The 227,928-nt window shown below is 31.7% G+C and overlaps 10 protein-coding genes and 2 long non-coding RNA genes across 21 annotated transcripts; 6 read left to right on the plus strand and 6 right to left on the minus strand.

The window, feature by feature from the left end:
• Positions 1-2,482: 2,482 nt before the first annotated feature.
• Positions 2,483-21,007, minus strand: LOC134712025 (ubiquinone biosynthesis monooxygenase COQ6, mitochondrial-like). 2 transcript variants are annotated; one of them, XM_063573121.1, is made up of 12 exons: positions 20,891-21,007; positions 17,656-17,787; positions 17,071-17,129; positions 16,217-16,480; positions 15,829-15,936; positions 15,057-15,119; positions 14,499-14,606; positions 13,655-13,733; positions 11,609-11,735; positions 6,482-6,597; positions 3,712-3,878; positions 2,483-2,675 (listed from the first exon to the last, which is right to left on the minus strand). In XM_063573121.1, exons 3-12 carry the CDS (start codon positions 17,098-17,100, stop codon positions 2,646-2,648), a joined length of 1,092 nt encoding a protein of 363 aa, XP_063429191.1. In that variant the 5' UTR covers positions 17,101-17,129; positions 17,656-17,787; positions 20,891-21,007; the 3' UTR covers positions 2,483-2,645. The 2 variants fall into 2 exon arrangements, with proteins under 2 accessions (XP_063429191.1, XP_063429190.1); XM_063573120.1 differs by lacking the exon at positions 20,891-21,007 and adding an exon at positions 19,641-19,842 and having other exon boundaries at positions 2,484-2,675.
• A 2,944-nt stretch (positions 21,008-23,951) lies between these two features.
• On the plus strand, positions 23,952-36,869 carry LOC134709607 (uncharacterized). Its single transcript, XR_010106001.1, has 4 exons — positions 23,952-24,050; positions 31,007-31,144; positions 34,866-34,916; positions 36,379-36,869. It is a non-coding gene; the product is annotated as an uncharacterized LOC134709607 (long non-coding RNA).
• Positions 36,870-43,804: 6,935 nt separating this feature from the next.
• LOC134709608 (uncharacterized) lies at positions 43,805-53,322 on the minus strand. Of its 2 annotated transcripts, none has more exons than XR_010106002.1 (4): positions 53,180-53,322; positions 47,145-47,283; positions 45,071-45,120; positions 43,805-43,955 (listed from the first exon to the last, which is right to left on the minus strand). It is a non-coding gene; the product is annotated as an uncharacterized LOC134709608 (long non-coding RNA). The 2 variants fall into 2 exon arrangements; XR_010106003.1 differs by having other exon boundaries at positions 53,201-53,264.
• Positions 53,323-54,912: 1,590 nt separating this feature from the next.
• LOC134712026 (protein FAM161A-like) lies at positions 54,913-63,590 on the plus strand. The gene is made up of 5 exons (XM_063573123.1): positions 54,913-56,634; positions 57,766-57,841; positions 58,889-59,044; positions 60,530-60,629; positions 61,183-63,590. Exons 1-5 carry the CDS (start codon positions 54,948-54,950, stop codon positions 61,363-61,365), a joined length of 2,202 nt encoding a protein of 733 aa, XP_063429193.1. The 5' UTR covers positions 54,913-54,947; the 3' UTR covers positions 61,366-63,590.
• Positions 63,591-68,747: 5,157 nt separating this feature from the next.
• On the minus strand, positions 68,748-83,533 carry LOC134712028 (zinc finger protein 410-like). Of its 3 annotated transcripts, none has more exons than XM_063573129.1 (8): positions 83,510-83,533; positions 81,691-82,092; positions 80,842-81,013; positions 80,112-80,287; positions 78,564-78,653; positions 74,965-75,132; positions 71,683-71,781; positions 68,748-70,230 (listed from the first exon to the last, which is right to left on the minus strand). In XM_063573129.1, the coding sequence occupies exons 2-8, from the start codon at positions 82,046-82,048 to the stop codon at positions 70,016-70,018; spliced, it is 1,278 nt and encodes a 425-aa protein (XP_063429199.1). In that variant the 5' UTR covers positions 82,049-82,092; positions 83,510-83,533; the 3' UTR covers positions 68,748-70,015. The 3 variants fall into 3 exon arrangements, with proteins under 3 accessions (XP_063429199.1, XP_063429201.1, XP_063429200.1); XM_063573131.1 differs by lacking the exon at positions 83,510-83,533 and adding an exon at positions 83,320-83,352; XM_063573130.1 differs by lacking the exon at positions 83,510-83,533 and adding an exon at positions 83,393-83,503 and having other exon boundaries at positions 68,753-70,230.
• Positions 83,534-83,586: 53 nt separating this feature from the next.
• LOC134712029 (uncharacterized) lies at positions 83,587-95,086 on the plus strand. The gene is made up of 7 exons (XM_063573133.1): positions 83,587-83,710; positions 85,485-85,552; positions 86,657-86,711; positions 92,228-92,358; positions 92,890-92,992; positions 93,988-94,077; positions 94,893-95,086. The coding sequence occupies exons 1-7, from the start codon at positions 83,693-83,695 to the stop codon at positions 95,007-95,009; spliced, it is 582 nt and encodes a 193-aa protein (XP_063429203.1). The 5' UTR covers positions 83,587-83,692; the 3' UTR covers positions 95,010-95,086.
• LOC134712027 (uncharacterized) lies at positions 90,855-125,705 on the plus strand. 5 transcript variants are annotated; one of them, XM_063573124.1, is made up of 14 exons: positions 90,855-90,865; positions 105,844-105,882; positions 107,539-107,698; positions 108,775-108,949; positions 109,450-109,567; positions 110,089-110,262; positions 110,827-111,017; positions 111,980-112,153; positions 112,729-112,973; positions 113,743-113,879; positions 115,263-115,448; positions 117,339-117,970; positions 119,659-119,758; positions 121,613-125,703. In XM_063573124.1, exons 3-14 carry the CDS (start codon positions 107,569-107,571, stop codon positions 122,054-122,056), a joined length of 2,706 nt encoding a protein of 901 aa, XP_063429194.1. In that variant the 5' UTR covers positions 90,855-90,865; positions 105,844-105,882; positions 107,539-107,568; the 3' UTR covers positions 122,057-125,703. The 5 variants fall into 5 exon arrangements, with proteins under 5 accessions (XP_063429194.1, XP_063429198.1, XP_063429196.1 ...); XM_063573128.1 differs by lacking the exons at positions 90,855-90,865; positions 105,844-105,882 and adding an exon at positions 105,569-105,659 and having other exon boundaries at positions 121,613-125,705; XM_063573126.1 differs by lacking the exon at positions 90,855-90,865 and having other exon boundaries at positions 105,838-105,861; positions 121,613-125,705.
• On the minus strand, positions 98,530-105,826 carry LOC134712030 (male-enhanced antigen 1-like). 2 transcript variants are annotated; one of them, XM_063573135.1, is made up of 4 exons: positions 105,684-105,826; positions 101,575-101,787; positions 100,883-100,964; positions 98,530-98,784 (listed from the first exon to the last, which is right to left on the minus strand). In XM_063573135.1, the coding sequence occupies exons 2-4, from the start codon at positions 101,782-101,784 to the stop codon at positions 98,651-98,653; spliced, it is 426 nt and encodes a 141-aa protein (XP_063429205.1). In that variant the 5' UTR covers positions 101,785-101,787; positions 105,684-105,826; the 3' UTR covers positions 98,530-98,650. The 2 variants fall into 2 exon arrangements, with proteins under 2 accessions (XP_063429205.1, XP_063429204.1); XM_063573134.1 differs by having other exon boundaries at positions 98,532-98,784; positions 101,491-101,787.
• A 7,896-nt stretch (positions 125,706-133,601) lies between the features above and the next one.
• Positions 133,602-144,925, plus strand: LOC134709610 (chymotrypsinogen A-like). The gene is made up of 11 exons (XM_063569763.1): positions 133,602-135,329; positions 135,816-135,872; positions 136,750-137,043; positions 137,811-137,933; positions 138,724-138,858; positions 139,678-139,879; positions 140,981-141,148; positions 142,937-143,028; positions 143,518-143,663; positions 144,020-144,104; positions 144,805-144,925. The coding sequence occupies exons 1-11, from the start codon at positions 135,281-135,283 to the stop codon at positions 144,891-144,893; spliced, it is 1,440 nt and encodes a 479-aa protein (XP_063425833.1). The 5' UTR covers positions 133,602-135,280; the 3' UTR covers positions 144,894-144,925.
• Positions 144,926-147,699: 2,774 nt separating this feature from the next.
• Positions 147,700-169,586, minus strand: LOC134710925 (neurogenic locus notch homolog protein 1-like). Its single transcript, XM_063571341.1, has 9 exons — positions 169,558-169,586; positions 168,539-168,636; positions 163,699-163,983; positions 162,303-162,584; positions 161,301-161,588; positions 159,348-159,473; positions 157,284-157,397; positions 149,009-149,122; positions 147,700-148,187 (listed from the first exon to the last, which is right to left on the minus strand). Exons 1-9 carry the CDS (start codon positions 169,584-169,586, stop codon positions 147,817-147,819), a joined length of 1,707 nt encoding a protein of 568 aa, XP_063427411.1. The 3' UTR covers positions 147,700-147,816.
• A 5,211-nt stretch (positions 169,587-174,797) lies between these two features.
• LOC134710926 (rhamnose-binding lectin-like) lies at positions 174,798-180,609 on the minus strand. The gene is made up of 6 exons (XM_063571342.1): positions 180,597-180,609; positions 179,336-179,608; positions 178,386-178,709; positions 177,099-177,386; positions 176,233-176,427; positions 174,798-175,099 (listed from the first exon to the last, which is right to left on the minus strand). Exons 1-6 carry the CDS (start codon positions 180,607-180,609, stop codon positions 174,813-174,815), a joined length of 1,380 nt encoding a protein of 459 aa, XP_063427412.1. The 3' UTR covers positions 174,798-174,812.
• A 2,889-nt stretch (positions 180,610-183,498) lies between these two features.
• Positions 183,499-199,758, plus strand: LOC134709611 (suppressor of tumorigenicity 14 protein-like). The gene is made up of 13 exons (XM_063569764.1): positions 183,499-183,532; positions 185,908-186,198; positions 187,056-187,166; positions 188,090-188,200; positions 188,919-189,029; positions 190,414-190,524; positions 191,250-191,360; positions 191,606-191,716; positions 192,683-192,899; positions 193,652-193,911; positions 197,840-197,985; positions 198,639-198,723; positions 199,484-199,758. The coding sequence occupies exons 2-13, from the start codon at positions 186,087-186,089 to the stop codon at positions 199,555-199,557; spliced, it is 1,560 nt and encodes a 519-aa protein (XP_063425834.1). The 5' UTR covers positions 183,499-183,532; positions 185,908-186,086; the 3' UTR covers positions 199,558-199,758.
• The last annotated feature ends 28,170 nt before the right edge of the window (positions 199,759-227,928 follow it).

Here is a 227,928-nt window from a genome sequence, read left to right on the forward strand (position 1 = left end):
AAGTTGGTATTTCTTCAACTAGATATCCGTAGTTGTTGGTGGTATATTTTAGCGGTCCTGTTGTTTTAACGTATATAACATCATCATCTAATAAATGTTTAAAAAATTAACTGCAGACTTGATGTAATGTTAACTTGAGGAAAAACTAAGTCCATTTATAAGTAAAATACAGATACACACTACACAGGTACAAAACATTAACAAAATTTCCCTCTAGATACTAGCTTTTGATCATAAACAAGCTTCTGTCCAAGTTAAAAATAGTATTAGAAAGTTATCAAAATTTAAAAAAAATTTAACCACAGAGTGAATGTGTTATTTCCTGGCTGAAAATCTAAGTCCATTTAAAGTAAAATACAGAAAAAATGGATTTACCGTTTTACAATATTTTCTTCTGGATACTATCTTATGATCATAAACAAGCTTCTGTCTAAGTTTGGTTTGAATGAAAATTTCAGATGAATCAAGCAACCCATTGTTGGGTTGCTGCCCCTGAATTGGTTATTTTAAGGAAATTTTGGTGTTTTTGGTAATTATCTTGAATAATATTATAGATAAAGATAAACTGTAAACAGCATTATGTTCAGCAAAATAAGATTTACAAATAAGTCAACATGACTGAAATGGACAGTTGACCCCTTTAGGAGTTATTGTCCTTTATAGTCAATTTTTAACCATTTTTCGTAAATCTTAGTAATCTGTTACAAAAATCTTCTCCTCTGAAACTACTAAACCAAACTTGGCCACAATCATCATTGGAGTATTTAGTTTGAAAATTGTGTCCGGTGACCTGGTCAACCAACCAAGATGGCCGCCATGGTTTAAATAGAACATTGGGGGAAAATGCAGTTTTTGGCTTATAACTCAAAAACCAAAGCATTTAGAGAAAATCTGACATGGGGAGAAATTGTTAATCAGGATAAAATCTAACAGCCCTGAATTTTTCAGATAAATGTTGGGTTGATACACCTGAATTGGTAATTTTGAGGAACTTTTGCTGTTTTTGGTTATTATCTTGAATATTATTATACATTGTAGATAGAGATAGACTGTAAATAGCAATAATGTTTAGCAAAGTAAGATTTACAAATAAGTCAACATGACCAAAATGGTCAATTGACCCCCTAAGGAGTTATTGTCCTTTGCAGTCAATTTTTAACAATTTTCCACTGAAACTGCTGAGCCAAGTTAATAATAGATAGAGATAATTGTAAGCAGCAAGAATGTTCAGTAAAGTAAGATGTACAAACACATCACCATCACCAAAACACAATTTTGTCATGAATCCCTCTTGTCCTTTGTTTAATATTCACATAGACCAAGGTGAGCGACACCGGCTCTTAAGAGCCTCTAGTTATTTTTATTAGAATCCTGGCACAGAAAGAAGTTTTTAAATGTCAGTTGACTCCTATTTGTCCTGATTTTTAATAGAGAGTAAAATGATCAGCAATACAAGATTAACAAACAAGAGATTTCAGACATGAATTTTGTTCTAGTCTACGGTGTTGGAGAGAGTTCATTGTTTTCGTGTCATGTTCTATACACTCCTCTGAAAATTTAAGGTGGAACTTTTTCCAGCTTTTTCTTGCATTAAATGGTTTTAAAACAAATTTAAAGATTCTGCATATTAAAAAGATGGAATGACTTAATATGTTTCAGCCAGGGTGAAAATGTGAAATCAAACAAATATTCATCTTAGACAATGTTTCCAAACTTAGGATGACAATCTTTCTTGGACCCTCCCATAGCCTAGATTAATTTGGCTTTTCTTTTAGCTTTCTTTGATCAAACAGCTGCTAATGCTTCCTTGTATTTATAAATCCCTAGCTTTTAATGTTCAGATTGACCATTCCTGATGTAGGTAAATTAAGAAATGATTCAGAAGCACAAAATCTATATAATAATTCTAGCACTGCGTCGAGTAAGATACATTATTTCAAATCCAACTGCTTGCCAAGCAAGCAATTTTTATGTCACAAATAACTGGCAATCCTAGTCAATTATGATCAGAGTTAACCATGCCTGCCATCTGCAGGGCTCAAACTCACAACCTCAGTGTTGACATTCTAGATATACAGTAGATATACTACTGAGTCTGAGACCACTAGACATTTAGGCCTTAAAATTATGTGAAAAAGAAAAGATATCATAAATCATACTTTCTCCCATTGATTTCCTCTGTATAAACTTTCAACATATTACTGAGAAATCAGCCAAACCTTAGTCACTATCTACATACAAAGAAAGGATACAGAGCAGAAAGTAATCATAAAAAATAGACATAATTTTTAGGCAATTATTAATTAAGATTTAATATATCAAGTATTTCTATTCTTTATTCATAGAATAACATTTTTCATTTAATAATAACATTGTTCTAATCATGATCATGATACGCTTAAATACAACAATGGTAAGCTCCAAAAGCTTGATCATATGTCAACTGACTAGTTTCATGAATGAAACAAAAATGTCTTTCTCCAAATGAATGCCTGACTGGTGAATGTTAATGTATTCATTAGGCTAATGTCACTCAGATGACATATCATTTATATAATTAAGTTAATAAATTGAATTTCACAGCCAAGTAACTTCTTCCTCCATGACAATTATATGTATTTAAGATGTGTCTTTTGGTTTTTCCATCAAGTTGAGGCCTGTTTGATAACAATTTTCTGAAATAAAGAAAATTACATCTTGTACATGTATATAATATTTACAATTTTAAATGAATTTTTACTTCATACTAACCTAAATTGTTGTAGAACAGCAAAATATAAAATGATAAATCAGAGGTGATTATGACAATTGGACATATTGAAATATATTTATGCCTGCATGTATTACATTCTGGTCTCCTTCTAATTTTAGAGGTCTGAATGCATACAGCAACATATTGGGTTGTCAGAATGTCTTTAAATTTAGATTTTCTACTAGTACTATTTTAAAAATGCACATCCATCACCTATGAAAAAAGTTATTTGATCCAAAATCATCCCCTTTAACAATGTTGTGAGAACAGTTTTTAATGATGACTTCAAAATGTGAGAAGGGCATAATGTTTTCTGGTCTATGTGTGTGTCCATTCACCACTTTGAAATAAATCCATTATTCCATTGGTCTATCCTGTGTCAAAGTTTTTCATCAAGGCATTTTACTACGAGGTTCAGCAGGCACCTTTACTTGAAAGTTAGTACACATGTTTATAATAATGTGAACTGTTTAAATCATATATTTTACCAAGATTTCAAGGTTCAGACAATGATACAATGTATTGCAATCCTATGTATGGCACGCGGGAAGCACATTAATAGATAATCACAATTTATTGGGGATAATGATAGATTATCAGTCGACCATTATAGATGTACGGCGTAAAGTATACTTTACAGTCGACCATCATAGATGGTCTAATTAATGTGACTTGTGCGCAGATAATGATAGTTACTTCTTTGATAATGCATTAACAGTTGATAAGGTGAATTTGATTTCGTCTCAATTTTTACAGATGAACAGTGTTTAATTCTTTTAAAATACTATTAATTGCCGGTTGTTGAGATCTAGCTAGACGATCAATTTGACTTAAATGTGTTGACCGATAATCTATCATTATCCCTGATAAATTGTGATTATCTCATTTATGTGGTTCCCGCGTGCCATACCTATGTGTTGTCCTATGGACAGATATTCTTGTTAATCTTTGATAATTACCTTCAGAAAATGTAATGAGTTGACTGTTTGTAATCCTAGACTCCTTAACATTACAATAGGTGTAAAACTGTTACTATAAAGTCTCTGTAAACCATCTATAACACCTACTACAGGTAACACTGATCTCTGTCTCTGGGTCTCATACTCTGCCATGAGTGCTAGAGATCCTAAAATTGGTAAATATAATGTGAAAAAATATATGATTCTAATACATCTTTCAATACTGACAACACACAATCTGTTGCCATTATCCTGTCAAAGTGCTGTATAATGAACAAACAAACAAACAAATAAGGACATCTAGAGGTCATTCAGATGTTAACATATTGTCTTTAGCAAAACCCTTTCATCCATACAATACAATACATATACAAGATCTAAGCCACCTTTAGTAAAGATGAGTTGTGAATGATTTTTTAAGAAACTGCTATCAATTATTATCTTAATAAAGGGCTGCGCTTTAGCGCATGATACGCCCGTTGCTCTTTTAACTTGTCTTTTATACTTTAAATGAATTTATATGATCAACTAGAAATAGTGTGAGCCCTGTCAAATACCCCCCCCAAATAATAAAATGCACAAAAAAATTGGCACTATTAAGGCTAGATATAAACAATTTATCGAAGTTGCATAAAAGTTTGTGAAAGTGTTAGTTATTGTCCCAAAATTGGAAAATCCCCCATTTTTTAAGCATAAAAATTCATAACACGGAAATGTAAAATCTTAAATTTATAAAAATTGAAAGGGAGCTTACATCAATAGATATAAAAAATTCACCAGAGTTTCATGGACATTGGTGAAAGCCTTTTTGAGTTATTGTCCGAAGTGTGGACGACAGACGGACAGACGGTACGACAGACGGACGGACAACGGTATACCATAATACGTCCCATCTAAAAGACGGGCATTTAAAAATACAAAATCTATTAAGATAGAAAATAGAAAAGTAATGTCTTGCACTCCATTCTGAAGAACCTATATCATAACAAAGTCAATGTAGGACTTTCTTGGAGATAGTGTTAAGGAGACACAATTGATGCCCCTGTAGATGCATAATAGTTTAGATGAATAAGAGGGAGGGTGGAAGAAAGAATAAAGGGACAAACAGACGAAACAGGGGTAAAAAATCCTCTCCATATATATTTCAGTTAAGGGTGTATGAAAAAGAAACAACTTTAAATGTGGCTGTTTAATATAAGATGGATTATTTTTTTTTTCTAAATTAGCAGGACTTTTTAATTCTTTCATCAGATGCATTGCCTGTATGAGTGATATATCTCATACATCAATAAAAAAAATGATGGAAAATGAAAATCAGGATCCCTTTAAGATACACTCCTCTTTCCTATTCTATGAAAATTAATAGTTTTATAATGCTGTTTCCCATATTTTTTTTATTATTATTTCTTATAATACAGAATCTTATTCTTTTTTGTTAAGATGGTGCTAAAAACTACTTAGAAAAATGATACTAGTATATGATGATCTGGACTAAGATAGTCCAAGCTGTAAATGTTGTTGTAGGCAAAATATTTACTCTAAGTTATATTTGGAACTTCAATAAGTGGCAAACAATTGAAATGTTTATTTAAGGAAATGCAAAGTATACACATACATACTTCACAGAACAAGAATACAACAGAAAGCTTATTACTATTTCTTCAAAGAATATGTAAAGAAAAGAGAGCTTGTTGTTATGTCTTCAATTAATAACACTTTCATTGTTAGTGCAATTATAAAGGAAAGTTTTCTTAATTGCTGTTCATTTTAACTTTCCTGATTATCCTCTATTATGATTATAATGCATATGTAAATGAAAAGTATGTCCAATTGCTTATGAATTCAATAAAAATAGTATTTAAAAAAAAGAATGTTTTTATTAAAGACAAGACAAAGACAAAATATTTTATTTCCTCACACACGAACGTATTGATGCAGATAAAATAAATACCATTGTATTTATTAGGAAAAAATCAAATTCTTTCAAAAATTCAAGCAATATTTTGTCAGATAGGACTTTTGTCTTACAGAGATCTTTTGTTTGTTCCTCTAAAATGGGTCTTTTCAAGCTGCAGCTACATACTCATTACTGTATATGGATATATGTAAGATTCAGAAAACCAACTGTTGGGGCCTGCTAACTCTTTCATTTGTTGGGGGGATATCTCACATGAGAGGTTTTTACCTGAAACTTGAAATACTAAATTGTAAATAATAAATACCTTAATAAAAGACATTCAGAAGAGTTTAAAGTTTATTTCGGCCAAACAGCACACTATTAAGGGTCCTAAAATAACTAGTGTATAACAATTCAAACAGGGAAAACATCAGTTTAATCTCTATAAGAAAGGAGAACCACATCGATAAACTGCATCCACTGAACGACAGATTCCTGACTTATGATAGGTGCAAACAAATACAGCAGGTTTTAACATTGAACAGGCACCATTGTGTTCTTATTCTGAAATAAGCTAGATGTTTGCTAATTTTTTCATTTAAATAAATATCACAAAGGATAAGCTTAAAAGAACTCTAAAAATAGTATGAGCACCAAATACTGTAAAAACTTATACACCAAAGTAATTATCAATTAAATTGATAATTGCTTTGATGTACAAGTTTCTTGAATTTCTTTACTTGTTTTGTGATTGTATGTATATTTAGTCTTTGTCACATTCAGAAATCTTTCTTCAAATTATAGAGTAATCCACTTAAACATTTGGATTTCTGAAACTAGTGGACTTTTTCTTTATTATTTATTGGTAGATACCTAAATCAGTTCCATTCTTAACTGCTTCCACTAACAAATCTGTAAGACAAGCTACATCTCCAAAACCTAGGTTCACACCCTGGCCTGCTAGAGGATGAATCCTATGTGCAGCATCTCTGAAAATAGTATATAAAACAAAATTAATAGTCAAAACTAAAAATCTCTAAGACATGCTTCATCTCCAAAACAAGGTTCATACCCTGGCCTGATAGAGGATATATCCAATATGCAGTGTCTCTGAGAACTAATAATAAATCAAATTTTGTGAAATACCATATTCCCTGTTTTAAGGAATGTGTCAATCGTTCTAATTTAGTTTAATCTTGGCTTGCCCTAATATCAATCCATTAGAAATCATCATTAATAGTAGAATGATATCATTCTAGTAGATAGAAACAAGTTATCATCTATTGTTTATAAGTTTGTATATTTTGGGTATCAGCATATTTTCGGTATCATACAATCAACAATTATATTGTATGGATGAAAGTACTTCAAAACCATGCTGGATTCTCAAACCTATTTCATGTGCAAAATACCGACCTAACAAAATGGTTACCAAAAAGTATCAAACTTCAATTGATAGACCAGTTCGAACAAAGGAGTATGTTTGGTAAGGACCATATTTGGCCAAATTATAAAGTTCATAGTTACAAGACAATAAATGGTTTAAGTTGCATTTAAGACATGTGAGAAAGTTAAACAGAACCATTTTTGTCAAAGTTTAATTCTAACACGTTGATTTGTACGTCCCAAAAAGGGCAAGATAAGGGATTTTGGTGAAAGGAGTAGGTTCAGTAAGACCCCTTTTTAGCCCCAAAATATAGCAGTTTTACAAAATTATTAAAATGTAAACTTTTAGATATTTAATGAACAGTAGAATGCTTCTGCCACATAAATATGTGCTATTTTTGACAATACAATGCACATATATCGGGTACTTGCACCATTAAGTCATGCTAAATTACTGAAACGAAAGTGGCCACATCCGTGTTCATCCTTTATATTAAAATGTAAGTTGCATTTTATGATAATACATATCATATATAAAGGTTGAGGATGAACACGGATGCGGCCACTTTCATTTTTGACAAAAACCATCTGAAAAGTGACGTTTTTTGGCATATTTGATAGATTTTTCATATTTAAGCTTGAATCAGAGCGTTTTTAATGCCCAAATCAGTTAAAATCTTTCACATAAACTAATTGAATCAAATGAAATAGACACTCAAGTGTATAAAAAGTGGTAAAAACCCGTCTTCAGATGAACCTGAAATTTGAGGCCAAAATCGGTCCTTACTGGACCTAATCCTTTGACAAAATCAGCTGGATTTCAACCAAATTAAGAACCAGGAAACACAGAGCGTAGGCGTCGACAAACTGAATATTCAAATAAGACATGTGAAATGTCTTTAGAAACATTGTTTTTAAAGATCTTTGTTGTCGACCTATGTGCTCTATGTTTCCTGTCCAATAATCTATGGAAATTTACCCCATGGTCATTGATTTTTCGTGAAAAATTAATATGAGTACAGTTTGTGACGTCATAATGAACCGCAGAAACGTAAAATTTTCAACAAAATGGCTTTATTACTATCTAGTCACTGTACTAGCTATAATTTATTGTGATATTGGTCAATAAATCTTAATTTGAAATTTACGCTAAAAAAGGGGGCCATTTTAGGACATAACCGAACATACTCCTTTAGAACTCAGCTATCCAGAACACTCCTAAATGCATCATGTATAGGCTTTTAAAGGAAAATTTGAAATCTCTAATTTTTTTTCAATATTAGCAATAACCGAAATATATATACACTTTGCAAATCGCAAACACCAAATCAATCCCTCACAATAAAGATGGTTTCATATTGACAGAAGTAAACGAAAGCGTTTTATATGCCTGAATGAGATATCTGTGAAAATATCACTTTTTGTTTGTTTGCTCAGCTTTAAGATGAAAGGAAAAAATTGATACCAAACGAACTAATAAGCAGACATAATGCTTTAAAATTCAAGATACTATTTAAATCCAAAAACCAAAGTCACTCAGACAGCTTTGCAATATCATCAGATGTATCAACAGTAATATAGGGTTATTGCATGAATATTGGGGAATATTGTCCCGAGTAGAATCTTATATTGCACGAGCTTGTAAGTGCAATATATGTTCTATGAGGGACAATATTCCCAAATATTCATGCAATAACCCTTTTATTGTATAGCTATATAATATTTGAAAGTAAAAATTGGTTTAAACTAAGATTTTGTCGTTGATGACTTCATGAGTTTTGAAAATTTATTGCACTAGTTCAATATGAGAATTTATTGCACGCTAACTTTTGGTTACTTTCTGTGGGAAATATTATATTGCTATACATTAAAATGATTTATTTTTCTTAACCATAACTTTAACATTCTTTAACACTAAAACTATTTCTTTAAACAGGTTTATTTATTTGTTTCAAATCCTTATATTTTTAGTATTTATGTATTTATTTATATATTTTGAATGCATGTTTTAAACTTCTCTGTAACCTTTGTACATATATGGTTTTATAAGAAATTAACTGTTTATCAACATAAAATATGCATGTAAAATTATACATATCTAATGGATAACAGAAGCAAGAACGGATGCCCCATCCACACTATCATTTTCTATGTTAAATGGACTGTGAATATCATAAAAAAAATACCTTGACCAAAAACTTTAACCTAAAGCAGGACGAACCGATGGACAGACGAACCAACAAGCAGACAGATCCACAGACCAAAAAGCATAATGGCCATAACTGGAGCATAAAATTTTATTCTAAGATGGATTAACTATAATCAATGAAATTATTAGTACTTAAAACATGATATACATGTAGCAATTTTTTTTTATTATAGATTTTGACTGTTAACTTAACATCTAGTAACTGCTATTAGAATTTGAGAAAAATTGAAATAATCATTTTATTTTATTTTATCAAAAGAGATGATTTTGTTATTCATTTATTATATTTTAAAAGTATGTGAGTGAGAAGATATTTCAGCATTTTTTCCTATTGGATATTGTTATGAGGTCATGCAATGGTTATATATAGGCTTTTTTGTCAATTTTGCTGTTTACCATCTTTTCTCATCTATAGTTTACAAGATATAAGACAAAAACTAAAAGATAAGTTAAAAAATTGTCATTTTAGGCAATGACTCATTAAAACAAATTCATCTTAAAATCTTATTTTATTTTCAAATGAGAGAGAGGTTAATCTTGACATTCTTAGAATTTTTTCCAGAACAAATTTTTGCCATCAATTATGGTATTCAAGATAAAAGACCATAAATGCATTTAACACTTAGATTCATTTTAGCATGGTTTCCATATTTGTTTATTGACAAGTTTAAAAAAATGCAAATTTTACTTCAGTAAAAGTTTTGTGGAAAATTGTCTTTTAAGACGAGAAGATTTAAAAAAAAAAGAGTTCTTCTGTTTTAAAAAGGTATAAAAGAGAGATTTAAAATATATATATAAATATTTAATATAAGGACTGTTGCACTGATGAGTAATGACTTCAATCTAATATAATTTACAATGCTTTTTCTTAAACTTTATAAAACTTAACAAAAATCTATAGAGCCATATTTTGTAAAACATTTCTTTTTTTTATTTTGGCAAACATTTCTTATTTTCAATCCTAATTAGAGGACAAGTATACACTAATCAATAATGTCTCAAAATATTTAAATATTTTAATTAACTTTGAAAATTTTATTCTCAACTAATCAGTGTTAATTAACTTAACTGATTTGAAAATATTGTAAGAAGATCATTTAATTGCTTTTGATTTCTACAAGCTAACAAATTGATAAATAAATAGAGATCTTTAATTGTAATTTAACAGGGAAAATTAACTTCAATAGTCATGTTTTTTATTGTAATACCCAAGCTGTCATCAGTCATAGAAACTTATGAAACAAAAGCTATTGGATGAATGGAAGTATCTGTTTTTATTTCATTGTCCAATGGCATTCATTGTTTTTACAACACTTAATGATAAAAACCCAGTGTTCCTCTGGCAAACTCATGAAACAGTTACTATCAGCACTCCTATCAAGATGTCACACTACCAGTCAGTACACGCTTCTATCCAGGACTATCTGACCTCACTACCAGAGGGACTACAACACACCTACCATACTAGAACAGCACCTACTGGTCAATTCCTTATCTTACACTTTGGTCCTACTTCACAAGTCACCAAAGAGGAGCCAATGGACTATACTTCCAACATCAAACAGGAACAAGTTAGCAACACTACTGCTTCTAACCAAGTAACAGTTAAAGATGAACCAATAGATGTAAAGCCAAAACTTCAAAACATCAAACAGGAATTAGACATCAAGGAGGAGATTGTAACAGCCTCTCAGTCTCAAGCCAGCTTATTCTCTAGACTGGGTCACAAACAGACAGATAACTACTCATGGAGCAGCAGAAGACATCACCGTAAACACAGAAGACACACCAAAAAGAGGTCATCTAAACACAGATCTAACTCTGTTCAAGATCTGCGTACTTTCCTGGATGAGAAGAAAAGGGCAGGACCAAAAGATCTTCGTGTAAAGTTGAACCAGAAGGTTCCCAAAGATCTTAGACACCTGATACCAAGAAGACAGCCCCTTTCAATGACAGCTCATGAAGAATTTCTTAGTTTTTACTACAGATAGACTAAATACTATAAACATTTGTAACTCTAGTGCTTGATTTGAAATTTAACTTATTATTTTGATTGATTATAAAGGTAGTGCTTCAATTAATGTTGTGATTGTAGTTAATTTACTGACATGTACATAAATAAATTATTTATAAGTATATTTGATTTGTCTTCTAGATGAAAACTTGCACTAAAAACACATAATAACACAGAGTTATGCACAAAAAAATTATTAAGACCTTTAAACAAATGTAATACAAGAAACCAACAAACAAAAAGAACACAAAAATATTTCAATCCACTCAGAACTAATCACTGAAATATTTCTATTACATTTTATGAAATAAGTGTTTTAATTATATGATCAAACATACTTTATCAGTATCAGCAGGAAGCATACTATGAACAAATAAAACCTAAAACCTACCCAATTAAAGCTACTCTGTGGCCTGCATACGATGAGGAATGGAGAAGACCTAATGGAAATGCTGCTCTACTGTTGACTGCTACGCCTACTACAGTAGGCGGTAATTGTCTTGAATGAGAGGCTCCTCCTATCAATTGTAAGAACAATATATTTAAAATATAATGCAACAATGGTACACAGCATAAAATCTGATTTCATATGGAAACTACTGTTACCAGTTTCATAACTCCTAAACAGTAAAATTAATGTATATCAGGTGTACATGTAGCTATTTACATTGAATATATAATGTCACATGGATATAAGAAGAATTCCATATTAAAAACCTTCTGATATAAATCCTGAATTCAAGAATGATGAGTACATCAGTAAAATTATATTCAAACATAACTAATAATTATTCAGCAATTACAACTAAAATTGGAATTTCATATTTATTATCAGATAAAAATAATTGAGAATCCTTTTTGAAAAGATTTACATAGGAAATGATAACTTTTACCAAATAGTAAAGCACATAGTGGAGCCAGATAGACAAAAATTCTAACATCAGTTTAATTATTGAGTACATCATTTATTAAGTATATTTTCTAACTGGGTAAGATATTATTGTGTACACTATTAAGTATATGTTCTTACCAGATAAGATATTATTGAGTACACCATTATGGTGATTTGAGAAACACCTGTATCACTCAGATTACATTTCTACCTTGACAGGTAAGTTTGTATTTAGCCTATGAAATACTTATTTAGCCTTGAGAATTGAAAGGTAAGTTTATCCCATTCATACAATAGAAGTTTACCTATGAGGGTCAGAATGGGGTTTACAGAATAGAGAATACATGTAATAGCAACAAAAAATAGAGAAAATAGAAAATGAACAACAAAATAAAATTAAGAGAATACTGCAGTGCAAAAGTATAAAGAATAAATGTGCAAAATAACTTGAAAAGGTAACTTTAATAACTGTAATGCAATACTGATAATATAATGATCAATGTACATAATTGATAAATAATCTTGTAACAGAAAGACTATATAGTAAAATCATTTTCATGAACATTTTACGGAATGAGAGTTATTTTTAAGGCTATAATGCATGTTAAAAGGAAAATGCCATAAAAATTTAAAGAATACAGATATTAAAAGAACCCATGCAGGTCTTCATGTCATTAACATTGTCAAACTGGTTTTTAACTAAACATCTAGTCAAACTGGTTTGATATAACTGATAATTTCTTGCCCTAGTTGTATATTTCACAGTGACCTTGTGTGTTTGTGCTAAGAGTACATTGTAATGTCATATTTATTGATTTGCTGTTGGGACATGACCTACATTGTTAACATGAAAAACAGTGGCTTGAGATTTCAACTGATATTAGTATAATAAACAATGATTAATTAATATTTGGAATTTTATATCCTGGTTGATGATGTTTTTTTGGGACCAAGATGTTTTCTTCATTCTAGTTTAGATTATGATTATTTTAACCTTCAACATTGTTCAATGCACATTTAAAGATAGAAAAGATTTCAGGTCTCATTTAAAATATTTTGCAACTAAATAATAATTTGTCAGATTTGGTGTAAACTAAAAACAAGACAGTGTAATAGATAACCTGCAAGCATAGTCTTATTTCTATAACAGTCAAGCAGATGGTATTTTTTTTTATATCTGAAAAAAAACTACCATGTAAAAAAATATGCAATTTAAAGGCCTCAAATAACCCCTAAAATTCAACATTAACAGATTTTTAACAATTAAATCAAGATGCACAAAGTTTTAAGTATTGGTCAGAATATAGGGTTCTTTTGTACTTTAACAATATCACAATAACAATAAAGTGACCTTAATTTTGGACAAGGTAAATGGCATTAAGCCAAATTTATCAACTTTTATTGTATGAATGGGATAAACTGACCTCTCAATTCTCAAGGCTAAATAAGTATTTTATAGGCTAAATACAAACTTACCTGTCAAGGTAGAATTGTAATCTGAGTGATATCGGTGTTATTCAAATCACCATAAGTATATTTTCTTACCGGGTAAGATATTATTGAGTACACCATTAAGTATTCCTCCTGCTGATATTGCTAATGAATTCATGTCTCTATCATGCCACTGTAAAGAAACAATTTTCAAAATCTTAACTTATGAACAAAAGCAATCAACCAGTAAAATTATTTGTAGATATTCATTTTTTCTCAAGATAACATCCAAAAGACCTCAAAAGTGTACAAACAAGAATGTGTCCAAATTACATGGACGCCCCACTCGGACTATCATACCGTAGGGAACATGTGTACTAAGTTTCAAGTTGATTGGACTTCAGCTTTTCTAAAAACTACCTTGACTAAAAACTTTAACCTGAAGCGGGACAGACGAACTGAAGAACGAACGCACAGACGGACACACTGACCAGAAAACATAATGCCCCTCTACTATCGTAGGTGGGGCATACAAATTCATAGTTTATGGGGAATAAATAACTGCAATAAAAAGCTCATTGAAAAATTTAACCAAGACAATTTCTTTTTTTTTGTCTTCAATATTATTTTTGTTATTTTCTGTTCATTCTTGTTTCTGAAGTAAACGGATTTAACGTTCAAATTGTACAAAGTGAAATAAAAGCTATAAGTTGTTCATTGATGGTTTTGCTCATATTGACATGTATTGTGATCCTGTATTACTGACCATGTTTGTAAGTAACATTGTTTTATGCTCCATTTTTGGGCAATATGTTTTCTGGTCTGTGTGTCTGTCTGTTAGTTTGTAAATCTATTTGTTTGTCCATTTTTCATCCATCTGTCCTGCTTCAGGTTTAAGTTTTTTGTCCAGGAAGTTTATTTAAGAAGAATTATAGTAAATATCAATACCAAAACTTACAAAAGCATCATTGACAGCATCTATAAAGCTATCCTCTGACAACTGTTTCAGATGTTTGGCATTCTCTGTTGTTGTTGTCCATATCAAACAACTGTCTGTATTGGAAAGCTTAAAAATCAGAAAAAAATTGTTATTCAGGTATACCAGTACATTTGAATTCATATTTGGCATGGTTAAATGCATATACATGTAACTGCAAATGGCAGAAGTATCATTCTTAGATTTGTCAATAAAGATATTCTATAGTAAATGATGAAACAGATAAATAGTAAAGAAATGAAAGTCTGCAAGCTTGAGATCATATTTAGATAACATCAGAACAACACAATACAGCCATGTATGTCATACATTGCATTGTACTCAGAATAAATGAGGAAACCTTGACTACTTTTTTGCCTTTTTTTATACCATAGTTTTATACAAAATCAGCTCAGTAGTTTAAGACTTACATTTAATTAAAATACAATAAGTTTGAAAAATACATTAGCTTTCAGATCACTGATACAAGGTTAAACTTATACACATATGGAAATATTTTTATCATATATATACTCTTACAGGAAGCATTGCAATAGGTCCTGTAGGTAAAAATCTTTGCCATGCAACATTATTTTCTGTGTCCTATAAAATAAAGATTATAACATTACACAGTATGAAAACACATATATGTTAAAGACCATAAGAAAGAAACAAATATGCTTTATTTAAAAGTTTTAATTGCAAATGTAAAAGAATAACCAATAAGAGAAGAGCTCATTACAAATAATGGTAATAATTTATTCCAAAACAAGGACCCTATTGCTGAAGTTTCAACATACATATAAATTTCACAGGTAAACTTACACAAACATATGTCTTAACCACAATTTCTTTGTGTACTGGTTTATAAGTGTTAGTATAATACAGGCTTTTTACATGTGTTCATGCTCATTATCTGATTGAACAGAACATATTAATTACACTTGGTTTTATACAATGAATGCGATTTTTTTTTCAGTTGCTACATATTAAGGCTTTATTATTGAATTATTTAAATCATTCCTTATTTTAGTACTGTGGATTCATTTTTTTACGTGGGTACCAATTTTCGTGGAATGAAGAAAACTTTCATTTTCATGAATACCGTATTTAATTTTTTTGTTTTCCAAAAGTCTGCATTTGATCAGACAGCAAATTTGCAATTCATTAAATTTTAAAAAATTCATGTCCTCCCAGTACCAACGAAAACCACAAAAATTGGTATCCAACGAATAATTATGGATCCACAGTATCTAAATGCTTTTTTCGAACACACAAAATTTTCTCTTTTTCCCTAGGTTTTTATACATACCCCTGTTAGTTTCAGTGTGGCAACAAGTCCAGATTGACCATAATCTGATCTCAATGTGTGAAATTCACAAGCTTTCCTTACTGTAGAGTTCATACCATCTGCTCCAATCTGTAATATCACACATGTTTAGAAATTACAGAATAAACCGAAAATATACTAAAAATTAATAAATGTTGAAATATGAAATTTTTAGTTGAGACATTGAGAACTGCACTTTGTTTGGTGAAAATCAACAAATATGATTTTGAAAAAGGTCACATGTGCCTGACTTTAAAAAACTAATAATTCACCAAAAACATCACTTACCCTGACAAATGTATCAGCATACTTGACTGTGTAATTTTTCTGTGAAATATGTTATGCAAAAATATCCACTGTATATACTAACCAGCAGTTTTGTCTTTATTTCACTACCATCATTCAGTTGAACTGTTACCCAAGAGTTCTGGTCAAGACTATCATGTCCTGGGGTAATACCAGGTATTATATATGACTTGGCTGATGTGTTGTATTTTATGTTTAGATTTTGAGAATTTGGTAAGGATCTTTTCACTGCTTCTAAAATCACATCATTTTCAACAATGTAAGCCAAGTTATCATTTAAATCATCATTATTGAAGGTGATCATAGAGTCTGAACATGAATCCCAAACCTGTAAAATATTAAATTTATAATTTAATTACACAATTACTGCTGTAAAACAATAGAATGAAAATATTCTACTACCATGGTAATCAATCTTTGATATAACTGTATTATTCATTTGCAATACATTTTATATACACTGTACTAACAATTGAGAAAGTTAATAATAATTTATCTTTTTGCAAGTTTATGAAATAGTTTCTATATCTTCTAATGATTTTAAGTATGACATGCATTACACATAGTAAAGTTGAAAATGATATTTTATCAGGTTATCTTATCTATTATATAATTCAAGTTTTTTTCCTGAATGAAGGGTATTACATGGATGAATGAATTGGTGTTTTAACATCCAGTGGTAGGGTTTTATAAAATTACGGTATCTATTTGATAGTTCTGTTCAATAAGTCATTTTTTCTAAATGTCATATGGTTTTGTCATTGAATAGCGGTCTCATTGATAATGATTTATACCAAACATCCCTTCTATTATACTTGATGGATGACAGGCAGCAAGTGAGTTTATTTATTCCTGTTGACCTTTGAGACCAGGAAAGCTGTACTGTTTAACATGTCACACAAAGTAGTTATCACAAACCTGCATTCTTTTAACTGGTTGACATCTCATTTGCAGAATTTCATCCCAAACTCCAAGACCTATTCATCAAAAAGAAGTAGGTTTTAAACATACTATTTTACTGCTGAAATGTTTAATAAAATATTTTACTGTATGTATTTTTGATGTACAATAGTAATTTATTTTGAAAACTTTATAATTTTGTCCTAGTGTAAAAAAAAATTATAAAGATACACGTATACATCTTGCCTATACAAAATATGTATTAAATAAGATATCAGTAGACATCATTACGCATATATCTACAATGCAATCTAGTATTTTTCATTTATGGTCCATTTTAGTACTACTGTATCCCCTGCCTGTCAACACTGTCATTGACTGTGGTTGTGAGTTTAATCCTGCACATAACAGGTGCTTGACTCCAATCTTAATTGATTAGGATTGCAAGCTTTCCTGGTTCTGTCCAGCCACTCCAGCTTCCTCCACCAATTAAAACTGACCACCATGAAATAGCAAAATAGTGCTGAAAGTGGTGCTTAACACCTTTTAATCATATATGTTATGTTTTTATAATTCTGAACTAATTTTGTATGAAATATTTACCACTTAGAAGTTTAACAGTAGCAGGACTCAGAGCACATGTACGATTGCTGTATTCTGATGGTAGATCAAACTTTTTCTCTGAGGCTGATTCTAGTAACACAATCTTTTTTCCATGGAGAAGTCCTTCTTTTCCTAAAATTAAGCCAAGAATCATTTGAAATTTATTGAAATTACACAACCACACATATTGCTGATTTAATTTTATTAAATAAATTACAAATACAATAAACCAACATATTTTCACTGATACTTTGTTTGTGTTTTACCCTTTCTAGATCACTTGACAGCTATTTAGTTTATATTTATATATACATTCCATATCTCTATGCCAATAGTTTATAATGAGTTGTATAGAAGTTCCTAGTACAACATTATGGCAGATGTAATCCTGCAAATGGTAGATACATTTGTAACTCTATATTGCTTAATGACAAAGCACTGCTGAAATGTTGGCTTACATATAAGTTAGTAATTTTATATATAGGATGCAATCAACAGTTTTTTTCTATGACATCATATTTTGGGAGACCATGTATAAGTGACCCTTTGTGGTGGACTGATTAATAAAGATACTTGTATAAAACTAGATATCACTAGAATCAAAATATTCTCTAGTTTATAATGGAATAAAAAAAAGTGTACTTTTAATAGTATAAACAAGTTTTTTACAGAGAAACTGAGAAAAAACATTGCCTAATTATTTAAGCTTAAAAAACCTGAAATCAGGTCATGTGTACACCCCTGAAGACATGATACCTGCACATTTTTCATAATCAAAATTGTATAAATTTCATAGATTTTTACCTGGTCTTTCAGAAAATTCATGCTTCAGTGTACGTTCACCTGCTCCGAAAAGAGCTACAGTGGCTGCAAATTAGTTTTCAATTTTCACTGCCAAAAAAAACAGACTGTTTACAGTGTTGTCTCCCCTCAAAACATGTATATTTAATCTAATTTTTAAAGTTATTTTTATCATTCAACCTGCTTTAATTAAAGTTAATTAACATATTTATACAACCAAATACAAAAAATATGATACTTTTTTCACCAATTATGTTGATAAAAAGGGACTTCCCTCCATGTCTATTTTTGGTCAGGGAATAACCCCTAGTTTTTAATACGAAACTGTTTATAGCACCCATAAGTTATTATGAAATATATAATACTACTGGTAGAGAACCGGTTACGGTCAGAATTCGACAGTTTTCTCAAATAATATTGTCAGGAACACTTAAGGGAAATATTCTCTCAACAAAAAACCAGATGCTCCACATGGCCCAGCTTTATATGACCGCAGTGGTCCAACCCTGAACAGTTGGGCAAGTATGGACACAACATTCAAGCTTGATACAGCTCTGAATTAGGATTGTGATTAAGTAGTTGAAACCACATAGGTTTCTGACACAGAATGAATGCTTTTTTTGGGCCCCTTATTCCAAAACGGTAGGGACCATATCATCCCAGAAATCAGTCCCAACCTTCCTTTTCAGATATTGAACCTTTTTATAAAATTTCATACAGATCCATTCACTTAAACTAAAGTTATTCAGGCCCGTAGCCAGGAATTTCCAAAGGGGGGTTCGTTTGACTCACAAACTCGACTTTAACAGTCACAATTCGAACAGAACATCGACTATAACAGTGCTTATTAGTTTTCAAGGGGGGGTTCGTCCGAACCCCCCGAACCCCCCTGGCTACGGGTATGTTATTATCTGGACAAAAACTATATGTTAATGTAGCCTAGGAAATTCGTCCTGAACATGCATGAAATATTTGCCACTGGACGTTAAGCAACCAACAACTATTCAATATAGACATTGTCTTGGTATAAAGCTGGTATTTAAGGTCTTCCTCATATTATTTAATAGTCACTTGGAAGGATTACTGTCAATGTATAATAGCCTTTAATAGGACACTGACTGATCCTTATTAGACATTGGTAGGATAGTGACTAGTGTGTTTTTCATTTCGTAATTTCAAATTACCAAGGGCACATGCCAATGTCGTTCCGACCATTCCACCACCTGATATAACGATATCAACTGTATCTTTGTTAGCATCTGTGTTAGTCTGTAACGTCCTGAATACATTATAACTTATATTGCAGTGTCGGGCTAGTTTTAAACAACAGACACTTTTTCTCACAAGTTTACCGGACATTTTTGTTTTTTAAAGTTATTTCCCTTTGCCGGCTGTCAGCTGTAAAAAGCGCTGCGTAAAAAGTTATCGCCAGATTGTTTCTCAGTGGGGTTAAAAGGGAAACCGCTGTACACCAACTATCACCCACTTTTGTTGTAGTGATGCGGTGTTTTCTCATTTCGCCTTAGCTGTGAATTCCAGATAAAAAAGGTAGAAATATACTAAGGACAGATGGGAATTGAACTTAGACGAAATGTGAATTTAGATTAAAATATTAAATAAACAAATATTCCTATATCAAATTAAACCTTTGTGATTTTATAACAATTTGAACAACATGTAATTAGGGAATTGTTTCTCTTGAACTATTATTTTTTCCAAAAGTGATCATTTTATGATTTCAAAAGTTGTGACATCAGGAAAAATCTACAATTAAAAAAATGTTGTTGGAAAGTTGCTTCTTTTGAAAAATTGTTTGTATCATATTTAATAAAAGTTGAAACTTTTTTTTCAATTCGTGCAGTTAGAAAAATCAAAATAATTTAATTATCCTTTACAGTAGGGACGACATCAAAAGTTCAATGAAGGATAAAAAAAAAAACTTAACTAAAATACGGTGACCTATATATCAGACAATTTATGAGTAATTTAGTCTCTTGGAGAGAGTTGTCTTATTGACAATCATACCACATCTTCTCTTTATAAGATCATCTTAAAGATGTGGTATGATTGCCGATGAGACTTCTCTCTACAAGAGACAAAATTTTGTAATTATTAAGATGTTTATATAACAAATTACATTGAAATCGAAAATGTGTTTTATTGCAAATTTGAATTCAATATAATCCAGATGATACTTCTATTAAAAAAAATGAAATTAGAATACCTAGTATTAGAAATTGGTATCCTGATTATAAAATTGTGAATACTTCTTTTGAGATGATGATTGAAAATGATTGAAATGTTATATGTAATATTGTTGTTCTAATTTGCATTCACGGTAGGTAAAGATAATATTTTCTTGTTTGCTTCGTTGGTAGTATGGTTTTGTATCACTAAACATTCCATTGTCTAATCCATATGTTAAATACTATACCATGATGTTGTCTTTTCTTGTTGGTGTCCGCGATGAATTTGAGTGAGTTGATTGGATTCGGTTATAAAATCACCAATGTCCATGAGTTTAGTTTGATTCTCCAGGACATGTACTTACTTGCGTTGTTTGATACTGTCATAATATTAATAACTATTGGATTAAGTTGTCGTTATTACTGCCAATACTCTTTTTCTCGACTTTTCTCCGATGAGTCAGTAATTTGTTCCACTGACATTTTATATCAGGCAGGTTTGGTGAAATAATGTTTTTATTTCGATACTATTTTTTACCAACGTGGAAGTTCAAACTACTACCAATGGATGACACTTCTAGGGTTCTTATTGGTAGAGGTAATATTTCACCTAGGTCCCTGAGTCATTTTATTTACTTTTCTATTACAGCAGATTTCAGTCAGTATGTAGCTAATGGTAATATCTTTGGTTAGCTTGCTTGTTAGCTGAACCGTGAAGTCATTGTTAGGTTAGGTAAACTTCCCTCCTTTAATAGTAGACTAGCCCAACAGATAACCAATCTATCTCTCTGTAGGACTAAGCTACTTTAAAGGAGGGTAGTAAACCTTACATAACAATGACTTCACAGTTCAGCTAACAAGCAAGCTAACCAAAGATATTACCATTAGCTACATACTGACTGAAATCTCCTATAAACAAATATTAAATAGATATAGGAAGATGTGGTATGAGTGCCAATGAGACAACACTCCATCCAAGTAACAATTTATAAAAGTAAACCATTGTAGGTCAAGTTAAGGCATTTAACACAGAGCCTTGGCTCACACCGAACAGCAAGCTATAAAGAGCCCCCAAAATGACTAGTAGGTCTAATCTATATAAAAACGACTGAGAAACGAGAAACACGTACGAACTACATAAACAGATGACAACTACTGCACATCAGATTAAGGACAGATGCAAACATTCGCAGCGGGATTAAACGTTAAAGTACGATTATTTTATTTCATAGAATGTGGAATGTTTATTCCTATCATTAAGAGAAAAGCTACTTGCTAATCATTTGTTTTATGCCGTAATAACCATGTTCCACATTAGAAAGGGGTTTGGATACAGCTAATACATTCAATTTGCTGCTTACACATGTATTATACCTGTCTGAAATCAGGAGCATGTTTTGTTTTGTATCGTGTCTGTTTTCCGTTGTTAAGTATAAAAAAATGCTATTAATTTGACACTGGTCAATTTGAGGTCATTTAGCTTACTTTGCTCAGACTCAATATTCAACACCATATTCATTTAAAAGTTCTCTCATTGGCAGGAAGAGTTTACCAAATATTATATAATCATATCAGTTACTGTAGCAGGATAATTCGATTATTATGGCGGTTCCTTCAACAGACATCCGGATTAAATCTCAACAATTTACACCGTTTTTTGTAACTTATGTTTGTTGCCCATTATGCACCAGGGGTCCCTTTTCAAAAGTCCTCCAACTACTACCTCATCATGTAAACTTAAGTAGAGGGTCAATGTCATACGCTATGTTAAAGAAATCTTCTACTTGCTCGTTTTTGCCTGTGAAGACCACAAAACCGTCATCTCTATATTGACAATGTAATTTGAATTTTTCTTTCCATTGGTACTTATTGAAGATCTTTATTAATAGGACAAAAATATGAAGATATGTGCGTAATGGTGAAAATATACCACCCATGAGCGCTCTTATATCTTGTTTGTATAACTGTGCAATACACCCAAATTCATTGTTTCTAAGAAATATTTTAACAAAGACAGTTAAACCTTTTTTGTTGGGAATCTTTAAAGGATATTCTTGTGTATTAATTAATTTTAAGTACTGCATTGATAACCGTTTCTTTTAAATTAACGATCATATTTGTGTACATTTACGTTATATCATAGAATGCATTTCCTTTTTATCTTGTGTGACTCTATCTTATTTTGATAAAATGAAATCTGTGGTTTCTAGAATTCAAAAGTTATGCCTCTTCAGTAATGGTTTTATATTAGGTCAATTAATTTCTCAATCTCAATACATCTCTTGGGAGAGTTACACCTATATTGGTGATCGGTCGTAATGAATTAATTAATTAATGTACATTGTATCATACTAGTTTACCAGTTCGCAATGCCTCATTACATGCATTTATGATTTCTCGGGAATTTTTGGAGGGCTGAGATATATGTGTCCATGTTTTGAATCATTAATATACTTTTAAAATTATACGTCTGGATAGCTATTTCGTTTTGTTCTCAACGAAACTTTGATTTAGTTGATTTTCAACTATATATTTTATTATCATATAGCAAATAAGTGAGTTAGCGATCAGTGTAAAGTTCTTAATTGCCATGTTTTAAATATATATTGAAAACCCCGTATGGAGGTGCTCTTAATTGCAGGAAGCTAATACAGATAAGAAGAACAAATGTTCCGAATGAACAATAAGAGAGTTCCGAATATTCCTCCATAGAACATATTTCTAACTAATCACTAAATATGCGTGAACCCTCAGGGATGGGCCAACTTGAATGCGCAAAATCCCCCACAAATGACGTCATACAGCCGGTCGTGCTACCGGCTCCCTGAAAGTTGTCCGATGAACATGGGGGATAGAAAATGGCCAGAACTACAAGAAATGTTATTAAAACGGAGATAGAATAAATAGAAAGAAATTAAAACAACCCCCTGAAATCACTGAGTTTGAAGGATTAACAAGGCAACAATGAGTACCGTCACACACCAAAAGTTTCATTTCTGTTGGTTAATTAAAGTAAACAATGACATTTAAAGCACTATTTTGTGTCAGGGTAAGGATAGTATTTACTTTTAATAATTTGGAGGGAGTAATTGGTGGTCTGACACCACTAACAGACCGTTGTGTCAGTTATTGTTTAAACATTTTTGATGGGTTTTAGGGGTTACACTAATGACTGGGAGGTATATAATATACAAGGTTAAAGACATTGTAACCCGGACTGTAACCTCGTATTTGTGCGCATGCGCGACCGGAACTGGGCGGATCCGGTAATTTCTACTTTCACTTTTTGAAAAAAATCTTCTATGTGGAGATAGATTTGTGTTAATAGGACTTGAAACTTGAAACTGGTGAAAATGTAACAAATCTTGTAAAACGAGTGCTCAAAACAAGAGTGGTTTGATGTTCATGGTAATTTTTCATACACCTTATCAGGGGCGAATCCAGCCATTTAAAAAAAAGGGGGGGGGGGGGGGGGGTCAACTATAGAACATATTTTATTTCCAATTAAGGGCCCACAAGGGGCATGCAGAGCATACACGATTAAGGAAAAAGAATATTAATTTGATAGATACATAGATACAAACATTATTTTACATACAGTAACAATACAATTACTAACTCATATTCACTTTAATAAATTTACCAACAGCATTAAGGACCTGATTGTCTTCACAGTTTAATAAATAAATAAATTTATGCTGATTATCCAGTAAAGAAAAATTTGGAATTCTTTAGCAAAAAATAAGTCACCATTCCAATGCATTGATCGTTAAAAAAAGGGGGGTCCAACCCCCCTGAACTCTCCCCTGGATCCGCCACTGTACCTTATCACTATTTGTCCGCCATTACTGGATATCACACAGGTTGTAGTTAAATTTTGAAGTAAAAAAAATTATCTGAAGCCACAAAGGAAAAATGATTGTTATATTCCTCAAAAGTTCTATGCAGTCGGGTCAGGCGGGGTTACCAATAATTAAGGTGTATTCAATATGATAGATAATTGCTATATATCTAGGACCATGATTTATCTCTTCTGTCACTTTATGATATTGGTCGAGGGTGATGCGGCATGTGATACGGATTTTGCCATGTTATATATGCTTTATCATATATTTCACCAGACTTTATATATATGTCACCATACTTTATATATCTGTCACCACACTTTATATATATATGTCACCAGACTTTATATATCTGTCACCACACTTTATATATCTGTCACCACATGCACATTTTATATATCTGTCACCAGACTTTATATATCTGTCACCACACTTTATATAGCTGTCACCAGACTTTTTATATATATATATGTCACCAGACTCCGTCACAACACTTTATATATCTGTCACCACACTTAATATATATCTGTCACCACACTTTATATTCTGTCACCACACTTTATATTCTGTCACCACACTTTATATATCTGTCACCACACTTTATATTCTGTCACCATACTTTATATATCTGCCACCACACTTTATATATCTGCCACCACACTTTCTATTTCTGTCACTAAACTTTCTATATCTGTCACCAGACTTTATATATCTGTCACCAGACTTTATATATCTGTCAACACACATAATATATATCTGTCACCAGACTATGTCACCACACTTTATATATCTGTCACCACACTTTGTATATCTATCACCACATTTTATATATCTGTCATTACACTTGACATATCCATTTCCACACTTTATATATCTATCACTACTTTATATATCTGTCACCACACTTTATATATCTGCCACCACACTTTATATATCTGTCACTGAACTTTCTATATCTGTCACCACTCTTTAGATATCTGTCACCAAACGTTATATTTCTGTCACCACACTTTATATATCTGTCACCACTCTTTGTATATCTATCACCACACTTTATATATCTGTCATTACACTTGACATATCCATCACCACACTTTATATATCTATCACCACTTTAAATATCTGTCACATGACTTTATATATCTATCATCACACTATATTTATCTATCACCATACTTAATATATCTGTCACCACACTTCATATATCAATCAGCACACTTTATATATCTCTCATTACACTTTATATATCTATCACCATACTTTATATATCTGTCACCGCACTTTATATATCTGTCACCACACTTTATATATATCTGTCATTATATGTTTATCCAACACCACACTTTATATATCCATAATGTCACTATATATCTATCACCCCACTTTATATATCTGTCACGACTCCTTATATAACTGTCACCACCCTTAACATATCCATCACCACACTTTATATATCAATCACCTCACTATATATATCTATCACCTCAGTCTAGCGGGACGGCTGCAGTGCAGGCGATATGGTGTCACGATATCACAGTAGCATGGGTTCGAATCCCGGCGAGGGAAGAATCAAAAATTTGCGAAAGCAAATTTACAGATCTAACATTGTTGGGTTGATGTTTAGACGAGTTGTATATCACCTCACTTTATATATCTATAATTACACTTTATATATCAATCAACACACTTTATATATCTATCACCACACTTTATATATCTGTCACCACACTTTATATATCTGTCACCACACTTTATATATATCTGTCACCAGACTCTGTCACCACACTTTATATATCTGTCACCACACTTTGTATATCTATCACCACTTTATATATCTGTCACAAGACTTTATATATCTATCACCACACTTTATATATCTGTCACCACACTTTATATATATCTGTCACCAGACTCTGTCACCACACTTTATATATCTGTCACCACACTTTGTATATCTATCACCACACTTTATATATCTATCACCATACTTAATATATCTGTCACCACACTTTATATAGCAATCAGCACACTTTATATATCTGTCAACACACTTTATATATCTATCACCATACTTTATATATCTGTCACCACACTTTATATATCTGTCACCAAACTTTATATATCTGTCATTATACTTAACATATCCATCACCACACTTTATATATCCATAATGTCACTATATATCCCACTTTAGATATCTGTCACCACACCTTATATATCTGTCACAACACTTAACATATCCATCACCACACTTTATATATGAATCACCTCACTATATATATCTATCACCTCACTTTATATATCTATATTTACACTTTATATATCAATCAACACACTTTACATATATATCGCCACACTTTATATATCTGTCATTACACTTGACATATCCATCACCACACTTTATATATCTATCATATCCATCACCACACTTTATATATCTGTCACTACTTTATATATCTGTCACCACACTTTATATTCTGTCACCACAATTTATATATCTGCCACCACACTTTCTATATCTGTCACCACACTTTATATATCTGTCAACTTTATATACCAGTCACCACACTTTATATATCTGTCACCATACTTTATATTTCTGTCACCACACTTTATATATCTGTAACCACTTTTTATATCTATCACCACACTTTATATATCTGTCATTACACTTGACATATCCATCACCACACTTTATATATATGTCACCACTTTATATATCTGTCACAAGACTTTATATATCTATCACCACACTTTATATATCTATCACCATACTTTATATATCTGTCACCACACTTTATATATCAATCAGCACACTTTATATATCAATCAGCACACTTTATATATCTGTCACCACACTTTATATATCTATCACCATACTTTATATATCTGTCACCACGCTTTATATATCTGTCACCAAACTTTATATATCTGTCATTATACTTAACATATCCATCACCACACTTTATATATCCATAATATCACTATATATCTATCACCCACTTTATTTATCTGTCACCACACCTTATATATCTGTCACAACACTTAACATATCCATCACCACACTTTATATATGAATCACCTCAATATATATACCTATCACCTCACTTAATATATCTATATTTACACTTTATATATCAATCAACACACTTTATATATATATCACCACACTTTATATATCTGTCATTACACTTGACATATCCATCACCACACTTTATGTATATATCACTACTTTATATATCTGTCACCACACTTTATATTCTGTCACCACAATTTATATATCTGCCACCACACTTTCTATATCTGTCACCACACTTTATATATCTGTCACCAAACTTTATATACCAGTCACCACACTATATATATCTGTCAACATACTTTATATTTCTGTCACCACACTTTATATATCTGTCACCACTCTTTGTATATCTATCACCACACTTTATTTATCTGTCATTACACTTGACATATCCATCACCACACTTTATATATCTATCACCACTTTATATATCTGTCACAAGACTTTATATATCTATCACCACACTTTATATATATATCACCACTTTATATATCTGTCACAAGACTTTATATATCTATCACCTCACTTTATATATCTATCACCATACTTTATATATCTGTCACCACACTTTATATATCAATCAGCACACTTTATATATCAATCAGCACACTTTATATATCTGTCACCACACTTTATATATCTATCACCATACTTTATATATCTGTCACCACACTTTATATATCTGTCACCAAACTTTATATATCTGTCATTATACTTAACATATCCATCACCACACTTTATATATCCATAATGTCACTATATATCTATCACCTACTTTATTTATCTGTCACCACACCTTATATATCTGTCACAACACTTAACATATCCATCACCACACTTTATATATGAATCACCTCACTATATATATCTATCACCTCACTTTATATATCTATATTTACACTTTATATATCAATCAACACACTTTATATATATATCACCACACTTTATATATCTGTCATTACACTTGACATATCAATCACCACACTTTATGTATCTATCACTACTTTATATATCTGTCACCACACTTTATATTCTGTCACCACAATTTATATATCTGCCACCACACTTTCTATATCTGTCACCACACTTTATATATCTGTCACCAAACTTTATATACCAGTCACCACACTTTATATATCTGTCAACATACTTTATATTTCTGTCACCACACTTTATATATCTGTCACCACTCTTTGTATATCTATCACCACACTTTATATATCTCTCATTACACTTGATATATCCATCACCACACTTTATATATCTATCACCACTTTATATATCTGTCACAAGACTTTATATATCTATCACCACACTTTATATATATATCACCACTTTATATATCTGTCACAAGACTTTATATATCTATCACCTCACTTTATATATCTATCACCATACTTTATATATCTGTCACCACACTTTATATATCAATCAGCACACTTTATATATCAATCAGCACACTTTATATATCTGTCACCACACTTTATATATCTATCACCATACTTTATATATCTGTCACCACACTTTATATATCTGTCACCAAACTTTATATATCTGTCATTATACTTAACATATCCATCACCACACTTTATATATCCATAATGTCACTATATATCTATCACCTACTTTATTTATCTGTCACCACACCTTATATATCTGTCACAACACTTAACATATCCATCACCACACTTTATATATGAATCACCTCACTATATATATCTATCACCTCACTTTATATATCTATATTTACACTTTATATATCAATCAACACACTTTATATATATATCACCACACTTTATATATCTGTCATTACACTTGACATATCAATCACCACACTTTATGTATCTATCACTACTTTATATATCTGTCACCACACTTTATATTCTGTCACCACAATTTATATATCTGCCACCACACTTTCTATATCTGTCACCACACTTTATATATCTGTCACCAAACTTTATATACCAGTCACCACACTTTATATATCTGTCAACATACTTTATATTTCTGTCACCACACTTTATATATCTGTCACCACTCTTTGTATATCTATCACCACACTTTATATATCTGTCATTACACTTGACATATCCATCACCACACTTTATATATCTATCACCACTTTATATATCTGTCACAAGACTTTATATATCTATCACCACACTTTATATATATATCACCACTTTATATATCTGTCACAAGACTTTATATATCTATCACCACACTTTATATATCTATCACCATACTTTATATATCTGTCACCACACTTTATATATCAATCAGCACACTTCATATATCAATCAGCACACTTTATATATCTGTCACCACACTTTATATATCTATCACCATACTTTATATATCTGTCACCACACTTTATATATCTGTCACCAAACTTTATATATCTGTCATTATACTTAACATATCCAACACCACACTTTATATATCCATAATGTCACTATATATCTATCACCTACTTTATTTATCTGTCACCACACCTTATATATCTGTCACAACACTTAACATATCCATCACCACACTTTATATATGAATCACCTCACTATATATATCTATCACCTCACTTTATATATCTATATTTACACTTTATATATCAATCAACACACTTTATATATATATCACCACACTTTATATATCTGTCATTACACTTGACATATCAATCACCACACTTTATGTATCTATCACTACTTTATATATCTGTCACCACACTTTATATTCTGTCACCACAATTTATATATCTGCCACCACACTTTCTATATCTGTCACCACACTTTATATATCTGTCACCAAACTTTATATACCAGTCACCACACTTTATATATCTGTCAACATACTTTATATTTCTGTCACCACACTTTATATATCTGTCACCACTCTTTGTATATCTATCACCACACTTTATATATCTGTCATTAAACTTGACATATCCATCACCACACTTTATATATCTATCACCACTTTATATATCTGTCACAAGACTTTATATATCTATCACCACACTTTATATATCTATCACCATATATATATATATATATATATCATCCTTTTGTTTATATATCATCACACTGTATATATCTTAATACTATTCTGTGGACCCTTTACCTCACTGTATATACACATAACCCCACTATAACTAAGTCCACACTTATCACCTATCTATATATATTTATCACCATCATATCATATTTATAGTAACACAATGATTATATCTATCATCATTCTTTATCTATTTTTCAGAAGACTGTATACTATAACTTGTTGTATCTTCTCTAAGTCAGAGAAATGTACTGGTCATTGTATAATTTGCAGTTGAAGGAGATATGCAGATATGCAATGTCCACTGAGATATGTTTGTATAAGCTTGTATACTTGTTATGTAGCAATTATCAAATTCATTATTTATATTTGTGTTCTTCTTGCAGAAATACCAAACAACATTTTGCAGGGATTTAGAGGTCATTGGTGAAAATGGAAGAAAGGAAATGGTTCATCTAATTTTAAGTGAAATAACAAGAATAGTTAAATGATTTACAACCAAGCAGCACTCAGAAATAGTGATGGTAAAGTATTTTTAGAAAATAATACTTGAAAAAAGATATACTGTAAACCAACTAATTTTCGCGAGCGATTTATTTTCGCGACTTTCGCGGGTAAAAAAATCATGAAAATAACGCGAATATAAATCGTCGCGAATATGTCAATCTTTGATCTTTCCTTATTAAACTTCATCAAGTAAATCAGATAATCGCGAAATTAAATACCCGCGAAGTGGTCAAGGGTAAAACGCGAAATAAAGTATCCGCGAAAATAAGTTGGTTTACAGTATACAGTGTGGTGCTTTATAAATTATATATTCCTCCATTGCTACAGTCGCTGTATTTAGCACCACATTCTTCATATATATCACAACAGTCTCAATAGGAACCCCCATACTATGATTATCTATCACTACAGTCTCAATAGCTATCCCCATACTATGATTATCTATTACTACAGTCTCAATAGCTATCCCCATACAATGATTATCTATCACTACAGTCTCAATAGCTATCCCCATTCTATGATTATCTATCACTACAGTCTTAAAAGCTATCCCCATACTATGATTGTCTATCACTACACTCTCCATACCAATGCTAACAGTCATTATGTATATATCATAATAGTATCATAATGTTCTCTATGTATATCTTGGGATAATAAAAACGCTACCCCTTACTTTATTTATCAATCACCTCACTTCATATATTAATCACCACACTCTCTATATATATCCCCAACTCTCTGTATGCGCCCCAAAAGTCTCTCTCAGTCTCTGTATATCTCCACAAAATAAACACCTATCATCTTACTTTATTTATCAATCACCTCACTATATGTATCAATCACCACTCACACACTCTCTATATCTATCCCCCACTCTTTTTTGTATACCCCAAACGTCTCTCTGTATAACTCCACAAAATAAACACCTATCACCTAACTTTATTTATCAATCACCTCACTTTATGTATCAATCACCACACTCTATATATATCCCCAACTCTCTATATCTACCCAAAAAGTCTCTATGTACAAATGATGTATATCTCCACAAAATAAACAACTATCATCTTACTTTATTTATCAATCACCTCACTATATGTATCAATCACCACTCACACACTCTCTATATCTATCCCCCACTCTTTTTTGTGTACCCCAAAAGTCTCTCAGTATATCTTCACATAATAAACACCTATCACCACACTTTATTTATCAATCACCTCACTTTATATATCAATCAACACACTCTTTATATGTATCCCCATAATCTCTGTGTCACTCACCACACTGTCAATATCTATACCTTTAGTCTCTATGTTTATGACCACATTATCAACACCTATCACCTTACTTTATTTATGCATCACCTCCCTTTATATATTAATCACCACACACTTACTATATATATCCCCGTACTCTCGATATGTATTCCCACAGTCTCTATGTTTATGACCACATCATAAACACCTACCATCTTCCTTTTTTTAATCAATCACCTCACTTTATACATGAATCACCACACACTCTCTAGTTCTATCCCAAAACTCTCAATATCTACCCCCATAGTCTCTATGTTTATGACCAAATAACAAACACCAATCATTTTACTTTATTTATCCATCATCTAATTTTATATATCAATCACCACACACTCTCTATATCTATCCCCATACTCTCAATATACATCCCCACAGTCTCTATGTTTATAACCACATTTTAAACACCTATCACCTTACTTTATTTATTCATCACCTCACTTAATATTATGATCACCACACACTCTCTATTTCTATCCCAATACTTTCGATATCTATCCCCACAGTCTTTATGTTTATGACCTCACAATAAACACCTATCACCTCATTTTATTTATCCATCACCTCACTTTATATATCAATCACCACACACTCTCTATATTTATCCCCAAACTCTCAATATCTATCCCCATAGTCTCTATGTTTATGACCAAATAACAAACACCCATCACTTTACTTTATTTATCCATCATCTGATTTTATATATCAATCACCACACACTCTCTATATCTATCCCAATACTCTCAATATCTATCCCCATTGTCTCTATGTGTATGACCACATCATAAACACCTATCACCTCATTTTATTTATCCCTCACCTCACTTTATATATCAATCACCACACACTCTCAATATCTATCCCCATACTCTCAATATCTATCCCCAATGTCTCTATGTTTATGACAACATCTTAAACACCTATCACCTCATTTTATTTATCCATCACCTCACTTTAAATATCAATCACCACACACTCTCTATATCTATCCCCATACTCTCAATATACATCCCCACAGTCTCTATGTTTATAACCACATTTTAAACACCTATCACCTTACTTTATTTATTCATCACCTCACTTAATATTATGATCACCACACACTCTCTATTTCTATCCCAATACTTTCGATATCTATCCCCACAGTCTTTATGTTTATGACCTCACAATAAACACCTATCACCTCATTTTATTTATCCATCACCTCACTTTATATATCAATCACCACACACTCTCTATATTTATCCCCAAACTCTCAATATCTATCCCCATAGTCTCTATGTTTATGACCAAATAACAAACACCCATCACTTTACTTTATTTATCCATCATCTGATTTTATATATCAATCACCACACACTCTCTATATCTATCCCAATACTCTCAATATCTATCCCCATTGTCTCTATGTGTATGACCACATCATAAACACCTATCACCTCATTTTATTTATCCCTCACCTCACTTTATATATCAATCACCACACACTCTCAATATCTATCCCCATACTCTCAATATCTATCCCCAATGTCTCTATGTTTATGACAACATCTTAAACACCTATCACCTCATTTTATTTATCCATCACCTCACTTTAAATATCAATCACCACACACTCTCTATATCTATCCCCATACTCTCAATATACATCCCCACAGTCTCTATGTTTATAACCACATTTTAAACACCTATCACCTTACTTTATTTATTCATCACCTCACTTAATATTATGATCACCACACACTCTCTATTTCTATCCCAATACTTTCGATATCTATCCCCACAGTCTTTATGTTTATGACCTCACAATAAACACCTATCACCTCATTTTATTTATCCATCACCTCACTTTATATATCAATCACCACACACTCTCTATATTTATCCCCAAACTCTCAATATCTATCCCCATAGTCTCTATGTTTATGACCAAATAACAAACACCCATCACTTTACTTTATTTATCCATCATCTGATTTTATATATCAATCACCACACACTCTCTATATCTATCCCCATACTCTCAATATCTATCCCCATTGTCTCTATGTTTATGACCACATCTTAAACACCTATCACCTCATTTTATTTATCCATCACCTCACTTTATATATCAATCACCACACACTCTCTATTTCTATTACCCCTTCTCTATATCTACCCCCCACAGTCTCTATGTATATTTCTACATATTAAACACCTTTACTTTATTGATCAATCACCTCACTGTATATTTTCACCTCAATTTATATATTATTTCTATCACACCACTGGGTATACCTTTCTAAGCCCTATTTATATCATTTTAAAAGTAGATATGAGCATGATAATAATTCACCTTTCTGTACAGAAATCTGTTTATGTTTATTCAGATTTTAAACTAAAAATGACTCAAATGTTATTATTTTTTTTTCTTCAGAAAAGTGAAACTAGATTTTTGAAAGATAGAACATAGAAGAAAAAGGAAAAGGTAATCTTCATTAAAATTAAAAGTATTACTTATAGTTATCAAAGGTACCAGGATTATAATTTAGTACGCCAGACGCAAGTTTCGTTTCTACATAAGACTCATCAGTGACGCTCATATCAAAATAGTTAAAAATCCAACAAATACAAAGTTGAAGAGCATTGAGGATCCAAATTCCAAAAGTTGTGCCAAATACGACTAAGGTAATTCATGCCTGGGATAAGAAAATTCTTAGTTTTTCGAAAAATTCAAAGTTTTGTAAACAGGAAATTTATAAAAAAAAATGACCAAATAATTGATATTCATGTCAACACCGACACTTTACTCTTTACATATGTATGTAAAGAGATAAATAGCAAAGTATTATACATATGTATGTAAAGAGATAAATAGCAAAGTATTATACATATGTATGTAAAGAGTTAATAAGCAATTAAACAATCCTGGTTGAAATGAAATAATTTAAAAGAAATGTTTTTTAAAGAATTACTGCTCCAACATATCGTGCAATATTTTATGTAAATATCATGTCAGATATCTTTTCAATAAAAGTATCAAATATGGTATACTATAACTGTCAGTCAAAGATTCTATCATTCAAGATGAGTAAACCTTAAAAATATATTGTTTCAGTGTTATTGTACTTGTAACTATGTCTACTTAATACTTCTGCTGGCACACACATAATGTATATACCACCACATATTATGTATCTACTGCAACACATAGTATAATTATGGCCACATATAATATATCTACCGCCACACATAATCAATCACCACACTACATAAGTCATTCACCACAGGCTGTGTATTTATCACCACAATATTTTTGTCTATCACCACACTGTGGTCTATCACCACACTGTGGTCTATCACCACACTATTGTCTATCACGACACTATGTCTGTCTATCACCACACTATGTGTTGTCTGTCACCACGCTATGTTTGTCTATCACCACAATTTGTTTGTCTATCACTTCAATATGTTTGTCTATCACCACACTATTGTCTATCATCATGCCTTGTTTACCTATCACCACACTATGTATGTCTATCACTGCAGTATGTTTGTCTATCACAACACTATATATTTTAATCATCACAGTTTACATATTCACCAACAAATTCTTATTACCAATACTTGATAAAAAGAAATAGTTATGATGAAGCCTTGTTTTCTCTCACATTGTCATTTCATAAAACAAAAAGGTAAATCATTTGAGTCATGGTTCTGTGTAAAGTAATTACTAAAGAAAAAAATAATTTTAACTTTTCATTTAAATGATTGGTCTCACAAATGAATTGTATTTCTGCATTACAAATTTTACAATTTGATACAATCTTGGGATTATGTTCTGTTTTTGCACTGATGGAAAATAAATAACAACTGTTTGAGGCATTGAAATTCTGTATTGTATTGGACTAACTATATATTCAACTGAACCATATATTATTTTGTAGGTTAAACAAGATTTAGTGCCGGCCACACAATTAAGAAAGAATACAAACAAGAATTCTTTACAGAACAGGGGAGACTATTTTACTGTGCTTAGATCTGTGTTTTTGTTATAATTAATTAATATTGTAATTTGTTCTTGGATAAAATATCTGTAATGTGGAGGACAACTGAACTGTGTTCTTATATATTGAAGACGTGCAATGATTTAAAATGCATTTAAGATGAACTTTTTACTACTCGGAAAATGGTTATCATTAAAGAAACAAACATAGAATTCATTTACATGAATACATTTTATATTCTATGTATAAAATGTTATCTAAAAGGTGAAAGTAAACAAATTCCTGGCTGTTTAAAATCAAATCAAAGCAGTTTTATTGTGTAGTTAAGAATGTGTAAACGTTGTTCATGCATTTATGTATTGGAATATTTAGAATTGTACAATGTATTGAGTTTAGTGGATCTTTCATTCTATGTTATTTAGGTTTGATTTTCATGAAATAAAAAGTTCTAAAATTTTATTATAACTTTTACTTTGTATCATTTTTCCAGCAACAATCCTATGTGATTGCTTTTCTGTATATATAATGAAATTCCTCATCTCTTTATTGACAAGAAATAAATATTGTGTCTATGATGATGATAAGAAAATGTAAACAGTCTTATGATAGGGAGACTTGGAAAATCTTGAAATAATTGTAAATGAAGCTCATAAAATAGAGTCAGTGGTTTCCTAAAATATTCAGATTATTCCAGAGGGAACATCTACAATCTTTTATGCACATTTTATATGTTATCGACTGTTAGTAGATATAGGAAGATGTGGTTAGACATGCATAGGTACTTTAGTCAGGGTGAAATATATCCAAAAGACACTTATAAAGTAGGCTGTATGTGTTGAAATTCTCCATGAAAATTTATTCAGTAGGCTGCAAGTGTTGATATTTGAGAGGGAAAATCTACAATGCTTCATACATATTTGGTATTTTCCCAACTGCAAGAGATATATTAAAGAGGAACGAAATATATAAGAGGAACAGTCAAACATAAATAGAAAATCTTAGGTACATTAGTAAGGATCAAATCTTTCCATCAACATTTATGCAGTAGGCTGCAAGCGTTCATATTTTAGATAGATCATCTACAATCCTTCATACACATTTTATATTTTACTGACTACAAGACATATAAAAAAAACATGAATATGAAATATTTCCAGGAAAATTATAAAGCTGTGGTTTGTGCTCATAGTTGAAGGCCGTATGGTGACCTTTAGTTGTTATTTTCTGTGTCGATTTGGTCTCTTGTGGAGAGTTGTCTCATTGGCAATCGATGCCATATCTTCTTTTTTTATAATTAGGAGGATGTAAGTGTTGATATTTGAGAAGGAACATCTACAATCCTTCATATATAGATATAACAAGATGTGATATTAGACAAATCTTCATCCAAGTCCCAAGTTTTAAAAGTAACCAATTATAACATGTTTAAGTCAAAGTTCGGTTTTCAACACAGAGTTTTTGCTCACACCGAACGGCAAGCTATATAGGGCCCAAACTATTGTGAACCATTCAAACGGGAACACAAACGAATTTATCTAAATGAAAAAAAACGAGAAACACTTATGAACCACGTCAACAAACAACAACCACCTAACATCAGGTACCTAATGAGGACAGGCGAATAAAAAATACAGCGGAATTAAATTTTTTTGATAGGTACCAAGCTTAACCCTTAACAGAACAACAGTGTGACATCACAACATAGAAAGACTCACTATGAAATATGAATTAAAATGGGTAAACTTAATAAAAAAAACATATAACCACAAACTTGAATGTATACACTGAACGAATGAGTTTGATATATGCCACAATGATAATACAAAATCATTAGACTAAGGGATTATATGTTAAACAATTTCACATGGATAACCACAACCTTTATTGTAAAGGATCACGTTTGGGAGTTTACCGACTACAGTAGCTATATAGATACTTAGGTATAACTGAAATCTATCAATGTACATTTATACAGTAGGCAGTATGTGCTTGAATTCGAGAAACAACACCTACAATCCTTTGTGTACATTTGATATAATACAAATTGCAGGATAATGGTCAGAATTTGTACAGTAGGCAGGATGAGCTAGAATTCGAGAAACAACACCTACAATCCTTTGTGTACATTTGATATAATACAAATTGCAGGATTATGGTCAGAATTTGTGAATCTGCACAAACTATCGTATCGTTTATGTTGGCACCATCCACAAAACGTAAACCGTTAGTTCTTTATCTGCATTTGTATCTTCAAGTTGTCTTTGTGTTTACTTTTGTAGGACATGTATCTGCTCATTATATTACTCGTTGTAATTATCACCATCTACTCTAAAACTCCTAACCGAAATGTAATAATCTGTTGGCATAATGTTAACTTTCTAATGTTGTAGTGCAATTTATATTGTAGTAGATTTTTTGTTCAGCATTGTATGTGGGTTTCATTACCGAAGCATGAACGTATTTTACAATAGGTTTATTTGAGAGATACACAGTGTTAAGGATTTGTATAGTGAGAAGGATTTTGCGGTTTATACAAATTCTTGCAAATATTTATCCATAAATTCTGAAAACCCTTTATTACAATAAGCTATACCTTCTTATAATCTTAACCATATTACATGATAATGGATTTTACACTCATTTTCTGAAACCCTATATTACAATAAATTAAACTTTCTCATTACAATAAATTAAAATTTCTCATAATCTTAACCATATAATCTTTAAGCATATCATTCTTTTATCAGATTTTTTATAGCGTATACTTTATGCACTTGGAGATTCACTTATATTCCCATGAAAAGCCTGAAATTAACAGGTACGCAAGCTCAAAATATAATTGTAGTTATCTTTAAGGTAAATTCGTTTTGGCATTACTTATATCTCTATTATTAAATAAATTAGGTTAAATCTTAAGGAGTTTATATACAGTTACACGAAAGGCTGTTCTCTCAGTCGTATTGATTTAAATCAAGAAAGGATTTGTCTTCAGAATAACCGATATTGCTTCAATTTAATACGCCGTTTCACACTGTGTTCCTTTTTTGAATAGCAGGTACACTTGTTCCAAGTTGGGGAGTAATTTTTAATCAATTATGCGACAGTTATATCAGTTTTTGTCCATATAGCACTTGACCCGTTTTCAACATGGTATTGAAAAGTCCAACATTATAGGTGTAAATCATATGTCAGCTGGTGTTCGCACACCAAACTTCAAGATCATTTAAGATCGACATGTTATAGTTTATAAAGTATCATCATTCATCGAAACATTTAACAGAGTGTTATAAGCAATTAAGATATTTTCTTCATTCCATTGTAAAATATGTTATAAATCTGAACATCGGACAGACGCTAAATTAATTTTTAGTCAAGCAAATCTGTTAATGCTACATCCATTTCTATGATTACTGATAGAATAACTGAATGCAAACAAACAGAAAAATATATTGAAAACTTCTTCAAATCTTGTATCTTGTACGTTTTAACAAATTACAAAGTTTAGCCATATATTTTTTTAAAGGTTATTCATATGTATCATGACAAATGTACTCGTATCAAGTTGAACTTCTAACTTATTTTACTACTGACTTCTGTGCGTGAAATATTCGTCGCTGGGCGTTGAACATTTATTCTAAAACAGTTGTTAGCATGACACGGGTTATGTTCTTCTCATATATGTTATGATGGTATGATGGTATGATGCTAAACCCCTAACGGGAAGGATTGTGCCTGATGTTCATATGATGAAATCATAATCTTTCAGTCAGTTTAATTGAAGTCTGGAGCTGGCATGTCAGTTAACTGCTAGTAGTCTGTTGATATCTATGTATTATTGTCATTTCGTCTATTTTCTTTGGTTACATCTTCTGACATCAGACTCGGACTTCTCTTGAACTTTTAATGTGCGTATTGTTATGCGTTTATTTTTCTACATTGGTTAGATGTATAGGGGAGGTTTGAGATCTCACAAACATGTTTAACCCCGCCGCATTTTTGCGCCTTTCCCAAGTCAGGAGCCTCTGGCCTTTGCTAGTCTTGTATTATTTTAATATTAGTTACTTGTGTACAATTCGGAAATTAGTATGGCGTTCATTATCACTGGACTGATATATATTTGTTTAGGAGCCAGCTGAAGGACGCCTCCGGGTGCGGGAATTTCTCGCTACATTGAAGACCTGTTGGTGACCTTCTGTTGTTGTTTTTTATTTGGTCGGGTTGTTGTCTCTTTGACACATTCCCCATTTCCATTCTCAATTTTATGCAACAGGAATTAATCAATATATATACCATTAAAAAATCAAGTACTCAGAAAACGTAGAAAAGTTGTTCCAGCTAATGATTTAGTAACAAACAAATGTGGTAGTCGTAAGAGGTAATACTTAATTAAATTCCATAAGAGTGAAATTATCTTTATTCATGATAGCAAGTTATCTATGTCAAGTAATTTTATATCACAACCAGATCTGAGCTTAAATCATGCCTTGAACATTCAACGATCTGTGTATATGAGAGAGTCGACAATTTGCTTAAATAAAATGACTATCTTCAGTTAAAAACCAAATCCTCTAAATATTTGCGGCTTCTGGTTGGTACTCCACAACATATATATTTTTTTATCTTTTTATCTGTATCTCTATTATTAACAAATATCAGTCTTTCTTCAATAATTCTAAACCACCCACGGAAAAAGATATATTCAGTGAAGATTTTTGGTGTGGTTTGTGTTGCTAAGTCTTCAGGTTTTTTATGGTTTTTTTTTAAAACTGTTGTTTGTGTTTGTGATTTGTTCTTTTTCTTTTTTATCCCTGGCGTTGTCCCTTTATTTTCTACGTCTCAGTTTGTAAGTCCCTTTGGTATCGATCGCCTCTCTCAAGCTTAACTTCTGCGAGGTTTTGAATAACTGCATCTGCTGTATGTTCCCTTCAAATCGATTGATAGTTGTGACTTTTTGAATCGCTATACTACATTTTCAATCAAATGGTAGAAGTTTTTTTTATAAATAGCCATTTATTATCAGCAACTAATAATTGTATGTCCACTTCGGTCAGGAAAATTATGAATACGGCATATATACTTGTAAAGAACTATTACGAAATCATGTTAGCTATATATTTTCTCCATAAAACTGTATATTAATGTTCGGCAAATAAGTTAAAATGCATGACTGTAGTTTTTCGTATTTTTCGCCATTGTCCATAGATTTGTTCGTGTGTTGTGAACAAAAGTGTATTATCAAAGGACATTTTCTTCATGAAAACTGAATATCAATGTTCGGCAAATAAAGTTAATAAACGCATGACTATTTTTTGGTATTTGTTTCCCAATTACCCTTAGATTTGCTCGTGCACATGTGTTGTTATGAACAAACATGTATTATCAAAAGACAGTAAAGACCGTGTAGATTCCATTCACTACAAACAAGTTAAAAATATCTAACGGTAGCTTTATGATTTTTTTGCTTTGAATAATTAAGACTTGATTTTCTCAATGCTAGTATGAAGAGATCAACTCTTTCGACATATGTCTTTCGGGATTAGATATTTCACTTTATAATAAATTTCCAAGTATTACCTAAATTATGAAATAACGTCTTTTGAGTAACAAACAAGTTTTAAGTAATCAACTGTATAAATTCTTCAATGGTTTTGAGTACATACAAATAAACAAAAAAATATTCAGAACCACGGCTGATACAAACTGGTTCCTAGAATTCGAAACAATACCAACTGCCTATATCTCATAACCATAAACAAAACATATACAGACTGTATATGGGATTCACAGACAATAAAAAGACTAGATGTATCTTACAACCATAGAAATACAAAGACTGTTTTAAAAACCACAGACTATTTACATTCAGATAACTTTAAAGAACCACAGACAATACATTCAGACTGTGAAGGAGAACCACAGGCAAAACACACTAACGTACCTAACAATTAGACAATACTTAAGAACACATGCAATACATATAAGTTTGAGTGGATTAACAACCACCTATAATGTAAGTTTTTTATACACATTGTTGTCAATATAATCGAATTTTATACATGTGAGAGGTTAAGCTAGCTATAAAACCAGTTTAGTTTAAAGCCACCAGTTTCAAAATCAGAAAATGTCTGTACCATTTTAGTAAAAAGACAGGTATTATACCAAATATGTCCGTTTTTTAAGCATTGTTATAAATAAATGGAATTTGATGCGACAGTCATTCAAGCGAGAGGTTTAGCGCTATAAAACCAGATTAAATCCACCCTTTTCTGCATTTGAGAATGCAGGTACAAAAACAGGAATATAACAGTTGTTGTTTATTCATTTGATGCATTTCATCATTTGATGTATTTCATCATTTGATTTTGCCATTTGATTGCTTTCCTTTTTGAATTTTCCTCGGAGTTCAGCATTCATTTATTTCAACTTTTATGCATTCTGTTTGATGTGTTTTTGCCTTTGATCAGGAACGTTCTATTTCTGCTTTTCCTAGGAGCTCTGTAATTTTTTTATTTTACTTCATACAAATCAAGCATATTCTTTTTGCTCTGCATGTTCTTAATTTGTGTCACGGAAGGATACCCATATCATACGTTATTCTAATACATGAAGAAAATCTTGAAGTAATCTTTCAATTAAACATTGTTTTACACATGCTTAAAACTTAAAAACTTGAAATGTGGTATGTTTATCAAGAAGATAACTATCCAATGGAGACTTTCAACAATGGCAAAACACATACCATATTGTATAATGTAGTTCAAAGGAGAAAACCAACCATGTCATTAGTGTAGACAACACATTTAGAAAGTGAGTAGAATCCAGTTTAGTCTGATGTTAAATCATTCTGTAATTGCCAAAAGTGCATTTGATATAAAACATGTAGAAGGCAATTTCCTATAAAAATTTAATTTCCAAGGGACATTACTCATGGTGAAATAGTGGATTTGAAATGAATTTCAATCTAACCCTAATACTTGCTAAGATAAACCTTCAATATAAATTTCGTAGCAATCCTATGAATGATGTAGATTTGAAAAGGCTTTCCATGCAATTTTTCGTATAATTTATATTTCCAAGGGGAATAGCTCCTTCAATAATAATTATTTGGAACTGAATATGACTCCCCTATAAAAAGAATTCTAAACATTAACTTTCCTAGGAGCTACATTCAGTTTAAGGGTAATCAAGTATAAAGGTATATTAACACTGCTTCTGCATCTTCTAGTTGTTACAGATACACAGGTTAGAAAATGGTTAAAAAAGATATGCATTTGTCACATTTTACTAGGAGTATCCAATGTTGTCAAAGAACACCAAGCATGAGAAGGAGAATTGACATAAAGTATTTTTTTAAAGAACATAATATAACATGATTTATTGTACATAACTCTTTAATACTAATTGAATATAACTAAAACACAAATCGAAGTGCAGTACAAATAATCTCCTCTGTTCTGTAGACATTCTTGCCTCTCATTCTTTCTTAATTGTGTGGCAGGCACTAAATCTTGTTTAACCTAAAACATAACAATATGGTTCAGTTGAATAAATAATTATTCCAAAACAATACAAAATTTAAAAGTCCCAAACAGTTGTCATTTGTTTTCCATCTAAGGACAAATAGGAGTGTTTCATCATTGCAATGGCAGAATCCCAAGACAGTATCAAAATGTTAAACTTATAGAAATACAATTCATTTGTGCGACCAATCATTTAAATGAAAAGTTCAAATCATTTTTTTCTTGGGTAATTACTTTTCTTTGCTTTACAACTGTGATGATTAAAATATAAAGTGTGGTGATAGACAAACATAGAATGGTGAGAGACAAACATAGTGTGGTGATAGACAAACGTAGTGTGGTGATAGACAAAGATAGTGTGGTGATAGACAAAGATAGTGTGGTGATAGACAATAGTTTGGTGATAGACAAACATAGTGTGGTGATAGACAAACATAGTGTGGTGATAGACAAACATAGTGTGGTGATAGACAAACATAGTGTGGTGATAGACAATAGTGTGGTGATAAACAATAGTGTGGTGATAGACAAACATAATGGGGTGATAGATATACACAGTGTGTTGATTTATAATGTGTGGCGGTCGATATATTATATGTGGCCATAATTATATTATGTGTGGCAGTAGATACATAATATATGGTGGTATATACATTATGTGTGTGCCAGCAGATGTATACTGTAGACAATGCTTCAAGTGCAATAACACTGAAACAATATATTTATAAGGTTTACTCAATTTGAATGTTACAATCATTGACCCCCAGTTAGTATATCATATTTGCTGCTTTCACTGAAAAGATGCCTGACATGATATTTACATAAAATATTGCATGACATGTTGGGGCGGTTATACCTTAAAAAACATTTCTTTTAAATTATTTCATTTCAACCAGGATTGTTTAAGTGCTTATTAACTCTTTAAATACATATGTATAATACTTTGCTAATTAACTCTTTACATATATATGTATAATACTTTGCTAATTATCTCTTTACATACATATGTATAATACTTTGCTAATTAACTCTTTACATACGTGTGTATAATACTTTGCTAATTAACTCTTTACATACATATGTATATTACTTTAAATTTCAATGAAGATTACCTTTTCCTTTTCTTCTATTTTCTATCTATCAAAAATCTTGTTTCACTTTTCTGAAGAAAAAAAATAATAACAATGATAGGTGTCACATTGAGTCATTTTAAGTTTAAAATCTAAATTAACATAAACAGATTTCTGTACAGAAACATGGATTATTATCATACTCATATCCACTTTCAAGTTGGAAGTTGAGAGATATACCCAGTGGTGTGAAAGACATAATGTATATATTGAGGTGAAAATATTAACAGTGAGCTGATAGATATTTTGAGTGAGGTGATACATATAAAATGAGCAATTGATTTACAAAGTGAGGTAATTGGTATTTTCAGTAAGGTGATATGATATATTGTGTGGAGATATACATAGAGAATTTTGGGTAAATATAGAGAGAATGGGGATATATATAGAGAGTATGTGGTGATTGATATATGTAGTGATGTGATTGATAAATAAAGTAAGGTGATAGGGGTTTATGTTGTGAAGATAAACATAGAGACTTCTGGGTTAGATATAGAGAGTGTGTGGTCATTGATAATTTTTGCGAGGTGAAAGTATGTAAAGTACGGTGAAAGGTGTTTATAAAGTGGTCATAAACATAGGGACTGTGGGGATAGATATGAAGAGTATGGGCATATTATACGTATATAGAGAGTTTGATGTGATTGATATATTAAGTGAGGTGATTGATAAAAACAGGAAACTGATCGGTGTTGATGATGTGGCCATAAACATAGAGACTAGTGGGATAGATATTGAGAGTATGGGGATAGATATAGAGAGTGTGTGGTGATTGTTATATAAAGTGAGGTGATGGATAAATAAAGTAAGTTGATATGTTTTTATAATGTGGTCATAAACACAGAGACTGTGGGGATAAATATCGAAAGTATGGGGATAGATAGAGAGTGTGTGGTGATTGATATATAAAGTGAGGTGATGGATAAATAAAGTGAGGTAATGGATAAATAAAGTAAGTTGACATGTGTTTATAATGTGGTCATAAACACAGAGACTGTGGGGATAGATATCGAAAGTATGGGGATAGATATAGAGAGTATGTGGTGATTGTTATATAAAGTGAGGTGATGGATAAATAAAGTAAGGTGATAGGTGTTTATAATTCTGTCATAAACATAGAAACTGTGGGGATTGATATCGAAAGTATGGGAATATATATAGAGAGTGTGTTGATTGATATATATAAAGTGAGGTGATTGATAAATAAAGTGAGGTGATGGGTGTTTATTATGTGAAGATATACAGAGAGACTTTTGGGATAGATATAGAGAGTGTGTGTGTGGTGATTGATATATAAAGTGAGGTGATTGATAAATAAAGTAAAGTGATAGTTGTTCATTGTGTGGAGATATATACAGAGAGACTTTTGAGGCAGATATTGAGAGTTGGGGATATATAACAAACAAATGGAAGTTTTTAGCGACCTTGACTGGCTATATAGCCCTTGTACGGTTGGTGGGGATATATATATAGAGCGTGGTGATTGATACACAAAGTGAGGTGATTGATAAATAAAGTAAGGTAATCTAAGGTGTTTATTATGTGGAGATATACAGAGAGACTTTTGGGGTAGATATAGAAAGTATGGGGATATATATAGAGAGTGTGGTGATTGATATATAAAGTGAGGTGATTGATAAATAAAGTAAAAGGGAAGCTTTTGTATTATCCTGAGATATACATAGAGATTATTATGATATATACATAATGACTGTTGGCATCAGTATGGAGAGTGTAGATAATCCTGGTATGGGGATAGCTATTGAGACTGTAGTGATAGATAATCATATTATGGGGATAGCTATTGAGACTGTAGTGATAAATGATCATAGTATGGGAATAGCTATTGAGACTGTAGTGATAGATAATCATAGTATGGGGGTAGCTATTGAGACTGTAGTGATAAATGATCATAGTATGGGGGTAGCTATTGAGACTGTTGGGATATATATGGAGAGTGTGGTGATGAATACAGTGACTGTAGCAATGGAGGAATATATTAAACACCACACTGTATATATCTTTTTTTGAGTATCATTTTATAAAAATACTTTACCATCACTATTGCTGAGTGCTGCTTGGTTGTAAATCATTTAATTATTCTTGTTATTTCATTTAAAATTAGATGTACCCATGTCCTTTCTTCCATTTTCACCAATGACCTCTAAATCCTTGCAAAATGTTGTTTGGTATTTCTGTAAGAAGAACACAAATATAAATAATCAATTTGATAATTGCTACATGATAAGTATACAAGCTTATACAAACATATCTCAGTGGACATTGCATATCTGCATATCTCCTTCCACTGTAAATTATACAATGACCAGTACATTTCTCTGACTTATAGAAGATACAACAAGTTATAGTATACAGTCTGGTGAAAAATAGATAAATAATGACGATAGATATAATCATTGTGTTACTATAAATATGATATGATGGTGATAAAAAGATATAGATAGGTGATAAGTGTGGACTTAGTTATAGTGGGATTATGTGTATATATACAGTGAGGTAAAGGATCAACAGAATAGTATAAAGATATATACAGTGTGATGATATATAAACAAAAGGATGATATATATATATACTGTGTGGTGACATATATAGCAATGGTGTTGTGATAGATTAAAGCAGTGCATTTAGTTAAAAGATACATATGTGGAGGGGATACATATATAAAATATGGTGACAAATTATCAACAGTGAGGTCAAGAAAATATTTTTAGGGATGTCATATATATATAAAATGAGGAAATAGATATATAAATTAAGGTGAAAGATATATAAAGTGAGGTGATAGATATATAAGGTGTGGTAATGTGTATAAGGTGTGGTGATGTATATATAATGTGTGGTGACAGATATAAAAAGTGATGTGAACAATTTATATAAAGTGTGGATACAGATAAATAAAGTGGGATGACATATATATAAAGTATGGTGACATATATATAAGGTTTGGTGATAGATATAAAAAGTGTGGTGATAGATAAATAAAGTGTGGTGACAGATAAATAAGGTGTGGTGATAGATACATAAAGTCTGGTGACAGATATATAAGGTGTGGTGATAGATATATAAAGTGTGGTGACAGATAAATAAAGTGTGGTGATAGATATGTAAAGTCTGGTGACAGATATATAAGGTGTGGTCACAGATATATAAAGTGTGGTGACAGATATATAAAGTGTGGTGACAGATATTTTAAATGTAGGGATAGATATTTAAAGTCTGGGGACAGATATATAAAGTGTAGTGATAGATATATAAAGTGAGGTGATATATATATATATATATATATAGTAACGTGATGGATATATAATGTCTGGTGATGGATATATAAGGTGTGGTGACAGATATATAAAGTATGGTGACAGATAAATAAAGTGTGGTGATAGATATGTAAAGTCTGGTGACAGATATATAAGGTGTGGTCACAGATATATAAAGTGTGGTGACAGATATATAAAGTGTGGTCACAGATATTTTAAATGTAGGGATAGATATTTAAAGTCTGGTGACAGATATATAAAGTGTACTGATAGATATATAAAGTGAGGTGATAGATATATATATAGTAACGTGATGGATATAAAATGTCTGGTGATGGATATATAAGGTGTGGTGACAGATATATAAAGTATGGTGATAGATATAAAAAGTCTGGTGACAGATATATAAGGTGTGGTGATAGATATAAAAAGTCTGGTGACAGTTATATAAGGTGTGGTGACAGATATATAAAGTATGGTGACAGATATATAAAGTCTGATGATGAATATTTTAAGTGTGGTGACAGATATATATAGCGAGGTGATTGATATATAAAGTCTGGTGACAGAAATATATAGTAAGGTGATGGATATATAAAGTCTGGTGATGGATATATAAAGTCTGGTGACAGATATATATATAGTGAGGTGATTGATATATAAAGTGTGGTGATGGACATGTTAAGTGTGGTGACAGATATATTAAGTCTGGTGACAGACATATAAAGTGTGGTGATGGACATGTTAAGTTTGGTGACAAATATATTAAGTCTGGTGAAAGACATATAAAGTGTGGAGATTGATATATATAGTGAGGTTATTGATATATAAAGTGTGGTGATGGATATGTTAAGTGTATTGACAAAAATATAAAGTCTGGTGACAGATATATAAAGTATGGTGACAGATATATAAAGTGAGGTGATGGATATATAAAGTATGGTGACATATATATAGTGAGGTGATGGATATATAAAGTGAGGGGATAGATTTATAGTCTTGTGACAGATATATAAAGAGTAGTGATAGATATATAAAGTGAGGTGATAGATATATATAGTGAGGTGATGGATATATAAAGTGTGATGATGTATATGTTAAGTGTAATGACAGATTTATAAAGTATAGTGACAGATACACAAAGTATGGTGACAGATATATATATAGTGAGGTGATGGATATATAAAGTGTGGTGACATATATATAAAGTATGGTGACAGAAATATATAGTGAGATGATTGATTTATTAAGTGATCAGGTGATAGATATATATAGTGAGGTGATTGATATATAAAGTGTGATGATGGATATGTTAAGTGTATTGACAGAAATATTAAGTCTGGTGAAAGATATGTTGAGTATGGTGACAGATATATAAAGTATGGTGACAGATATATATAGTGAGGGATGGATATATAAAGTGTAATGACAGATATATAATGTTTAGTGACAGATATATAAAGTATAGTGACAGATATATAAAGGGAAAGTGAGGTGATAGATATATATAGTGAGGTGATCAATATATAAAGTGTGGTGATATACATGTAAAGTGTAGTGACAGATATATAAATACTAGTTACAGACATATAAAGTGTGGTGATTGATATATATATAGATTTTCCCTCTGGTTTATATGATCCGTTCATCCTATATTGACTCTTAAAATTCAAGAGTTATTAAAAAAATGAGGGTACTGTTGATATGGCCTTCCAAGTACCGTTTTGAGACCTAACATCACTGAAGAGACATTTATTGTCGAAATCCGGATCTGGTGTACTAAAGAAATATTGACACCATATGTTTGTGGCGCAACATCTTGGCCACAAGTTAACAAAAAAAATTTCTGTTTAGTATTAAATTTATATTAAGATCCATTTTGTTACATCATGTGATCAATTTTATTTGGCAATCGCCAATGGCAGTCAGCAGGGTTAAAGAACATCAGTTGTTCGACCTGTTAGTCAAATGCATTTTGTTTAAATATACTTTTTCACTTTTTTGGTGTTTTGGAAAATGTTGTTTGTGCTGTTTTAAGACCCTTATACAACAAAATTTGTTTGACATGCACACATATAAAAATTGCGGTTTAATAATGACAGAAATATAAAGTCTGGTGACAGATATATAAAGTATGGTGACAGATATATAAAGTATGGTGACAGATATATAGTGAGGTGATGGATATATAAAGTGTGGGGATAGATATATAAAGTCTGGTGACAGATATATAAAGTATAGTGATAGATGTTTATAAAGTGAGGTGATAGATATATATAGTGAGGTGATGGATATATAAAGTGTGGTAATGGATATGTTAATTGTAATGACAGATATATAAAGTATGATGACAGATATATAAAGTGTGGTGACAGATATATAAAGTGTGGTGACAGATATATAAAGTATGGTGACAGATAAATAAAGTCTGGTGACATATGTATTAAGTATAATGACAGATAAATAAAGTCTGGTGACATATATATAAAGTATGATGACAGTTATATATAGTGAGGTGACAGATATATAAATAGATATAGGAAGATGTGGTGTGAGTGCCAATGAGACAGCTCTCCATCCAAATAACAATTTAAAAAGTAAACCATTATAGGTTAAAGTACGGCCTTCAACACGGAGCCTCGGCTCACAACGAATAACAAGCTATAAAGGGCCCCAAAATTACTAGTGTAAAACCATTCAAACGGGAAAAACAACGATCTAATCTATATAAACAAAACAAGAAACGAGAAACACATATATATTACATAAACAAACGACAAATACTGTACATCAGATTCCTGACTTAGGACAGGTGCAAACATTTGCAGCGGGATAAAACGTTTTAATGGATTCAAACCTTCTCCCTTTTTTTTGAAACAATAGCATAACATCACAACATAGAAAAACACACGATAAAATATCAATTTGCAGACTTAACTCAATCAAAAAACTTATGATTACACAATGAATATATAAAGTATTGTGACAGATATATAAAGTATGATGACAGATATATAAAGTATGGTAACAGATATATAAAGTATGGTGACATATATATAAAGAGTAGTGATAGATATATAAAGTGAGGTGATAGATATATATAGTGAGGTGATGGATATATAAAGTGTGGTGATGGATATGTTAAGTGTAATGACAGATATATAAAGTATGGTGACAGATATATAAAGTATGGTGACAGATATATATAGTGAGGTGACATATATATTAAGTGTGGTGACATATATATAAAGTATGGTGACAGATATATATAGTGAGGTGATTGATATATAAAGTGATCAGGTGATAGATATATATAACCAGGTGATTGATATATAAAGTGTGGTGATGGATATGTTAAGTGTATTGACATAAATAGTAAGTCTGGTGACAGATATATAAAGTATGGTGACAGAATATATATATACAGCCTTTTACAGAGTGATGATAAATATATACAGTGGTTTTAGATATAAACATATGTTGATAGATTTATAGAGTGGTGATAAATATATAGCATGGTGATAGATATATACAGTGTTGTACAAAGTGGTGATTAATACAGAATGGTGATAAATATATAGCATGGTGATAGAGATATACAGTGTTGTACAAAGTGGTGATTAATACAGAATGGTGATTATTATATAGTGTGTTGATAGATTTATAGAGTGTTGATAAATATACAGAGTGGTGTTAGATATATTCAGTTTGGAGATTTTAATATATTGGTAATATATAGTGTAGTGATAAATAAAGTGAGGTGATAGATATTTATATTGGTGATATATATAAAAATAGTAGGATGATAGATATATACACTGGTGATAGATGTTTGCAATGGTGATATATATGTATACAACGGGAATGCCATAAACGAGTTAAAAAAATCTTATATATCTATGGTGATATATATATATGTTTACATTGGTGATAAAAAATAAATAAATTTTTTATTATGAAGCTTTTTTTAACTCGTTTTTATGGCATTCCCAACCTGATGATTATTTTCATTCAATCTAGGTGTGGTTAGTTTGATCTTAGTTGTTCATTGGTCAATATTTGATTATGACGTCAAATTTTCAGGCTATTATCTGAAATTCCCATTGTGACGACATGAAGACAGAGAAACAGATTTCACCACATAATCTTTTGCAATACCATATTTATCCACTCTTGACAGAGTGTCAAAATTAATTGATTTTGATAGCACCTAAAAGAATGTGTACTTTTTTATAGTCATGCACCAAAAATTACTATTATAAACGTCATTTGCCAAATTTTTTTAACGGTTATTTGTGATTTTCCGATTTCCCAGGGATTACAAGTATCACCCTCATACATGACCAGGGGTAGGAGGGGTCCTGATCCCTTAAACATGAAATCCCGAATTTAAATAAATTTAAATCCTGACATCCAGTAATTCAAAAAAAGAATTCCTGTATCTCTTAATAGATCCCGAAACCCTGAGCCTAAAAACACCAGATCCTGGAGTCCTGATAAAGGCCCTATCCCCCCTCATACATGCACGATCCATAACAATATTTTTAAGACTTTCTTGACGCCGCAAGAAATCATTTGGTCACCTCCTATGAACACTGACATGATAAATACACATGAAAAGAATTTATTGTCGGACTCTTTTGAACCAAATCACATATTGTAGTTGGAAACGGAGAAGAAGGGGGGGGGGGGGGGGGGGGGGGGGGGGGGGGGGGGGGGGGGGGGGGTAGCCTCCTTTCCTAGTTTTAAATGTTATTTGCATTTAGAGTTGATCATGTATGTTTTCATTGCTACAATGCATTATTTTGCAAACCTTTCACATGTTTTTTTTTACGTTTTAGAAGTTATGTGTGCTCTGAAGGACTGGGAAGAGAGCCACTTCAACAACTGAGCAGGACGTGTATTTTCTTTCGCATATAAATATAAATAAAAGCGTACAAATCTATCTCCACATAGGAGATTTTTTTCAAAAAGTGAAAGTAGAAATTACCGGATCCGCCCAGTTCCGGTCGCGCATGCGCACAAATACGAGGTTATAGTTCGGGTTACAATATCTATAACCTTGTATATTATATACCTCTGACTGGACCGAAAGACAGGACCGAATGACAGGACCAAATGAAAAATGCTAATAACTTTTTCGTTTTTTAAAGGATTGATCTCAAATTTGAAATATAATAAGATTTAATCATTAGATAAATAGATTTAAGAAAAATAATAACTTATTCATTCAATCGCAATGTGTGCTTTAATTTTAACTTTTTTTTTTATAAATTTCAACCAGGATTTCTATAGAAAAACTTTGGTCATTTTACGTTTTCGCGAAATTGATGTATTAAAAGATGAGGTCTTATTATATTTTCAATCTGATATAACTCCTTTTCAAAATTAAAAAGTGAATAGCTTTTATATTTGCAATTGGTCCTGTCCTTGTTGAGGAGGTCACATTACAGCAAGCGTTTAATATTTTTTTCTATATTATTCCTATCTTTATCTATAAAATGCTTAAATCTGATTTTATCTCAAATTTCAGAGAAAAAAAAATAATTTAGAAATAAAAAGTAATTAGCAATTTCATCTGGTCTTGTCATTGTCGAGGTTGGTTATGTCAGTCAGCGATAGTAATGCCACGTTTAAACTTTTTATATTTTTTGTAACATTTATGTTTTAAAATATGACATATCATTTTATATTTCAAATCTGAGAGAATTCCTTTGAAAAATAAAAAAGTTATTAGCATTTTGATTTGATCCTGTCATTGTCGATGTTGGTCATGTCATTATCAGAGTTGGTCATGTCACGTTTTCTAAAGTTTCTTACAATTTTTTTTAATTTTTTTTCTTAAATCTATTTATCAAATGATGAAATCTTATTATATTTCGAATTTCAGAAAAATATTTTGAGAAACAAAAGAGAAATTAGCAATTTCATCTGGTCCGGTCATTGTCGAGGATAGTACTGGCAGCCAGCGATGGCCATGTCACGTTTTTGAAAGTTTTTGAAAATAAATGTATATTTTTTATAACATTTTTGTTTCAAAATATGGCATATCATTTAATATTTCAAATCTGAAATAATTTCTTTGAAAAATAAAAAAGTTATTAGCATTTTTATTTGGTCCTGTCATTCTCGATGTTGGTCCTGTCATTATCAGAATTGGTCATGTCACGTTTTCTAAAGTTTCTTACAATTTTTTTTAATTTTTTTTCTTAAATCTATTTGTCAAATAATGAAATCTTATTATATTTCAAATTTGAGATCTATCCTTTAAGAAAAGAAAAAGTTATTAGCGTTTTTCATTTGGTCCTGTCATTCGGTCCAGTCATTAGTGTAACCCGTGTTTTAGTTGTATTTTGAATGGTTTGACTGGGACCAATCTGAATAGGTCCTTTGCTTCTCGACTTTAAGGTTTTCAATAACAGACGAAAAATTAAAATAAAATAGTGATTGACTGTATTTTGTTTATTCTTTTTGTTTCTTCTGATTAAATAGACAATTTTTTGCTTCTTCATTTTTTTTTATCCAATAACAAAACATAAAACATTCTGTGCGGATCGCTCTGCATAGTTTCGGGTTCCAACATGGCAACAATGGCAACAAGTCACAATTTGTCAGTAATGACAAATTCTTGCATAAAACCTCCCGTAGATCCCCAAACTGGATTATCGTCAACAATGCATGAAAGACCTAAGCCGTCAATGAGCTACTTGTTCGATGAAATGAGTAACGGGTATGTTTATGAACACGACCGACAGCAGTTTTATGAAAACGGTTCGCCTGATCTTGTCACACCGGAACCCGCCTTGAAAACCATTGCACGGGACTTAAGCAATTGCACTGACGAAGAATTCTATGAAAAACTCACACAGATAAAAAACGAACACAAGAAAACATTGGTACTATGTGAAAAGCTATATAAAGAGAAAGTCAACTACCAAAATCAGCCAGAAATTTCTGGCATTGGGCCAAGACCGGTTATAATTACATCAACATTAAATGGACTTGATTCATCAGCATTTCAGAATTCGGATGTGACTTCAAGAGATTATATTAAAGGTCAAGAAACTGTTTTAGACAGATATGCAAGTTCCAAACCACCACTTCCACTTTCTAAAACTCAAAGAATTTCCCGTTCACCATCAGATATACCTGTCTGCAGACCTAGCTCCGCACCTGTACACAGACGTGGTTCACTTACTAAGAGTTTGGAAGAAGAAGTTTGGAAGTCAATTTCAGAAAGGAGAGAAAAACAAACATTAGATAATTCTGAGGATGAACATCATTTACAAAATAGAAGTTATGGGGAAAATGAAAATCCAGAATTATCTGGTGCTTTATCACATATAGAAGATATGTGGGAAGAATTTTCAATTGATGAATATTATCCAAGATCCAGACAAAGACCTTCCTCAGCCACAGTCACAAGGGGAGAAAAAGAAGAAAAGGAATGGAGACATAGGATTACTATTCCTAAACCATTTAAAATGACAATAAGAGAAGAAAACAAAGAAAGAACAGTCTCAAAGGCTCAAATTGAATTAGAAGAACAAAGGAAACAACAAGAAGCTGAAGAACGAATTGAATGTTCAAAAAAATTTAAAGCAGCACCTGTACCAGCTCATGTGTACTTACCACTTTTTGATGAAATAATGGAACAGCAAGAGACAAAACGAAGATTCCTTCAGCAGAATTCTCAAGAGTTACTGAAATCTCAGGAAAAACCATTTAAATTTCATTACAGAGAACGAAGTAAAGAAAGACAAACAAGAATTCAATCAGCTCCTACTCGAAGAGAAACAAAGTCAAAACACATGTTCAAAGCTAATCCAGTTCCAGATTATTTATATGATAATTCTGTTTATGACAGAATCCTAGAAGAGGAAGAATATAGAAAAATTAGAATGAAAATGCGTTCAGAAGAATTACTGAAAAGTTCATCATTGCCTTCTAACATGGAAGCATTGCAAAAAGCTAAGGAACTTAAAGCAAAAGAAAAAGCTATAAAAAGAAAAAAGAAACATTACTCAAAGACTAAAGTAAATCATGAGGTTCCAGATTATGATGAACTTTACTTGCATTTTCAAAAAGAGTTATCAAGACGCAAAAATGAAAGGGATGGTACAGTTGTCAAACCATTCCATCTTCATACAGAAAATTTGAGATCAAGTCGCGAAAAAATTATATCTGACATTGCAAACGATGAAAGAACATTGAAAGAGAACAGATGGCCTTACAAAAATCCCAGAACTACTCCACGAAGAAGTTTAGGTAATATATTTTCTGCTACAATGTATACGCATGTACAATACCACAATTTACTGAATGTTAGCTCAAGTTGTACAATGCATTGGTCTACAAAGTAATGGTCCTTCTAGATGTAGCTGTACATGTTTAATCATGATGTATAGATAAAATTTGTATCTAAATAAAGAATGGAGAAAGGTTTGGGTCCAACTCCACTTTATAAAAAAGAATGAACTAGTCAGACTTTTTTCCTGCTTTTAAAATATTTGCCTAGTGTTGAAAATCAAATGACTATTCTTTTAATGTCTTGTCCTAAATGATTAAAAACAAATAGATAATAAAGATTGACTTGTTTCTGAAAAGGTAAACATATCGCAGATGTGTTCTACTCCATTCTTAATTGACTAATAGGATTGTCAGCTCCTTATTGAAATAGCACAATAGTGTTGCAATTGGTGTTGAACATAAATCAATCAACCAATTTTCAAAAAGATGAACTGAACTTGACACTTATAATCTCATTACAATGTACCTTATAAAAGTTGTTCAAAAACATTTGTTTTATATGATATAGAACCAATCAACTACCAGCACTGACCCTGCTGAAGACACAAACCTACTATATTACCAAGAAAAACAACAATGAATAATACATGGTCAAAATAGGTACTGACTTAATACAAGCACAACATGTGTATGGAGTAAGATTATTTTCTTGTGCACAAAAGCCTTCTTCTTTGTCTATTTTAAACAACGAAAAGAAAACCCCAGTGAATCTAGCAACAGCATATATGATCTCCAATTAAACAGGGAAGTTAATAAAGGAACATACTTTGGTAAGCAGGGTCAGTATACATATGTGCTAGCTACTACAGGTAGTAATTTAAAGTACATGTAGCTAGATGTATTTTTCTGCTGGTTGGATATATATGTCATGTATAAGCTGATCAAAAAACAAAAAATCAAGATGAAAATTATATTTCAATCCACCAAGCTATCTAGAGTCAAAACACTTCTTGTAATTTTATATAATATATAATACATGTAATATGAAAACTATTTCCAATGATTTGTAAACAATACTCAAATATAGAGACACCAGCTGGTGCACTCAAACTCTTTGTATAATGTATGTGTATATTTTTATATTTCCAGGCCATCTATCCACTTCTTTGGATTCTATACCAGCAAAGATGACAAACGCTGCATCACTCAGATCTAGTCAGTCCAAGTATGTATGCCATATAAATTAAGTCAAGAAATAAATAATATCAATTATATATATATATTATAACGTATAATAGGATAATGTCAGATTATATGTGACAAACAGAACTGAAATCTAATGAGCATGATGAGCTACAGTATTATGAAACATTAACATCATATACTTTTAAATCACCTGCCTAAGACTCATCACTCATGCATGCCTTTTGATATTTTTTCTTCAACCTTTTGCTTAAACTTTACTGGAATAGTGATTGGAGACCCTTTCTTAATATTATCCTTTTCCAATGATTACATGGTATTAAGGTGGTATCTACATGCTACACCTTGACTAAAATTAATTCTGCTCTTTTAACTTTCATAAATTTTTTTACAAAATGTTAACTTTGACACTTTGACAAAAATATCAAAATTTCAAAAAACTTGAACCAGACACATTATGGAAAAAAATGGTTGGATATATTAGCAGTTTGACAAACACTAATTTTGATCATTGAGAAGCTTCATATTTTCCATAATAAAAATGTTCAACTGATTTTAAAGAGTTATCTCCCTCTAGTGTTATGGACCACCTTAAATCACTTTTGCTTCTGCATAAGATTTGGGTCACTATTAACTACATTTTTGTTGTGACACATTAGTAAGATGCAAGGGCACAATATATGAGTAAATATATGTTTTGTGATGCTAGTTGATTTCAAGTCTAAAGGAGCTATTAACTCTGTTTGCATTCACTTTTAGAATTCATGACTTAAATGTTGCTTTCCTTTAGCAGTTTTATAAAACTTGGGAACAATTTGACAGATTTAATTGTAGAAGCAAACAGCAATTGCATCAAAGTTTTCTAGACTTCAATGGTACATGAACATGTATTAATATGAGTGAAACATTTAGATAAACATTCAAGTTCCAGTAACAGGTAAGGGATTTGATTCATTTAACTCAAATTTGATATAAGATAAATGATAAGGTGTCATTTGTAATGGTTTCATTTCTTCACAAATGTGAAAACAAATGTAAAAATCTATTGATTTTTATTCTATTTTTACAGAAAAAAACTGTCCACAATGACAGAGAGGGAAAGAAGAGAGGTTGATGAAGAGAGACGAAAACGAAACAAAGAGATGAAATATCGTAGATTAATTAATGAAAGAGCATCGACAGAAAATTTATCTGAAACTAATGAACAGAGGTTACGAAGATACAGGTAATTAAAAGAAGCCTTGGCACAAGTCCTTAAGAGGATTGTCATTTCAAATTGTAATAAAATTTTGTATAAATTATAAATGCAGTGCTGTGAAAATTTTTCTGTCTGTTAAACAAATTAGTCATACCTTTAGACAAATTAGAATTAGAGCAAACTATTTGGTACTACAATTGTATACTGTTGATTCATTTATTTTCGTGGGTACCAATTTTCGTGGATGAAGGAAAACTTGCATGTTCGTGGACATTTAATTTCGTTGTTTTGGAGAAGTCTTCACACAAGCCTTTGGAAAATTGGTCATTCGTTGAACATTTAATTTCGTGGTTCATCTATACCCACGAAAATCCACGAAAATTTGTATCCGAGAAATACTTATGAATCCACAGTATACTCATAGATATGTAGCATCACATCCATAACACTATCTACAAGATAATCATTTCAGATAGCATTACATAACTATGATACTATATGGCCCTGGAGAAAGCATTACATTACTATGATACTAAAAGGCCCTGGAGAAAGCATTACATTACTATGATACTAAAAGGCCCTGGAGAAAGCATAACAATTGGCAGCAACCATTCGATTTTCTGGGGGGGTTTTGGGGCTATGGATTTTTTTGGAGAAGAAAAGTTTGTTTCCAGTTTTTGGAGAAAAAAATAATTTGTTTTTTACCCTGAGAAAAAAAATTGTTTTTTTGACCCTCAGCTGCCATTATATGTAATGCTAAAAATGAAATAAAAAATTGTAATCGACTTGTTGCCAAAAATAAAGATTGTTTTTCACCAAAGGCGAAAAAAAAAAAATGTCCAGAAAAAAATCCATAGCCCCCCCCCCCCACTGAAATTCAAATGGTTTCTGCCTAACAACTCTACTAAATGGCCCTGGAGAAAGAATTACATTACTATGCTACTAAATGGCCCTGGAGAAAGAATTGCATTACTATGAGGCCAATAAAAAAATATATGTCTGTTTCCTGCTTCCAACGTTAATAAATCAGGGTCGGTAGGTCAGGATTTTTTTATTTTTTTTTTTATTTTTGCACTCCCTGTCAGATTTGCATTCTGTTAAATGTCATTTTTGGTTAGAGTCCTGTACCCCAAAATGATTTAATCTCTTTATAGAAGCTTAAATTGAATAATTCTCGCAGTGCTGACTTTTTTTAAACCTTAGTTGTAGCACATTTGTGCTGGGAGCAGCAATTTTGATTGTTTGGGCATAGTAAGATACGGATCAAGGTCGGACCGGAAACGATTTTTTTCCGGAATTAAATTAAAAGATCTAGGGTCGGGGGGTTTGAGTTAGGGTCGGTCGGAAACAGGAAACAGACATATATATTTTTTTGGCCTGATACTAAAAGGCCCGGGAGAGAACACTGATATATATATCAAATGAATCAACATAGAATCCTTTATAAAAAAGTATTACATTGTAAACATTTCTGTCATATTTTATCACAAAATATTCTTATGCGGTTTGTAGAGAGGCTGAGAGAGAAAGAATGGAACAATATGAGAAGGAATTACAAAACATGAAGGACAGAATTGACCAGAGACCATTATTGTTTGAACAAGAAACACAGGTAAACAAACAATTTAAATGAATTAAGCTAATATAAAACAATGACATTTATAATGTAAATTGTACCTGGCAATACAGTATGGGCTATGCTCATTGTTGAAGGCCATACAGTGACCTGTACTTGTTAATTTCTGTGTCATTTGTTCTCCTGTGAAGAGTTGTCTCATTGGCAATCATACCACATCATCTATTTATGCCCCACATACGATAGTTCTTTTAATAGAGGAATATTTCCTATGTAGCATTTTCTAAAAAAAATTAACTTATATCGTCCACAATAAGATTTTTAAATGCACGAATTACAAAAAAACTTTTCATTTGTGGGATTTTTTTCCACTTATCTTGATCATCAAATGCATGGAGAAAAACACAATTGAAAGAAAGTTATATCCTAGATATTGTATTGATTCATTGAAATTACAACACTGAAAACACATATTTAAAAAAAAAGTGTAATACATTTCTCTTCATTATGTTCATAGCATTAAATTGGCTATCAAACATATTAACAGATTCTTCACTATGTCAAGCATGAATTTGCTCTTTAATTAAAGGTCAACGCCAAAAAAACAGCTGAGAAGAAGTTTACTGCCAAACTACATAGTCATGGACTTAATGAGGACGCCCTGCAGACTAGAAGTTCACGTACTGTTAGTGTCCACGATAGTTATGACAGTTATGATGATGATTTTGATGACACCTACATAAAAACAAAAGAAGTAGAAGTGGAGTCATAGGACAAGGATACAACAGACTTCACACTGAAGTCAGGACTTTATTCTGATGTTACATGCAGTTAAATTCAAAGTGAAAAGAACAAAATGAGTGGCTGCTGCAATAGATGTAACAGATGTTATTTATTTACATGTAGATTCAGAGTTAAGCAGTGACAAGACATCTTTTGTTAGTTAGATACTTAGTAACTTAGATAAGGAACATATTACTTTGAACTGAGTTCAGGTAATAACAGATTTGAAAAAAAGGAAAATAATGATTTTTTTTACTACTGTTTAGAATGGTAAATAAATGTTTGAGAAATGAAGAATTCCACTCTTATCATGTGACAACAGCAATATTCCATTTGTAAATGGCAAATGATCATTGTTTCAATTTATCAGATATTGTGAATATAATTTTAAGACTTCTTCCAGTAAGTTTGGTTTATTGATAAGGTCAATATATAGTGCAAAGAAAATTATGTCTTAATCTCTTGTTTGTTTTGGAATTGTTTCTAATGAATGGTATTGATTGTGATAAACTAACATTTAAAGTTGATTTTTTTTTGTAAATGCATTTTCCAAATAAAAAAAAACAGTACTGTCAATGAAAACTGGAATTTATAGGTAAAAGTTAGTAGGTTATGTAAAATGTTTTATCAGAGAGAATGTGTAAAAGCTTTTAATCAAAGTCTAATTAGACAAAAGGAAAGAAGGCATTGTTTTGACATTTAATTTTTTTATAAGAAAGACTAGCTTTATAATGACAAAATCCAATAAAAATTAGTAATATATAGGACATTATTAATAAATAGACGATTATAGTAATAGAAATTTGTACCTGAGCTTTTTATGTATTTCTACTATAACCAAGTTTCACATTCCATTAGAAAGTAGATCTTGCTACTGTGCAAGAGGTTATTAAAACAGTTTTTGCATTTGGTAAATTACATAGATTCAGGTTTTTGACACATTATTCATTTAAAAAGCAAGAGAAAAGCACCTCATGTGTTTGTTCATTGTAATTTGTTTGTAATGTACATGTCTTGTAAGACAGATGACTCAAATGTTTATTATCCCATAAGACAGTGGTAACTAAACTTGGCTTGATACATTGTAACAAAAGTTAATTTTGTATTTTTTTGTATTTGTAAATGTATACTTGAAATTTTTTTTTTTTATTTAAGTAGAAGCTGATACTATCCTTTTGTCACTTTTTATGCCCCATTTATGGGCATTATGTTTTCTGATCTGTGCGTCCGTCTGCTGGTATGTCTGTCCCGCTCTAGGTTAAAGTTTTGGTCCAGGTAGTTTTCGATGAATTTGATGTCCAATCAACTTGAAACGTAGTACACATGTTCCCTATGATATGATCTTTCTAATTTTAATGCCAAATTAGAGTTTTTACTTCAGGCTCACGGTCAACTGAACATAGAAAATGATAGTGTGGATGGAGCATCGGTATACTGGGGACACATCCTTGTTATTAATGATAAAAGTAGTGTATTATGTTTTTCTGTTGCCTGCACCAGTCCATCTTTTTGTCTGTCCAATATTAAGTTAAAGTTTTAATGTAAGGGTGTTCACTATCAAGTTGTGGTCTCTTCTACTTAAAACATAGTAGTTATTAAAAATATGTTTGATTATGGTTTTAATCCAAAATTTGTGGTTTAATAAATATTGAAAAGGGATAATGTTTGAAGGGCATGATATCTCTTGGCATATATTCTTGTGTAAAAGACGCATTTGTTTTATCTCCTACTCTAGGTATGAGAATGGCCAGTATAGATATTAAGTTTTATGTACATGTGTTAGTACTGTAAAATATCCTCACTAAGTCTCAATATGAAGAAGAAGATTAGGAACCAAACCAGAAATGTCCATATTGTGCTTAACAATTGATAATGGCACATCTATATGTTAAAAAGATATTTTTTTTAGAAAAAAAAGAAGAAATCATGATTTCTTGGACATGTTCGAGCTATTTAATGATTAAACTTTTTGTAGAAACAAAATGAAGTAGTAAAATTTGAATTGGAAGACTAATGCTTGCTTAAAAAAAATATTTGAAAGCCATGTTAATTCCCCCTTTCCCTTTTTTAAAAATTTGAATGATTGTCAATCTTGAAATATTTTATTTTTAATGTTTTATTATTGATATAAAAACTGTTAAATATATTTATCAACTATTATGTTTATAGATAAGACTACAGATCAAATGTTGTAACGTTACACAGTTTTTAATGTTGTAACGTTACAAGTTTTAATGAAAAAAATAGAATTTATATATTATGTACCTGATCAGATTTTGCATATGGAAGATATCATGAATTGAAAGATGTAAGTTGAATGTGTTATTTCTCTTTTTTAATGTTTTTATTTTAAAACACAGATTTTAACTGTTACTGTCAGTTGTGTAGTATGGTATAAGGAACTTTTGTCATCAATGTTATTGTTTTATGTGATACTGTGATATTTCTTGTTAAATCTTGACATTTAAATGTATTCACTCACATTTTATACATTTCAGTAGGCTATCAGTAATATATTTATTAAATAAAATATAATAATAAAAGAATGTATTACATTTACTTTTCTACATTGGTTAGAGGTATAGGGGGAGGGTTGAGATCTCACAAACATGTTTAACCCTGCCGCATTTTTGCTCCTGTCCCAAGTCAGAAGCCTCTGGCCTTTGTTAGTCTAGTATTATTTTACTTTTAGTTTCTTGTGTACAATTTGGAAATTAGTATGGCGTTCATTATCACTGGACTAGTATATATTTGTTTAGGGACCAGCTGAAGGACGCCTCCGGGTGCGGGAATTTCTTGCTTCATTGAAAACCTGTTGGTGACCTTCTGCTGTTGTTTTTTATTTGGTCGGGTTATTGTCTCTTTGACACATTCCCCATTTCCATTCTCAATTTGATTGTTATAATTAACTTTGTAATTCCTGCAGGTAATGAACAAGAACTATTTTATCTATTGCTCCATAACAGGTAACCTGTTTCTGACTCTGTCTTACTCAAATATTGCTACAGCAACAGGATATAAGGTAGCACTCCACAGTTAGATGTGTAGTTTCGCATTTTGGCCCCTGTGAATTTTTCAAATATGAGAGCTAGTGTGCAATAAAATTCATTTTTGGATAGCTGAGTATTAAAATAACCTTTGTATTGGGTTTATATGAACATCAAGGTTATGTAATGTATGTAATATAGGCTGTTTTCTGTATGACAGTCCGTATTTGCATGTCCCTACCATACACTGGTCCGGCAATTATTGCAATGTTTTTTTCCAACTTTTTATCGCACGAACTTTGTGATTGGATTTTACGAAAAAATGAGGCGAAAGACACCCATTTTTTATTTGATCATTAGGAAGATTTAGGGAAACAGTTTCTGAAAAGGTATCACTCAAAGGCATTGAAATTCTAGTTTGATCCAAATTTTTGGGTGAAATGTGACATGTTCACCCCCCTTTTTGCAATATTGTATGGGAAATAAATGCAGAATGTTGCCATGGATACACATAAAAGGAATTAATTTTCACCCTTTTCACTTTTGAAAATCAAATCTATGGAAGATACTGATTACATACATATGCACATGTACAACACAAACAGTTAGGTTAATGTATTAGAAATCCAGGAATAGGAGATGATAAAACATTTTGTGGCTCATTTTTGATTTTATTTTCTAACTGTGGAGTGCTACCTTATGGCACACCAGAAAGTACAGAAATGCACTTTTAAAGATAAAAAATACCACAAATCTTTAGTCTGTTATGTTCTTGTTTTAGTTCTGAAGGTAAATCATCTGCTAGGGAAGCAATTTATGTTTATTTTATTGTTTACTCTCCTTAGCAACCAAATATACACATTTTGACACTTAGACATGTTGCGGTCTTAAATTTGTACTCCATTAGCTTTGCCCTTGTAACCAAAGATTGCGCTTTATATGATATCCTCAGAATGTATCGCTTTATATTTGTGAATGCGAATAAGTCAAATAAACATTTTTAGCAGGATTTTATATAATAATTTGGCATTAATTACATTTAATGATGCCAGTATGGCTAGAAATTTATACCCTGCTTGAGAGCTTCTAAACCAAGGTTAGGTATGCTATTTACAGCAAAAATGACCTATAAGTACTTTTAAATACCTAAAAACTGTACAATTTGTCCTCTTTTAAGGTAATTTTATGATTTTAAATAAGATAAAGGGGAAGTTTTTAGAAATTTACCCCAAAATTGAGACAGACTTGCAGTTTTTCACTATGATCCATCATTTATTTTCAAATCACTTTTTGTCGCGTTTCAACAGCAACTGCTTACCTTCATAAAATCTTTATTACTGAACCAATTTTAAAAACTAAGGTACCATTTTCATCGTAACAGCTAGTAGAACACAGAAAAAATCACAAAAATTGAGGCAGGAGGGGAAAAATTTCACCTTAAGGTAGCACTCCACAGTTAGATGTGTAGTTTCGCATTTTGGCCCCTGTGAATTTTTCAAATATGAGAGCTAGTGTGCAATAAAATTCATTTTTGGATAGCTGAGTATTAAAATAACCTTTGTATTGGGTTTATATGAACATCAAGGTTATGTAATGTATGTAATATAGGCTGTTTTCTGTATGACAGTCCGTATTTGCATGTCCCTACCATACACTGGTCCGGCAATTATTGCAATGTTTTTTTCCAACTTTTTATCGCACGAACTTTGTGATTGGATTTTACGAAAAAATGAGGCGAAAGACACCCATTTTTTATTTGATCATTAGGAAGATTTAGGGAAACAGTTTCTGAAAAGGTATCACTCAAAGGCATTGAAATTCTAGTTTGATCCAAATTTTTGGGTGAAATGTGACATGTTCACCCCCCTTTTTGCAATATTGTATGGGAAATAAATGCAGAATGTTGCCATGGATACACATAAAAGGAATTAATTTTCACCCTTTTCACTTTTGAAAATCAAATCTATGGAAGATACTGATTACATACATATGCACATGTACAACACAAACAGTTAGGTTAATGTATTAGAAATCCAGGAATAGGAGATGATAAAACATTTTGTGGCTCATTTTTAATTTTATTTTCTAACTGTGGAGTGCTACCTAAGATCAAACTTAATCTTGTATAGTAACATATTTTGTGGTGTATGAGACATTTCTGTTATATTGCTATTTTCTGATTTTCCAAGCAGATCAGATAATTTTACCTCTTTTATATCCCTCATGAAGATGAAATTATCGTCCAGCCTGTGACTATTGTTGCAGAAAGCCTGACATATGGATAGTTATCCAGCGGCATTAACTTACTTCTTAAAAGCTTCATATTTTAGAAGGTAGAAGACTTGGATGCTTTGTACATTGTATATAGATGCCCTATGTTACAAAGTTTCAAAGACTACTTGAAAAAAAGTTTTAAAAAAAAGTTTGTAATGTTAATTTCTCTATTACTATCAGTAATAGGATAACTATACTTGGTATGTGCATACCTTGCAAGGTCAAAATGTCTGTCAGACAGTTTTCACTTGACCTCCCCCTCATTTCATGGATCAGTGAACAAGGTTAAGTTTTGGTGGTCCATTCCATATCTCAGATACAATTAGCAATAGGTCTAGTATATTTGGTTTATGGAAGGATTAAAAGGTGTAAATGTCCAACTGGCAGGTGTCATCTGACCTTGACCTTCTTTTCATTGTACAGTGGTCATAGTAAAGTTTTTAAGTTTATGTTTTATTTTCTAATACTTTGCTATAGGTCAACTATATTTGGTGTATGGAAATATTTTATGATATACATGTTAGTTTTATTTAACCTTGACATCATACTAAAATTCAGCACTCAGTGCTTGTTTTTGTGTTTTGGTCTGTCTTTCTTAAACAATAGTTTGGCTATATTTGGTGTATGGAAGGATTGTAAGCCGTTTATGTCTGTCTTGTAGGTATCATCTGACCTTGAAATCATTTTGGTGGTTCATTGTTCAATGTCAAGTTCTCATGGTTAAGTTTATTTCTAAGATACTATAAGCAATATTGCTTATAGTATCTTAGAAATAAACTTAACCAGATAATAGACCAACTATAATTAATGCATAGGTTGATTACAATGTGTACATGTCTGGCTGGCACGGTTCATTCGACCTTGATCTCATTTTCATGGTTCATTGGTCAATGTTTAGTGTTCTTGGTTAAGTGTGTTCCTTTGTAACGGTCTATTTGGAGGCATACAAATTGCATTATACATATGTTACACAGACTAGGTCTATCTCTGTTTCAACAGTTTATTATTGATTTTTAACAAATAATGATACTAATGATTCAAAGGAAGGGATACGACCAGGGGAAAAACATTGTGCTCTAGAAAGGTATGACCAGGGGAAACACATTGTGCTCTAGAAAGGTATGACCAGGGGAAACACATGGTGCTCTAGAAAGGTATGACCAGGGGAAACACATGGTGCTCTAGAAAGGTATGACCAGGGGAAACACATGGTGCTCTAGAAAGGTATGACCAGGGGAAACACATTGTGCTCTAGAAAGGTATGACCAGGGGAAACACATGGTGCTCTAGAAAGGTATGACCAGGGGAAACACATGGTGCTCTAGAAAGGTATGACCAGGGGAAACACATTGTGCTCTAGAAAGGTATGACCAGGGGAAACACATGGTGCTCTAGAAAGGTATGACCAGGGGAAACACATGGTGCTCTAGAAAGGTATGACCAGGGGAAACACATGGTGCTCTAGAAAGGTATGACCAGGGGAAACACATGGTGCTCTAGAAAGGTATGACCAGGGAAAACACATGGTGCTCTAGAAAGGTAACATTGAGATCAGTATGTGTACGGTAAAGTGACGTGTCACCAAATCCATTTTTGAAATATTTAGAAAATTATATAATTTGAGTTGATGTCTCTCAATGGAAAAGAAAACTATACTTATTTCTGGGGTTAACAATAACATGAAAATTTACCTCAGAAATATTTTTTTTAGGTAAAAAATGATGTTTTTAGAATTTTTAAGAGGTCAACTGCAATGGTATCAGACAATATCATACTAGGGTGATGCATCCATGTGGCCAATATCAAAACCTGCTTTCAGGTGTTCTATGCCGAGCGGGCATCCGCACTAATATCGTTATCAATATGGGCACACCGAGGGAGCTCAGTGTGACAGAGACAAGAAAAAGTCCCCAAATAGTAGCATATATAGGTCAACAATGAGTTTAAAAAGATATTTTAATTTTAATGCCAAACTAGAGGCTGTAAAGAGCCTGTGTCACTCACCTTGGTCTTCAAGCAGTTGTAAATATGAAGAACCTCAATAAAAGTGTTAATCATTTTTTTTTTATTACTAAAAACCAGTATTACTTCGAATGGGGATGATGTTACTTATATACACAGTGATTTTGACAATGCTCATCATTTTGCAATTTACTAAACAATTTGGAGTGACTTTATTGCTGATCAACTTCATCACTTAAATTTGTAAATGTAAAGTAACTTTATTACCACATAAAAGAATAAATTCAGTAAATATATAACAGTTTACCTCATAAAAGTATAAGTTCAGTGAATATATAACAGTTTACCTCATAAAAGTATAAATTCAGTAAATATATAACAGTTTACCTCATAAAAGTATAAGTTCAGTAAATATATAACAGTTTTATTTAAAAACAAAATAAATTACATATCATATATAACCACTTCAAAGGATTTGCATTTATTTGATTAAACTTCATAAACTTGAAACAGAGGGGTACTTATTTAACAGCTGCGGTATATGTTTTCTTTGTAGTTATAATTTCTATACATGATTCCATTGTAAGATTTTGGAGGACTATCTACAGTGTTCACATTTTATAATAACAAAAACAAGAATGTGTCCCAAGTAAATGGATGCCCCACTCGCACTTTCATTTCCCATGTTCAATGGACCATGAAATTGGATAAAAAATATAATAAGGTATTAAAATTAGAAAGATAATATCATAGGGAACATGTGTACTAAGTTTCAAGTTGATTTGACTTCAACTTCATCAAAAACTACCTTGACCAAAAACTTTAACCTGAAACATGCACTTTCATTTTCTATGTTCAGTGGACCGTGAAATTGGAGTCAAAAGTTTAATTTGGCTTTAAAATTAGAAAGATCATATCATAAGGAACATGTGTACTAAGTTTCAAGTTGATTGGACTTCAACTTCATCAAAAACTACCTTGACCAAAAACTTTAACCTAAAGCAGGACAGACGGACAAACGAACGGACAGACACAGATGGACGAACGTACAGACAGACGGACGAATGGACACACAGACCAGAAAACATAATGCCCCTCTACTATCATAGGTGGGGCATAACAAGGGACTGTGGTTGCCAAGAAATACAGTGCAGTTTGAAAATTCTCTTAGTAATGGAATTCTTGTTTTAATAATAATAAATCTTGATTCTGTTGTCTCACAAAAAGGGTGAAAGGATGTCAATATTATCTTTAAACTATTATGATAGAACAGATTATGTCTAAAATCAGTTAAGATATGATATTTCCCAACCTCAATAGTTACAGTTTCATACATTATGTCAAAATCTTAAAACTATTTTAGTTGTAAAATCTATTCCATAAGATATAAAAGTAGAATCCTAATTTATGAATTGCTCATGTCTTTTGTTCATTTAACATTATATCACAGGTAATCTGTCCATGGCTAAAATCTGAATGTAAAAAATCATTGTCATATACAGTCTCTTCTGGTGTGTTTGTATGATGGTAACTGGTTGTCATAGTAACTGGTAACTGTGGAAGGGGAACAACTACAACATTAGCAGCACATGATGTTTCCTGATGTACTCTTGTTTCCTTGGTAACTAAATCTGGAAAAGAGTATGGTCACTTTATTCAAACAGTATAACAACTGTATATTATGATTATTATGTTCTTTGCATTGAATAAAGCATTTAGTCACCTTAATATGAATCATTATGTCAAAGCACATCAACTTCTCTAACACAACTATACACCAATTTCAGCTATGGTTACTTGTTATATTTGCTAAGAAATAAGACAACCTATTGTTTTTTTAATTTCTACATTTGATCTTTAGTGAAGAATTGTACCATTGGCCATCATACCACACACCTTATTTTTATAAATGGTGCATAATATTTTATTTCCCTTATCTCTGTGCTGTTATTATCAGATCAGGATTAATATTACTACATGCAGAAAAAAATGTACTATACTGAACGGCTTTAGAAACGCAACACTCGTTTTGTTGATTTTTTGTACCAAATCTTGTTTGATTCTCTTATAACTTCTGTCCATGCTAATCATACTTCTTTCTCCTTCCAAAAAATCAAAATATGACTTACTTGTGGTTATTGAACATACCGAATTTTTAAGTCGCACGAATTTCTTAAAGCGAAATTTTGGACCCATGAAAGATAGTTTCATTTTTTTTTGCTTTGTCAAACAGTTCTTTAAATCCTTTGCCTCACTTAATTCAGTTTAAAAATGTTGCATCCCCATTTTGCCAAGACTGAGAAATAAAAAACTGAATTATCCCTTAAGAATACTGCAAACATGAAAACATAAACTTGCTGCAACCATACTTTATGACTTCAGAAACTCGTCTTACTGTCCTTCCGACAACGAAACAAGTAGACCAGATTTATTTCTAGCCATCAATGAACATATCAACGTGTAGTGACAATTAAACGTCAACAGAATTTGAATACGCAACGTCATTTGCCAGACATTTTTAAGGCCGCAATGTCAACTGCTAATCAAATTGCCGAGTGTCATTGAGTACAGATTCATGCCATAAATGTTTCCCATAAACTGAATTACCAAAGAATCGACTGAAGGAAAACCTTAAAGGCCCTCAAGTTCCAACCGCATAATTGCCAAAAGCAATTAATGGGTCGAACAAATGCAAAATCAGAAGGTGTAAAACAGAACCTTAAACATGTCAGACAGTATTTGTTGACCTTTCTGACAATCTTTTTGGCGTTTGTAACAGGCAGTTATCGCTTTTGACGGTGACACATTCATTCAAAAACAACCCAAAAATAATCTAGTGTTGCGTTTCTAAAGCCGGTCAGTATATTATAAACTTGTTTGTTCTCATCAGAAAAGGATAGAAATGCTTGAACTTTGCTAAATTTTACAATTCTTTAGTAGTGTTTAATTAATAAGGTACGTTTGTTTTTTTTTTCAATAATCTAGTTTCATTGCTATATTATTTTTATAAAGGACAGACAGAAAATGTTTTCCCTATATAAAATTCAAGTATTTCATGATCAATCGTACTAATTCTTTCTTACCTTCAATGACTAACAATTCATTAGATATATTAGCTGTTTGTTCTGTGGTAACGGTTATCACTTGGTCTGTAATACTGTCTGGGAAAACTACCTGATAATCTGTAACACAAATATAGTAAGCTGTCAATATGTTTGTTTCAATGTCCAGAAATATAAATAAGCAACAAACAAGAATTCATATCAGCATTGACACCTTTGAAGATTTGTATAATGGTACAGTTTTAAACTGATGGGTCTGTTTTATTAATATGAATAAATATATTTAAAACAAGAATGTGTCCAAAGTAAATTGAGCCCCACTCCCACTTACATTTTTTATGTTCAGTAAAATTAAGGTCAAAACTCTAATCTGCTATTAAAATTATAAAGATCATGTCATAAGGAACGTGCATAGTTGATTGGACTTCAACTTCATCAAAAACTACATTGATGATACAATTCAACCTGAAGCCGACAGAGGGACAGACCAACTGACAAACACACAGACCAACTAAAGTGTTACACCCTTTGGAGGGACATAAAAATGACTTCATGCATGGACATGCCTTAGGTCTTGATAAGAAATGTTTATATCTTAAAATTTTAACAATGACAAAGCTTTTTTACTTTTCAATTTTGATAAAAATAATTACTAAACTATCCTTGTAGATATGTGCTACAAATGAAGAGTCAAGGGGCACATTCAGTATTTTATTGCTTGACAAATTGACAACTTTTCAATGCATTTTGAAACATTTTGTTGTTGTAGGGTTGCTGTTTCAGTGATGTCTAACTCTCCTTTATAAATATAAAAAATAAAGTTGGCTGTTATGTATTTAAGATATGGTGTTGTTGTTGTTTTTTGTATTATGTGGTAGGTTCCATTTAGAAGACAAAACAGTTGTACCTATAAATAATTTTATTTATACAAATATCACATTTATATATATAATTACCAAATTCACAACAATCACATCATTAGATCAAGCACTATAATTTTAACAATCAAAATGATAAAATGCAAATCAAGCACTAAAGTTACAACTATGAATAGTTTAAAGTCTATCTGTGGTAAAAACTAAGAAAATCCTCATGAGCTGATTCCATTAAAAGTGGAAGCCTCTTTGGTATAAGTTGTCGTAGATCTTTAGGAACTTTCTGATTCAACTTGGTACGAAGGTCTTTTGGTCCATTCTGTTTCTTCTTGTTCAAGAATGTACGCAAATCTTGTACAGAACTGGAACTGTGTCTAGTTGATCTCTTATTGGTGTGTCTTCTATATTTAGAGTTGGATGATCTACTGGTTCCGGATGATAAGTCTTGATGTTCTGCTTGTCTTTGACCCAGTCTAGAGAACACACTGTCACTACTCTGGGTAGCTGGTGTAGGGGTTGATGTTCCCATCTCTTCCTTGATGTTTGTCTCCTGTTTGATGTTTTGTAGTATTGGCTTTACATTCATGGGTTCTTCTTTAATGGTTACTTGGTTTAAAGTAGTAGTGTTGCTAACTGGTTCTTGTTTGATGTTGGTGGTAAAGTCCATTGGCTCCTCTTTGGTTTTTTGTTGAACATGCCAATTAATAAATTGTAAGATAAGGAATTGACCAGTAGGTGCTGTTCTAGTATGGTAGGTGTGTTGTAGTCCCTCTGGTAGTGAGATCAGATAGTCCTGGACAGAAGCTTGTACTGACTGGTAGTGAGACATCTTGATAGGAGTGATGATAGAAACTGAATGATGGTTTTGCCAGGGAAACATGGGCTTTTTATCATAAAGTGTTGTAAAAACAATGAATTTTATTGGTTAATAAAATAAACATTGTTCACTTTCATTAATTGAAATTAATATAAAAATACCTTGATTATTTAATAAATGAAAACTGTTTACACTCAGAAATTTAATAAGCTTGCACAATTTATCAAAATTAATTACTGATAAAAAAAATCATTACCTGTGATTATTTTAAAACACACTAATTACTGACAATTAGTAACATTAGTTGGGAATCAATTTAATCATTTTATATTCATTACAAAATGTCTTTTTATGTGCTATTTAAAATTATTCAACATTAAGCTTATATGAATTAACTAATTTTAAAATTATATTAAGCTGAAAAAAATGTATTTATATTTAAAAAAGTACCACAAGTTTTTTATTTTCTTAAATTTTTATTTTAATGGAATTATCTCTAAAGTAAAATATTACTATAATGGACTAATTCCAAATTTAGTTACCAGGGCGCAATTATCAGTTGGTAAGCCGTCCACCAAAAACATATAACCGTAACCGTAACAAGTTTTAAAATCAATCATCAAAACTATATTTCTGAGTTTAAAACACATGTATTCTTATGTTTGTAGCAATACAAATAGAGCTTTAGGTATTGACATATGGATAAGAAATATCAAAAGTTCCACATTATTTAACAATGCTTTTTTTTTTTTTTTTTTTTTTAACTTTTTAACTTTTTTTTATTTTGAAAAACATTTGTTAGACAACTTTATTATGATTATGTATGATTTGGAGGATCAAGTTCCTATGTTTGCAGGATGTTACCCCCACCCCTTATATCAGATAAAACACTTGCAGAAATAAGTTGCCGTATAAGTCATTAAGATCACCAACTACTACTGCTACACCAGATGCAAATTTTGATAATTAATGTCTCTTTAGTGATACTCTAGAGCAAACTGCCAGAATATTCACAAATATGTAATCCCTCAATAAACAATGATTTCAACTGGACAAAGGTAAAATAATCCCAATTGTATCACTTAAGCCCAATGAACAATGTTTTTTACATATATTAGTTTCTTTATTTCGCATGAGTATGGATAAAATATTTGCATCAGTACCTAACATTAAGATAATCACTGAAGTCATGTCTGGATTCCTGGTCAAAAATACAATTTGTAATAATTCGTATCATCCTTCAGTCTATAAACCCTCTGACAATCTGTGCAATTGAACAATACGGCCATATTTTATTTTATTTTTTTAAAACAGTTACTATTTAATCTCTGGCAATTGTAGTTTCAAAATGTTAAAAGTGCTAACAAATTTCAGACTTCTGGCATCTTCAAGCTGACATATTTTGGTGGTAAGAAAATTATTGCCAGAATAATTTCAGCCATGTAAAAACCATAGCTGTTTGTGAAAAAAAGGTAAAAAAGACAGGTATGCTGGAAGTAAAAATAGACATGTTTGAGGATAAGTGCATTTAAGGACATGTTTGAGCAAAAGGAACATGTTTGAAGAGATGGGCACATTTAAGAGTGGTACCGTCATATATACACAACAAACCTAAATTATTTTCGGCAAGATCTTCTTCCATCATCACAACATTAAAATCAGTTTCTTTATTTACACTGGAATCATTGATGTTGGATGAATGTTTCTTCATATGTACTCTCATACTTCCACTTTGTGTAAAACTCCTATTGCAAAACTTGCACCTGAAAGGTTTCTCTCCTGCAAAGTAGATAGTTTGTATTTTAAAATTCAAATCTTTAAAAAAAATATCACAAAAAAACAACAAAGCAAATAAACTGAACATCATATCTATTTCCGTCAGTGTGATATTTTTAGTTTTTTTTCAAATAGAATTATGGTCTTTGACATGCATATTAATCAACTGCAAATATACCAAACCTTGAATATGCTGAATTCAAAATAAGAAAAACAAATTTTATTTCTAGGAGCAACATTTATTTTTTATTTTTTAAAACAAGAAACCCCTAAGATGACAGTGATTAATTGTTGAGTAATCTCAGTAAGTTTACAGACACACAAAAACAAATTACTGGTTGAAGATGTTAAGACACCTAATTCTGAAAGATAGCATAGCTTAAATTAGCCTAACATGTCACATAAGTTCAAAAATCAAAGATTGTTGATCTTTTCTAACATTTTCCTAATATAAATCAGAGAACATTGAGTAAACTCGGCGTTTTGCATAACATTGAGTAAACTCGGCGTTTTGCATTTGCGCTGATCTGCATTTCATTTGCGCCGATTTTTTCTTTCATTTGCGCCGATTTTTTTTTCATTTGCGCCAATTTTTTTACAGGTAAATAACAGGTAAATTACAGGTGAAATGATATAAGAAGATGTGGTATGAGTGCTAATGAGACAACTCGCCATCCCAGTAATGTTATTTTCATTTATCATTTAAGACCTCTTCTGTTAGCCAGTTGTACATATGTTATAAATTGTCAATCATAACATGTATATAACTGTTGTCTCCTGCTTAAAATCAAGACGTAAAAACCTAAGATAAAAGCACTTTGTTTATACTAAAATGACGAATTAAAAAGATATGTACAGCATTTAAATCCATAAAAACGGAATACATTCAAATAATAAATCTGTTCTTGCCGAGTATGTATAGGCAACACATCTAATTTATTCCTTTCTTATGATTTCCTCTCTCCTATATTTGGCGTAATTGTCGATAATGCAGGCCATCCTTTCTTTGTCTGGCATACATACTTTTGGGGGCATTTCTAGGGTTCACATTTTCTCATAAGGAGGCTATCAAACCAAGAGATCCAAATGGTGAAGTTGAAATCATCCCTTCGTTAATTTTATGGACGCCATCAAGAATTGATTGACTGTTATGGAATGTGAACTTGTATGTTGTCTAAGAATGTATGACATTTGACACGTGAAGCAGTCATCGATTTCATTTAGGGAAAGGAATGGTAACCCCAAAGATTGGGATAGCCATTTACCAATTGCAATGTCACTTGATTTGTCTTTATACTCTGTGCTCAGCCAATGTAAAAGTGCACTTACCTGTAACTTACCTGTTAATTTAATTAGGAAAAATATAAAATCGGCGCAAATGAAACCAGATGCTCCGCAGGGCGTAGCTTTATACGACTGCAGAGGTTGAACCCTGAACGGTTGGGGCAAGTATGGACACAACATTCAAGCTGGATTCAGCTCTAAATTTGGATTGTGATTAAATAGTTGACACAGCATAGGTTTCTGACACAGAATGAATGTGTTCTAATGAAATCAAAATTTTTGTTTTCTCTTAGAGCAATTCACTATGCTGTTGAATATTATTCCTCTCAAAAAAAATGTTTGAAGAAATTTTCTTTTTATTTATGAAATTTCAAATGAGAAAATTGAACCCAATTTTTTTAATCACATACCCCTTTCCCTTATTCCAAAACTAACCTCAATTAAAATTTCTAATGGAGTTTGCAACAATTACTACTCATTTAAATACATCATAAAATATTAAGATGTAAAAAAACTGCTTGTTATCACTGAATGGTAAAGATTATTTTAATTTATCAGTTGGTAGTAAAAAGTGAATATACATTGTATATTGTATATATAACAAAGATTTAAGTTGATTCTGGACAAAGAAAGATAACTCCAAATAAAAAAAATTCTTACAATTAGATATTTCTTGCTTACTATTCTGGACAAAGAAAGATAACTCTAATTAAAAACAAAATTGCTATTTCACAATATTTTGCAATAAGATATTTCTTGCCATTGCGCAATACTGTGCAATTGAAAAGACTTGCTATTGCACAAAACTTAATATAATAATTTTAGATCCTGATTTGGACCAACTTGAAAACTGGGCCCAGAATCAAAAATCTAAGTACATGTTTGGATTCAGCATATTAAAGAACCCTAAGATTTCAATTTTTGTTAAAATCAAACTAAGTTTAATTTTGGACCCTTTGGACTTTAATGTAGACCAATTTGAAAACAAGACCAAAAATGAGGAATCTACATACACAGTTAGATTTGGCATATCAAAGAACCCCATTTATTCAATTTATGATGAAATCAAACAAAGTTTAATTTTGGACCCCGATTTGGACCAACTTGAAAACTGGGCCGATAATCAAGAATCTAAGTACATTTTTAGATTCAGCATATCAAAGAACCCAACTTATTATTTTTTTGTCAAAATCAAACGAAGTTTAATTTTGGACCCTTTGGACCTTAATGTAGACCAATTTGAAAACGGGACCAAAAGTTAAAAATCTACATACACAGTTAGATTCGGCATTTCAAAGAACCCCAATTATTCAATTTTGATGAAATCAAACAAAGTTTAATTTTGGACCCTTTGGGCCCCTTATTCCTAAACTGTTGGGACCAAAACTCCCAAAATCATTACCAACCTTCCTTTTATGGTCATAAACCTTGTGTTTAAATTTCATAGATTTCTATTCACTTAAACTAAAGTTATGGTGCGAAAACCAAGAAAAATGCTTATTTGGGTCCCTTTTTGGCCCCTAATTCCTAAACTGTTGGGACCTAAACTCCCAAAATCAATACCAACCTTCCTTTTGTGTTCATAAACATTGTGTTTAAATTTCATTATTTTCTATTTACTTAAACTAAAGTTATTGTGTGAAAACCAAGAATAATGCTTATTTGGGCCCTTTTTTGGCCCCTAATTCCTACACTATTGAAACCAAAACTCCCAAAATCAATCCCAACCTTTCTTTTGTGGTCATAAACCTTATGTCAAAATTTCATAGATTTCTATTAACTTTAGCTAAAGTTATAGTGCGAAAACCAAGAAAATGCTTATTTGGGCCCTTTTTGGCCCCTAATTCCTAAAATGTTGGGACCAAAACTCCCAAAATCAATACCAGCCTTCCTTTTGTGGTCATAAACCTTGTGATAAAATTTTATAGATTTATATTCACTTTTACTAAAGTTAGAGTGCGAAAACTAAAAGTATTTTGACGACGACGACGACGACGCCAACGTGATAGCAATATACGACGAAAATTTTTTCAAAATTTGCGGTCGTATAAAAATGAAATCGGCGCAAATGAAAGAATGAAAATTTTCAAAATTTGCGCAAATGTCATACGCCCAGTAAACTTTCCCATTTTATAAAACTACCTCAGTACCTGTATGTACTAAAGAATGCTTCTTAAGACTTGAATATTCTGCAAATCTCAGGTCACACTTTGGATGTGGACATCCATATGGTTTATCTCCTAAAATGAAAACATTTTTAATCTCAATATTACTTCAACAAAAAAATATAATATTTGAAATGAATGTCAAAGAATTCAACTACTAAATCAATATTTTTTTTTTTTAAAGACAAAAATAGTTATGGGGAATTTTAACCTTGCGTTGAACATTTTTACAAATGCTGTAACACCAAAATCATGAAAGTGACACCTTTTTTAATTCAAAATTGATCTCTGTTTGGTGGTTATAAGCAATGGGTATAAGTTTCATAATATTTGGTTGATGCAAATTTAATAGTTTGAGTATGGAAATGTCTTATTTGCCCATTACTTTCATTTAGTAAGGGACATAACTTGAAAACTGTAAAAGTGACGCCACCTAAATTCAATCTTGATCTGTTTCTTGGTAATAAGGCTTGTGTATAAGTTTTAGAACATTTGGTTGTGGCAAAGTAAGGTAAAAAAAACCAGCAATTTAAGGTTTTTTTTTTTGCATATTAAAAGGGAAATAACCCAAGAAAAATAATCGGTAGAAATAGGCATTGTTAATAAGATTGTGTAAAAACTTGTAATTTACAGTTTACAACTCCAGTTAATTTAGAAATGTTTTTTCTCCTAAGATAAGCATTCGAGTTGAAAAGTTAGTTACCTGTATGTGTACGTATATGATTTCTTAGATTCCCTGCAGTAGTAAATGCTTTCCTTCAATGGTCACACTGAAAAGGTAGTTACCTGTATGTGTACGTATATGATTTCTTAGATTCCCTGCAGTAGTAAATGCTTTCCTACAATGGTCACACTGAAAAGGTAGTTACCTGTATGTGTACGTATATGATTTCTTAGATTCCCTGCAGTAGTTAATGCTTTCCTACAATGGTCACACTGAAAAGGTAGTTACCTGTATGTGTACGTATATGATTTCTTAGATTCCCTGCAGTAGTAAATGCTTTCCTACAATGGTCACACTGAAAAGGTAGTTACCTGTATGTGTACGTATATGATTTCTTAGATTCCCTGCAGTAGTAAATGCTTTCCTACAATGGTCACACTGAAAAGGTAGTTACCTGTATGAGTACGTATATGATTTCTTAGATTCCCTGCAGTAGTAAATGCTTTCCTACAATGGTCACACTGAAAAGGTAGTTACCTGTATGTGTACGTATATGATTTCTTAGATTCCCTGCAGTAGTAAATGCTTTCCTACAATGGTCACACTGAAAAGGTAGTTACCTGTATGTGTACGTATATGATTTCTTAGATTCCCTGAAGTAGTAAATGCTTTCCTACAATGGTCACACTGAAAAGATAGTTACCAGTATGTGTACGTATAGGATTTCTTAGATTCCCTGCAGTAGTAAATGCTTTCCTACAATGGTCACACTGAAAAGGTAGTTACCTGTATGTGTACGTATATGATTTCTTAGATTCCCTGCAGTAGTAAATGCTTTCCTACAATGGTCACACTGAAAAGGTAGTTACCTGTATGAGTACGTATATGATTTCTTAGATTCCCTGCAGTAGTAAATGCTTTCCTACAATGGTCACACTGGAAAGGTTTTTCACCTGTATGTGTACGAGAATGCACTTTTAGTTGCTGAGCTGTAACAAAGGATTTATAACAACCTTCTCCTGGGCACTTAAAGTTTCGGTTTTTCCTGAAAAATAAAACTGATGTTTCTGCATGATTTTAAAATGTAACAGTGAATGAATGAATGAATGAATGAATGAATGAATGAATGAATGTCTGTGTGCACCAATATGTGTCCTATTCTATGTAATGCTTAGTAGTGATAATAAAAACTTTTTTTAAGTCCACTTAAGACTATATTCATTTTAACTTTCACTTCTTTTTATGCAAATTTGTATCCACTGAGCAATATTTCTCATGGCATAAGATAAAACAAGTATAAACTTTTAACAACAGTTTACTGTAAATTCTATTTTTTACATTCAGATTTTAGGAAACAGGACCACCATCTCATGACTTTGAACATTCCTATTTCTAATTGCAATATAACTTTAAGCATGAACATTTTATAAAATTGAACCGATTAACCTTGTATTTTGTCATTTTATCAACAATTATCTAATTTCGTGTTATCATAAATGGGCAAAATAATTTTTGAATTTATAGTTTCTAACATTCAGCTAGCAAGCTAATAGATTGCTTACAAATAAAACGTCTAGAACACACACATTGTATACTTACTGATGTGTTAATAAATGGTACTTTAGATGAGCTGGCCAAGAAAATTTCCTTCCACACCCTTCAAAATGACATTGTAATTCTTTCTCCTTCTCATGGATTAACTGATGGTTTTTTAAATAACCTGATGAAGCAAATGATCTACCACAACCCTTAATATCACATATGTGCTGACCTGGAAAATAATTAGACTAAAATTAACCAAATCACATAAAAATTGTCATGAATCTAATCAGAAAATACAGTATCTGAACAAATTAAATATCAACTATTACTATATTTGTTGTGGTTCATATTTATGCAGTCTCTTTTGTAAGTATTTAACCTGTGTCAACTTTTTTATTCAAAGTTTTATTTATTGTCGATACACATTAAACAAAGTAACACAAGCTCTAGTGAGCTTTTTTAAGTTTATATGATTTTTAAGTTGTATACTCTGAAGATTGTTTAAGTTAAATGATAGTAGATTGGTATGATTCATTTTACCTCAACATTATCAGACTGACAGAAGATGTCTGCCATCTGAAATATTTATTGATAATATGTTATGAATGATAATATTCTAAATGCTTAAAATTTGATAAATGATGGTTTTTTTTCCATTAATTTCCGAGTGTTCTATATTGCATGTTGATTTCATTGCCGTTAAATTATATAACTTGATGAATATCCTAAAATTCAAAATTATACTTATGCTTGAAGAAATATTTTTTCATGTTCATTTGAGGTCATCTTTGTTTTTGTTTCTAACAGTAGATCTTTAATTTTGTAACAGTTTAGTTAAATATAATATAAAAGGCTGAACTTAAAATAAAGCAAGCAAATATCATATCCTATTTGTTCATATCTTACGCTCATCAACTAGTTTAATGGTCACAGAATCTTTCCTTCCATTGATCACAGGTTCAAGTTCCGTAGCTGGTCGCTGATCAGAAACATCTACAGAAAACATTCTCATTATATCATGTTGTGTTTGCTGAACCAAATTTGCTTGAGCAAGGGCATAAATATTTGACAAGTTGTTAGGGTCACAATGAAACAAAAGCTTGTTTGTATCAAGTTTCTGTTTCCCATTTTGAAATATCAGCACTGGTGACTTTAGAGACAATTGTGTAGGAGATTCCTTCATTTCCACTGAGGATTTAATTTCTGTTATTTGTTTGGTAGAATCTTTACTGGCTGTGATGTCTGATAAATCTGGATAACTCATATTCTATACATGGTTATGGTGCTTGGTAGTCACATCCTATCAGCCTTAAAAAATAAAGAAGAAACTGATATTATCAAAAAGGTGTAAAGGTTTATATTTCAAGGATTCAAGATTTAAATTGTTTAAATTATTGTAGATATAAACATTTAAAAGACCATTGATAAATCAAGGATTTCAAAACACAATGCATAAATCTCAGAAAATCAGTTCATATCAAATGTTTCTCAGAACAGATAGATAATATCAAGGAAAACTAGCTTAAAAATGAGACATTTCATTCTATATATACCATTGTTTGATGCATGTATAATATGTCAGCATTTATCCATGTACATGATGAAGACATATTTTCTACTATGCACATTTAATATTTTGTACCTTTAGATGTCTATTCTTTATTTTGTTGTTGGGTTTTTAATATTGTGTCATTGAGATGTATCCCATGTCACCTTCACTCATCATGAACATATGCATAACCAAATGTGCATTCAGGTAAGCATAGACCATTTGTAAAGAAATGTTTTATTGGCCTCTTGATTAAAGAATATGATTTTGATTTATTTTTCTAACATGTTTAATGTTAACTTTCTCAAATTAATGCTTTAACTCATTGCAGCATTTTTCTCCTGTGGTTAACCAATTATTTTTGTTTACCTAAATAAGAAATAAAATAATACAACAATGTATAGTGTGTCACAAAATAGAAGTTCCTTCATAATATCAGTTCCAAATGGAAAAAAAATATTCTGGAATGTTACTTCCACAGGAATAAATATTACAGTAGGTGTTCCTAACGGAATAAATAGTATAGAATATTTGGTCTGGAGGACTCTGTAGTCTGTGTTTAAATCAGCAAGCACAACTAATTGATGTGCAGACTAACCTGTCACACAATAGTGGAAAGGAATCTGTGACGTGCTCAAAGGTGTCTATTTAAAATGTCTTTACACACTTATGTTCATATACTTTCATAGAATCTGCTCATTACTATGTTTTTACTCAGGGGAGGTTAAAGTACAAACTATATCATGTATATATATTATTATTTCTCACAATCATGTGTCACTTGTACCCAAAAATAAATACAAGGGAGGGAAAAATTAAGTGTGTACCATGTGTACCCATTTGTACCTGTTTACAAATCAAGATATGAATATTTTAAGCACTATTTTCTTGACATATATGCTCAGATTAGATAAGGAGTATTTCTATGTAAAAACATTAAACAATATGAGAAAGAAAGAAGACAATTGATATATTCTACTGAGTACTGTTGAAGTGTGTCTTTGTGATTATGTACTGTTGGATTTCCTATTGTTATGTTCAAAAGGCAAAAAATGTCACCTCTAGTCCCTTCAACCACAGTTGCACGGAACAAGTATCTGTTCCGGTTTGACTTGCATATTACATTTTCGTCATTGTTTTCGCACTTTATTTTTGATTGTATTATAATGTTTATACATTTTAATTAAAGATTTTAAGAAACAATTCAATTTTCTTCATATCAAACTGATATTAGTTCAATCACAGTTGACGTTTTCTTAATGTTCTTTTCCCCAAGAGTTGTCTTTCCTGACCCAGAAATCGAAACGATAGTGCTTTGTTGACATTCAGAATTATAGATACAAGAGCTTGGCAAGGACAATGAGTGTTCTTGCAAGAGTAAGTTTCAAAAGCTGTAGACTTTTATTCAATTCCAACTTCAAAAGAATATCCATAACAGATGACCAACCATCCCGGGAGGGGTACAAGTCAAATCGGCACCCATATGCATAGAAAAAGTCAAATCGGCACCTGGTTAAATCGGCATCTAGTCAAATCGGCACCTAACAGTGCAAGTCACACTCACCTGTTTCTATCCATAAGCAGGTCGACTATCCATTTCTATCAATCAGTGTTTATTAGATTACTATTCATATGTAAAAGAAGGATAGACATACACATAGTCGACCTTCCCATGGATAGAAACATTACATACATGTACATGTATATATGTATAGTTGCCCTTCATATGAAGTGTCGAGACTATTGTGGGATAACCACTTTCTTAAGTTTGTACCATTGTCAACATCAGCGACTACAGTGACGTCGCTGTGAGCACTGATAAGATGTAATTAAAAGTTACAAACATGTTTGTTTATATACGTAAATATCATACTTTTTACCTCCACAGATAGACACATTACATGTCATATGGACAGTCTACCTACCCATGGATGAGGGGCCTGATGGGTTATTTTCGTTCTTCTTGATTGGCGCATTTGCACTATTGTGATCCGTTTTTCTACAGATTTTTTTTTATATTTTTGTGATCCACGATCATGGAAATTTATTTTCTATGAATTGTGATTGACAAAAATATCACTCATGAATTATGATGAGTCCTAACTTATCAGATCCATTCAAATCAATGTCTAAAAAATATTGCATTTCATTGAAATTTCCAAATAATTCGCATGATAAGTCATGTAAGTAAGAAATGAAAATTTGATAAAATCAAATTTTAGTTGAGTAATTTCCCCTATAAATCAACTTTTTTTTCCCACAGACAGACAGACACACTGTACCCTCTGGAATTTCGTTGTGTGGGGTATAATAATTGTGAACGTATGCATTTTATGAATGACCAGTAGTTGACTTCGGTAAAGGATTTCATATGGATAAAAAAGTACATGTAACACAGATGTTGAAAGGTCATCTGCCTGACTATGCTGAATGCACAACCACAAATGTAATGGGAGGTTTTAAAAATATGATGCCTTGTGCCTATTCATGTTGGCAAATCTGACTGCCACACATGTACACTACATAAAAATACATATATGCACTTTTAAAAGCTTAGATTACATATAAAGTCATTTACATGCTTTCAATGAATTGTATCGTAAATGTAGTGAAATATTATTAATTTTACAGAATGATTAAAGAAAGTTCATATTACTTTTAAGATGGTTCTCACCAGCCACTGATATGTAAATAGATATAGGAAGATGTGGTATGAGTGCTAATGAGACAACTCTCCATCCAAGTCACAATTTATAAAAGTAAACCATTATAGGTCAATGTATGATCTTCAACTCAGAGCCTTGGCTCACACTGAATAACAAGCTATAAAGGGCCCCAAAAAAATTAATGGTATTAAACCATTCAAACGGGAAACCAATGTTAAGGGTCTGATATATATAAAAAACAAGAAACACTTATCATGCTTATGAACCACATAAACAAACGACAACTACTGAACATCAGATTCCTTGTAATAAAATATTATTAATTCTTCAGATGAATTAAAGAAATTTCATATAACTTGAATGATTCTCACCAGTCACTGTTATGTAGTGACTTGAACCGACTACTATCAATAAATTATTGGTAGCTCTATAGAAGGATTTAGAACACTTTGTATAACTTATTTGTTTTATCATGTTTATTGCAGGTGTTTTCAGTATTACAGAATACATCAAGCCACATTGTTTGTCCAAAGTGTTCCAAATTTTTACAAAGGTTTGTTATTCTATGTATATTTCAGAATATTACATATTTTACTGCATGTATGGCATCACCTATAGGATAAGTTATTTTTGAAATTTTATATTTATTGGTTAATATCAACAAATGGTAATGTGAAACATACACCACTGGCTTGTAATAGCTATCCATATATATTACTAATTGTTTTGTAGATGTATGAAATATGTAGTTACCAAAACAACTTTTTCGTTGGAATGTGAGTGTTTGAATCTGGTTGTTAAAAAAAACCTGAATCCAGTGATGGATTGGGGATGGGAGCGATGTTATTGTGGTTGGAACACTCTTGGGAAGATCAATGCATTTTAATGGGGACATATCTAAGGCCCAAGAACACAGTTATTTCTAAGTACATTTCTTTTAGACAATACATTCAAATTAAAAAAATCACACGGTAGACCTGCTCTTTCTCAAAAATATTTTTACAGTGTAGTGTACTACCAGTGAGACAAATAATATCAAAATTACAGAAACTTCTACCAGCTCTAACTCAAAATATTGACAATTCTGTGTTAAGGGGGTGTAAAATTCAGTTTGACAGCTTTAGACTTGATAAAATTTGACCTTTTTGAACTGGACCAAATCACTACTTAACATAAAGATTCAGCACCCAAATTTTTTTTAACATGTAATTACAACCCCCTTCTTAATATTGCATTCATTTAATACCAAGAAATAAATAGGGAAAGTGTATCAAATAAAACATGCAAGTTATACACTGTTTACACTAGGGACTATATATTCGTAGACAATGAAAACCAAAGGACGATAACTGTGTCCTTGGACCATATGGTTGGAACAATTTACTTCTGGATACCATCTTATGATCATAATCAAGCTTCTGTCCATGTCTGGTAGAAATCCAGGATAGTTTAAGAAAGTTATTAAAATTTCAGAAACTTTAACCACTGAATGATTATTTGTGGACACTGCCAACGACAACACTGACAATATAATATTGGATTGCTATGTCTCAATTTTGGCACAAAAGTTGCAGGCTTAGCAAAAATAGTATTGACTTGATGTGATATTATTATAATGTAATTATCCATATATTTGAATTTTTTCCCTCCTTTTTAGATGTAACTACAGAGTCACATCTATATCCTTGGGGAAGTGGGAACCAGATGGTCTAGTGAGTATAGTGTTATCATTTTACATAGAAGGTTTTAAATATTTTTATATAAAAGTATTGCCTTTTTGACATCATAATTTGCATTTCCTGTCACAATAATATACAGACATGTATACATGTTTATCTTTGTGTCAATAGTTTTTTTTTTAAAGGCAGTGCTTTAAGGCCTGACTTTTAAGTCATGAGGTTCATCTTTTCATACGCAATCTATGCAGGAGGTCTTTTTGCCAGAAATAGATCCGGAAATGTTCGAATTTCTCCTCTTCTTTTTATGGTATGATATGGTTTTTGTTTTTTTAATTTACATTGGGGACTAAAGAAACGATCAGTGTGTATTGTTCGTTTTATAGAACTTGTTATTACTGTGTATTTTGCATTATAAGCAGTCAACCTGACTACAAACTATCATTATGTGTATTCCGTTTGGAAAGAGGTCGGGTCAATTTCGAGTGTTATCTGACATCTAAAGATTCTTTCAGACGTTGATAAAACAATGAAAAGTCGACTGAACATGATTAATATTGCATCTTCTATAATTCAAAGCGGAATTCGGTTTATGAACGAGAAACCGTAAAGCGTTTTCAATTTCGGTATTAGTTATGTATGTTGTCTACGTATTATCCTGGTTCCCGGTACTACGTTCCAGGTATTAGCTATTTGATATATTTGATGTGTAACATTACGATCGGGTACCAGCCAATCTACGTGTGTATGTGTACATGATTTACCGCCAAAATGACCGACATACAGCTATGGAAAATAGTCCATAAACGTTCCGTATAATGATATGCAGATTCATAATTAATGGTAACTTTTTTTTATCTTTGTATAATAAATATAACAAAATGGATTCCACAAAATTGAAGATAGCATTATTTTACGAGGATTTCTCATATTTTTCTCACTTCCGGGCGCAGTATTACGTATGTTTTGAAGAAGTTCGAAGAATTTGACAAAGTGATATGAGAAGGAAACGGATAGATATACGTCCTTGCTATCAGGTAAAACAATTTAAATGTACAGAACAAACACATTTACTTCACACAAATAGTACAGGCTTAAGCTTTTTATTGTCTTATACACGACTGTAGTCTAGTGTTTAAACGACGGCGGTGACCTACAAGGTACGGGTCATACTGGGTCAAGTCTAAATATGTAAACATATCCACGTGCTATTAGGTAGAAAGCATCGTAATGCAATATCTACAATTTTTCCTCCTTTATACATCGTTTAACCAGATATATTTCTCTTTCAAATACACTTATTAAACACGGGTTGTATGTACGTATCTTTTCTAGTGTTTTCTTGTCCTTATTAAAGTTCATTTGTTGATGTTTAAATATTTTTGAACGACTGAACACAGGAGTGAATGAATGCCACAATTATATATACTGAAGACTTGGGCTGTACAATGATAGTGTACGTATATCATGCTGATAATACTGTAATTATATTAATTTAGGATGTAATGACAGGAATTCATGAGCTATGCCTCAGGCTTTCTGAAAAAATATCAATGACAATGTAAACAGGAACGAAACATTGACAATGTAAACAGGAACGAAACATTGACAATGTAAACAGGAACGAAACATTGACACGAATGATGCTCTCTTCTATGTTATAGTTATTTAGGTATGTCTGTTGCACAAGTTTCAAAAAAACTTAAGTTATAAAACTTTTTTTCAGGGCACAAACCCACATTAAAGATACTTGTCTACTGCCATACCCATCCTATTTTCATGCACCATTTGCAAGCAAGAGACTGAATGGTTTGCAAAATTAAAAATCAGGACGGTGTCCAATTAAAACAAAAGATATAAACTGGATGAATATTGTAGGAGAAATCTAGAGGAAAGTTTTGATTTTTGAAATTGGTTTTCCTGAAAAGTCATTCATCCTAGCCTGCAGGAAGGAACTATAACTGTCCACCACCAACTGACGAGCTAATGTTGAGCTTCACACATGGAATTACTCAAATACCATCAATGTCTATGTTTTCAGCACAGATTTCACAAGTTATGACACAGCTGTGCTTTTTTATACCTGTTAAAGAGTTGTATACTAAATTTTATTTTTTTATCAATAAATATATATTGTGTCATTTAAGAACTTGTATTTTGCCAAAAGATGCATACTAGTGAATGAAAGTGGTGCAGTTCATTTTGCTTTGGTATATAGAATTGAATTACAATTGTTCATGTTATTGGAATGCTTATAAAAATAGGGAGATGTGGTACAATGTATATGATATTTAGTGAGTTTATCAAGCAAAAGTGAATAAGAAATAGGTATAAGCAGTTACAGGTACTACTGTACAATCTCAAACAATGAGAAAAACTCATACCGTAAAGAGAATTTCATATTTACAAGTAAGTTTTGTTTTTGCGTTGAATAATTTTCTTCTATTGTTTTAATTGCAAATATGGGAAGTGGTTAAAATGCTAATGAGACAGCTGTTATGGCCACAGAGCCTTAATTGAAAACTTCTTTTTCATTCATACCGGTAGATTTTGCCTGGAGTTAGAAACATATCTGACAACTTTTCAAAATGCACATGGGGGTTTTACGTGAAAGATGGTTCATATAGTCATACAAAACCTTCAAGGGGGCCTTCAAATGGAAGCAGGACAAGTCGCCCCACTGGTTAATCGCCCCACTTTTTTAAAAACCGTCACAAACTGATTTATCAAATCGCCCCACATGTTAAATTGGTTAAATCATGTTTAATATTACTCCTGCCAACTCGCCCTACTTATAAAAAAACGGTAATATTTAGATTAATATATATATAATTAAAAATAAAAACTCGCACCACTTTGATGAAAACTAATCTACACAGAATACAAACAAACCGAAAATTAATTTAATTACTATTATTGATATATACTGAAATTGTATATAATTCTAAAAAAAAAACTGATTGTTGAAGAATAACTGTAAGTTTTGAAGCTTAGTTATTTGCATAACAATTGAAAAGAAACCTGTTAAATGTATCATAATGCAATATAAGGAATTGAACTTATATTCAATGGGATAACATCTTTTTCCATAAGTGGGGCGAGTTGGCATTACTAAATTCATCCTGGTTAATGATATATTTATCTAGATTTCACCGATTTCCATTAGGTGGGACCAGTTGGCAGGAGTAATATTAACGGGATTTAACACAGTTCACAAGTGGGGCGATTTGGTAATCCAGGTGGGGGCAGTTTATTTGTCAAGCCTGCGACTTTTTTCGCAGAAAGCTCGACATAGGGATAGTGATCCTACGGCGGCGACAATGTAAGCTCAGTTCTTAAAAGCTTTATATTTTAGAAGGTGGGAGACCTGGATGCTTCATACTTTGTATATGGTTGCCTCATGTTACGAAGTTTCCGTCAGTCACATGTCCAATGTCCTTGACCTCATTTTCATGGTTCAGTGACTACTTGAAAAAAATAATTTTGTAATGTTAAATTCTCTCTTATTATAAGTAATAGGATAACTATATTTGGTATGTGCATACCTTGCAAGGTCCTCTTGCCCGTCAGACAGCTTTCACTTGACCTCAACCTCATTTCATGGATCAGCGAACAAGGTTAAGTTTTGGTGGTCAAGTCCATATCTGAGATACTATTAGCAATAGGTCAAGTATATTCGGTGTATGGAAGCACTGTAAGGTGTACATGTCCAACTGGCAGGTGTCATCTGACCTTGACCTCATTATCATGGATTAGTGGTTATAGTTAAGTTTTGTGTTTTGGTCTGTTTTTCTTATACTGTTTGCAATAGGTCTTCTATATTTTGTGTATGGAATGGTTGTAAGGTGTACAGGTCTACCTGGCAGGTGTCATAACCTTGACCTCATTTTCATGGTTCAGTGGTCAAATTAAGTTTTTGAGTTTTGGTCTGTTTTTCTAATACTATATGCAATAGGTCAGCTATATTTGGTGTATGGAAATATTTCATGATCTACATGTCAGTCACGCAGGTTTTATTTGACCTTGATCTCATTTTTTACGGTTCATTGCTCAGTGTTAAGCTTTTGTGTTTTGGTCTGTTTTTATTAAACTATAAGCAATAAGTCAATTTTATTTGTTGTATGGAAGAATTGTTAGCTGTACATGCCAACCTGGCATGGTTTATCTGACCTTGAACTCATTTACATGGTCCAAAGGTCAATGTTTAGTTTTCTTGGTTTATGTTACGATTATGTGACAGTTGTAATAAAGCTTTATTATTAGGACTATCAACATAATATCAATGATTAGTAAAGAAGGCGAGACATTTCAGTGTGTACACTCTTGTTTTTAAAGTGGGGCGAGTTAGTGAAAAAGTGGGACGATTTGTCATGGATTCCCTTCAAATATATTCTAATGTGGTTTTTGGCTTCTTCGTGCATTAACAAGCTCATAGCCATTGTTGAATTAATTGTTTTCTTTAAAATAGTCGACAAAATTGCTCTTACAAAATTGCCATTTGGGAGCCTCGAGCTCGATGGGGGAAATACTCTGCAAATACTGACAGTTGGCAGGTATGGTCATCAAAAGAGTTGACATGTTTCTATGTACATTTACCATTATGTTACTTGATGTTCTTGCTATACACACAGTACAGAGACTATTTTTTATGGGAGTCATAGAGTATGCGTATACAATCAATAATTAAAAATAGTCTTATTTATATTGAAAAGAAAAAGTTCTTATATGTCTAAAGAAGAGGGACGAAAGACACAAAAGGGACAGTCAAACTCATAAATTTAAAGCAAACTGACAAGACCATGGCTAAAAATGCATTTCATTGGAGGCACAGAAAATATACTGCAAACAGTAGACTATAGATATAGGTGAACTAGGTACAAAAGAACTCTAAATCTTAAATTCTACAAACCACCTCTGTTCTATGGAAGATAATGATATAACTGGACTAGAAATACACACAACCTGTAATTAACTGCCTTTACAGCGCTTTCGCGCTTTGATTCTTTTTTTCCCTAATATAGGATTTAGCTATATTTTTTCATAAATGAACTTTATCATATACTTAAAAGAAAAATGAAATAAAAAAATGGAGTCACCGTTTATTTAAGCTAAAATCTGCCTCTGGAAGAAGCATACATTTTTGTTAATGTCCTTTTTTTCTGATGAACAAATAGGAGATAAAGAGGAAATATCGAAATAAAAAAATAACCTAATATAAGAAATCGCTTAAATTTTCGATTATTTAGTTTATGTACAGCTTATTTGAAAACAATAATAAAAAATATAGGTCACCCATGAGTTGAAAAAGATATTTCAAATTTAAGGCCAAAAAATGGCATTTTTGCACCAAAGGGAGATAATTTGGAGCTTTTTCAATTTTTATAGTCATCATGGGCCAAACCAAATCAATTTTTTGGGTTGTTTTTTTGTACCATATCATAAAGTAACAACTAGTAGTGTAATAAATAAAATTTGTAATGAAAAAATTAAGGTTTAATTTTTTGCTAAAATTTTTGTACCCACGAGCCACCTTAAGTTTGATTATTTTGTAGAATCAACCACCAGAGATACCAGAATATGATGAACTAAATATACAAATTAAAGGATATGATTTTCCTGTTTTAGAAAGCTATACCACATATGTTAATAAATTGGCAAACACATTAGGTATAGAGACTGACAGGTGAGTAAATATTGGTTATGAAAAGGGGGGGGGGGCATTCATTCAACACAAATAATTCTTACCATGCTTACAGGAACTTGACATAACCTGAAGAAAAGAATCAACCATTATATTGCAATTCTTCATCTCTAAGCCACAGTGAGGCCTTCAATACCGAGCTAAAGCTTCCTTGGTTTAACCACAATTTTTTTTTGTTTTAAAATTTTCACGCATTTCCATATATACATGTATTTTTCATGCAAGTTGAAAGATATTTTCTGTATATATTCAAAATATTGGGAGACACAAAAGCAGGAAACATTGAAAGACATTTTCCCCCTATTTATTTGGTCTAATGTCAATGAAATTGAAACTATTACAGAGGCTATGATTTCCATTTGGTCATAAAACTGGGAAACTTCTGAATAAAAGATGGAGTGATTTACCAAGTAGAATGAGTACTATTTGAAATTTAAATGAATAATCTTTAAAATCTCGATTAATTACCTGTAATGTCCATCATCATTAACTATAAGCCTTAATTTTTTGTAGCTATCCAGTACCAGGAAAGGCTTCAAAAGTAGAATTGTTTTATCCAGAGTCAGAAAAAGTAGAACACACTTATAATTTAACTAAATATGAACGAGTCATCCAAGTAAGCATTGATTATATTAAGAAGGCATTTGCTCATAAGCCTCAATTTGATGTAGTGTAAATGATAAGTCAAAAAAGTATTGCAACTTAGTCTTGAAATTCAGAAATTTTATATAGCTATATAGGGACATTTAGTCAATCATGCTTTGTCTACAGTACAATATATCCCCTTCAAGAACATAGGTATCATGATATGATTGCCGATGAGACACCTGTTCACAAGAGACCAAATCACACAGACATTAAAAACTGTAGGCTACCATACAGCCTTTAACAATGAGCAAAGCACATACCACATAATCAGCTATAAAAGGCCTCGAAATAACAAATACCAAACAATTTAGACGAGAAAACTAATGGCCCAAATAATTGTACAAAATAATAAACCAAAAACATATATGTAACCCAGCAACAATCAAAAACCACTGAATTATAGGCTCCTGACTTGGTACAGGCTTATACATACAGAATAAATATTACATTTAATGATTTTAAAGTTGAGAGGATTTATGTCGTAGCTGAGGGGGTATTGAGTATAAGCCTTGTCAGTCTGTACATACATCCAAAAAAAATTGATTTCCGTTCTTTAATTTTAGTTTACCTCAACTGAATGTTATTAAATTTATACACAATGCTTATTTCCACTAAAACAGATCAAGTTTGAATTTTGGAAGTGTCACATACCGTTCTAGAGTTATGCCCCTTGAACAATGGAAAAATTGCTGAATATTTTGTTTCCCTTCTCTAACTTTAGTTTGCCTCAATCAAATGTTATGAAACTTATACACAATGATAATTTCTACAAAACTCCGATAAAATTTAGATATTGGTGGCATTACTTTACAGTTCTTTAGTTATTTCCCTTTCTAATGTTGTATAAGCAAGCAGGGGCATCATCTGTATCTGTTGCCCATTTAGTTAGCCATGATAAAGTCAATTTATCTGTCAACATCTCAAAGATATCATAGCATTAAAACTGTCTTAAAATTATTTCAGATAGAAAATGTACCTTCAACATTATTGCCAATATTTATAGATGCCATGAAATTAAATGCAGCACCTGGCATTGAAGTTACTATAAAAAAGGTAAGTCTCATCAATTGTGATATATTTTACTTGATGAAATTTAAAATCGCCAATTACATGAGCTTCAGTACTTTTGATATCTTGGTCTGTGTGTAGTTCCTATATATGGTGGAGTGATCATTATGTAAGAATTGAACTTATCTTAATTTTGCTTTCTGTTTATTGAGGATGTGACCAATATGAAATAAGTAATATTAGAATTCAATTTATACCTGATACAAAAGTAGCTTCTAAAATAATTTAAAGTGACATTTTTTTAGATATGTTAAAAATTAACATTGTACAAAACTTATCTAAGACCCTTTATTTAAAACAACACTTGTCAGTTATGTTTTTTGTCACCATTCTAAAAAAGAAGGTGTGGTATTATTGCCAATGAGACAACTCTCCACTAAAGATTAAAATGACTCAAACATTAAAAACTATAGGTTACCGTGCGGCCTTCAACAATGAGCAAAGCCCATATCACATAGTCAGCTATAAAAAGCCCATACCGCATAGTCAGCTATAAAATGCTTGAGTGTTTGTGGATGATATTTAAGAATCATTCATACATAAGTTTTCCTTGTTGATAAATCAGACAGCTGATCAAATTTGTATTAGTCAAAACAATAACTTAGTCAATCTACATTTCAATGGAACTTAAAAATGGTTGATAAAGGAATAGGTTCCTAAAAGCAGTAATATACCTGCTTTTTCTAGCTAAAACTCCAAGTTAGGAGTTTAATAATTTGATTTTTTAAAATTTTTTGTGTATAAAAAGTGAAATAATTACATTTGTATTAATTACTTTAATTTTGGTATTTTTTTTTCAGCCTGTTCTTGTTGAAGAAGATGATCTATACATACCAGATGAAGAAATGTTGGCAATGAGAGCCAAAGTGGTAGAGCTTGAAGAGAGAAGACAAGATTTAAAGAAAGGAAAAATATAATTTTCATTGTATGTTTCTATTTGAAATCTGTTTGTACCTCTGTATCAAAATTTTGTGGAATAAATAATAATATCATGGTTCATGTATTTTTTTATCTAATCGGTTGCATGGTCTAGTCTGTATCACAGATGTTTTAAGCAGTAGTTCAGCTATATTAAGCATTTGCAATGAATTATGATTGTGAAATGTACATAAAATTGAGAATGGAAATGGGGAATGTGTCTAAGAGGTAACAACCCAACCAAAGATCAGAAAACAGATGAAGGCCACCAATTGGTTTTCAACACATTGAGAAAATCTTGCACACAGAGACAGGCTTCAGTTGGCCCCTTATCAAAATTGTGTTCTAGTTTAGTGAAAATATATGTCATACAAATCTCCAAAACAGTTAATTGAACTAAAATTAAAAATCATGCAAGACTTATAAAGGCTGGATGCTCCTGACTTGGGACAGGTGCTTAAATGTGGCGGGTTGAACATATTTGTTTGGAAGTTCATATGACCTTGACCTTATTTTCATGGTTCATTGTTCAAGGTTCAGTTTTGTGTTAAGTCTGTTTCTCAGATAAGATAAGCAATATTTCAATTATATTTGGTGTATGGAATAATTTCAAGGTGTTAATGTTTGTTTGGCAGATTTCAGTCAGTGTCACAGACTATAGGTAAACTATAGGTTAACAAACACCTAAATCCGTTTGTAGATGTATATGGTATGGTGTTACTGTTTGTTTTGTCAAAGCTGAACTTTGTCCTTACATGTTACAAGTCATCATTGCCAAGAAGCTGACCAAATATCAAATCATTCTGTACGATCATTCCTGAGAAGTGTGTTTTATTCAAAATATTTAAAAGAGTTCAACAAAGTAGGAAAACTGCTCCTTATTCATGCTAAATATGAAAGAAATAATTCTGTTCATTGATTCAGGAGAAAAGAGTGATGCAAATATTTTGTTTGACAATTAGACAGATGGATATTTTCATCCGGCTGGTAGGGTTCACTTGACTTTTACCTATTTTCATGGTTTATTGGTCACCATTTTGTTTTAAGGCTTTGTTCTTTTTCTAAGGTTCTGCAATATGTCAACTACATTTTGTGTATTGAAAATTTCAAGGTTTGTATATCTGACCTCCAACCTTGGCACCATTTTCATGATTTATGGTCCACCATCAGTTTTAGTTGTTGGTAGATAAATGAAGATGTGGTATGAATGCCCATGAGACAACTCTGCATCCAAGTCACAATTTATAAAAGTAAACCATTATAAGTCAATGTAGGGTCTTCAAAACAGAGCATAGTCTCACACTGAACAGCAAGCTATAAAGGGCCCTAAAAATTACTAGTGTAAAACCATTCAAACCAAAGGTCTGATCTTTAAAAAAACAAGAAACACTTTTGAACCACATAAATAGATGACAACCACTGACCATCAAATTCCTGGGTTTGTTTCTCAGATACTTCACTTTTGTGTAACCAATAGTTCAATTTTTGTTGTATGGACTGTTCAGTATACATTTCTGTCTTGTAAATTTTATGTTTAGGTTATACATGCACAGTGGGAAACCTAGTGTAATTAAATGGAAAATGTGTCCCCATGGACACAGATAATGCCCCCACTTCCATACAACCAGGGGCGTAGCTACCCCGAGGCACCACAGCACGTGCATCCACATCGTTTTCACAAGAAAAAAATGAAGAGAGAGAGAAATGAGTTGTCAATCGGAATCGGACAGCGTGATGCATGTATTACTAGTATCTAAGACTATTATGATTATAATATTTGTTTAACATCGGAGACTGTTATATTAGTTTGACAACCTATAGTTACAAGTGTTGATGAAGCTGTTCGAGTCATGCAGAAAAAGATCGTGGCTCCATATACACTTACACGCAGTTGTGTGTACATTGATTCTGCATCCAAAAAAGAAATCAAAATTTATAAATTGAATGTTAAAGGAAACAACTATGTTGTCACCTTTTTGATAAATGAAATATCATTAAATAACGACATTTGGTTTCAAAATAAAAAAAAAATGACAAGATCAGGAGGTAACTTGTATCTTTTACAAGATTTGAATTTATGATACTCAGTCTAAGACATGTAGTTTTGGAGACTATTTCAGTGTACAGTTCATCAGTTTTGAATGAGATGTACCAATCGGCATTAATATTATTAGATACCTTCGATATCGTTGAAAACATGCCGAGGCGAAGTGGTCGACAGACTACCAGAGCCAATCACCCTGCAACCACGCCAAAACAGTATTGGAAATTCTTATTATTTTTTGCGTTTTTAAACCATATGATAAGGGAACTGGAAAGTGGAGTCGCTTCAAGTATTATCTTCTTTGCGCTGTATCTGCTTCATCATGTTGTAGGAAATATCACAAACGAGCAAATCTCAATATTGTCTGAGACATACGAAACTGACCTGGCATGTTATTTTGACGAATTCAATTGGAAAGGTCGCTCGATGCCGGACACGTACGCTGGTTTATAATATCTCGCGAGTGCTACCATGCCATGATGGAGATCTTTCAGTCACAGTACTACATATGTAATTGAAAACAAATGGAGATCAACAATGAACAACGACAGTTACATAGCATTACTGCATATTCATCGGGATTTCAGTGTGAATATTGACAAAGTAATAGAAAAGTTTCTTTCTTCCCAGACCCAAAGAGCAGATTTTGGACAATTTTGAGTAAATTCTTATCCCAAAAAAAATATGAGTTGTTTATTTAATACTCTATTCAGAAGATTTATTAATAGTTTTACATTCATAAACTTTTATCTACATATAGCTCCTCTTTTAGCCGTCCTATGACCGCTCGGCGGAAGTTGCTTCCACGTCGTTTCTTTCTAGCTACGCCCCTGACAACATTATAAGGGACATAACTTAAGAATGATAAAAGTGATGCTACCCAAATTTGTACTAGATCTGTGATAAAATTAGTATTGTGTATAGGTTTCATAATGTTTGGTTTTGCAAACTTAATTTACAGTTCAGAAACTAAAAAGTTTGCAATTTTATAATTTATAAAGGGGCATAACACAATAATGATTACATTGCAGCCACCAAAATTCAAACTTGAGCTGTGTTTTGTGGTTATAAGCATTGTGTATCAGTTTCATAACATTTGATTGAGGCAAACCCAAGTTGGAGAACGAAACCAATTTTGGGTAAAACTCTATGCTCACTCCGCTATGGTGGGGGCATAAAAACATCACCTTCTCTATAAACACTGAAAACTCAATCCTTTCATTGCTAGATCTGTTTGAGCAAACAACACTATTAATTATCAGAGTAATTTTTGTCAAAATTTTATTTTCAAAATTCAATAGCATGTTTGATGAGGCTGGTTAATTTAAGTCGATAATTCTCTTCAGGACAACGAAGAGACATAAAATAAAACAACCAATAGCAGATTAATGGATGGTACGAATTGGTTATAAGAGATGCAATGTAGTGTGGTTAGAACAGACCAGATGAGAAGAAAAACAAGAAAAAAAAATCAATAAAATTTAGCATATATTTAATACCAATATCACATTCATACATAACATTCATTGCACATACACCATTATACAACACACAAGTATTGCATAAAATACACAAAATAAATATAAAAATATAATGCTATGATTTTTTGTCTTGCATTTTTGCTATTTTGTCTTTCCATTGGTCATCAGGTATATCTTTGGCCCAGTCAGGAATGTTACACAAAGGGAGTTGTATTTTCTTCATTACAGTTTTTATTTTTTCTGCATTTTCTGAAATAAAGGAATATAAACCATAATAAAATTGGTGAAAATAAAATAAAGAAGTGTTTTTATCAAAAAATAAATCTTTTTGGGGGAATTTTACTGTTGCTGAGTTGTACACTTGTTGACATTTTTGTTTATTACCTTTTGACAATATGAAGTGTGCCATTACAGCTTTTACATTAATGCTAGCAAGACAAAACTTTGTTTGGCCTGCTTGCTTTGCTTGTATCAATGTTTGCTCAAGCATGGCAATTAAGATAGGCGGGACTTCAGCTTGTATACATCATACTTAAATTTTATTGGACGTTATGTTTGAGGTTAAGGACACTAAATTTTAGGTATTTCATTTGACCCATATATTTCATCTTTTGGTAATGTATTTTTTTATGTTATAAAGTCAACCTATAGCTGTTCTATATAAAAATGATAGAATCTAAAGCCAGATGATGTATCAAATATTCTTGCTTTGAACGTTTTCAGGACAAAATATTCATCTCAAACACACCCTAACATAAGAAGGTGCACTCGATTTTCTAATAAACAGGATAAATCAAGTAGGGGGAAATGACTTTATTCATCCCTTTTATTTATTATGTCCATTGTTATTGAATATTGCGCACTTTGAATTAATTTTTGCTTGTAAACCTTCAAACTGATTATTCTTTGTTTATAAAAATGTAAATGTTTTCTGTAATGTTAACTATAGTTAGGGAGCTACCATTTGATTTTTATGGGGGGGCTAGGATGAAAAATTTTGTCCTGCCTTTTTTTTTAGTTGTAATCTCTGTCCTGCCTTTTTATTTTTCAGTCTATTCGGTCCTGCCTTTTTTTTTCTTAGCTTATCCTGACTTTTTTACAACAATTGTCATCCTGCCTTTTTTTTTTGCCAAGTTACTCATCCTGCCTTTTTTTTTTACTCAAAATCCTGTCCTGCCTTTTTTTTTCAAATTTCATCCTAGCCCCCCCATAAAATCAAATGGTAGCTCCCTTACAAAATTTTGAAAAGTTATAATAGAAACAAATAAAATAACAATTTTCTTCTCAAATACGAAGTGTTTTATTGTAAAAACAAACCTTTGCATAAGTTTTCAATTTATCTATTACAAAGTTAGCAGAATAATTAGCTATCAAGTCGACCACATGGTTATTTATCAAGTTGGATGAAGAAAATGCATAAACTCCGATTTTTTTTAAAAATTACCACAGACGGAGAACATATCAATCTATAAGTTCAGTTATTTCCGTGTCTGCCTTTTTATTATGTCACTCAAGAAAAAAAATCAAAAAAAATGGTAACAATTGTATCAAAAAGAGAAAATCTAGTGCATCTTCTTATGTTAGGGTGTGTTTGAGATGAATATCGTAAAAAGCAAGAACATTTGATACATCATCTCACTTCAGATTCTATCATTTTTATATAGTAAAGCTACAGGTTGACTTTATAACATAAAAAAAATTACAGTACTAAAAGATGAAATATATGGGTCAAATAAAATACCTATGTAATGAATCCCATATCAGAGTAGGTGTGTTTGAATAGCGATTTTTTTGTTTTTTTTAAGTTGGATGATGAAAATGCATATCTTCGAGAAAACAATACAATTTTTTGGCCTCCTTTTCTACCATTGCGCTTAATGCTTGTCATCCTGTGATGTTTTAAAATTTAGTGTACTTAACTTCAAACATAACACCCAATAAAATTTAAGTATGATGTATACAAGCTGAAGCCCCGCCTATCTTTATTGCCATGCTTGAGCAAACATTGATACAAGCAAAGCAAGCAAGCCAAACAAAGATTTGTCTTGCTAGCATTAATGTAAAAGCTGTAAAAAAGTAGAACTATGCCATTTGATTGGGTACATGTTTCTTTTCTAAACCTTTTCATATTGAGTTATGGTCGCAATTTAGTTGCTCACTTAAAACAAGGACAAATTCAAGAAAAAACAAACACAGTTCAAAAAGACCATTTCAACAGCATTCTGCTCAATAGCATCCAATTATTAATGATTATCAATGTTTTCCCTTTTTTCTATAAAATAGAATCATCAGTAAAATTTTGTTTTACGATTCTTTGTGATTTACAAAGTACATCAGAGAAAATTACCTTCATCAAACTGAATTCTGTCTTCTTCCCCGTTCTGATTCCACAGTAAAGTTTGTGGGTCTGATTTAGGAAGTTCAGGCACCTTAAAAGAAAGATAATAAAATTTTGTAATATGCTTTTGTATCAGGCTTTGTGAATTAGCTCACACATATGCATTGTGTCATTAAGTTTTCAAAACAAAATGATAAAATCAATAAAAATATCACAAACCAAGTACTAGTATTATTTATTCATTAATTGTAGAAATCTGTGGGTAAAACTAAACCAAGAGGTTAAAGTAAAACTTCTCTTTTCTAGCTGATTTTGTAAATTCCCAGATTTTTTTTAATTAAACAAACTGGACACATGTAGAATAATTGGTTCTTCAGGAAAACATCAGAAGCCTTCGTAGATTGAATACATAAGTTTACTCTTTTTGAAAACATTATCTCTAAATCATAAAAGGCAACCAAGTTATGAATAATAAACAATGATATCACTTAGTTAAGATGACAGTCAGTACTGTATATATCAAATATATTTTGTGCTAGCTTATGAACATTTAACTTTTACTCATGAACTTCATGAAAATAAGTATTCCCAAAATAACAGTTTGGTATTTTCACTACCTGCATATAGGAAGGAGCTCCTCCTCCTGCTTGAACATGGACACCACTATTTCTCATTGCCTCATCTATCTGAGAAATGCTTACTTCATCATGAGAATCTCCATCTACTGATCCTTCATCTTCCTCTATATCTTGGGGCAACATTTGATATCCTCCGAAACCATCTTCAGAGTCATCATCTTCACTATCTGAGTTAATAGCATCTATGAAGACATCTGGTACTGGAATGTCATCTAAAACTTCTGTGTCTGCCGGTTTGGCATTGTGTTCGCCTTCTTCAGGAACAGGAGCCATCAGCTTAAAGAAAATATCAAATAGTTATAATCAGTTGGTAAATTTAAAAATGATAAAACCAGATGCTCTGCAGAGCGCAGCTTTTACAACCGCAGAGGTTGAACCCTGAACGGTTGGGGCAAGTATGGACACAACATTCAAGCTGGATCCAGCTCTAAATTTGGATTGTGATTAAATAGTTGACACAGCATAGGTTTCTGACACAGAATGAATATGTTCTAATGAACTTAAAATTTTTGTTTTCTCTTAGAGCAATTCACTATGCTGTTGAATATTAATCCTCTCAAAAAAATGTTTGAAGAAATTTTCTTTTTATTTATGAAATTTCAAATGAGAAAAATTGAACCCAAATTTTTTAATCACATCCCCCTTTCCCTTATTCCAAAACTAATCTCAATAAAATTTCTAATGGAGTTTGCAACAATAACTACTCATTTAAATACATCATAAAATATTAAGATGTAAAAAAACTGCTTGTTATGGTCCGAGAACACAATTAATTCATAGTGCATTTCTTTTAGAACATAAATGAAAATTAAAAAAATCCACCTGCGCTTTCTCAATGAAATTTTTACAGTGTGTTGTACTACTTTTGGGACAAATTATAGAAAACTTCATCGCCTCTAACTCAAAATATGGACAATTTTGTGTTTAGGGTGTCTTGAAATCTTTTGACAGCTTCCGAAGTGCTAATTTTTAACCTTTTTCAGCTGGACCAAATCACTACTTTCCTGTAAAATTCTGGACCCAAATTATTTTACAGTGTAATTTCACCCCCCTACTTACAATTTGAGGCATTAAACATGGAGAAATAAATTTGGAAGGGGTATAAAAATTATTGGCAAGTAACCCACTGTTAACACTAGGGACTATATTCGTGAACAACGAAAATCAAGGGACGACAATTGTGGTCTCGGACCTAATAGGATAGAAAGAGTTGACAAATCTTAAAAAAACTTGGTTTGACCAAAGCTTAATAAATTATAACACTGCTTGCAAAGTTTCATAACAATAGGATATATATTATAGACAATATGTTAAATTCTATACTCATCTTTGAGTATTAAATTTTGACGTTAAAATTGAATAATTTCAACTATCAACATTTTGGGCTTTGAAAATTAAAATATTGCAAAAAAATACTTTTTAAATGCTCTAATATATCATTTATTATGTACTAAAAGCAATAGAGTACTCATTTGATTTATCAGACTTAGCATAATTATTCAAAAGTCAAATTTATATCAGCCTGGGCCTAAAAATTGTGGTTTTTCAATGAAAGGGGGCCTTACATGAAGATGTAATATTTTCCAGCAATTTTAAGTTTTTGTGAAGCTTTTTGGTTATAAATAATCCTTACATATGTATTGAATGTACTTAAAATGGATAGAAAAGTCACAAATAACATATCATATTAGTTTAAAAGGGTCTTAAGCCAAGTAAGACTGAAAAAAAATAAGGGTAAATTTAGGCCGTGCCACATATTTACATTAAAAAATGCATATTGAGGCTATAAGAAATAAAAAAATGTGTCTTTTTTATCATTTCTATACTCATGTGACATGATACAACAAATCTGAGCACAAACAGGCTCTTGCAATTAACTTTTCTTACAGACAGTATGGTCTGATACAAAGATTTTTGCCTTTTTAATGAAAAACTTGAATGCAATTTTAGTCTCAACAGGCTTATATTTAAACCACTTGCTATCTTACAGAAGAAAAGAAAGATATCATGTGAGATGGAACAGGTACAATAGACATTGTAAAGTGCTTTTGATACAAATTTAGTGCTCGGTCTTTATTGTGGACTTCAAATTTTATGTACCAAGAACCCCACTTTTGACTTCATCCAAACAGGGCGTTAGACAAGGGTCATTTATACAACACATTTTGTACATATTGTCTGAGATAATCTTCTTTTCTGTAGATTCAGAGTTCATATACAAGTACAAGAACTAGATAAAGGCATAGAAACACAAGTATTGACACATGAAAATGTAGTAGGGGACTAATAATAAGGCACAGATAACATGGATAAAAACTTTCATATTCACTGAGATATTGCTTGGCATAAAACTTATTATACATTTTTGTGTACTTATATTGATTTTCTTACTTGAGCCAGTTATTTGATAGTAGAGGGAGGTAAAGAGAGTGTTCTGAAAAAGGAAACAAAGTGAAATTAAAATCGCGGTCATGCTGTCATTTTTAATGAAAATGTGATTACCATGATTACCTTTTATCTCCCACTAGTTTCATCTGATCATTCATAGTAATTTAATGGGCTTTAGATTAAACATATTTATCTATAGTGGATTGTGAAACAAGTTATTACAACTTATATTAATCCATTTCCACTTGATGGACTTTATTACATATACCACACTTATACAATATCTGGGGTGACTTTGAATTAGTCTTGGTTTACTTTTAATCAAATGCAGTACAAGCATGAGAAATTGAGAGTACTGACATGAAACACGAAAAATGAATAAGGGGAAACACCACAAAGCACACACATTGAACCAATCACAAGACAAGGAGAAAAAAGATATCAAAACACATGGAATAAAAAGGAAGAAAATGATGCAAGAAAATAACTCTTTTCTACCCTCAAAGTAAAATTTAAATAGCCTTTCAAGAAGTCATAACTATTTGGACTACCCTCATACATTCATAGTACATAAGTCGTTAGTACATAATACACCTTATCGCCAATCCTGGCCAGTGCTGACCCCACCGCTTAAACTTTAGAAGTCATACACACAATCACTTTTCAATTGTGGCGTCAGATATTTGTTTTATGACGTCAACATTTTACGGGAACCTGTGTGATATTCAGTAATGGCTGACAATTAGCGATAAGGTGCATTTGTCTGAGCCCATCTGATTATGTCTCAGAGCTCTATATTCCAAATTGTTTTTCAAGTAGGTTTTTTTAAATTCTCAGAGCTTATGTCATCTGTTCATAAAGATTTATATTTGACATGACCTAGGACTACATGTAATATCAATGTAATGGTAAAAATAATGATACATCATTATACATCTGCAACAGTGGAATGCGGGTCCGTTCGCCCTGATTCTGGTTCGCCCTAGTCTCTGTTCGCCCCAAGTCCATTCGCCCAGATTTTTTTTTTTAGTATAGTGTTGCGTTGTGTGTATATAATTGAATGTGTTGAAGTAAGTCTAAAATTTGGCCGAATATTTACGATGTATCATGTTTTTTATAGCTAAACTGCTACATTTTGTACTAGGACCAGATCTAGGTTATAAGTTTCTGTACATTCACTAAATTGAATTACTATCAGTAAAACAGATACTGCTGTACATGGATCACATGTCATCAGTGTTTTTACCCATCCAAGCTGACTATTTGATTGGAGAAAAATGTTATTTTCATTATTAATCCATCAAAGACAATTCAAATAACAATCAGTGATATCAAAGATTTCAAATGAAACTTTATCAGCAATCAAAATTCAATCAACAGTAATTAAAAGTAATTATAAAATAAAGTGTAACAATGCAGCCAAGAAGGTTATTTAATTAATAAAAATTTGGCAAATATTCTGTATTAAACTTTTAATAGATAATTTCATTTATATATACTTCGTTCATTAATGTAACCAGAGACATATAATACATGTATGTAATACAACTCTTGTATTATATGTCTCTGATGTATCATATACAGATCATAAATTAATATAGGGCGAACGAACCCAGGGCGAAAAAACTCAGTGCGAACGAACCTAGGGCGAACATGTAATCAGGGCGAACGATCCCAATACCGCAACACTGCAAGCCCCAGGTCAAACTTGAAAATATTTATATATAACTTCATTCATTTCAAACCAGAAAAATAGTCAGGTCTCTGTTCAAGGAGTTTTATACCTTAAAATAAACTACAGGCAATTATCAAATCAATTGTGTAAATGATTCGCTGGAACTTTAATTTTTGTTGTGTTCATGTCGTTTATCTCAGACTTCATTTCATTTCCGTCTTTGACTTGCAATTAGATTTTTCAATATCACTTCCGGGATAATATTTACATTATTTACATGTTTCTAGGCAGGCACATTAATCTAAAAAGTATTATACACTGCTAAATATATAATTATTTAACTTTAAATTTCAAGAAAAAACTTTGAAAATATAGAACAACATTACACACACTCTTACAAATGCAGTGATGCAACCTTTTCACAAATCTATCAGATTTTCTTTAGTTTTACACAGGCACTTGTTTCTATCCATAGGCATAGGAAGGTCGACTATCCATAATATGAGGCAGGCATTACCTGTAAATGGGGACGAAGTCTGTATGAATTATCTTTTTGTAACTTTTAAAAATATTTGTTAAAAAAGAATTGGAAATACTGTAACATTTCCGATTTTGGTTCTGTTGTTAGGGAATTTAGTTGTGACGTTATTTAAGTTATGACGTCATATGCAATGTAAACAAAGAAACGCTATCATCAGGTAACGTTTTTTCATATCAAGGAATTATTAAAAATGAAATTGATATTGCGTTCCTTCCTATTTATAATAGACTGGTAAATATATTTTACTAAAAAGATTTATACAAACAAAACCGGAAAAAGGAAGTACATTGTAGATTTCTGCGCAGGTCTGGGATTTCAAAACATGACATAAAAAAAAATTGAATGATTTTGGGTTCATTAGTACAATGAAAAATTCGGGAAATTTTCCCGATTTTTTTTTTTTCATTGAATTTTCTACTGTTATTGGGGACTTCGTCCCCATATAAATAGAATTATTTAGAAACAAGTGCCTGTGGGCTTTTTACTAAGAAAAAACCCCACTATTTCCATGAAGTGTGATAGGATATCGTACATATTTGCATCTTTGAGATCTACCAGACAGTGGAGGTACATGTACATAAAAAATGATGTTCTATAAAAAAAAAACCTATACAAACAGTTTTGTTACAGTCTATAAAGCACATTTTTTATAGACTTTTGTCGCAGAAAGCTCAACATAGGGATAGAGATCAGGCAACGATCAAAACAAAGTTATGTTATCTCGTACTATATGCAATAGCCTAGGTCAACTATATTTGGTGTATGGGAATATTTTATGATCCATGAACATGTGAGTCTTGCAGGTTTTATTTGACCTTGACCTCATTTTCACTGTTCATTTCTCAGTATTTGGTTTTTGTGCTTTGATCTGTTTTCTTAAACTAAGTCTATTTCATAGAAACTATAAGCAATAGGTCAACTATATGAATATATTTAGTGTATTGAATGATTGTTTTTCTAGTTTGATTTATATGACCTTGACCTAAATTTCTTGGATCATTTTAAATTTATGTGATAGCTGTATAAAATAAAGCTTTATATTAAGGACTATCAACATAACTTCAATAATTAGTAAAGAAGGTGAGACATTTCAGCATGTGCACTCTTGTTCTTATGTTTTACTGAACTTAAATACCTACTAGCTATCTTCTCACACAAACTGGTGCACTTAATTTACTCAAATGATTTCCACTATTCTCTTAAAAATTTGAATTGTCTTGTATTTGAATACAGATTTATTTATTTTAATTTTATATTCCAGTTTTCATAACTTTTACCAAAGTATTACAATTTACAAGGAGGTAGCTCTATAGAAAAGTCATGAAAGTAAACCAAACCATCAATACAATTATTAAAACTCTTTTTCTGTAGTATTGTTTATTTTATACCGGCTAAAAATTGAAAATATATGTTTTTATTGTAGTGACCTGATGGAAATGTATGGAAGTTCATCATGTCAATAAGGATTGAAGACACAATATCTGTAAATACTCCACTGGGGGAGTATCAGATCCAGTTATGTTATGGGGACATCTCAAAACAAGAGGAAAAAATGGACATTGTTATGGTATCTGCATTCCCAGGTAATATCACTGTACTTTTCAATTTAAAAAAAAGCTGTACAGAAGATATGAAAGAGCTCTTCCTTCATGGCTTTGTGTTCCGTTTATTATGTACATGTAGTGATTTCATGTCATGGATTGATACTTTTCATTAATGTATGCAGCTAAACAGAACTGAAAACTTTTGAATACATTTTCTTATTGAAAAGATACTATGTAAGTTGTTATAGTGAAACGTATTAAATTTAATTCCACCTTATAAACATTTTTTAAGGTAATGTTTGCAATGGTTTGGTGAACACCAAAATAAGACAGAAACCTAATATAAAAATGAATCCAAACACATGAACTTCAAGCATTAAACAATAAAATATGTTAAGTTCTGTAGCCTTAAAGGAATATGATTTAATTTTGGATGTAACGTATCTTCTGATTGGCTGACGTCGTTTTGTTTATCAGCCCATAGACATAATTTTGTCATGTGACCGTGACGTTCGGTTTAAAATGGAATTAAGAATTAAATAATAAGAAGTGACTGTAATATTTTTTCTGCCTATTCGAAATACATAAAAATTGTGGTGCACACTTTAAATAACTTGCTACACGCGTTATTCACTGTGCACCACATTTTTTATGTTATTTCTTCATAGACAGAAAAAATATTAGTCACTCCTTAAAGACTTTTAAACATTTTCAATATAAAAAAAATCAAGACTTATCCATATGAGACTTTTATTAAAAATTTATTGATTGAGGAATAGGATTAATTTGAAATCAATCCATTTGAACATAGGATATAAAAAAGGACACTACTACATGTATGTATGTTGGGGTCAACAGTTATAAAAAAAAATATAACAAGTTTCTGTCACATGTAAGTTTGTGCAAAATCTCATTTTATTCAAATAATTTTTTTTTATACTTCTATACAACTTTTTATAAGTGCTCAAAACAAAACAAAAACATGCTTAGTCTTTTATTGTCAGAAATGTCTTTTTAGGTCAATGATGAAGAACTTCCATTTCTATCTCATTATTTTAACCAAATGATACTGACCATATTAGCATATATATTTATCTACTATATTATTAAAACAGGTGACTATGCTGCAGTTGGTGGAACACTTATTGGTGCATTGAAGAGGAATTTAGGCATTAATGTACTGAATCTATCTAGGGATAAACTTATGGATTTACGAACACATTTTTCTTGTTGGATGTCAAAAGACTTGGATTCTAATTTACCATTTAAAAAACTTCTATGCTTTGAAAGGTATTTTTGTGTATTTGCTCAAAATATTTAAAGAAATATGATAATATAGGAAAACAAATTAAAAAAAACTAAGACATTAATTAAAAGTATGATTTTAGTGTTTGTAGACATTTTTCAATCTACTTAATTTATAACTGTAATAAATAAATAAATATATGTATGTAAAATTATTTTATTTTGATAAAAGATATGTAAGTAAACAGTTTTGTACAATGATAATCAAAGTAGTTTCATATTAATCAAAATAAAAAGGGATTTAATGAGTTAATTGTCACATATAACATGTATTTATATGTATAACAAGTTTTTAAACTACAAATATTTTTGTACAATTCAATATTGTCAGTTGCAAGTCTGAAAAAAATAATACTGACTGGTGTTAAAGCTTAAAAATAAATCCCAAAAAAACAGGCCATTGAACAGCATAGCAATACCAATTTGTTAGGCATTAGATATAAGAAGATTTTTTTCTATACATTTTCTATTATATGATTACACAGATCAAGAGCTAAAGGTTGCATGATTGATCAAATCAGAGATATGTTCAGAGCCCTGGTTCCTGCTTGTGGCAGTCAGGAAACAACTCTGATAACATCTTTACTTGGAACTGGAAACCAGGTAAAACAACTTAACTTTCATCATATTGACAGAACTGAGGTCATTAGCATACAATTTAAAACTTGTCTGCTTTTATTCTCACAAGGTTCATAATTCAGCTAAGCCCAAGTTTGCTGATAATTGAAGATTAGAATATTTTTTATGATAGTAAATTAGACTCAGTATTAGTTGTTATTTCATTTATTTTTTTGATGTTTGTTTTGTATTATTTCGTGTATTTGAAGAGGTTTTTTCTTCAAATAATCCATCATACATTTTTTTTTAATAAAAGTTTTAACAATATCATTAAATTCATTATATGAAGTCACAAAAATGTGCAATATGCTTTTTGCTATCCACCGTTTTCTGTCTACCTTTGAAAATATAGTTTAACATGTGACTATCCCTGTACAAATCAACTAAGTTAAGATTTACAAATTAATAATATTCCCAGATATATATTAAGGATCTCAAACGCCATAAAATGATTAGTAAAGTTTTACATGTTTATACCAATTTGCATCAAATTTATTTTTGTACAGGGATTTGCAGAATCTCAAGTTCTAAGTTGTATGGTAGAAGCAGCAGCTAACTGGATGCAAGCTGGTTTACCCTTGAAATGCATTAAAATTGTAATTTATGGTGATAATGATTCCACTTTGAATAGTTTATTCTCCTCAATGAAGAAGAAAATAGCATCAAAGAAAGGAAAAAAGGTAAGAGGTGACAGGATTCAAGAAGAGTATAAAGTAATGTGCTTTGACGGGAATTACAATAACACAACTAAAATGACCTCTAGAGGTCTAATAGACAAAAATCCATATTTCAGCCTTTATATTTTCCTATTGCCTAAAAAAGTTGTGACTGCGAACTCAACAGAAAAATCTATCATTAACATTGTTTTTCTGAATGTACAGATACATTGGCAAAGATAAATGTAGACAACCACCAATCTCATAAAGTTAATATAATGATAGGCTGAGGTAAAAGAAACTATGAGCTCCTATTCCATATTTTGCAATTCTAGAATTATGTGATCTGTTTATTACCCAAGGCCTATTTATGATGTGATAATAATCCCCTCATCTACATGTTGCTTGTGATAACCTCAGTTATTTTATTTGCTATATCCTCTATTTTAAAAGGTTAAATTTACATTTTTATTATTGTGTCTCTCTTAAACCAGGATACAAATTTAAATCAATTTTGCATACAATTTTTATGTGTACAAAAAAACTAAAAAAATATGATTATCTTCATCTGTACAAGGTTATTTACAGGTAGGTGGAAAAGAACTTACGTATGACATCTACATCACATATGAAGTAAGAGACCAAAATTGGGTTTCTATGGTAACAAAAGCACTGCATGCTAAAGATAAAAATCTGAAATTGTATGCTGAGGTCCAGAAGTTTGATGAAGAGAAGATTTGGCAGGATAATGTCTTTAAAACTATGTCATGCAGTCGAAAGTAAGCATACATGTACATAACTTAAGATTTAGCAGGACAATATCTTAAAAAAAAGTATTTCCTGCATTCAAAAGTAACGCCTATAAAACTGAAGACTTGTTTACTTTAAACCATACTTCTTTGATTATTTAACAGTCAACTTTTATGCCCCACCTAGGATAGTGGAGGGGCATTATGTTTTCTGGTCTGTGAGTCTGTTCATCCATCTGTCAGTTTGTTTGTTCGTTCATCTGTCTGTTCCTCTTCAGGTTAAAGTATTTGGTCAAGGTAGTTTTTGATGAAGTTGAAACTTAGTACACTTTTTCCCTTAGGTAATATCTTTCTAACTTAAATGCCAAATTAGATTTCTGAGCCTATTTTCACAGTTCATTTAACATAGAAAATGACAGTACGAGTGAGGCATTTGTGTACTATGAACACATTCTTGTTTATGTAAGAGTTCTATTTTGCCTTACTGGTAGACTTACTAGCTCACCTGACCCATATAGGGCTACTAGTTTGAGCTATTGCCATCATCTGTGCCTGTGGTTAGTGGTCGTTTGTGAACATTAACAAAGATCCTCTCAACAAATGGACAAATTTTAATAAAACTTAGCCACTATAAATATCATTGGGGTATTCAGCTTATACATTGTGACCCATAATCAAGTCTGTCTATCAACATTGCCACCAATTCTAAAAAAGAACATAAGGATAAAATGCAAGTTTTGTCTATTAATTTGAATACCTTTATAAAAAGTGAAAATCTGACAGGCAGAAATGTTTGTCTTGTCAAAATCTACTTTCTGTCCATTTTCATCAAAATATCAGACGATTCATTTTCGGAAGTTGCAGCCCTTAAATGACAATAAACAAGTTAGTTATTAGACATTAGTTTTTAGATAAGAATATATTATATGATTCAATATTATAATCAGCAAGTTATTTGTTAGAACTTACTATTTCCTTTTCATACATTTTAGAGTTATTGCAATATTGACACCATCATTTGTCAATAGTAAAGACTGTCTTGACCAGTTCAACATGGCCATGTGTTGTAACAGATTAAAGAATTCACAAGTTTTGTTTCCATTTCTGTTATCCTCTGTAGAATCTATGCCAGTTTATATGCAAATAGTCCAGTATTTTGACTGTAGGTGAGTAATCTGTACCTTCATATACAACTTTGTACTACATTGGATCAAATATTTTCCATGGAATTACTGAATAAAAATTTCCATATTTATAAAATGTTTGCATGGAGAAAAGTGTATTTCATTTGAATGTGAGATTTATATTACTTATTTTGAAGAGATTTGGTTTTACTATGGTATGTGAAAGTTGGTAGTTTAGATGCAACTTCACTGCTATCTGACTTTTGTATATCACCAATTTTTTTAAAAAGATTAGCAAGTTGAAACTTTATATGGGTAGCGTATGATTGAATGAATTAGACATTCGAGTTATTTTCAAAAACTGAACAGGTATTTGAAAACCTAATACAAGCAAATGCATTGCTGCACTTGTCTCTGAAAAAAATTCCAAAACACCTTAATATAACACAAGATGCCTAACTCAACTCACATTTTTGAGAAGTGACACCCAGAAGTAAACTTCCTTTATATTTCAAAACGTCCATTTGTTGGTATGTATAAAAGTACAAGTTGTTTGAAAATAATAATAAAAAAGCATCAATAAACTCTTAAAGATTTTGCCATATTTTTCTTGATAGAGTAAGAAGAGAAGGAGATGTTATTGACATAAAGATAGATACAGCTTGTTCACTTGTGATGAATCCTACCTCATCTAACCCTGTAAATCCACAGGATGCGAATGGAGATAAAGAAAAATTCAATTATGATGTCTTCATCTCATATTCACACAGACAGCCTAAACCAGCAGAAAAATTACTACATGACATGGCTGCAGCTAATTCTGATCTTAAGATTTTCTTTGATAGAAGTGAACTTACTATGGGTAGGTTTTCTAATAAATTTCAATTTAATGCATGGTATGTTTTATTTATCAAAAGACTACTGTGGATTCATTATTATAGCTATTCTGTGCATGTTTCCTTTCATCTTTTTTGTGATAATTTTTCATATCAGGCTACTGGCTTGAGATGGAAAATTATTGCTAGAAACTAAGGAGGCATGTGGCGTTGCTAATGAAATTGACATGAAATTGACAGTGTTGTCATTGGTAAAATATACATTAACAGATTATTATTGGTCATCTCACCTCGATTGCTATTCTCGCTTTCACCGTACTGGCTCAAGCGAGACAATTTATCTTGTTGAGATGATCAACAATAATCTATAATTCTTCATTGGACACCAATTTTTGTGGATTTTGTGGGTTATAGGTCACCTTTAATATAAATGTTTACTAAAGTAAAACAGTCTGTAGGCTCGAAAGCAGACTTATGCAAAACAACGAAATCAAATATCCCCAAAAAATACCTTTTTTACCCCCTCAATCCATGAAAATTGGTATGCACGAAAATAAATGATCACAGTATAAGCTTAAACCTTTTTGCTTTTAACTTTATCAGAAAATACCTTCAGATTTAATTAATAAGTATCACATGTCCAAGTTATGTTGAGTGAGCTTCTAACATTCCAGATGCAAGATTAATTTGTATTAACCAACCTTTCTTCCTAATGCGCTTGTTCAAACAAATCAAATTGGGGGATATTTATCTGTAGTTTCTTCAAATTTAACTTTTCACCTTTTAATTTGATAGGAAATATGTGGCAGACCTCTCTGTATGAATCATTAGACAATGCTGAATGTATCATAGCTTTGGTGTCCCCAGCCTATTTCTCTTCTACTGTCTGTCAAGAGGAGTACAATATAGCTCTGGCAAGACATCTAGCTTATGTAAGTAAACCCTGTTTAGCAAAGTTATAACTAGAAAATATTGTATATGCATTTTGTATAGCCATTCAAATACTTATTCTTAATTTACAGAGCTTTTAACCTACCAATTTTAATTTCAGTACATATTTTTCAAATACATTTGTTCAATGTAAATTTAAATTTACCGATTAAATATCAGTACATATATTACAAACAGTTTTGAAGGTATGTGGTAATTATCAGTACATATTTATCAAACAGTTTTTTAAGTTACAAATTTAATATCAATTCATAGTTACTAACAGTTTTGACCTCTGACCTTTGTAAGTCTAGTATGGTTTTTTTTACAGTTTGGTTCATTTATATGTTTTGGAGTTTAATGTGATGTCCATTTTTAATAAACTAATCATATATCAATGCTTAATAACATATTCCCTATTTCCATTCTCAATTTAATTGAAGTAACCAATTGAATATCGCTACATATTTCATAAATAGATTTTTAACATCTACAATCTTGATTCAAGTTAACAGATATTCTTTAACCTGTTTTATGTACTTTGAGGTTAGATAAACATGGATCTTTGATAGGTAGAGCTGCATGCATTTTGTTCATTATTTGTATGTCTTGCCTACAACAGATTTTTATTTTGTTCATCTGTCGTGTCAATCTGTCTGTTGGTCCCATTTCAGGTCAATGATTTATTTCAATTCAGGTAGTTTACCATGAAGTTATGGTCACTTAAACTTGAAAATAAGTACACACATTCATTTTGATGTGAATTTCCAACAGTATATGTGTTTTGACTCAAATCTGTCCATTTATTGTGCATTGAGGTGCCAAAGTGTCAGTGGGACATGGTAAAATTAAGAAATAATTCTATCCTGCCATGCTCTATGCTCATTTTAACATGGGTAGGCATTATATTTGTTAATATCTTAATACCGAGCGTTAGCGAGGTATTAAATGTTTACAAATATAATGCCTAATGTACCCAAAGCTTAAGAAGAACGTCATATTAGAATGTTACATATGCCTATTTTTCAGAGAAATTAAATGAAAAAAACACCATACAGTTGAAAATATATATCAAGAAAGTAGATATGAAATGGAATGTTCTTGCTCCTTATGAGAATCAAAACATTACTTTATCTGTAACTGCTCAGTTTACATTCATATAAATAGTAGGATTGTGAAAACAATGAGAATCTTTTCATTTAAAAGATTATAATTGGGAAGTTTAATTTGACAGTGGTGCCGTTATTGGTATCATTTTAGCGGCATACATTTTTATGTCTTACACATAAAATATCCTTGACATTTCAAAAGTAATCATAAGAAATATTAATGTTGTACATAATTCCAGAAAATGACTAATTCTGACATTTTATACTTATACTTAGCCATCAGGGGTGCTTTTTATACCTGTTTTGGTGGAGCCAATGGAAACCATACCAAGTCATTTCAGTAGAATACCTATTATTGATGGTGTTGGTGAAAAATTTGAAAAAGTCGTCATTTGCTTGATAAAAGATGTTTCTGAATGGCGTTCAAACCAGACAAAAATACCATATTTACAAAATCCAGTGGTCAGTATTTCATTTAGTTTCCTTACATATGTAAATTTGTTGTTTTATTATCAAATTTACACCATTATTTCTTACTGTTGTGAATTAGTTATAGTTACTTTATACTCTTTTATTTCTTTAACGTTTTAAAGCCATTTACGTATCAATAGGCCCGCAACGTCGTCACTTGCCGACATCTCTCTTGTATATAATAGACTAGTAAAGCATATGAAACATTGAAGACGCTTTTGTGTTTACTATTATCCATACGTCCAAAACACTTACATTCTGGTAAATTTGCCTTTTTTTTCTATTCTTTTTAAAAATATTTTCATTTCCCCCACCATTTGTCTTCATTCCTTGGTTCAATAAATTGTAAAAAATGAATCAAATGTTTTTATAATAAATGGCATAGAAATGTTTTTCTATTATATCATCGTTTATTAATAGTGATGTCTATTTTTTGTATGGAAATTGTATAGAGGAAAAAAAATAGTTTAGGATTTCTTTTATGTGAGTTTTTTATAATTGTATATATTATTTTGTTTATATAAAATTAAGGACTTTAACATGTGTCTACAATGGCAAAATCAGGTGTAGACTGTGTTGTAGGTCTCCACTACATCTGTTCTAAAGAACTTAAATGAAGGGAATAATTTTATTATATAAATTAGTATTCAGCTTGATAATGTTGAGTTGTAGCATGTAAGCATTTTTGTCGAGCCTTCGACTTTAGTCGAAAAAGCGAGACTAAGCGATCCTACATTCCGTCGTCGTCGGCGTCCACAAATATTCACTCTGTGGTTAAAGTTTTTGAAAATTTAATAACTTTCTTAAACTATACTGGATTTCTACCAAACTTGGACAGAAGCTTGCTTATGATCATAAGATAGTATCCAGAAGTAAATTTTGTAAAAATAAAATTATAATTTTTTCTGTATTTTATTTATAAATGAACTTAGTTTTTCTGCGGAGAAACATTACATTCACTCTGTGGTGAAAGTTTTTAAAATTTGAATATCTTTCTTAAACTATACTGGATTTCTACCAAACTTTGACAGAAGCTTGTTTATGATCATTAGATAGTATCCAGAAGTAACGTTTGCAAAAATAAAATTCCATTTTTTCTGTTTTTTACTTATAAATTGACTTAGTTTTTCTGCGGGGAAACATTACATTCACTCTGTGGTTAAAGTTTTTAAAATTTTGATAACTTTCTTTAACTATCCTGGGTTTGTACCAAACTTGGACAGAAGCTTTTTTATGATCATAAGATAGTATCCAGAAGTAAATTTCGTAAAAAAATAAATCGATTTTTTTCTGTATTATACTTTTAAATGGACTTAGGTTTTCTGCCAGGAAACAACACATTCACTCTGTGGTTAAATTTTAAAAAAATTTAATAACTTTCTTATAATATTTTAAATTTGTACCAAACTTGGACAGAAGCTTGTTTATCATCAAAAGCTAGTATCTAGAAAGGAAATTTTGTTAATATTTGGTACCTGTGTATCTGTATTTTACTTATAAATGGACTTAGTTTTTCTTCCAGTTAACATTACATACAGTCTGCAGTTAAAGTTTTTAAAACATTTATTCGATTCATCAACTATCCTGAAATTTTTACCAAACTTGGACAGAAGCTTCTTACAATCAAAAGATAGTATCAAGAGGAATATTTTTATTGATTGTTTTCCTCATTTTTGTTGAGCCTGGGAGTTACTGCAAAAGTAGGCGAGACACTGGGTTCCGCGGAACCCTTACAAATTTTTTAGATGTTCCATTCAGCTTCTTCTTATTTGCTGATTTTCGGAAACTCAATGAATTATACTCAGATACTTAGGTGTTGACGAACTATTTGTCTTATTTACTTGTATTTTTATAAAATAATTTGTTTTATTATTTTTGCAGGATCTTTACAGTTTTCAAAGTATTGAGGATGAAAGAAAGTTGACGATTCAAAACCATTTCAATTTAGATTTGAAAATGAAAAATTTAGTTCCTTTGAAAAAGTTAGGTACTATAAAACCATCTCCTAAGGGGGAAATAGATGTTGCAATTAGTTTTGCAAGAGACACAATTGCCTATGCTGGTACATTAAATGATATTTTTGGTAAAGAAAATGACAAGCTGCAAATTTCCTTTCTAAACGAAAATACTCAGGGTAACTTGAAAGATTTAGATTCAGCTAAACAAGTAATTATAATCTTGTCAAAGGAATATATTCAGTCTAATCATCATATGCAAGAACTACATTTGGCCTTATGTAGACAAAGGGAGTCTAAGAACAAATTGGTAGTCAGAATCTTTGCAGAAGAGGATCTACCGGAGAAGCCTGTGTTTATACATTTGTTACCATTTGATACAGTTGTAACCGACAAGTTATGGAAAAAATATCACAAGATGTCAGTGAACGATTGTGACATGAGACACAAAACAGTGATGTCACACAAGCAAGGCATGATGGGATCCTTTATGATTCTATATGGGACATATTATGCCTTACAGAAAACAGCATTTGAAGTGATGAAAAGTCTAAGCAGGTAAGTTCTATCAATTGTGGAAGGTCATTGATAATTGGTATGCAGTAGTATAAGCATTCACACCTCTCATTTCCATGGATATTATTTTACCCTGCCCCCTCAGTAGTCTATTGACTGAAGCTTTTTGCTCAGTTCACGTATATTAGTTTGTGATTAGGTCAGTTATTGAGTTAAAGGGGAATGGATAGTGGAAGGTCAGTGATAAGCTCTTTGGTCTTGCTGTGGAATGGCTTATTAACACTTCAGATCTAAAATATTTAAAAAGTTTTCAATCAACTAAACTACACAGTACTATAAATTTAATGGAAAACACTTGTATCTCATTAATGGAATCAAGTTTTTATGCCCTTATCTACGATAGCAGGGGGCAATATGTTTTCTGGTGTGTGGGTCTGTTCGTCTGTCTGTTTGTTCAGTCGTCCATATGTTTGTCCCGCTTCAGGTTAAAGTTTTTGTTCAAGGTAATTTTTGATGAAGTTGAAATCCAATCAACTTGAAATTTAGTACACATGTTCCCCATGATATTTATTTTCTAACTATAATCCATATTAAAGTTTTAACCCCAATTTCATGGTCCACTGAATATAGAAAATGATCGTGCAGAAGTTCAGGTTAAAGTTTTGGTTAGTTTTTGGTCAAGGTAGTTTTTGATGAAGTTGCAGTCACATCAACCTAAGATTTAGTACACATGTTCTCTATGATATGATCTTTCTAATTTTTATTCCAAATTCAAGTTTTGACCCCAATTTCACGGTCCACTGAACATGGAAAATGATATTGCGAGTGGGGCATCTGTGTACTATGGACACATTCTTGTTTATGTGTACAATGTATATGTTTTTAAAAAAATGTGTCAAAAAGCGAGACAGGTATGCTGTTTCCAGCGTTGTTGGCGTAAATAATGTATTAATTTGTGATAAGTCTAGTTTATGGTGAACCACTAGTGGTAAATCAAAGATATTTGGTATGCAGTTGTATTAGCATATTTTCATTACCATGGAGATAAGTTATGGTCTGTTGACTTTGAAACTTTTGCTTAGTTTTCATGTTTTAGTTTGAGATTAAGTCAGTTTAAATTATGGGGAACCACTTGTGGTAAGTTAATGTCAATTGGTATGCAGTTGTATAAGCATACTTACAAGATTATTTGGCCCCACCCCCTCAGTCATAATCTATTGACTTTGAAACTTTTAAGTTTTCATGTATTAGTTTGTAGTTAGGTCGGTTTATGGGGAACCACTAGTGGAAGGTCAATGATATTTTGTATGCAGTTGTGTTTATCAACATTGGTATATCTAATTACCATGGAGATTATTTAACCCCACCTCCTCAGTTATGGTTCATTGACTTCCAAATTTTGCTGAGTCTACATGTATAAGTTTGTGTTTTGGTTTGTTCAAAGGAACTACTTATGATAAGTGAATGGTATTTGGTATGCAGTTGTATAAGCATTTGCACATCTCATTTCCATTGAGATTGTTTAGACATGTACTTTCAGTCATGGTTCATTGACATTGAATATTTGCAAAATTTACATGTTTAAGTGTTGCTATTTTAATTTCAACATTTGTGTTATTGAAATTACAAAAAGCCAGACATATCTCTGTGATAAAAGTTTATTATAGTACAGGTAACATTGTTTTTTAAGATCTATTGTTATTGTTCTGCTATCACTGTATTTATTTCAGTCCAAAAGACAAAAGTACCCATGTACCACCTATTATTTGTAACATGGTGGAAGCTAAACTAAAGGATAACAAGTATCCACTTACAGTAAAGGTGTCAGAGGTAAGGAAAATATACTATCTAGTGGTTTGTTGATGTGGTTCAGAAGTGTTTCTTGTTTTAATTTTTTTATGCCCCACATGCCCCACATATGGCAGTAGAGGGGGCATTATGTTTTCTGGTCTGTACGCCTGTATGATTGTCTGTCCTTCTGTCTGTTAGTTGTACCATGTGTCTGTTTGTCTGTTTGGTCTGCTTCAGGTTAAAGTTTTTGGTCAAGATAGTTTTTGATGATGTTGAAGTCCAATTAACTTGAAACTTAGTCCACATGTTCCCTGTGATATAATCTTTCTAATTTGAATTAAAGTTTTGACCACAATTTCATGGTCCACGGAACATGGAAAATGACAGTGCGAGTTGGGCATCTGTGTACTATAGACACATTCTTGTTTTATTGATTAGACCATTGGTTTTCCTGTATGTATTGTACATGTATTACACTAGTCATTCTGGGGCCCTTTATAGCTTGCTGTTGGGTGTGAGGAAAGACTCTGTATTAAAGGCAATAACTTATAATTGTCTACTTTTTACACATTGTGACTTGGATGGAGAGTTGTCTCGTTGGAACTCATACCATATCTTCTTATTTCTATATATAAAAAAGTTCTTATCTTTCGCAGGGAATGACTTAAGGGGCTACAAATATAACAAAATTTAAAGTATAATTTTTTTTTGTTCAATCGTTATTAAAAGTGAAATGATATTTCAATTTTAGCAGAGAGTATGGTTTAATTTTGTGAAATTAAGCTTAGAAACTTGCAAGCGAATAATACAACCTCATTGAATCTGTATTCATGTGAAATCAAATTTAATCCCTTACCTAGAGATTGATAAAGCATGCAGTGTGCATGATTAGTTATTTAAAGGAAGAAAATGTCAACATTGTAAGTGAAACAAAGGAAAATCATTTGATTGACTGATTTATAGATCCACAAAAAATCATTCGTATACAGGTAAAAGTAACGATTAACATATATAGTTTGAATCTAAAATATCAAATTAAAAATGCATAGAAGAATATAATTGCATGAGTAATTTTCTATTTTTATCTATATTTATGTTAATTCATATTGCTTCTATGGCTAGTAGTCTCAGGTCTTTAGAAGGTCAACTTGATAGTTAATTATATGGTGTCAAGCCCAAAATACACACGAAAGTTTCCTATCAAGCCCATGCTCTATAAATTGTTTATTTTAGACTTTATGATTTTAATAAATGTTTTACATGATTATTCATCAAATATGAGAATTTGAATCAAATCCGTGATAATGAATTTGACAGCTAGTAACCCTTTAAGGTTTGCTGAATGAAGTCAAACATAATTTGAGAGCATTTTTATAAAGAACTGATTCAATTTTTCTAAAATGAAAAGGTAAACTTTGTTCTCATTGTATATATTTCTCGATTAAGAATGATTAATTATTGCACAGCATCTTGTTTCCACTCTTAAATGAATTATTGATTATAAATTAAAACTGTTAATCTATTTTTACATATGTTTTGTTTGTTTTGTATTTCCTTTCATGAAATATCAGACAGTGGCGGATCCAGAAGTTAACATAAGTGTGGGCTCACTGACTGACCTAAGAGGGGGCCCAATCCAATCACGCTTCAATGATTCCCAATATAAGCAACCAAATTTTTTCCCAAAAAGAGGGGGTCCTGACCCCCCTAAATCTGCCTCTGTCAGACGAGTAGATATATATACCCAACAAAAACTAGTAATTTTTCAGACTAGCTAGTTCTTTATAAAGTGTAATCCCTTTCAAAATTATCCTAAGCTAGTGAACTAATACTGTTAAAACTACTGACTTGTTAAAAATATTAAAATTTTATGGTATACATATGTTTTTTCAGTGTATGATAGACATACTTTCCGACAACCAGAAAATACAGATTCCACCTGTCAAAGAAAAAAAAAGTACAGCAGAACCTGAGGATGCACCTGTTTCTCCAAATTCAAAATTGATGCCAAATATTGTTAAAAAGACAGATCAAAAGGAAAACAGCCCTCAAAAGGCTACTGTTGTAAAGTGGGCGGATCAAGAAAGCACAAAGCTTCAGAAAACAGCTGAAATACAGAATCCATCTGTTAAAGGGAAGACAAGTACAGAAGATCAATCAGCTGATGACAGACATGTTGTAAAGTGGGCTGATGAGCCTCAAGAGATCAACACAAACCTTCAGAAAACAGCAGAAATACAGGCTGCTATAATGAGAACTTTAGAGAAAGAAATGGATGAAAAGAACAGTTCAGATACTAAAACAGTCACCAAGTCTAGTTCATGTAGTTTACTATAAAAGTTCATGGTATGAAGGAACTAAGTCAATTAATCAAATATTTATTTTAAATTTATAAATGGGGGATTTTTTATATTAACAAATAAAGTGAAAAATTAAGGGATTATTAAGGGAAAATTTTTGATACATTGTCTAGGAAATAATTAAGACATTAAACAAAATATTTAGGAAAAGATGAAAATTTGAGATGCAATTGAATTTAAAAATATTTTTATGTTGTGTGGAGTTACCTAAGTACACTTGTTAACAAGATCACAATCATTGGGGATCTCAATTTTGTGAGCATCAAAACATTGTGTTACTGTCCATAATATTAAAAAGTCTGTTGACAATCCATTTCAAAGTCCACAATTGAAGTATCAACAGAAATAGACACCAGCATATATTGATCAGGTTCCTCTGACAATCTTATTTATCTATTTTATAAAAAGAGGTGCCAATCATTTTGAGCTCATGTTTAAATATACACTAGTATATCTTTGAGCTATCTGACTTCTTTGAGAGTACTTTTATCATTTAAAATGTTATTTGCAAACTACGCACATCAACTTTCAATAAATCATTTGACTTTCACCTATCTGGTGTTCATCGTATTTTAGCTAGTAGACCAGTTTAATGTTTGCAAACAATTCACTACCTTGATTTAGCTCCTTGTTAATGTGAAAATCTGAATGATTAATTTCAAGATTGACTAAATCCAAAATACAGGTAATTGTGTGAATCTTTGACCTGAAAAGGCAGTTTTTGTTCCAGTTCCAATTATTTATATTCCTCTGGCAATTACAACTGTATATGTAAATTATCATGTGATATTGTTAATCAAGTCATATTCCACAGTGCGGGAATTTCTCTCTGCGCTAAAGACCTGTTGGTGATCTTCTGCTGTTGTTCTATCTATTGCCAGGTTGTTGTCTCTTTTACACATTACCCATTTCCATTCTCAATTTTATTTTCTTTTGGTCAAATATAAAATCTAAATGACAATAAAGGAGTAGGTTCAGTAAGACCCATTTTTGGCCCCAAAATAAAGCAGTTTTCGGAAATTGTAAAAATTTAATGGTTAAGATATTTATTGAAAAGTAGAATGCTTCTGCTTCATAAATATGGGCTGTTTTTGACAATACAAAGCACATATATCGGGTACTAGCATCATTAAGTTATGCTAAATTACTGAAATCTTCACAATTTTAGCATTTTAATTAAATTTTAGACGGTTTCTGTCTTAAATGAAAGTGGCCGCATTTGTGTTCAATCATTATATTGAAAGGTAAGTTGTATTTGATGATAATATATAATATATATAAATGTTGAGGATGAACACGGATGCGGCCACTTTCAATTTTGACAAAAAACATCTGAAAAGTGACAATTTTGGGCATATTGATAGATTTTTCATATTTAAGCTTGAATCAAAGTGCTTATTAAGACTAAATCAGTTAAAATCTGTCACATAAACTAATTGAATCAATTGAAATAGACACTAAAGTGTTTAAAAAGTGTCTAAAATTTTTCGTTAGATGAATTTGAAAATTGAGGCCGAAATCGGCCCTTACCGGACCTACTCCTTTGAACAAATAATCAGTAACAGTATAGTGATTGAGAACATTAAAGTCTAGAAATATTGCTGAAACAACAAAAGGAGGGAAGTTGAGTTTGCCAAGAGTGGATAGAGTCTTAATCACTGATTTTAGTTACAAGTTTTATTAAATTACTTTCAATATATATTGATCTGTAAAATGAACTAAGATTATTCTGTTTGATGCACATTTGATCCTTTTCATTGGGACCATTTGTATATTATTTGTACACACCAAATTACCTCATTTGAATTCATCATGCTTGTTGGGTTAAAATTAAGTTCTACATATTTAATTTGCCTTACCCTTATTATATCATACTTTTAACAAATGATGTACTAAAAATAACTCAAGTCTAGACTCTAGTATCAAAATTGACTCTTTTTACCAATTATTATAATTCTTGGTCAGAAAATGACCTTGAAATTTCAGAATGAATTTAATCCAAATTTGAATGCACCAAGTTCTTAAACATTATTTTCATTTTATTTGAATGATATTAATTATGTCTAGAGTAAATGAATTATTTCATATCAGTTGGCCATCATGACTGAAAATTGAAGTAAGGAGTAAAATGCAAAGGATCTTCAAAACAGCTGTATTTACAGAAAAATTGACTCTAACTAAAAATGCTTGTTAAAGTACAAGTTTGAAAAATTCCATTTCAAGATATTGTTGTAATCTTTGACCTTTTATCAATATTCTTTATGTTGAAATAGTAGTGAACATGGGATCATAGAGAGAAAGTGTAGCAGCACAATTGATAAATAAACAAATTTAGATCAAGAATCAATTCTTTTGTTGCATGAAGACAAAATAATTCTGTATTTATTTCACTTGATCAACCTCAAAAGTTCCATATACTTTTTGCGGTTGTATATTGGTATAAGGAAGGCAGTGCCGTCAGCGTCATCGGAAGACATTTGGTTTCTGGACAATAACTTGAGTATAAGCAAATAGATATTTATGAAATTTAACCTCAAGGTAAATAACCACTAAAGGAAGGTTAGGATTGATTTTGTTATGGTCCCAACAGTTTGGGAATGAGCATTTTTCCTCAAGATATCAGAAATAAACTGCTATTTATTTTGTTTTGTTTTTAAAAAGGTTGAAATTAGATGACAATACGGCATATATTTGCTAGGTGAGCATTTAATCTCATTTAGATATGTGAGTATTTTTTTATTTTTAAATTTTTTTATACTGTGTATATTATTTATGTATTTTTAAATCATTTCTGTGATATATTTAATTTTTATAAATTATGTACTTTTTGAATGTGATCTAAATGATGACTTTATATATATTTTACCTCTTTTCATGATTTTTAGAAAATGTTTTTAATCAAGATGTTTAGTATTTGAAAGGTCATAAAATTTGATAGACTCTTTCAGTTACGACAACAATTTTTTTCATTAAAATAGTTTGTTGCAGTACTAAAATTTGTTGCTTTTTTAGCTCACCTGGCCCAAAGGGCAAAGTGAGCTTTTCTCATCACTTTGCGTCCGTCGTCCGGCGTTAGCTTTTACAAAAATCTTCTCCTCTGAAACTACTGGGCCAAATCAAACCAAACTTGGCCAAAATCATCATTGGGTATCTAGTTTGAAAAATGTGTGGCGTGACCCAGTCAACCAACCAAGATGGCCGCCACGGCTAAAAATAGAACATAGGGGTAAAATGCAGTTTTTGACTTATAACTCAAAAACCAAAGCATTTAGAGCAAATCTGAAATGGGGTAAAAATGTTTATCAGGTCAAGATCTATCTGCCCTGAAATTTTCAGATGAATCGGTCAATCGGTTGTTGGGTTGCTGCCCCTGAATTGGTAATTTTGAGGAAATTTTGCTGTTTTTGGTTATTATCTTGAATATTATTATAGATAGAGATAAACTGTAAACAGCAATAATGTTCAGCAAAGTAAGATCTACAAATAAGTCAACATGACCAAAATGGTCAGTTGACCCGTTTAGGAGTAATTGCCCTTTATAGTCAATTTTTAACCATTTTTCGTAAATTAAAGTAATCTTTTACAAAAATCTTCTCCTCTGAAACTACTGGGCCAAATCAAACCAAACTTGGCCACAATCATCATTAGGGTATCTAGTTTATAAAATGTGTGGCGTGACCCGGTCAACCAACCAAGATGGCCGCCAGGGCTAAAAATAGAACATAGGGGTAAAATGCAGTTTTTGACTTATAACTCAAAAACCAAAGCATTTAGAGCAAATCTGAAATGGGGTAAAAATGTTTATCAGGTCAAGATCTATCTGCCCTGAAATTTTCAGATGAATCGGTCAATCGGTTGTTGGGTTGCTGTCCCTGAATTGGTAATTTTGAGGAAATTTTGCTGTTTTTGGTTATTATCTTGAATATTATTATAGATAGAGATAAACTGTAAACAGCAATAATGTTCAGCAAAGTAAGATCTACAAATAAGTCAACATGACCAAAATAGTCAGTTGACCCGTTTAGGAGTTATTGCCCTTTATAGTCAATTTTTAACCATTTTTCGTAAATTAAAGTAATCTTTTACAAAAATCTTCTCCTCTGAAACTACTGTGCCAAATTAATCCAAACTTGGCCACAATCATCTTTGGGGTATCTAGTTTAAATAATGTGTGGGGTGACCTGGTCAACCAACCAAGATGGCCGCCACGGCTAAAAATAGAACATAGGGGTAAAATGCAGTTATTGGCTTATAACTCAAAAACCAAAGCATTTTGAGGAAATCTGACATGGGGTTAAAAATGTTCATCAGGTCAAGATCTATCTGCCCTGAAATTTTCAGTTGTATCAGTCAACCCGTTGTTGGGTTGCTGCCCCTGAATTGGTAATTTTGCTGTTTTTGGTTATTATCTTGAATATTATTATAGATAGAGATACACTGTAAAAAGCAATAATGTTCAGCAAAGTAAGATCTACAAATAAGTCAACATGACCAAAATGGTCAGTTGACCCGTTTAGGAGTTATTGCCCTTTATAGTCAATTTTTAACCATTTTTTCGTAAATTAAAGTAATCTTTTACAAAAATCTTCTCCTCTGAAACTACTGTGCCAAATTAATCCAAACTTGGCCACAATCATCATTAGGGTATCTAGTTTAAATAATGTGTGGGGTGACCTGGTCAACCAACCAAGATGGCCGCCACGGCTAAAAATAGAACATAGGGGTAAAATGCAGTTATTGGCTTATAACTCAAAAACCAAAGCATTTTGAGGAAATCTGACATGGGGTTAAAAATGTTCATCAGGTCAAGATCTATCTGCCCTGAAATTTTCAGTTGTATCAGTCAACCCGTTGTTGGGTTGCTGCCCCTGAATTGGTAATTTTGCTGTTTTTGGTTATTATCTTGAATATTATTATAGATAGAGATACACTGTAAAAAGCAATAATGTTCAGCAAAGTAAGATCTACAAATAAGTCAACATGACCAAAATGGTCAGTTGACCCGTTTAGGAGTTATTGCCCTTTATAGTCAATTTTTAACCATTTTTTCGTAAATTAAAGTAATCTTTTACAAAAATCTTCTCCTCTGAAACTACTGGGCCAAATCAAACCAAACTTGGCCACAATCATCATTAGGGTATCTAGTACAAAAAATGTGTGGCGTGACCCGGTCAACCAACCAAGATGGCCGCCACGGCTAAAAATAGAACATAGGGGTAAAATGCAGTTTTTGACTTATAACTCAAAAACCAAAGCATTTAGAGCAAATCTGAAATGGGGTAAAAATGTTTATCAGGTCAAGATCTATCTGCCCTGAAATTTTCAGTTGTATCAGTCAACCCATTGTTGGGTTGCTGCCCCTGAATTGGTAATTTTGCTGTTTTTGGTTATTATCTTGAATATTATTATAGATAGAGATAAACTGTAAAAAGCAATAATGTTCAGCAAAGTAAGATCTACAAATAAGTCAACATGATCAAAATGGTCAGTTGACCCGTTTAGGAGTTATTGCCCTTTATAGTCAATTTTTAACCATTTTTCGTAAATTAAAGTAATCTTTTACAAAAATCTTCTCCTCTGAAACTACTGGGCCAAATCAAACCAAACTTGGCCACAATCATCATTAGGGTATCTAGTTTAAAAAATGTGTGGCGTGACCTGGTCAACCAACCAAGATGGCCGCCACGGCTAAATATATAACATAGGGGGGAAAATGCAGTTTTTGGCTTATAACTCAAAAACCAAAGCATTTAGAGCAAATCTGACGGGTAAAAATGTTTATCAGGTCAAGATCTATCTGCCCTGAAATTTTCAGATTAATCGGTCAATCGGTTGTTGGGTTGCTGCCCCTGAATTGGTAATTTTGAGGAAATTTTGCTGTTTTTGGTTATTATCTTGAATATTATTATAGATAGAGATAAACTGTAAAAAGCAATAATGTTCAGCAAAGTTAGTTGGCCACCATGGCTAAAAATAGAACATAGGGTAAAATGCAGCTTTTGGCTTATAACTATGAAAGCAAAGCATTTAGAGCAAATCTGACGAGAAGTTAAATTGTTAATCAAGTCAATATTTATCTGCCCTGAATTTTTCAGATGAATTGGACAACTGTTTGTTGGGTTGCTGCCCTCCAATTGGAAATTTTTAAAGGAATTTTGCCGTTTTTGGTTATCTTGAATACTATTATAGATAGCGATAAACTGTAAACAGCAATAATGTTCAGCAAAGTAAGATCTACAAATAAGTCTACATGACTTAAATGGTCAATTGAACGCTCTTAAGGAGTTATTGCCCTTTATAGTCAATTTTTAACAATTTTCATTAATTTGGTAAATTTATGTTAATTTTTACCAAATATAGTTCTCTGTTACTAACGGGCAAAGTTCATTATAGATATAATTGTAAGAAGCAAAATAGTTCAGTAAAGTAAGAACTTCAAACACATCACCATCACCAAAATACAATTTTGTCATGAATCCATCTGTGTCCTTTGTTTAATATGCACATAGACCAAGGTGAGCGACACAGGCTCTTTAGAGCCTCTAGTTTGAATATATATCTTTTATGTTTATTTATTTTTTGTGACTTTTAATTGTTATATACTTGTTATTTCAAATGTTAATCTGGGAACAGTATATCTAATATATATGTTCCTGTGTTAATCAATCACACTTGAATCATATTTAAAAATTGTTGATCTTTTTATATTAATAAGTTATCTTCCATACCCATCTTAGGACCTTATCAGAGTTCTAAACTACAGGCATGTAATAAGAAATAACAGATTTCACATGAACTATATTGTAGTTTACCTATGACTTTTGACCTGTCAACCAATGTTGTACTTTGAAATCAGTTAAGAAAATACTACTGGGAGTAGTACCAGTTTGTTGCTGTATTTTGTTTGTTCAAATACTACCCATTGTATGGTAAGAATGGGTAAAAAAGGAATTTGTGTAATCAACTCCTCTTACTGTTTAAAATAGATCCTTGAGACTTTGCACACATGTTGAAATGATCAAACAAAACTGTACACCAAGACACAGCATGCCGAACAATGCCAAACTCTGACTTATTAAATCTTGATGACCATTGAATAACTCAATTTGTTCATGAATAAACCATAATTTAAATCAGATTATTATTATTGAACTGTCCAAGTAAAATAATGCAAATAGATGGTATATTGGCAATTCTTTCCATGAGGTATAGTATGCAGAAACTAACACAAATCTAATGACAAAAAAAACCCAAACATTTTGAAGAGCAAAATGGGACAACATAAAAGATAATAAAAAAAGCGATGGAAATGGGGACAACAACCTGATCAAAGATCAGAAAACAGCCCAAGGCCGCCAATGGGTTTCAACACAGCAAGAAAATCCCTCACCCAGAGTTGGGCATGCCATTGCTGAATACAAAAAATAGAAAACATTTTTAACAAATAAGACAAACATCCATACAGTGGAGTATGGTCAAGGAATATATCAACAACAAAAATATCACAAATAATGGAGTGATAAAACAACTTAAATGACAAGCTGTCCAACCAATTAAAATCAAACCAGTTAAACTGACATTAAGATAGTGTATCGAAAGTATTAGTTTTATGACCCATTTTATTTCTATTTTTACACAAAAGACCTACCACAATACATCCACTCACCAGTAATACTATTTGCAGACGATAATGTTGTCTTTTTGGCCCTGGCAGACAGCTGTCGTTATATTTTGTAAAAAAAACCCACTTTCTATAATGTTGTTGAAATGATTATCCCCCTTTTACATTTCATATTTACATTTATAAAAATGTTAAATATAGTCAATTGTTTAACACACATTCTTCAAAGCCCTGCTATTTGAATCCTTGATATAATTCTACATCCCAAATCCGGGAAACTTCAAACAAAGATTGCACATCATATGTTGAATATGCACACCTTATGTTAATGAGCTGTATTAGGTTTTTTGTCTAAAGTATTTGGCTTGGTAACCATGTAAAAAGTAAAATCACAAAAATACTGAACTCAGAGGAAAATCAATTTGGAAAGTCCATAATCACATGGCAAAATCAAAAAACAAAACGCATCAAAAACGAATGGACAAGAACTGTCATATTCCTGACTTGGTACAGGCATTTTCAAATGTAGAAAATGGTGGATTAAACCTGGTTCTATAGCGCTAACCCTCTCATTTTAATAACAGTCTCATCAAATTCCGTTACATTTACATGATGCGTTAAATAAACAGTCACAATCAATAAAATAGTCAAAATATGGGAACATCAGTCATCATCGTATAACAATTTAACAGGACACAACAACATCTACTATCTACGAACACATGGATTGATTTGAGTGTCTGACGTCAGAAAAATTATATACGTCACATAAATTTGTCGTTCAATGTGCATACAATAGTTATCCAAAGTACCTGGATTATAAACAATTTTAAATTTTACATAGGCAATGAGCGCAGACAGGGTTAAAAAATCAAAAGTATGTAAGAATAAATTACAGAAATCAAACTAGTCCAAAAGTTATACATAGAATTTATGACAATCCAAAACTTTTAAAAAAAAGAACAATTTAACAGGACACAAAAACCTATCCACGAACACATGGATCTACTTGAGTGTCCGACGTCAGAAAAATTATATACGTCACATAAATTTGTCGTTCAATGTGCATACAAACAATTTTAAAATTTACATAGGCAATGTACGCATACAGGGTTAAAAAATCAAAAGTATGTAAGAATAAATTACAGAAATAGACCGAGATTCAAACTAGTCCAAAAATTATACATAGAATATATGAGAATCCAAAACTTTTTAAAGGGAACAATTTAACAGGACACAATAACATCTACTGTCTAAGAACACATGGATTGATTTGAGTGTCTGACGTTAGAAAAATTATATACGTCACATAAATTTGATGTTCAATGTGCATAAAAACAATTTAAAAATTTTTTCATAGGCAATGTACGCATACAGAGTTAAAAAATCAAAAGTATGTAAGAATAAATTACAGAAATAGACCGAGATTCAAACTAGTTCAAAAGTTATACATAGAATTTATGAGAATCCAAAAATTGTCAATTCCACTACGCCATTGATTAATTTTGACGTTTGTGGTTCAACGTATAAAGTAATTCATAATAGAAATATATCATAATGACATATTATAGACAAATATCATACTGACGGGATCTTTTAAAGTACAGAGTCACGTTATAAGCACAAAAGAAATACAAAGAGTCACATATACAAAACAAATCACCAAAAAATGAAAGCCAATACAAACACATTGACGAGATGTATAAGTACCGAGCCACGTCAAACGGATATCACATGAAACCATTCAACAGTAAAAGTAATCTTAATAATAGAACAAAAACAAATAAAAGAACAATAAAACATGTTGTTAAGATGATACACAACATCAGTACGCAGAATCTATACATCAAGACCATCGTGTATTATTTGAACATAATTTTCAGCAATATTTACAAAAGATGCAACAAGATTTGTGAGGGGTGAAACAGGGTTACTCATTTTCAACTTATTTGTTTTGGTTTTTTTTAATTTTGCTTCTCACTTTTTTACCCCCATATCTACACCCTAATATCTCACTTACTTACTTAGTCCTTGTTATGCCCTATGACACATAGGGTTATAACAATTTTCCTTCACTTTAATCTGTTGTTTGCTTCCACTGTGCCCCAAGTATATCTTCTTTCCTTTAATTCATTTTCTACAGTACGTCTCCATGTTGATTTACATGTAGATCTTCCTCTTTTTCTTATTCCTTCTGGTGTCCATCTAAGGGCAATATTGGTCATGTCCTCTGGTGGTTTGAGCTGCCTTCATCTCTTTTGTATCAGTAAAGTTCCCACATGTCCTTTGTGTTGGTAATCTCATGTAAGCCTTTGATGAAGATTTTTTTAGGCCATTATATTTTCATTATCTTCCTTATACATGTGTTATGGAAGCTGGAGAGTCTGTTGATGTCTTAAACAGTCATTCTCTAGGACACTGAGCCATATATGAGAACAGATAATACACAGCTGGTATAAGGTCTGAGCTTTGTGTTCTTTGAAAAGGCGGTTGTTGTTTTCCAGATGTTGCTTAATATAATGAATGCTGATAAAGCTTTTCTTATTCTGATCTTAATATCTCTTTTTCAAAAATAGATTTTTTAAAAAAATGTTTGCTTCTTTCTTTTTTGACCCCCCCTCCCTTTTATCTCACGATCCCTCTCTACTTTCCCTTTATACCATAACTCCCAAAAGTATGTCAGTTTCCTCGTTTGTGTAATCTAATCTAATCCTACTACAGTTTTCAACCAAGTATTTTTTGTGAGATATTGAATTGATAGTTGCATTTTCGTTGCACACAACGAAAACACGATGTTTTCATTTCCTTGTCAGTCCTCCTTGCAGGTATTGAGCTAGAAAAATTTGCGTACAAAATCTGTGATATTGAATCATCATATGCGAGTTTTTTGTTCTGTTTTATACATAGATAATAAAGATACAAATAAAATATTTTAAGAAAAACATGCATAATATATATATTTAAAAAAAAAATGGTAATCATAAGGGTATCTACCCTCCCCCTAAAAATTTATCAAAGATACGAGGTTTATAATTTTTTAAGCCATATACAATAGACTCACAATTGACGCTAAATCAAACAAAGACAAATGAACAAATACAGTACGAAATTGATATATATTCTACTCTTCTTTTTTAATTCATATTTTTTATTAGAGTTTGGGCGAATTGAATATTCACTCTAGTCCGTTTTAGAAGATGTCGAGTTTACCTTAAGCCTTAGTTATTTCATTCGTCACGGAAATAACCCATTCCCCCTTTTTATCGATGGATGCTACTAGAGCATGGACATAAGATCCTAGGACTTAGGTCTTTTCGACAATTTTTATATAATCATTCGTTTAGTAGTCATGAATTTCTGCATACTTCTGACATACTCCTCGAGTAGAACCTGCCACATCGTCCAGGGGTTGGTCCGAGACCACAACTATTTTGTAGTGCATTTCTTTTAGAACATAAATGAAAATAATAAAAATCCCACCTGCGCTTTCTCAGAAACTTTTACAGTGTGTTGTACTATTTTGGGGACAAATTATAGAAAACTTATAGAAAACTTCATCGGCTCTAACTCAAAATATGGACAATTTTATGTTTAGGGCGTCTTGAAATCTTTTGACAGCTTCCGAAGTACTAATTTTAAACCTTTTTCAGCTGGACCAAATCACAAATTTCCTTTAAAATTCTGGACCCAATTTTTTTTACAGTTTAATTTCACCCCCATACTTGCAATTTGATGCATTAAACATGGAGAAATAAATTTGGAAGGGGTATAAAAATTATCCTGGGCAAGTAACCCACTGTCAACACTAGGGACTATATTTTTTGTGGTCTCGGACCGGTTGATACGAAGTAATGATTAATTCAACATAAATTATACAAGTATTTTCCTTTCTCACGTAGTCTTAATTTGTCTAATATATAGTTGAGGATTATGACAGTTATTACCCATGTTGACTAGTGAACTTAAAATAATCCTCTCCAAATAAGTATACTTATATATGTAAAAAAAAATGTTAAACATGTCAAAACAGAAAACCAACTGCATGATTTAAGCTTAAACAATAAAGGCCGTGCTCCCGACTTGGCACATGTTCATGAAAAACGTGGCGGGCTGTGAAAGTTCTACCCCATAATGAATAAAATGGAAAAATATGTTATAAAGGATTTACTCATCAGAAGACACAAATCACAAACAAAACCACAATAATAGAAAACATGATAAATGTGTCTATAGAACATGCATGCCCCACTGCCACTATCATTTTCTATGTTTGGACAGTGAAACTGGGGTTCAAAACTCTTAATTTGGCATTAGAATGAGAAAGATCACATCATAGGGACGTGTCTCAAGTTGATGGGATTAACTTCATAAAAACTAGCTTGACAAACTTAAACATGAAGCGGGACAGACGGACGAACGGACGCACATACCGAAAGACATAATGCCCTAGGTTGGAGATAAAACACCAGGTATCGATCTAGGAGTACTCACAGTAACTGATAGCAAGTTAAACTCACAAATAAACCATGTTTTCCCAAACTTACAAAATAATCAGTACACAAACTTTACAGTAAAATTGTATAGTTTTACAGTCACTACGTTTTTACATTAATTACATTACACAGTTGAAAAAAAATGAAAACAAATTTTTACATACTGTGTTCTTAGTACATTTCGCTTAACCTATCAATAGTTGTTAATATACCATCTCCCTAGGATTAGGTCATTTTAGTCAATTATAAACATATATAAATGTCACTGACTTCACTCAATAAATTAATCCTCTTTTATAAATTCAAAATTGTGGAAAAGTATTTATAATAAACAGTTTTTGATGATATGTTTATCGTCAATCAATTGTGAAAATAGGTGTGCACAAAATTTGAATTTTAATTATTTTCTCGCCATTTTAACGATGGTCTATCCCATTTTGCTCGATGCTGCCGAGAAAAGGCAATAATAACTAAATATTGCTAAAAAAAATTGTAATAAATTTTAAATATTTGAAGTCCAGTTGGGTCAAGCGAAAATAATAGGAGATATTAGTGGTTTCCCCCCACCTTTTTGTAAATAGTGTTATAACATCATAGAATCATGTTTTAATAACAATTCAAATATGCCATTGAAAATAAAGAAACTTAATAAACTTAATAATTGAATGACGCACAATTTATGGACTATATAAGTCGTATGTATTAGATGGTTTTCACAGACATTCAGAAAAAATGGACCTACGAATCTTGGTTTTATTACTAGCATCATGTATTGCAATAGTTCCTGCTGCTCAACTGAAAGGTAAATTGTTCCTCTAACTTTAATTCTAAAGGATTGTTTTCTACACTTTCTTACATTATGTTAACCATCAATTAAGAAATAATTTTATTGTCGGCTAGTTTAATTGCATATTTAGATAGACATGACTACTGCAGCTAGCAAGTATTACAATTCTTTTCCAACAAAACTCAATATAAATTTTAGACATGTCAATAGAAATAACTTTGAGAAAGGAAGTTCTTTAATTTTACAGAGGACATTTGGGATCATTTCCCTAAAGCACACGAACGCGATGGTGACGAAAAAATGCTTTCAGACATTGGTAATTTACTGCACAGACATAATGAAAGAAAGTGTAAGTCTATCATATTACACATCCTCCATGCATTGGTTGTTTTAGATTTATTGAATTAACATATATTCAGAGTACACATCCTTCTTACATTGGTTGTCTTAGATATATGGAATTAAAATAGATTCAGAATTCATATCTGTCATAAATTGGTTGTCTTAGAATTATTGAATCAACATAGATTCAGAATACATATCCTTCATACAGTGGCTGCCAAAACCGGTCCATTATTGATAAAAGTTTCAATTGATATATGTAAATTTTATAAAGATGTTTTGCTCATGCTTGTAATATGGTGTGATATTTCTGCACTAAAAGTTCAGCTTATTAACACCAAAAAACAGAAGACCGGTTGAACTTACTGAAGATTGTACTAGTAAAACTGTAGCAGAATTTTCTAATGTAACGAGTTTAGAAGATTTTATCATTCAAGTTGTGAATTTGGTTTTGTTGGCAGATCAATGATTGTCTCTGTTTATATCTTTACAGTTAATTCTGCAGCAAACGGAAAACAGGAGTTTATAGAAGAACGATCTACTGGGCCTTGTAGGTATTTTATTGTGTATGTTAAAGTAAATAATAGTGTTAAACTTCTTTTTAAATAAAGACATTAGCATCAATGAGGAAATTATCGTTAAATCTTTATTTTTTTTTTAATTTACTATTTTGTCTACTGCAAATCTGATATTTTACGAGATTTTTTCTAATAATGCTATCGTACACTTAGCAGTACATACCATACAACTATTTACAATAAGAACTTCTAGGTCACGGAACAGTCTTCATGAATGAACAGGAGCCCGTACGCTCTGAATCTTAAAGAGAACAAAATGGCAACACAGATTTCATACTCATCTGACTCATCATTTTTACAACATTTTGGGTTTTTTTAAAATTGTGCAAATTTATTAAGATATTTTGACTAAGCGCTTCTTTAAGTATACAAAAACTAAATTTGTATATGAGCAGGACCATCTAGGCTATATTTAACAGATTTGGGGAACGGTTCTCATGTAAGATTGTAATTACATGAAGATGAAATAAACATCGTATTCAATTTAACAAATATTTCGGCATGCTAAATAGCCTTCTTATGTGTCAATGTCTCTATCAATTGTGACACATATCATAATTGTGGATTCATTTATTTTCGTGGATTGTGGAAACCGTGCATTTTTCGTGGATATGTGATTTCGGGGTTCTGCTAAAGTCTGGACACAACTTAATAGAAAATTGTATTTCTTTGAGTATTTCAATTCGCGGTTCACCTGTATCCACGAAACACACGAAAATTGTTATCCAACGAATAATAAGGAATCAACACTATTTATACATTAACGAAAAGAGGAATTTTTTTTTATCAATTAAAGCTATATATTTATTCTTATTCTAACTATTATGATATATTTCGTTTTATTTTTAGATCGGCATTACTTATGCAATAATGATAATAGATTCGTGTACTGTGACTTTTCTAAGAACTTGAAAATGAATGTCCTGATAGGCCATTGGGGAAGAACAAGTCATACCATATGTCATCATGGCAATATCGATCAAAACGGTTGCACCAAAGACGTTACTTTTAAAATAAAAGAAGTATGCGATGGCCGTTCGTGGTGCAGAGTGACGGCAAGCAATGCATTTTTTGACAATCATGATCCATGCGGTGGAAACCCAAATTATCTCAATTTCACATACGAATGTATACCCCCAAAAGGTAAGCAATTTGTTACTCTGGATTACAAGAGATGTCAGGTAAGCATTGATGAAACATATTTCTACGAGTAAAGACGCACACACGTCAAAGATAAACATAGTCCTCAACAATAGACAATTCAGAAATTTTGTATTCAAACCGTTTACAAAATGTCATATCTGTCCCATCGGTCAAGGCACAGAACAATTGCCCGGAATCTAGATAATTGATTAGGTTACTAACAGTAGCTATGTTGTTTGTCCGTATGGACAAACTTCATGTTAAATTATTCTCAGAGCCAGACAAAAAGCTGGCATTTCATTTAATTTAACGATCAGCTACGTTGATGATGTCCTCTAACTTATTTAATGTTTGATGACTATGTTGACCGCCTTGGATATGTCTAAAATAGTTTAAGCAAATATTAACATCATACCAATACTGAGATGTCATTGCATTGGAATTTTGTTAGTTTTGGATAAAATGTCAATTATTTAAACATACTTTATATTTAAATGATATTTCTTCCCATTTGCCAAGCTATTATTTTTTTGTTCTTTTGTACAAATGAATATCATTTATTCCTGTATAATATTTCTGCTTGTTTAATTGTTTTGAATGTATATCTAATTTAGAGCGTTTACATACGGACATTTGTTACAGGCAGGTTATTCATATAATCGAATGTCCAAGGAAATAAGCCTTAAGGGGATCATGTTTCAAAATAAATATCAATTAAATAAAAAAGAGATTCAAACATATTACAATTCTATTGTTTTAAATTCCAGAAACATGTAGACATGATTCATTTAAATGTACCAACAGCAAGAATTGCATCCCCATGACGAAAACATGTGATGGCATACATAATGATTGTGGAAATGGCGACATCAGTGACGAAGAACATTGTGGTATGTATAATTAATGGCGAAAAAATGTTAAAGAGTAATTGGTTTGGTGGATTACTTGTTCATTTGTATAAAGCCTCAAATTTCAGGAGGCAGATGACCTTGATACTTCAAAATTACGTTGTATGTCACTGAGATACATATTTTGAGAAGGCCTTGCTCGCAACTGATTCCCTATTTGTTACAAATCGATTTGCATCGCTAATCGTTTTATCTCTCTCACACAAAATTGTGTCTGTTCATATAACGCATCAATGTAAATATAACGGAATTTGATGAGACTGTCATTAAAATAGGAGGGTTAACGCTATAGAACCAGGTTTAATCCACCGTTTTCTACATTTGAAAATGCCTGTACCAAGTTAGGAATATGACAGTTCGTGTCCATTCGTTATTGATACGTTTTGTTATTTGATTTTGTCATGTGATTATGGACTTTCCGAATTGATTTTTCACTAAGTTCAGTATTTTTGTGATTTTACTTTTTATATTCACGGTTACCTGAATTTTTTCATTAGTTTCCTTAGATTTATCAGATGAAAAAAAACCAATTATTTGTTATTGTTCATAAAATTTATGTAATGACATGTATGTAAATTATTTTCGTCCAAATAAATATGTATTATTTCTTTCTTTTAATGAAGCCGTAATAAGTCATTCAAAAAGATTAAGATCAAATTAAATCAGCGTCGATGATCAATTCAGAACTTAGTTGTTTCGATTCTTACCACTTTGTAAAACTTGAAGTATCGTGTAGTTTTCAATTATATTTATCAAACATATTCTTTTTTAGATGTTATAAAAGACACAACAACAACAACCACCACGCCCACAACAACAACTACCACGCCCACAACAACAACTACCACGCCCACAACAACAACAACCACGCCTACAACAACAACAACCACGCCCACAACAACTACGAGTAAGTATACAGTGAACATTTTGATGGTAAAACTATCACAAATGCTTCCTTTCAATCGTATATCAATCTATGTGCAATTTTAAAGAAACACTCTGTCATAACCGAAGCTTTTCATACTAATACTTGACTGATATTATGCTGATCCCAAAACTAACATTGTTATGCACGTCTTAATTCTAACATGGCATGTTTCATACAATATACTTGTTCATTCCTCATAACAGATACTCGATCAGTCTTAGGTCACATTATCATTCCGGGAACAGACTCAAGGACTGACATTTGAATTTTAAGTTAATTTGATACATTTATGTATATGAATTTTATTAGCAAGTAGAAAGGGGAATGGGTGGTAGATAAGAATTATAAGTTGTAGAAATCAGACAAAACCTTGACAAAATTAAAATCTGTTAGAAGGAGCCAACAGTTTTTGATCCGCAAATGACTGTTTAATATTTAATACATGCATGGGATACGAATCGGAATATTTATTTGTTACAAGTTTTTTTTTTTTTTTATCATTATACATCAATGGAAATACACGGATGATTTAACCTGTATTCATATTTCAAATGCATACATTTTATGTGATTACATTTGAATAATCCTCAAACTGTAGTGAAACGATCATAATGAAATATATTTTTTCAGATAAAATTCAGAAAAAATACATTTTATCATTAAAAAAATTAATAAGCCGTCTCTTTAAAATATATCAAAATATTTCAATTGAACTATTTGTTTATTTACAGATGACAAGTCTGATATATATATCTGTTTTTGTGTAACGTTATTTGTTTTTATTCACTGTATTTCCAGAAAAACCTTCTGCTACTTGTGGTGTGCCTGTTCATCCTGCTGTTATCGATAGAAGTCTTGTTTCGCGTATTGTAAACGGAACAGAGGCTGTACAACACAGTTGGCCATGGCAAATACAGTTACGACTTTCTGGCGAACACAAATGTGGAGCTTCTATTATTGATGAAAATTGGATTGTAACAGCTTCTCATTGTTTCTTTTTGTAAGTGGGGTTTCAAAATCAGTTGCAATTTCCGCAATCCTTGCCACAAAACAACGATGATTTCCTATTCTTTTTTTACATTTATCTTCACAATAACGGCATTTATTGAAGAGAAACATACTTGTTTAAGCTTTTTCTAGTTTGTATATTGTCATTTGTGCCCTCTTGAAGACAATATTGTTTCATTTAATGAAGAGATAGAATTTCAAGTTTATATTGCCGGAAATGATAAAACATATTCTTTAATATAACACAAATGTATATATTAAAGGTAAATCAGTACGACTATTTGAAAAATTGATGTGTCAAAGCGACACGAATGGCCCCGTCCCAAAAAATTGAAAAATCTGCAATTTCATTATAGACACATGTGGACACAAACATGATGATAGTCTCACATACAAAAATCAGCTCAAAATCTGGAGGCGTATTGAAAAAAAATCTGTATAACTGTGATTTCCAATAATTTATCGAAGTCCAAAGCCCGTAATTTCAGCAAAAATTAGCGGAGCAGGACGAAACTTAAACTTGACATGTAATTCATCATGGTTAACTCTCATACCAAAAATCTGCCCAATATCTGAAGGCGTTTAGAAAAAAGTCCGTATAACTGTGATTTTCAACAATTTCTCAAAATCCAAAGCTCGTAATTTCGGCAAAAATTAGTGGAGCTTAACGAAACTTGAACTTGATCTGTAACTCATCATGGTTGACTCACATACCAAAAATCAGCCCAATATCGGAAGGCGTTTGAAAAAAAAACTCCGTATAAAGGCCGTACGGTGACCTATAATTGTTAGTGTTTGTGTCATTTTGGGCTTTTGTGGATAGTTGTCTCATTGGCAATCATACCACATCTTTTTTTTATATTGTTGCGGAATGACGGAATTAAGAAAGTCAGTTCTGAGTTGTTTAAAATACTCAGTGCATTACAGATAAATGTATGATACCGTTTACAATTTGCGCCAGGTGCATGGAATAACCCTTACCATACATGTAGAAATGTAATTGACTAGTTTAAACCTTTATGTAACAGCTTGATATTTCAGCGTCAGACATTTTTTTCAAATTTATTTAGTCTATATTTGTTATTTTGAAAAGCGATGAAGACATTACTCACTGGAAAGCATATGCTGGAAAACACAACAAAGATGGTAACGATCCAACACAAGAAGCACGAAGTATTACAAAACGAATTAAATATAACATTACTGGTAACAATCCCTTAGATGGCGATATATCTCTACTGAAACTCGACAGCCCACTAAGGTGAGCAGTAATGTCATTGTAACCTATACATACATATAAACTATAAGTGAGAAATAATTGTACTGTTTTATGCCTGAGGCGCATACCTGCTGATATTATCAGCGAAGTTGAAGGAAAGCAAGTAGTATTAAAGTCGACACCCGTAAAGCATGGATACTATAATGGTGGATCATTGTATGATAATCCGTAAAAATGTGATTCGAATATACTAATTATTAAATCTCCGAAACTGGTCGAATTCCCGGATCCCTAAAGGATCCCGAAATCCCGAGCTTGAAAACACCCGATCCCGACGTCCCAAAAACAGGTCCTGCCCCTCTTGTGGCATTTAAGTATTTCTAATGCTTTATTTTAGTTTGTCCTCTAATAATCACTTAAATGATTTATAAATTCAATTTTATTAATGATACTCCAAGGAAATTGGATCCAGATTTTACCTACCCACCGTTACAAACTTTTCATTATCCAGATAATTTGAAAAGCAAATTTCCCAATTTCGCCAATAACGCTGGATAATAATCAATTCTTTGTTATTTGCTGTACTTTTTTGGTCGCTCTTTGTGCCTCTATTAATAGGACTTAATAATATCGATGATAATAAGAAGAAATGAGCTAAAACTTTCGTTTGTGGTAGACATATCCACCGAAAACAAAACAAAATCAAACAATTAGATAAAAGAAATATGATAGGAATATTTATTTACCTGAATAACTGAAATGATTTCCGTTACAGCTTCACTGATGCAGTCAACATATTCACCGAAAACAAAACAAAATCAAACAAATAGATAAAAGAAATATGATAGAAATATATATTTACCTGAATTAATGAAATGATTTCCGTTACAGCTTCACTGATGCAGTCAATATATCCACCGAAAACAAAACAAAATCAAACAAATAGATAAAAGAAATATGATAGGAATATTTATTCCATATTGGTTTTATTTTAGTAGGTTTCTCTATATGAATTGGATTTTGAATAAAAAAGCATTTTCACCTGAGAAAGTGTTATTCACCGCGCTAAACGTCACGCGCTTTTACATGTAACGTTATGGTAAAATGTATCATGTAAAATTTGCTTTGATATATGTTTGTCGTCAAATACATTTAATTTTCTCGGAATATGGTATAAAACAATTACTGTCTTTGTTTCGGTAAATATGGACTTAAATTGACTCTTGAAAAACTGATATTCACTTCGGTCCTCGGCCTCAGTGAATATCAGTTTTTCAAAAGTCAATAAAACCGCATATTTACCTCAACAAAAGACAGTAATTGTATAATATTTACCTGAATTACTGAAATGATTTCCGTTACAGCTTCACTGATGTAGTCAATATATCCACCAAAAACAAAACAAAATCAAACAAATAAATTAAAGAAATATGATAGGAATATATATTTACCTGAATAACTGAAATGATTTCCGTTACAGCTTCACTAATGCAGTCAATATAGCCAGCGAAAACAAAACAAAATCAAACAAATAGATAAAAGAAATATGATAGGAATATATGTTTACCTGAATAACTGAAATGATTTCCGTTACAGCTTCACTGATGCAGTCAATATAGCCAGCGAAAACAAAACAAAATCAAACAAATAGATAAAAGAAATATGATAGGAATATATATATTTACCTGCATAACTGAAATAATTTCCGTTACAGCTTCACTGATGCAGTCAACATATTCACCGAAAACAAAACAAAATCAAACAAATAGATAAAAAAAATATGATATGAACTTATATTTACCTGAATAACTGTAATGAATTCCATTACAGCTTCACTGAGGCAGTCATGCCAGTGTGTCTTCCATCAAGAGAACCACGAGTCAGTGATACTTGCTGTGTAACAGGATGGGGAGACGTGAAAGGTAACTTAACCAATAGTAAAGACAATTTTGCAAATGTTTCTATTTCACTAAGGCTTCACACTATTCAAAAAGCTTCAGAAATACCACGCTTGCAATATCATGTATGTACACTTCAATTGAACTTGATTAACTTCAGAACAAAATGCCGCAATCAGCAAAGTTGGTACAAAAAACGAATAGGGATTTCTTAAAATAAAATAACTACTTTATCAAACAACAATTCACACATAATCCTATCTAAATGAACAATTTACACTGTCGACATACCAGTCTTATTCTGTTTGACTTTACTGCGATTATGTAATGCATTTTCTTCTATGTTTGTCTTTTCATGCAGAATTTGCAATTTTTCCATGCAGAATTTGCAATTTTTAAACAATATAGAAGCAAGTATTAATGGACAGGATACACATAACTGTTTATGATTTCATAAACAGTTCCAAGAGACTATAACTTATAATACATATCAAAACTGTTTATTTTAAATAGGGACAGGATTTCCAGACAAATTAAAACAGACAGAAATGCCATTTGTTAGCAAAGAAAATTGTTCAAAAGTTGCGGATTTAAAGCCTCTTTTGACGAACAACATGATATGTGCAGGATTTCCCGAGGGTGGAAGAGATGCATGTCAGGTACATTTCCTTATTATTTTGACTGGATACTTTAAATACTCGATGTTCACTTTATATTGTATCCAATAGGTGCATGCCTCCATATTATAACTTTAAATACGTTTTTATCAGCAATTTAAAAAAAAGGATTATCCTTGTGTCTATTGGATAAGATTGATAGATTTAGATGCAAGATTAGCTTGCATGATTAATATAAAAGGGATAACTTTTGAGTTGTATAAAGAAAACGTAGCTTTCTGATTGTAAACGTATAATAAATCGTCGTTTGTTTTATTGTTTTTAACATGGTTGCTATTTTTCAAAGAAAAGGAACAGCAATAGTGTAATTTAACATGTAATTCTTAAATATATTGCAGGGAGATAGTGGAGGTCCCTTTGTTTGTCAGATTGGGAATCACTGGGAGTTACACGGAATAGTATCTTGGGGACTTGGATGTGCTGGTAAGTTAAAACTTAAGAGTTCATGAGAACTTGTTCTTTTGTATCTTATATTTAAGTAACAACCTTTGAGGATGTTTTCTTCTGGCGTTTCAGTCTCATTCAGTCTCATTGAAATTGTTCTGAAATTATTTCCAAAGCATGTGTCAAAAGTGGAAAATAGCAATGAATTTGATAAATATCATAATCAGACTTAACTCTGAGAAAATGGGTGAGGGTTTCAAAAAAATATTTTACCAGAAATATGTACATTCCATATAACTTTTTCTTTTCAAATTTCTTAGATATGTATCATTTTCAATCATTTATAACAATGAATTTGAAATAGTATGCATTTTGTTTTTTGAACTGAGAAAAATCACAAATTGACAAAATTGACAACATGGTAAATTTGACACAAAAAGCATTAAATATGATAAAACTTTCTTATATTAACACCTACCTATTTTTTTTAGTTGAATTTATTCAGATTGGTCCACTTCATCTTTATTGGGAGTATGAAAAAAAGTTTAATTGTGGAACTGTAATTTTTCTTCACGATAAAAGCCCAAAAAATGGGTAATCAGAGATGTACATCCTTAAAATCTATTATAATGATATTCAGTGTAATATACTATTACAATTCGTATTAAAATTTTATGAATATCAGCAATCGATGGGTTAAGTTAGATTATATGAAATACTTTTTTTTCCTTTTATTTAGAACCGAACATGCCTGGAGTTTACACAAATGTTCATACAATGGTTAAGTGGATACAAGCAGAAATTGCTGCAGATAAAATACGCACTTGAGAACAATTTGATTTTGTTCAATCTGAAACAATCTGGAACTAAAGTATTGTCAAATGTTTTCATATTTATTTATAGAATAAAATAGTATTGCATCTTGTCCTCTTTTAGGTTGACAATTTTGGAAACCAGCCACAGGTACTTTTTTCATACGACATTTCAACCTCAAAGCTATATTCAAATGTCAATTCCAGATCAAACTTGATGTTATAAAAACCATTTTATCTGTAACTGCGTTTTCTTTCCGATAGTATACGTTGTATATAGCTTTAGAATACCCTTTTATCTGGCAATAGGGTTTCCCTTGATGAGTTAAAAACCGCAAACAAAATTTATTTAGTTTGGGAAACAGACTAATCTTCTCCCTTATAAAACACATAAAAAACGAATGGACAAGAACTGTCATATTCCTGACTTGGAACAGGTATTTTCAAATGTAGAAAATGGTGAATTAAGCCGGCTTTTATAGCGCTAAACCTCTAACTTTGTTGACAGTCTCACCAAATTCCGTTATATTTACAATGATGCGTGAACTAAACAGACATGATTTAAATAAAATATCGGTACAGCAGTCATATTAAATAGTGTAACAATTTTAAAAGGAACAATTTAACAAAACACAAAAAAATCTATCTACAAACGCATTCATCGATTCGCGTGTCTGACGTCAGAAAAGTTTATACGTCACATATATTTGTCGTTCAATGTTTAGACAAACAATTTTAAAATTTCACATGGGCAATGTTAGCATACAGGGTTAAAAAATCAGAAGTATGTAAGAATTCATTTCAGAAATAGACCGAAATTTAAAATAGTCTAAAAGTTCTATGGAATTTACAAGATCCACAAATAGTTCATTCCACTACGCGATTGAATAATTTTGACGTTTGTGGTTCAACGTATTTTCTAGTTCATAATAGAAATATATCATAATGACATATATAAAGAACAATAACAGACTGATGGGATCTTTTAAAGTAAAGAGTCACGTTAAAAGAATAAAAGAAACACAAAAAGTCGGATATACAAAACAAACCAGCCAAAAATGAAAGATAATACAAACACTTTGACGGGATGTTTAAGTATCGAGCCACGTTAAATGGATATCTCATAATCATCCAATAATAAAAGTAGTATTTTATAATAGAAAAAAGACAAATGAAAGAACAATATAACACGTTGTTAAGGTGATAAACAACATCAGTTCGCAGAATCTATACATCAAGACCATCTTGTATTATTTGTGAAGTTGATAATGAATATTTATCAACTAGGTCTGGGTACCTTCCGATGAACTTTGTTTTAGAAAAAGGACGAGATGTTCTTTGACATACCCCTGGTTCATCAGCTTTCTACTCAGACACTGATGACGTTTTACCAAGTCTAAGAAGGAGATCTAAGCTCTTGATTATCGAATAAGTTGGGAAATATATATCCCATATGCAGAAATGAAATGAGAAACATTTTACTCTCATGTGGAGCATGATATCGGCATATACTATTGCGATACCTATGTGAAGCGTTTTATAGATTATTGTTTTTCTTTTCTAAGCTTTTTGCAGTTTTGTTGTCGGTTTTTCTTTGTATTTTATTCTTTTTCTTCATCTAATAGTGGAGGCTGAACTCCTTTACCATCTGATTAAGCTTAATTCCCCTATCACTTCACATTGAAAAACCAGTTCGTATCTACGCAGGATCAAACTAAACCAGGAATACCCAAAGTCAAAAACATGATTACGGGATGCATAAATACCGAGTCATGTCGATATTCACACGACATAAAGGAACACAATAGCATGTAGAAACTAGGGGAAAGTAAAAAGTGGACAACTTTGGCACAAATTCTTTATATTTCAAGTCCATCTTGTATTATATTTGAAATAGACACTGAATATATATCTATCACGTCATGAGACATTCTGATGATTTGTTGAGTTAAATAAAGGACGAGACATTTCTTTAAACAAATCATTGGCTCATTAATATTTTCCTCAGACACTAATGACGTTTCTATAAAAGATGCATATTGTATGAAATTAATACTCCATACGCGTGTTCCTCATAGACCTCATATATTCCGTATGAATTCTACAGAAAATAACAAATTTTGATACAGAAATCTGTTAGATTTATCAGAAAATGAAGACATTTGTAACATTTCATCCTGAAGAACTTATCTTATTTTAAATTAGAAAATCATTTGATAAATCGATTTGATACGAATCCCCAAAGTAGAAGGAGAAATAATATAGATTTATGATAGTTTCGAGTATCATTTCGGGGGAAACGGTCGTTGGATGTTAATGTGGTCTGTTGTACCAATATTTTGCATGATCAATGTTGTCCTTTTTATGTATTATCATACGTATGTTCTTATATGTACAAAAGAACCACATACACATATCTTCTTATTTCATGTATTAAAATTAAACATTCTATATAATCATTTTTTTTAAATTTAATTGTTCCACACAAGTGTTATTTTCTTGTACAACAAATACAAACTCTTTATAGTCTTGAGTTTCTATTTTAATAACTTACTTCGTTTTCCAAAAGAACAAATTTCTTTTTAATATTTTATAATAAAAAGGGAAAAGTAATTTGTACAAAATATTAGAAATTATTATAAATTAAGGAATGTATCTCCCTCATGCAAAGTTCTGATTCCTTTCACGGATTTGGCTATACTTTTTGGACCTTTTGGATTATAGCTCTTCATCTTTTATATAAGCTTTGAATTTCAAATGTTTTGGCCACGAGCATCACTGAAGAGACATGAATTGTCGAAATGCGCATCTGGTGCAAGAAAATTGGTACCGTTAATTTTATTGTAAGAATAAATTTAACATAACGGAAAATTAAGGAATTATATTTCCCTACAAGATAAAAGTAAAACATGTTTTATCACGACAAAAGTTAGAGCTGATCACTTACAAACATATGTAAGTGTAACATAAGGTATAGTTCCTAGACAAGCATTATTTGCAGCAGCTGACCATTGTTGTTGAAATACTTCTCCATTACAAGTTTGTTGGTTATTAGATATGTTAGCCATTTCTTTTGTAATATCTGTTTCACAGCTTGATGCTTTTCTTGGCGTATCCGGACAGGTATGTGTAGTGGTGCGTCCATATTTAGCATCTGTTATAGAAATACGGGTCGAATTTGGACACCCAAATATTTTCTTACTGCCTTGGCATAATGTTATCCTTTTACCACCTTTATCAACTTCTTTGCGCAAATTTTTAATCGCATTTATATTATTGTTTGAAATTCCGTGTCCGATACCAGGACTCCCTGCAAGATAAAGGAAAATTTAATATGAAAAACAATAATGTCCATGATTTTTATTCAACATTTCATTTTTTACCACTTATGCGATCTTTAATATATAAATTTAAAAGGACAAGATATACACATTTTATTTGTATTGGTATACATAAAGTATAACAGAGAAACTGAAAAATGTTGTTCTTCTATGAATCCAGGTCCTCTAGACGATCACATCTTGATATGATATGGGTTCATTCATCAGTTTATAAAAAAATCCATGAAACGTGTTGATTGTTTGAGAGACACATGAACAATTAACCAAGATTCAAAGAAGCATATATCGGATAAGGTAAAAGCTATAGTCATTCAATTTAGACATTTTTTCATAATCAACTAAAATATTAATTAATGGAAGAATACATTGAAATCTATTCATGATGCAATGCATGATGATAAAAAGCGAACAAACACGATAACAATGTTTCCTGATATATATAAAAGTAACATAAGTATATCGCTTTTCAAAAATCATAAATGTATTGCGAGGATTCACATACGGGTTACAACATAAAATCAATGGAAACACATCAACTCTAAGAGGAAAACAACAGAACAACATACACAATTAAGTACAACAAAAATATATAGAAACGGACTATTTGATTACAATTGCTATTTTCCTGACTTGGTAAAGGTTATCACTTAAATTACTGTACTCATCATTTTTTGACAATTCATGTTTGTATTTCTAGATGGTCATAAACATGTTTTATGACGACACCTCATTTCTTATTCTGTTGAGTGTGTTTGTTATTAATTATTTGAATTTATTAAGAGTATATAACCTTTTTCACATCTAACGCCAGTAAAATCTGATGTACATCTACAACTATAACTATTAATTCCATCTATACATGTACCACCGTTCATACAAGGAGAACATTCACATTCGTTAACATCTGAAAAGTAAATAAATAAATTAATAACGAATCTAGATGACAAAACTGGGTCTTATTGTATTAAATTTAACCAATATATCAGTAATATTTCGACTTTTCTTGTGATTATGTAATGCTCTTGGAATATTAAGTCTGTCTTTCTAAATATGCCGAAAAAGAAATGATGCAGTTTACTCTGTATTTTTCTTTTATCCTGATGATGAACTGAGTGATCTGTGCGTCACTGATGAGACATGAAAATCAATTTCCTGTTGACAAAACTTTAAATTTGGTCGAAAAACTTAAGATTTTCTTATCCTAGGAATAGATTACATTAGCCGTATTTGGCACAACGTTTTAGAATTTCGGGTCCTCAATGCTTTTGTTTTGTAATTGTTTGGCTTAATAACTATTTTAATCTGAGCGTCACTAATGAATCTTATGTAGACGAAACGCGCGTCTGGGGTATTAAATTATAATCCTTGTACATTTGATAACTATTTACACCACTTGGTCGATGCCTTTGCTTTTGGACGTTTCGTCCTCGAGGCTATCACAAGTCCAGTAGTCAGCACTTCGGAGTTGACATGAATAGCAATTATATTGTCATTTTAATAAATTTCTTGTTGAAAAAAACTTTAAATTTTTCGAAAAAAAAAATGGATTTTCTTATCCCAGGAATAGATAACTTAACCGTATTTTGCACAACGTTTTGGAATTTTGGGTCCTCCATGCTCTTCGACTTTATACTTATTTGGCTTTATAACTATTTTGATCTGAGCGTCACTGATGAGTCTTATGTAGAGTAAATGTGCGTCTGGCGTATTGAATTATAATCCTGGTACCTTTGAAAAACTATTTTAAGTTTACCTCGAATTCTTACATCTAGAATTATGTAAGTAAGAATTGTAGATTTAGTTGAGTCACAGCACACTGACTTAAGTATTCATTAGATACACTGGTGAAATGTTAATTGAAAATAACATTTTATAAATTTGGTGAGTTTTAGATTTTTGAATAAAATGTTGAATTATTCAAAACTACCCCATATATTAATTGCCTTAAACATTGCTTGGCACAATTTTAAGAGCTTTCGCTTCATTCTGACTTCCAACTAATTTTTTTGAGCTTTCTAACTTTCATTAAGTATGTACTCTGTGAATGAAATGGATTATAACTACTTTTGTTTTAATCGAAATTATTTTCAAGGTTTTGTAAACGTTTCCATGCTACTACCCACATGGGATGGAAAATGCATCATAGAGATTGTTATACAGCCAGATAAAATATGAAGAGGAATAACAGATATCATGAAATATGAGGTTATGAATACATTTTCGTATAGTTTAAAGATGTGACCTTTTTTGCATCTGACGCCAGTGAAACCTGCTGTACAAACACAACTGTAACTACCAATTCCATCTATACATCTACCACCATGCGTGCATGGATTGAGCTCACACTCGTTTATTTCTAAAAGAACAATGTACTCAAGTAGCCTGTATGTTAAAACATTAAACAGGTATGTGCGTATTAATGTTCATTAATTAAAGTTTATGTAAGTGTTTATTTCCTTGCAGATGCCATTTGTTTACTTTATCTCTTATCTTGACTTATTTATGGAAGTCTGGGAATTGTCTGACCGCAATGTTAATAGTCTATCTTGTTTGATATAAGGCATGTCAATCTTAAGTAACTCCTCCCTTACTTGTCTAGGGTACATTAGAAATTTAGTTAAGTTGCAGTTGTAATTTTTATATGGATTAGATACACATGTTTACATTTTATGTAATATTTTTATTTTTAATTATTTAAAATGGCTTCAAAGAAACGAAAATCCGCTAATGTTGTCAATTCAAATGATTCTAGCAAAAAATCAAAAGAGGAATTAATAGCAGAACTAATTGTGATTGGAGTTAATGCTCCTGCTTCATTTAGCCAAAAACAATTACAAGCTTTGTTACACTCTAATCGTCAACCTATGCCCGCTGTTAATGTGCAAACAACTGATGACACAGAAGTAGTCAATGATATGTCAAAGAACACTATTCGTGAACTATCGGCGAATGTTAAATCGTTGACCGAAACAGTTAAAAGTCAAGGAGAAATTCTTAAAACAGTAGTGGATCTTCAAAAGAATGCTACCGGGAATGATATATCGCATACTGGTACTCAAATTCCATCGTCATCTCAATTTATCGAAACACAGGGATATAGTGCTTCCGGGAAAGTGTCTGCTGGTATGTTTCCGCACATACAAACAGTGTCACAAATTCAGCGACAAAACATTAAAGAAGGCAAGTACATTAATTTAGTTTCTTTGCTTATTCCTGTTAATGAAAATCAAAGTGATACACAGCAAATAGAGGCAGATGGATCTATTCTCCTTCTTAAGCCAAAAGATCATCGCCTGCAGCGTGACCTATCTATCCAAGAATACATAGAGGCATTTAACATTTACAAAAACATTGTGTGCGAATTCGAAGATCGTCGGGTAGAACTTGACATGTTTTTGCAAGACATCATAGAAATGGCAACTAAGTTTAAAGGTAACATTTTCTATGAATACCATAAGGCCTTCGCTAAGAAAGTTGCGGCAATAAAATTGACAAAAGGTTTGACCGTCGACTGGTCAATCAGAGATGAGAAACTGTATTCTTCAGTTTGCTTAGGGAGAGCTATCAATACATGTGGCGTATGTGGAAGTTCATTGCATAGCACTGAAATGTGTTATTTATCTGATACGTCACAGGGCAAAAACAACCATTCCCAACTAAAGCGTAATCCTACAACACCGTATTCTAAACCACAATCAGCCGATATTGACCAATACGGAAGACCAAAGCTATTCCACAAAGGGAAAGAAATCTGCAACTATTATTTCGCTGGTAATTGCTACAGGGGATCCGCGTGCCGCTATGCTCATGTTGACATGAATATGAAATCGTCAAATCAAATCAAACCCTCTACAAGTGTACCAAAAACAACCAAACAATCAAATATATGACTAGATAATGATAATGTTGTAATGCATGCCACAACACCAATCAATGTAGATAAGTTAGCGTGGGAGCTACAGAGACATCCTGATAGATATTTCGTAAATTCATTAATTAACGGGTTACGTAAAGGATTTTTTACAGGCGTATCGTCCTTACCGGAAAAGGTTTTAGAATGTAAAAACCTGCTTTCTACTACAAAATGTCCAGATGACGTTTCCGGATTAGTCAAATCAGAATTAGACAATAATTTTGTTATAGGCCCATTTACGAAAGCCCCTTTTGATATATACAGGGTTAGTACTGTCGGCATTGTTGAAGGTAAATATTCTAAAAAGAAAAGACTTATACTTGATTTATCTGCACCTCACAATAGTGATGAGCATAGTAGTGTCAACGACCTCATCAATAAAGAAGATTTTTCGCTTTCGTATATTAAAATCGATGATGCAATTAAAATCATCAAAGAATACGGTTTTGCCTCAAGATGTTGTAAATTGGACGTATCTAATGCATTTAAATTAATCCCTATTCATCCGAGTTTATGGCATTTATATGGATTTAAATGGGAAAATATGTATTACTTTTACACTAGATTAGCATTTGGGTGTCGTTCCAGTCCCAAACTTTTTGACAATTTATCTATTGCTATGTGTTGGATTTTACACAATAATTATGGAATTAATACAGTTCTACATCTACTAGATGATTTCTTAACAATCGACAGACCGTCAGCAAATGCCGACGCTACTATGAAAACTTTAGTTTCCGTGTTTGATTCACTTGAAATTCCGATCGCAAAACATAAAACTTTAGGACCGGTAACATGCATCGAATACTTGGGTATAATATTGGACACTATTCGTATGGAAGCTAGATTACCCGAAAATAAATTATGTCGAATTAAGGAATACCTATTGTTTTTCCTCAATCGCAAAACATGTACAAAACGTGAGATGTTAAGTTTATTGGGTCATTTAAATTTTGCTATGAGAGTCATTATTCCTGGGAGATCGTTTATATCTTATCTACTTAACATAGCTCACTCTGTTAAAGAACTTCATCACCATGTCACTTTAAATTCTAGTTGTAGAAATGATTTATCATTGTGGCATAAGTTCTTAGATCAGTGGAATGGAATTTCTTTCTTTATTGATGATAATATAGTAAATGCGTCTGATTTTGATTTATATACTGATGCTGCGTCAACCGTGGGATTTGGAGGTTATTTCAAAAATCGATGGTTTCAAGCGTTATGGCCCATAGAAATGAAATTAGATAAGGAATTATCAATGTCGATGGCTTACATGGAATTATATCCTATAGTAATTGCTGCTATTATATGGGGTGATGAGTGGTCAGGGAAGCGTATTCTATTTTACTGTGATAATATGGCAACAGTTTTAATTATAAAGAAAGGAAGATCAAAATCATTAGAAATTATGAAATTAATGAGACGTCTAACTTGGTGTTCCGCAAAATACAATTTTATTATTCACGCTACTCATGTAGCCGGAAAATGTAATACTATAGCTGATGCTCTCTCTCGATTTCAGATGGATCGTGTTCGTCAACTGTGTCCGACAGCATCAGTGGAACCTTGTCACTGCCCGCCCCACTCAGAAATTCTGTGGAATTAAGTTGTGTTATTAATAATTTGTGGAGTAAAAGTATTAATAGTGCTACAAGAGATGTATACACATCTGGGTATAAGTGTTTTCTCAAATTTCGTACTTCTCAATTCGAGGGAGAAAATATTGGAAATGTAATGTCTAATATTTCCGAGGATATATTAATTTGTTTTGTATCATATTGTCAGTCAGTGTTAAATTTGAAATATTCTACTATCAAGTTATATCTTGCTGGAATACGTCATTTTTCTATTGCAAATTGTAGTGTCAATCCTTTAGTAGATAATGTAGGTAAACCTTTGCTACGTTTACAAAATATTCTAAATGGTATAAAGAAAACTGAAAACAAAAGTGTGCGACAAAAACTACCGATTACTTATAGTGTGCTTCAACAGATTTACCAACATTTACAGAAAAGTATTTTCGATCCGCATTTAGATTTTACTATGTTAACTGCATCTGTTATAGGTTTTTTCGGTTTCCTGCGTTGTTCTGAATTTACATGCAAACAGTCATTTGATTCAGCTTTGAATTTAACTATGGATGATGTAGTATTTGTATCTGATTGTCAAGTTAATTTACGTTTGAAGGCATCCAAAACCGACATTTTCCGTCATGGAGTAATCATTAAACTATTTAAAACTAATAATGATATTTGTCCATATGTACAGTTGTCAAAATATGTAACATCCAAAAAAATGAACGGTGCAACAGATAATGATCCGCTATTAGTTGACAGTAGTAATTTAGCTTTACGCCGATCGTTATTTATAGACAAATTGAAAACAATTCTATTACACTTGGGTTTAAATGCCGATAAATATAGTGGACATTCTTTCCGAATAGGAGCAGCTACAACTTGTAGTTCTAACGGTATCCAAGATCATATGATCCAAACTTTAGGACGTTGGAAATCTGACTGCTACAGTCGTTATATAAGAACATCTGAATTTGATATTCGTCAAGCTCTTTCGAAAATGTGTAAATAATTACGATTCAAACTTTGTTAGAAGGAAAATTATGGATTCCTTATTATAAATTTTTATGTATTTAAGTAGAATGTGGATTTCTGCTTATTTTTGTAAAGTTTGCTCTAATTAGTCAATAGATGTAAATAAGTAACAATATTCAATTTGGCACAACCACTGTCTCGGAATAATTTTGGGGATACTCAATGCGTTACAAGGGCAGCATGTGTAGCATTTCGTTTGGGCAATGTAATAATGAATTTCATCCATTCTTTACTTGTCACAAAATTATTATCTGAGTTCTCAGGCAGCCCTGAATAAAATGGATAACTAGGCAGCCCTCTCGTCGGGTGAACGAATCATTTGTTTGTCCATTTGACAGTTCTTTTGGATACATTTTTTTGTGTGCAAATGGTTTTTTCACTCGAGGTTATCCGTCTCAGGTTGCAAAGTGAGCCCATATACCCTCTAAGCATGGGCTGGGCCAGCGCTCAACATGCAGGTATTAAAATTAATTAAATAAACTAAAAGAGTGGGTATACTTGAGTTACATATGTTTGACATGGGATGGGCCAGCGCTCAACATGTCACTCGTAGAGAGGTATTTTGAAGTAACATATTGTTCTTTGAATTATGCTTCGAGCTCTTGTAAATACTCTCTTTTAAAAGGCTCGCTTTGCTATTAGGTTCACATTGTTTGAGGTTTCATTCAATACTCTACGAGTTATGTTTCTGTTTGATGTATACTAAAGTGGCTCGTGACTTTCTCCTTAAAGTATATGGTGAAAGTTATTTGAAGTCACGGTACCACATCTACACTCTGTCGTCAAGTGCAAGTGCCGCGATAGATGCTCGAATAATGTGAATTTAATTGAGATATGTATTTTATTTTTTATTTTTTAAATACATATCAATTGCTAGCATGTTGCCCGTAACGCCAATTTCATATTTTGTATTTTTTATTATATTATGTTTTTTTTTTTTTTTTTTTTTTTTTTTTTTTTTTATTTATTACTTTTGTATATATATTATGTCTTGAATACAAGCCTGTGTAATTATATATAATAAATATTAGTCATTCTTAATTGATTTGATTACTTTAACTTAGGTGGCAATTTGCTATACTTCATCAGTCGTTCTAATTCTGTATCTATGACAGATCTAATCTGTACCGTTACACACATTTAAATCTTAAACAGCTGGAGAAAGTTCATCACTCGTTCAAATCTTTATCAATAGAAACACGGCTCATAAATGCGTATTAATGTTCATTAATTAAAGTTTATGTAAGTGTTTATTTCCTTGCAGATGCCATTTGTTTACTTTATCTCTTATCTTGACTTATTTATGGAAGTCTGGGAATTGTCTGACCGCAATGTTAATAGTCTATCTTGTTTGATATAAGGCATGTCAATCTTAAGTAACTCCTCCCTTACTTGTCTAGGGTACATTAGAAATTTAGTTAAGTTGCAGTTGTAATTTTTATATGGATTAGATACACATGTTTACATTTTATGTAATATTTTTATTTTTAATTATTAAGTGAGGTGTTTTCGATTGTACCGTTTTATTTTATCTATACTTGGTGAAAACAAAACTGGAGTACTTTATTCCGTGTGAATTTTTTAATTCTTTAAGTGATTTCGTTTTACGGAATTCTTTACACCGAACAAAGACGTGAGCGTTGATTCGCTTGTTAAATATGCCTTTAATTAACATAGCTGAACTGCTATTGCCTTAAATTTATAAGTGGTTTCCGGAAAATTGTCAACTTTTGTGTTTGTAAACGTTTAAACACTGAAAAGAAATATGTTTCGAAAAATTAAGGATGTTGTTTTGCTAATATGTGTTGCAAAAATGCAAACCTGTTTGGCAAAATCGTCCAGTGAATCCAGTTGTACAAGAGCACGAATAACTTGTACCATGGTTTATACAAGTACCTCCATGTTGACACCGTGATGCAGTACATGAGTTTGTATCGTCTGCAATTGCATTTAAAATTTCTATGTAACATATGTTTATTATTACTAGCATACAAAGTAATTGCAAGTATCATACTTTCACTAGGAAGATTACCAGATAAATCACGCTAATCCTGGAGCAATTTATCTAATTGAGTAGTTTATTGTCAAAAGCAGAAATTATATAAAAAGGCAACGAAAACTCAGGTTGAACGGAGGATAGAAGAAATGTACGAGATACTTCAAAGGGGAAAATTTCATAGCTTTTCATTTTTTGTCTGTTTGATCTTTTTGAAAGAGTAGCCAAATCTATATGTTTATGTATGTTCGAGCGCGAATGATGACTATTTTGTAGACACAGCGCTGGTCTGCCGAACCAAACTATAACACTGGTTGAACCTATAATACTGTTAAAGCTTAAATTGATCCATAAATAAACTTAACTTAATTAAGTATGTTGCATCCTTAGCGTAAACATTTTCTTAACGTCAGTTTCCATCCTTCTACACAGTTGTCACCATTGATTTTTTATATAGCCGACAAAATGACACAGAGTAACAGTATATATTATGTATAACTTGTGAATATTATTATATGATATAAATAACGTTAAAAAATATGACCTTTTTCGCATCTGACGCCAGTAAAACCTGGTAAACATGTACAACTGTAACTACCAACTCCATCTATACATCTTCCACCATGCATACAAGGAGAAGGTTCACACTCGTTTATATCTGAAAAATGTACAGATCACCTTAGTCTAAACAAGAGGTTTTCGAAGTAACTCATTACGCAGTTATATACAATGCTCACTTTTTCTTAAAATTAAGTCTTTTTAGGTTTTAGTTTTTTTTTTAAATGGTGGGAAAAACTGGAGCATTTTTCTGTGTGTGTGTGGTTTTTTTAAAAATTTCTATTTGTTTAAAGAATCCGACGCTAATTTCTAGCTTTACTTTTATCAAGAACAATAAAAGCTGCATATTTGAAAGGTGTGTATAAGAACCGAAATCGTTAAAGAGCTACGTAATCAAAAGAAACCTTCAAAAATAGCAAAATCCATCTTAGGTATTCTTTGACTCGAATTGAAACCTTAGGTTTTTTTTTAAATTCAAAAATTTATAAACAGACAAATTTTTTTAAAATAAATTATGTCAGCATCAATGTACTCACTACTGAGCTGACGAAACTCTCGAGGACTGATAGTCTACCAAAAGATTTATCGAAAAAAGTAAAATCACAAAAATACTGAACTCAGAGGAAAATCCAATCGGAAAGTCCATAATCACATGGCAAAATCAAATGACAAAACACATTAAAAACGAAAGGACAAGAAATGTGGTATTTTTGACTTCGTATAGGCATTTTCAAATGTAGAAAATGATGGATTAACCCTGGTGTTAAAGCGCTCTGAAATATGAAATCATATCATTAGAAACACTCATCCTTTAATATTTGAAAGCAAAGAATGTATAATAACAGTTCAAGAGCTGTATAATAAAAAAATATAACACAAAAAAGCTAAATATGTCTACTTTCGACTTTGTCTGAGGATGTTGAAATCTTTTTATTTTAAAATTTTAAAAATCTATAAACGGAAATATTAGAACTTTTAGATAAAATGGATCACTGCACAGACTCTGGGATACACGTCTGAAACATTCCGTTTCTTTTCTTTATTCAAAGGAGGTTATTTATAATGGATGATGGTTTAATATTGAATCTTCACGTAGTCGGGATATATATTGATTGCTTTGTCTGTTTTTGTCCTGTTTGAAACGCACTTTGTAACTTCCTGACTGCAAAAAGCGCTTTAGACACATGCACGGATTGCTTTCATTTTGTTTCAGATTATAATCTGTCTCTTAGTTACATGGCAATATGCACTTTATTTTTATTATCAAAGACATATTTTCTGGATCTTTACAAACGAAGGAAGGTTCTGCTGTATGCAAGAGGGACGGAAGATACCAAAGGGACAGTCAAACTCAACTGTGATTTTTTTCGTAGGCACTGGAAACACCAGAAAAGTCCTATGATCTTTATGTACCGATTGTATTCTATATCAGATCATAACAACCATTACCGAGTTTAAATTATTATATCATAACAACCATTACCGAGTTTAAATTATTAGATCATAACAACCATTAGCGAGTTTAGATATGAAGACTGCAATCACTCATGATCTTTCGAATGATTTGTTTATCGAAAAGGGGTTATTTTGATTCGAGCGTCAGTGGTCAGTCTTTTTGTAGACAAAAAGAGCGTGGTATTTGGACGAATTTCTTTTAAATTACAAATTGTTTGGTTAAACGATTTAAAAAAAACCAACACTTACAAGCATTATATTTATAAAAGAAGTACAATAGATACCAGAGGGACAGTCAATTTCATAGATCGAATTAAACTGCCAACAGCAAGGCTAAAAAAGAAAAAAGACAAACATACAAATAATAGTACACAAGACGTAACATAGAAAGCTAAGACTAAGCCCCACGAGCCCCACTATAAATTGGGTGTGATTCAGATGCTTCGGAAGTCTAAGCAGATCCTGATCCACACATGGCACCCGCCATTTTGCTCATATTATAACAAACCAGGTAAATAAGCTCAAACAGTTGGCCACATTCGTGAAAAAGAATTGAGGTAAAGTATTTAATGACATTTAATTATTTTATGCATACCTGTTTGACAAAAACTTCCAGTGTAACCAGTTTTACATGCACATCTAGAACTTTTAGCATCATTTATACAAGTTCCGCCGTGTTTACATTTTGATGGAGTACATGCGTTTTTCATGTTTTTATCGTCTACAATAACATTAAGAAATAAATTATTTAAAATTAACTATCCAATTGGTTTTTTTTTTTTAGTAATTTTCATTGGAAAAATATTGCAACTATTGACAATTTAATTTTCTGGTTCCTTTTGTTAGTTAAGATGCACAAAATATTTTCTTAAATCTGCCAAAATATATATAATATATATTTTAAAACTAAGATAAACAGTAGTGGCACCAATCCGTCCTGTTTTTACTTATTGTTTTACAAAATTTTTAGAATAAAAAACGAGCACACACAAACTTATACATACATAAACATAGAATGCTTGATGTAATAAAAGCAGAAAACTGTTAAATATTTGTGCAACATGCTAATTGTGTCTTTGTTTAAAAACAAAAAGGATGAAGCTGTACAGTATTGTTACACTTAACATAGTTATCTACCTTTGTATGTCAATTGTCTTGTTTAAAATTTCTGTATATGTTACAAAATTATTTTTTTTTGCCTTTTGGTCGAAAAGTCTTTTAAACAAAATTGCCATACATAACAATATCTAAAGGTCTTCTAAATGGTTGTAGCAATCTGGAGCAATCTTTGCAGTCAATTGCACTTGCTGTGTCTACCGACATGTATAGCGCAGTAATAAATATATGTTTGCATATATCATTCTTGTCAATAACAAGTACGTTAAATTTTCGAAATTTAGACAAAAATCAACCACAATATTGAAAAGTGAAATAACAAAAGTACCGAACTCCGTGCAAACGGAAAGTCCCTATCTATTTGTAAAATCTAAAGCTCAAAAACAGCAAACAAAAAGAAAACAACTGTAATATTCCTGACTTGGTACATGCATTTTGTTTATGTAAAAGGTGGATTGAACCTTGTTTTATAGCTTGTTAAAACCTTGCACTTGTATGACAGTCGCATAAAATTAATTACATTGACAACAATAAGTGAACAAAACGAACAGACATAAAAGGTAAAAATAATCAATAATAAAGGTATTATAATCGTAATCACTATCAAACAAAGAAATATGTCGACAAAGAAATAAAACGCCAATGAGACAACTCTCCACAAGAGACAAATTGGCAAAAATTAACAACTACAGGTCACTGTATGGCCTTCAACAATGAGCAACGCCAATACTGTATTGTTAGCTACAAAAGGCCTCGAAATGACAAATGTAAAAAAAATCAAATTAGAAAACTAACAGCCTTATTAATTGGTCGTTTGTTGGTACATTTCATATTTGCTTTTTGTCTATTGCTTTGTAATTAAATCGTTTTTTTCTTTCTTACTAGTAGTTTTGATCCCCTTTGGTCTTAATAGAATACTATGCGGTGTAAGACAATGCTCCGCATCGTATATATACCATAACCTAAAGTTGCAAATATAATGACATAAGGTCTTAGCTAGAGTGTTGTCTTATTGGCATTCATATGATGCTACTACACATCTGTTCGTTAGGTTGCTGTATATCTAACAGAAATAACAAACAATATTGTTGAATTATTCAGTTTGAAAAGTAAAAATAAAGACTTGTCACCCCAGCTCTTTTGGCTTAATTCCTTTTTAAATTTTTTACATATTAAGTTAACATCTTCCAGCCACGACCAAAAATGTCCCTGATTGTGGTCACTTGTTTTCTCTCTTTTTGATCTTGTGTAACAAAACTCTTAATATAATCTACTATTCTCGTCGTGATGCTAAATTGCTACAAAGTTTTAATTTCAATTCACGTTTATGATATCAGTTGGTGATTTATAAAAAGTAACTACGAACCTTTTCAATCATATTTGATATTTTTGTAATAGATACTAGTAAATACTAGATAAATGAAATAATTACCTTGACATGAATACTGCAAGGATAAATACTTTGACGTTTGAGGGCATGGATCACCAAATGTGCGATTAGATGCTGCTAATGTGCATTCCCTTTCACCATTACACCAATGCGATATAGCAGAAAATACGTCTGGCATGGAGCATGAAATCTGCTGCGCACGACTATCTGAGCAAGTCACAGAGTTAGATCTTCCATAGAAAGCACGATGTATATATAGATGTTGGCCATCCTGACATCGAATATTTTTGGTAAAGCCTTCGCAAATTAACACCTCTTCGACCGGCAGATCTGTAATGCAGGGGATAAGCAATATAACATCATGTAAGCGCGCAGATGATGATACCAGAAAGAAACATGTGATATAATTGCCGATGAGACAACTATCCACAAAAGACCAAACTGACAAAGACATTAAAAACAACTATAAGTCACCGTACGGCCTTCAACAATGAGCAAAGTCCATACCGCATAGTCAGCTATAATAGGCCCCGATAAGACAATATAAAACAATGATGTGTATTTTCAAGTTATATTTTTTAGAGTTTAAGATTTGCAATTGCGCATTTGATGAAAGGGGTCATCTCTCAATAATTTTGACAATTACAAAACATTATATTGTAATATTATTGAAATATAGTAGAGATGCTACAAAAGAAATATTTTACACACCAAGAGAGAATACACTATAAAAGTAGACGAACCGAAATACCAGGTGGAAAACATTTAACTTGAAACCAGGCAATACATCAGCAAACCAAATTTTGAATCGATCTAAGACTCTTAATTGTCTCAATACAATTCAATAATAACTTGTTGATATTCGGAAAACTTTTCATATTGTTTAGGCAACTACTATATTCGATGACTGAACGGTTATCACCATTTTTCAGAACTTGTGCTGTTTTTTTGTCGTTGACGATTAATTAATATCTTCTTGTATACATAATTTTATCTGTAAGATAAGAAAATCTTTAACACTGCTTTAAAAACAAACCAACTAACCTATGCATTTGTAGTCAACTGATAGATATTTAGAAGTTCCTGAGCATGGATCACCGAATATATTAGCGTCTGCTGTAACGTCACATGAATCTTTCCCCTGACATACACCTTCTAAATTCTGTTTAACTCCTTTTGCACTACACGATACACTTTGGCTGTGTCCATCAGAGCAAATAACTGCATTACTTCGTCCATAAAATGCTCTTACGATTTCAATTTGTTGACGTGGACACCTTAGCGAATGTTTGTATCCTCCGCAAATTATAAGACTCTTTGGAATTGCTGCAATAATGAATTAAACTAAAATGCATAACAATCTATGTGTTCCAATCTTATTCATATAAAACCCTTAATTAAAACGGCTGTCATATCAATTTAAAACAGAACAACTATTGTTGATTTCCACAGAACTGGAAAGAATTTTTACCAGACTAAAAGTCTCTGTTCAGAAATAGAAGAAGTTTAATTTTCACCAGATTTGTAAGAAGTTATCTTTTAAAATGTATAAATTTTTTTTTTTTTAAATGCACAAATAGCATGTAAGGAAATAACGTAAATCCGAACATGTTTAAAACTTGACAAATACAATTTATCTTACTCTTCACAAATTGTCATATGATACGATACTAGTATCAACAAGTGTAGACAATAAAAGGTACTTGATTTATTAATACCAGGGTAACGACAAATTGACATTAACTTTAACAAAACCGGGGTGATCTTCATTGATAAAAAAAAGCTAAAACTGCGTCACTAATTACATCCATCGTGTTGTTTATTGCTTTCGGCTTATGGAAACAATCAAACCATTGTGCTTTCGGTTATTATACTAACCAATGAATTTCAAAAATAGTTAACTAAGGTATGACAGCGCCATAAGCTTATTTCAATTTTATATTTACTTTAAAAAATACTTCGTTATAAGGTATTACAACTCTAAAATTGAGAAGGGAGTCCGCTCCTTACATATTATTAGTCCACTATATATAATATCAACTCACAATAGCAGGTGCTTTGGTATAGTCCGGTATTATTTGAATTCAAATTATTACTTTACATTTTCAGTAAGAACATCATGTAATTTTACACAAGGTAAGTTTGCAAAACTCACAAACATCGTAAGTTTAAAACTTGTTTTCCCCAGTTGTGTTATGAAGGTTAGATAAAGTTAACCGTTGATGTATTTAGCTATTTCATTTAATGTATTTATAGTCATAAAGCTCTACAACTGTTTCGGTACCTATACATTCTCAGCTTTTAAATATTCGACTATGAGAGTTACTAATGAAGGTAAATCCGGAAAAGCGCTTCAATCGAATAAAATTATTTAACGATTTTTTTTCTTTTTTTTTAAATTTTGAGTTTCCTCTACTTAATTGTTGTGACCAATACTCACCCTCACACTGATAATCTACTTGAAGATATTTTGAAGTTTTATGGCATTGGTCTCCAAAAACAGACGTCTTTGCTGTTAATTCACAGGACTCCTTTCCATAACAAATGCTTAATACTTTTGCAAATACACCGTTGGTAGTACATGAAGCAGAATTACTCGTGGAATTGGAACAGGCTACCTCATTTGCACGACCAAAAAAAGCGTAATTTATTTTAATTTGTTTGCCAGGACACTTTATTACTTTCTGGAAATTTTCACATACGATAATACTTGTTTCTTTCACAACTAAAAGGAAGAAAATAAAAAGAAAAGAGTGAATGATATTTGATGGTACAGTACCATCGTACAAGCAAAGCAGTCTATTTATGTGAATTTGAGCACATTTGCACTCTTTTCTTACAATGTGATAAACATTTATACAAACATATGTTGAAAGGTGAGGCAAATATTAACACCCTTCAATTTGTTAAACGACACAAAGTTTACTGTATGAAGTGTCATATTCAAGTGCAGATATTAGATGAGGTACTCATCTTTTTTCTTACGATTTATTCATCTTTTGAATATAAGGAAATGTTGTTATGTCTTGAGGTATTTCTGTATCCTTAAATACAACATGCAAAGTATAGTATAATTATCACAAACAATATTGGACAGCTGTTAACCAAACCATCAACAACGACTCATCTAAAATCTACTTTGTGGTTTATTAAAAACAAAGTTAGAGGTCAATGAATCCCAATGTTCTTCTTTCTTAGCAATAACGACTTACATCACTTAATAAGATGAAGTTACACAACTACTTAAAATACAAAAACTGGTAGTTTTACCTCTTGCATGTAGTTCGCTTCATCTAGATAATTGAACGAACAATCTATTTTTTCTTACGTTAATACCTAGCTTGACAAAACCAATCTTCTCTTTATTGTAAATCATTTTTGATATCAATGTAATTTTCCACTTGTTTTAATGTAACAGACTGCGACAAATATTATCTTTTAAGGGATGCATGTATAATTACTGTGGTTATTTAACTTTTTACTGTTTATGCAACATATTACACATCCTGTCACGTAGTCTTGTCATTTCAGCAATATTTTGTACAATGACATAAAGCGAGAGATTTAGCTAGCCATTAAACCAGGGTCAATCTACCACTTTTCTTGAAATGTCCTGTACCAAGTCAGGAATATGGCAGTTGCTATCATATAGTTCGCTTTTATGCGTGCTGGCGTTCGTTTTATTGCATTTCAGTAATCCTGATGTTTCTTTGTATTTCTCTTATACTGTATACCAACTTATTTACACGGAAAGTTCATTTCGTGTGTACTCCTTACTAGTCAATTTTGCGGCGATTGAATTTTGCGATTTTCAAATTTGCTTCATGCAATTGAATGAGGAAAGATCCAAGTTTTATAAATTTGCGACATTGTAATTCGCATTATTTTTCTACTGGTGACAGAACGCGAAAAATCAGTTGGTTTACAGTAGTTAATGTGTTTCCCTTGGTTTAAATTGTAACCCGGATTTGTTTTCTCTCAATCAATTTATGATATTTGAATACTGGTATACTACTGCTGCCTTTATTGAGTTTTTTTTTTAAATTTTGTTTTAGCAGTATAAAATATATTTTCCTTTAGTAAGTTGCATATATGAAGTCACTTAAACAATTAGTAAACATAAGAACACAAAATTACAAAGGCAACTGCCGAAAATGCAGATATGGTTATCATTATTTGCTCTTATACTGTAAATTGGTTAATTTTTGGTTGTAGTTTTATTTTGGTTTATTTGGTTACTCCAATGAAAGTGCCAAAAATAAAGGCAACAGTAGTATACCGCTGTTCAACACTCGTAAATCTATGGACAAAAAACAAAAATGGGGTAACAAACTAAAACTGATGGAAACGCATTAAATATAACAGGAGAACAACGACACAACATTAAAATGTAACACACACAGAAACGGACTAAGCATAAGACAAAATCCGATGAGAATAATAAATATAACATCAAGACCAAATACATGCATTTGGGATAGAAAAACACGAAAATAAATTAAACGCTAAAATTTATCTTTATGTTTATTGTTAAGGAAAACATTTTATGTTACCATATCTTTCACAATTATATACATAGCCAAATCTGCAAATGAATACCTGATATAATTTGACAACATTACTATACATTTTTAATTAATTGTCAATTTTCGGAAACTGTTTAGAAACACAACATGGATTTTTATTCACACATGTCGTAAATATGCCAAGCTTTTGCTGATTAGACGCCGTTGTTGGTAATTACAATATCAAAATTGTTTGTAATCCTTTGTCTTCAATTAATAAACATGTACTGCCACAGGTATACGGATTAAAAGTTAAAACCTTGATCATTAATAGATTAACATGTACTGCATTAGAGATCATAAGAATACTGTTCTAAAATTAAAAATATCAATTGGACAAAGCACCAAAATTACACACACCAAAATAAAACACATGCTTTTTGTGAAAAAAACGCCAAAATATTCCGACGCCAAAATTTCCCATTTTACGGTAAGACGATATAAGCATTTGAGTGTGTGTATAACTTTCCATTTTATTATCTTATATATAATGAATTGATTACTCGACGTTACTTAAACGACGAGTCCGAACACATAAAAGTATAATGATACACAAATTATGTCTATATCAATAGCACGAATAATATTCATGCAATCATCATACAGATAAAAGATCTAAGACCAAAACTTATCACTGGAAACGCAATTAGAATATTTCAGGTAATCTCAAGACTTATATCCGTTACTTAAGATTATAGCGGAAAAAAGTGACGAAAAATTATCGCTTTACAAAATGACTCTCGTTACATGTTGAGCACATTCTGAACATTGTAGTCACCGATTATAAGATAACAAGAACATGTTCGTGTAAATCTTGATATAAAAGACGCGGAAAAAGGCGGCTTCTGTACTTTGGTCTAAAATTGGTTTAAAATGTTGATATACTAATATATACTACCAATAATTAATCTCATTTTAGTTTAATTGATGTATATAAAACACGACAGTATGTGTATGAATCGATGTATAAACAAATCTTAGAAAGAGAAACAAGACAAAATAAATTGATGTTATTATTTCCCATAAAGATGTGTCAATTATAATGTACTTCTTGACCAAGTGAAAATATTGTCATATTTAAGTCGACTTGTTCTTTTGCATCCAGGAGTATCGTTTGAAGAATGGTAAAGAAGTCATCATTATCCTTTAAATTCACTCTCTGATATATGCAAGTAGAAAACTAAAAAATTGAAAATTTATTAACTGCATGAAAATATGAAATAATAATTTAGTTGAGTCTTCTCCATATCTTTAACTTTTAAAATTAGGGTCAATTGAGAACAAAGCTTTACCACAAACATATGATTTCAGTTTTTTAATAGTAAACTTTCCATTTCTATGTATCGGTATTCCTACAGCGCTTGCCTATGGAGTATATATAACAGTTGATTCGACATTCCAGAGCTTGCGTCTCCGATCATGATTTAATTGATAGATAGTTACTACTTACATGGAAACTATTACATTTAAGATTTTAAGTGGTAAAGCTGAAGTCATTCTTTCAAAAATTTAAAGAAGCCGAAATAATAATGGTTTACTTTTGTTACAAATCTGTTTAATAGAGCTTTTCCATTTGTCGTAATTTGAATCCCACCACATTTTCCTCTGATGTGACTAACCATCAAACCTGTACTTTCACGAACAACAATGTGAATACTACATGAAGAGTAACGTCGGCTTTAGCTGTTGGAGTACTTAAGATTACTCCCGTTTTATTTGTGATTTTCTTGTCGCTCAGTATTTCTTTTAGTTTTGCTTTGAAACTGTTTTTCTCTTATTTTGTTATAGTGGTTTTGTTGGTGTTTTATTGACTTATGGCGTTGACTATTCGTAAACTCCTGTTTCTTTGTGTTCGTTTTGCTCAATCTTTCATTCATAAATGTTTTAAAACTGTAGTTTTCTTTTCGTCGTATTTGTTCTTCATTACTTTGTAAGTTTCTTATCGACCTCAGAGTCTGAATACTTGTTTGGTATTATCAGCCTATCTCTATAATAAGGTTTATAGTCTTTAACATGCAGTATCTGTTCAAGTATTACAGCGCTATTAGCGAAGAAGTCGGGTAAATAGTTTCAAAAGAATGGTAATCTTTATGGTAACAAAAAATATTAAGAACATGAAGTTAAAACGAAAGAGATCAGAGAATGTCTACAGACTATTTGACTATAGAAATCTATAGACAATAAGTATATTATGCTTGTTTTCTTCAGAAACGTGCTCCTGAAATTCAGTCTACTCATATGCCACTGGTTGAAAGTGTGAGATTCACTTAGCATTACATTTTAATGGATCAAGGTCTTAAATAGAATTTTATTATTTTCCGATTATTTAAAAAAATAACTTGCTTTGAATCTATATCAAACAACGATAGCCGCAGGATATTAGAATGTGCATACACTTTTGAATTTTGAATCCTCAATGCTCTTCACCTTTGTACTTATTTAGCTTTATAACTATTTTGATATGAGCGTCACTAATGAGTCTTATGTAGACAAAACGCGTGTCTGGCGTACTAACTTATTATCCTGGTACCTTTGATAACTATTTGAACAATAACCCAACGATAATACTCGTTTGCTAAAAGGTTTGCATCAAAAGCAATGTACTGCTATGTCTATTTTGTAGAATATATATTTGATTGTAATACAATACTTAAAAAAATAATTTAAAAAAATCAAATGAACTTTTACATCAAATGGTTAAGTATTAAAACATACCTTGGGTTGTAACAATATCAAATACAATGAATAACACTATAATAACATATTTCGCATCCATTATAGGATAAGGTTTAACTAAATGTATAATAAAATATCTATTAACAAAAACAAATAAATTTATATTATATGCAGTATATCGTCACATGTTTAATGGAATTCAATTACATGTGCTTAGCAGCAAAATGTTCATTTAACGCTTATTTAATGTATATCGATTTCGATCTCTAAATAGCTAATAGAATATAGTTACACTTCAACCAGATTGTAGTATTTAAGAAAAAAACAACCAATTATTCACATGATTTTTCTTCTGTAATCAATAGCTGTTTGAATAAAATGAGACAAGTGGATAAGTTCATATTTTTACATATTATAAGGTATATTGAACTTGACTTACAGTTGTGTTATTAAGCGAATTGAAACGTCACAATCAATTTGCAGAAGCCATATTCATGACTTACTAATATTATGGTATCTAGGTAATTCAAATGAAAATAGTAAAATGATCCACTGATGGCCTTCGGCTGTTTTCTGGCCTTTGATCGGGTTGTTGTTTCTTTGGCACAATTTCCATTCTTAATGTTATTAATTGATTGATTGTTATGTGCCTATTGTCCAATGGTAATTATGTCATTCATTTTTAGGAAAAGGATTCACGAATAACAATGAATCAAATAGGTTGGCTCTTTGTGTTATTGTATCAGGATAGAATAGAACCCAATGGACAAAAATCACTAAATTACATTCTCCCGACATAGAACAGTCATATATATTAAATGGCATTGCACCCGGAGTTACTAAAACCATTTCAAAGACAACAGCCATCAACTTCACTCAGACTAAAGTATCCAGTATACACCTATTGTGATTCCGTATATCGTCAAGTTATCGAAATTCCAATGGCGACTAACAGTGTACCACCTATTGCGGACCTGTTTTGATATTGTTAAAGATATTTGGATGAGATTTAAGCTCTTAATAATGATGACTTCAGTATGTACAATAAACAGATTTACCTGAATGAACTGACTTCAATGAAGGTCATCTTAACGATGAACACTGCCCTTTCCTTGATTTTGATATCTGTAATTTTGACTGGAAGTTTAATACCAAAAATTATCATAAAAGAGAAGACTTTACTTGTCCTATTGTTAATTATCCATTTTTTTTATATAGTCGTTCTTTTATCACCATCTTATGGTTTTTATAAATATCTCAACTTGTTCGATTCGCGCTCGTTTTATGTAACAACGTATTTGGTTTTAACGAAAGAAATCTCAGTATTACTGACAAATTATTACGTTAGGGTTTGGGTATTACAAATTAGTCCAAACATTTACTACATTTAATTATTGGTACAAGGACATTATTCTTAAATATAATTCAACATTTAGACATCTTATATGTTATTCAATAGGGATATAGTTATGTTACTGTTTTCAGTGTATGGTATGGTTTTACTATTGATTCACTCATGGGGTCTTTGCATAGAAAATATACACATTTGTTAGTCTTGTATTATTTTAATTTTAGTTTCTTGTGTACAATTTGGAAATTAGTATGGCGTTCATTATCACTGAACTAGTATATATTTGTTTAGGGGCCAGCTGAAGGACGCATCCGGGTGCGGGAATTTCTCGCTACATTGAAGACATGTTGGTGGCCTTCTGCTGTTGTTTTTTCTTTGGTCGGGTTGTTGTCTCTTTGACACATTCCCCATTTCCATTCTCAATTTAGAATTTTACATTTATCATAAAACCAGTTTTGGCATCACACGTGTTATGTTCTCATTAGTTTATGATGGTACGATACGGGAGGGATTGTGCTTGCTTTTCATCTGATGAAGACATAATCTTTCGATCGGTTTAGTTGGGGTTTGGGGCTGGCATGTAAGTAACTGCTAGTGGTCCTTTGTTTTCTTATGTATTATTGTCATTGTGATTAGTTTCTTCTGTTACCTATTCTGATGTCGGAATCGGCCTTCTTTTTTATTGTGTGTGTTGTTGGGTGTTTGTTTTTCTCTACTGGCTAGAGGTATAGGGGAAGGTTGAGATCTAACTAAACATGTTTAACGACGCCGCATTGTTGCGCCTCTTATTTATTCTAGCGTCACCGAGTATTTTGTAGCCGTAATGCGTGCCTTGCTTGAAAAATAATAGCCTAGTATCTTTGATGATTTTCTTTTACAAGGAAGCTTTTGAATCAGGGTTCTAAAGGGTAAACATCAAGTCATTTTTTCCGAAAGTTTAACAAAAACCTTTACGATTGGGTAGACCCTTACAGAATATCTGTTTCAAAGATGATCACTTATATGTTCCACTTGTCATTCACACCAAACCGTCCTTTTACCATCGATTATGACATATCCGAAAGCGAATTATTATTATAAATCTATATTTTGTCCTTTACTTTCATCAATAAAAGGGCTAGGTGGTACAAGTGGACGAGAATTTTAAATCTTTGACTTTTGTTTTTTATGAATTATATCTACTTAGATGTCTACCTGTGTGATGTTTACATTCTGACGTCAAACGCGCAATTCTATGCCAGAGTCAATGTTAATCTAACAATTCGGTTCCAGTCCTGAAAATCTTTCAATCGTATAGAGGTTGATTTAACATTCATTAATAAAATTCAAAAATAAAAGAGCAAGGAAAGAAGTTAAATGTGATATGCCTTTTTTGCCTCTTGTTCAATATTTTTTGTTTTTATTGTGATAAAGATAGTTTTTGTACTTGTACATCATGTAATTATTTTATTGTTTATGATATGATCTGATATGCTCGTATTCTCTTTTTCTAATGAGCTATGTCTATATGCTCTTAGGAGTTACTTCAATGCATATAGCGCGGCTCTGTACTTATACATAACGCTATTGTGCTATTGTAAAACATGTCTATATGCCTTTTTATGTTTCATTAATACATATATGATACATAATGTGTTATTATACTATAGTAAATTTGTGTACTCTTGTCTTTAATGTTTGCTAATATGCTTGGTCTGTATGGGCTTCTTTTATACTTTTTTAAAGTGATTAAGATAATAATATAATGTTGACTGTTGACTGCTGTATCCCTATTTGTTTTTTACATTTTTACCTCATATAAAAAAAGAAGATGTGGTATGGTGGCCAATGAGACAACTCTCCACAAGAGACCAACATGACACATAAATTAACAACTATAGGTCACCGTAGGGCCTTCAACAATGAGAAAAGCACATACCGCATAGTCAGCTATACAAGGCCCCAAAATGACAATGTATAACAATTCAAACGAGAAAATTAATGGCCTTATTTATTTAAAACAAATGAACGAAAAACAAAAATGTAACACATAATCAAACGACAAGCACTTAATTACAGGCTCCTGACTTGGGACAGGCACATACATTTATAATATTATGCCTGTTTAGTTTGTTCACACATCGTTGTCAATATAATGGAATTTGCTGCGACTGTCATACAAGTGAGGGTTTTAGCTAGCTACAAAACCAGGTTCAATCATCCATTTTCTACATAAGAAAATGTCTGTACCAAGTCAGGAATATGACAGTTTTGTTGTCATTTCGTTTGATGTGTTTTATCTTTTGATTTTGCCATTTGATTAGGAACTTTCCGTTTTGAATTTTCCTCGGATTAATTTTTTTTTGTGATTTTACTTTTTTCTTATTTTTAAGTTGAAGTGTATCTAGAATAGGTTATAAAAAAAGCATCACGATATTGACCAAAACTTATTTACTATCAAAATCTATTTTTAATAAAACTAATGCCTGCATACACTTGTCGAAAAGAACAAAAAAGAAACCCTTCTGTATATAGGTTAGTATATGGACACTATATTGACCTCTTAGATCTACAGTGAAGATTGTTCTAACTGCTCATTTCTGTAGGAAATAGATAAATGGAAAAAATGATTTTGAGCATTAACACGAGATTTAGTAATTTCATTTTGTAAGATTCTTTAAAAGAAAAGGATTACGATAGTTAAATTTAGGATAGGTACATTTAACATTTTTTAAGAAAATTTGAACCGTGCGGAGTCTAGTTTAAATTAACTATAACAAAACAACAAGACAATGAACAAATTTATAAACTGTCTGAGATCATTACAGTTATAACGTTATGTTTTTCTCTCTCCAAATTATAATGTTACGATAGTTCATGTTTTAAACAAAATACGGACTTCATTGATAGGAGTGTGCTGCTTGCACAAATTTCTCTAATGGATGTATGGGAATGAATAACTGATATTTATGTTTGCTCTGAGACATCCAAAAAATCCTTGTTTAATTGCATACAGTTCACTGGATACAGAAAGTTACTTACGAAATTTACAAAAGAATATAATATTCACTTTACGCTTCCCGCTAACTTAGTAAGATATGTCGTCAACAACATATCTTCGTGAACCCTATTGTTTGCTTTTTGAAAAGGAAGAATATGAAGAAAATTGCAAGAACAAAAAAAGAAATAGAAGAAAGACAAACAGCATCATGGCCGAATTGAAAAAGGGAGAAAAACGAAAAATAATAGCCAACGACATATTATATAAAATCCTGAAGACTAAGTCCGGCTCCTTATTAAGCTCATAAAACATGAAAAGCGATGACAGTTATCAACAAGTACATGATATGTGGCGGAATTATAAGCTAAAAAAAAAGTGGAACATCCGTGGTCAATTGGTAACAAGGATACTCTTTAACAGTAGACCAAGTAATGATAGCGAGTGTCCGTGAAACGTTAAGTTGGAGACTTAAATCTTATAACGAATATCCCTTGTTTTTAATATGCAGGAACTTCTGAAATGTATCCCTTTATGCAGTTTATAATGATCAGTATAGAAAACAGGAAATGAAGAGACAAAATTTTGCAAAACAGGACTCCTCATACAATTTTATTTTTACAAATATATTTACCATCCACCACAAACTGAGCCATTCTTTGTTACAAAACCTTTTTTAATTTTCATATAGAATGTCTGTAATTAAGAAGAAGTAGTGCGATTGTTTGATTGACTTTCTTTGCTATTTTGACCTGAGCGTCACTGATGAGCTTTATGTAGACGAAACACGCACCTGGTGTATTATAAGCCTGGCACCTTTAATAACTTTACGCTTGTCGTAATGTTCTAGTATATTGTGTATTTGTGTGTTTCGCTGTCCCGTGTGTTCTTCCATTTATTTGTATTATAGTCCTGTCATGTAATGTTGTCAATTTAGTGTTATATTTAAAATTGTCATAAAAGCGGAGGTTGTCTAGCCACAAAACAAGGTTCAACCCACAATTTTTTTCTTAAAATGTACTGTACCAAGTTAGGAAAAGGATATGGTTATCCTATATTTCGTTTTTCTGTGTTTTGCATTTTAGTGTTTCTGTTGTGTCGTTGTTCTCCTCTTATATTTGATGTGTTTACCTCAGTTTAAGTTTGTAACCCGAATTTGTTTGTTCTCAATCGATTTATGAATTTCAAAAAGCGGTATAATACTGTTACCTTTATTTGTTGGGTGTAAAAGTAATAACACGTTCGAAATTGGTTTTAAATAATGTTTAATATAATGTGGTATATTCTTAGAATAATTAAGAAAAATATGCTATTCATCTTATTGACCATGTCGTCTCTTTAACTTTTCCTATTCCTATCAATTTATATTCTACCTCAATAACGTATATATCAATATATTCTTCCATTTATTTGTATTATAGTCCTGTCATGTAATGTTGTCAATTTAGTGTTATATTTAAATTGTCATAAAAGCGGAGGTTGTCTAGCCACAAAACAAGGTTCAACCCACAATTTTTTTCTTAAAATGTACTGTACCAAGTTAGGAAAAGGATATGGTTATCCTATATTTCGTTTTTCTGTGTTTTGCATTTTAGTGTTTCTGTTGTGTCGTTGTTCTCCTCTTATATTTGATATGTTTCCCTCAGTTTAAGTTTGTAACCCGAATTTGTTTGTTCTCAATCGATTTATGAATTTCAAAAAGCGGTATAATACTGTTACCTTTATTTGTTGGGTGTAAAAGTAATAACACGTTCGAAATTGGTTTTAAATAATGTTTAATATAATATGGTATATTCTTAGAATAATTAAAAAAAATATGCTTTTCATCTTATTGACCATGTCGTCTCTTTAACTTTTCCTATTCCTATCAATTTATATTCTACCTCAATAACGTATATATCAATATATAATATTGAAAAGTAGATAAACCTTCATAATTGAGTCGGAGACAACAAACAGTCAAATGACTAATTTTTACAACAGATTTAATTACGCTTTATACAGCTGTACCGTATCCTGAAATATTTAGTTGTTCCCATACAAGGATCTTTGGATGGTGCATAAATACTGCATGAGTGTTTTCCATTACAACTCTTTTTAACATCAGGAAGAATATTTACTGGACCACATGAGGTTGTTCCTATGTTTCCCATTGGACATGTTCTCACACTGTTTCTTCCATACGTTGCTTGTTTCACATCGATGACTGCGTTCTTGGTTTTGTCACATTTTAACGTGGGGTCGTCGTCTATGCATATATGAATATTCATCACTACAAAGAAGTAAAAACAATGACATGTATAGATTAGATATCAACATAATATGTGACTTAAAGGTCTATGGATCCTGTGTAGCTAAACTAAGGTGAATGGATAATTTTGGGATGAAGGTGTCATCAACAATCCTTAGAAAAACTAAATATACTGAACAGAAAATTTAACAATGGATGTATCGGTACTAAATTAAGGCTACAGTAGTTTATCAATGTTCAATCCATAGAAAATAATTATGAAGAGACAAAAGCTGAGGAAAGCCGTCTTTTGCTTTTTATGCATCTTATCACTCTCAATCAAAGAGTCGTATTCGGGTAAAGAACACAACCCGTAAAAAAAAAGATTATGCGACTTCAATGCTATTAAAGATATAATACAACGAAAACACATCCCTAGTGAGTTGAGACACCAACACGTCGTATCTATTTAACAACTCGTGATGGTGATCATAAAATTATATAGGGTCGATGTCAGCCGACTGTTATTTTTTTCCATGTACACCTATGTAAACGATGTCCTTAAACTGTGAACATTTTTAAAAGTGTGCAGATTGTTGACGTACTGTTGTATCAACAATATTCACCAATTAATTAAAGGGCTTTAAAACCAAAATGTCAGCTCGCTTTTTAACATTTATTTGAAAACTTTAACTGTTTTTTTTTTATCAAATAGTTTTCCTTTCGACAAGTATAAATGTAAGCTATATTTTTACAATTTTCTGAAGAATTTCAACTTGAAGAGTCCATGGATACGAAATGTCATAACATTCTAAACTAACATATACTTAAGCCTTATTTTTCATTCCTACAATAAAGGTTACACAGAGTTATATTCAACCTTAAATGATGTTGCCCCTTCAAAAAAATGACAGCTTCATAATCAGATAAGGAGACAACGAAAAAGTGCTCATATTTTCTGTCAATTATTGTCCAATTGTAACCTGTACATGCTGGTAATAGTGTATACAACAGTTGGAAGTTTTAATCGACCTTGAATGGCTATACAGACTTTGCAAGGTCGGTATATTGCATTTTATTGTAGTGACGCATTATTACTATCTGACCATAATAAGCGTACTTTTGTAACTGATACCTATTAATGGTTAAATCAATTTAATCAATACAGTTCTTACCGTCTTCATCGTCCTCTGTGGGTATATTTGATGGTTGTTGTGGTTGTTGTGGAGGTGCTGGCGGTTGTGTTGTTGTTGTTGAGAAGCAATCGTCTTCGTCACTACCATCTGAACATTCTTTTTTACCGTTACACTTGAATGATTCTGGTTTACAAGTTCTATCTGACCTGCATTCAAATTGTGAACGGGAACATCCTAGTTAAAAATAGTTTTTGAGTGTTGATTAATTCAATATACCGTCAAAGATTTGATAATAATATAAATCACGAAACTATAAAACAAGTTTTCTCCGGAAAAATACCATAACAAGTCAGGAAAATAGCCGTTGGTTTTCGCTTATGCCGTGGATTGATAGCGTTTGACGTTGTCAGTTTTAATTAATTTCCCTTTTTTAATTTGCTTTGAAGTTTGCTATTTTTGTTAAACTTTTTAATAAACACGCAAATTTATATTTGGAGCCTTTATTGGTCAGCATTGATCAGTACTTTATTAATATTTTCAAATGGAAAAATAAATGCGTATGCTTTCAAGATTCTTCAGTTTTGTAGAAAATTGATACTGTTTATGCTATTTGACCAAGAACGAATTTCGTTTATGACATTAGTATTATAAAAAAAAGAGAAAATGAGTTTAAGCTTACACTATCTGTATAGTAGTAAGCTAAAACAGATTCATGTGTTGTTCTTTAAAGTTTAATATGTATATGTCTAACCTATTAGAAAGTACCATCGATATCAGTCATCAACCTAGTTACAGAAAACGTAAAATTTCATCTCTGAAAAAACTTTAAGCTACAAGTTTTAATAATAAGACCCCAAGAAAAGTGACATTAAGATAAAATAAGTATGTTTTTATAATAACATTACCTATCTTACACTTATATGTTATCTTCAAATATTTTGATTTATCGTGACAGAGGTCAACTAAACCAAAACTGGCAGGCTTAATAGGACATATATGTGTATTGTCACATTGTCTTCTAAGTTTGGATAAAACAGATTCACATGTTGCTTTGTTTCCTTTTGTGCATGTTCCTAGATTAGTCTTCCCGTGCATAACCCTCACCACCTCGATTACTCTACCATACTTCTTATAACATCGCAGTTTAAAGTCTGGAGTCTTACATAATGTTAGCAATTTCCAACGAGGCTGGTCTGCAACATAAAAAGAACTTAGTTAAAAATTTTATAACCAAAAATATTCACACGAAATAATTGTCAATAGACACAAATACGAAACCATTAGCTAATTTGAAAGGTAAGAAATTCCAAGTTACTAAAGAGCATCCATTGCGGCGATTAGCAGATGTTCCAAGTAGCTATTTCCATATAGTTTTAATGTCATTTGGATCAATTTCCTGATGATAAATACTTTTTGCATAAAATAAGCTTTGGTAACTTGAAATATTAATGCGGGAATGGAACTAATTTTCAATTTCAATTCCATCTTTGCAATGTGGACACATATTCTGTTTTAAGGGCGTTCAAGTATACCTACCAGCTTCTAATAGTAAGTTGCTAACTAACTAATCATTATTTTACAATTTTAGCCAAAAAAAACCCCACTTGTTGAGGTCCAGTAGGATATGTTTTTCTAATTCAAAATTATTTTTAACTTTGTGATACTTTCTTACTTACTATAATGACTAGCTTTATTAGAGTCACAAATGAACTCATTTCCAGTTAACAGCCTTGGCTGATAATTTAAGTATACAAGAATACATAAAGTACTGTATCTATATTGAAAAAAACCAACATGTTCTAAAACCTAAACCCGCATCATAGACCCCGTGCATTGATATTTTTGAGATGAAATACTTTTCGACGCTTTAAACGGAAAATTTTGGTATTATACCGACTGTTATAATTTTGTTTGATTGGTGTAAAAGTTAATACCATGATCTCTTGACAAACTTTATAAGGCTGTTAGTTTTCTCGTTTGAATTGTTTTACATTGTAATTTCGGGGCATTTGTCGGCTATCTATGCGGTAAGGGCTTTGCTCATTGTTGAAGGCATTACAGTGACCTATAGTTGTTAATTTTTGTGTCATTTGGTCTCTTGTGGAAAGTTGTCTCATTGGCAATCATACCACATCTTCTTTTTAATATTACATATGTGGTCGCAGATGCAAATTATCGAAACATAACCATACCTTTATTTGCTATTGCTGGTGATGATGATGGTTTTATCGAAACACATTTATATTGCAGCTCTAAATACTTTGTAATTCCTGGACAAGGATTTCCAAACATATTAGGGCCTGCAGACAACGAGCATTCTCTTTTACCATTACACAGTGTTCTTAACTTCTGCTGAACGCCAGAGGCACTGCATTTTGTATTTCCGACATTACCGATGAAACATGTGACTTTATTACTTCGTCCGAAAAATCCTCTAGTAATCTGTATCTGCTGGTTTTGAGGGCAAATAAGTTTTGCTTGATAATTCTGACAGATAACTAAACTTGTAGGATAATCTGAAAAATATGTTATCATTTTACAACTGTACAGGTTAAGTGCATAGTAAAATATATTAAAATTCTGTTCCTGAAATAACTATTTTATTTCACTGAAATTGTTTAGTACTACTTTTAAGAGATATAGATCTAATTTGTGAAGATTTTCAACAATATGCGATTTATTGATAAATGTATAATGAATTTATTGTACTAGGATAAATCAGATTTACAACAAACATAAGTAGATTAGTAGTTTATCAAAACATCATGTGATTATACCATGCTTTGGGCATTAGAGTGTCAAGCTGAGTAAGTCATCTTATATATGACAAGAAAACATGAAGACAAGTCAACTTTTCCGTTTATATTCCACCTCCGAGCTGACCAGTATGTGCTCTTACTCCTAAAATGTAAATTGATTGGTAGAAAAGTGGAGAAACAACAGTTCTGAAGTCTTCGTCTTGATTTTGGGATCAAATCTTTCCTTCATTCAAGGTAGAAACTGATTAACGCTACTGAAACTAAACAATAGCGATGTCTTTTTGGCAAAATAGGTATACATCGAAAAATATATAGTATTTATGACATCCATGAATAAGCATAGCTATCTACTAGTAATTTGCATTTATTTAAACTCAACAAACCTTTGCATCTATACGTTACACTCAGGTAATTTGCCGTATTAGTGCAATCAGTCCCAAAAGTTGAACTTTTAGCTTCAAGATAACAACTTTGCCTTCGGAAACATTTTTGTGTGACTGCGGATTTAGCTCCTGTTTCACAACTTTCGCTTTTCTGTCCTGTCTTCAGACATGTAGTACCATCTCTACGACCAAAGTATGCGTCGACTATAACGATTTCTCTGCCATTGCAATCTATGGTGGATTCCTCATTTTCACATATGACTTTCGTCAAATCTGAATTATAAATGAATAGTTAGTTATATTCTGATTTATTTTGAAGAAAATGGTTGTTGATATAAAAATTCAAACTGTGTGATTAATTGTCTAATCGTTAAAAAACAGAATAGAGCCTACTGATTAACATTTTCATGCTACAAAATCTTTTAAAATGCTCCTTATCTTGACATTAATTGATGGAATATTTCCGGTATAGAATGCGTGTTGAAAAAAATAGAACTTCCATCAGTTTCTTATTGTAAAATTTCCGAACATAAACGTTCTTATTTGGCTACATTATGGTCGGGATTATAACCTGTTATTTTCGTTGTAGGAATAACATTGGACATTCCCTGCTTGTCATGGTGTAATCATTATTATTGTATGTTCTTTTTTTTGTGTAGATGAATAATTGTAGCGTTACTGTATAAAAACAAAACTGAATGTAAAAGTACATCCTACTGCAAACTGCTTTTCTTTTTATAAACTATCATATTCTTTATGACTTAAAACTTTTAGAGAAAAACTGATTAATCTGTTATATTTGAAAATAAAAAAAACCTGCAGTAGTATCTTGGTTTCCAAAAATTACCGAATTATACAATGCTTTTCGTTAAAGCACCTAATAAACTGCGAAAATAAAATGCCGACGTACACATCTTTCACCGAAATCAGTCGAGAGTTTCGACATATCTATTTTGATAACTGAATCTAAATACCTTTATTACGAAAAACTAATCACGAAAACTGATTTCAAAAGACAGTCACTAGACTTGGTGGTAACTCTCGTGAATTTACATAAATGTATTTCAAATTATGAAATGTGTTTGCCGTCCTACTATCTGTGCAATTGTTCTTTCAAATGTCTGATTCTTTATCAAATGGATTAAGCACTGGAATAACTGTATCAGGTATGAGAATAAAACCAAGACTTCATTAGGTTTAGTTTTAAAGGTTCTACATTTGTAGCTATATTATTACTAAGATAAATGATAATTAAACTGACCTTGGCTTGCCATTATCATTGTTTGTAGAAGAAATATACAAACTATCTCAAATCTGTAATCCATGGTGGTGAATTGCAATCGATTTTACACTATAAGAGAGAGGAATTAAAAACAAATATCAACCCGTTATATTATGTATGAGCCATTTTTTTGCAGCATTTAATTTATTAAGAGGAAGTGTAATATGCACGTTATAGTTATGGTAATCTGGTAAAACATGTTACAAATATGATTGTATATATAATATATATTTTACATACAATTGTAAAAATATTTGACGAGATTACCCCTTGCATGTAAAATAAAGTCATTTTTTATTCATATATTACATACTTAGATTAGTTTTGATAAGGTTGGAAAAAAAAGTATTGCACCATGTACGCTAAGAGTTAAAAGTGCATTTCAATTAAGCCAAAGCAGAAAGACTATCCTTAAAACTTCAGTCATTGACTGGCATTTTTCTTTTTTTTTTAACATGGAATACTTTATTTAACAAGAATCAATTAACATCATTACAAACTCCGTAGAGCTTATAAACGAATACAAAAGCTAAAACACAACCCCATATGTTCTGTTTAAAACCTTTTCAAGTTGAAATCATGGAATAAAGAAAAAAATATAATAATAACAAAAAACACCATAGAACATCATAAAGTACTTCCAGACAAAGCCTAAGAAAGTATGCATTGTGGAAATGTACCCATAGAAACTTATATTAAAGACATCAAATATAGACAGTAATAAATGTCCTATCCTTGATTTAGATATTTTCGTTTTACACGGGAAATTCTAAGTCTACACTATAATTTACGACAAAAGGGATGATCTTTCGTTCAGTATTGTTAATTTTCCTTTTTTGGATGGTTATGTTTCTTTTTAAATACTTCCATTGATATGAGATTTGGTTTTAAAGTTTGGCTGTACCCGTAGAAAACTTATTGTTGGCTAGTCATAGCATATTTTCATTTTTACGCAGAGGTTGTGGGCTTTACTCATTGTTGAAGGCCGTATGGTGACCTATAGTTGTTATGTCTGTGTCATTTTGGTCTCTTGTGGACAGTTGTCTTATTGACAATCATACCACATCTTCTTTTTTTTATAATTCTGAAATGCTATCAATTCAACACTGTAATTATATCTTTCAATATTATTTTCTTGGTACTAATATTTCATTCATGGCTCTACTATCAGTGGATACCTGTATATTGGCATTGTACAAGGTTGTGTTTTTTTCCTGACAACTGATAACAGCTTTAATCTAAATCCATTGCATTTTTGATGTGTATTGATTAATATTTTAGTCATTAGATGATATTTGCATAGCACTAGCTTTCAATAGTTGTGAGTACTCTCATTGATATAATTAGTGTATGTCTGTTGTGTGTATGTACAAGTACCCACCTACGTTTATTGTGTGTTTTTTTGCTAGATGTATTTTCATTTGTACCCATCTGATGAGTAAAGCCTTTTTCAACTTATGTTTATAGTTTGTTCTTATGTTGTAGTGTTAAACCACTGTCTCAGCCTAGTTTGTGGTGGTTTGACATCTTCAGACGAGTTTAACCTCCGTCCCGTTCTATATGTGCATATCATAAGTCATGAGTCTTTAATTGAGTGGTTGTTGCTTGCTGTTCTTCCTCGTGTCATATCGTCACATTATGTATGTACGTGTCCTAAGTAAGGAGCTTTAAATTCAGTGGTTGCTGTTTACTTCTTTTTAACATATTTGTTTTTCGTTCTTTTTTGTTTTACATAAATGTTCTTAGTTTACTTGTATGAATTATTTTCATTTGTCAGTTCAGGGCCTTTTATATAGCTGGCTATGCGGTATTTGCTTGACTGATTGTTGAAGGCTGTAAGGTGATCTATATGTGCTTATTTATGTGTCATTTGGTCTCTTGGGGAGAGTTGTGTACTTTGCAATCGTACAACATCTTTTTTTATTTATATACTGTTCATTCATTTTTGTTTGTAAGTGACATAACCTTAAGTTGATAGTTAAATCATTGGCAATCATATAACAGTTTTTAAGAATATCAAATACTATTTAAAGAATCATAATATGTTAAATATGCAGAAGTAATCATATTTACACGAATGCGTTATTGGTTATCCAATATTTATGATTATTAATGTTAATATTTGTTATTATTAAGGGTTATACAACTGTGTTCATAAAATAACGATGCGAATTCTACATTTGGGATTTTTTTTATTTCTTATTTTAAACCAATTAGAATATTTGACAGGTAGGAATGACAGTAACGTAATGAAATTAATTGCTTTGTTCCGATTGGAGAAAAATGGATAAATCAATTTGAAATTTGGAGAACATAATATTAATACTTAAATTATGAATAATGTAGCAAATATTTAAAACAAAATTGTTATAGAATAAAGTACATTTTGTGTCAATCGTGAAAATTAAAAAAAAAAGATTTGGTTGTTCTACGGGTATCACTTGGGATTTATATGCGGTTTGAATATAATTATAATGAAAAATCGGGGTTGTTTGACACCAGGAACCGCAAATGATTACACATACTTCTTTTTTTTTTTATCATTGTATACTCATTTTCATCATCAAAGGTGCGTGTATATGTTTATATCAAAGGTGTACATATATGTTTTGTAGAGAATTAACATTCTCCTCTTTCAGCAAAAACTCGCACTATTTGTAACACCAATCGAATTGTTTGCCAAAAGGAAAGAACCATAAGAGTTACAGAAGCAACCTTTGGTCAGTTTGGAAAAAGGAAGAAGCGCAAAAAGAAGAAATCGTGTGGAACTAAAAACAATGTTCTGAGTGAAGTTAAAGAACTTTGTGACGAGAATACATCGTGTTTATTAGACACATCTAGTCCCGTATTTATAAAGCCATGTCCTGGATCATCTGTGTGCTTACGTGTTACATGGAAATGTCAAAAGAAAAAAGGTGAATAACGTTTTTAGAAGATTTATTTAAACATATCAGTTTGTAAATACTCCCTTTTAGATAATGCAACAAATTCCAGAGAAAGAAAACATAGTTGAAAAAAATCTTACCTACCTTACATAATCATTTCAAAGGATTGTTGCTTCGTCAGGTACACTGACGGTCAATAGTTCTGAAAAAACAATCCAAACTTGTACGGAATTATCTTGAATAGTAAGCAGATAAAACTGTAGTATGGTGATAAAATGTGGTACTTCTCTTGAACTGAATTTTAATGTGCGTATTGTTATGCGTTTACTTTTCTACATTGGCTAGAGGTATAGGGTGAGGCTTGATATCTCATAAACATGTTTAACCCCGCCGCAATTTTGCGCCTGTCCCAAGTCAGGAGCCTCTGGCCTTTGTTAGTCTTGTTTGATTTTTAATTTTAGTTTCTTGTGATAATTCGGAGTTTAGTATGACGTCCATTATCACTGTAATAGTATACATATTTTTAGGGGCCAGCTGAAGGACACCTACAGGTACGAGAATTCTCGCTTCATTGAAGACCCATTGGTGGCCTTCGGCTGTTGTCTGCTCTATGGTCGGGTTGTTGTCGCTTTGACACATTCCCCATTTCCTTTCTCAATTTTATTTCAATGCTTTTATTTCATTTATTTCAAACTACTTACGTAATTGCAAATGTACATTTTACAGTTTAAACCAGAGTGCCTTGGTAATAACCAGTGATAGCATGTTTTGTAATATGTATATCAGGTTAGATGTCTGGGGTTAGAATAAAAGGTATCTGCTTTAGTAAACTGTATGTCAGACGACATGCTTTAGATTAAAACTAGTGGTATCTGGTTTTAAAAAAGGTGTGCCAGGTGATACTCATTAGAATAGTGTCTAGACGCAAGCGTATTGTCGAACCCTTTATGCTTGATTCTAGGTGTCTGTAACGGATACCTGAATTAAAAGTTTATTCATACTTATCACACACGCTATCCTTGTTGCTGGCTGTCACCAGTCTATACAATAGAATACGAGTGCTGAAGAAATTATGAGTAGTAGATGCTTGACATACATGTAGCTGTCCAGAGCATGCATCAACTAATTACGACAGTCAAAGTGACTGTGTAGAAATAATGAGAGAAGGATGTATTGTTTACTATGCTATAGCATGTTTAGCTATTCTTTTATAATAGTAAATTGCTGTTGCTTGAGAAGTTTTGTAATTGTGGCTTCAAATGTAAAGTTATGCTTTGTAAGATATATCTCAATGCATTGCAATTATACGCATGATTAAAATTCTTATCATTACATTTTTACAAGCTCGGAAAGAAATATTGTTTAAATAATAGTGTGTAGCTATAAGCTTTTTATATGCCTGAACTAAGTAAGAGTACATAAAACAATAATCACTAATATATATCTAAAATAAATTGCATTGTGCCTTCTTTGATACTTGATATGATGAAATTACAATGATATGCAAGAATATCACATTATTTCCAGTAATCTGAAAGGTTTACTAACGAGTTGATATCTTAAAACCAAGGAATGCATGTTTTTTATATGCAAAACTGAACTTTTTCACAGGATCGACCGAAGCAATTCCTTTTAATTTAATATTTGCCATGTTTCGTATATATTTAAAGCACGTACCCTAATCGTGCAAACTATTAATCAAATCATATATTCAAAATTAAATCTTCAAACGAGAGTATTGCTTTTTTTTAATGTTGAGTATATTGATACTTCCTGAAACATTTCATAAAAGTATAAACATGTTAATACTCAGCCGTTAAATTTAATCAATTCATACAACACCACATCTTTATAAAATCATTATAAGTCTCCGTTTGAGATTACATGTGGTAATTTTTATGTAAATGATGTCTGAAAAACATAATACAATCCTATGCTGTAAGACATGAAACAAGCTATTAAGATTGTAATATTAATGATATTGGGTGGTAGCTCTGTTGACCACAGCGAAGGTACGTAAAAAAGTATAACTAACCCTTACACAGAGGTTGTCGCAAAAATATATTATAATATTTTCTTCATGCAATTCCAAAATGTTAACTATCCAACTGATTTACAGACATTATAAGCAATTTTGTTTTCCAATGAAGTTTTATTTTTACGCATTTGATTATTTTTCTTTTGATTTGAGATAACAGTTTAAAGAACTGTATGTTTAAAGTGAACATCCTTATGTCCTGTATTTCCGAATGAAATGAAATAAAACACTACGCCTTACCATCATGGTAGTCTTATTTCCTTGGCATAGAACTTTGTTTCGTGCGTCGTGTGTCATATTTCAACAAATCAATTCGGTTGCCGCTATTAACATTGATTTGGTTTCGTAAAATAATATTTTGTTTCAGGAGGATTTAGCCCTATAATAATATGTCAAGGTGAAGAAAGAACAATACAGTGCAAAGACTATACTGTTATAAAAATAACTTCAGCAACTTTCGGTAGGAGATCTTTAACCATATGCCCACAATTTGGCGTATGGAAACAAAACTGTGGTAAACATAACAATGTGCTTAAAAAGGTTAAGATGAAATGTGATAGAACAACTGCTTGTTCATTGAGGGCATCGATCAAAGACTATGCTCATCCATGCCAACGCATCCCTGTTTATTTGAATATTCGGTACAACTGCGTCAGTGGTAAGTTTTGAATCTATACAATGGATGTTAGTTTATTGTAGATTACTAGTATATTCATATTCGTTTACTCGACGGTCCCAGAGTGCAAATGTACATTGGTTGTATATCTGTATTTTATCTACAGGTATATTAGCTTCCCCCATTTATTTAGGGGAGTCGCGCGTTGCGTGTACCCCTTCTGAATTCGCGCCTGTAATGCATCTGTTTTTCGTTTATTGTTGGTCATTGATCAGGACGTATGATTTTATTTGTTTCTTTCACGTTTGCCATGTCGCGGCCTTTTAAAGATGACACATACGGTTTGAGTTTTATCTAATTGTTGGTTGCCATATTATAGTGACCATAATTGCATAAGTCTGTGTTATTTGAACTCTGTTAGTTGTCTCATTGGCAAGCATACCACACCTCTTAGAATCATATACATTCTAAATGGCAAATGTATCAACTTCGAATATGTCCAATTTTTGACCAATATTGTAAGATTTTACAGTGATAAATGATGTTTCGAAAGGCACTCTGGTTTTCTGAAAATCTTGAAATAAGACACTAGGTAGGACGTCTACCGTTAACCTGTCATTAATATTTGTGGACAAGTGGACTCAAAATTTGGCCACTCTTATGCACATTTAGTGCCTAGTTTAAGTAAACTTCAACATTAAAAACATATGCTCTAAGTGCTGATTGATAAAATTTGTGGTGTGACACCATAAATCCATCTTATACAGGAAAACTTTTTCGATTTGTTTTATACCTTTGTTATATAAAATATAAACAATTATGGAATATATTTTGGTCGTTTGGTAAGACCAGCATTATATTGTATTGACTGTTACAATGTACTTTCTTCAACTTATTAGGTTGCCCTCGTGAAACTTTTAAATGTACGAAGAGGAGTAAAAAGTGTTTACCAACATCGAAGAGATGTGATGGCAAAAGAGACTGTCGAAATGGTAGTGACGAACGAAAATGTAAGTTGTTATGTGATCTTGTTAGATATCTCTATATTTGCATGTATAGAGGTAAGCAAAACGAGGGAGTTCAACAGCATTTACAGTACCTGTCAAACTGGCAAAACTCTATGCAGAATAAGAGACTACCAATTGACAAATCGAAAAAAGTTATAAATTTGAAAAAAATCTTAAGTTTGTAATGTTGAGAATTAGAAGTGTTAAAATGGTTAAAACAACGTTGATTCGGTTTTTTTCTCAAAATCTATTCTTTACGTTTATACTGCTCGATACGATTTAATACTTTGAAACTTGCATAGAAAAAAGTAAAACAACTAGAATATCGAATTCCAATGAAAATTCGGATCGGAAAGGCCCTTATCATAAAGGACATAATTAAAAGTTCAAACACATCAAACGAAAGGAAAACAACTGTTATAGATCCTGTCTATTGTTGAATGTTCCTTTCTTAATATATGAGTTACTTTTGCCATTAAATTGTTGTTTACCAATATCTCCTATATATATATATAATACAATTATTTACAGTTTCAAATAATTGTCGCGTTTACTTAAACCAGGCTCAAAGTTCTTAACATCCTGGTATACAATCATGCTGTATAACATTTTAATATCGGTAGAAAATTTCAGTTATCAACGTCGTTAATATTCACGGACAGCACAAGTCTTGCTTCAAACTATATATTTTCGAATCATTCCTTCCAATTAGCAGTGTTAAAAAAGCAACAGTATACTAATTTTTTTTATAAATAAGTCTATATAACAAAACAAAAGAAAGAATTTCAGCACAAGTCTAAACTTGTAAGCTACTAACAGAAACATATATCGAAATAAACTGAGTGTGAAATGAAGAAATTTTTTACTTTTACTGAAAAAAAACCAAAACTTTTCCCTCCACACATATTTTTGTCTGTTAAATCAAGGTGGATGCAAAACAAACCAATTCCAATGTGCTGCAAGTAAGAAGTGTATTTCTAAGTTTTTACTCTGCAATCAAATACCAGATTGTCCAGATGAAAGTGATGAGAAAAAATGTAAGTTATAAAAAGGGATAGACGTTTTATGTTGACTATGAACCAATAGATCTTCTTAAGGTATTTTGATAAAGTCCTGTAAACATTTAAAAAGGGTGAACTTAGGGAAAATGAGGAACAGGTCATCGGGACAGCAACTAGTCGACTAATTGACACCAACAGATATATCCTATATATTCCTCCGATAACTTATTTCCAAGTGATCATGAGGACCTTATAAATCTCAAAATCAACGACAACGAACCAAGAAGTACGGAAAACTTATTTTCAAGTTAAGCCGTCGATTGCACACACCAATTTATTAAAATTCTAACACTTGAACTTCTAAGTGAAGTAAACTTTAATAATCACAGAGGTGACTTTGATTTTACACTATACAACTGTCTCATAAAGAACATAGTTTTGCAGAACAGTTAGTGGATCTCAAATCAGTAATTTATATCCAAAAATGAGTAATTGACGAGTGGCGACAATATTGAGAATGAGGGTGTTTTTTAACGACCTTGAGTACCAATGCGGGTTTTGCACAGTCGATAACTTTGATATTAAATATGGAATATTGAATTGGAATATGGATTATTACAAACCTATTATTAAAATGGATTTCCCCAAAATTTAACCTAAATCAGCTTTAGTAAGACTTTGTGGAGTTTCGTTTTTTATTCTAAGAATTATTTGTTTGATGTTCTTACCAAAATAGAAAACATTCATTTTAAAGGTGAATGCAAAACAGACGAGTTTCGTTGTAAAACCAGCACGACATGCATACCAGAATCACAGAAGTGTAATGGTAAAAAAGATTGTAATGATGGTAGCGATGAGATAAATTGTAAGTTTCATCTACCCAATTACCGGAAGAGACTGAAAATATCAAAATTAAAGGCAACAATTGTATACCGCTATTTAAAAGTCATAAATCGATTGAGAGAAAAAAAAGTCCGGTTACAAACTAAAACCGAGAGAAACACATCAAGTATTAAAGGAAATCAACGGGGAAAAAACCCTAAGTGTTACAACATCCACTGCCAACAAACATAGAAACGAACTATTTGACAGCAACTGCATTTTTCCTGAAAAGGTTTCAGAACATTTTAAGAAAATATTGTGGGTTGAAACTGGTTTCCAAACCTCCCGCTTGTATAGCAGTTTTGAAAATTATCGCAAAATTGACATCACTACGTGACAGGAATACTGCACATACAAATGCTACAACGCTCAGGACAGAGACACGCACAAATAAATGCTATAATAGTCATACACTGTCGACAGGACAGTTTGGGGCGATTATCATTCAATGTCACTTTCTAGACTGGATGAATTCTTTTTCGAGTCTATAACAATATTACATTTAATGTTTTCGATAACGAAACGTCGTTCGGTATTAAAAGTTATATCCGAACAAGGGAAAGCCAGTTCTAAATAAAGGAACTTTCATTTTTTCTATAAAAACGGTTATTTTATGCCTTCTGTTGTAATTTAACTCAAAATGTCAAGAAAGTAAATTCACGGATGTTCGTTATATCTTGTTGATTCATAAAGTACTATCTCGTGGTATTTGTCTATAATAAAACGTATATCGATGCACATATATACATAAAAACAGAAGCAAATTGTTTAGGTGGTTGCAGATCCAATGAGTTTTAATGTAAAAGATGCATATCAGACACGTTAAAGTGTAATAGGCAACAAAACTGTGATGATGGAAGTGACGAACATAATTGTAAGTCAATAACGGTTTCAAGACTATTTGAGAATCAAGTTGTAAGGGGGGCAATCATTAAACATCAACAAAAAAGGGGGATGAAATGTGTTTTTGTCTTATTCAGATAAAGGTCGTTCCCTAAATATATGAGATGATCTTTAAAAACGTGCTTTTCCGCGGATAACGTTTTTATTGAAATTCTAAATAATTCATACAACATTGACTGTTTCAAAATGAAAAAAGGTTGCAGAGAACCCTCCAACTTCCTTTTGAAACCTTGGTCTATAATTAATTTGACTATTGTTTTCATCTTCCATTTTGGGTTATTGCTAGTCTTGTTAAAAATTTAGCACATCAGTAGGACTAAAATTCAAAACAAAATCGTATCGGACGCAAAAAAGATATAAAAAAATGCATGTAATCTTTTTTTCATATCTTCTTTGGCATTTGCAATCCAACTTGTATTCGACTGTTCAACGCGTTCCAAAACTAACACTTTTGTGATTTTTAGGTGGTTGTGATTCCAATGAGTTTCAATGCAAAACTAGTAGAAAATGCATACCTGCAACGTCAGAGTGTAATCGTAAACTAGACTGTGAGGATGGAAGTGATGAACAAAATTGTAAGTCATAACATGTATACGTGTAAAATTCATTTAAAATATAATATATGAAAGCATAAATAAAAATATTCCAATTTTAAGAAAAATTCAGAAAGAAGAAGTAAAAAAAACCCTCTGACAATATCAAACGTTATCAATCAACAGAACTAGTGCAAAACAACTGCAAAATTCCTGGAAGAAGCAAATTATTATGCATGCGGGATTCATTTTCTTAAAGTCCATAATAATTGAAAAAGAATTCAGTGCTATAGTTTCATGTGTCTAATTAATGTTGTATTCAATTTTAACGTGCTTTAGAGATCTCAATTTTATAAGGAATGCCAAGGACTAACAAAATAAAATAAGTATGGACCACACGGAAAATTAAAGACAATGGTAGTTTAACGATTTTTAATCATATCAAATATCCAATGAACTGCTAAAAGAGCCATACCAGATGAGTCGACAGGGTAGCATCTTCTGATATACACACATGCCAAGCAGATTTAACCTCAGGCAAAATATCACAATCGGGAAAAGCGGGTGCTGACATCCTAGCTTATTTAATTTTTTTTCTAACATCATAATTTTCTTCTTTTTCCGCAACATTTTTTATAAACTTGATCATTATAAAACAAACGAAATTGTTCAAAAGTCAGATAAATTGTGATATACCTCTTCACAATTTAGTTTTCATCTGATTTCTTAAGAAGTATAATTAAGATAATTCAGACTTTAAATTGAAGGCAATTGTGAGATAGACGAGTTCCGATGTACGACCAGTACACTATGCATACCTTCATCACAGCAATGTAACAGTAAAAAAGATTGTACAGATGGAAGCGATGAAATCAATTGTAAGTTTTAATAGAGAACAACGGTACATGATAATTCAGACAATGAAATCCCCACTGAGTGTTAAATATTAAAACCTTTCCAGTACGTTTTGTTGTTCTACTTGTCAGAATATAAGGACCGGGTTGCCAACTCAAAGTTGAATTGCACCACACGTTAATATGTCTGTTCCAATTGAGAACATGATCAATGGCTATCTTTGAAACGTTTGATTTTTTTTCATTTACGGAATTTGGTTAACTTTTAGGCGGATGTAAATCTAACGAGTTTGAATGTGAGACCAGTAAGACATGCATATCAAAAACCTTGCAGTGTAACCAAAACGAAGACTGTGATGATGGGAGTGATGAGAAGAATTGTAAGTATATTATTTCGTTAAAGCACTTGCTCATTCCATGCACATTGAACGACAAATTTATGTGACGTATATAATTTTTCTGACGTCAGACACTCAAATCAATCCATGTGTTCGTAGATAGTACATGTTTTTGTGTCCTGTTAAATTGTACCTTTTAAATTTTCTTTTGGATTCTCATAAATTCTATGTATAACTTTTGGAATAGTTTGAATCTCGGTCTATTTCTGTAATTTATTCTTACATACTTTAGATTTTTTAACCCTGTATGCGTACATTGCCTACGTTAATTTTAAAATTGTTTGTATGCACATTGAACGACAAATTTATGTGACATATATAATTTTTCTGACGTCAGACACTCAAATCAATCCATGTGTTCGTAGATAGTAGATGTTATTGTGTCCTGTTAAATTGTTCCTTTTAAAATTGTTATACGATGATGACTGATGTACCCATATTTTGACTATTTTATTAATTGTGACTGTTTATTTAACGCATCATGTAAATGTAGCGGAATTTGATGAGACTGTTATAAAAGTGAGAGGGTTAGCGCTATAGAACCAGGTTTAATCCACCATTTTCTACATTTGAAAATGCCTGTACCAAGTCAGGAATATAACAGTTCTTGTCCATTCGTTTTTGATGCGTTTTGATATTTGATTTTGCCATGTGATTATGGACTTTCCAAATTGATTTTCCTCTGAGTTCAGTATTTTTGTGATTTTACTTTTTAATCTGTATTCAATAACAAAATATCAAATATGTAAGAGAAAAAGATACAAAATGAGGTTTGTCATGCAGTGTTTTCGGGTTTCGTCTAAATATTAGAAATATATAACCCGAATGCTAAAATGGAAGATATAATTATAAATTTGTATGGTTATGGCCAACAGAATAATATTTGGTAGAGTAATTATAGTTTTTGATGTTCAAAATATGTGTTATTCTAAATCTTATATTTGCTAGGCTCGGAGGTGCAATGTGGTGTTCCACACGTTGTTGCACAATTATCAAATTGTCGACGACTAAGAATTGTTGGTGGATGCAGAGCCCAGCCTCATAGTTGGCCATGGGCAGTACAATTACTCTTAAGATATGACAAAAATAGCAACTTCACTCACGAATGTGGTGGGGCAATACTTAATTCAAGATTCGTTATAACTGCCTCCCACTGCTTTTTGAGGTATGTCATATATATAAGATTTATCGGTATGGGCAAACATCGTTATTTTTTCGGTGGCTATTGATACTTTGATATGGATAATTTCATTTAATTTTGTTTTATGACTAAGCTGTTTACAATTTATTTTATCAAATTTTTATCTTTTATAAACCATAAGAAATACAAATAGACGACACGTATACATTTTACTTCAGTTTGTAATTTTGGGCTTCTACAAAATAGACTATTTTGTTTTTATAAGTCTGCTAGCTACAACATGCGAACGCAAAAGATGTGTAAGCACAAGATATACATTGGAATTTTAAAATTGCTGCTTTAGACCAATAAAAGAACTTCCTTACTTGGGAAAAATGTAGTGATAATTCACTAGCGCTATGTCAGGAATACTAATCAAGAGAAGCAGAAAGGGATAAGCATGTAAACGACTATAAAACAATACTGTTTAAACCTGAAAACATACCTTTCTATGCATGCAAATTTGTCCAATTGACCATTGCTAAAAAACATAAAAACTATTTGAAATGTAATACTATTTAATTTTAATTTTATTGTTGCAGAAAATATGAGGACTGATTTCAAGTTTAAATGGCTTTACACTATTGAATCAATAGTTTTGTGGCCGGTTGAGGTCATTTTTCCCTTCCATATTCTAAAGGGCAAAAAATGCGTAGTCGAAAACACATACCATATCTTAATTTGTTTTACTATTTTTTTCAAACTACGTCATTACAGGGTCAATGTTAATATTTCAGTGAAAGTGACATAAGAAATTGGCAAATAAAAGCAGGAAGTCATTATAAAGACAGATCAGAAAGTAGTGATCAAATACGTTTGATTAAAAAAAAATCTCCATTATTTAACCCAACAACTAACATTCTTGATCGTGATATTACAATTCTAGAAGTTGATACTCCATTTGTCTTTAATAATTATGTCCGTCCAGTGTGTTTACCAGAACGACATCCAAGAAAGGGAGACAATTGTGCCGTTGTTGGATGGGGCTCAACACAAGGTATTTTATCAGTATTTTAACTAGAAGTGGTTCGCAAAATTCAAGATAGATGTTGCTGTCACTTAGCCAAAATGGATTATAGGATTAAACGTCTGTTAAAAGGAATTTATTTGTGTATAAACTCGACAAATTCACTCAAAATCAAATGAATGTCCAAATGACTTTTATAATATGTTTGTAAGTGACTTGGTCTAGTTTATACACCAATAAATTACTTTAAAAAGGCGTTTAATCCTATATAAAAAAAGAAGATGTGGTATGCTTGTCGATGAGACAACTGTCCACGAGTGACCAAAATGACACAGACATTAACAACTATAGGTCACCGTGTGTAAAGACGTCATAAACAGTCAGATGAGAACATGACCTTGTGCAATGCCAAGTTACTGGTATCTACAGAAAGAAGATCCATGAATGTATATAAAGGCAACAGTAGTATACCACTGTTCAAAATTCATCAATCGATAGAGAAAAAATAAATCCGGGTTTCAAACTAAGACTGGGGGAAACGTATCAAATATAAGAGAACTACGACACAACAGAGACACAACACCGAAATGTAACACATACAGAAACGAACTATTATGTAACAATGGCCATTTTTCTGACTTGGTACAGGGCATTTTATGAAAAAATGGTGGGTTGAGCATGATTTTGTGGCATGCTTAACCTCCCGTATTAATGGCAGTGTTAATTATAACATTTAAATGACAACATTACACGACAGGGTTACAATAAATAAACAGATAAAAGGGAGAAAATATAGGACAGAGAAACAAACGAATAATAGCCATCAAAAGGTAACAGGTTAAAAAATATTTGTATACGTCAGTCGCGCGCTACGTCCACACAAAACTATGGTCAGATAAAAAAGTTTGAAATGAATATATATGTATATAACATACTAGTATTATTAAGTTTACTTTTTATTAACATATAACAAAATCAATATTTATACCAATAAAAACAATATTCAATAATCTTACTACAGTGTTGAATTGGCAACCTTTTAGAAAAAGTTTATTTGAAGGAGCGATAAGTTAACAAGGTTTATTTCTAAATTTCCGGGCACGGTTAACAACATTTCCGTAAAAATGACGATGTGCTATCCTGTTTGAAATCAGTTTTCTACAGTACAACCAAACGTCTATGGAAAAACTTAGTAAAGGTTTTAGGTAATTTATGTTAACGATATCCCTGGTTTAATAATTTACCAGTAATACATAGATTGCGTTCGTTAAAATAAAAAACGTCACAACAGACATATCATATCGAACGAGCTGTGAAATATAATCACCGTAAGTTGGTGCCAAAAGAACAATAGTGAACGAAAAATCGTTCCTTTTGTCTTCAATTTTAGTGTGGAGTTTCCCGTTTAAAACCGAAATATCTAAATCTAGGAAAGGACAGTTATTACCGTATAAATTTGATTTATTTAAAGTAAGTTCCTTGGTGTAAATTTCAGCAGTATTTTGAGAAAGTTCTTGATTATTTAACGAAAAAATATCATCAAGATAACGGTAAGCGTTGTTAAGTTTATCAATTAAATTTCGACGGGTTTACTGAGTTTAGTTATAAACTGTGATTCATAACAGTACAAAAACAAATCGAAGGGACACAATTTCCATACTCTGGAAATTGCATTTATCTCTAACTGTTTAAAATTAAATAAAACATGTTAAAAGATTTAGGTCCGCCTTGCTTCATTAAAAAGAATGGCAAACGTAAATACAAGTATCTTGTCGTGGATAGGGACAACTTATACTCCATTAAAAATAACGCTGATTCAAACAATATCTCTGAAACTGACATTGTTCAAATGCTTGATTTCGTGATTGACAACAAAGTTGTTACGTTTGAAGGACTTGATTTTCGACAATAAGAAGAAAAAAAGGATATATCTGTAACTTCACAAATAATACACGATGGTCTTGAAATAAAGATTCTGGGTACTGACGTTGTTTATCATCTTAATAACGTGTAATAGTATTTTTTATTTGTCTTCATGAATATTACTTTTACTATTTAGTCTGTTTTTGATAATATACCTTTTACGTGGTTCTGTTCTTATAATCCTGTCATTGTGTTGTTGTGCTGTGGTAAATTATTGTATTTTTGTTTTTCGTTTTTGCCAATGTGCTGTCTAAATGCATTTTTGTGTTTCTGTGTTACACGTTTATTTGATTTGTAGTGATTAAGATTTAAACACAATATTGACTGCTATACCCCATTTTTTGAAATTTATACCAATTATGTCTGTTTGTTTTAATCACACATCGTTGTTAATATAATGTTGTTTTATGCGACTATCATACATGTGAGATGTTCAACTAACTATAAAACCCAGTTTATTCCACCATTTTCGAATATAAGAAAGTGCCTGTACCAAGTCAGGAATATGACAGTTGTTATCCATGCCTTTGATTTTGCCATTTGATTAGGAACTTACGTTTTGAACTTTCCTCTGAGGTCAGTATTTTTGTGATTTTTACTTTTTTTGTTTGATGTGTTTGTGCTTTTGATTTCGCAATTTGATAAGGGATTTTCATTTTTGAATTTTCCTATGTGTTAGGTATTTTTGTTTTTCAACCTTTTTTTTTTATGTACAATCGAGATGAATCTTTGAAAAATGCTGTCCTGAGATGCGCATATATATTGTGATAAGGACATTGGATGAAAGTTACAAAAGATTGAAAACAACACGTTTAATGCGTTCCCCTCGGTTTTAGTTTGATACCCCGATTTTGTTTTTTGTCCATGGATTTATGAGTTTTGAACAGCGGTATACTACTGTTTCCTTTATTTAATAATTTCTTGCGTCCGAAGCGCCTTTCTTGATTTGCCTTAATTAGAAACGATCAAAGCAAAACGTTTGAAATCCGAAGATGAATAAGTACCGAAACCGTTGAAGAGCTATATGTCTAAAATACCTAAAATAAATAACTAAATTCATCTCAAGTCAACTTTGCATGAGGGAGTTGAAACCTTAGTTTCTTAATAATTTAAAAATTTATAAAACGGACAATTTTAGTAAAATTTGTTGAATCATGTCAGTTCCGAAGTACTGACTACTGAGCTGATAATACCACAGGGGACTGATAGTCCACCAGCAGAGATATCGACACAGGGATGTGAAAAATTGAAAACAACACGTTTAATAATTTCTTGCCTTTGAAAGGCTTTTTTTTTATTTACCTTCATCAGGAATGTTCAAAACAAACATTTGAAGTCCTTGCACAAAACTTTGAATTTTTCGAAAAACTAAGGATGTTCTTATCCTTGGAATAAATTACCTTAGCCGTATAGGGCACAACTTTTGGGAATTTTGGGTCCTTAATGCTCTTTAACTTTAAACTGATTTGGCTTTATAACTATTCTTATCTGACCGTCACTGAAGATTCTTATGTAGATGAAACGCGCGTCTGACTATTTAATTTTAATCCTGGTACCTTTGATAACTATAACTATTGTTAATATTGATAGAATCATGGTCCTTTAATATGCTTTAGATACTTCTGATGCTATGCGTTACTGTCTTCAAGAAGAACTTCAAATATAGTTCTGCAAGAGAGTTAGGGGCTACAAACTATTGAACTTTTCTTTCATCCTTAATGTTTTTATGCGTAACGTTATCACCAAGGTTAGGTATTGGCGTAAGAAAATTGAAAGCGGAAGTCAATCGTATTAGCCCATGGGCCAATACGGCTTTATCTGTATTGGCCCTGTTCGAAAAAACAATATTAACTCTTGATTTATATCGAAACTCTTGATTTATATCGAAACTCTTGATTTATATACACAGTGGAACGTTTTCAGTATTGCACATGCTAATTTATCTGTATTAGGGCTGATTTGTTCATATCATTTAATAATCTATAACACAATGCTTAAAATAGAAAACACATATATTTTATTTCTATTGCAACAGGGACTGGTAATGCTGACATTCTCAAACAGACCCCGATGCCAATAGAAGACACCCAATCTTGTAATAGTACATCAAACTTGAAAGGAGATATCACAGAGTATATGTTTTGTGGAGGTTTCAAAGAAGGCCTAAATGATGCTTGTCAGGTAATTTATCATGTTTTAGCTTTTGATTTTGCTATTTGCTAAGGGACTGTCCGTTGTGAATTTTCCCCTGAATTCAGTGTTTTTTTTTTATTATTTTGCTTTTTATAAGATATAGTTACAATATTTGTTTAATCATAAACACTGCTCATTGGACCGAATAAAAATTTATCACATTTGGAAAAAAAATCATTACATTTTATGAAAAAAATAAATTAGAATAACATATACGGCACCAATGGAACAACACTTGCTGCAAATAAGTAGTTCTACAAGTTATATGTCCTCAAATGTTCGAAAATTACATATCCCAAATCAATACATGTTTAACACTTGAAATAGCTGGTTTAACGATTATTTCTAAAAAATAAATTAACTTAGAATAAGAGCTCACATGAACGAGATGCACAGTTAAATAGTCAACACCTCTGTGATAAGGCCATAATTTTAAATTATCTTTTTATTTGAAATACTAATCCTTTACTAAATTACAAACTTGGAGTGCATTGAGAAGCAAAGATTCTAAAACTTATGCAAAATCTTGTTCAGGTGATAAATGCTAAATGGGAGAAATGTTTTGATTGATACGACGAAACGTATCACTTGACATGTAGATACGAGTTTGCGTATTTGCTCTAATTGGTTTTATATTTAAGGGAGACAGTGGTGGTCCATTAATGTGTCTAGAAAGAGGAAAATATAGACTTCAGGGTATAGTTTCTTGGGGCATTGACTGTGCAAGTAAGTCTCAACAACTCTTATTCAGATTTTTTTACTTTCAACAGTTAACTATGCCTATATGAAAAAAATGAATACAGTTAATAACATTAAACAATGTTTAATAAATAAATATAGAAAGGTTTATTTGTCTAAACTCGACGAACCTTAGAGTGAAGATACCAAGGATTCAATGTGATGCATCGATGAACAATGACAGACAACACTAGGCCCAAAAAAAGACCCACAAACGTCAATTCAGAAATTACTACACAGAAAAATAAGACTTTCATGCACACGTGCCCTTAATTTCTAGCGATTTTCTTTTTCATATAACTCTTCTGTGCTGAGAAAGGAAATTATCAATCAATCAGATCAAAGGAAAATTTCTTACAATAGCGAAAAACTGAATATGACTGTTTTAATGTTTTCATGTAATAAAAGTACCACTGGTGTATTTACATCTCATATAGTATACAGTTGAATGAACAACAATGAAATACTATATAGATCAAATAATTGTAGTCAGTAAATATGAGACTTTAGATATACCTTGAACGTTTCCTATTTATTATTATTGAATATTTTTATAGATTACTTAAGTTAAAAAAAAGTAAACCTTTATAAACAAAAAACTAAACAACTATAACATATAAAAGCAAAACAGATCTATGTCATAAACCGCGCGTTATTCCTTCAGCAAATAGTTAAATCTTATAATTGGCTCATATTGTTTTATCTATGATACAAAACAATTAAAAATAGTGAAGTGGATTTTTTTCAGAACCAAATCTTCCCGGTGTATATGCAGATGTGTTCAAAGTTCTACAGTGGATTAAGGTGGTTACAGGAATGTAGTGAATTTACATTTGTATAACATTTGTTTATTGGCATTAAAATGACACATGCAAGTTAATAGTGAAGTGGCTTTGTGAGAAATACTTGTTTTATTAAATATTTATTTATATTATGTACACATTTGCAGTTGCTTTTTTTCAAAGTGTTATAGCTCAATGATTAATCTTATTGATATCGTGTATATTGTGGCTTAAACGGTTTGTTTTCGTTCTCGAAAAGTATTTCCTCAATAATTCTTTTGTAATACAAAATGAAGAAAAGCTTACTTTTCCTAGGTTGATAGTTTAAGGAGCCGGCTTGACTATATGTAATGTACTAGCTGTTATCGGCTTAAATTCAAGTCATAAGTCAACACTCAATAAGTTAATATAAAACAACCTATGACAGATTGTTATATAATGAGCTCGAGTAGAAAAAGCATTCTGCAATGCGCTTTCGTCGAGCATATTTGTTTGTTCCCTATTCATTGTATATGATGTTTGAAGATCTTTTTCAATTAGTTCTGTAAAAGATTATAATACAATTCGATGTATTGGAAGCGCTGTTCAGTATATACTTTCACCAGGGACGCTCAAAGCAGAGTATTTATTAGCCTAGAGTACAGAAAAACCGAACCAGTCGGAGAGAAATTCGACAAAAAAGGATCTAACAATAATATCTGAATCCATCAAAGGCCAAATTAGACCTGCCGGGGTTTAAAACGTAGTTTTGTTAAAATAATTTACCAATTTGAAAGCGGACAACTTTACCTTTGGGGACTGATAGTAAGCCAGCAGCAGTATCAACGCAGTGAAAACATCACTTAAAAACCTTCATGCTTTGGAACAGTTTTCCTTGATTTATGTGTGTATTAACTCATCAATTGTGGCTATTTTCGAATATTTCTGTTTAATAGTTAAGTTATAAAATCTTATTATCAATAAACATTTAAAATATAAATCACAATGTAGTCATTATTATCAAATTCTACTACGAAAAAAAGATTTAACCCGGAACTAAGTGTATGGCTTAACAAGTTATAAAATACTTTACAAACTAATTATTTTAATTAATTTATTAAACTGAATGTCCTGTCATTATTGTCTTTGACACATTATGTTAAAAGTATTCTTATTGTTTATATGATATACTATAAAATTAGGAGATATGGCATGATTGCAATGAGACAAAGGGAGTGAATGTAAGCAATTACAGGTAACGATACGACATTCAGCAATGAGTAAAATAAAAACTTTATAGCCGGCTATAAACGGTTATAACATGAAAAATATGAAATATTCAATAAAGAAATGACGGCCTTATCTATAACAAAATAATATATACGAAAACAAATATAACAGACAGGAATCCACAACTTCCACTGAACTATAGGCTCACAACTTTGGTGAAACACATGAAACAATATGGCGGGTTGAACATGTTAGAAGGCGGCAAATCCCCTTAATCTAGGACAGTAGTTTATCGGCAAAAAATTGAAGGAACAAATTGGCAAGGAATGTACACAACCCTTCCAGCAAAAATACACAACGTATAGATCTGAGAACACTCAAACTTGGTAACCGTTTAATTCAAAGCAAATAACAATTAACCAGTAAAACAAAAACAAAAATACCAAACCCCTAGGAAAATTCTAAACAGAAACACAATTAGCAAATGGCAAAATCAAAAGATAAAACACATCAAACGAATAAATAACAACTGTCATATTCCTGTCTTGGTACAGCATGTATCTACGATCAATCAATCAACAAGTCACATCCAACATTTAACGGATTTAGTGTCGAGACGTCATTTCTGGTAAGGACAAACATGACCATGAGCAATGTCCTATATATAGGTATTGATAGATTGTAGAACTTTTAATGTGCATAGGTGTATAAAGACGATATATATTTGATATGGTTTAATCAACTAAATATTTAGACAAGGAAAACACATCTAGCCACATTGTAGAATTGGTTACCTTAATAATAAGTCTATTAAATGTTTAAATGTGAAACAATATTAGTCCTGTTGGTCGCATATATTGATTTGAATTTAAATAAAGGATACCACAGATATGCAGTCAAGTCTGTCTAATATCTCTGCCTTTATCAAGAATCTGGTAAGCTTTGACTCTTGAGTGAATGATGTAGCGTTGGATTTTTTTCAATTGAAAGCTTATGCAAAATGAATGAGAACTATAATAAATATATTTGCTCTGTCCGAAGTGTATTCTAGATTTACATCCAACAGAGTTTGCAATGAGAGTCGGCTATAACTAAACTTCACATCATTGGAGTTATTTTTATATTGAACCTTCATATGGAATAATTATTTTCATTATATAAAATACTCTTGTGGTTGGAGTTACTTTTTCTTCTGATTTTGATGATAGTATTGATGAGAATGCAGGGGAAAATGAACCAATGGTTCAAAATTGCAGTTAAAGTCATCACTTTCGACAACTATTGTATGGCTGACCGGATTACTTGCCATGAGATAAACTATTTACCCTACCGTGTAACATGAAGTGATTGGGTCAGTGTTTTTTTTTCAAATGGATTGTGACTGTTAATTTGGTAATATCTTTATGCATGCAATGAATACATGACAGATAGCGGTAACTCTTTCACATATATGTTAACGACGGAAACCTCGATAAAAAAGGAACTAATTGTTCGTCATGATAACAACACGTTACACCTTTAAAAAAAGAAGCACTTTCTAGTTTCAATGTTTGTCTTTTTTGGCCTTTTCTCAATGTTACGCGCCATTCATGCAGGTTTATTTTCTCACATTTGGTGAAACATATATTATCAAGCCAATGCCAATGCTTATACTTTAGTATGTTATAAAATCAAATATAAGAATTTGAATCAAATCGTTGAACAGTAGTGTGACAGCTAATTCCTCTCTTATTACTTCACTGCAATACTATTGAAATTGATATCTTATTTGAAACAAAGCAATACAAAATGGTCTATGATATCTATGATACTATTTTACTGGTGATAATATTTCCAGTTTAAAAGATTTTCTTCAAGATGTGGAATAGTTAATTCCGTCATCTATAATTTCGTCATTTGATCAGTTATCCAGCTCACAAATTTGAACACATTGGCATATACATCTGGTAGGCTGGGTTCTGAAAAATAGAAAAAAGGTATGCGATGAATTCGTATTATGTTCAATGCAGTTTTTGCTATTTCTTGTCTTGTAAATTTTCTTTATGTCACCATATTAAAAAAAGATTTTCACAAATATATTATATATATATATATAACCCAGAATCATACCACATCTTTTTAATCTTATGAATAAGACGAACAAGTAAGCGAATATCTTTTATGTCAATTTCAAATTCCAGCATAAAATCTATCGGAAAATATGATTTTTTTAAATATTAGTTAACATACTATTGACCTGTGCACTTCTGATGAGATTAATGGTAAATATATCTTACATTTGATTTTCGAAAATATTTTGAAACATATATTTAGTCTTACTTTCGCAATCAACACCAAACGTTGCTAATCCTTGTAAATACCAGGCATCACCAATTTTGTTCATTAATGGACTACCAATGTCTTTCTATAAAATTAAACTATTGCACTAAAGGTACATGGTACAAGACGAAATTATTTGTTTACATATTGCATTGAAATATTACTGTCGCATCCGTTCTTCTGTGAAATGCATACTGGAGCTATAATATATCAATGAGAATTCAGATGAGTTTTCCAACTTTAAAAGTTTAATTATTACATAAAAGATATTCATTTAAGTTTCACAATTCGAACCTTTTAAAACCATCAATTAGTATCCCTGTAATTATTGACTCTTCACCACTAATACTATAGACAACATTTTTATTTCTATATAGGCATTCTGACAAATGCACCGAAACAAGCTGAACTCTTATTTTAATTTAAACTATGTTTTAAGATTTCTAAGCTAAGAAAATTAAATGTGAACCATTGATTTGCCTCCATTTTGAATGTGTCCTGCTTTCATAACTTTCATTAAAACAATGCATATGTATTATTGGTGCGTATATGTCATTACTACTATATCGATGATTTTTCAATAATTGATCAAATATGAAGCACTAGTTCTCTGAAACAGTAATAACTGGTAATCCCATTATTGTTTTCGATAGATGTGAGTATTAACCTTTCGCGTACATAACTTAACCTTTTACATTTTTTTGCATTATTCGTATAAAGGCATTAATGATTCAAAATTCCCACTTTAATACTTTTCGTTTCATACCCAACAAGAGTCCGTTTTTCCTGTCTGAAAACCTGCACACAACATGTAAGGTGTAAATCTTCCCTCCAAAACCTTGCGGCCGTCACATTCATCTTTAATTACTATCGGATTTGCATTATCTTTCAATGCAACTGTTTTTGGATCTGAAGAAACTAAGAAGGTAAAAAATAAGAAAGCTTTGGTAAAAACTGCTGTACGCTTTTTTCCCTGTTGCTATTTAGTGAATTAAAAGCTCAAAAATACAAGTGAAACTGTGAGCTACTGCTCACTGATGATACCCCCGCTGCAAGTGGATAATATAAATAGTGTAAAAATATGCAAGTGTTCGGTAAACAGGAAGTTGTCAAGTGATCAATCTGAAAACACATCACACGGTAAAGCTGACTTATATAAATCCTGAAACAAAATTTCAGAAATCCTTGTATTGCAGTTCCTGAGAAAATGTGACGAAAATTTTCAACTTAGCTATCATGTGTAAAATCATACAAGTGTTCGGTAAACAGGAAGTTGTCAAGTGATTAATCTGAAAACGCATCTCCCGGTATAGCTGACTTAGATAAACTCAGAATCCAAATTTCAGAAATCCTTGTATTGTAGTTCCTGAGAAAAATGTGACGAATATTTTCAACTTGGCTATCATGTGTAAAATCATACAAGTGTTCGGTAAACAGGAAGTTGTCAAGTGGTCAATCTGAAAACGCATCTCACGGTATAGCTGACTTAGATAAACCCTGAAACCAAATTTCAGAAATCCTTGTATTGTAGTTCCTGAGAAAAATGTGACGAAAATTTTCAACTTGGCTATCATGTGTAAAATCATACAAGTGTTCGGTAAACAGGAAGTTGTCAAGTGATCAATCTGAAAACGCATCTCACGGTATAGCTGACTTAGATAAACCCTGAAACCAAATTTCAGAAATCCTTGTATTGTAGTTCCTGAGAAAAATGTGACGACAATTTTCAACTTGGCTATCATGTGTAAAATCATACAAGTGTTCGGTAAACAGGAAGTTGTCAAGTGATCAATCTGAAAACGCATCTCACGGTATAGCTGACTTAGATAAACCCTGAATACAAATTTCAGAAATCCTTGTATTGTAGTTCCTGAGAAAATGTGACGAATATTTTCAACTTGGCTATCATGTGTAAAATCATACAAGTGTTCGGTAAACAGGAAGTTGTCAAGTGGTCAATCTGAAAACGCATCTCACGGTATAGCTGACTTAGATAAACCCTGAAACCAAATTTCAGAAATCCTTGTATTGTAGTTCCTGAGAAAAATGTGACGAAAATTTTCAACTTGGCTATCATGTGTAAAATCATACAAGTGTTCGGTAAACAGGAAGTTGTCAAGTGATCAATCTGAAAACGCATCTCACGGTATAGCTGACTTAGATAAACCCTGAAACCAAAGTTCAGAAATCCTTGTATTGTAGTTCCTGAGAAAAATGTGACGAAAATTTTCAACTTGGCTATCATGTGTAAAATCATACAAGTGTTCGGTAAACAGGAATTTGTCAAGTGATCAATCTGAAAACGCATCTCACGGTATAGCTGACTTAGATAAACCCTGAAACCAAATTTCAGAAATCCTTGTATTGTAGTTCCTGAGAAAAATGTGACGAAAATTTTCAACTTCGCTATCATGTGTGAAATCATACAAGAGTTCGGTAAACAGGAAGTTGTCAAGTGATCAATCTGAAAACGCATCACACGGTATAGCTGACTTAGATAAAGCCTGAAACCAAATTTCAGAAATCCTTGTATTGTAGTTCCTGAGAAAAATGCGACGAAAAATATTCATGGGACGGACTGACTGACGGACGGACAGACGGATGGACGGACTGACGGACGGACGGACGGACTGACCGAGGTAAAACAGTATACCCCCTTTTTTAAAGCGGGGGTATAATAAAGAGTGTAATAAATGAGAATCAATTTGGATCAATAAGCATGTCTAAAATCTATACATAATTAATGCTCAAAAATGATAATTTAGGTCTTCTAACATATATCTATACAACATTTTTTTAAAACAAAAATGATCTCAGATGTGTAAATTAAAAATAATCTTTTTATCTTTTTATGCTTGCAAAGGAGTTGACTTTGAAAGTTTAATATCTAATAACCCTCTCAATATATTGACATCAAAAGGAAAAACTTCATTAACGTTGGTACGAAACTGATCACTCAAATCAATGAATCAAATAATAGATATATATTTTTTCAAACCTTTCGTATTTTAATATGTCAAATATAAATCGTTATCAATAATATTATATATATATTTAAGAGAATTAAATAACATTTCCAGTTTCAATGAACAACGATACATACATCGTTCAAATCCCCATCCAGCCACAACACATTTGTCACCTTCAACTGGTTCTTTAGTTGGAAGACATATTGGTGAAACATAAGTGTTCATTTTCATCGGTTGATCAAATTTAATAATAGCAAGATCTTTGTCGAGAATATTGTCTCCGTCATTAGGAAACTTCACTATTTTAATAATATTTCGGTACTGAGTATTGGTTTCATTTACGTCTTTCAAATGACGGCCACCAATAACCTTCCAATCCTTCAGATTATCTGAGCTGAAAATATCAGATGCACATGACCAATATAATGTTTCGATAATGTCTCAAACCATTAAGCCTTAAAAAATTACTCTAAGTAAGCATTTATGAATGAAGGTATCATCAATTTTCTTTATTTGTAGTATGCTAAGTACCTGTGAAGGGTGTGGATATCAAAGTGAACTCAAATCAAAGATAAAACCATTCAAACGAGAAAACTCATGGTCTGATTAATGACAACACATATACAACGGAAATTAAACATGACAGGAATCACTAGTAGTACGATTTCAGTCTGAAACGGTCATTTTGGTCTGATCATATCTTAATTGACTGGATTTACCGCTAGAGGAAAACGTCACGACTTGTCAGATCGTTAAGTTACCCGTTCCGATCGATAGTCTCATTAGGTAAATCAGTCCGTTAAGGCATGTCAAGATAAATCAGACTGAATCTTCTAGCGAGCTGTTTAGATCCGTTACGACTGTGTCAGACCAAAACAGACCATGGATACAAAGTTACGTCAAGGTGTTGTCAGACCGTGTCCAGTCGTGTTCAGATTTTAATGATTTGGACACAAAACGAGTTAAACTTTCCCGTTGGTTATCAGGGGTTGCTCCCCTTTTAAGAATAAAATTTAAAAAAATAGAAAGAAGACGGTTTATGTTAACTGAGAGTCTATCACGTCCCTTTAATCAAGTTAATTAAATAAAAAAAAAAACTCAATTTGAATTCTTACTTCTTCCTATTTAATAATTTAACATTTTTTTTTTATATATTTTAAAAAGTAGCTCAAAGACATACTGCTGCACAAACCGCCGCGAATTGACTAAAAAAAATCAACAGATTGCCGAAATAACATTTATTTATTGAATAAAAGCACCTGAGCCTTTATATTTTATGGTTAACAAGTGATTGCAATACATGGTTATGCAATTACAGACTGAAGTGGTGAAAAATGTGTCATCTTGACGCAACAGATCATTTTTACACCCTTATTAAATAATTACGGATGTCGGCCGTGAACACTTGAAAACGTAATCTTAATATGTTTAATTGAATTTAAGATGTAACATTTTTTAATATTGTAAATGAATGCATTCTCATTTAACTTTTAATGTTAGCTATATAAATTGCATTTGAGAATAAAATTTGAGGCAGGGAAAAACTATATCTTTTATCGTTTTCCGTTTATTGTCTGTTCATTTTTGCCAGACTCATGCGTTTGACTTTCCATCTTTATTTTTAATGTGTCTATAATTCGAGAGCCTCAATAAAAAAAATTATTACATTCCAGAAGACTGCGTTAAAAAATAAAGTTTGAATATTTATATAGCAGAAAAGGGCTTATGAAATCATTCAATTTACATATTTGAAATAGGTTTGATAAATTATCAAAAAAATGTTTATACGTCAGTGTACCTGAAGTACATTTAAAGACCAGGTTATATATATTACATGAATACAGCATAATAAAGCTGGTTTAATTTGAATTACTATCCATTAGGGAAATTTTTCGACGATAATCAATCAAATCTGACAAGTTTTATTAAAAACGGAAAATAATTCTACGCCCGTCAACGATTTAACGTTACCGTATCCTCTTTATTAAATACCTCTCGCATGTTAACCCGAATAATTCAGTCGTTATATTCCGCTGATCTACGAAGGCTACATTAACGCCTGAACGTCTTCCTGGTTCAAAACCGTCAACCGGAAAATTCACACCGCTTTGCAATATGGGAATTTCGATTTAAATTGGCAGCTAAGGAAGGAGGAGTTCCAGATGTTAATTGATGTTAAATGATGTTAACTGATGTTAATTGGTGTTAATTAATTATTATCGGATTTGTGTTAATTGAACACACGTGCTTGGTAAGACAATTACAAGACAGTTGCGCAGACTCATTATCCTGATCGCCGCCGATTGGCTCTCTCTCACAGAGAGCAGGCGACGCGGCCAATGATCATAAAGAGTTCAAGCCCTCGTGTGGGAGAAAATCGGACACGGAAAGGGCTTGAATTATTCGAGTTACTCGCATGTCGGCAGTGTCTGTCAGCGCTTCAAATGGCAAACTTATTTTGCACAAAATCGTTGACATGGTAGATGGACACTGCAGTACAATATTTATAGCTGAACTGGAAATTACAATTGGTGAGTAGAACATGCCTATCAGACATGAGAATAATCATTGATCCGGCCAAGAAATTGAACAGTTGACGGGAAAATGTTTACATTTGTTACATTTGTGCATACAGGTATGAATCGACGTTCTAATACACAACATTCTTGCACAGTAATTTGTTCAAAGGCAAAGTAAGAATTTGGGCTTGTTAAAAAACTGTTCCTGTGATTGGACCCCCTCCTCCTTGGGTACATATTAACTCTGATTTAAATCCCCCTTTTATAAAGGGCTGGATCCACACCTGTTTATTGCCTAACATGTGGGGTATTTACAATGGTTTGGTTGTGAGGGATGGCCTATTACAAGACCTAACCCCCTGATCGAGTAACCCTACATATTTATAGAACAGATCATATTTTATTTCCAATTAAGGGCCCACAAGGGGCACACAGAGCATACATGAATAAGGGGAAAAAAAGAATATTGATTTGCATAGATACAAACATTTTTTTGACATACAGATACAATTCAATTACTAACTCCTATTCACTTTTATAAATTTACCAACAGCATTAAGGACCTGATTGTCTTCACAGTTTAATAAATAAATAAATTTATGCTGATTATCAAGTATAGAAAAAATTGGAATTCTTTGTACTGTATGTCTAATAATGTATTGATAACTGTCACGTCCTAAAATTTGCATGAAATATTTGTCACTGGATTTTTTTATAACCCATAACCAACCAATCTTCACATGTTACGATGATGATGTACTTCTTTATATAGCCACTGGTGGGTGATGTACAATAATTATAATTTATCACATATTTCATGTATTTGTAATGAATACCTTAAGTTTTGCATATGCAATAACCTCAAAATTGCATGGGTCAAAAAAAGAGTATATTAATATTGTGCCCTGATTCCAAATGAGGTGACGTCATTGCCTCCTTAATGCCACATTTGTGATAAAATGTTTAAGATTTTACATTTTATGTTTCATTAAATTGTTATAATTGACCTTTTTTTCTCTTTTCTGCAGAACTGAAATATGTGATAAACAGATTATAACATGTCTTTTCCATATTGGCCCGGGTATCATCCCTCGACCCATATCGGCCCTCGGCTAAAGCCTCGAGGCCAATATGAGAGTCTTGGGATGATACCAGGGCCAATATGGAAAAGGGCATATTATAATCTATGTATACATACTAATTGCTTTGTCATGTTTGTAGTAATATTCAACAAATTCTATTTTAAAATAAAAAAGTATTATTAAAAGAATTTGTTGAATTATTATTACTACAATTGTGGCAAATCAAATACGTGTAGTTATATATGAAATAGTATTAATGCTATTGACTTATTTAATTTTAGATACATGTAATAAATACTTAATTCTTAATGTATATTTTTTTTGTAGATAAGATATCACATTGGTTTGAGCATGATTCCCAGCCAGATTATGAAGGGGCATATATTAAGAAGGGATATAATTACGATACTGTTGTCAAGTCATTAAAGATTGCATATTTTGGCGTTAATATTGAGTCACTGATAAGGTCTTTGCGTCGGAACTAAACACATTTATTCTAAAAACAGTTGTTGGCATGACACGGGTTATGTTCTTCTCATATATGTTATGATGGTATGATACTAAACCCCTTACGGGAAGGATTGTGCCTGATGTTCATATGATGAAATCATAATCTTTCAGTCAGTTTAATTCAAGTCTGGAGCTGGCATGTCAGTTAACTGCTAGTAGTCTGTTGTTATTTATGTATTATTGTCATTTTGTTTATTTTCTTTGGTTACATCTTCTGACATCAGACTCGGACTTCTCTTGAACTGAATTTTAATGTGCGTATTGTTATGCTTTTACTTTTCTACACTGGTTAGAGGTATAGGGGGAGGGTTGAGATCTCACAAACATGTTTAACCCCGCCGCATTTTTGCGCCTGTCCCAAGTCAGGAGCCTCTGGCCTTTGTTAGTCTTGTATTATTTAAATTTTAGTTTATTGTGTACAATTTGGAAATTAGTATGGCGTTCATTATCACTGAACTAGTATATATTTGTTTAGGGGCCAGCTGAAGGACGCCTCCGGGTGCGGGAATTTCTCGCTACATTGAAGACCTGTTGGTGACCTTCTGCTGTTGTGTTTTTTTTATTTTTATTTTGGTCGGGTTGTTGTCTCTTTGACACATTCCCCATTTCCATTCTCAATTTTATACATAGGAAATATAGTGTCACTAAATTACTCAAATACGGTACATGTACCTCATTGTACCTGTAGCTGTAAATTGTGAAATGGTGGATTCATTCATAATTTTGAGTTACTTATTGCGTTTGGAAATAATGTTGATAAAGCTAACAGCATTATGCCATGATGTTGATGGGATGTTCTGATTGTACAAAAAGGAAATTGTGAATTGAACAAAAAGCAAACTTACAATTCATAGGAAAAAATGTAGGAAATTGGAATAATGGAAATTCATGGTTTCTGTGATTATCTTGCAATCATTGTCAATACTAAAAGTGCATCATCATGATCATACATGTATATATCTGAATTCACCTTGGATAATTATTCATTTAAAATATTAAAGAATTTGGATATAATAAGAATTTCTATGCTGCCATTGCTACTGTTGGCCACATGTACCACCATGGTGTGTTAAACCTTCTCGACCTTCCATGAGGGTCTGTCACGGTCCGTCACTATTATTTAGTGTCATATGCATGATGATGGAAGTTTCACCAACCTAGACAAGCTTTACAGCCCTGGTACAGTTGTTGGTTAGAGTCAAATGACAGCTTGCTGTATACATTTGTAGTTATAATAGTCTGAATGTACAATTATGTATCTTCATGTATTTTGATAATCTTCTAAATTACTGTTCATTCTAAAACTGGCATTTTATACTAGTACATGTACATGTAGTAGTCGAACATATTATACAATACATGTACTTCAAAGTATCATTTTATTTTGTCTCGCCTTACACGAAAGTCATGAAAGTTGGTTGTATGCAAGAAATATGTATTACAGTCTTAGGGGATGATGTAAAATATTTTTATAGAGCTTTACATTTTAAAAGCTAAAAGAGCTGGATGTTTCTTGTCTTGTATTCAGATACATGTACTAGTAGCTAATATTTTATGATGTTTCAGTCTGTCATTATATCATCATGTCCATTGCACTTGACCTCATTTTCATGATTCAGTGACTGCATGTAAAATATATATACTGTTATTTAATCAGTGAAGTGATCTCTTATACTGTACATTTTATTATATGTAATTGGATACATTTTATTGTATATGAGTATCTTGCAAGGTCTACTTGTCTATCAGGTTAGGTTGACCTGACCTTGACTTTATTTCATGGTTAATTTAAGTGATTAAGGTTATTTCAGTTTAATACAATGTTAACATGGTTAGTATATAAAAAAATGTGGTACTATTGCCAATGAGACAACTATACACAAAAGACCAAACTGACACAAACATTTACAACTATAGATAACCGTACGGCCTTCAGCAATTAGCAAAGCCCATACCGCATAGTCTGCTATAAAAGGCTACATTGTACATGTATAGGATCACTATTATTGGCATATGGAACGAATGTAAGGTGAACATGTTTGACATTTTTTATTAGCTGATTTCATCTGACTATGACACCATTTTCATGTTTTTTATGTTTAGTCTGTTTCTCTGTTACCATGGTTTCTATAACGGTTAACCATAAATTTGGTGTATGGAAGAACTGTAAAGTGTACATTATTTGTCATCTCTGTCTGGCATGGTTGTTTTGACTGGACTTTTTTTTAATGGATTATTGATAATGTAAAGTATATGTGATACTTATAGACTAGTAAAATCTTCTTATTACAGAATTTCAATAAAAAAAATTATGAATAAGGCCACATTTTAAAGAATGTCTGTTTCCCATCCCCATGGTCTACCCTTGTAAACAGACCAGGAAGGTTTGAGGTTATTTTTTTTTTAACTGGCTGTCATAGCATGGTTACATGAATGGATTGACTTGTCCAGTCAGCGCATCCTTTGAGTTGTTTGTGCTGAATTTGAGTGTATTGTTCGAGATGATCAATCCTTTTGCCTAAAAATTCAGACGAGAAACCCAACAGTGATGACAACTTGGTTTATATAATACTAGTATACAGGAGCTACAAACAAACAAATATATGACAAACCGCAATCAACAAAAACACTAAAGACAAAATTAACGGGAGATTATTCAAACATTATTTATTTACTTCTATTACTTATATATGTAAAGTAAATAAAATTAACTTGTACAAGTATTACCCCTGACGTTCCGTGAAAATTGTTTTCAAAAACCTAATTTGTCCATAATTCTTTTATGTAATAAACTTTTTTAAATAAATTCAGACCTTCCCTTGTCTGATCACCAGCATGGCTAAAGGTTTTACTCCCAAATGTATTGTGAGGTGACACGGCCAGGTATTCAAGCGATTTCCTGTCGGACTTGCAAGTTCATGCATAGTTTCACTTCTGAGCGTATCCATCAGTGTACACGACTGAAACTATCATTCAGGTGTATAATCATTTGATAAATATATACATCTCTGTCTTGCGTTGCTGATAGTGATATACTAGTCATTACTGTTTATAAATAACATTTCTGGTGTAAAGAATATTATTTATAAAAATCTAAATAATTCCAAAAAGAGATTTGATAAAATAAAAACTGCTTACACATGCATTTTTTTTGTAAATCTGGGGACATGTAAGTACTCGTTGTCAAAAGTGAAGGACAGTTTGAAATTTACAAGAAATATTGATTTAACAAAAATATACGCACTTATCGACCATTCTTTTATACGCTTTGATAGAAAGTTACGTAACTATAGATAGTTGCAATTTAAAATTATATACATTTTTACATTGAACATGCATAAGAAAGAAACATGCATTTTGTTTAATTTGGGTTACCAGTTTTGTAAATAGACTAGTCCTCGTATGACAACAGTATGTTATCATGGGATGTCGATGGACTATTGTATACCAAAAGAAGAAGAAGAGAACAAATTTGAATTAAATACAGGTCGATATTTAACTTGCTCTGGTTCGTCGAAGTAATGGACAAAGTAAAATCACAGATTTCTATTTAAATAAAATTGTTCTCGGAACAAAGGAAGGAATTCGTCATCACAATTTTGGGGTATAATGTTTTCTAATGTAAACATCGTTCTGAAAGTACTGTATGCCAAATATTCTGTTCCGACATGCATGTTATATATACGTCACTGGACGTCCCAATGGATGTGAATATTTTGCTGGAAAAGTATTGAGTATCAAAGTTTCAAATTAATTTCGGGAGTTATTTTCTTTCTTCGTATATGCAGTAACAGCAAAAAGAATAACTTCACTGCTTGTCCGCTAAATACATGAAATAGGGGTGTTCTTGCCAGATAAAAGACTTATCATGCTTATAGTTATATAAAAAATAGAAAATATGACATTACATTGGTTCTGTCTTGTTTTTTTTGTTTAATCGACAAGTTTGGTAAAGTTGGATACTAATAAATGAATTGTTGAAATTGTATTAATATTTTTTTTCAGAATGAAGAAGTATTTTCTCAAGTGTAATTTTTTGGTAAATAATAAATTTCACACGGTCACTGAAGCAATATATCGAATGTTCATATTAATAAGTGACTAAAATATATATATATTTTTAAATATTTATTTCACATTTATATATATATATTTTTTTAAGTACGTGTTGAAGTTTGGATTTGTTGCTTTTTTTTTTTATTAAACTCATCTTGAAATTGGGCTGTGAAAAGTGCGGTAGAACCGAAAATTGAATCTAATACTTCGTAGCGTTTTTGTCGTTGGAACCAATTTTATTTTTCAGGTGATCGGACAAATTATCTATAATGTGTATTGTACCCATATCTCTATTCTGTTTATTATTTCTTGCAAGCGTGCTTGAATGTGATGACAGGCGACGACGGACATGCGTTTGAAGAATAGACTGGTATGGAGCTGGAACACTTTAACCAGTTTGTTTCTTGTGGTGCACTTTTCATAATTTATTTTCATATATGAAGACATTAAAAATCGGGGAATTATTTTTATGCCCCACGTACGATTGTAGAGGGGAATTATGTTTTCTGGCCTGTGGGTCCGTTTGTTCGTCCGTCTGTTCGTTCGTTCGTCTGTCCATTCGTTCCGCTTCAGGTGAAAGTTTTTGGTCAAGGTAGTTTTTGATGAAGTCATAGCATAGCAATCTGACCACACTCTAACTTATTAGTCATTTAGTTGGCGCAAATCAAAGTCGTGCACATGTGGCAAATAACTTTGTCGGGAAAGAAGTAAAACAAAAACAAAATGCCATGCTTTTGTATTTAGAATTTAATTTAAAAATAAAAATTATAAATCTGTTTTAATCTCTATACATGGGGAAACATGAATCGTGCTTAAGATTCTTTCTAACTTTAATCCTATAACATCACGAAATTGACATCGTAATTATTATTATTAATATACTTTTCTTTTTCGGCGACGTAACCTGGATATGGGTGGTTGTCGCCATTAGAAATATGTGCACTTACTCTGTTAAAAGTTTTTTTTATTCATTTGGTCAAATTTACTTCTCATGCTAATTATATAATCAATGTTGTTTCTCGTCTGCACAAAAATCTTTTATTTCAAATAATTTTTGGCAAACACCTTTGAGAGTCTTGTTAGATTTGTATTTTATGATCTCTTATATTTTGGATTGCTGGTGGGTTTTTTTTTACGAATAGACTACGGAAAAATTCGAAAAACTTTTAATTTGTATTTGTTTTTAAATTTATATTTTTACATCACTAGATAGCTGAAATTTATTGGGATACTTGCATCTCGAATTAAGAGTTTATAAACTTTTTCAAATGTTGAATACGCAACCTAATCTCATATGTATTATTTATGTTTCTGGTAAAGGCGTTTGATTGGGTATTAGTTTGAGGTAGGCGTGTTTTCAGTAACATTCCTCCAATCAACTGACCTATTTGACATACATGTGTGCACTGATGCGTGTACACTGGCTATTGTAACGGCACGTGTGACTGTCTCACATCGGAATCTGTCGTGCGTGACCAATGTTTATTGTAGAATTTCTTGTCATGTGGTCAAATTATCTGGCATACAAGTTTTAAAGGCTAAAACTTAAATTTGCATTTTGAAAGATTATTTTCAGAAATGGTCCCGATATACTATTCTAAAGTGTTAGAGAAAAACAAGAATTTTAAAGACCTTAAAAGAAAGATGCATATCAACAGAGAATATAACCTGAGAAGATTATACTAGTACTAGCAGAAACATATAATACATGTCTCTGGCCGTACTAGCATAATAGTCAAAGATATAAAACATGAATTATATGGCTCTGATATTAACTTTAACGTGTTTTGGAAGAAAAAAAATAAGGGTCCGATTATTTGAATTACCTGATAATGGCATCTCGATCACTTTTGACAAAATATTATTGCATGAATTTTTAATCGATCGCTGATCTTTAATTTTAGAAGTGACTTGTGACTGTTATAAACATGCAGAGACATTTCGACGCATTCTGGTTTAAGTTTAAGTATACAATAAACACACTATAGTTATACATTTGCCTTTGAAATATCAAATTGACAATCACCTTTCGGACAGACTTGCTTTTTTCTTTCTATTCGTAAAAATTATTATTCGTTCATTCAGAGACATACATTACAAGTTATGTATCTCTGGTTTATTATATTGGAACACATCAAAAATGATTCAAAATACTATAAGCCTGTATTGTTGTTACTAGTATTTATTTCAGGTTCAATGCCCCCCTTAAAAACGTAAATTAATTGTATATTTAATTTGAAGAATTGTTTACAAAATATCAATTAAGGTCAGTCAAACCCAAATTCAACAAAAATGAGTGTCATTCGCCGGTTTTATGTTCTTTAAGCGGATTTGATCTGAATTTTAATTGATTCAATAAACAATACTAAAATTTACTTTCAATATGCATATTTGAAATCTAAATAACACTTGGAAAATAATTTTGAACAACGAATTTGTCCCAATTATGCATTATAAAGAAATAAACTTGATCGTTTAAATCTAACCTGGATTAAACTACATGAAATTATTGAATTTGCATACTTATACATGTTATATGTCAGACATTAAGTTACATATTTCGAAATAGTCCGGAAATTGCTAGAAGAAAGAAGAAAGTTCAGAAAGCTCAATGTGGTATATTCTTTACATAAAGAGACTGCCCTTAATTATTTCTGCGACTTAATGCTTCCTATTATTGGTGAAATTTAAATTATGATTTACGAAACAACTATGTAGCAGTTCCCCGCGTCATGATAGACATGATATAAATATAACCAAACACCTTTCCCCCCATCTTCTTCTATTGAATGGGATTTAAACCCCGACATATGGAAATATAAAAGCAGCCACCCTTCTTCTGTGGTTGTAGTGTTAAAAGACTTTATATCATTCATTGTTATTTCCGGGCCTTTTATAGCTTACTATGAGGTATTGTTCATTGTTGACGGCCGTACGGTGACCTATAGTTGGTAATTTCTGTGTCATTTTGGTCTTGTGGAGAGTTGTCTCTTTGGCAATTCTTCTTTTTTTATATCTATTGTACTCATTTTGTTTGTGTCTCTGGTATAGTCACCTTAAAAGGATTCCTTAATAGAATCTTAATTGTCAAAATGACTGGTTTTGTGCTTATTTTCATTTCAAATACAATAGATGAATGTAATAGGACAGACAAGGAACAACCAATGCAATGCATATGCAATGTATTTAATAAATTTGACCAAGCAATTCTACAGGAAAGCTCAAAGTGATTGTACAGGAAGGCTCCGAATAATTGTACAGCTAACTTGCAAGCGATTCTACAGTCAATAAAAATATCTGACACGGAGAAAATGAATATATTTGGCACCTTTTTATTGTATATTGTAAAATAGTCATTTACTTTTTGCGTTATGGATCATTGATTTTGTTTCCTGTTGCCTCGGTTGATTACTAGCACGTGCCATTGAACTCAAGTATTTGGTGTGTTCCCATTTCGCCTTAGCTGTGAATTCCAGGTAAAAAAGGTATAAAATATACTAAGGCCAGATGGGAATTGAACTAAGGCGAAATGTGAATTTAGATAAAAAATATTAAATAAACAAATTAAACCTTTGTGTTTTTATAGCAATTTGAACAACATGTAATAAGGGATTTGTTTCTCTTTAATTATTTTTTTTAATAAAGTAAGTGATTTCAAAAGCTGTGAAATCAGGAAAAATCTACAATAAAATAAATGTAGTTGGAAAGTTGCTTCTATTGAAATATTGTTTGTTGATATTTCATAAAAGTTGCAATTTTTTTTAAATTTTTGCAGTTAAAAAAATCAAAATAATTTAATTATCCTTTACATTATGCAACACAAAAAGTTTAATAGAAAGGAAAACAAAGACTTGTTTAATTACATAACACTGAGAAACTTTAATAAAAAACAATTTAAAAAAATCTCCAAAACTGTGCTATTAAAATTATATATCACAAATAAATGATCTGTTGTTGAATAACCCTTTCTAAAACCACATTGGTTTTCGTTTAAAATCATGAATTCTGTAGAGAAAAGATGTAGTCTCTCGCATAAAATTGCGGTAAAAAGTTTCCCCATACAACTCAAAATGGTAATTGGTCTAAAAAATTTGGGGTCCACCTTGCTACCTTTATTTTTATAGACAGGCTTAATGTAACCAACTAGCCAACTGTCAGGTATAATACCAGTGCGAAATATAACGTTAAATAATTTTTCGTAAAATTAAATGAATAAACTAGCTGTAGACTTGATATATTCATCTATTATACGATCATCCCCAAATGCTTTATCATTTTTCAGGTTTTGATGCCCTTTTATTGTTTACAGAAGCTCCCATTTCGCCTTACTTAATTCTTGTGTACCTGAAAATTTGTACTAAGGCAAACTGGGATTAATTTTATATATAAATTTTGACAGCTAAGGCGAAATGAGAATAAGCCAAGTATTTTAGCTAAAACAGAAATTTTTAATTTACGCCAAATATAACAGGTGCCGATCCAGATTTTACTTTAGATTAATATAATACGAGTGATTTTTTTTCGGGGAGGGGAGCTCAGATCATCATTTCTATATATCTTTTATTTTTATACCATTTATCTTTATACTGAATATTTGCCTGCCTTAAATGCATCAAATATTTGCCACTGGATGTAAAACAACCAAACAATCAATCAATTTGTTCTTTATATTTCATCATCTATATATTCTTTCTATCTTTATAAATGGTGACCTATTCTTATCCTCATACATGTACATGATAATTTAGACAAGAAAATACACAACTTTTAAACTTTTAGAACTGTATGCTTTTAGAGAAATGTATAAGTCCGAGATTCTGCTCCAAAGTAGATCTTGTGAAAAAAAATCGCATTTGATTATTGCCAATAAATTTTCCTGGACCGGAGGAAATAAGAGGGAAAGGCAATACAACATTCCGTTTAAAAAAAAACAAATATTGTACATGTATGGTATTCAAAACAAATTTAGCCAGTTTTTTAAATATGGCCTTCAAAAATGAGCAAAGCCCATCCCGCATAGTCAGCTATAAAAGGCCCCGATAAGACAATGTAAAACAATTCAAACGAGAAAACTAACGGGCAAAAAAAAATGTAATACATTAAACATATTATATTTGTACCTATTCTTTAAAAACACAGATCAGAAGTTAAGTCTCACTTTTAAATCAATCTTAATCTGTATTGTATTATAAACTGATATAACGTACTATTCAAATCAACATGCATGTACATGTATTTTACATTAAAACTAAAACTTAATTTTGCAGACACATTACACACAGGTGTCAATATTTACACCCCACCGATAAGTTGTCATTAATCGCGTATGCGGTCGTTTGTATGAATTAACGGCCAGTTTTAGAAGTCAAATCAAGCTGTGATTAATTTCCGCTCTAGACAAGAAGTGTGTGTGTGTGGGGGGGGGGGGGGGGGGGGGGGGGGGGGCTCTGCCCCCGGTCGGATAATCTGCCACTTGTGCATATGGGTTAGACAATAAGCATCAGGATATATATATATATACACTAATTATTTGAATGAAAATCTTTATACGATAGTACTTTATAGTTTAAACACTGTCTCGACTAAGACTGAATGCAGTATCATGATCAGCTTCATGGACGTTTGCGACCTTGGTGGTCTTTAGACGCACCGTTGTGTAAAATGAATAATTGTTTAATGATATGTTGTACAGTACAAAGCTATGATAATAGAAGCGATTCCGAGTTTAACAGAGTAATAAGGACGAAAATAATAATAAAAAACCCAGCTCCAACGGTAATAGTAAAGTAGGACATATCAACAGAATACGAATTAAAACAAAAATACGCATGTATTAATTTTTATTGATTGTCTCGTTGGCAATTCTACAACATCGCCTTTTTTTAGGTTATGTTTAAGATTTTTACGTTTCTGATTTTCAAATACAAATATGTTCTCAAAGGGTTCACAACATTTTAAGGTTAAATGTATGGCAAACATGTTTATGTGTACCTATATAATTACCATGCGTCCTTGCAATTTATAGTTAATATAAATAAATAAACTAATATTTATTAAAAAATAAGCAACATATATAGACGAACAATGTATTAGTTCCTCCACAAACTACAACAGTAATAAAGAATCAACAGAGAATTTAATCTTTAATTACTTTTTTCTATTATTATTCATACTTCAAATACATATAATTAATCTAAAATGCACTAATCAAGCAGAAGGGGCGTAACTCGTGGTATCATACCGGGATACTGAACGGATCTAAACATGGTCTGACACTTTTGAACGTTAATTTTGAGATTTGATCTGTTTTGGTCTGACACGGCCTTAACGGATCTGAACAGCTCGCTAGAAGATTCAGTCTGATTTATCTTGACATGCCTTAACGGACTGATTTACCTAATGAGACTATCGATCGGAACGGGTAACTTAACGATCTGACAAGTCGTGACGTTTTCCTCTAGCGGTAAATCCAGTCAATTAAGATATGATCAGACCAAAATGACCGTTTCAGACTGAAATCGTGCTACTAGTGAATATTCATATAACAATCAGTGGTTTACAGGTTCTATACTTTGAAGAAGCAAAGAAAAAATCAGGCGGTGTTTAAAATGCTTACGATTGTCATAGTCAGTGTAACAGCACAACATAAGTATCATAAAAAAAATACGAAAATCAACATAAGACAACCACCGAATTACAGGCTCCAAACAATGGATAGGAATTATGCAGATTTATGAGCTATCTATCATCTAGCTTCGATTACTGGTGCAATGAATCAAAATAAGACGAAAACGAAAAAAAAATCATTTGCATAAATCCTGTTATCGCAATCAGTACACAATCACGGCATTAAGTTAAAAGACACCACAGACAGTAGAAACATCATTACTGTTGAAATATGATCGCTACGGCCGTGCAACTGTGTGTGTGTTGTAGACAAATTACATGTTTTTGATGGTTCGTTTAATTCGGTTAACATTTATCACTAACGGACTTTCTCAGTCACTCTTCGACACGATGTTATCAAACAGACAATTTCTTATTTTATAAAACGGTCCATTGAAAATAGTAATACCGATTTATTTGCTGCAATACACATATATAAGAAAACTTGGTATGAGTGCCGATATAAGTTATATGGTTCGCTACTAAACCCCTATGGATCCATAGAGGATAAGTAAAATCCAATGGCCGAATCGCCTATGGATTGTATCCACCCTTTATGGTCCGTAGGGGGTCAGTAGTGAATCGTATAACGAATTTATCGCACGCTGAACTTTTTCTGTTGCGTTTTGTAGAAAAATAAACAAAAAACAATAAAACACAAAAAACATTTATAGATGACGTCAACATTAATAGTAGACGTGACGTCATGAAGCCCCTACGGACCCATCAGGGGTCACTAAGTGAAGGCTTTGAATAAATCACAACTTGCTAACGCGGTTCGATAATAAGACACAGCCTTCTTCTGTAAGCAAATAAGTTATTCAAGGTATTCAAAATATTTTTAAATGTAAAAAACAAATATACCTTTCTTGCCAAATTAAGAAATATATGGGCTTGAAATTTTATACATTTACTTAAATTTTTGTTTCTATCCTTTACGCCTCGGTCACACCTTAACGTTTATCTGGAACGGATGCCGAACTGATTTTTGTTTAATCCATTCATGTCCATTTAGCGTACGTTTTATCCGGTGGAAAATTTGAGCATGTTCAAAACTTTGAACGAACGGTAGGTCCGTTATATACGGTAATCGACCGTTTTGTATCCGTTACTTGTTAGTTATACATCCGTTGGAGTTCTGGTAGACTAATTCACCAACGGGCATCTTAAACGAATGTGAACCGGACCTCTAACGGACGTATAACGGATAAAAAGGATAACGAAAGGATCTGTTTCGTTCTTATGTTGTACTGTTATACCACTGTCCCAGATTAGGGGGAGGGTTGGGATCCCGCTAACATGTTTAACCCCGCCACATTATTTATGTATGTGCCTGTTCTAAGTCAGGAGTCTGTAATTCAGTGGTTGTCGTTTGTTAATGCCTTACATATTTGTTTTTCGTTCATTTTTTTACATATATAAGGCCGTTAGTTTTCTTGTTTGCATTGTTTTAAATTGTCTTTTCGGGACCTTTTATAGCTGACTATGCGGTATGGGCTTTGCTCATTGTTGAAGGCCGTACGATGACCTATAGGTATTAATGTTTGTGTCATTTTAGTCTTTTGTGGACAGTTGTCTCATTGGCAATCATACCACATCTTCTTTTTTTATATGAAACGGATAAATGCCAATTGAAAAATTCGCGTCAGAAATGCCAATTATGGGTATGTCAGATTTCTTGAGTGTCATGAATTCTTGCTATTCATAATTGATCTCAGAGTAATGGCACGTCTTCACTATCAAACAGCTCTTTTCAGCCCAGACATTACCCTTTTAGGGTGACATTTTGAAAAACAAAACAAGACCAGTTGCGCAGAAACGTTTTTAATATTTATGCGATTTACATGTATTATTATTGTTGCCTTTTATTTTCCGTCTATCTTGTTCATCCATTTTATCCGGTTCATGTCTATTGCATGTCCGTTTTAAGCGGTTCTCGTCCATTGGATGTACGTTCTACTTCCGTTCTGTCCGGTACGTTTCTCTTTCTCGTACGTTGGATATCCGGTGTGTGTCCGTTATACATTTTGTACATTCGTTACGCGTCCGTTTCATATGATCTGTACATCAATGGACTTTCAACGGATAACTATTTTGTCAATGGACAACTTTAATTTTCATCCGTTAGGCGTTCATTCGTGCTATCTGATAAGGTATGACCACAGCTTTAGACAGACAAACTTAACTTTTTTGTTTTAGGTAGCAATACACAGTTAGAAGATACGTTTCGCATTTTGGCCCCGGTGGATTTTTAAAATATGAAAGCTATTGTGTATTAAAATCCATTTTTAGACAGCTGAGTACTAATTTAGCCTTCAAAGATGGTTTATAAGAACCTCAAAGATTATTTTTAACATGTTTAACGGGCTATTTTCTGTTTGACTATCTGTATTTTCATAGCTAGTCTGGTCATCGGTCCAGAAATTAGTGTAATCTTTAAAATTCTGTTTTTCGACACGAGGTTTTTGACGCAAATTTAAAAAAAAAATGAGACGAAAGACATATGATTTTCTTTAGATTAACTGAAAGATATATGTAAACAGCTTCAGAAAAGGTATTACATCAGGCGATTGAAATTCTACTTTTAGCCAAATTTTGGGGAAATATGTGACATCTTTCCCCCCTTTTTACAATATTTTATAGCAAATGAATGCAGTTTGTTGACATGGATACACCCGAAAGAAACTTTATTTTACAATTTTATATACTGGATATAAAATCTATGGAAGATTCTGATTCCATAGATCTGTACATATATGACACAAATAACTATATTTACATGATTTTTGTAAAAAGAAAATTATTTCTTAATATATACTTACGATATAAAACAATGTGAAGCTGTTAGTGCAAGTGATTCTGAAATTAGAACAGCTGCACATGCATGTATGAACGTATTAGTGTCAGCATCAAAAAGACGCATCTGGACTGCCCAAGGCCAGGAATGAGGTACAACATTACAGGAATAATAAAACAATTTAAAAAGCGTGCATTGTTCTGTCGGTCTTGGATTGATTTGCTGTATACCACAACGCGGTGTTTGAACGGGTGTTGTTTCTACAATGACAAAGGAAACACGATGGAAATTACTCTTTATTTATGGTTCAAGTTCAAAAGGCTGTTCTGTATCTAATCTGAAAATACGTTTGCTCATTTCACCTTTGAAATATAGGAGATTACATTTATGAGAAGGTCTGCGTCACATCTTGATATTCTTTTTCGGTATTGAAACAGAGATGGACAGCTTAAAACCAGAATCTCTGACAAGCAAATTCAACTTTCAACATTATTACTTTGTTAAATGGCCATAATGACTCACTAACACACTGTTTACCACATGTACCCTATAAAAGGTACACAGCATTTGTAATTTGCCATTAACATAGTAGAATATGGTGTTTTAGGCGTTACGTGTCACGGTACTTATTCATGTATTTTGTTTTGATGTTATATTTGTTATTTTCATAGGATTTTGTGTAATGCTTAGTCCGTTTATGTGTGTGTTACATTTTTTATGTTGGTCGTTGTTCTCCTCTTATATTTAATGCGTTTTTTCTCAGTTTTAGTTTGTTACCCCGATTTTTGTTTTTTTGTCAATGGATTTATGAGTTTTGAACAGCGATATACTACTCTTGCCTTTATTTAGTAGACTTTTAGTTATTGTTAAAAGTATTGCGTATTTTAGCAAGTCAGACATCGTTTAATCATTCAAGTCTTACAAGTGCTTAAGACAAAGTACCTGATTTCGAGGATACATCAGCTATCACATGCATCTTCTACAGTGTTAACAGTATGTAAGAGCGCTAAGAAAGTCATCACACAAATGTATTAACAGTCATCAAAGTGACTATGAATGTAAACCAGAGTTTTCTCTGAATCGACATTTGAGATCTCCCTGGTTTTACTTAACAAATCTGATTTGACTGATTATGACCATCATTTACCAAAAAACACTGCTTGTTCTATGAAGAGAGAAAGTTTTTTGATAAAAAATGTTTGTACCAAATTTAATCAACGGTAAGGTACATTCAAAATCGCACAAAGCTAACCATCGCTATACTTGGTGAGTTAGTTTCATTTTGGGAGACATAGATACACTGTTCCATAGGTTTAATCTAAGCTCGGTATATGCCGTGAATTATACAAGCGTTGTTTTGGTTTTTACATAAACAAATAAATTGTGATCATCTCTCATATATTTCATGTGCTCAGTGATTTGTGTTGACTGTTTTCAACAAATTTTTGAATGAAGAAAAGCATATACAAACTTTCAAAAACAGCACTGTCCATTTTAAAATTCATGTGGTACTTGCATTTGCCAAAAATATTTATCGCCAACAAAATATGAAAATCGTCGGATGTTCTTAAAACTATGAAATTATTATGATTAGCTGAGTGACAATTTTTAATCGAATTTTGTTTTAATTTAGTTCTGTATCCTTTTAATGTTCACTTATTAGATATAAGATGCAATGTGAACTAATACTTTACCTTTTACACATAGAAAATTAACTGTTAGGTAAGCAGCTCTTCCTGGACAAGGATCTGGAAGTACTATGTTTGATGGGAATATTTCACATTTTCTTTTACTGTTGCACATTGTTTTTATTTTTTCTAGAACATTATTTGCTCGACCACACCATCTTTTTGTAATATTACCATTTTGATTACAAGTCAATAGGTTTCTTCTTCCGTATGTTGCCTTTGAAATACTTAGAACTCGGTCTTTTCTTATACATCGGAGTGTGCCTTTGTTACTTTCGCATATGGTTTTTCTTCTTCCTTTTCAATTCAGAATTATTGAATAAGTGATTTAATAGTATAGAATTGAGAAAAGAAATGGGGAATGTGTCAAAGCGACAACAACCCGACCATAGAGCAGACAACAGCCGAAGGCCATCAATGGGTATTCAATAATGACCAAAGCCGATACCGCATAGCCAGCTGTAAAAAGCCCCGAAATGACAATGTAAAACAATTCAAACGAGAAGACTAACTTTATGTGGTGTTGATACACAGGGTATTGAAAAGATTTTTTTTAAAACATAATTTTCTATCATTCTTTTGTTATAAAACCGATACAATCATTTAACATAATATCATTTCGGGATCTTTAATAATTTACTGTACAATATGGGTTCTTCTCACTTTAAATGCCGTCTGATGACCTATAGTTACTTCCATCTACGTAATTTGGTCTATTGTGTTTAAATTGGCAATTATACCACACCTTACTTATATTTCACTCGCTATGCAAATACAACTACGTCAAAATGTCACATGGCATAATGCATGGTTTTAAGTAGACAAAATACCTTGCAGATTTCTTCTTTCTGTTGTTAGGATAATAAACACTTTTTACCCAGAAACATTTTTTTCATACGTTTCATTTGTTTTGTTTACTATTGTTTGAACATAAAAATTTCAAAATGACTGTAAATGGGTATTGAGTTACGCCATATCAATTGATAATTTATAGTGTGTCTTTCTATTTTGTAATAATACACTATTGTGTCAGGTAAGGATGAAGGTTGGTACCTATACAACGTTCAAACTCGCTGCATTTTGCTTTACACCTGTCCTAAGTCTGGAACATTATGTTCTGTTACTTTGTCTTTAAATGGTTTACTTTTACAAATTGTGACTCGACACTGATGATGGCAAATGAATGTCGAATTATTTGCCTTCTTCTTTCTGCGTTTCTAGTTTATTCTATCACTATGGTTTAAAAAAAATCTTAGTGTAAAATAAGGAGATATGGAATGATTGTCAATGAGACTATCCAGAATACTCCAAACGACGTATGTATTAGCAACTTGTCTTTTTTACCTTTCTCGTGTGTACAGACGATCTGATAAATATTGAGTTTTTTTGTTATTTTAACCCTTACCTCATAAACATTTGCAGCTTTTATGAAATATGTTGAATACTATCATCTGTACCAATCTATTGGATCTGTAGAGAATGGCACCGGTTTATTTTCTTCTTACAGTCAATATAAAAGTAAATATTTTATATCAATAATTTCCGTCAGAACGTTGATATTTGACAAGTACTTAATTGTAATCTTACCTTCAGTGTAATCATTGATAGACAATAATATATAGACAACTGCAAGAACTGTAAATATATTCGTTCCCATTATTTCTTTTAGTAAAGTATGAACAGATTGTAGAAATCATTTATATTTGTATATTATAGTTTGATTAAATATTCATTTTGGTTATTGTGCTGGAAGCATTTATGTTAAAATTAATCAGCGATTTGAATTGCATAAATATGTTACGTATTTTAAAGCTTATCTCTTCCGTTTACACCATTTTTATTATTCAAACATAGAAAAATATGATGTTATACTTTTACTAATATTTATTCTTCTGATCTAGGCCGCTAACCTGTGTCAATCCCGCATGTGACATTCTAATTGGTTAGTATAGTCCAAAAAAAGTCACTGCAACTAATAAATTTTCAAAAACACATGTATCAACAAAAGCACTAGAGCGACTTTTGAACAGGATTTTCAAATGCATCATTGTTTGACTATATATACTATGAACTATATAACACTTTGTGTTGTGTCAAAATAAAAAAGGCCATTAAAGATGAAAACACAAGTGGTTTAAACTGCAATGAACAATTTAACATACCCATTATCGATTTGTAATCGCATCACGAACATCACAAAAAACCAAGTTCGTAACCGATTGAGTCAAGTTGGCCGAAAAGGTCGTCGTCCGTTGAAAGGAACTGTCGCAGCGTAACAGTATGGCGTGACTTCAATGAACTGGTATAAAAATTCGACCGAATAGTGTAAAATGGACTAGCGACAGTAGAGCCAGGGTTTTACGAAGGCACAATGAACGATTTTCTTATGCGTGCGTACATGAAAAAGGTGGTGGCAGAATTATAGTGTGTGACGGATTTAACCACCAGGAACATACCGAGCTCAAAATAATTGATGGTTACCTGAATGCAAAAAGGTATCGGGACGAAATTCCGACTCTAGTTGTTCTCCGTTTTCTCTGAAGACATCCTTTTAACCACGTCTTTCAGAAGAACAACGTCCGTTTTTACGAAGGAC

This window comes from Mytilus trossulus, chromosome 3 (assembly GCF_036588685.1).
Source record: "Mytilus trossulus isolate FHL-02 chromosome 3, PNRI_Mtr1.1.1.hap1, whole genome shotgun sequence".
Lineage (NCBI taxonomy): Eukaryota > Metazoa > Mollusca > Bivalvia > Mytilida > Mytilidae > Mytilus > Mytilus trossulus.

What these genes read in the sequence shown, in the direction of transcription:
- LOC134712025 (XM_063573120.1), bottom strand. Translation starts at nt 19,815, where the DNA reads ATGTCCGGTAAACTTGTGAGAAAAAGTGTCTGTTGTTTAAAACTAGCC. An exon ending in CCACACTGAAACTAACAGGG is followed by an intron (nt 15,120 to 15,828) that starts GTATGTATAAAA and finishes TTTATTTTATAG; the next exon opens with GACACAGAAAATAATGTTGC. An exon ending in ACTCAATAATATCTTACCCG is followed by an intron (nt 11,736 to 13,654) that starts GTAAGAAAATAT and finishes TACAATTGATAG; the next exon opens with GAGGAGCCTCTCATTCAAGA.
- LOC134712026 (XM_063573123.1), top strand. Translation starts at nt 54,948, where the DNA reads ATGGCAACAATGGCAACAAGTCACAATTTGTCAGTAATGACAAATTCT. An exon ending in TACTCCACGAAGAAGTTTAG is followed by an intron (nt 56,635 to 57,765) that starts GTAATATATTTT and finishes TTATATTTCCAG; the next exon opens with GCCATCTATCCACTTCTTTG. An exon ending in TGTTTGAACAAGAAACACAG is followed by an intron (nt 60,630 to 61,182) that starts GTAAACAAACAA and finishes CTTTAATTAAAG; the next exon opens with GTCAACGCCAAAAAAACAGC.
- LOC134712028 (XM_063573129.1), bottom strand. Translation starts at nt 82,048, where the DNA reads ATGAGTTATCCAGATTTATCAGACATCACAGCCAGTAAAGATTCTACC. An exon ending in GCATTCTTTAGTACATACAG is followed by an intron (nt 75,133 to 78,563) that starts GTACTGAGGTAG and finishes TCTACTTTGCAG; the next exon opens with GAGAGAAACCTTTCAGGTGC. An exon ending in TGAATTGTTAGTCATTGAAG is followed by an intron (nt 70,231 to 71,682) that starts GTAAGAAAGAAT and finishes ACTCTTTTCCAG; the next exon opens with ATTTAGTTACCAAGGAAACA.
- LOC134712029 (XM_063573133.1), top strand. An exon ending in AGTGGGAACCAGATGGTCTA is followed by an intron (nt 86,712 to 92,227) that starts GTGAGTATAGTG and finishes ATTATTTTGTAG; the next exon opens with AATCAACCACCAGAGATACC. An exon ending in TTGAAGTTACTATAAAAAAG is followed by an intron (nt 94,078 to 94,892) that starts GTAAGTCTCATC and finishes TTTTTTTTTCAG; the next exon opens with CCTGTTCTTGTTGAAGAAGA.
- LOC134712030 (XM_063573134.1), bottom strand. Translation starts at nt 101,784, where the DNA reads ATGGCTCCTGTTCCTGAAGAAGGCGAACACAATGCCAAACCGGCAGAC. An exon ending in GAGCTCCTTCCTATATGCAG is followed by an intron (nt 100,965 to 101,490) that starts GTAGTGAAAATA and finishes CTTTCTTTTAAG; the next exon opens with GTGCCTGAACTTCCTAAATC. An exon ending in CAGAATTCAGTTTGATGAAG is followed by an intron (nt 98,785 to 100,882) that starts GTAATTTTCTCT and finishes CCTTTATTTCAG; the next exon opens with AAAATGCAGAAAAAATAAAA.
- LOC134712027 (XM_063573124.1), top strand. Translation starts at nt 107,569, where the DNA reads ATGTCAATAAGGATTGAAGACACAATATCTGTAAATACTCCACTGGGG. An exon ending in AAACTTCTATGCTTTGAAAG is followed by an intron (nt 108,950 to 109,449) that starts GTATTTTTGTGT and finishes ATGATTACACAG; the next exon opens with ATCAAGAGCTAAAGGTTGCA. An exon ending in TAGAAGTGAACTTACTATGG is followed by an intron (nt 112,974 to 113,742) that starts GTAGGTTTTCTA and finishes TTAATTTGATAG; the next exon opens with GAAATATGTGGCAGACCTCT.
- LOC134709610 (XM_063569763.1), top strand. Translation starts at nt 135,281, where the DNA reads ATGCTTTCAGACATTGGTAATTTACTGCACAGACATAATGAAAGAAAG. An exon ending in CACGCCCACAACAACTACGA is followed by an intron (nt 138,859 to 139,677) that starts GTAAGTATACAG and finishes CTGTATTTCCAG; the next exon opens with AAAAACCTTCTGCTACTTGT. An exon ending in AGGATGGGGAGACGTGAAAG is followed by an intron (nt 143,029 to 143,517) that starts GTAACTTAACCA and finishes TATTTTAAATAG; the next exon opens with GGACAGGATTTCCAGACAAA.
- LOC134710925 (XM_063571341.1), bottom strand. Translation starts at nt 169,586, where the DNA reads ATGACCTTCATTGAAGTCAGTTCATTCAG. An exon ending in AGTAGATTATCAGTGTGAGG is followed by an intron (nt 162,585 to 163,698) that starts GTGAGTATTGGT and finishes TCATTATTGCAG; the next exon opens with CAATTCCAAAGAGTCTTATA. An exon ending in CTTGCAGTATTCATGTCAAG is followed by an intron (nt 159,474 to 161,300) that starts GTAATTATTTCA and finishes ATGTTATTGTAG; the next exon opens with ACGATAAAAACATGAAAAAC.
- LOC134710926 (XM_063571342.1), bottom strand. An exon ending in AACATATAAGTGTAAGATAG is followed by an intron (nt 176,428 to 177,098) that starts GTAATGTTATTA and finishes ATTTTTAACTAG; the next exon opens with GATGTTCCCGTTCACAATTT. An exon ending in CACAGAGGACGATGAAGACG is followed by an intron (nt 175,100 to 176,232) that starts GTAAGAACTGTA and finishes ACTTCTTTGTAG; the next exon opens with TGATGAATATTCATATATGC.
- LOC134709611 (XM_063569764.1), top strand. Translation starts at nt 186,087, where the DNA reads ATGAAATGTGATAGAACAACTGCTTGTTCATTGAGGGCATCGATCAAA. An exon ending in TGGGAGTGATGAGAAGAATT is followed by an intron (nt 191,717 to 192,682) that starts GTAAGTATATTA and finishes TATATTTGCTAG; the next exon opens with GCTCGGAGGTGCAATGTGGT. An exon ending in GCCTAAATGATGCTTGTCAG is followed by an intron (nt 197,986 to 198,638) that starts GTAATTTATCAT and finishes TTTATATTTAAG; the next exon opens with GGAGACAGTGGTGGTCCATT.